The 288,358-nt window shown below is 46.8% G+C and overlaps 2 protein-coding genes across 4 annotated transcripts; one reads left to right on the top strand and one right to left on the bottom strand.

Annotated features, from left to right (window-relative positions):
* Positions 1–85,191: 85,191 nt before the first annotated feature.
* On the top strand, positions 85,192–215,127 carry SHISAL1 (shisa like 1). 2 transcript variants are annotated; one of them, XM_043966961.1, is made up of 5 exons: positions 85,192–85,306; positions 159,316–159,415; positions 164,435–164,648; positions 181,846–182,187; positions 206,276–215,127. In XM_043966961.1, coding segments are annotated over exons 2-5 (624 nt in total). In that variant the 5' UTR covers positions 85,192–85,306; positions 159,316–159,348; the 3' UTR covers positions 206,277–215,127. The 2 variants fall into 2 exon arrangements, with proteins under 2 accessions (XP_043822896.1, XP_043822897.1); XM_043966962.1 differs by lacking the exon at positions 85,192–85,306 and adding an exon at positions 85,524–85,701.
* Positions 215,128–252,779: 37,652 nt separating this feature from the next.
* On the bottom strand, positions 252,780–286,059 carry PARVG (parvin gamma). Of its 2 annotated transcripts, none has more exons than XM_043967810.1 (13): positions 285,882–286,059; positions 281,999–282,093; positions 277,023–277,087; positions 269,912–270,014; positions 269,188–269,328; positions 267,685–267,800; positions 266,518–266,573; positions 265,090–265,112; positions 261,693–261,754; positions 261,523–261,591; positions 256,654–256,755; positions 255,077–255,149; positions 252,780–253,079 (listed from the first exon to the last, which is right to left on the bottom strand). In XM_043967810.1, the coding sequence occupies exons 2-13, from the start codon at positions 282,075–282,077 to the stop codon at positions 252,970–252,972; spliced, it is 999 nt and encodes a 332-aa protein (XP_043823745.1). In that variant the 5' UTR covers positions 282,078–282,093; positions 285,882–286,059; the 3' UTR covers positions 252,780–252,969. The 2 variants fall into 2 exon arrangements, with proteins under 2 accessions (XP_043823745.1, XP_043823746.1); XM_043967811.1 differs by lacking the exon at positions 285,882–286,059 and adding an exon at positions 284,839–284,965.
* Positions 286,060–288,358: the final 2,299 nt, after the last annotated feature.

Below are 288,358 nucleotides of genomic sequence, written 5' to 3'. Positions count from 1 at the left end.
TGGCTCGCTTCTTGCCATAATTGGTCAGGCAGGACAGTTGAACTAGGAGGGCAGGAAGGCAGCAGCTGTTGTCAGTAACTTTCATGGGGCATCAGCCTCTCTGCACAGAGAGGATGAGATCCAAATAAAGCGAGCCCAGGCTTGGAGTCTGCTATTCCCTACACCGACCTTGTAACCAGGCAATGTCTTCGAGGCAGAACAGTAGAGTTGTGGGGGACCGTACTTCTGAGGGGCTTAATCTCTGGGTCTGGGTCTGTTTTCTCCAGCCTATGATTCTCCCCAAAGAAGTTCGTTTATTTGTTTGTTTTCCCGGCTGTGCTATAAGCTGCCTGAGATTCTGGGCACAGAGAACACCAAAGGGCTGGAAAGTGGTGACCCCCACTCTTGATCGCCTCCTTCTGAGTCTCTCCCCTAGGGCACAGTATCCCGCACCTCCTGACCTTAAGAATCTCTGCCCGTACCTGGTTCCAACCCTCACTCTGCTTGCTCCCCACTCGGTCCCTTTGCCAGCTTGCTGCCTCCCCCGTACACAAAGCAGCCTTGATATAATCTCATAATTGTCCCTTTCTACCATAATGAAAACTGCCAAGAGCAAATGCGTTTCAGAAAATTGGTTTTCTCCGTGCTTTGACGGTGGCAGGCTTGCCGGCGTGTAATTAATTCAGTGCTGAGTAAGAGCCCAGGCCGGACTCTGGAGTTCGGCTGCCGGGGGCCCTGAGGAGAGCCTTTGGCTGGAAATGAGATTATCCCCACCGAGAGACCCTGAAGCAGCGGGCCACGCATCCGGTTATTGTCAGAAACACTAATTTAGCCTGGTGCTCTTCACTCTCACTCACGTGTAAACCACAATTAAGTCCCCGTAAATGCCACCTTTGCAAAAAGGTCCCTGATCTGACAGTCGCTACAGCCTCCGCCATTAGGTTATCAGGGCACTCGAAAGAGTGCCCCGGGGTGTCCCAGTTTCTTAAAGAGACCCCAGCCATATTAATAGCCAAGAATAATAACTAAATATTTATATCGTGGCTTATGGAGGGCAAGATCGGGACCCAAAAGCCTTAGCATTGTTAGGTAGGTGCTGTCATTTCCCCCATTTTAAAGATGGGAGAACCAAGGCTGAGTAAAGTGACTTGGCTAGGGTCACCCATCTAGGAGGATGGATTTGAACTCAGCTCCTCCTGACTCGAAATTCAGCCCTCTATCCAGTAGCAGTTGGAGAGTATATGCTAGACACTAAGAATGTCAGAATCCAGGAATCATAGAATCCCAAAGTCTAACCTCTTAGCATCAAAGAATCTCAATGGATGCAATCAAGCCACTCCTTCTGCTGGTGCAGATTGCCACTCCCTCCACACCTTCAATTCAAGTGAATTCAACAAGGTCAGGCTCAATGCCTATTCCCAGCCAGGTTCCCTGGGTACAAAGAGGAAAGAAAGGATTTTTAATGTCAAATAATGGAATGATAACGCACATGATTTATTTATTAAATAACAAAATCAATGACAACAGCCCCAACCCTTCAGGATTTTCCATTTTCCTACTTGCAGATTCCTCCCCAGAGAGAATAGGTTCAGAAGGAGCTGCCCTCTTCTCCTTTTCACATTTCAGGGTGACTGGAGAAGTCACCATCTATTTTCCTAGCTTTTGTTAGGAGCCACATCCTCAGTGATGTCTTTCCTGACACCTCTCCTTGGGCAAATCATTGCTAGTAACACAGTAGTCCCCCTACCCCCTAGCCCCCTCTGCATTGCCCTTCAGGTCACCAGCAATTCTGGGCTTTTCGAGGTCAGGGTCTTCAGTGATTCATAGCCATAAGACATCCATGAGGAAAATCCAGCAATAAAGACATGAGCTCCTGTGGGAGCAAGGCATGAACACACAAGATGTCAGGCCATTTTTCCAAGTGCAATCTGGCCTGATCTACTCCTCCTGTTTGACTCTGGGTCCAGCTGCTTGTCTGTCTCCAAAGTCTGTCCAAGATATATGCACTGATGGACTGATGTCAGGGGCTACCCATTCATCCACCTAGGACAGCCTAAGAAATATGCCTCCTTCTTGTTCTGCCACTCAGCTGGGTGGCCTCAAGTAACTCACTTAACTTCTTTGGGCCCCAGGAGCAGAAGGAGAGAATGCCCTAGCACATTTTCCAAACTGTAAATTACTATAGAAATGTTCACTACAATTATCGCTCCTTCTCCAATTAGAAGGATGGTAGTTAGGTGCCACAATGGATAGAGCTCTGGGCCTGGAATTAGGAAGACCTGTGTTCAAATCTGGATTCAGACATTAACTTGATCCTGGGCAAGTCACTTCAGCCTGTTTGCCTCAGTTTCCTCACCTGTAAAATGAGCTGGAGAGGAAATGGCAAAGCACTCCAATAACTTTGCCAAGAAAACCCTAAATGGGGTCAGGGAGAGTCAGAAGAGACTGAAAAAATGACTGAAGAACAACAAGAATGATAAAGTCTTAGGAAACTGGGGTTAGGAGGGCTGTTCCCAGTCCTCAGTCCTCCTGTCTTTCCTCTGAGATTATTTCCAATTTACCCATTTATGCCTGGCTGGTACATAGTCATCTGTCTGTTGTCTCTCCTATTAGATTGTGAGCTCCCTGAGGACACAGACCATATTTGCCTTTCTTTATCTCCTTGGCACTGTGGAACATAGTAGGGGCTTTATAAGTGCTCGATGACTCAGTTTCACTGTTAGCCGTCCAACAGGCTGTGGATTTAAGAGCTAAGGATTCCTCCTTAGGAAGCACATCTTTTGTAAGAGACTTCAGAAGGTAACCCTGTCCCTTCACCTCCTTTTGACCAAATTCCTCCTTGGGCCCAAGAGGACATTCTGGGGGGCAATCAAGCTCCCTTCTAACCCCCTTCTTCTTGTGCTGTTGACCCTGCCCCCAATCCTCTTCACAAAACCAGGATTAAGGCTAAGATTTGGACTTGACCAGTTCAAGCCCACTGGACTCCCTGATGCCTCCAGTCCCTTTTGAGAAGCAGGAAATCTTGTTACAAAAAGGAAACTCCCTGAAGGCAGAGACTGATTTTCATCTTTTTATCCCTGGTACCTAACACAGTGACTGATGTACATAAGGTGATTAATAAATGTTTCCTGCATTGAATTCTGTTGGCAATGTCTTGCATCAGAATCAGGAGTTTTAGCTCTGCTGCCAATTTGCTGTGTGACCTTAGGCAAGATGCTTCTCCTCTCTGGTCATCCTTTGTAAGACGAAGGATGTTAGATGATCTCTAAGGTCTCTTCCAAAAGCTGATCTGCTGTTGTCATAAGACGACGGAGAGACTGTGGAAAGTTACAGTCAGAGGGATGAGAGCACAAGGGGAAGTTTCTGTCCCAGTTTCCTAGCTCTGTGATCTTCAACCTGTCAGTCAACCTCTCAATCCCTCATTTGTAGAATGAGAATAACGATGCTTGCACTGCTTCCCTCCCCGAGACAAGATGAGTAAGTGCTCTGAAGTCCTCAGAGACTCTGGAAATACCTGGCACTTGGCAAGCATTTAATAGAAGCCTTTTTATTTCATTCATTCGTTTGTTCATTCGCTTATTCATTCACTCAAAAGCAGTTATTAAGGCTTACTGTATGCCAAGGACTGCAGCAGGTCCTGGCTATACACATAGAAAAGACGCGACCCCTGTTCTCAAGGAGCTGACCCTCTAGGTGAAGAAGGTAACACATAAAAGTTCAGCAGCAGGGTGAATGGTAAGGCCCAGACATCCTTTGGCTACAGCACGAAGTCAGATGACAAAGGCATAGAGACAGGGCAGGGGCCAAGGCCGGGGGCCTGGCATCCCTCCAGCTCACAGGAAAGAAAAGGGGTGAATGACTCCAGGTGGTGTGATGGGCTTTGAAAGAGCGTACGAAAGGGGATGGAAAGGGTCTGTGCTCTGTGGGCAAGTCTTCCATGCCAGGGTGAGGAATTAGAGGAGAGTTTCCCAGAGATATCGATCTGTAGATATCTGTCAAACAACTGTTGGATCACAGGCTGATAGCTTGAGAGCTAGAAGGGCCTTCCCAGCCATTGGCCCAGCCCCTTCCGATTTTGATGAGGTCCCTGTGGCCCAAGGAGAGGTTACACAGGGAGGAAGGAGAAGAGGACCCCGACTCGGAATTCTTTCTACCTCATCTGAGAGCCTTGTTGTTGAGAAAGGCCACTAGCCCTCTCTCAGTCTCAGATCTCCCACTGTAAATTGTGTGCATGTGTGCTCAAACTACCCCCTTCAGAGAGCAGTGCTCACTGAAATGGGAAAGGAACCTAGCATCTAACCAGTGTCCTCCTCTGAAGGAGGGGGCTGGAGAAAAGGGTCTCTAGGGAACTTCCTAAGACCTTTTTCCCACTGTGACATTCTTTTTCTAAGATTTAAGGTCCCTCCCAGCTCTGACCACCCACATCCTAGCATTCTGTGTTGTAATATTGCCAGTCAGTTGATAAAGTGTCTACTATGTGTCAGGCACAATGCTAAGAGTTTTGTTGCTGTTCATTTGTTACAGTCGTGTCCAACTCTTTATGACCCCATTTGGGGTTTTCTTGGCAGAGATGCTGAAGTGGTTTGCTCTTTCCTCCTCTAACTCATTTTAACAAATGAGGAAACTGAGGCAGACAGGGTGAAGTGACTTGCCCAGGGTCACACAGCTAGTAAGTGTCTGGGGCTGAAATTGAACTTAGGTCTTCCTGACTTCAGGTGCCCTATCTACCTCACCACATAGATGCCATGCTAAGAGTTGGGGCTTCAAAAAAGGGCAAAAGGGGCAGCTAGGTGGTACAGTGGATAAAGCACCGGCCCTGGAGTCAGGAGTACCTGAGTTCAAATCCGACCTCAGACACTTAACACTTACTAGCTGTGTGACCCTGGGCAAGTCACTTAACCCCAATTGCCTCACTAAAAAAACAAACAAACAAACAAAACAGGGCAAAAGATAGCCCCTGCCCTCAAGAAGCTTACAATCTAGTTGGGCTGTCCCCGCTAACATTCTAGGTTCTTTCCAGCTCTCACACTCCACCTCAAGCATCTAGATTTTCAAGTTCTTCCCAGCCCTGACAGCCTTGCTCCTCCTGAGATCCCCATCATGGAGATTCAAAGACAAACCTGTTATTTGTCAAGGGCTTAATTAATTGTTGGTAAAGTCTAAATGGGGAGAGACAGGTTTCCTCCGACTGACAATTCTGCAGGTTTCTCTTAGACTGCTGCTCAGGGAAGGAGGAGGAGAAGCTGTTTATCCCAGGCCTGCACCCGGGCCCCATTACCTGCCCATGGGGTGGCCCAATTTCTGTGTTACCCTGCCCCTGGTTCAGGCCCACTCACCCCCTACTGGTTGTTTTGCAAAACTTCATTGAAAGAAAACTATGACACCTGGAAGGCCCCAATGCCCCATGGGGAAGGGCTTGGGCTTCCTCTGCCCCATGGCTCTCCCTGGCCCCGGGGTCTGCACAACATGAGAAAGTGGGAATATTAAGGGTTACACCTTTATCATAAACAATATTTCCCTGTATCGGTGCTACACAGCCAGACTAGGCTTCCTAAAGCTAGCCCTGGTCCCTTCACTTCTCTGTCCAAAAGCCATCAATGGCTCCCAAATATATATTCTAAAGTTCTCCCATGCTCTGACATTGTCTAAGGCCCCTCCCAGCCCTGACCTTCCCTATTCTAAGGCCCCTGCGAGCCCTGACATTCTAGAACTTCAATGGAGAAGCACAGGACAGTTTAAATATCTCTGGGCTAAAAAAAAAATATCTCTGGGCTGGGTGTCAGGAGACCTGAGTTCCAGTCCCCTCTTAGCCACTGTGTGACCATTACTGTCTCTGGGCTCCATTTTCCTCCCCTTCCAAGTGAACTCTGAGGCAAGTATTATCATGCCCATTTTATAGATGAGGACACAAAGGCTGAGAAAGGTGAAGTAATGGAGTCTGAGGCAGGATTCAGACTCCAGGTCCAGGACCCAATCCCCTGCACCATGGTACCTCCCAAAATGCCTGTACTGACCAGGAATTGGGTCCAGGTCATGGTAGGGAAAGTGCTGGATCCTAACCAGTAGGCCACTGGGCCTTGGGCAAGTGACCTCTCTCTGTAAAATGAGAGGATTGGATGCGATGACCTCTGAGGTCCACCATCCTCAATTCAATCAACTTGGCAGTACCTCGGAGGTGGATCAGGATGGAGAGGCTGGGTGGGGCGGTAACTAGGAGACTCAGTACAGATGAAAGAGGTGAAGAGTGACTAGGGTGATGACCATTTCCCACCTGGCTACTTTCCTGGACTTCATCGTCTGTAGAAACTCCTCATTCTGCAAGATGAGATCAACTCAGAAACTCTCAGCTCCTCTTGTCCTTGTTCACTCCAGCTAACTGTGCCAGTAACCCCACCCATCCTCTTTACCTTATACTCTGAGTATAAGGTCCCTGAGGTTAGGGACCTAATGTCATTCTTTTTATCCCCAGGACTTAGCACAGTGCCTGGCAAATAGTAGGCACTAAATCAATGCTTATTGATTCTCAGTCTGATTCTTTGAGTGTGTTTATAGACAGAAGGGAATGGATGGGGCAGTTATAGTGGTAGAATTGACAAGACTTGGGCATCTAGGTGGCACAATGGATAAAGCACCTGCCCTGGATTCAGGAGGACCTGAGTTCAAATCCAGCCTCAGACACTTGATACTTACTAGCTGTGTGACCTTGGGCAAGTCACTTAACCCCCATTTCCCCACACAAAACAAAACAAAACAAAAACAGAATTGACAAGACTGAGCAAATGATTGCATACTGGGGGTGGGGGTAGACAGTGAACAAGAAGGAAAATTGGAGGATGATTCCAAGGTTAGAGACCCGGTACCTGGAAGGATGATGGTGTTCTTTGCATAAATTGGGATGTTTGGAAGGACAATGGGTATAGCACAGGACATAGTAAGTTCCTTTTTGGAAGATGCCTACCACACATCCAAAGTGGGAATGTTCATCAGGCAGGTAATAATGTAGGACAATGTTCTATTCCAGAGAGAGTGAGGGGTGGGAGGTGGGGGCAATAGGGAGTCACCAAGGGTGTTTTGAGCAGGGGATAGCATGGTTAGGCTTGTGCTTTATGAAGATGAGTCTGAAATTGACCATGTATACAAGCTAGATTAAAGGAGGAGAAATAGGAAAGGAGATCAATTAGGAGGCTCTTGCAATAGTCCAGGCAAGAGGTGATGAGGGAGGGTTAGTGGAGAGGAAAGGAAGGTTGTGAAATGCTGAGGAGGTAGAATCAAAAAGATCTGGCAACTGGCTGATATGTAAAGTGAGGGAAAGGGAGGCACTGAACATGACTTTGAAGTTTTGACCTTGAGTGCCTGGGAGGAGAAGGGGTGCACCCAACAAAACGAGTCAGGAATATGGGAGGGGATAGGTGGTTGACTACTCCTGTGCCCATGGAAGGGTTAGAGAGATCCCCCCTCTTTCCAGAAATGAAAATACTTAGCAAGAGCCCTCCTTATACACAGCTCATCACCAAGGCTATCAGGATTTGAGCTAAGACAACCCTAATGAGTCAGAAGGGGAGAGAATTAGATTCCTCATCAGAATTCTGAGTCAGGCAGCCTTTCCCCAAGCTCAGGCACCCAGGTGGAAATGGATATTGTTTTCAGTTGGGTGTCCACATCATTCCAGATATCCAGGGGATTGATGATGCAGACAAAGAGGATTGGCTTTTCTGACAGAGCTTTTCTATTTTTGTCTGGGTGTGTTATATGATGGAGAGAGGGAGCCAGGTGTAATACAAATAGTATGGAACATGAAGCAAAGGAAGGGAGGGAGAAGGAAGGGAGAGGAGGGTAGGGGAGGAGAGGGGAGGGAAGGGATCTGATATTAGTCTTGTGAGCCTGGGCAAGTCATTTCTTCCTCTCTGAGCCCCAGTTTTCTCACCTGTAAAATGGGAATAATAATTTCATCTCCTCTCAGGGTTCTTATCCACCAATCATCTAGCAATTATTATAGACCTACTATGTTCCAGGCACTGTTAGGAACTGGGGATACAAAAACAAAAAGGAAAAAGTTCTTGTCCCCAAGAAGCCTGCGTTATATTAGAGGAGACATCAAGGACAAACACAGGTATGCACAAAATAAATTCAAGATGATAGGACAGCATTAGCAGCTGGATTTGTTCTACCTCATGAAATGGACCAATTGCTCACATTGTCATTGCCCTTTGTAGTTAATAAAGTGCTCTCACAGTCATTGTCTCAGCCCATCCTCACTGCAGACCCATGAGGGAGGCACCCCTATTGTACAGAGGGGGCACCTCAGGGCCAGAGAGTCACAGAACAGCTTGGTGGTAAAGCGAGGACTGGTAGCCAGGCTGTTTGACTCCAAGTTTAAGGCTCTTTCTACTGCCTGTGGCTTCCGGCTGACTCAGCTGATCAAAAACCACACAGGAAAGAGTCAAGGGAGCAGCTTCTGTCCTCAAACACAACTTTCTTTTCTGCCATCTCCAGGGTGTGCCCCAAGTAGAACTGAGCAAGGGACTGTGGCTATTGCATTCCAATCCCAATCAATCCCTGCTACAGGGCAGCCAATCCCAGTAACACCATGGAATAACCCCAGGGCTGGGAGCCAGGAATCTGTTAAGACAGTGCCCTGAGCTTCACTGACTAATGGGAGAAGATGATGCTAACACTGACCCATAAACATTCCAGAATGCTTTTAATAGATGTTATGTCTCCAGGCTACATGGATTGGAAAGCTTTTCAAATATAGGAACCTTGCAGAGGGGATCAAGAGTGTGTGGCAATAAACCGGATGCCTGTCCCAGCCACACTGAGCAATGCACCAATGTCATTCCTTGAGACAAGATGTGCTGCTTTCAGTCAGCCTGAAAAGATGGGCTGACATCCCAATACTTATTCAGTTGCAAAAAAAGCCATCATTTTGTAATAGTCTGTAGAATATCAGACATTAAAAATGTAGAGAGACTGGTCCCAACACTCTTTCTATCTGATGCCCATTGAATACAGGACAAGAGCAGGGACTATTAAGGATAACTATTCATATTTGCTTCCATACCATCCCCTGCAATGGGAGCTTGGCTTTTCCCATCCCCCACTATGAACAAGAGAGATACAAAGGAAAATAAAGATATCTGTTTTCCCTTTTCTGCCTTCCTCTCACCCTCCTTTACTTCCTTTCCTCTTTCTCTCCCTTCCTTTCTTTCTTCACCCCTCCCTTCCTTCTTCCCTTTCCTCCTCTCTTCCTTCTTCCCTTCCCTCCCTCCTTTCTCTCCCTCCCTCCTTTCCTTCCTTTCCTCTCTTTCTTCATTCCCTTCCTCCCTCCCTCTTTTCCTTCCTTCCCTCCTGTCCTTCCCTTCCTCCTTTTCCTTTCCTTTCTTTCTTCCCTCCCTCCCTTTCTTCTTGCCTTTCCTCCTCCCTTCCTTCACCTCTTCCCTCCCTTCCCTCCCTCCCTCCCTCCTTTCCTTCCTTCCTTCCTTCCTTCCTTCCTTCCTTCCTTCCTTCCTTCCTTCCTTCCTTCCTTCCTTCCTTCCTTCCTTCCTTCCTTCCTTCCTTCCTTCCTTCCTTCCTTCCTTCCTTCCTTCCTTCCCTTCCTCCCTCCTTGATTTTCTTCCCTCATCCCTCCTCTTTCTTTCTTTCTTTGCTGAATTTCATCTTCATTTTGCTTCCTTACTCTGATTTAATCTCCTAGTTTCTGTGATGATATTTCTCATTTCCTCTTTCATTCTCTCTCTTTCATTCTCTCTCTTTCATCCCCTCCGCATGTTTCTCATAGGTTAATAATGGCTGTAGGTAGAGCTCATTCTCCAGCAATTGGGCTTGCTCAGGTCATCAGGAATCTCAGCTGGGCTCCCCTCCTAGCATTTGAGAAAGAGCCTGGCTCTAAAAATAGGCTTGTTCAAGCAGCGGGGGAGCAGCTGGGGAGCTGCCTGGAGCCCCAAGGAGGTCTGAGCCTCCCGTGGTATAGGCCAGAGTTCTGTTACCCAATTAATCCACTCGCCCCCATGCAGGAATTTGGGGAGGCCAGGGCAGCTGGCGCCTGAGGAACAGAAGTGACAGGTGGCTTCTTGGAATAGATCATAGGGCCATGGCTAACATGACAAGGACATACATGTGCACAGATATTCAAACCCTCTCCTTTGGGGATGTTCCTGGGGCAGTGGTGAAGGAGAGACTCTAGCAAAGGAGCCAGTTCTCCCCCACGCCCTTTTCTCACCTGTGCTTCCTTGGTACCACTTAGGGGACCCCAGGAAGTCTTGATGAGCCACTAGGGAAGCTTGTTCTCTGTTTCCCATCCCCAGATTGTGACATTCTGGCCTTGCCCACTGACACTTCCAATGAGTGAAAGAATTTCGTATTTTCTCTGCAAGAGGGAAGCTGGAAAAGGGGAACCCATATGGGATGTAGTTCAACTGAAATCTAGTTAATTCAACAAGCATCTATTAATTGCCTACTGTATGCAAGGCCCTATTCTGGAATTGGAGCTGGGGGACCCAACTCTGCCACTTGGTGGTTGTGGGGCCCGACATAAGTTCCTTACGCTCTAGGCCTTCCTGTGCTTTTTCTGCTCAGGACAATGAGGAGAGATTAAACCAGAATCAAACGAAGGGGTTGGATTAGCTGGCTATCAGGTCCCTTCCAGGCCTGACATCCTGCTTTGGTGCTGGAGCCCAGGGAGGTGCTTGGACTTGAAATCCATCAGGAATGTATGATCGCTAGTAGTATTATCCCTCATCACTACTGATGCTGACAAAGACTAGACATCAGAGGCAGTCAGGAAGGCCTGAGTTCAAGTCCAGTCTCTGACACATCTTAGTTCTGTGGCTCTGAGGAAGCTGCCTGATGTCACAGCATCCTGGCCCCTCCCAGACAATCACTATAATCTGAAAAACAGGTGCCAAGCTGTACTAGTAGAGGGAGTTTTCACGCTGGGAATTCTCTTCCAAGATGAAATCAGAGATCCCATCCAAAACAAAACCAAATTCCTCTTCATGGACAAGGGAAGCAGGGAGACATGTGGTTCCTGCAGCCCCTTGGGGGCTTCAGCAGAAGGGGAGTAGGTAAAGAGCCCATGCACAGGAGTGCAGTCTCTACGCCTGATCCCCCAAAGACCCACTCTTTTTCTTTCTTTCTTTCTTGCTCGCTTGCTTTCTTGTTTTCCTTTCTTGCTCTCTCTCTCTCTCTCTCTCTCTCTCTCTCTCTCTCTCTCTCTCTCTCTCTCTCTCTCTCAGTTTTACTGATGTCCATTTTTACACTAGCATTACATCCTGAAATCTACCCCACCCCTGACATTGAACTGTCCTTTGTAAAAGAGAATACTAGTACAGCAAAAGTCACCTCTTCTGCTTGCATTTATACATTTCTCCTATTTGAATTTAAACTCCCTGAGAGCAGGGATTGCTTCCTTCTTTGTCTTTGTGTACCTAGAACCCAGCATCAAAGCTGGCACACAGTAGGCATTTAATAAGTGCTCATTTGATGGGTTGACAATTGATGCATGGATGCAGCAACTGTTTGCGCTCGGCACTCTGCAAAACTCTGCAAACTCTGTGACTCTGCAGAAGCTGTAAGCCAGAAAGTGTGTTGTTAATGGTAAAGCTTGTTAAAAAGCCTGACTCACTTTGTAACTGGAGGGCTTTGTGTTCACTCCCACTGAGGCAGGACTGATTATGTCTTTGCTGTACCATATATACGGCTTTACCAGCTTGGGGAAAACCCCCAGGGCTTTGAGACCTTTCACTTGTTCTCTCCCCAACTCCAGCCTAGTGGGAATTCCCTGGGATAGGGGAGGAGCCTGCTTTTGGCAGCCCGTGATTTGGGCTGGCAAGTCTCTGTTGATCGCTACCCAAATAAGCGTCTAAGCTATCACATCAGACCTCAGGCCCTTCCCTCCCCGCCAACTCAAAGTCCATAGGATTTAGGAGTAGAAGGGAGGTCAGAAATATCTAGTCCAACCCTCTCATTGTAGAGAAGAGAATACTCAGGCCCAGAGAGGTTAAGTAACTTACTGGAGGTCACACAGATAGCAGAACTGGGATCTGAACCCAGAATCCTATACTCTAAATCTGACCTGAGCTGGGAAGCATTTTAGAGACTGTCTCATCAACCTCTCTCTCTCTCAGTGCAAGACTCCCCTGGACATCTCTCTGGAAGGTCGTTTAGTCATTACTCAAACTCCTGTGGTGGCAGGGTTGGGGGCTGGGGGGCACTACCCCAGCAGGCACGGAAGACCTCTCTAATTATTAGAATACATTTTCTTATATTGCCCTGAAATCTGCCTCTCTCTGCCCTACCCCTGCCGTGATTCTGCCCCCCCAGGTCCAAGCAGAACAAGGATGATTCTTTCTTCCAGTGACAGCGATTCAAATACTCAAATACCAAAGTTAGAACTAAGTCAGCAACATCTGAGGCTTCATCCCAGGGTGCCGACAGCACTTCCAGTCTTTCAGAAACATAGAAACAACAGAAGCCAACATCTCCTTGGCAAGAATAATTGGTTAAAATAGGAAACGAACAGTACTGTTATGGCAAACATGCTATAAGATTCCCCAGAGATGTGAGATCCTGCAGAACCCTCTCTTTGCAGGTAAGATTGTGTCAAGCCCTGGAATGTTCCAGGGACTCCTGGATGAGTCCCATGGCCACTCAGAAAAGTCCAAACCAATATCCACACAGAAAATACAAGTACATGACAAATGCCTATCACACAGACTATGACAGGTGAAACTCATTAGGCTGCTCTGTTAGTACATGTAGCTCAGGTGGATACACATAACATGTGGGGGTCCAAAATTGGACAGGAAGAAGAGAGCAGGATGGATTACCTCTGGAAAATTCAACAATGTTTTCAGTGAACTTGAATTGAGTGCACATACATGCACGTGAAGCAACAACCTCTTGGAGCCCTAGGAAATGCTTTAAAACTCTGACTTTGCAGAGCAGGTCCCTACTGTGTGCTGCTATAGGGAGTCTCCTCACTAGCCATTTCCTACACTAAGGAAATCATAGGTCTGAACCAACCTTCTTAGGATACTGCATACCTATGAATCGTGGAACACATTCATAACAGAATTATTAATCACATTAATCCAGGTTTCTATGATTATTTAGGGTTTTCAACATGCTTTATTCATATTAGCTCATTTGATCAAAATTACTGGTGACCCAGTGGCTGATGGAACGACTAATGGTGGGCTGTGGAGGACAACACTTGGCATGTGGTGTGAGATCTTAGTCTAAACCTAATTTCTGCCAGGCGGCTATCCACCTTTCCTACTAGTTTTGGTCAAATAGAGAGCTTTTCCCTCAGTAACTGGGGTCTTTGAGTTTATCAAAAATTATGTAGTGCATTGTGTGATTATCAGCTGTGATAGACTAGGCTCTTCTCAGTGGTGGAATGATCCAAAACAATTTCAAAGAACTCATGATAGAAAATGTTCTCCACGTCCAGAAAAAAAAAACAACTGTGGATTTTGAATGCAGATTGAACCATATTTTTGGCTGCTTTTTTTTTCTTTTTGAGGTTTTTCCCTTGTGTTCTGATTCTTCTTTCACAATATGACTAATGCAGAAATATGTTTAATATGATGATTGTACATATATAACCTAAATCAGATTGCTTTCCATCTTGGGGATGGGGGAAAGAAGGGAGGTAGGGAGAAAAATCTGGAACTAAAAATCCTATGAAAATAAATGTTGAAAACTATCTTTACATGTAAGTGAAAAATAATAAAATATTAAAAATAAATAAATATAAATAAATAAATAAATAAATGTTTGAAAAATTATGTTGTGGTTTGATTTTATATGTCATATATCTAATCTTCTCTACTAATTGACCACTTTTTAAAAACCCCAATACCAAGTTGGTTTAATGATTACTGCTTCACAGAAAGTTTGAGGTCTGGCCCTTCTTTTCCACGTTTTTTTCATTATTACTCTTGAGGTTCCTGACACAGCTCACCACCAATGGCAGCTTTCACACAATAAATGGTGTAAGAAACATCAATGAATATGTGCACAGCTGAAAAGGAGAGGGTGATAATGATGGTGGTGATGGTGGTAGTGATCCAGCTAACATTTATATGGTGCTTTCATGTCTACAAAGTACTTTACAAATATCTCATTTTATATTCATAGAAGGTAGGTGCTATTATTATATCCATTTTATAAGAGAGGAAACTGAGGCAGACAGTGGTTCAGTGACTTGCCCAGGGTCACACCATTGTAAGTGTCTGAGGCTGAATTTGAATTCTGGACTTCTTGCCTCCAGGTCCATTGTTCTATCTATCCACTGTGCCAGACCCCCAAAGTATGAGGAATAGCAGATGGATAGCCTCCAGACCAAGGTGGGTGGGGCAGGGGAGAGGCTCTACAGAGGATTTATGGGCTATATGGCCCAGAATCTTGAGGACTGGAAAGCATGGGGAGCCTGGCACCTGCACCAGCCAAGCAACGGCCCATCAAAGTGACTCTGGGGCTGACTCAGGAGAGGTGACTCATGGGGACAGCGTCACCAAGATGGCGCTGTGTGGATCAGAGCAGGGGCCTATGCTGGTGGTATTTTTCCCTCTGATGCATTAAACATGACATTATGTATGTATCAAAAATGCTTATTATGTGAAGCAACTTTTTAGGATAAAAATAGGCTAAATTTCCTCTATTTTGCTCCCAAATGTCTCCCAGCTCCCTTTGTGCCCTCAGAACCCTTTGAGAAGCATCTGGGTCTCTATCAGAGGATTTCCAAAGTGTCCTGTGACCAGGTTCCCCTGGGAGGCACTGACCTTATAGAAGAAAATCTGATCTTGGCCTCTGAGGTCCTGCACTGTCTGGCTCCAAACTGCCTTGATGGCTTCATGCTCCCACGACCCTTGTCCACCTGTCCAGCCGCGTTCTCAGGATTCTGATCAGGCATGACCCGCACTTGGCCACCTCTGTGCTTCTGTTTAGGCTTCACCTGGAATGACTCTCATCCCATCTTTCAAGGTGCACCTCACATGCCCACTCCTCCAAGGTAATCTTCCTGTAGCCTATCCCCAAGCTGGAAGTGATTCCCTCCCTCCTCCATATCCATTTTGAGAGAGAGAGTGTGGTGTCTTAGGTAGAGCATTGATTAGACTTAAAGTGAGGACGATCTGAGTTCAAATCCCACCTCAGACACTTATTTGCTATGTAACCCTAGGCCAATCACTCAGCCGTTCTCTGCCTCAGTTTCCTCATCTGTAGAATGAAGAGGGTTCTCTGAAGTCCTTCCAGCTGAGTCTTCTGGTTTTGCTTATATCAGTCCTCGAGTTCTTTCATCCTTCTTTGAGTGCTCTGAATTAGCTTTGTCTCTTCATTAAGATTCTGTTCCAGGAAGGTAGTGATCGCATCTTCCCTTCCTCTTGCATCTGACACATTCATACTCATTGAATTAATCAATTAATTAATCCATCAATGTAAGCCATTCCCCCTTAAGCACTTTAATCTGTTAATGCCTGATATGAGTCTCAAACCTGTAGTAGATGACACCAGGTAGGGACCCAGGCATCCAGAGAATTCTGTATTCAGTGGCCAGCACATCTCTGGAGAGCAGTGGTTTCTATTTGGGTTGCTTGGAGCTGTCCTATGCTGACCACCAACCAGTGACAGTGATCCTTTGGGCTGCCTGGGGACCTGTGTGAACTGGCCCCCTTCTAAGTTCCTTGAGAGTAGAAGGGATTCAGCCGTCTCCTTCTTGTCCTTGGGAATAAGGGTTGCTTCATTTTTTGTATGTGTACCCTTAGCACAGTTCCTGGCACACAGAAAGTGCTTAATAAATGCTTATTGGTTTGATCACCCCAGTCCTAGCACAATGCCTTGTACCAAGTAGGTGCTTAATGAATATTTGTTGGGACTAGGTTCAGTTGTGTATGATGTGTGATCTTGGACAAATCCCTTAGTTCCTTCTCACCTGTAAAAGAGGGGGTTGGACTGAGATACATCTCAGATCTTTCCATCCCTAAATCTGTGATTCTACAACCCTAGCCCTCTCTGGGTCTTGGTTTTCCCATCTAGCATTATACAGTCATGGATTTTGAGCCAGAAGGGAAGCCAGAGGTCATCTCTAGTTCATCCTCCCATTGGGGAGATAAGGAGACTGAGTCCCAGAGAGAGGGATTTACCTGAGGGAACAAGGTAATAAGTAGAAATGTCAGGATTTGAACACAGGTCCTCTGGCTAAAAGCCATTGGTCTCACCATTTTACCATCTGTAAATGAGGAGGTTATAGTGGTTTCTAAGTCTTTTCCAAGTCAGAGAGTCAGACTGTGACCTCCCTAAAGGCCCTTCCCACTGAGTCCCTTAGGATCTGATCCCCTTTTCTAACTTGGCTTTATATCTCTCTGGAGACACAAACGCCAATTGGGAAAGGGAGGGCTCAGTTCTCTCCCTGGCCTTAGGTAGATAGGCCTAGCCCGACCCACCAAGCCCCTCCCTAGGAAGCCAGTAGTCTCCAGCCTAGAATTAAGAATTCCAGGAGGACTCCTGCTCTCAGTTCTTGAATCATAATTGCACCGGCCTTTAATAATTCATCTCAGCCCACACGCCATACACAGGGATCGAGAGGCGGGTAAGAATTACTGTAAGTGAAGCCAAGGAGGGGGAGAACGGTCTTGTGTGATTTAAAGGTCAGCCCCAAACACTCTTGTTCACAGTCATTTGCAAAATAAAGACTACTTCACTCTCATGCCCGGAAGCACAGTCTCCAAAAGAGAAGAGTTATTTTTCCAATTTAAATATCATTGTTCTCTCCCTCACTGCCTCCCCCACTCCACTCCCCAGGCTTCACACCCAGGGCTTTAAACAAGGAATCTGCTAACAACAAGGTTCCCCCATCCAAGACTAAGGGACAGGGGAAAGGAAAGGCCTCACCTTCCCCTTTGGGATCATGGGCTTAACAATACCTGTCCTTATATCAACACAGGTCTAGGGACCTTCTGTGAGGCAATGAAGACACATACAATGTTTTGGAAACTCTAGACTGAGACAAGAATGCCAAGACAATTCACTTGTATAGAGACCTGCATGTGTATGGGTTGTTTCCTGGATAGAAGGTAAGTTCCCTGAGGGAAGACAGTTTCAATTTTATCCTTCTATCTCAAGCACCTAACATTGTGCCTGCCACATAGTAAATGTTCAATAAATCTCTCTCTCTCTCTCTCTCTCTCTCTCTCTCTCTCTCTCTCTCTCTCTCTCTCTCTCTCTCTCTCTCTCCCTCTCCCTCTCTCCCTCTCCCTCTCTCTGTCTCAATCTATCTAAATATTAATCTCTCTCCATCTCTATCTATCTACCTTTCTTTAGATATCGAAGTGATTTATATGGAAAGCTCTAAATCTAGAGGCTAATTAGAAGCCAACCCTCCCACTTAAGAGATGAGGCAACTGCAGCACAGAAACTTTAAGTGGTTTGCCCAGGATCACACAGCTAGTAAGTTCCTGAAACAAGACTGGAAGTCATGTCTTTCTGACTCTACGTCCAGGTCTCTATCCATTTTCCCACCTAGCAGTCAGGTAGAGATGACCCTGGATTCCTGAGGGCTATGTCCACCCTAGTGTACTGGGAAGTTCCTATCATGCTAGAAAGACTTTGAGTATAGTGTTGGAAACAAATTAAATCGGCTTTTGGAATACCAGCTTAGCTAAGTGTGAGAAATGGGTAGTTGTCTCCTCTCAATGTAGATATAACAGTCAGTCATACTCCCCCTGACCTGTTTGTAGGACAAAGGTCTCAGATCCCCTCCTCCCCCTCAGGTTAGCAAGGTCACATGGTTCAAGGAGCCCTGGTCTCAATAAGGTCCGCTCCAGAGTTGTGTCCGTATAAGGAAGTATAAGGTCCACTCCTGAGTCATGCCCATACAAGGAAGAAGGGTGGGAATACTGCATTCTGATTAGCTAGTTTTTGTGCATAGATTGTAACCCCACCAGTGATGAAAAAGGGGAACGTCCATTCGAATTAGGGACTAGGGTATAAAACAGGGACTGCGAGCCCCCTTGCTGGGCACCCACTGGCTTCACACTAGGGTGCCTCCTCATGAGAAGAAAATAAAGACTTTGTCACCTTGCTGCTGAGTTCCTGAGAATTATTGAGAAGAGGATGGATTTTTCCCTCACACTAAGCATGAAGAAAACTGGCCCCAGGAAGTCAGTTGTCACTCTTTGGCCATGATGCCCTGAGAAGCAAATAAAAATTCAAAATTGCCCTGGGTGCTGTTAGGCCCCCATAAGTGGCAGTGGCAGAATGTGTTAAGAATCACAGAATTTCTAGACTATCTATAGGCTTCAATTTAACTGTTGGCAAGCCCAAAGTGAGATCCTTTTTCCATAACCAATGACTAGACATACTGCTGTAGGAGCTGAGTCATCCAATCTTGACCTCATGATAAACAAAACCAGAAGACAGAAGGAAGTTGTAGCTCCCTGAAAGGCTAGCTCACAGCTCCTTCTTGGCCTGGCAAAGAAAGGATTTGGCAGAACTAATTTTAAACTAACACAGACCCGAAGGCATGAGGAGACACTTTCTTAGGACATTGGGTCATCTCACATTTTCACACTCAAGGTAAATATTTGCAAAAAGAGCACCATGAAAATAATTACATACTATGCACCAACATCTCTTGTAGCAGATAAAGAAGTAGAGAAAATCTACAAAAAAACTTGACAAGATATTCTAAATTAAATTATCATATACTTTGCCACTTGTTAACTTCAGTGCAAAGGTGGAAATATGATGATGAGTGAGGGTGATAAAAATATGGTAAAGAAAGTAATGACTTGAAGTCTACATGAAACACTTGTGCCCATACATCATGAACACTTTCTTTGGGAAAAGTATCAGAAGATGCAGGGCATGGCAAGCACCAAATAGCATCTCTCTCTCTCTCTCTCTCTCTCTCTCTCTCTCTCTGTATTTCTCTATGCCTATCTCTTGCTCTCTGTCTCTGTCTCTGTCTCTGAGTCTCTCTCTCCCCCTCCTTACTCACACACACACACACACACACACACACACACACACACACACACACACACACACACGAATTCATTATATTTTAGAGAAAGAGCCTGGAATTTCATGATGTAAGGAATGACCCATGAGGAATCTCCTTCTATCAGTGCAGGTCAGTACAGTACCTACCCTATAATTTATGGTCTGAGAGAGTTGCCCAGAACTTGATGGCTTGCTTAAGTCAACAAACCAGGATCCTGTCAGAGACAGGATTTGAATGACTGTCTTCCTGGCTTTGAGGTTGAATCTCAATGTGCTGTGCTACACTGCCTCTTCTGTAATCATATTTTAACAGCTAAGAAATGACTTGCTCCTCATGTGGAAGTCATTTATGAAGCAGCTGTCTGTGTACAGTCAGACCACTGCCTTGTCAGACTAGAGACAGATCAAAATGAGTACAAAGCTATATAAAAGAAAATAAGAAAAAGAGATGGCATGTGATGAAAGTAATTCCAACTTGACCTAATTAAACAAGCTATTGATGATGGAAAATGGGACATGGATGGAAGAAAGGACATAGACACAGGTTATAATAACTTCATAGAGAAATTTGACTGTTGTAAATCACTTACCATAATGAAGAGGCCAAAATAGCCCACAATGCCTAGTCAGCACATATTTGACTTATCCCCAAGTGGAAGGCTCTGGCAGCCAAAGGTCACATGAGTTTAGAAGATAGATGCATTTGTAAAACATTTGGAGGATTGCCACAGAGAACACTGAGGAGCATCACCTCATAAAGGAGAGAGGAGCAGGGGAGTTGGCAGAAAGCTTGAAAAGAGACCCAAGGAAGCCAAGTCATTCTGAAGGTATTTATGTGATAAGCTGGAAAACAAGAAAGAGAAGATGAAAAGTAATTGCAGGTTTTTGGACAAACTTTTCAGCATTGAAGAAAGTGAAGGCACCATACTTACACTCCAATGTCATAGAGGCAGATGTGTTTTGAAGGAAGGGAGAAATGCTAACAGAATGAAGATGAGGAAAGCAGCTATGTGAGATTGATGCCAAGGACAAGGTGTGGGCTGGTGGTGACATACTGTGGAGGAGATTGAGGAGCCATGAATGAGGTACCTGAAGGAGTGACAGCTATCACTAATGAGAGGGAGCAGACTGTAACATATGACAAGGAAGGAATTAGGAAGAACCAGGATGGAGGAAGGAAAGAACAAGGAAGAAGGTAGGTTAGTTGCCTGGTGAGACTGCGTGATAATCCATGTGTGTTTCTTGTATCCTTGTGATAGAAATCAGAATGGCCTCAGCACTTTGGATGAACTTCCTATGGCAAACAAATGATTGGGCATGGGGGGGGGGCTGCACAGGGAGGGTGGGCATTGGGTGGTTCTCTGTGTTAGTCCAGGGAGTAACCACATTGACAACAGAGGTGCGTAAGTCTCTTCCAGCTCTCTCATTGTGTTCTATTTCTAAAGTCTTGACTCCTCATAGGTAAATGAAAAAGACAAAGGATACTGGGAACAACCCCTAGACCCCAGTCTTTCTCTTCCTGACAGGCATAGGTCTCCATAGAAATTTTGCCTGCCCAGTCAGTCCTCCTTCTGCATAGCTTAGCAACTGCCTTGAACTCATCCCCCCAAAAAAGGAACTTCCCCAGGATCTAGAGAAATAGCAGGGTAGCCTCCAAGGAGGCAAATAATTTCAAATATTTGCAAAAAGGACAACATCTAGAGGCTCTGAGGCACACACAGCCTTGCTGGTGTCAGTGGATAATAGGATGATGGGAACTCAAGTGAGAAGCATCAGAGGAGGAGCAGACTGGGAGCATTCCCCATATCCCAACCTAAGAATTGGGAGAAGCCTAACCTCCAAGGCCATCCTGTCCAAATGATGCCTCAACAAGAAGGCTCTGGACAGCTCTCAGGAGCTCATCCATTCATCATACCTTGGGGAGGGAAAATAGCTCTGAAGACTAAGTAAGAGGCATTAGCCCATCAAATGAGAACAAATGTATGTAGAAGCACTTGGCAAACCTTACAGCATCACATAAGAGCCAGCTATTGTTTATCATTGTTGTTGCTACTGCTGCTCCTGGCTGGACCAGTGTCCAGGTAACATGTGCTTTAAATGACCACGATATACCCTGATGGGGAGCCTTTCAGATCTGGCCCTCCTGTGAACAACTGAAGTATCAAGCAGAGTATAAAAAAAAATCAGCTGGTACTAACAGCACTCATTTCTATGTGTAAGCTTCATAGACGTTCCTTAAATAACTATTCCTTTTATTACCAAAGGAAATATCTTGTTCCATATCTACTCTAGGATAAAGAGCCCAGCTACCCTCCATGGCAAAGGCCATTCTGTGGAATGGGAAAATCCTAGTGCTCAGGCATGGAGTGTGGGCCAGGTGCACACACCTTGGGGAGAAAGCATTAGCACCAGGCAGAGAGGCTCATGGCAATGTCTGCCCCAGAGTGTGACAGCAGACTCAGTCCATGTGCTATTAGTAGTAGAAGGCATCGAATGAATGAATGGAAAAGCTGCAATTAAGTGCTTGCTGGGTGTCAGGCACCATACTGAGCACTGGGAGCAATAACAACAAAGAGCTTACATTTTTTTTTGCAGGGCAATAAGGGTTAAATGACTTGCCCAGGGTCACACAGCTAGTGTCAAGTGTCTGAGGCCGGATTTGAACTCAGGTCCTCCTGAATCCAGGGCCGGTGCTTTATCCACTATAGCGCCACCTAGCTGCCCCGATCTTACATCTTAATAGGAGGAAACAACATGACAGAGAAGAGCTAGACTAGGAAAGGAAGAGACAAAAGGCTGTTGTCACTCAGGATGAGATCAAGATAAGGTGAAAGCTCTCAGAGCCCAGGGTCCCAGGAACAAGAGTCCAAGTTCTGGTGCAAGAACCAAGAGTCAACAGGTAAAAGTGACTAGAACTCATTTTGGATTCAGAGGATTGAGAGCAGGATCAAGCTGGCCCCCTGTGAGGAGTGTTGAGTTTGAATGTCTGTCAATGGGTTTGGTTAATTCAGACTCTGGATCCAAAGATCAGTGAGTGAGGAGCCAACATGCAGAAAAAGGCAAGATCAACTGAGCATCTGTGGACAGATGCTAACAATGCATCTCCCTTTGGGGCTGGATGGTGAACACTAACACCTTCTTCCATGAGTAGTACCCTTGGCCATGCAGGGAAGATGAAAAGAGAAGGCCACCAGCCCCCTCTCACATAGAAGGAAGTAGGCTTTAGTTGGGTTTTCTTGTCCTCAGCTCTTAAATAACTAATATTCCACTTTGATCCTTTCCTGGGACATGAAGGGTCTTGTTTAATGATGAGTCTCTTGGATCAGTCCATCTGAGTTCCTCTTAAGAGTAGCTGGAACTGCCTGGAACATGCTGATCTTTCCATTTCAGTTCACTGTCACTCCTATTATTGCCCAGGTATCTGGAGTTGAAAGACTTTTTCTTTCCCTTTTTAACAATATCTTAAATGCATATGCAACTTAATTGGGTTTCCTTCCCTGGCATCTTCCCCCAGGACATGTAAAATTCTGGGTACACTGAGAACACTCTGCTTGGTGGAGTCTCATTCCCAGACCTTCTGGGGTTATAGATCAGGCAGCTTGCTTGTTAGAGAAAATAGGAGAGTCCTGAAAACCAAACCCCATGCTCTCATATTATAGGGAAGAAACTGGGTTCGGAGACGGGGAAGAGACCTGCTCCAGGGACACAATAAGAGAGGGAATTTCCATGGAAATACTGAGGCATGTGAAAACATAGCCTAACTCATGCTCCCATCTCCCTGCAGCATTTAGGATCTTGCTAATCAGAGGAGCTAATAATGTGTGATGTTCTAACATCTATCATTTGGTGATTGAAAATCCCTCCCAGTTCTGACACCCCCCCTCCTCATTCTCAGCCCCTCACATCCCCTGTTCTAAGGCCCCTCAAACAATAACCAACATTCTGTGAATAAAAGTTGTTCTACCGGGGACCCAACTGGTTGGCTCCAGTTGGATAATGCAGTTCTTTCCTTTCCTTTTTTTCCTTTTTCTCTCCTCTCCTCTCCTCTTCTCTGTCTTTCCATTTAGCAAATCATACCCTTACCTGCAGGTGCTCTGCCTAAAGGAATACACATTTGTCTGCAGAAACCTCAGAAGATTTCTTGGGGTTTACCGGTAAGATGTCTTCTAAGGACAACTTCTTTAATCTAAATAACTCAGGCCCTCATTGTCTGGCTAACCAAAGGTTCCATCCCAGCCCTCATTGTGCCACTGTTTGGCCTCTTGATGGCTCAAAATGGGCCTAAATAGCAATTCTATTTCTTTTGGCCAGAAACCTTAAGAATCTCTCTCTCTCTCTCTCTCTCTCTCTCTCTCTCTCTCTCTCTCTCTCTCTCTCTCTCTCTCTCTCTCTCACACACACACACACACAACACAGATGCCTCACCCCACCCCTTTTTAATCTATTTTTTTTACTAGGTAAAAGAAGCCTTTCTTTGCCTCCTTTCTTGCCTACCCTTAGTCACTGAATGGACTGTCTCAGCAAACTGAGACCTGGGAAAGGCCGTAGCTTAAAAAGCCAAGGTCTCCCACTGCATCTGGGGCCTTTGCCAGTTGTCCTGATCTTTATCTTGCCACTGGACCCAGATGGCTCTGGAGGAGTGAGTGAGGCTGGTGATTCTGCACTGCCCTGTCTCACTTAAATCCGATTCAGTGCAAGTCATGACATCACCTGGTCCTCTTTGAGAACGAAGGACAAAAACAACAACATTAGGTCCCTCTCAACTCTGATCTTCCTTATTCTAAGCCCCTCCCAACCCTGACATCTCCTGTTCTGAGGCCCCTCCCAGCCCTGACATCCCCTGTTCTGAGGCCCCTCTCAACTCTGATGTTCCCTGTTCTGAGGCCCTTCTTAACTCTGATGTTCCTTGTTCTAAGGCTGTACCTCTAAGCCATCCTTGGTCCTTGGAGAGCAAGATAAAATGCATAGCCTAGTGCCACGGAGCAAGTTATTGACTTCACAGCGAAAAGCCCGCCTTCCATTCATTCGCATACCTCCCCCTTTGGCCGCTGCTCCCCTGAGCTCCATAGTCCTGATTGGTGTCACTCCCCTCCAAGTCCTTTCCCCAGAGACAGCATCATCTTTAATTCTCTCCATCAAAATGCAGATGTGAGCCGTTGATTTGATTAATGCAAATTTTCCTCATTTCTCTTGTCAAAAGAGAATAAGGAGCTGGAGAATAATTATAATCAGGCCTGGAAAAAGTCTGGCAGCATTAATGAAAAGCATTAGCCTTCACTCGTGTTAGGGAATTCGAGAAAAAGGCAGGGGATGTGTGAGGCTTTGCCTTTTGAACATAAACATTTTTCAACAAATGGTAGGTGAGAGTCTAGCTTTCAGAGAAATGGTTTCCATCGCTATGACTCTGTCCTTCCCCGGAAATCAGAATTTTGAATGCAATCATTTGAACACAATTACCTTTAAAGCTCACAGGCTGTAGAGGTCTTGTGCTCACCTGGTTCTCGGGCCCCATGGGGTCATGGAATCCTCCCCAAGTCTTTGAGGGGAGGCAGGATAGCTATGAGAAGATCAAGCCATTGGGCAGAATGATTATTTCTATGATGGTCAGCCAGAGAAAGGAAGTAGGAGTGCTCAGCTTAGAGAAGACTCAGGGGAGGCATAATAGGATGAGGAAACTGAAGGAAACAAATGTGTCAAAAATAGTTAATATATATGTTACCTCCCCCTCCCCCCCCAAAAAAAAAACTTGTAAAAAACCCACCCAGAGGAACAGCAAAAAAAAAGTAATTTGTAAATTTATGTGACTTGCCCAGAGTCACACAACTAGTAAGCATCTGAGGCTGGATTTAAACTCATGAAGATGAGTCTTCCTGATTCTAAGACCAGTGCTCTATCTACCACACCAGAGCTTCCCAAACTTTTTCCACTCACCATGCCTTTTCACTTGAGAGGTTTTTATACGACCCTGGTATGTAGGCATCTAAAATAGGCAGACAGAAGCTTTTACTCTTGCCAGATTTTTCAAGACCCCCACATTCAGTTACCCACAGTTTAAGAAGCTTTGCACTACACCACCTAGCTGTCCCTTATATTTTACATAATTATCATTTCAAATCTACGTGGCCACTTGATGGGATCCATTATATACCCTAATTGGGACCTAGGTGGACCTAATTCCATGCACAGCTTAAGTGATCAAGCAAAGGCCTGGGCAGAAGCCACCAGCATCTATCACAGGCCCAAAGTGGCCGCCTGCAGGCCAGAAGGAAAAACAAGTCTGCATTCACCCAGAAGTGCTGGTTTCTGCTACAAAATGAATTAAATAGAAGGCATTTACCCCCCTATGTGCCCCATGACCCCTGAAAGATAAAAATAAAAGGGAAAACCCAATAAGTCTATAGAAAAGTGGCCATCACAGCTATACCTGCTGTTTATGAAGCAAGAAACATTTATAGAAAGAGGTTTCCCTCTGAGAAAAAACATGCTAAAAATGAGGCTTCAGGGTCATCTCTGGAATTAGAAATTCCCAGGGGTTCCAGCTCCAGAATCTAGGTTACAAAAGTAGGGTTTTGATATTTGAGTAAAAAAAAAAAAAGGTCACTGTGACCTTAGACTGAAGGAGGCAAAATGTCCCAGACTGACAGTCTGCTGTGTGCAGACACACACGGGATCGCAGTTCCTGCCCTCAAGGTGCTCACAGAGACCTTGCTTCTTTGCTCAAACTCAACGAGGTCATCACCGATGCCCTTTGGGGAGCGGTCGGTTCTCCCTTCGAAGCCTTTCTCCACCATGCCCTAGGCAGCCAGCAACAGTGATGAGATCTCCTAAGTGCACGGGGAGGACCACCTTTATTTCCACCTCAGCTCTCTGCCCCAGTGGACACCCAGTGAGTGAAGCCGGTCCAGGTATGGGCCCTGTAGATAGATGGAGTCAGAGCTGAGGCTAATGCCTCCAGCTTCCCCCTTCCCAAGCATCCCTATTTCCAGGGATCCCCAGGGAGGCTGAGCTGGCTTTTCTTCTGAATGAAAGGATGTTAATTGAATCAAGTTAAGGAGAAAAAAGGAAGATTAAGTTTGAGATAAGGATAAGGAGGGAGAGATGTGGAGAAAAGGGGGAGAGAGAAAGACAGAGGCAGAGATAGAGTCTGGATTCGAATCCCTTCTGTCACTAACTCGGTAGAATTGGGGACGCCTCCGGAGTCCACATCTCTAAAACTGAAATATCAGTAACCTGTTTGAAGCAGCAGAGCTCACATCTGGGTTCAGATCTTGGCTCGAGGCTGACTGTGTCTGACCCAGAAGGGCAGGCAGACCCCCTCCTTATTCCTGAATGAAGACGGCCCTTCTTGTGCTCCCTAACTCCCAGGACTTGGAAGATCGAAGCACTTTGCAGACCTCAGAGTACTTGGAGAAAGATAACTTGTTTTGTTAAGTCATCACAGCCCTGATCCCTGGCTCTGGCTCGGGGGATGGGAAGGGAAAATGAGGTTGTGCAAGAACTGAAAGGTGTGATACAAAGGACAGACAAAACATGCTCTCAGTCAATGGCATTGACAGGAAGAAGAACAAAATCCAATTGTCTGAGGCCAGTATTTCTGCTTCCCAACAACAGAGACATGTTCTTGGGGCTTGAGCAGGAGATGGATCACCAAAAGACCTACCTGGGTTTGAACCCGCAGAGACGAAACATTCCCTGGACCCTCAGGCGGGTCTCCCCTGGATTTTGTTGTGTATAGACGACTGTTTGCTCCTCCAGATGCCTTTCCACTCAATGTGATGCGTCTTTCTTGAGCACTGGCTCTGTGCTGGGCCCTGGACTAGGCACAGGGAAAGGGAAAGACAGAAAAGTAACTCATAGAAGCACAGATCCCCAGGACACCTCCGAGGTCCTTTAATCCAGTCCTCTCATTTAATGATCAGGAAACTGAGGCCTACAGGGAAAGTCACTTGCCCAAGGCCACATGGGGACTGAGTATCACAGACAAGATTTTAATCCCGGGAACACTGACTGCAAAACTGGGCTCTTTCCATTGTACGATGGGGCGGGGAGTGAGGCTGGAGCTGGCTGGTAGAAAGTTACTATACACAGATAGCCATGTGATAATTTAAGGAGAGAGAGGGCACAGCAAAGGGAGAGAACTTTAGGAAGTGGCGTTGTTGGGTCTTGAAGGAACTGTGCGCCCCAGCCATGGGGGACAACCCATGCGAAGGGACAGGGAGCCATGATTAGGCCAGTTTGGCTGGAATGGAGAGTGTGGGATGGAGAATCAGGAGCCTATGAGGAAGGGGTGAAGGGGAGACTGGGTCCAGGACATGGGACATTCCCTAGGGTTTGACTACTGGGGGCGGAACCAGGAAGTGGTAAGGGAGGTCTGCTATTCTATTGGTGCACCCTGGGAGAAACTAGAAAGAGCGCTGGGGTGGGGGTGGGGGTGTCTCCCAGGACCCTTCCAGCCCTGGATCTGGAATCCTCTGCTCCCATGATGTGTGTTCTAATACTGGGCCCAACATTTCTCAGGATGTGTGGGACCTGGATAAGGCTGTCCTTCTGCTCAGCCTCGGTTTCCTCCTCTGTCTATTGAAGGCATTGCAATCATTTATCTCTAGGCCCCATTTAAGCTTCAGTACTGGAAACTTTCCCCCTCCCCTATCATTTCAGGGGGATCTCCTGGGAGGCTGAGCTGGCCTTTGGATTAAATAAATGCAGTTAATTGAATCTAGGTGAGGAGAAGTGGGAAGAAACATTCCTTTGATTAAACTATTATAGGATTAGGGTTAGGAGGGATTGATGGTGGAGGGGGGAGAGAGGGGAGGGAGAGGGAAAGAAAGAAAGGGAGGAGGAGGGGAAAATGGGAGGACGGAGGATAGGGAGAGAGAGGGGGAAGGTGAGAGGGGACAGGAGGGAAGTGGGGAGAGGAAAAGACAGGGAGGGAAGAGGGGAAAAGGAGAGGGAGAGGGAGAGGAGATGGGCAGATGGGGAGAAAGCTTGTTTGATTGGGGGGGGCAAACAATTAAATATTCTGTGGATTGTAAGGCCATTAAAAGAGAATCATGATTTTCTCTGGCATTCCTTTTGGTTGTAAACATTAGGCCCTCCGACCTGTGCTTGGAGGTGAGAAAGAAAGGGTTTGGTGGGTCTGAGCAGAGGCAGTACAAGGGAGAGGTCAATGAAGGCTGGGAAGAAGGTCCGGGACTTTGATAGGCCCCTGGCATGGTCAGTGGGGGCGTCTGCAGAGACCTTCTCATAAACGTGACTCCTCCTGCTCTGAAGCACGTGTGCACAAACACACACACACACCCACCCACACCTACACAGAGGTGAGAGTGACAAGGAGGCAGGCTCGGCTTGCTGTGTGGAAAAGCTTTCTGATCATCAGTTACCAGAATTGGACTGGGCAGCCTGGAGAGGTAATGAGATCCCCATCATGGGAGGTCTTCAAGTCAAGGCTGGATAAGCTCTCATCTGGGATGGTGCAGGTGGCCCTCCAATCCAGCTACACACTGAACAAAGTGCTCCCTGAAATGTTTTCCAGCTCTGGGGTTTGGTGGCTCTGTGAGGAAATGAGGAAGAGAGCTGTGTGCAGATTCAGCCACAGGAGACCTGCAGGAACGCACTAAGAAAACTGCTTCAAGGGAAGGGGGCCCAGGCCAGAGACAAGCCGAGAGGCCCGTGAAAGTGACGCTTCCACACCTTGGTATTAGACAGTGGGCTCAGTAATGGGCATCTAGCCCTGGGCCGTTGGGTGATACCCTGTCAGCCTCGGTTTAAGGGGTAAGATTCAATGGCTTCAGCCAGGCCACTGAAGCAGGGCCCAGCGTGTCTCAGCCATGTCCTGAGTCAGACCTCAGGAACCTACAGCCAGTGACTAAGCCTCTCCTGCCTCCCCACCTGAGGGGGGGGAATGGTGCCAAGTAGGTGTGCCCGTCATATAGAAGGGGAAGGAAAGAAAGAAGCTTCTGAGCTGAGATCTTAGTGATCTGAGGCCTTAGAAATTTTCTAGGCCAGCAGCCCCGCTCCCTTTATTTTACAGAAGAGGAAACTGAGAGGGGGAAGGGGCTCGTTCCAAAGGTCACAGGGTAGAAGCAAGACGGCTTCAGCACTGGAAGGAACTTTATGAATGACCTTGTACAACCACTGCCCCTATTGTATAAATGAGGAAACTGAGGTACCAGAGGTTAAGGGATAGAAATAGGACACGACTGATCTGGGGTTCAAACCCAGGTCCTCTCTCCACCATGGTAGATGCTTCTGAAGCCTCAGAAAGAGGGTGAAGTGGGGACTTTCTGGGTCCCAAGACTTCAGCCTGTCCAGGCCTCAGATTCATTCATTCATTCATTCATTCATTCATTCATTCATTCATTCATTCATTAAGAAAGCATTTATTGAGTACCTTCTATGTGCCAGGGGCAGCTAGGAGGAGCAGCAGATAGTGCGCCAGGCCTGAAGTCACCTAGACTCATTTTCCTCAGTTCAAATCCAGGCTCAGACACTTCCTAGCTGTGTGACCTTGGGCAAGTCACTTCACCCTGTTTGCTTCAGTTTCCTCATCTATAAAATGAGCCGGAGAAGGCAATGACAAACCGCTCCAGTATCTTTGCCAAGAAAACCCCCAATGGGGTCATGAAGAGTTGGACATGAGTGAAACTACCGACCAACAACAATGTGCCAGGCACCGTGGACTGCTTGGCACTGGAGATATGGAGACAAAAATGAGATGGTCCCTGCCTTCAAAGGTCTTACAAGTAGGAGAGACAACTAAATACAAAGTAGATACAAAGTGGATTCAAAGTGATTGGTGGAGAGGAGAGAAAAGGTGCTGGGGGGGGGTCATAGGAGGGTTCCAGGAGGAGGGGTCTTTGGCTGGGGATTCTGAGAGGCAGAAGTGACTGGGCAGAGCCTGTGCTGAGGTAGGATGTGGAAGATGGAACCCACTGAAGAGTCCCTGGGCCCAGGTCTGACTGGCCCAGGTCTGTCAAGGCCTGGATTCCTCCTGTCTTCCTGGTCCTACCGTGCCTGGCCTCTCCTCCCCATCCAGAGGCAGCCCTAGGACTTGGGGCGATTCTGAGCCGAGGCCCCATCCATATCCATTAGGTAAAGAGCATGATGGTGAGGTAATTAGATGCTGTGCTTGGCTTTTAAAAAAACATAATGGATTTTTTCCACTCCATAAATCTGGTCCCCAGGCCAGGGCTGAATATCGACATCCAGAACTAAGAAGAAAGCAGCTGGGTTTTAACCCACCTCCCCCAGATCCCCACAACTGCAGGGCTTCCTACCAGGGAGGGAGGATATCAGTGCAATTTGGACCAGAGTGTTCAAAGGAATCATGTCCTCCCCACCTGGAGCTGCTGCCGAAGCTTATTACCAGGGCCCGGAGCCATAGAAACCGCCTGTCAGGATGCCAGCAGTGGCGGGGCGGCAGCGGTAGCAGCAGCAGCTCACCTCCCATTTCCATACAGCCTCCGAGCTCACAAACTGTTTTGTCACAGCAGCCCCTGGACGGAGAGAGGACCTGGGTTATTCTCATCCCTATCTTTGGGATGAGGAAACTGACGTTCAGGGATGGGAAGTGACTTGGCTGAAATTACACGTCTTTTAAGGGGCTGGGCCAGGAAGCTAACTCAGATCTCCAGACCTTGGGTCCAGGGATCCCTCCATCCAATTCCTGGAACCAAGTACTGGAAACATCAGAATCTCAGCACAAATTCAGACTGGAGCTGGAAGGGACCCAGAAGTCACCTGGTCCGACCTCCTTGCTTTCAGGACATATCTCTAAGGTTCTTTCTGACTCAGAGATTCTAGGATGGAGAGCCACGTGTATTTTTTAAATACAATTTTATCTTATTTTCAGTTCAGAATTCTCTCCCTCCCTTCTCCTACCCATTGAGAAGGCAAGAAAAACAAGATTTATTGCAAATATGTGTAGTCACACAAAATAGATCCTCACATTGGCCAAGTCCAAAAATTAAAAAAGAAAGGCAAGGGAAGGGGAAGGGGAGGAAAGGAGAGGAGAGGAGAGGGGAGGTGAGAGAAGAAGGAGGAGAGAGGATTGAGAGGGGAGGGAATTGGGAAGGGAGGGGAGGAGAGGAGAGGGGAGGGGATAGGAAGTAGAGAGTAGAAGAGAGAAGAGGAAAGGAGAGGAGGGACTCTGAGTTTATGCAAAATAAAAACTGATTAAAGAACATTTAATATGGATTGGATTGGATCTGACGTGGGGGTGTTTAGCCTTGAGAAGGTCAGACCTGAAGGGTTCTATCACTTACTGCCTATGTGACCTCAGACAAGTCACATTGGTTTTCTCATCTGTAGGTCATGGTGGGTGGACTCTTAGGGCCTTTCTTCTCTAGACACAGGATCCTGGGATCCCAGGTAAGGATGCCCCATCTCAAGGATCTGTCTCATGGAAGAGAGATCAGCCTTGCTCTGCTTGGCCCCAAAAGTCAGAATGAGGAGCAGTAATGGAAGTGCAGAGAGGCAGACTTAGCATGAAGGGAAAGACAGACTTCCTGGCAATCAGAGTGATCCCCAAAGCCAAATGGGCTCTCCCCTCCAAAAGTGAAGGGTGCCCATCATTATGGCCCTCAAGCAAAGCCTGGATGACCAGCTGGGGAGATGCTACTGAGGGGAGACGGTCAGGTAGTCCTAAGGTCCCTTCTAGCCCCAAGGTCCCCTGATTTTGCCTCTGGAGGGCAGTTAACTGTAGGGGAGAGAATTCTTGATGGGGAGCCAGGAAACTGGTCTCCTCAGGCTCTGCAATTGGCTGCACAAACCAGGAGTGTGGCCTATTTCACGGAGATAATTTTTAGTTTGCATCTAACGGAGAGTGCGGAGCTGAGACAGACCACTTAGAGCTGATTCATCCCCAGCTCTTAAAGGTGGCGTTATTGAAATGCATCTTCTCTCTGCTGTGAAATCTCTCATTTCCCTCCCAGCCCATTCCCTTGGGAGATGGAGGTAGCTGTCTATCAGGGCTCTGTGATTCAACCCCGGGGAAATGGGATGATGGAAGCCACTGAAGATCCAAGGAGGTGACTGGTAAACAGAGTCAGGTATACTACAGGCACTTATTAAGTGCTTATGCCCCCACTTCTGGGGGGAAGCAAAGTGGGCCCCAGCTAGTGTCACCCATAGGTGCCCACAACATCCTGCAGAAGGTCACACCCATGTGTTTATCTCGAAGGATTGAGTGAAAAGGTGGAAAAGGATAAAGTACTGTCATCTCCAAAGCCCTAGAAAAACTCATTTTTAAGTGATCATTCTTTTTACTTAAAAGTAGCAGAATGTCATCATGGAGAGAAAATCAATGAGGCTGACTCTGTCACAGCTTTGCTGTGTGACCCCAGGTAAGTCACTTAACTCCAATGTCCCAGACTATAAACTGAAGAAAAGGTGCCTCCCTGTATTGGTGGAGAGACTTTCCTCTCCTGGGAGTTTCCTAAATTAATGAGATCCTAAGTTCACTCTCTATTCCCGTCACTTAAAAAACCCCAATGACATCCTCCTCCAGGACCCATCGTAGTCTAGAGGTGACATTGGGTTCCTGAAGGGAGCACAAAGTCTGAGAGGGCCTATTGATCAATCAACAAACGTCTAGGAAGTGCCTACTGGAATGCCCAGCATTGGGAACTCGAAAATCAGAAGCCAAGCCAGAAAGGCATTCGGAGCAGCTGTTATTGGAACGCCCACCAGGCTCAGGTCAGAGGGTCTCAGCCTCATCCCTGGTTCTGAAATCCCATCTCACCTCAGCTTGATTCAGGAGACATTCATTAAGCACCTACGATGTGCCAGGCACTGTGTTAGATGCTCAGCCAGAGCTGAGCCTTGAATGGAGCTAGGCAGGCCAAGAGGCAAAGGGGAGGGAAGAGTGAATGGCAGGTGTGGTGGAAAATCAGTGCAATGGAATGGAGGCTGGAATATAGAGCATGTGGAGAGGAAGAAGATGAAAATAAGTTTGAAAAAGCCAGTTGGGGCCAAATCATAGGGATGCACAGGTCATGGGCTGGGTGCAGACATGGTCTATTCTTACTTCTAAGTCAAAATGGGAAGAGCCCCAAATGCCAAAGAACTCTGTGTTTGATTCCAGAGGCAATAGTGAGCTAGCGAGGATTCTTGAGCAGGTAGGTGTGATCAGTGTTTAAGAAATACCCACTTAGCAGGCTTTTCCACAAGGTGTCCTCCCTGCCTGGCAATGAGGAAGCTCTCACTACCAATGCAGATGGGTGACTGTCTGGGAACTGAAAGCCTTAGGATTGCCTGCAACCCTGTGAGGTTAAGCGATTTGTCTGAGTGACACAGCCAAGATGTGTCAGATGCAACACTCAAACTCAGCTCTTCCTAAATGCAAGGCTCGCTAGCCATTAGGCAACAATGCCTCTCCTGATACACAGTAGACACTGAGTAAATTTTTGTTGATCTCAATCTCATCCAACCTTCTGATTTTAAAGAGGAGGAAACTGGGGTAAGAAATTGAGTGTGTCGTCTAAGGTAACTCAGAGAATCAAGGTCAGAGAGGAGACAAGATCCAAAACTTCCTGATCAAAGAGTAAGGTTCCTTCCCCTCCCCCTAAATAGATGAGTCATTCTCCTCTCCAGGTGTGCAATCCCTACAGCCCTCAGAGCCCTCTACAGCCTTCCAGGATGGTTCTGTGCCTCCCTGTCCCCTCCTTTGCTGGATCTAAAGGAGGCAGGACCCTTCACCATGGATATCTGTGATTGTGTGTGTGTGTGTGTGTGTGTGTGTGTGTGTGTGTGACATTCAATGACAATTCACACACCTCTTCCTACTTGTTGGAGCTTTGACTCCACTACCAGCCCAGGAGGGAAAGAAGGTAGGTAGAATTCTCCCCAATTTAGAGAATCATAAATTCCTGGAACAGCAGAATCCATAAAAGGATGGGGCGAGATCATTTTCCAAACAAACACAGCTTAGAAGGTCATCAGGAAAGGTCTGTTGTACCAGGGTGAGAGTGGAGTGCAGACCCGTGGCCATGCTGCGTAGACCCAGCCCCAGCCCCAGCCCCAGAGAATCAGGCCTTGGGAGCTTTTGAATTGGCTGCAGAAGCAGCTGCTTCTGAAACTCAGCCCATGAATGGTTAGAGGGCAAGCAGGCCTGTGGTTGCTTGCAGACTAGAGCACAGACCAGGGGAGGGGTGAACATGCCTCTCCCTAAGTCGTACCACCTTGGAACCCCTGAAGCTTGAGACAGTGTGTCCTGGAAGCAGTAGAGTTAAAAGTCAAGAAATAGACTGAGAAAATGAGCAAACAGAAAAATTGTTAACCCTAGAAAGTTTCTATGATAACAAGGAAGATCAAAATACACCCTCGGAAAAAGTCAACAAAGTCAAAGCTCCTACATCCAAAGCTTCCAAGAAAAATATGAATTGGTGTAGGCCATAGAGGCTCTCAAAGAGGACTTTGAAAATAAAGTAAGAGAGGTAGAAGAAAAAATGGAAAGAGAAATGAGAGTGATGCAGGAAAATCATGAAAAAAAGGTCAACAGCTTGAAAAGCCAAATTGGCCAAATGGAAAAGGAGCTACAAAAGCTCTCTGAAGAAAATCATTGCTTAAAACTTAGGACTGAGCAAATGGAAGCTAAAGACTATAAGAAATCAAGACACAATAAAGCAAAACCAAAAGAATGAAAAAACAGAAGGCAATGTGAAATATCTCCTTGGAATTTAGAGACTAGTAAGCCAAGGCCCAGAGTGACTTGGCTGACATTGCCCAAGTGGGAGGGCAGGTCTTTGGATCTCAAGTCCTTCCAGGCCTTTCTGTCTCCCCACACACACACAACCCCACACAGACTGCCACACTTCTCCAGGCACCGACAAACTTCCCAAATGCCAGATGCCGAGAGCACAGAGGAAATGGCTTCCAAAAGTCAAACACCACATCAAATGCCCTGGAAGGCCTGGTAAGCACGAGAGCTTGAGGCTTGGACCCCAAGGGTACCCAAGGGCATTGACCTGGCGAGCCCCCCTAGCGTGAGGCCCCCAGTGACCTTGACATTCCCCTGCTGTCCTGGTCTGCCTGGCTCTCCTCCCCTCTCCACCCCCAGCTCATTCCCAGGGCACGGAACATTCCTCCACTGGCAACAGTCAAAGGTCCCTTTCCCCATTAAGCAGCCAGAAGAATGTTATGGGCCCCGTCACTTCTGAGCCAAGGCCAGCAGTGGGGAGAGTAAGAATATTCTGGCATCTGCCCCGCCACTGGGTTACATAATGCCACGTCACAGGACGAAGGGCCCTCTGAGGCCATCGAAGTCCATTCCAGCAAAGGCCCCAGAACAGAAGGATACCCTTGGAGCAGGAAGGCCTGGCTTTGAATCCTGACTCACACACCTACAAACTGTGTGACCTGAGGCACGTCACTGGACCTGTCTGTGCCTCACTTTCCTCATCTACAAAATGAGGCGGTTGCACCTGATGTCCACTAAGGTGCCCCCTGGACCTCAATCTTCAATCCTGGAATTCTACAAGGAGCCCCTCTCCACAGTCCTGCAACACGTGGCTGGGCATGATCAACGGGGATAAGTGAAGACTTGGGTGGGGAAAGGGGGGGGGCTGGTACCTGGCTTTGAGTCTTTGAAGGCTGTCACTCAGAGGAGGGTTTAGCTTTGTTATTCTTGGCCTCAGAGGGCAGAACTAAATGAAATTGGGGAACTTTCACAGGTGTCAATCTGAACTCAGTGTCAGGAAAACCTTCTCAACAATGAGAGCCGTGCGAGGGTAGAATGAGCTGCCTGGAGGGCTTCCCCTCGCAAGATGTCTCCCCCAGAGGCTGGATGACTCCTTGTCAGACCTCTTATATTGGGCTCTTGGTGCCTCAAAATGCCTCAAAAGGCTGAGAGTCTGGGATGAAACTCATCCTCTTCCCTCCAGTCTCTCCCCTCCTCTCAACTTTCCTCCTTCTGAGGAATTCATCCTCAAAGTCACCCAGGTGTGAAGCCTTGGGGTCACCTTTGCCTACCCCAACCCCATCTATGCCCATGTCCTCTCCATTCGCTTTTCTGGCCCCTCTCCTGTCTCCACTTTGTTCCCACCACTTCTGTTCAAACTGCACCATCTCGTGAGGGCAGCTTCTTGCCTCTATCTGTCACACCCATCGCTTCCCATAAATCTTTCTAAGGCACTATTCTGATGATCCCACCCCTCTGCTAAAACCTTCTGTAGCTCTCTATTGCCCACTGAATAAGTGGAGCCTGCTTGTCTGAGGTATCAAGGCCTCTTATCTGTTTAGCATGACCTCAAACTATTTTCCTTCATGGACAACCAGACTAGACCCAGCAGAGGACTCCCATCCAGCAGTCTGTCTCTCGCATCATTTCTATCTCTTCCATTATTTCTTGGCCTCTGTCTCCATTTCTGCCTCCATCTATTGTTGTTCGTTTTTGTCTGTGTGCCTGTGTCTGTCTCTCTGTCAGTGTGACTGTCTCTCTATCTCTATCTCTCTGTCTGTCTCTCACTGTCTCTTGGTCCCTCTCTCTGGCTCTCTCTCCATAAAATCCATGGCAGATACAGTCCCTCAGGCTCCAGGGTGCATAGCTCTTCACAGCTGGCTCCTTAAGGCAAAGCGAGTCTGCTTCCTGGATAAGAATTCAGTGCAGCCAAAGTGCCATTTATCTCCTCCTCACCTTGCTTGAAAAGCCCCAGGAGTCCTGACTTATGTGGGAGCCCAAGTGCCTCATTTGTTCTGAATATTTCAGAAGCGGCAACAATCCCTCAGCCACTGCTCGGCCTCTGCTCCATTGGCTGGGCCATTGATGTAGCTCCCTGTGTGGGTCTGCTCCTCTGCCCAGGCACGCAAGCGTCTTGCCTCAGATCTGGGATGAGAAAGAGAGAGAGAGAAGGGGAGGCATGGTCAGGGGAGGCATGTTCTTCCCGGAAATGTGAAAGGGAAAGTGTGAAATGTCAGAGCTGGGAGGGTCCTTAAAGCACAGAGGAGCAGAGGCTGGGGAGAGAGGGGGGGTATACAGGAAGTCCTTAACTTGGTGGATTTTTAGACTTGACTTTGGATACTGAGTGAGGCCCAGAGAAGAGGAGAAACTGGATTATATGTAGGATTTAAAGCCGTGTCCTAGACCTCAAGTCCACCCCCTCCCCCATTTTAAAGATAAGGGAAACTGAGGCTCCATTAGAGATATTTCACACAAGTGTTCTGCTCGACAATGTCAATGTCGCCATCACTGACACTGGTAACTCTTTGGGCCTTAATTGTCTCATGTTTAAAATAAAAGGGTGTATTCTCAGGTCCCCGCCCATTCTGGATCAGCTCCTTTGGAAGCAGTTTGTAAAGTTCTTGAGAAAGAAGGGGGTGAGTCTTGTGGCAAAGGGGATTTTCTTGGAGGTGTCTCCTTCCTCTTAGAGCTGATCCCCTCTCTGACCCTTCCTTCTCCACCCCTAAGACCCCGCACTGGGTTTGGAAAAAGAGAAGACTCAGAAAGGGCCGGCTGATTCAGAAAAGAAACTTCAGGCCTTCTGGAATAAGGCAGGCCAACCCCCCAGAGAACAGACAAAGCAAGCTGACAGTCTTCTCTGAACATCAAAGGGACTTTGGGCAAGAACCAGCCTGCGGTTCTGATGGGACTTTCTGAAACCTAGGGCTAGACAGCATGAGCTCGAGAACCCATCCAAGTTGGAGAGTCTGGAAATCATTTCCGAGGATCTACAGAACAATTGAGGACACCAAGGGATGAGGCCTTTGCCACCAAGGGAAAAGGGAACTTTCTGGAACACAAAAAGGGAGCTTTGTACAGGATGCTCTAAAGAGAATGGCCAAAGGACCTGTAGTTAGGAGGAAGTGAAACCTGTGGAAGACGTGAGATGGAGGCTCGGCTGGCCCACTTACTCACCGTGCTAGGGTGGGAGATATATCTAAGCCCCCATCGCCTTAGCAGCTGGGTAGGGTAGAAAGTATGGTTTAGGACACGGACTCAGGAGATCTGAGTCTAAGCCTGGGTCTGAGGCTCAGTGATCTCATCTCTTCAATGGGAACAAGAAGAGGTTGTCCTAAGGTAAAGTACAATGGAAATGCAAGTTATTGTTATTACTATTAATTATTGAAATGCAGGTAATGTAACTCATGTATCCATCTGGGAAGCTAGGTGGTGCGGTGGATAAAGCACCAGCCCTGGATTCAGGAGGATCTGAGTTCAAATCTGGCTTCAGACACTTGATACTTACTAGCTGTGTGACCCTGGGTAAGTCACTTAACCCTCATTGCCCCACAAAAAAAAAGAAAGAAAGAAAGAAAGAAAGAAAGAAAGAAAGAAAGAAAGAAAGAAAGAAAGAAAGACAAGAAAAAAAAAAGAAAGTGAGTTAGGAAACCCTCAAATACTACAAAAATCTGAGTGATGACCCCCGACAGGGAAAGAACACTTGACTGGAAAGCAGGAGATCTGGTTCTAGTTCTGCCTCTGATCCTAAATACAAATGACCTTGGACCAAGGCCTTCTCTTTGAGCCTCTCTTTCCTCCCAGGCACTGAACACCAAAGCACACGAAGGCCTGAGTTCAAATCTGACCTCAGATGCTTAGCCAGTTGTGTGATCCTGGGCAAGTCACTTAGCTTCTGCCTGCCCCAGTTTCCTCAACTGTAAACTGGGGATAATAATCAAATTATTGTTGTGAGGTTCAAAGAAAATACTATTTGTAAAGTGCTTAGAACATAATAGTTGCTTGATAAATGTATGTTCTCCTCCCTCCCATCTATAAAAACAAAAGGGTTAGATTAGATTATTTCTAAGGCTTCTCCAGCCCTGCCATTCCCTGTTCTAAGTTCCCTCCCAGCCCTGCCATCCCCTATTCTAAACTCCCTCCCAGCTCTGCCATCCCCTGTTCTAGGATTTAATGTTCCAAAGCCTTCTCCATCTCGGCCTCACTCTTGGTCTTTTCTTCATCTCTACTTGCAGCACCTGGAAGTCACTGCCAGACGTGGTGAAGGAAGCTGGGAGCCTTGCTCGGCTTTGCAACAGCTTGAAGCCCGAGGATCTGTAAGCAGAATTCCCTGAATTCCCTGCAAATGTGCCCAGTTCTATTCTAGGAGTCCCTGACAGCCATTCAGTCTCTCCCCAGCCCCATCTGAGGGTCCTGGGGGAATCCTTCTCCAAACCACCCACAGCCTTTTCTGGAGGCCAGTGCAGAGAGGGTCTGGAGCATTCCTGACCCATTGGCACATTCCTGGGATGCTGTCTCTCCATGACATCACGTCTTGGATGGAGGCCCTCTGGTCGGCCTCTGGCTTTGAGGCTTTGTGCATTGCTGGGTCATAGATGCCTCAGATGGAGACTTCTCTGGGCCAGGAAAGGAAGTCGTGTGGAAGGAAGCTCACACCTTGACTCCGCAGCTGCCATGACTGGGAACTGGCAAATTGGGAAGAGTTTCTGTTGAGGAAACACGGATTCATGGGATTGGGGAGATGGGAGGTGCCTCTGAGGCCATTTCTCACCACCCCCTCATTTACAGAAGCCTAAGAGCCAGAGAGGGTCAGGTAATGGTAGACAAGGTCAGATGACAGCCCAGTTCCTCGGACTTCTGGTCAAGGTGGGCAGCATTTATTAAGTGATGACCATGTGCCAGGCACTATGCCGAATACTGGGCGTACAGCTATAGGCCAAAGGAGAGACAGTGGCTGTCCTCAAGGGGCTTACATTCCAATGGGAGAAGACAGCACCAAAAGAGAGCCAAGGGATGAGGTAGTCAGGCAGCAGTCTGGAGAGCTGGGAAGTGAGGTGGTGGGAGGAATGAGGAATGTGCCTGAGTATTCCCAGAAAACAGAAATTCTGGGAGAAACTCCCCGACAGACATCGCTTCTGGGTTATAGGGAGGGAATCCTCCGGCAAGATTAAGTGTTGGGGACACAACATTTACAATTTAAATACAGCAAACATGGGAGACCCCACCACACTCCAGGACCTCTGCTGGGTGTGAAGTCTCAGGATAGGGCCTGGATCTTGTGACTTTGTTAGTACAGAGAACTCCCAGAGGAGGGAAATCCCTCCACCAATGCAGGTTGGCAACTTCCCAGTAACAGAGTTAGAGTTTTTGAGAGGATGGAGAAAGTGAGTGAGTCGCTCTGTGCTGCCCAGCTGGGGTGTGTCAGAAGTGAAACTTTGAAGCCATGCCTTTAAGAATTCCAGACCTGCTCCCATAAGCCGGGCCCTGTGAAGTATATCTAGCCAGAAGATGATACGGTCTTTCCCCTTGAAGGAAGACATAGCTAGGTGGGAATGATGGAGGAGCAGACTCCAGACCTGCAGAGTCATTAGTGAGTATATTGAGGTAAGAGGGACACGATCAGTAAGGATCGGTTAATCCACTTTGCCCAGAACAGGGAACAGTGGGACATAACCTGAGAAAAGGCAGTGGAGCCAGATTATGGGGGTCATGAAATGTTGGCTAAGGGACCTGTGGGCAGCTAGTGGGCACCATAGTGCACAGAGTATGGAGCCTGCAATTAGGAAGACTCATCTTCCTGAGTTCAAATCTGGCCTTGGACACTTACTGTGTGACACTAGGCAAGTCACTTAACTTTCTTTGTCTCAGTTTCCTCATCTGTAAAATGAGCTGTGGAAGGCAACAGCAAACCACTTCAGTATCTCTACCAAGAAAAACCCAAACGGGGTCACAAAGAGTCGACCTCTGCTGAAAGATGACTGAACAACAAGGGACTTGTATTTTATCTTTCAGGCAATAGAGAGAGTCACATTATTCTTTTAGATTGAACATAGCATGGTCAGACTTTATAATTTAGCTTCTGCTGCCCTGTGCTATACTACCTTCCAGATGAAAATAGCCTTTCTATTCTGTGGCACTGCCTGCAAGGATCATTGAAAGGGAAGGAGGGAGGAAGAAGACCTGATACCCTGTCCTAGTTGGGCCACACCTGGATGATCGTGTTCTGTTATGGGCATCCCATTTTAAAAAGGATATTGATCATTGAGAATATTGATGATATTAATAATACAGAAGGTACCTCAAGGAGGAGAATGGAGACCATGTGATAGTAGGGTCAACTCAGGAGGCTCCTGACCCTTAATGTTCAGCCCAGCAGCAAGAACACTCAAGAAGAACATGATCCCCACTTTCAAGGATCTGGAGTGATTTCATGCTGCAAGAAGACACTCCTGGGTATCTGAGCATAAGCTTCGCATTTTGTTTGTTTGTTTTTTTTATAAGTAGAACATCCCCCAAAGAAGGCTAAGTATGAGCTCACGGCATCAGTAGTCTCTGGGGAGAAAAGTATAGAAAAAGCCAAAGAAAAGTATCATAAATTCTTAAACATTATTTAACAATAATATTAAATACCCATAATTAATTATGACTAACACTTATTTTATTGATATTTATAATTATTATTAATAAGAAATGGAGAAGGGAGGAAGGAGGGCAGAGAGCCCCCAAACCCTTCAATGTTCTCTCATTGCTGTCCATAAAACATCCCTCTGAATGACCACTGGAAGGAACAGAGAATCCCAGCAGGCAGGGATGAAGAAAGAACACTTTCCAGGCCTGGGGAACAGCCTTCTTCTCACCCACAAAGATGTGTAATGGAGCAGCCTGGACCAAGAATCCATCTCTGACAACATCACAGCAGCAGCAACTTAGAACAGCAGGTCCTGCCCATGTTGACCAGTAACCCCCATGCTGAGAACCTGGACCGGCTCAAGTCATGGGAGGTACAGCTGAGCCTTCTTGGGGGACACTCAGAGGGGCTGAATGTCCAAAGCCTCAAGACTGAAATAGATGTCCCCCATGCTTTGTCCTCCTTCCTTTTACTGCTATTTCTGTGTGTCAAACATGGCATGGTCCAAGAATTAATATACTGGATGGGAGCTCAAAGGACCCCAAATTGTACCAGTTCCTGGAGAGTAGTGAGAAGTCCCAGAATCACAGAGCAAGAAGGCTGAGGAGTAGGAGGACACAAAGGAGTGTGGGAGAAGCATGAGACCACAACATCTTAGGTTTGAAGCTAGAAGGCTCAAAGGGGTCTTAGAAGCTGCCTTGGGAGGGAGGGAGGTCCCGGGCACTGGATGTCTTCAAGCATAGGGTGACATAGGCATAGGGTGGAGTAGAGGATCTATCAGGTCCTGTCTAGCTCTGAGAGTCACTGGGAACAGCTAACATCAACACAAGTAAGTGAACACAAAATAAAGGGAGAGTTAGTGGACTTGAGGTTTTATAGGTGGAGGGAACTCCTGCCAGTGAAATTTATTAGTCTTAGAGAGTGGCCCAGAGCTTTGAGAGCTCAAATGACTTGACCAGGGCCACACAGTGGTAAGACACAGTCTCTGTGGCTTGGCCAGAGGGGATGACAGTAGGAGACTTTGGAGTCCAAAGGATCTGAGTTCAAGATTTGAACCTAGCTCCTACAGGATTAAATACCAGCTCTCTGGTCTTACTACCTCTCGTCATCTACCTATAAAAGGCAATACAAAATATGTGCAAGCATATATGAGTGTGTGTGAGTGTGTGTGTGTATGTATGAGTGTGTGTCCTCAAATATATATACACATATATGAGGACATTACAATGAATACAAATTATATATAACCATTTGTGAATGCGTGCATACACACACATAAAAGGAATACAAAATATAGACAAAGAAATGCAAGGTACATAAACAGTATATACGAAATATATATATACATATATGTATATATATGTACACACACATATGTAACATACCCTTTTGCATTTCCTTGTTGATATTTGTCTATTTGTCTATCTTGTTCATATTTGTCTACCTTATCTATATTTGTCTATCTCATTTGTATTTCCTTGTCTACTTACACACAAATAAGTGCAAAATCCATACCAAGTCCATGGGATTGTTTGTGGGGGCAGCACTTACAAATAGGGCTTGATGGAAGGGGAGAGTTCAAGCAGGTAGATTGGAGCTGAGCTTACTTAGAAGGGAGAGCCTTGAAAATGCCAGAGCCAGGAATCTGACCTTCCTGGGGGCGGGTTTCTCCTCCTTCCAGCCTTAGCCCAGGAAAGCCTGGCCTTTAGAACTGCGGTACCAGATCTGATGACCTTTCCCACATCTGCTCCACACAGTCACTGGGGCTCTGGCCCAAGTTTCTCTCTCCTCTGGGACTGAGTCATAGATTGGATTTCAGGGGCTTTTCTGAAAGGGTGAATCTGGTCTCCATATGTTCTCCTCTGCCTTCAGTTGAGCTGACCACCTTCTCCATCCCCCACCCCCACCCTGCCCCATCCATTCAGAACTTTAAGGGAAGGAGCAAAGGCTTTCTCCATGGCTGTGCCTATAAATCATCTGAAAAACAATCCAGGGTTAGCCCTGGGGGACCAAGATCTATGGCAGCAAGCAGCATTCATCTTCATCCAGAAACAGATTTTGTTTTTCTGACAAAGACGTGTCTTCATTCATTCTTGGAACATTTCTTAAATGCTGGCTGTGTACAGAGTCTTCTAGGTAGTGGGATGAAAGGCAACATTGAAATTAGACACATTTTCTGCCCTCATGGAGTTCTTGGGTGACATGGCATATAGAGGGAAATTCAAGATATCATGAGAAAATTCAGCGGCTAACAACCACAGGAATCCAGAAAAATCTTCAAACAGCTAGTGATATTTCAGAATGAGATGGTGAAGAGGCAGCACATTCCAGGCATGGCGGACAGGAGTGTGCAAAGTCAGGGAGGTGGGAGACTGGCATACCCACTTGAGGAAAGAGCAGCTAGGTTAGTTTGTCTGAACTTTAAAGACACAAAAGACAGTAATATGGAAATAAAGGCTGGAGAGGTAGGCTGGAGGCAAAGAATGAAGAGCTTTAAATGCCAAATAGAAGCACTTGTATTTTATTCTGAAGGCAATCTGAAGTTTCTAGAGTCATATAATCACTGTGCTTTAAGAGGAGCCCTGGACCTTGGGTCAGGAGACGCTGTTTATGTTCATTCATCTGTCACTTAATATCAGTTGATCCTGAGCAAATTATTAAAAGTCTCTGACTCAGTTTCCTCATCTGTAAGGAAGTTGAATCAGATGGTCTCTGAAGTCCTTGATAGTTCTGGATCTATGACCAATGTGATATGGGGGAAATAGTACTGATTCTGGAGTCAAAGACCTGGGTTCAAATCCCAGCTTTGATATTTATTACTGTTGTGACCCAGGGCAAGGCATTTAGCCTTGATTTCTTCATCTCTAATAAAAGAAGCTTGGAACAGATGATTTCTGGGGTCCCTTCCTAGAAATGTAATCCTTTGATTCCTCCAGTCTGGTAGGGGAGAATGTGTTACTTATATAGATGAGGACAATACAAAATGGAATCCAATACCTGCCCTAAAGAGGTAATAAATGGGTGCCACCTCTAGGGAAGGAAAGATGACAACCGACTGGGAAAAACTTGGAAGACTTCCTGGAGGTGATGGCTGCTGAGATGGATCTTGAAGGAAGGGTAGAGATGGAATGGGATCGAGAGAGCCTTCTTAGTGAAAGGAAGAGCATGAGGAAAGGTGAAGAGGTGGGAAAATCTAGAATAGTGGCAGGATGGCCAAACCTGACCATTCATATGCCCAACAAGTATTTATGAAGCACCTATTGTATACAAAGTCCTGCACTTAGTTCTGGACCAGAAATAAGGTCTGGTCCAGACATAGTCTTTCTAAGTATGATCCCAGTCCAGAAGGGGAATATATCATACATAGATGATGCAAATACAACATATGTCATAATCAATATTCTGTGGTACCAGTAAACAATATCACACAGTAAAGCTGGAGCATAAGATGCATAGAGGGGCATAATTCTAGGGAAGTTCATGCACTAGGGTGATGCCCAATGGGGGGGGGGCTGGTGTATTATGGATGAGAGGATTCCTATGTAAGAATTCTCATTCCCATGTTACATAATTGTACATATATAACCTATATCTGATTGCTTACTGCCTCAGGGAGGGGAGAGAGGAGGGAGGGAAAGAGGAAGGGAGAGACTTTGAAACTCAAAACTTTAAACAAAAATGTTAATTAAATTAAAAAAAAAAGAATTTTCATTCTCAGCTTTTACTGAGAGAAGCTGTAGGGAGACAAATTCCCATTAAGCCTCTGGGAGTTGGTGGAGAAGCCATCTTGAGAAGGATTTTTTAAAAAAGGAACTCAGACCATTTTCTAGCCTGTCACCTAATTATTCTATAAACATACAGGATCCAAACAATATGGTGCCCTTCAATTAGGGGGTACTCATCCACTGGAAATCTGAGCAAATTGTGGTTTAGGAATGATAGAAATGGAAAGGAGGGCAGACTCTGGGTAACAGAAAAGACAATAATGATGCCAGATAACAGATAATGTTCTCTCACACAATATCCCTCCCTCACCTCAGAGAGGTGGGGGACTAATGGGTCACAATGTGTCTACATGGACAAATGCAGTCACTACATAAGTGCTTTTGCCTAGTTTGTTATCTGTGTTGCAAGGGAGCATTTTTTCCCTAAGACTTGCAGAGGAGGAGGGCAGTTTGCAGAAGTGACTATGATATAAAAACAATAGGCATCAAGAAAACACTAAAAATAAATTTAGCAAATAAAAATATGGTAAATAAAATTAAATGGATGTTTTCAAGAGAGAAATAAAGATGAGTTAACCAGGAAGGAGAGAGATTGAATTCCCTGCCCATCTTCTGCTCTAAGACCCTTCAGAGGTCTTAAGAGAAAATTCCCTTAGAACTGGCTCTATATCAGAGTCAACAGGGGGCAGCTAGGTGATGCAGTGGATAAAGCACCGGCCCTGAATTCAAGAGGACCTGAGTTCAAATCCAGCCTCAGACATTTGACACTTACTAGCTGTGTGACCCTGGGCAAGTCACTTAATCCTCATTGCCCTGCCAAAAAACAAAAAACAAACAAAAACAAAACAACAACAGAGTCAACAGAGACCCTACCTTGTACCAGTGGAATTTCCAATGGGAAGTTCATAGTGAGTGGGAAAAGGGGGTTCTCCATTTGCTCATAGAATCACAGACCACAAAAGCTGGAAGGGCCCTAACTTAGAGATTATATAGACCAGCTTTCCCATTTTAGAGATAAGAAAATTAAAGTCAAGGAGACACCATGACTAATTCCATCCAATGGAGATTGGTATATGTCTTTTTTTCATTTATTTTTTATTTTGTTTTAAACATTTTTTTCCAATTACATTTAAAGATATTTTTGAGTTCCATTTTTTCTCCCACCCTCCCTTCCCTACCCCCTCCTGAAAGCCGGCAAGCAATCTGATATAGATTATACATTACAATCATGTTAAATATATTTCCATATTAGTTATATTGTAAGAGAAGAATCAGAGGAAAAGAAAAAAATGCAAAAAAGAATAAACTGACAAAAAAAAGCAACAACAAAAGTGAAAATAATATGCTTTGATCTGCATTCAGACTCCATAGTTCTTTTTTCTGAATGTGGAGAGCTTTTTCCATCATGAGTCTTTTGGCATTGTCTTGGATAATTGTATTGCTGCGAAGAGTTAAGTCTATCACAGTTGATCATCAGGCAATGTTGTTGATACTGTGTACAGTGTTCTCTTGGTTCTGCTCATTTCACCTAGCATCAGTTCGTGTAAGTCTTTCCAGATTTTTCTGAAATCCATCTGCTTATCATTTTTTACAGCAGAATAGTATTCCATTACATTCAGATACCACAACTTGTTTAGCCATTCCTCATTTGATGGGAATCCCCTCAATTTCCAATTCTTTGCCGCCACAAAAAAGAGCAGCTATAAATACTTTTGTACACATGGATCCTTTTGATTGGCATATGTCTTGATAGGACCTGTACAATCCATGTTACAGGGGTGTTGTAAGGTACAAATGAAAAAGTGGTTTTGTGGGGGGGGGTTAGAATTAATTTATTTTATTTTCACTTAAAAGTATTGTTATTTTTCCTAATTACATGTAAAGATAGCTTTCAACATTCATTTTTGTAAGATTTTGAGTTCCAGCTGTTTCTCCCTCCCTCCCTTCTCCCTCCCCTCCCCAAGACAGCAAGCAATCTGATATAGGTCATACAATACAATCATGTTAAACATTGGAATGATGTTTTTAAAGCACTTTGCTATGTAAATCTCTCCACTTCTTCTCATTCTCCTCTTGAGGCCAGGAGCAAGGGCCCAGAAGGTGAATGGAAACCAGCTTAGAGCCCTCCATGAAATGGAGGCTCCAGGAAGAATTCACCAATGTGGTGAGGTGGATCTTCCAGAGGAATGTTCCCTGGTGGCAAGGGTGGTGGTCAGCTGAATGTTCCTTGGTGAAGAGGTCCCAGGTGCTAAGGAAAGCCCTATCTCCTGTCAGGAGACAGCAGTAGAGGCTTGGTTCTGAATTCCAGGGTTTGAAAGGAGATGAGTGCTTTAACCTCTCAGCTCCTCAGCTGACTCAGGGGTAGACAGATGGGGGTGGGGCGGGGGGATTGAACGATTTCTAAGGTGCTTTCCTGCTCTAACTCAATGACAAAGATAAATGTTTTTCACCTAAGCAAGCTTTTATTAAGCTCCTACTATGTGCAGGCACTGTCTGTGGTGCTGGAGATGGAAAGCCAAACATGGAGAAACGTTCCCTACTCTCTAAGAGCTGACTTTGTAGTAGAAAGAATAACAGGTAGCAATCCAAAGACCAGGGCCTGAGAGAGAACACAATGACCTGTGAGGTGTATGGTGCGAGTGTTATTATCTCTGTTTGATAGATGATAAAACTGAAACCCAGAGAGGGAATATGTCTTGCCCAAGGTCACACAGCTGGCAGGGAAAGGAGAGAACTCAAGCCCAATTTTCAGCTTCAACCCAGGGAGCCTCCTCTCTAAGAACTGTACCCCAAAGGCAAGGGAGTGTGCAGGCAAAATGAGGGTGATGACGATGTTGGTTTAGGGAACATCCATGCAGATGGAAAAAAAGGTTTTATAATTTGTCCAGTGATTCTGCCTTTTGGAAAAGAAGCTTAGGGAGGCAGGAAGCAGCTCGTAAATGGGAGAAAGGCACAGTCACTCAGGGCTCCAGCCACAGGGGCTCTGCTCTTTAATGAATCTCCACACCCACTGGCCGCTGCTGGAGCTCTGGAATGAAAACCGGAAGACACCAGTGCACGCCTGGACTCCCCAGACCAGCTCCAAGGTTGAGAAGGATTTGACATGAAATTGCTTTTCCATTTTTCTTCTCTCTGACAGGAATTCCAGAAAGAGAAATAATGGAACCGTTCTGGTGCCTGGATTTTTCCCTTCCTTAAAACAAAAGATCAAACATAGCAGAAGGAGATAACTCTGGGACCATACTCAAAGTCCAGGGGAGCAGGGATTGTGTCATTTCTTGTCTTTATAACTCCAGAACCTAGCACAGTGCTAGGCACACAGTAGTAGGCACTTCATAAATTCTTGTTGATTCATTGGCCTGGGTTTAAGTCCTGATTTTGACGCTTACTACCTGTGTGACTGTCCCATCTTTATGCCTAAATGTCTCCATTTCTAAAATGAAGATAAGCATCCTGGCACAAGCCCCACATTCTTTGAAGTGTTTGTCCAAGGGAACAACTCAGAAATCTGCAAACTCCTCAAGAAAAGGAAGTTGTGACTGAGTACAGCACTCATTTATTTTGTTTTCTCCAGACTACAATAACCAATACCCATTAATAAAGACACAGCTCGTTGCAGTTTTCAGCTTTGAAGACAACATGCCTTTCTTACATTCCTTTAGATGACAGAAAAGGAAATGAAGACTTTTGTCAATATTTGGCTTTTCAACATTTTCATCTAGTATTGGGGCTGGCAGAGAGCTCAAAGGTCAGGAGGTCTAACCTTCCTCCCAGTGCAGGAATGAACTCAGTAGGTTTCCAGCTTCCAGCACAAGGTGTCCTGAGACCCTTCTTGGGGACATTGTCAGCACCCGAGGGGCCCAAGCGGAGCCAATCTAGACTTCAGATGCCCCCCAATTCCCACCATCCCATTCAAGAAATTACTATTGAATTGATTCAGTTACTTTGCAGTTGGCTATCCACAGGAAGTCATGACCTTAGAATCTGGACTGGATGGTCTACTCCATTAATTAGTTTAATTAGATCAATTCAATCAACATTTGGTAAGCACCTACTGTGGGCCAGGCAAGGCAACCATGGAGAAATGGATAAAGAGTTTGCCTAGGAGCCAACAAGACCTGGCTTCGAGGCCTACCTCTGAAACATACTAGCTGCATGACCCTGGGCAAGTCACTTTAACTCTCAGTGTCTAAGACAATTCTCTAAGACTGTAAATGGCTGAGCAAATGGCAGTCTGCATCAAGGAAGGGGCTTTCCCTGCCAGGAGCTCCCCACACAGAAGAAGGGATAGATGAGATCAAAATGAAGCAAACCCCTGTGCACCCAACAACAAAGATGAAAATCCTTGCTGAGGAGAGCAGTACAGTCAGCCCTGTGCTTCAGGAATATTGTCCTAGCAGAGGGAGTGGACGGGAGGGGGAGATACCTGAGGCAGAAACACCAGTGAGGAGCCTGATGCAGGACTGTGAGTGACGAGTGCCTCAAGGGCCCCCAAGGGGGGGGGGGACATGAAGGGGAGAATGTTGAAGCCAGGAAGGTTTCCTCCTACTGGAGAGAAGCCTGAATGGCAACCACACAATAGTCTGAGCTCTGGGTGTTGAGGCCTGAGCTAGGACAGCATCCTTGTGAAGGAAGAGCAAAGGTGGAAACCAAGGCCTTGTTTATGGTCACATGGAGGTGAGTGGCAGAGCTGGGGAATCGTCATGCACCCTGGACTTCTCTCAGGCTCAGTTTCCCCATATGCAAAAAGGGGATAAGAATGGCACCTACCTCCCAGGACTGTGGTGAGGAGCCAGTAAGTTAATATATAAAGGGAGCAGGGCAGCTAGGTAGCTCAGTGGATAGAGCACCGGCCCTGGAGTCAGGAGGACCTGAGTTCAAATCCAGCCGCAGACACTTGACGACTTACTAGCTGTGTGATCCTGGGCAAGTCACTTAACCCCAATTGCCTCACCAAATATATATATATATGGAGCTTTGCGGACATAAAATCCTATAAAAATGAGAACCTTTATGATTATTGCTAGACCAAAAATCCCTTCTCTGGCCACCTATAGCCTGCGTGTGCCACCTCCTCTGATAGAAAGTAAGCTCTCTGAAGACAAGGCACTGTCTCTCTTTTGGATTTGTGTCACCGGGTCCCTGGCACAGAGCGCCACTTAAATGTTTTCCTTTAATTCCGTTCATTAGTTCTTTTTTGAGGTGATTCGGAAGTGACTGAGCCTAGATATTCCTGAAGCAGGGTAAGTCTCTCTGGCCCCTAAGGGCTGAGCTCCCTTCCACACACAACGAACACACCATTGTCCAGCAAACCCCAACCACTGCTCACCTGAGCAGCTCCAGTGCCACCAGTCATCTCCTGGTGGCTTGGCCTCTTGGGTCACTTGGAATGGGAGGGAGAGTCAGCCTTCTCAAGAGCTTCTGTTAAAGAGCCCTCAAAGAGGCCACAAAATCCCAGAGTCCTATGGAGCCCTGCTCAGATCCAGAAGGCAATTTTCCCCAAGTCTCCCTGAGAGGAATTTCTAGCTGGCTGCCATTGGATCATGGTTTAGATCTGGGAGGAGCCTGGGAGGCTGCTGAGTCCAAGCCCCTCATTATCCAGACGAGGCCCAGAGAAGGTAAGTGACTTGGGGACCACATTTGGTAAGTGTGAACATTTGAATTCAGGTCTTTCTCACTCCAAGTCTAATCAACCCAAAGAACTTGTGAAGCACCTCCTTTGCTCCCAACACTGTGCTAGAGTCTGGGGATGCAGAGATAGACCCCAAGACAGTCTCTGCCTTCCAGAATCCTCCTTCAAGGAAGACAAAGTCACAGAGGGAAGTCGGTGAGTGGAAAAGCTCGAATTTGAGGCCGGGTTCCCTAGCTTCAGCTCTTTTCTGCCATGCCGGGCCAACTGAAAGGGCTCTCAGTCCCCTTATAAAGCCCAACCAGAGCATAACCAGTCTGAGCTCTCGCGTAAGGCAGGCCAGGGCTGAGGACTTGCCTTCAGAGCCCTCCCCCTCACAGGGCGAGCCCACACTGCTGTCACCATGGTACTGGTCTGGCTCCCAAAGGCTTCCTCCTCCAGGGTCCGGGATGAATGATCAAGTCTCTCCCTTGCAGATCCCAAAGCCTTCGTAAGGAGCCATTCCTTCCAGGAATTTGATGTCCCCTGCCTTGGAAACAGCCACGTTTGAAGTCTGTTCCAGGTGAATCACAAGGACTGGCCACTCGACCCAGCCTCAGACCATTTTACCTCTGCCTCTTCACACTCACCTAGAAGCCAACTGCGAGAGCTAACCTTGCCAGGACAGAGGATTCATCCCTCTGAGAAGCAATGCTGATCAGGTCAGGTCTGCTGTGCGGCGCTTTCTGCACATACAATACCAGACGCACATGGGCAGGCCCGGCCCAAGTCTGCCACTTGGAGGTCAAGACCTTCCTTCTAGGGCTTCTGTGGAAAGCAAAGAGGGAGAAGAAGGTAACAAAGTGATGAGAGCATAGGACTGGGGGCAGAAAGAGGCCTTGGAAGTGACCTTGTCCAATCCCTCATTTGGCCGAAGAAGAAACCAAGGTCCAGAAAGAGGAGGGGACCTGCCTAAAGTCGCATGTTATAAGCAGTAGGGCCTTCAAGGCCTCTGATTAAAACCTTAGGGATCTTCCACAAATGTTCAACTGATGGCACAACAAGCATTTATTAAGCACCTACTGTGTACCAGACACCATGCTAGATGCTAGGAATACAAATGCGAAGAGTGCTCTCTTGGAGCTGACATTCTAGATCATCCTGGGCTCCCCTCTTCTTTGATGGCTATAAATAATAGCCTAGTGTTGTGGAAAGAGGGCTGACTGAGGGAGGAATCAGGGAGCCTGGGGCTCATTCCTGGTTCCATCACTTCCTAATTGTGGGACTTTCGACAAGTTACTCACCCAGGTTACTGTGAATCTGTTTCCTCTGAAAAAATGGAGAGGAACATGTATTAAGAACCTCTGAGGTGTTAGGGCCCTGCCTCTGTGGAGATGTAAAACTCAGAGGTCTTGTCCTCAGGTGTCTTCCAGTCTTTTGGGGGTTTAGAGGGTCAAGTTTTCTTTAAGTGACTTGCCCAGGGTCACACAGCTAGTAAGTGTCAAGTGTCTGAGGCTGGATTTGAACTCAGGTCCTCTTGAATCCAGGGCTGGTGCTTTATCTACTGTGCCCCCTAGCTGCCCAAAGGGCCAAGTTTTCTAAAAATACCAGATACTAAACTAGGCACTGATGGAGACAAAAACTAAAATGAAAATTCCGGATGAGGGGAGAGTTCCAGCCAGCCCTGTCAGGAGCTTCCCTTTGGCATCTGTGGGGAGGATGGGAGTCCCCATCAGTGTCTTTCTGGGCCAATAGCAAGGAGCAACCCCGGAATCTGAATGTGGGTGTCATGACTCCGAGTGTGCTGCTCTCTCTACTGTAGCCCACCATCTTGGTTTCTTGGAGCCTCGAAACACTTCACAAATGGGAGTCACTAATGTTCTCATAAAGACTTACATCAACTTTGGGGAAAATGGCTGCTGGCCTAGAAGGTACCCACTCTGAGAATTCCATAAAGAAGCAAGTGAATGTCGCTAAGGGGAAAATGTAACTTTTTCTAAGTGATGAAGGGAAGATGAGCCAGCCACCGGCTCTCGGAAACAGAGCGTGTGATGAAGCCAGCTGCCAGCAAATGGAAATCCAATAAATACCTCTCAATGGGCCAAGATTTGTATGTATTTCCCAGCATCTTTTTAAAAACTTGTCAGCCATATTCAGGATGGACAAAAAGGAGGCAATGAGATGATGGATTAATCAGTGGCACCCAGTATCTGGTGCTGCCCCATGAGTGGTCCAATCAATACAGTGATTATAAACTGCCAAGCTTCTCCCCCAGATGTATGGGGATTGATTTTCAAAACACAGCACAGGGTGGAAATAAAGGTTGACAAGAAACAAAAGCTTAGAATCCCAGAATCCTCTGGGTGGAAGGTCCCTCAGAAGCCACAGGAGCTGGAATCAATTAATCAACCAATCCAGGGTGCCTTTGTTCAATTCCTACTGTTTGCCAGCCACTGGGTGATATTTTGTATCAAGACACAAAGGCAAGAAATGCAACAGCCCCTGCCCTCAAGGACCTTACATTCTGCCAGGGGAGACAACAGGTATGTACACAAATACATAAAGCAAGAATCTAAAGAGAATAAATGCAAGCTAGTTAAATATGAGGCAGTTTTAATTGATTTGCTGTGTTCTTAGGACTGTGCTAAGCAAGGAGGCTACACAGAAAGGCAAAAGCAGCTGCTGCCTTGAGGAGCCCAGCATGCTCTCTGTTCAAAGTCCTTTCCAGCTCTCACATTCTATAGAATATATCCAGAGAATTCCACTTCTGAAATCTCTAGTGAGGAAAAACACCAGCCTGGGAGTCGGGAGTCTTGGCATTGAGTTAGAGCTATAGAAGTAACAGGCTCCGTAATCTAGGAAAAGACCCTGCCCCTCCAAGATTCTGTTTCCTTGTAGAGTGACATTAAGGCATCTCAAAAGGAATGTTGGCTTGGGAGCCAGGAGAGACCTCAGTGTGAATCCTACCTTTGGCCTTGACCACCTGTGTGACCCTAGGTAAGTCACCTACCTTTCTGAGTCTCAGATTTTTCTTCTGTAAAATGGAGATGATTATACTGGGATTTCTCCAAGGATTTGTAAGGACTGAATGTGATAATAAATGAAAGCACTTGGTAAAACCTAAAACACTACAGAAACATGAGGTGTCGTCTGTAGAATAAGGGGTTTGGAGTCATCATATCATAGAATTGAGAGCAGCCGGGGACCTTAGGGGCAGCCAGAGGGAAGAGAAGACAGAGGTGGGGGTAGACTTGGAGACAACAAGATTTGAGTTTGAATCCTCCTTCAGACAGGTCGTAGCTGTGTCAAGCCAATTAACATCTTTGGACCGTGGGGTCCACACCAGTAAAATGGGGATAACATTAGCGCTTTCTTCCTAGGGTTGCTCTGAGACTCAAGGAAACTGAGGTTCAGAGCAGTGCAGTGACTTGCCCTAAGTCACACAGCTAGTAAACCCAGAGCTGCGGTTAGAACCATGCCTTCCACCTAAAAGAACAGGACTATGCTCATGAGCTGAAAGAAATGATCTCACTCAACAAAGGTTTCCTGGTGCCTTTGTGTAAACTGCTGACTTGTGTCCAGGGAAAAGTGATCTCTCCTCTCCTCAAATTCCTCCCAGTGCTTTTCCTGGCTTCCTTCTCTGCACTCACTTTCCTCTCCTTCATATCAGAGTTATTTGGGCACATATTCCCCACCCCTGCCCCAGTTCCTCTCCTAGAGAAGAGGACCGCTCCATGCCTCTCCCTTCCCCTTCCATATATACACACACACACCCTGCCCAGTTTAAGCCTCAGACATGACTGGCTCTCATTTGATCTCACTTTGCCCTCATTTTCTGGGTGAATGATTGGCCCTTCTCACAGACTAGAGTCGGGCCCAAATGGAAAACAAAAACCAAACCTCATTTCCGATGACACAGAAACCTTCCCCAGTCCTCAGGGAAGCCCATCACATCTGGCAGGACCCACATAATCAACGAGGCAGAGCAAAACCTCAAGCCACACTTCTCTGGGCCTCTGCCCTGACTGGACTTGGCATAGAAAAGGAAAAACCATACCATGGTGAGAAGAATACTGGGGTTGGAGTGAGAGCCCCTGGATTCAAATAATGTTGTTTTGGCTTTTTTTAGTTAAAATCTGTGTGACTTTGGACAAGTGACACAACCTCTCTGGGCTCATTGTTAAGAGTCTTGGATTACATACTTGCTAATGCCCAGGCCAGCTAGAGTCTCTGAAGCCTATGAGACACCCCAGCTGTATCTCAGTACTGGAAGGGAGACTCTCCTTGGTCATTCAGCATACCAGGATGGACCTTGGCTCCAGGCTAGGGGCCTGTGTGCAAAGCCTTTGGGTTGGAATCCTGGGATACCAGAAGGGTTGAAATTCTGCTCCTTCCCGTGGGGTTTGTTATTGAGTTCTCATCTTATCAGGCCTGGTGGTATGGGTCCCCATCCTCTCCCCAGCCCTTTTCTTTAAAACCCAACTCATAGGGGAATGAATGACAAAAATGCCCACCCAGTGCCCTGGAAATGACTTTGGCTACATCCCACTTCCCAGCAGAGGATGGGCCAGGGAGGCTTGCAAATGTCAGCAGATGCTCAGGTCGGGTCTGAGTCTGGAGTGAACTCTGTTGGCTATATGTGGAGGAAGGGAGAGAGATTTCCAATAAAGACCTTTCTCTTCATAGCTCCCATCCTTGGCACATCAGTGCTTTTTTAATGTTCCTTCATTCATCCATTCATGCACAAGGCCGAATTAGCCCCAGACCCTCCTGTCACAAGTTAAAATTGAATGATGTGGGTGGGGGGGCAGCTAGGTGGTACAGTGGATAAAGCACCAGCCCTGGATTCAGGAGGACCTGAGTTCAAATCTGGCCTCAGACACTTGACACTAGCTGTATGACCCTGGGCAAGTCACTTAACCTTCATTGCCCAGCCAAAACAAAACAAAACAAAACAAAAAAATTGAATGAAGTAGGGCAGGGGTGGAGAATATGTCCAAATAACTCTGATATGAGGGAGAGGAAAGTGAGTGTGGAGAAGGAAGCCAGGCAAAGCACTGGGAGGAATTTGAGAGAGAGATCACTTTTCCCTGGACACAAATCAGAGAAGGCTGCACTGAACCAATTCTTCTTCAGCTGGAAGAAGCAGGAAGGGAGAGGTTTTAATAAGTGGTTGTGGCATGAGAATGAGGGAGGCTATTCTAGGCAAGGGTTACTCTGTGAGCAAAATCCCCAAGGAAGTCAGGGACTGATAAAAACAGGAAGTGGTTCAGCTTGACCGGGGACATCAGGTAAATGGGGAGAGGGAGTGATGAGAGATAAGGATGGGAAGGGAGGTGGGAACCCCACTGTATTCTGAAAACTGGCGATGGGGAGCCATGGAAGATTTGAGAGCAGGAAAGCAATATGGTCAGATCACTTCTGGAGAGTATGTTGGTAGCACTGCAATGGAGGGAGGAGAGAAGAGAGATCAGAAGTAGTGAGATCAATGAAGCAGCTATTATAATGATTGAAGGAATTTTATCGAAAGAACTGGAGTTGGAATCAGGGACCCCTGGCTCAAAACTGCTTTGCAATTTTACAAGTTGTCTAGTGCTTGGCAGCCCCTGTCCTATCTTGGGACCTCTCTGGTCAGATCTGAAGTGGAGAGGGGCACTTCTGTTATAGTAGCAAAGAATTGGAAACAAAGGAGATGCTTATTGATTGGGGAATATCCAAACAAGCAGGAACACAACAGACACAGTGACTACAGCTAACACAACAGACATAGTGGCTATGGCTATACAAAGAGCAACAACCACAAAACAATCCAGAGTGAATACTGCAAAAGGATGAGGGTTAAGCTTGGCTCCAAAGAAGAGAGAAGTCCCCTCCTGCCCCACCCTGCCTTTTTGCAGAGGAAGGCAACTATGAATATCAAACAGGGTATATAATGTCAGACTCTTTTTTTTTTTTTTGGTGGGTCAATGAGGGTTAAGTGACTTGCCCAGGGTCACACAGCTAGTAAGTGTTAAGTGTCTGAGGCCGGATTTGAACTCAGGTCCTCCTGAATCCATGGCCAGTGCTTTATCCACTACACCACCTAGCTGCCCTTAATGTCAGACTCTTTTTGAAATGCTGGATAATTTTGGCAAGCTGTTTATTTTCCTCCATCTTTCTCCACCTCTATTATAAGGGGTAACTCTTGGGAATGGAGAAGACGGGCACAAAAGTGATGTAAAAACAAATGAGATAAAAAGAAGTTTTTAAAAAGAAAATGAGGGGCAGCTACATGGTGCAGTGGATAGAGCACTGGCCCTGGAGTCAGGAGTACCTGAGTTCAAATCCAGCCTCAGACACTTAACACTTACTAGCTGTGTGACCCTGGGCAAGTCACTTAACCCCAATTGCCTCACTAAAAAAAAAGGAAAAAAAAAGAAAAAAAAAGAAAAGGAATGTTGCAAAATTACAAAGAAGAGATATGAAAAGATATACCCCCCTAACTCTCATGCAGAAACTGGGGAAAGAGGGTGGTTTGGAAACTTACACATAGATTTGGAAACACATATAATGTCAGATTTTTTTGTTGTATTGATCAGTTTTGCTATAATTTTTCTATCCTTCCTATTTTTCTTTTAAAAAAGATGTTATAAGGGATGGTTCTCTGAGGATGAGAGAAAGAGGGATGCTGGGAGAAATATAGGCAATTTGAAGTATCAATAAAAAATTGTCAACATTTTAAAGGGAGATTGCTGGACCAGCTAGATGATCTATGAAAACCTTCCAAGTCTAAGGTACTAAAAGTGTAAGAGATAAGGGGCAGCCTTTGCAGATGACTACAGTGGTAATCCAGAGGATGGAGCCAATTTCTGGCAAACCCATAAGCCTGGCTGAAATGTAAAACCAGGGTAAATGAGGACAGAGAAGTCTAGAAATTCCTGAAGTCTGAACAGATAAGGCTAAATCCAAGAAATCATCAATCACTTAGTTCTATCCACTGAGTGAGAGGAGACTTGGTTTCTGTGGATTCGGATTGTAACTTTCTGAAATGAAATGTAGCCCATGACATGAATGTAGCCTGGGTGTAGTCTTGGGGACTTTTCACCAAACATCCTTTCTTGGGCTCGACTCTGCCCTGCCAGGGTTTCCCCTGAGAAAATCTGAGCACTTGTGTCTCGGTCTCTCCAGAAAAGGAAAAGAGATCTTAACTCCCATGTAAACACTCAGGCTTGAAAAGAGAATGGACTTTATGTAACTGATGGAAAACACAAAAGGATTCCATATACTGTCAGAATAACTCTCCTTTACTCTCTGGTGGGGATTCCTCCAGGGACTTATAATGTCATCCAGACTCATAGCCTACTCTGGGGGCACCAACTGTCCATAGATGGTCTCAATTTGGGTTAACAACCCATACTACTTCAAAAGGAAAGCTCTATGGTAGCTAGAGTCAATCCACATTCCCCAGAGTTAAAGCCTCACCTTGGTGTTGGGGTTTCCCTGAATGGGAAATAACTCAAGGTCAAGGGATAGTTGACTCACCCTCAACACCTGTACAGTTCATGTAAGTCACAATATAAGTGTAGTTGCCACTGCTATTTGTCCCATCTTGGTATGACCTTTCCATTTACTGCAATTCCACATTGTTTGACCCAATATCTCCTCATAACTTCCTGCTCCTCCATGGTAGCTACTGTCCACTGCCATCCTTGAGACCAGATGGCAGCAGAGACCTCACACCACGGAAGCAAGTCTGTGTCCATGTCCTTTCTGCAAACCTCGTCTTCCTTTTCCAAGCTCCTCTCAACCTATGTAGTTCCCTTTTTAATTCAAACTGCTATGAACTATCAATTATCAATCAATAACCAACCAATAAACCATTATTAGAGAGGTTTCCCTGGAGGAAGATTTGAGGCAAGTTCACATCTTGTCATGAGAAAGGTCATCAGTGTGAACACAGGCTCAGAAATGATGCTGATGGGGACAAGGAGCAAGGATAATATATACCTTGTTAAGGAGCTGACCTTGTCCAATGGACATCATCAATGCCCGTTCCCAAGGACTGCAGGGAAATCCCAGAGGAGTGTAAGCTCCTTAAGTGAAATGGTTGCTTCATTTGGAACTGTTTTTTCCCCAGGGAAGGAAGGGAAACTTTGTATCCCTAGCACCCAACACAGCTAAGCCTGGAGTTGATGCTTCATAAATGTCTTTCAGTCGCTGAATGCCTGGGGTGCATCAGCTCTAGAAATGCTTTCCAGGTAGCCACTCCTTTGGCCAACTTACATTTGTATGTTTAGTCAATGGCTCCAGCGACTCACCTCTCCCATTACTATGCAGATCTATGTTCTCTACTCCCTCTCACAGCTGCTACCTGAAACTCCCAGTTACTTCTCCCTACCTTGTCCTGGGATCAGACTGAAGCAAAGTTGTATTAACAATTAATGGAAGATGTCAAAAGGGACATACATAGAACAGTAGTTGGAAAAGAATCAATGAAAGACAATGGCACAATGAAAAGGTAAGACTCAAGTCAACAGCATGTTCTGGTAAGTCATTTTACTGCTCTACAATGGCATAGAAATCTCTCCCAATCCTCAGTTTCCTCATTCATTCAATTAAGGGAAGGATGAGAAAATAACCCCCAAAGTCTCTCCCAGTTCAGACATTCTCAGTTCTGAGGCCATTCCAGGTTCTGACATCCCATGACCTAAAAATGCTCTATGTTCTACAATCTTGTCCAACTCTGATATTCCATATTCAAAGATACCTTCCATCCCTGACATTATTTGCTCTAAGATTCCCCCCAGCTCTTACACTCCATGTTCTAGGTCCTAAGTCCCTTCCAGCTCTGACATTTGTCATCTATGAATATATGGTTCACATGCTTGACTGATAAAATGAGGAGAATGATAGATTTCGAGCTGGAAGGGATTTTATAAATCATCTTGCCCAATTAATTCATTTCACAGTTAGGGAAACTGAGGCCCAGAAAACAGAAGAGGCTTACCCAAATGGTGGAGCCAAGATTCCACCCCAGCTCCTCTGAGACGGTAAATCCAGCATCCTTTCCACTTTGCTGCATGATGCCGATCCTGAAACCACTGAATGTGGATGCAGGCATGGGTGGTCCAGTTACCTGTGGACTTTAAACGGTAACAAATGGGCCATGGAAGTTTTCTGACCAGGGAATGTTGTGATGGAGTCCATGAAATCTTTCCTTTGACACCTCTGCAAAATTATCTTGTTTTTAATAATTATAACAGCCAACATGGGAGGGATACAAGCCTAAGTCTGATTTCCTAATGATAATAATAAGGGAATAATCCATCATTGCGGTCTGCTCGTGGTGTGTGGCGGGAAGGCCTCCAATCTGTACATCCACCCAGGGGAGATGGAGACAGAGTTATGAAGGGGACAGAAATGGAAGAAAATAGAATCATAATTATACTGTATAATTAATTACAACAACCTTTGCCGAAATGAATTTGCACATCGTTATCTGCCTTGGGAAGAGCAACTTAATTTGGGGTGTGGGGAGAATTAATTAATGTTTGGAATGCGCTGCCGAGAGGCAAGGATGGAAGGTGCCAAGCAAGTGGCAAATGTCCTGATTAATAAAATATTGGTTCCAATTTATGAGCTGCAGATGTGCCCAGGAAACTGTGCAGACCACTCTGGGTGTTAGATCATTTCCAAGGTGGAGCCCCACCAGGGCCTGAGTCCTGTCGTCTGAGCATCTCCAAGCTGGAAAGGACCTCAAAGAGTTCTCTATCTGGAGGCAGAGAACACGGGTTTGAATCTCAGTTCCTGACAGTTCCTAGCCTAGGCAACTTGCTTCCACTTTCTGGGCCACGGTTTATCTCTAAAATAAGGAGATTGGAATGGGTGACCTCCAATGTCTCTTCTAGCTGTAAATCCACTGGTGTATAATGTAGGGGATAGGGCTCTGGCCTTTGAGTTGGGAAGACCTGGGTTCAAATCCCGACTCTGTCACCTACTACCTCTAAGTCCCACCTGTTGCTTAACTCCCTGGGCCTCATTTTTCTCATCTGTAAAATATGGGGGTTAGACTCAATGACTGTTAAGGTCCCTCATAGAGCTAAACAATAGTTCCATGATTCTTGGCAACCTGGTTCAACCTATATCCTATTGGAAGCCTTGCTATAACACCCTGACCACAGAAAGTACCAAGTCTAGCTTTTCTCTCAATGAAGTAATTCTCTCTACAACTTCTTTGAGAAAGTATTATCTGAACTTTATTTGAACATTCAGTCACAGGGAATTCATTATCTATCAACAACCCATTCCATTCTTACAAAGCTAGAGCTAAGAGGAATCTCAGAAATCCAGTCCTACCCCCTTTTACAGAGGAGGAAACAAAGGTCCAGAGGCTAAGTGACTTACCCAAGGTCACACAGGAAAGAGTGGCAGAAATGAGATCTCAATCTGAATTTAGAATAGGATCCCAGGACCTCTGTGCCATGAGGACCACTCTGCACAGGACTGTAGAATCTCAGAGATAAGTCCCTCAGCATGGCTAAGTGAGCTGGTATAGAGCAGCATCTTCAATAAGTGACCATCCAACATCCTCTGGAATAGCTCCAGCAACAGGGATCTCACTGCCTATGAGACGGCCGATTCTATCTCTGGCCGACTCTCCCTCTTAGGAAGATCTGCTCATACAGAGCCAAATCTGGCTCTCTGTGGCTCCTGCCCATTGTTCCTAATTCTACCATCTGGGACCAACCACAATAAGGCTGATGCTTCTTTCCCGTGGCAGTGCTTCAGTTGTCTCCGATGGTGCCCTGTAAATCTTCCCTTTTCCAGGGTAAAGAGCTTCAGTTTCTCCAACATTGGAACCTCACCTGATGGTGACCAGTTGAAAGTGACTTGAACCATGTTGCTATTGCCTTCTACCTGTCCTGCCAAGAGCATCCCCGCTTCCCCAGTCCTCCCAACACCTGCCCGCTCTTCCCGACAAGCTCAGATCCCACCTTCTCCAGGAAAGCCTTCCCTGAACCCCCCCTCCCCAATGAGAATGGTCAATGGGGCCGCTGGGGTGAGAAAGCACATTTCCTCGGAACTTTGCAGTCCACCAAGGCTATTGTTCCGACAACCCTGTGAGCTCAGTACGATCTTATTCCTGTTTTGCAGGGAGACAAACTGAGACCCAGAAAAATGAAGCACAGGAGCCAAGCCCTGCCCAGAATTTGAGCCCTTGTGAAGACTGGCACATGGCTCGCTCCTCCCCTGTGTTTCATCACAGCTTAGAGTGGTCCACAATGGACCACATTCACATCAAGCTTCCGGTCACGAGGAAGATAAGCTTCAGTGATATCCCAGCAGCACGAACCACAGCTGGTCCAGGCATCTGCAGGGTTGGGGAAACACTCAGAGGTGAATCTCTGCTGGAGGTCAGACTGGGGCTGTTGGGACCCAAACTGGAAGGGATTTGGATCGGCAGAGAGGAGGGAGGGAGGCTTTTCAGACTTATGGAGTGACAGGGGCCAGGGAGGCGACCAGCCACTTTTTAAATGTTTTCAGCCTTGAGTCAGTGTGACCTGAAAATAGAGAACTTGGGGAAAGAGGTATGAGAGACCTGGAAGGCCCATGCTGCAAGGCCAGCTGAGGCCTGAGCCTCTCATCCTGGAGACAATAGGGAGCCACGTGAGGTTTGTGAGCCGGTGATGGCTGACAATGTAGGCAAGCACATTGGAAGAGGAGAGACTGGAACCAGGGAGAAGCTCCCCACCATCAGGTCGGGGGCAGTCAAGAACAAGCCAATGGTGGGGCAGAAAAGCAACTGTAGCTGCCTAAAATAATGAGGATGGTGATGGGCATAAGCTCCATGCCTTCCTCTTTCCCCAAAAGTTATGCCTTATGCCCAAACCCACGGCTCCTGAGAGCCATGCCTTTCCCCTTAGTCCTGTTCTTGATTTGGACCTGGTTCCTACAGAACTGAGAGAGTAGAAAAGAATACTGACTTTTGAGTCACAGGACCCGAGTTCAAATCTCAGCTTTGTCATTTATTCTCTGGGTGACCTTGGATAGGTTATCTTACCCCCACCCCGAGCCTCAATAAAATGAGGGAGTTGGTCTCTGGGGTGCCCCCCCCAGCTCTACACGTGTATTCCCATGGCCATGGAGGGCATGGCAAGCATCAGGAAGAGCAGAACAAGGGATGATGGGATCCTAGCTCCAGAGGTGGGAGGAAGCCCTTACTGTGTCCTAGAGAAAGTAACTGTCAGAGCTGGAATTTGAACCCAAGTCCTCTGGAGGACTGTAAAAAACAGCTCTGTGTGGCAAGGAAGAAGCAACCGTTTGGAGTTCAAGGTCAGGGAATCAAAGCTATATCCTAGAATGGCCCTGTTGAAGCTACTGCTGCTGTGGCCCAAAGGGGAGGAATTGAGAGCACAAGTGAAGTGATTTACCCAAGGTCTCACAGATAATCAGACTCAGAGCTATAGCTAGAAGGAGTCTTAGACATCTATTTTGCCTCTTCCCCTGCCCCCTCATATCAGAGAGAGGTCAAACAGGGAGTGAGGAGAGAGCAGGAAACCACAGCCCCGCGCTCCTGGCCTGCTGGTCACTGACTCCACCTTTGCTTTCATAACCACAGCTCTCTGGTCACCTACTTCCTCCACGCGGATTCAATCTATGTGAATGACTCTATCCGCCGTGGCCTCCTCCAGCCCAGGATCACCGGCTGCACTCACCAACAAACCGGGCAGATGTCTGCCCCATGAAGACGCTCTAGCCAGGGAGCTTGGCTGGATCCCTCGCAGACTCCCCTCGTCACTCTGCCTTGACCCCGTCTGGGCCCCAGCATCCAGAGGAGTTTTGACGATAATCAAAGCCGAGCCGGGGCAGATGGTTGGAATCCCACCACAACCTTGGCCTCTTTCAGAGTCTGGAGGAAACGTGAAACTCTGAAATAACAAAAACTGCTCCAGCCAGCCAACCCACACCACTGATAATGTGGGGCATCCAGGCTGCTACAGAGAATAAGGAGCCACCATCTCAGAGGCGCTGGCTCGGGAAGCCACTGGATGGGACCAGCTTGGAGCTTTGGCATGTCACTGGTGGGAGAAAAGACCTGAGAACACAGGACACAGAAAGGCAGAGCAAAGAAGGACCTTAGGCAGGCAGGGATGAGAGGGAGCTTGGAACTTGGAATACCAGGGCTGAGAAAGGCCTGAAAACTTAGAATGGCAAAGCTGAGAGGGACCTTAGGAGAGAGAGTGTTAGAGCTGGGGGAAGCTTTAGAACATGGAATGTCAGAAAACAGAAAATCAGCTGGTAGACTGGAAAAGAGTCTATGCTTCCTCTCAACTCTGCCATCCCCTGTTCTAAGGCCCTTCCCAGCTCTGACTTCCCCTGCTTTAAGCTCCCTCCCAGCTCTGACATCTCCTGTTCTAAGGCTCCTCCCAGCTCTGACTTCCCCTGCTCTAAGCTCCCTCCCAGCTCTGACATCCCCTGTTCTAAGGCCCCTCCAGTTATGTCAGATGCAATGTATTCCTTTCATTAGCTATTTGAAGACACTATTGGCCCTTGGGGTCCTCAGACACCTCTGCTCTTGTTGCTTTCCCTGTCTGTCCACTGTTGGTTTCAGGTCCAGGTTAGAAGTAACAAAGAAATCCACGGTGCGTTCCCAAGCCTCTTGGCTCACCTTCTCAATTTGCATAATATTAATTTCCGTGCTTTTGCATATCACACCCAGAGCTTGTGTGGGGAAATATCATTTCAGTGTTAGTGCAGTCAGCTGTGGCAGGCTGCAAACCTGTGTCAAACACCCAGCAGGAAGGGAACAGAGAATGCAGGCTTTCAATCAGCTCCCTTGTAATACTTACCTGACATGACTTAAGAGGGTGTGGGAGAGAAGAACCTGGCTCCCATAATTCCCTCCCAGCAGCTCGGGCCCCAGAGGGGTCTCCAATGTTGGGACTCCTCTCTTGTCCCCCCAGGCCATGTGGATGCTGCCTCTGGCAGCAGGGCACCTTTCTGAGTGTCCCTTCCCTGGGCCTCAGTTTCCTCCTCTGTAAAAGGAGGAGGGGGCTGGACCCCACCTCTGACGTCCCTTCCAGATCCAAGAGCCTGCCTTCACACCACACCAGGGGCAAGTTTCTTCATACAGAGAACTGGCCTTGCCCTCCTTTGGCACTAATGTCTGTAGCTTCCTTCTGCTTGCTAAATTAGGTTCATGCTCCTTTGCCTGGCATTCAAGGCCCTCACAGTCTTGGGGGGAGGCGGTGCACCACACTGCCTTTTGGGTTTTCTCTCTCTACATACTTTAGCTCCTGGTGTCCTCGACAGCTCCCCAATCTTTCAGAAACCCTCTGCTTTTCTCACCCTGGCTCGGTCTAGTACCTCTGCCTGGAACATCCTCCCCACACCCAAGCCAGCCTAATAATTCCTACTCATCCCTGAAAGGCCAACTCCAATGTCATCCCTTCCAGGAAGCCTCCCCTGCCCCACTCCAGTCAGAAATGTCCTATCCCTTGAGCCTCACTTAGTACTTTGTCTTATTTCTTTAGGTGCTCATGCATTATTCCACATGGATGTCATCAATGCACATCCCTCATACTTCTCAAAGAGACTAAAATTCATGAGTGCAGCCTCGTCCTGTGACCACACAACTCAGCCCTCTGCATACAGTAGTTACTCAACCGTTGTTTTGTCAAATGCAAGGCCATGGAATTGGTTAGATGTTGGTCACAACCTTTGCCTGGGATGGCTGCGGCAAGCTCTTAAAGGATAAGTCAACAATCAGTAACTGGTAATCACCCAACTCTTGCTTAAAGACCTCTAGCAATGAGGAACTCACTACCTCCAAAGGCAGGCAACAGCCCAGGAGAGTAAGAGGCTGTTGGGTTGAATTGAGAGACATAGGACCCGAGAATAAGGAGGCAAGAGTTCCTCTTGCCCTGATTGAACCACATATGGTGGATGGCGGTCAGTTCCGAGCTCTACATTTTAGGGAGGACGTTGAAATGCTGGGAAGGGGAGGGTGTACACAGGGGAACCTGGTAGGCTGGTAAAAGGCTTCAAGTCTGGGCCCTGTGGAGACTGGCTGAAGGCTCTGTGAATATAGATCCAAGAGAAGAAAAGACTCAAGGAAACATCGAAGCTTTCTTTGGGAACCTGGATGATTCCTGGAAGAGGACTAGCCTTGTTCTACTTGAACCCCGGGGGCAGAACTGGGTACTGCAAAGGCAAAATTGCAGATAGGTTGTTAGGCTGGATAGGAAGAAGTGAGCCAGGAAGTGATGTGCTCTCCTCTCCTTGGCAGTCTCTGGGAAGAGCCTGGAGGGCCACTGGCTGGGCATGTGAGAGGAGGCGATTCCTTTTGGGCAGGGATTGGACAAATGGCTCCCGAGGTCTCTTCCAGCTCTGAAATTCGGTGACTCCATAAGACCTTCCCTCATGCTCCCTCTCCATTGCTATCGTGTCCCCTTTCCTCACTGCCCCCCATGACCTTGTATTCCTTCTGTATGCATGTATGTGGCAGCCCTAAGAAGACAGTAAGATCCCCGAGGGCAGAGCATGGTCGTGCTTTCTCTCCTCCTTGAGATGCCTAAGAGAAGCTTCCTGACGGATGGACAGGTGATTGATTCCTTCACTGGACAGCTTTCATCCCGTATAAGAAGGCCAAAGTTTTTTGGGGGAAGGTTAGGACCCACATTAGATTTTATACACCACAACTGCATCCCTCTGGAGCCAAGGAGCTGATTTGTGGGGAAGATGAATGGACGAGGACCTTGGGGTCTTATCTGGAAAAATGACTTACAGCTACTGGGGAAGTGAAGGGACCTGGCCAAGGAAGTCCGTTGGAATCGTGATCCCCAAGTGCCCCAACTCTGGCAATGCCTATGAGGGCCGAGTTAGGGTTGACCTTGAACAGGCTGCCGCAGCAAGCTTCCCTTGCTGATTGCAGGAGACCTGGATCCCAGGCCATCCCAGAAGCAAACCCCTTATACTTGGGGGGGGGGTTCACAAATAAGGCAGCAACTCAGACTCGGGCAAGCCCCATAATCTGGGATAGACAGAGGCCCAACAGAGAAGGGGAATGGGAGAGATTAAACAACCAGACAGCAGCGATTAATCTTCCTCGGTGCCCTGCAGCGGGTGGGAGGTGTTGAGGAATGGCCAGTCATGGTGCCAACACTCTGGCTGTGTTCGGGTAATCAAGCCTCCAGCCGCGGGCCACAGAGGAAGATGGTGGGGAGAGAAGAAGCAAGCAGGGGCAGCAGCGGGTCAGGAGGCAGAAAAGGACAGGGACCTGACTGTGGCAGGATCGTGTGATGTTGGGGATTAGATTGGTACAGGGAATGCTCAGTGCGGGGTCCATCTCAACCCGGTGAGTCCCCTTTCTAGTCTTAGAGAGCTGCGGGCTCAGCCAGGCCTATGATGTGGCAGAAAGTGGGCATGAGGCCAGGTCCTCGGGACTCTGAGGCTCCCCATTAGGCCTCACTGCCCTACCAGGAGTAGGGAAGAGAGAATGGAGCCAGGGGTCAGAAGGGCTGGGGTCCAGGCTAGCTCCTGCGGTGCAGCCTTGGGCAAGTCACAAAACTCTTTGAGCCTCAGCTTCCCCACCCATAATACAAGGTAATTGGACAAATGATCTAACATTCTCTGTTCTATATTCTGATTGCTTCCAGTTCTGACCATCTGTGTCCTATATTTTATGTTCTAAGTCCCCCACTTCTGAAATTCCATGTTCTATGTTCTAAAATCTCACCTAGTTCTGACACTCCATGTTCTAAAGCTCCTCCAGCTCTGACACTCCATGTTCTAAGGCCCTCCAGTTCTGACACTCCATGTTCTAAGGCCCCTCCAGTTCTGACACTCCATGTTCTAAAGCTCCTCCAGCTCTGACACTCCATGTTCTAAGGCCCCTCTAGTTCTAACACTCCATGTTCTAAGGCCCCTCCAGTTCTGACACTCCATGTTCTAAAGCTCCTCCAGCTCTGACACTCCATCTTCTAAGGCCCCTCCAGTTCTAACACTCCATATTCTAAAGCTCCTCCAGCTCTGACACTCCATGTTCTAAGGCCCCTCTAGTTCTAACACTCCATGTTCTAAGGCCCCTCCAGTTCTGACACTCCATGTTCTAAAGCTCCTCCAGCTCTGACACTCCATGTTCTAAGGCCCCTCCAGTTCTAACACTCCATATTCTAAAGCTCCTCCAGCTCTGACACTCCATGTTCTAAGGCCCCTGTAGTTCTAACACTCCATGTTCTAAGGCCCCTCCAGTTCTGACACTCCATGTTCTAAAGCTCCTCCAGCTCTGACACTCCATCTTCTAAGGCCCCTCCAGTTCTAACACTCCATATTCTAAAGCTCCTCCAGCTCTGACACTCCATGTTCTAAGGCCCCTCCAGTTCTGACACTCCATGTTCTAAGGCCCCTCCAGTTCTGACACTCCATGTTCTAAAGCTCCTCCAGCTCTGACACTCCATGTTCTAAGGCCCCTCCAGTTCTGACACTCCATATTCTAAAGCTCCTCCAGCTCTGACACTCCATGTTCTAAGGCCCCTCTAGTTCTAACACTCCATGTTCTAAGGCCCCTCCAGTTCTGACACTCCATGTTCTAAAGCTCCTCCAGCTCTGACACTCCATCTTCTAAGGCCCCTCCAGTTCTAACACTCCATATTCTAAACCTCCTCCAGCTCTGACACTCCATGTTCTAAGGCCCCTCCAGTTCTGACACTCCATGTTCTAAGGCCCCTCCAGTTCTGACACTCCATGTTCTAAAGTTCCTCCAGCTCTGACACTCTATGTTCTAAGGCCCCTCCAGTTCTGACACTCCATGTTCTAAAGTTCCTCCAGCTCTGACACTCCATGTTCTAAGGCCCTCCAGTTCTGACACTCCATGTTCTAAGGCCCCTCCAGTTCTGACACTCCATGTTCTAAGGCCCCTCCAGTTCTGACACTCCATGTTCTAAAGCTCCTCCAGCTCTGACACTCCATGTTCTAAGGCCCCTCTAGTTCTAACACTCCATGTTCTAAGGCCCCTCCAGTTCTGACACTCCATGTTCTAAAGCTCCTCCAGCTCTGACACTCCATGTTTTAAGGCCCCTCCAGTTCTAACACTCCATATTCTAAAGCTCCTCCAGCTCTGACACTCCATGTTCTAAGGCCCCTCTAGTTCTAACACTCCATGTTCTAAGCCCCCTCCAGTTCTGACACTCCATGTTCTAAAGTTCCTCCAGCTCTGACACTCTATGTTCTAAGGCCCCTCCAGTTCTGACACTCCATGTTCCGTGCTCCTCTCAGCTCTGACATCTTACACCTATAAACCCCAACTCTGTCCCATGCACAGGTTTGAAAGGAATTAAGCTGAGTCTCGGGGCGCCTACCTCTAGCCAGGACATCCATCCCTCTATCAGGCTCCTTGTTCCTCTGGTCCATATTGAACTCCAAAGTTAAGAGGGCCCATGGGTGCCTTAGCCCAAAGAAGTGTGTGATGGGGTTGTCTTATGGGAGTCTGGGGCATCCAGTGCCTTCAGGACCAAAGAAGTCAGTGGCTAATGGTGGGATTGAGATGATGCAACAGGTAATCGAAATGGGAAGGAGGGGAAGAAGGGAGCCTGTCTTGGGCAAAGTTGCACACACTGCCTTGGCGGGCTATGGGGGATAAAAGAAAACTGAATTTAAAGGCAGAGGAGTCAGTCCCCTGCCCTGGCTCTATCACTGAAGACCTAGGGGACTTGCAGTCAGAGGGCCTGGGTTCGAGTTTTGCCTCTGACACTCATTACCCCAACAATGCTGGGGGGTTGTTTTCTCTCTCTGGGCTCCGATTTTCTTTGCTGTAGAATGAGGGGCTCGGAATAGGCCTTCTCGGAGGTTCCTTTTAGCTTTAGATCCAGGATCCTAAGTCACTCATCTCCCTGGGCCTCAGTTTCCTCCTGTGTAGAATGAAGGGGTCAGACTAGATGGCCTTGGAGCCCCCTTCCAGCTTTGACTTGGGGAGTTTGTGGTCCCACGCCCTCCCTTCCGGTTTCTCCAAGCCTGGGTCACCTGCCGCTGTTGCCCCAATTCTCAGAGAGCAGAGTGAGGCATTGGGATCGTTTGTGTCGAGCCCAGGAGGCACCTGGCCTGGCAGGATCAGCCTGTGCCTTTGAGAGCTTCCCAGGGAGCAAAGGAGTTCCCAAAGCAGAGCAGATGGTCTGAGGAAAGATCTCTGGTCTGGAAAGCAGCCAAGCAGACAGGGAGTAAGTCACAAAGGGCTGGGACACCCCGGAAAATGAGTTATAGTCCACTTGGGGCCAAGCCTGAGCCTGCCTAAGGTGTGATGGGTGGGTGATAAAATGTTAGGCTTCATGTCAGAAAGACCTGGGTTCAAATACCACCCAGACACTTACTGGCTTTGTGACCTTGGACAAGTCACACTCCTCTCTAACCTTGATGTGTCTGTAAAGTGGGGATACCAATAACCCCTATCTCACAGGGTTATTCTGAGACTGAAATGAAGAATGTGTAGAAGTGAGTTACTATTGTGCTGGGGGTTAGCAACTGGGGGTTAAGTGACTTGCCCAGGGTCACACAGACAGAAAGTATCTGAGTCTACATTTGAACTCAGGTCCTCCTGCCTGCAGGGGCTGTGCTCTGTGCACTATGGTGCCACCTAGATGGCCTGTGAGTTATTATTGTTACACCCCCAGTTACTGGATGTGAAGGGGAAACTCACTCAGCTCTACCTACTGCTTCCTCTCTGAGCCTCAGTTTCCTCATTTGTAAAATGAGAGCGATGCTGCTGGCCCTGCACACAGGGCTCTCGTGGGGAATATGAACTGCAAACCTCCATGGAAGACCTGACATTTCCCCCACAGAACTTGGTGGTTTTCAAAGCTCTTTACAAACATTTGAGCCACCCAAGAGGTAGGGGCTACTGCCACAGCCCTCAGCCTCAGTTTCCCCTGTGGCCTCTATCATTGGCCAGGCCCCCATTACACATTTGTAATCACACTGACTCATCTTATTGTATGGTATTTTAGGGTTGTCAGGCCTCTCTCCTTCCTCATTATCGCCCCATGACCCAAATGCAATTATGGTTGTCCTCATTTTGCAGGTGAGGAAACTGAGCTCAGAAAGACTGACTTTCGGGGCAGCTAGGTGGCGCAGTAGATAAAGCACCAGCCCTGGATTCAAGAGGACCTGGGTTCAAATCCAGCCTCAGACACTTGACACTTGCTAGCTGTGTGACCTTGGGCAAGTCACTTTACCCTCATTGCCCTGCAAAAAAAAAAGAAAGAAAGACTGACTTTCCAGTGTGGGGGAGGGGGAGGGAATGAGCCCCTCTACAGCCCTTGGCACATGCCAAACACTGTGTGCTCATTCTTAATAACTATTATTTCATTTGATCAAGTAGCAGAGATCTTTCTGAGTCACAATCAAAGAAGCTCAGAGGAATCTGAGGCCCTCTACGCCAACCTGCACCTATATTAGAGCCACCTCTGCAACACAAAAGGTAACATGACCCAGTGGAGAGAGAGCTGTAAGACCTGGGTTCAAGTCTCACATTGGACACATACTAGAGAACTACTTCACCTCTCAGTGACAGTGACCCAGGCAGCTCTTTGACTTTAAGTTGCTAGCTCTAGTCTCGGAGGGTGATAGAATACTATTGTGCTGTAAAAAAATGATATAGGGATGGCTTGTATGAATGGATGCAGAGTGAAGTGAGCAGAACCAGGAGAACGTCATACACAGCAATAACAACATTGTATGATGATCCACTGTGAAAGACTTGATTACTCTCACCACATTTACAAAGGCTTCATGATGAAAAATGCTATCTACCTTCAGAGAGAGAACTGATAGAACCGAAGTGCAGACTAAAGCATATTTTTCCTTTCTTTGTTTTTCTTGACCCCCCCACCTCGAACATGGCTGATGTGGAAATATATTTTACATCACAATACATATAAAATGGGTATCCTTTTGCTTGCCTTCTCAATGAGTTAAGGGAGGGGTAGAAGGAAGGAGAGATAGTGGAGCTGAAAATATTTAAATAAATGTTAAGCATTTAAAAAAGAAAAGGAAAGAGCAGTGGAGTCAGAAGACCTGGGCTCTGGTCCAGACTCTGTTGCTTACTCACTGTGTGGTCTTGGATGAGGCACTTGACTTCTCTGAGATCCAGTTTCTGATATTAACACCCGAACTTTGCACCTCTCCGGGGCTATTGAAAGAAAGGAAATTGAGTCCAATCTCCCTCGTTTTACAGATAGAGAAACTGAGGCCCGTGTGACTCAGAGTCATAGACCTCCAGCTGGAGAGATCCTTAGAGGCCGTCCAAGTGCAATTTTTTCATTTTACAGATAAGGAAACTGAGGCTTTGGGGGATGGGTGAGTTAATTTTTCAATTCTTATTGCTAGAACGAGGTACAAAGGAGACCCAAAGGCCCCATGTGACCCTGCAGAGGGCAGGGGTTGACAAGGATGCACTGAGTCTCATCCGGGGGCTCCAAGAGTATCCGAAGCTCCAGGATCTGGTTCTTTGCTGGGAGCCTGGTGAGTGTCCTTGCCAGAAAGAATGTGGATTAGTCGTAGAAGATAGCATTGCCATGGTCGCTCCAAGGGGAGAAAACCTGTTCCCAGTCAGTCACAAAGCATTTGTGGAGCGCTTACTAGGCGCCAGGCACTGTGCTAAGCAGCTGGGAATACAAAGAAAGGCCAAAGCATGGACCCTGCTGTCAGAGGACTCACAAGATACTGGGGAAATGGACTGAAAAGGACTCAGGGCTTTTAGGGCCCAAGCCTCAGAAGGGTCCTAAGACCCTGCCCAGCCACAAACCTCTGCTATGACCTAGAGCAAATCATATCCCACCCCTCTGAACCAAAGCTCTTTCTGTAAAAAAAGAGGAAATGACCTTTCTACTCCTCCCCACCTCATACCTTTGTTGGAAGGAACCAGTGAGGAAACATAAGTCCAGAGCACCATCCCCCAGCCCTGGAGGCATCATCCATACTTCCCTCTCCTTCATGTACCACAAACAATCAGGTGCCAAGTCCTGTCATTTCTCACTCTACTTCTCTCCCCTTTCCCCCATGTCCTTTCCTATAACTACTACCCTTTTTCAAACCCCGATCACCTCTCATTTGGACTCATCTTGGCCTTCTTACTGATCTCCCTGCTTCCAGTATTTCCTTCTCTGATCTTCTCTTCACTCAGCTACTAATCAATCAATAAGCATTTATTAACAACCTACTATGTGTCAGGTAATGTTCTAGGACTAGAGAGGAAAGAAGGAAGGAAGGAAGGAAGGAAGGAAGGAAGGAAGGAAGGAAGGAAGGAAGGAAGGAAGAGAAAGAGAGAAACAGAAAGAAAGGAAGAAACAGAGGGGAAAACAGAAGGAAGAAAGAGGAGGAAGAAATGGAAGGAAGGAAGAAAGGAAAGAAGGAAGGAAGGAAGGAAGAGAAAGGGAGAAACAGAAAGAAAGGAAGAAACAGAGGGGAAAACAGAAGGAAGAAAGAGGAGGAAGAAATGGAAGGAAGGAAGAAAGGAAAGAAGGAAGGAAGGAAGGAGGGAGGGAAGTAAGGAGAGAAGAAAGGAAGGTGGGAGGGAAGGAAGGGAGGAAAGAAGGAAGGAGGGAGGGAGGGAAGGAAGGAAGGAAGGAAAGAAGGAAGGAGGGAAGGAAGGAAAGAAGGAGGGAGAGAAGGAAGGAAAAAAGGAAGGAAGGAGGGAGGGAGGGAAGAAAGAAACAATCCCTACTCTTAAGGAGCTCACAATGTAATGGGGAGATGGGGCAATAAGTGCTTACACTATTGTGACACAATAGTAACAAAATAAACTCAAATAAACCAAGGTATTTGGGGGGCACAGTCAGCTGGGGTGGGGGAAGGGGCTAGGAAAGGCTCCACATAGACATAAGATGGCACTTGAGTTGCATGTTGAAAGAAGAAAAGGATTTTGTGAGGCAAAGGTAAAGAAGAAGGGCATTTCGGGCAGGGGCAGGGGGAAGGCCAGGGCCAAGGCATAGACACCAGAGACAGGGTATTGTGTGAGGAAGACAGAGAGGCCAGTCTGGCTGGATCACAGACTCTGGGAGTAATGTCCAATTAGACTTGAAAAATAGGCTAGAGCAAGGTCATAAAGGGTTTTCAGAGCCAAACGGATGAGTTTTATTTTATCTCAGAGACAATAGGGAGCCAATGGGGTTTATTGAGTAGGACAGTGACGTAGACACATCTATTCTTAAAGAAAATCCTTTTGGCAGCTCCATGAAGGATAGACAGGAGTGGGGGAGAATATTTATTTATTCACTTATGAACACTTAGATAAGCTGAGGCAGGTTTGCCAAAAGCACAGTGGAGATAAGCTCTGGGAGTTCACTGCCAAGACACGGAAGCTTTGACCAAATGCCACCAAGCTCTTAACATTCAGAATTTTTAAAAAGCCCATGTCCTGCCTGCACGCTGAGCCTCATACCTCTCCCAGTTCCATGTGCACGCGCGCGCGCACACACACACACATGCAAATGCACATACATGTGCACACACAAACATGCACACACATGCAAATGCACATACACATGCACACATGCACACATAGCCCAGCCTGTTACTTGATGTCAGGTGGCAAAGGGAGGTAGAAAGAATGTTTGGCTATGTTCTTCACTTTTCTTTGGCATTTGGTGCATACACAGCTATTTCCTGGCTTCTCAATTGAGAGTCATGAAATGTCAGAGCTGAAAGGGACCTCAGAACAAAGAATGTCAGCACTGGCAAGAGAAGAGGGGCAATGGTGGGGGTGGTGATATGGTAAACTAGAATCCTAGGACCTCTGGGTTGGAAAGGACCTGGCAGGGACATGGTACAGCCCGTACCACCAGAAGCATTGACATCCCTGCCAAGTAGCTCCATCTCCTGCTCAAATACTTCAGGGAGCTCATTAACCAGTGATGCAGTTCATTTGATTGTTGGGCAGTTCTAATTATTATGTAGGAAAATCTTCCTTCTTTAAATATCCTGTGACCCCAAACCTCAGACTTTGAGTGTGCATGGACCAGATTCAATCTTGAGGGCTTAAAAAAAAGCATTGCCCTAACCAGCTTTCCCTACAAAACTCAGAATGTAGCTCAGACTATGTAAACACAACTGTGGGTTAGACTATGCTCAGTTCCCATGCACGCACTCAAGGTAACAATGCAGATAAAATACAGGATACCTTTTGTTTCACCTTATAGACAAAATGCAAAAAAAATCCAACCCACCAACCAACAACTATAAGAAATTAATCATAACAAGTAAGATACTCTTATTCCCCACAGTCCTACATTCCACTCTAAAGAATTGTATGGCCTTTAAGCCTTATAGTACTATGGTAAAGGTTTGGTCTCCCTTCGAAAGGGAACAAACAGGGTTGCTAGAAAGGCAAACTTCTCAGTCCTAATAAGTCAAGAAAGTGGGGGCAGCTAGGTGGCGCAGTGGATAAAGCACCAGCCCTGGATTCAGGAGTACCTGAGTTCAAATCTGGCCTCAGACACTTGACAATTACTAGCTGTGTGACCCTGGGCAAGTCACTTAACCCCCATTGCCCCGCAAAAAAAAATAAATAAAATAAATAAATAAATAAATAAGTCAAGAAAGTAATGGAAGACAAAATCCAGGCTTCATTCCTCCACAATGTGGCATTGTTGTTGTTGTTGTTGTTGTCATCATGTCTGACTCTATGTGTGGGTTTTCTGGCAGAGATACTGGACTGGTTTGCCATTTCCTTCTCCAGTGTGTCCCCATTTTACAGATGTGGAAACTGAGGAGAACAGGGTAAAGTGACTTGCCCAAGACCACACCATGTCTGAGATCATTTTTGAACTCAGGTCTTCCTGACTCCAGTTGCCCCTGTACAATTCAACACACATTTATTAAGTGCCTACTCTGTGTCAGGAATTGTGCCGGATGCCAGAAAACAAATTCACAGAATGAAACAATGCCTACTCTCAGGACCTTACATTGCAAAGTGGGGAGGGCCAGGAAGAACATGGAAAGGATAAGATTCAAAAAACAGATTACAGACAAAATATCTTTGAGTTCATCAGCTGTGGACAACTCTTGGCAGAGAGCAAACTGATCTGTGACTTAGCTGATAGGTCCAAGGTAGTTTCTGGAGGCACAGAGAGGTTAGTTGATTTGCCCAGGATCAGAGAAGATCTGCTTCCTCTACAACATCAGGAAGACCTAAGCATTAATATGTATGGGATCTGATGCTACTGAGGGATTCAGTTCAATGTGTGTTATGTTAGGAGGCAGGGACCATCTCACTTGTTTGTATTTGTAGCCCCGCTGCTTTGTACAGTGCCTAGAACATGGTGTTTAATCAATTCTCTATCTATCCATCTCTCTATTTCTCTATCTATCCTTTTATCTCTCTATCATCTATCATCTACCTATCCCTTCATCTTCCCATCCATCATCTATTTACTCATCCATTTAGTGATCTATCTACCTGTCAAACAGAACTTACTCTATTCCATGTGCATGCCCTAATCACCCCTCTTACAACACTCCCCCATTTCCTTCCAGTTTCTCCAGGTTCCTTTGCCCTGTCCTCCCTATATCCAATCATTTGCCAAAGTCTTATTGATTCTATCTCCATGAGATCTCTCCTGTCCATCTCCTTCTCTCCACTCCTATCCCCAGCCCTCTAGTTCAGCTCCTCACAACCTCTTGTAGTAACTTCCTAATTGTCTCCTGCTTTCAGTCTCTCCTCCCTCCAACATCCATTTTCTCTGAAGTTAACAAATGTTAGCTTCACACGGAGATGTGACCACACCACAGTTCTGAGGAGACATTGGTACAGTGGAAACTGTTTGTGCTCCAGCATCAAAGATTGTGGGTTCAAATCTCACCTTTGGAAAGACTCTGTCTACTTGTATAACTGTGGGCAAGTCACTTAAATTCTTTGGACCTCAGTTTCCCAAACTGCAAATTAAGAGAAATAGTTTGAATGGCCTCTGAGATCTCTTCCACGTCTTGTCTGTGATTCCTATTCAGATAAAACACAAAATCCTCTGCCTGGCATTGAAATCCCCCCAAATGTGCCCTCCTCCACCCCTACCTTTACTGTTTTATTTCACATTACTCCTTTTTATGCATTCTCCATACTGGTCGGCTAGCTGTTCCTCATACAAAGTACGCCTTTGTGCGGGCAGTGTTCCGAGTCAGGGATGTGCTTCCTTCTCTCCCCAAGCTCAGAGATTCCCCTGCTTCTTTCGAAGCACAACTCAGTCTACATCTCCCACACTAAGACTTCCTCCAGTATCTCTGGTTCTTGATACTCCCTCTCTCCTGAAATCAATTAATCAATCAATAGGCATTTCCTAAGTAGCTACTTCATGCCAGGCACTGGGAATACAAAGACAAAATTGAACATACTTTCCTTTACTTATTGGCTTACATGGGATCCTATGTCTGAACCACATTATCCAATCCCATCATTTTACCAATGTGGAAACTGAGGCTACATTGAGTGACGTGTCTGGGGCCACACAAGCAGGAAGCCAATAGACATCGATCTGAAGCTGGAAGGGTCTGCCAGGCTGTTTTGTCCAACTCGCTCGTTTTACAGAAGAGAAAACTTCAACTTCACTATCAAAGGTTGTGATCAAAGCTAGGTCCTCTGAGCTCCAAGACTCTTTCCCCTGGGCTCCCCCCCCATTCCAGTAGGTCTTAAGCTCCTTGATGGTCAGGAATGTTTCTTTTTTCTTTTTATCCCCCACAACTCAACATAGTGCCACGTATAAGGTAGGTGTTTAATAAATGTGTGTTGGATCCAAGATGGTGCCAAAGGACTAATGATGAGGCATACTCTCCACTCTCAAAGAAAGAACTGATATTGATGGAACACAAACTGAAGCAGGCTATTTTTTCACTCTCTTTCATTTTTTTCTTTTAGTCAAGTTTTCTTACACAAAATGACTAATAGGGCAATGTTTTACATGCTTGCATATGTATAACCTGTATCTGATTGCTTAACACCTCAGACTGGGAAGGGAAGGGAGGGAAGGAGGGATAGAATTTGGAACTCGAAACTTTAAATAAAAATGTTTATTGTTTTAAAATTACTTAAAATCAAATGGATAGATAGATAAATAAGTGTTGAATTGACTTACTCATGGAATTTTTGTCATGCTCTAAACTATTCTCCCTATTTAAATACCAGTTAACTTTTCTGTTGGCCTTCAAGAATTTGCAAAGCTGCTCTAATGGCTCCAAACTTCTTCCAGAAACAAGATATCTGTGTTGTTAATGTCAATATTATATGCATGTTGCTCCATGAGTACAGAATGCTAATGTTTCTGAAGAACTGAAAATGAATATACCTAGGGGCAGCTAGGTGGCTCAGTGAATAGAGCACCAGCCCTGGATTCAGGAGGACCTGAGTTCAAATCCAGCCTCAGACACTTAACAATTACTAGCTGTGACCCTGGGCAAGTCACTTAATTTCAATTGCCTCATGAAAGAAAGAAAGAAAGAAAGAAAGAAAGAAAGAGAAAATGAATATCTCAAGAAGGGCAATAAAACCAAAGAGGGACTTCGAAGAACTGGAATACAGATGTCATCAAAGAAATGTATAAAAGACAAGTGGGTCCCATGGCAGGGGAATAGGCTCACTAGTGAACATCCTGAGAGCTCCATGGGTATCCTCAGGTGTCAAGAGAAATTAGAAAAGGCCCCCAGTACATGGGGACCACATGGACAAGAGCTGAAGAGGTTGGGCAGGTGGAGGGCACCTCTGAAACCATGAAATCAGAGATCCGTTGAAGTGTGGTGGGTCTGATTCTGCGGAAAAGTTGTATAACAACGACTTTTATAGCAAACAACATAATGAATTGGTCATGACCTTCTCTCCCACTTAAGCAGAGCTTTGAGAAGCTTGATTCAGAAAGCAGTACCCAACAAGCCAACAACCCATGTGGGGGCAATGTCTCGTCCCAGGTCACAGGGGTACAATGCATGAGGAGTGAAATTTGAACCCAGGTCCTCCAACTCCGGCCCCATTGCTCTTTCTCCCAGACCACACTCTCTGCCATCCCCATCACTCGATCATAAAGGGAAAGGAGAGGGTCTGGATAGCTTAGTAGTTACCCATGTCCCAGGTCAGATGCTATGGGATGCACATGGACCATGACTGAAGAAGCTGAACTCCTGGAAGGAGTCTGTCTGTTATGATCATTTTGTCGTCGTCTCTCTGGCAGCTGGCACAGTGCTGCCCCCAGGTTAGGCACTTGGCTTTAATGAATGCAGGAAAGAACATTTATGAAACACTTACTGTTTGCTAGGTACTGTACTAAATGCAAGGACTACAAATAGAAGCAGGCAATGCTTGCCCTCAGGAAGTTTACATTTTAAAAGAGGGAGACCATACACTGAGAAGACAGAGCTAGGAAGAGGTCGCTTAACTTCCTTGAACCTCAGCTTCCTCACCTATAAAATAGGAAGGGCATAGACAAGAACCTGCTCAGACCAGACAGTTTCTAAGTGCCTTCCAGTTCTAGAACCTAGACCAGCTGCCCCTGGGACGCATCCTCCCAACTCTGTTATTCTGTGGCTCCGTCATCTCCATGCTCTTCCAGGGAGTTAGGGAGGGGCAGGGGCAGTCATTCCCATTTAACAGATGAAGACACTGAGACTCAGAGATGGGAGGACTGAGTCTGCTGCCAAGTAATACTAGTCCCCAGAGGTGCTACCGCCCGGGCTGGTACCTTCTCCGTCACAAAAGCGGGAAAAACCAGGAGGAGGGCCCAGTCCCTCTCAGCCCAGGCTTATAATTACATGGAAATAATTGTGACTTTGTAGATTATATTATTAGGGAGCCTCACTTTAAACTTAGCTCCCTCCCCAACCCGTCGACGGTAGACATTCTTATAGCCTGTGGGTGACTCATCCAAGCCATCCCAGCCAGCGATGTTTGTGTGGGAGCTGGCCATGCAGATGGCAGGAGAAATAGTAAATATGAGCAGGGAGACCTGCCTGAGACTGGCCTGTGAATGAGAGGATGCTGGTGGCTCTGCATGTCTAGCTATTTGGAGAAGGGCTTGTGCCTCCCTGAGGGGGTACAGGGTGCAAGGCAGCCTAGAGTGTGCAGGCACACCTCTCCCTGTGCTTCTTCCCCCCCCCAGAAATCATGGCAGAATAACAGCATTGTGTGGAATGATCCCTCTCAGTTCTGACCTTCCCAGTTCTAAGGCCCCTCCCAACTCTGTCATTCTGTTTTCTAAGCCCCCCCCCCAGCTCTGTCATTCAGTATTCTAAACCCCTCCCAGCTCTGACATTCTGTATTCTAAGCGCCCCGCCCTAGCTCTGCCATTCTGTATTCTAAACCCCTCCTAGCTCTGCCATTCTGTATTCTAAGCCCCTCCCAGTTGTATTCTAAACCCCTCCCAGCTCTGCCGTTCCCTGTTTAAGGCCCTCCCAGCTCTGCCATTCCCTGTTCTAAGCTCCCTCTCAGCTCTGCCATTCCCTGTTCTAAGTCTCTCCTAGCTCTGCCATCCTCTGTTCTAAGCTCCTCCCAGCCCTGCCATTCCCTGTTCTAAGCTCCCTCCCAGCTCTGACATCCCCTATTCTCAGGTCCTTCCCAGCTCTGCCATCCTCTCATAAGACCTTCATCTCCATCATAGGATGCTCTGCCTTCTCCAGTCCTAGGTTACCTAACCCAACTCATTCCTTTTATAGGGAAATTTAAAACTCACAGAGAGGATAATGAGAAGTGAACTGGTAGCAAAGTTGTCACTAGGTCCTCACTCATGTCTCAGGGATCCTGCCGTGGGCTGAATGGCCTCTCCTCGGGGACAAACCCCTTCTTTATCATCCATGTAAGTCCCAAATGGGACTTACAACCAGAAGAGTCTCAGCTCTTTAGCTGGGCCGTGTGAGTGCTCGCTGCCTCTGCCACTTCCCTTCCTGGGCCTCAGTTTCCTCAGCTGTAAAGCCAGGGCATTGAACTATGACCTGCTGGCCTCTGGAGGCTCTTCCAGCTCTAGATAACTCATGATAGGTGATTGGATGACTGCCATCATTCATGAAACCCAACCCCATCCCACAGAATCACAGAAACAGACCTGGCCTTTGTGCAGCTTCTCTGCCCTCAGTTTACCTCACAGTAAATTGACTGATTCCCAACAGCGTCGCCACTAAAATGCTGTATCTGTGTGACTTTGAGCAAATCACTTCTACCTCCTCGAGCTTCGGTTTCCTTAAGGGCTAACCCTGTGCACTGACTGCCTCAGAGGGTTTGTGGGAAGAAGGCATTTTGTAAGTGTAAAGTGCTTAAGAAAAACGAACCATCTTCTTTGTTTTGTTTTTTTAGCACCAAAGCAGCATCTCCTGATCTTTGCCAGGCTCTGACAAGCTTGTGAACTTGCAGGCCTGCTCTTCTCTTCCTTCTCCTTTTTTCTCTATTCACCCAGCCAGCCACATCCTTTTCTATCCTATAGTCAGTGTCTCTCTCTCTCTCTCTCTCTCTCTCTCTCTCTCTCTCTCTCTCTCTCTCTCTCTCTCTCTCTCTCTCTCTCTCTCTCTCTCCCTCTCTCTCCCTCTCTCTCTCTCATATTCTCTCATTCTCCTCCCCCTCCCCTATTTTCTCACAAACACACACTGCCCCATGTGGTTACTCCATTCCCATGCATCTCTATTCATTCTCCCTTTCTCTGTCTCCTAATATCTGTCCTCTCTTTTCCCCCTCACCCAATGTGGCTACATATTTCCATTTTCCCACCCTCCTTCTTGCTCTCCCTCCCTTTTCTCTCTCACTCCCTCCCCCCCCATTTCTCCCTCTCCCCTTGTCTCCTCTTCCTTCCTTCCCCTCCTCTATCTCTCCCTCTCTCTCCCCCCTCTCACTTACACACATGCACAGACTCCACTGTGTTCACTTAGAGCTCCACCACCATGTCACATAGCTCAGTGGTCAGACTCAAAGGCAGTTTCTGACACTCACTAGCCATATGACCCTGGACAAGTCACTGAATTGCAATAATTCTAAGTTTTCTTCTCTGTAAAAATAGGAGATCGGATTAGATGCTCTCTGAGGTCTCCTCTAGGTTCCTATGATTCCTTTACCAAAGCCCTCTTTTGTCTCTGGGCCTGATTACTCCTCAGTAAGATGATGAGGTTGGATAGATAATCTCTGGGGTTCCTTCCAGCCCTAGACCTCGAATCCTATGGTGTTCTGATCCCAACAGAAAGAAATGGGCAAAAGAGGAGAGAGACCATAGGAGACCTTTTGAAAGAACTTAGGGTAGAGAGAAAATAGAGGGGATAGGATTCCTAGCTTCCTGTCTTCAAAGGCCCGTCACATGGAGGAGGAATTAAGCTTACTCAGCTTGACCCTGGGGGCCTCCCTGACCCTCGGTTTCCTCATTGTACAATCGGGAAGCTAGATTAGATAGTTTCTGAGGAGGGCAAATGTAGGCTCACCATCCAAACCAAGCCTTCTATCACTTGCAGTTGCCCCAAAGTACACTGGGCTGTCTTGGGGAGGGGAGGGGGAAGGTTGGAACACAACCCATTGTTGAGCATCTTGTCGAAGAGGCTGGTACATGGAGACCACTTAACTTTACAAGCTTATTGTGAGGACTCAGGGAAAACACGTAGTAAACCTCACATTGCTCTTTATAGAAGTGCTAATTATTATAAGAGGGAATTGTCACTCAGGTATGGGCTGAACTAGATGCTTCTGAAGCCTCTTCCGGCTCTGAGACTGTGATTTCATGAGGAAGTTCAAGGGTCAAATGTAGAAGCTCGTTCATCCCCCAATGGAACAGAAGAGGCAGATTTTGATTCAGGGTCTCACACTTACTAGCTAGGTAAGCATTTTTGTAGCGTGCTTTCCAGATGAAACAATGAGAAGTAGGCGATATCAGGCTTGGTATTCCTTTTTGTGGATAAAGAAACCGAGGCTGAGAGTTTGGAAGTGACCTGTAGTCACATGGTTAATAAATGATGACCCTGGGATTCCATCCCAGGTGCTCTGCCCTTGCTACTCCCCCTGGAAGGGCATCAGCATCTCTACCAAGACCAGGGCCTATGACGTTTTCCATTTTTCTATCCTCAGCACCAATCACAGTGCTTCACATACTGTGGCAATTGGACACACCTTGCGGCATGTGGTCCTGGGGTCAAGAGGGAAGTCTTGATGGCAGTCTGTGAAATTTGGGGCTTAGGTTTGACAAATTTGTACAGAAAAGAGGAGGAGAAACTTTCCAGGCATGGATGAAAGCATGAGCAATAGCTCAGGATAAAAAGAAAGCACATTATCTTGTTCTTCTGTTTAAAAATAAATCCCTCCAGGGCTCCACAAAATTCCTTACTATGACATTCAAGGCCTTCTACCATCTGGACTCCTCCCCTTCCCCCCCCCCCTTAATTCCATCCAGGCTGCTCTCCTCGTTCTTTTCTGTCCGTGCCAAGCGGATGCTAGTCGTTCCACCTTTGTTCGGCTTCCCAGTCGGGAAAGTGTCCCCCTCCCCAATTCTACATATTCTTCAAGGTGACCACCTTAAGAGCCACCTCCTTTCTGTCTCCCTTCCTTTGTTTCTTCTCCTCAGACTATGCAGTACAGTTGACAAATATCTTATTGTCAGTCAGTCAATAAACATCTAAGAAGTACTTTCTGTGTGCCTGGAGTGGCACCTAAGAGCTGGAAGGTCAGACCTGACAGGATGAGCCTCAGGAGAGAGAATACCAGGCTGGGTGGAGTGCCCCTTACCAGGAAGAGATCCATGCAGCTGACCCCTGGCTATGAGAGTAGGAAGAGATGTGGAGTGTGCAATGTCAGCGTTGGGAGGAGCCTTGGAACCCGGAATCACAAACTCAGCAGCCCAAGAGCTTGTCTCTGTTTTTGGAGCTTTTACCACCTAAACCCTTCTCTCTGTCTCTCTGTGTCTCTCTGTGTGTCTCTGTGTGTCTCTGTGTCTCTGTCTCTGCCTCTGTGTGTGTGTGTGTGTATGTCTCTCTCTGTCTGTTTCTGTTTCTCTGTGTCTCCGTGTCTGTCTCTGTCTCTGCCTTTCTCTGTGCATGTCTCTGTCTCTCTGTTTGTCTCTGTCTCTGTCTCTCTGTGTCTTTCTGTCTCTCTCAAGGCTATATTTATTGGTGTCTTTTGTATTTGTATCACCTTCAGTTCTAAATATATCCCTCCCCCTCCTCTGAATTAGTGAGCCATCTCTTATAACAAAGGACCAAAAAGAAAGCAGGGGCAAAACGATTCAGCAAAACAGAACAACCACCAGTTAGTCCGAGAGTATGTACGATGTTCCATGAACTCAACTGACAAACCAGCAAAAGGTGGGGGGGCACCCAGCGTTAGTGAGCAGCAGATGGGGATTTGAACAGTGGCCCCTCCGGCCTCCTGAGCCAGGCCTCTACAGCTGTCTTCCAACCCTGAGCCTGGAATGACACCTTAGAGAACGTTAGAACACAGCATAGAACGTACCTCTGGATAAATAATTTTTGAATGCAGACCAGAGTGGCACAGTTAAAAGGAACAATATGGTGTCAGAACAGATTGGAAGAAACCAGAGAAATCACCCCGTGTGTGTGTGCTCGTGCATTTTAGTATCTCCTTGCTCAAACAGGGCACTCCACACAGTCTGACATTCTCTGTTCTAAGGCTCCTCTTGCCGAGCTTATCCCTGGTACATACGTAGTAGGTGCTTAATAAATGTTCAGTGACTGACAATACAATTTTTGCTGAATTGAACCGAATAGTCTGAGGAAAAAAAAAAAAAAGAAGGGAAACAGGAAAGAAAAAAAAGGAAAGAGGCAGAGGAAAACTGGGAAGAGAAAGAAGGTGAAAGAAGAGTGTTTGAAGAGGGGGTAAGGAAAAAGGAGTGAGGAGACAGGAAGGAGAGTGGAGAGAAAGGAGAGAAGAGGACTGGAGAGAGGGAGAGGGAGGGAGGGTGAGAGAGAGAGGAGGGAGGGAGGGAGGGAGAGAGGAGAGAGGAGAGAGGAGAGAGGAGAGAGAGAGAGAGAGAGAGAGAGAGAGAGAGAGAGAGAGAGAGAGAGAGAGAGAGAGAGAGAGAGAGAGAGAGAGCTGGAGCCGCTCACCGGCCGCCGTCAGCCCGCCGAGGACTTAACTAGGGAGCGAGCCAGCGAGCGCTAGAGCGCGGAGGGGCAGCCAGTCGGCGGGGAGCATGAGCGAGGCCCGGGGCCGCGGCTGCTGCGAGGAGAGGCGGCGGCGGCGGCGGCAGCGCTCGGGAGCAGCCCCAGCCCCAGCCCCAGCCCGCCGGCAGCGGTGTCCCGCTCCCGGGGCTCTCTAGGCGCCCAGGGGCCGCTTCTCCGCCCTCTTCTCTCTCTCCGTGCCGGGCCAGGCCGGCCGGCGGCGCCTCATGCGGGCCCCCCGAGACCTGGGGGCTGCTGCCCACCTCCGGTGACGGGGGTCGAGGAGAGCTCTCCTAACCCGGTCCGTGCAGCCGGCGGCAGAGGAGGAGGAGGAGGAGCAGCAACCGCCCCGGGCGCCCGTCCCCGCCAGGACAAGGTTCGGAGGGCAGGGGCTCCAAGCCCCGGCTCAGTCCTGGACGTCCCTCCAGCCCCGGGGCGCACGCGCTGGGGAGTCCCCGGAACTCAGAGCTGCGGGCGCCCAACGCGAGCCCGCGGAGCCGGCACAACTGTTGCAGGCGGCGGCGGCGGCGGATGCGCCCTTGGAGAAGCCGGCTGCCGGCGGCGGCCGCTGGGACTGCCTGGCCACCGAGGAGCCGGGAAGCTGCGCCCAGGTAAGCCAGCCGGCCGGAGAAACCCCGGCTCTTAGGAAGCTGGGGGAGTGTGCCGGGGCCCCAGGGCGGAGAGGGGGTGCCAGCTGGTCCTGGGCGCTGGGTGCGGGGAGGGGCGCGTGCCAGGGTAAGTGGGGGTGGGGAGGTGCAAGCATGCAGGTCTCAGGCTCAGGGAGCTCGGGCAAGGCGAGCCCAGCTCGCACAGGGGGTGCGTTCTAGCTTGTCCCAACAGCTTGAAGGTGGAGTGCATACCGGCTTGACCAGAACGCACTTGAAAGCGGGGGGCATACCAGTGGATGAGGGACGCATCTGGGGAGGGTAGCGCGTGCCAGCTTGACCCGGGCGCACCTGAAGGGAGGCGCATACCAGCGGATCGAGGACGCACTTAGGGAGGCGGGGTGCGTATGCTAGCTTGACCGGGGCACCTGGGGGGAGGGGAACGTGCCAGCAGTTCGGGGGCACACCTGGGGAGGGGATTGGGGAAACCAGTTAGCAGGTTCAGGGCCAGCAGAAAACAAGGCGCAGGCAAACAGGTCCGCGGCGCTAGTGGGTGGGGGCTGTGCCAGAAGGTCCCAGCCGCGCAGAAAGAGGTTAGGGTGTCGGCAGGTCCCGGGAGATAGCGGGGCCGGTCTGTGGGTAAGGGAGCCTGCTAGCGCTCTCTAATGACTCGGGAATCCAAGTTGGGGAGGGGGGGTACCAGGATGACGAAGAGGAAGGTTTCTTTCTCTTCCATCCCAATCGTCCCTAGAAAAGCTGGGGCAGCCAGCAACCCCTTCTCCGCCCCCGCATCCCCCACCTTCCATGGGCGCCTCTGCTCCTCCTGAATCTTGGGCTGCGGGCATAAGGCTTGCTTTCGATCCGCGGCCGAATCAATATTTATCCCTGGCACCGAGGGCATTAGTCTTTAGCACCTTCGGAAGCTCATTAGTGCTCGCTGTTGCCATGACAACTAGACCCGAAGCTTCATCAGATTTTATATATGTATATACATATATACACATATATCTCTTCAAATTATTATTATTTGCTATTTAGCAAGACGGGGGGGAGTGGGGAGGGAGCGGGTTGGGGCTGCACCCATCAGCCAGTAAAGCATAGAGGCTCGCCCTATCGCCGCTTATTTAGAAACGCCAGCTACAAGGCTTCCCTCCCCTCTTGGGGGAAGGAAGGTAGACAAGGGGTGTATAATAAAAAGAGCTCCGGGATATTTAATTCTGTAATAAGCGCCTGTGTGGGAGAGAGCGAGAGCGAACGGAAGAAGCTGTGTGTGGAAAAACTGGAAGCTAGCACGGGAAGATCTTTTACTCGGAGGTGGGGCGACGGAAGGGTTCCCCCTTCCCTTCTTCCTTCTTGCCTTTCGTTGAGTTCTGCTGACTGGGAGGCAATAGCCCGAGTTCGAATTCTGTCCACCTCCCTCCCCCCCAAGGCCCCCTGCGGAGCCAGTTTCAGGAAGGTCCCGGATGGTTTTGGGGGGTCGTTTCATCCTTAGAGAATCTCGGGGGCGGGGTGGGGGTCCCCCTTCCAGGCTGGTACCGAGCACACTCGTTCCAATGACCAGGAAGCGCCTGCTCCCTGTTCCTAACGCCTTCCCTGATGGAAGGAGTTAGGGCTCATCTTTGTCTAGTATAGGCATGAATGTATTCCTTAAGAAACAACATTTGTTCCCGAAAATGAGTTAATGGTAAGGGGGGTCCATCGGCTCTTCGCTAAAGTCGGATCCTCAGATAAGCAAATAAACCAGGAGTTGACCGAAGGCCATTGGTTTGCAAACTCAGGGGGATTTATTTCCCAGTAGCTTTTTAGCTGCCCATAACCAAGGGTCAGTCAGTGGAGACTCTCCCTCCAATTCCCACCCCTACCCTATGCTCCCCCCCAAAAAAATCTTTCTTATTCACCACTCACACACTATTAAAGCTGAGAGAGGAACCGGAGAGATTCTCTAAACCGGTTTTCTCATTTTGCTAAAGGGGAAACTGAGGCCCACTGTTGCAGGAGAAAGATGAGGGAATCTGGAGTCATAGAAAGTGGATTTGAATCCTGATCCTAACCCTTCCCACCTCTAGGTCCTGGGCAAGTCACTAGCAGTCTCTGGGACTCAGTTTCCTCCTCCGTACAACAGGGGATTGTACTAGGTTATCTCTAAAGTCCCTACCCCGCTGATCTTATGACTGGGATTCGGTTCTGGACTCCTCAGCCAGAGCTCTGGGAGAAGGGGTATAGGAAGTGTCCTAAGAAAGAGAGACAGAATGGACAGGGACCCACCTTGATCAGCCCTTGGGGGGCTAACATGGGATGAGCTGTGAATCCGGAGCCCAGAGAACCTATGTTCCAGACCTAGTTCTGTTTTCCTTTCTGTCCTCTTAAATTGAAGTCACTTTACCACCAGAGGTCCATCTGTCAAGTGGGGGTTTGAACTCGATGATCCCTAAGGTCCCTTCCATCTCTGAAGTCCTAGGAAGGGATGGAGATAAGAAACGAGGCTTTCTGACCAGGAGAGGATGAAGCTTCCAGATCAAGGCTGGGATGGCTGGGGTAGCTAGAGGAAAGAGGCTGAATTTAGCCCAGACTAGACAGTAACATTTCAGAGAAGGTGGGCTCTGGTCTCCTTGAGTTCCCCTGAGCCAGAGACCAAAAGGCCAATAGAGTTAATCCAGTCAAACGAAGTGCCCTCTTCAGAACTGAACCCCAAAGCCAGCTCCTATTTTGAAGGTTGAGAGCTGTTATGAGGGGCAGAAGCTCTTTGAGAAGGTCCCCCCCACTTCCTGAGCCTGGATCCTGAAGGGTTGTTGGACTGAGAAGGGAGGAAGGATTTTCTTTGGGGATCCTAAAGCCCCCTTCACTGCTCCCCAGGGAGAGCCCTGCTCTAGAGGGGGTGGGAGGGGAATTAAGGAGGAGAGAAGAAAAGGGGTGAGCCAGCACTCTCTGGTTTGGAACCTGGGGTGGGAGAGGCTTTCAACACAGCCATTAATGAATAGTCATTAAATACCTGCCTTGAGCTCAGCCTGGGAAAGAGAGGATGCTGGGCTGGTCTTAGAGTCAGGCTCTTACCACTTATCTCTGAGGCCTTTGCCACTTACTGGCTATGGGCAGTCACTTAACCTCCACATGCCTCAGCCAGCCTCCTAGTTCTACTAAACCTTATTAAATTTCTACTAAATCCCAGTGTGGTGTCGTGGAGACGATGCTGCCTTTGCAGGCAGTGAAAATGGCTTCTAATATTCCCTCTAATGTTTCACTCTCCCCGGGACTTTGGACAAGTCACAAACTTCCTGAGCCTTGCTTTCCTCTTCTGTAAATGAGGGCACTGTCCTAGACAGCTCTGATGCTAGATCTGTAATCCTGCTGCTGTCTGTGTAGGTGGAAGGAGCTCTGTGCCGGAGAGATCTCAGGTCCTTGGGGAAGAGGAGAGACACACACACACACACAGAGAAAGACAGTCAGAGAGACAGAGAGACAGAGACATAGAGAGAGACAGAGACAGAGACAAACAGAGACAGAGACCAAGAGAGAGACAGAGACACCAAGAGAAACACACACACACACACACACACACACACACACACAGAGAGAGAGAGACAGAGACAGAGAGAGAGAGATGAAAATAATGAAGGCATTGTCCTGGTTCCTAGGGAACTGACAGATGGAAATGATGACAGCTCTTCTTTCTGGTGTTTCAAGGTTTACAAGGCTCTGGTGATGTGTAGCTGCATTTTACAGATGGAGAAACTGAGGTTGGAATGGCATGATTTCCCTAAGGCGACATGGTAGTGACTGCCCAAACTGAGACTCAAACCCTCAGAATTAGAGTAATAATTAAGTGGTATAAGTATTAATTCATGCCTTCTGATGAGGGAGATGATGAGCCTTTGTGCTCTGTATCTAACTGATTTCCTTCCTTTCTGCCTGTCTTTTATTGGGGGGGGGGAGGGAATGAGGGTTTAAATGACTTGCCCAGGGTCACACAGCTAGTAAGTGTCAAGTGTCTGAGGCCGGATTTGAACTCAGGTCCTCCTGAATCCAGGGCTGGTGCTTTATCCACTGCGCCACCTAGCTGCAGCCTGCCTGTCTTTTTAAAGTCCGACTCAGATGCTCCTTTTCTGGAAGCTTTGCCCAATTGGCCACTGTTAATAACAACTTCTGCTCTTTTCCTCATATGTCTAGCCCTGGAGGGACCTCAAAGGGCATCCAGTCCCACACCTTCATTTTAGAAATTAGGAAACTGAGGCACAGAGAGGAACAGTAACTCATACAAGGTCACACATTTAATAACTGTCAGGGCTGTAGCTTGAATTTGGGTTGACTCCCAATCCAGAGCTCTTTCCTGGCATGACCTGTTCAGGTAACATTTTTTTGTATAACTCATACCCTCAACATGTAATACTGTTCTCCTTCTCTGGGGGGAACCTTTTCCCCCTACTTCATTCTCACCTCCATTCAGGCAGAGGTCCTAGTGCCTCTTCTATGTGGGATCTTTCCCCAGCACCAAGCATAGAATTCAGCACACAGTAGGCATTTAATAAGTGTTTGGGTTGACTCGAGGTACTTTGTATCACTGAAAGTGCACAGCACTTAGCATCAAAGACCTGGATTCTAGTTTGAGCTCTGGACACCCACTAACTTAGTTGTGTGGTCTTGCTTCTGGAGACCTCAGTTTTCCCCTCTAAAATGAGGGGGTGAGGGTTGGGTTAGAGGATCCCTAAGTTTGAACTGAATTGAGTATAATGTCTGTCTTCAGTGAGTTTTCATTTGACAATGGATTGGAGAAGTTTAGGGTCCTAAGAAGAATGGGGACCCTAGCTATTTGTCCTTAGCCTCCTGGCCCTTCCAGTCTCCCAACCCCACACCCATTTCTTCCCCACCTAGGGTTGCATCCTAACACCTCCAGGGCTCAGAACTGAGTTCAAAAATGCAAATCCCTGCTTACTACTTACTAGCTAAATATTTATAGCAATGACAAAAATAAAAACAATAACTAGGGGGCAGCTAGGTGGGCTTCTTGACAGAGGAATATTAACAAAGTAACTGCTGCCTTGAGCCATGGGGTGCTAGATCTTAGTTTGGTCTTCTAGGAAAATGCAGAATGGGGAAGAGGGGTGCCTGGAGGACCCTAGATCTGGAGGGGGAGGATGGGAATCTAAATCTGACCTTTGCCCCTTTCTACCTGTGAACCTTGGCAAGTGACCGGACTTCAGTTTCCTCATGTCTAAGGTTCCTTCTTGCTCTTCTGAAACGTGTCCGAATACATTTGTTCATCTAAGATGGTGAGGACTGAAGACCAATAATGCCAGATGAAGCAGTAGAATGTGAAAAGAGACGGGTCATGCTTTAAAAGTAGGATAAAACTGCCTACCCATTAGATTGTAGGATCAGAGATTCAGAGCTGGAAATGACCTTAGAAGTCATTAAGTCCAATCCCTTCCTTTTACAAGTAAGAAAACAGACTCAGAAGTTAAGTGACTTGCTCAAGGTCATATAGTTAGTGAATGTAGAAATCAAGATTTTAACTCAGGTCTTTCTGACTCCAAGTCCACCTCCCTATTCACTATAGTGTGCTGTCTCTCTGATGTACAGCAAACAGGCTGCCTCTGAAGGTACCGAGCCTCCTGCCACTGGCAGTTTTCAAGGAAAGCCTAAATGAGTACTTGGCAGGGATGTGGAGAGAGTATTTCTGGTCAGGTATGAGTTGGACTTCATACCCTCGGGGTCCCCTTCATCCCAGGGATTCAATGATGCTCCGGATTGGCTGTAGCTCTCTCTGCAATCTGATGAAAATAATAAGGTGGGTTACGGATAGGTTTTACTCTTGCTTTCAATTTTGGCCAATATTGAAGAAAGTGTGATGTTATTTTGGGTGTATCATGGGACTCACACTTCAAGGCTGGAGAAAGAGAGAAATGCTTTCAGAGCCCCATTTTCCAATGCAGTTCTTTGCAGGGACAGCAGAATTCTGGCCTCGACTCAATGCCATCAGTACCCATGACCACAGACAGCTAGCCCCTCTGCTTTCCCAACAGTCAGATGCAATGGCTTTGGGCTCTACGTGATCACGGTTTGTCTCATTTTTCAGAGATGTGTGAAGAATTCTTCCCAAGCCCTCTTAAGAGCTTCCAGGACTTAATTCAGTGTTAAATGAGAGTAATTTAGGAAACTCACAAATTATTTGTTAATTTCTGGAAGGCAGTTTTCACATCTGCCAAAGGAGGTGCAGACATATGGATAGGAATGAGTTCCTATGTATTTAAGATGGGGGAGAGGAAGGGGAGCTATTGAAAAGACAGGAGATTTAAAAAAGAAAAAGAAAAATCTCTATTCAAATTCAACATGAACATAATAAGGACAATAAAACACCTGCATGTAGTAGTGAGGTGGGCTCAAATCCCTGTTCTATGTAATGATGGGCCAGTCAATCAGAACCACAGATCTAGAGTGGGAAGGGACCTTGGAGGTGAGCTGGTTAAATGCCCTCATTTTACAGAGGAAACAAAAGCCCAAGGAGGCCTTGACTTCTTTAAGCTCACACAGATAGTGAATGACTTCATCTCTCTCTACCTCAGTTTCCTCATTTGCAAAACAGTAAAAATGCCTGAATAGACAGACTTCCCAGGAAGGTCAAGATTACCAGATTAGGTGTAGCTAAAGTGCTTTCTAAACTCTATGCAAATGTCAGATCTTACTATCGTCATCATTGCTAGTATGACTTTGTTGTCCAGATAGGGACAAATATTTGGAATATTTCGTGTGGTGAAGACTTCTAGGTCTTTGGCAACAACTTCACTCTCAAATATTCCTCCATCTCAACATACTGTTTTTGAGGAACCTAATTAAATAAATAATAAAATGAATAAAAAATAAAATATGCATTGAGCTTCCAGCAGACCTGTAACTCACTGGAGCCTCTCCGGGAAGGTTTGTAGACCCCCAACAATGGTGTGCCATTGGTGTGTGTTTTGGAAGTCCAAAGATGAGGCTTGAAATCACTTCTCTGACACCAGCTCTGTATGAGCCTGGGCAAATCAGTCTCTTGCTATAAACCTCATCTGTAAAATGATGGACAAGGTGGTCTAAGGGGTCTCCTCTTTGATCTGGTTCTGACTGTCTCTATATTTTAACCTTCATCTGTACAATAATGGCAGCAGTTGGGAGAATCAAATGATTCTGAGAAAGGGAAGATTGGAACCCATGATCTAAAATTCTACATTAGGAAGCTAACCCAGGAGAAATGGAAGGTTGTAAAGAATATTCTGAAGACAGAAATACAATTCCATTTAAGGAGGAAAAGGGGAGGGAGTAAGAGACCTTCTGGATGCCCCTCAGTGAATTCAAGGCTCCAGGCCCAGAAAAACTCCTGCTTCCAGGATACTAAAATAACTGATAAACCTGATTGCTAGCTCCTTCTCAACGATCTTTTAAACATTTTTAGAAGAGAGCTATAGGAATAAAAACAAATGTCTCTTTTTTCAAGAATGGGAAGATGGAGTGTGGAAACTATTAGCCAGTGAGCTTGTCTTGCATTCCTGGTGAAATTCTAGAATATGTTATCAAAGGGATAGTTTGTGAGTATTTAGAAAAGGCAGCAGTGACATCTAGGAGTCAGCACCAGTCCATTAAGAACAAAAGTCACAGGGCAACTGGGTGGCCCAGTGGATAAAGAACTGGCCCTGGATTCCGGAGGACCTGAGTTCAAATCCGGCCTCAGACACTTGACACTTAATAGCTATGTGACCCTGGGCAAGTCACTTAACCCTTATTGCCCCACCCTACACCCCCCAAAAAAACAAATCACAAGAGACTAGGCTCATTTAATTTTTTTGATGGGGTTACTAAACTGGTAGATCAAGGGAGACCACAGATAGACTATACCTGGGTTTGCACAAAGCATTTCACACAGTTCCCCCCCCCATAATATCTTTGTAAACAAGACAAAGAAATCTGGGTTAGTTGATTAGACAGATGGGGTTGAGTCAATGAGCTCAAAAAGTAATCGATTGAGGTTTTTCCTTTTTGCTCTGATTCTTCTCTTATAACATGACTAATGCAGAAATATGTTTAATGTTATTGTACATATATAACCTATATCAGATTACTTGGTGTCTTGGGGATGGGGGAGGGAGGGAAAAAATTTGAAACTAGAAATCTTATAAAAACAAATGTTGAAAACTAAAAAAAAAAAACAAAAACACAAATGGATTCAATTGATGGGCAACTTGGTGGTGCCATAACGCAGAGTGCTGGACCTGGAGAACGGAAGACTCATCTTCTGGGTTCAAATCTTGCCTCAGATACTTCCTAGCTGTGTGACCCTGGGCAAGTCACCTCACCCTGTTTGCCTCAGTTTCCTCATCTGTAAAATGAGCTGGAGAAGGAAATGGCCAATCACTCCAGTATCTTTGCCAAGAAAACCCCCAATGGGGTCATGAAGAGTTGGACAGGATTGAAACAGCTGAACAATAATGATGAATTGATGTCAACTTGAGGGGTGGGGGTCCAATGTGGAGTACCCTAAGGATCTTTCCTTGGTTTTGTGCCATTTAATATTTTCGGATAAAAGTACAGAAGACACCCATCATAGAGAAGACACAGAACTGAGATGGATAGTTACACATGCTGGATGACAAAGTCAAGATCGAGTAGCATCTTGACAGGCCAGACCACAGGGCTGAATCCAAGAAGATGAAACTTTAAAGGGATAAATATTCGTTTCCACACTTGGATTTAAGAGAGTCATCCTTGCAAGTACAGAAGAGGTACAGTTAAAAAACAGCTCCTCTGAGAAGATTGCTGGGGTTCCCTGCCCAAACATTCCATCTGAGCCAATTATAAGAGATGGTAACAACAACAATATATAAATGGGATCTTAGGCCATGTTCAAAGCTCCATATCTGGAAAGAGGAAGGTACTTGTTTGCTGAGATTCTGTCCTGATCAGACACAGCTGCAGGACAGGGATGCATTTGAGAAAGGGTCTCTGCAAGCAGGAGAGAATCCAGAGAAAGGCAGCAGGGATGGGGAGGAGACCCAAGACTATTCCATCCAGAGATAGGCCTGGGGATACTGGACCCACAATGTCATTGGTTTGGGGAAACTTCCTCTCCCAAGGGAGGGTGAGGAAGGGGCAGCACTGGGGGAGCACCTCCCCGGAGAATTAGCTGAAGCACTGAAAGGCTGCGTGATTTGCTCAGGGTCAAGGACATGGACCGGGCCCTCCTAACTCAGGCCAGTTCTCCCTCTACTATGCCATACTAACTCTGAGGCCTCTTCCAGCCCTGAGCTACTGTGAAGTGATCCTGTTTAGCCAAAGCCAAGGACATGTAACCTGGAGAGGCATGCTGTGTGGGGGAAAGAGCCCAGGGTTTGGAATTTGAAGACCTGGTTTTGAATTCTCCCTCTACTTGTCATTGCTGTGGCTCTGGGCAAGTCATTCCCCTCTCTAGGCCTCCTGTATAAAATTAAGAGGAGACTCAATGATATCCTTGGTCCCTTCCAGTTCCAGAGCCTATGAATACACTCTTCCTCTACCCCTATGTATCCCCTCCACAATCTGTTCCTTCTCCTCATGAGCATTAATGACAGTACCATCTTCCCTCTCACCCAGATTCCCAACCACAGGCACATCCCTCTCCCTCAACCCCCCCCAAATCAAACAATTGGCAAGGAGTGGCAGTGGGGGAATAAGGAATCTGGATTTGATCCCTCCCAGGGCAGCTCTAAATCCATGACCTTAAATCTATGAATATTGAATCTTCCTCTATGACACTTCTCATGCCTGCCTCCTCTCCACCCTCGTGGCTGCCACCCTTGCTCAGACCCTCATCACTTCTCCCTTCCACTATTTCAGTAGCTTCCTAATTGGTCTGCCTGTTTCCATTATCTTTCCTTAACAGTCCATCCTTCAGACGGAATAATAATCTTCCTAAATCATAGATCAGACCACGTCATTTTGCCTTTAGTGGTTCCCTAAAATATAAACACCCGTCAGCTGGCACTTAAGGGTTTCCACAATCTAGCTCCAACTTACCTTTCAACTTTATTTCATATTATTCCCCTTCATTCATTCTATGTTCCAGCCAAACAGGTCTACTAGCTAGCTGTTTTCTTATCTTTCTCTATCATCAGGCTGTCTCCAAGCTGAGGACAGCGCTGGGAATCTTTCTCTTACTTCAAAGTTTAGCTGAGGGACCTCCTCTTCCAGGAAGTCTTCCCTTACCTCCTAGATCCCCCTCAGACCCATACAGGTGAAAGTGAGTTCCACTTCCTTAAATTTCCCTACAGCCCTTTTGTCTGGGCTTCCCTTTTGTCCCTGGTCTCCCTCCTGTTACGTTGCCGGTGCCTTGAAAGCAGGGACCCTATCATTCCTCATATGGGGATCCAGGTCAAAGCCTTACACAGTGACTAGATGCCTGTTGTGTAGGGGCTTGGGATTAAAAGAGAGAATGAAAACAATCCACACCCTCAAGGCCTTACTTTCTTTCCTTCTTTTTTTTTTTTTTTTTTTGCCAGGCAATGAGGGCTAAATGACTTGCCCAGGGTCACACAGCTAGTAAGTGTCAAGTGCCCGAGGCCAGATTTGAACTCAGGTCCTCCTGAATCCAGGGCTGATGCTTTATCCACTGTGCCACCTAGCTGCCCCAAGGCCTTTCTTTCTTTCTTTCTTTCTTTCTTTCTTTCTTTCTTTTTTTTGCAGGTCTATGGGGGTTAAGTGACTTGCCCAGGGTCACACAGCTAGTAAGTGTCAAGTGTCTGAGGCTGGATTTGAACTCAGGTCCTCCTGAATCCAGGGCCGGTGCTTTATCCACTGTGCCACCTAGCTGCCCCAAGGCCTTACTTTCTATTGGTGCCTTGTTTAGTTGAAATGGAATGAAGGAGTGGGTGGGTGGGGCCAGGTTATATAAGGCACTGAAAGGAGCAAAGGTTGTATAGAGCAAAAGATGGGGAGGAAGTAGGTTTTCTGGACAAACAATCTGGCAATGGGCAGAGCCAAACACTCATTCTTTAATTTTCTCCCACCTCTTCATATGGATAAAGTGTTTCAGCTAGGACTGCTGGACTAGTGCTGGCCATGTTGCCATCCGGGTCTTCTGAGGGGCTGGAGAAGTATCAGTCACCTAATGGTGTGCCTCCCAAGCTGGGGCTCTATCAGCTCTATGTGTAGCTTCATCACAACATCCCCAATCTCAAGCAGGAATCTCAGAGGCCACCTAATCCAGTACCCTCATCTTACAGATGAGGAAACTGAGGCCCTGGGAGATTAAGTAATTAGCAAAGTCACACAGGTGACCAAGCTTCTGAGGTGGGATTGGAACCCAAATCCCCTGACTTCAGCATCAATGCTCTCACCACTCTATCATGAAGTGAGGAGGATCCAAGTCCAGACGCACGTTAGTATCACCTCATCTCTGTCTCTGAGAAATACAAAACTTCTATCAGCTGTTCTGAGACAAAGACTTTCCCAAAGGATCTAAAGTCCTGCCTGACCCGAGCATTAAGACATCTGTGTTTGAATCCCAAATCTGATCCATAGTAGCAGGTATCTGAACCTGATTTCTTCATCTATAAAATGGGAATAAGAGGTTGGACTAAGTGACCTTCATGTCCCTTCCCCCTCTAAGGACGTGTGATGCTGCATTTTATTTTACTAGACAAATGATTTCATTAGAATCTCCCACCATAAACCTAGATCAGCACCAGTTCAGTGATTTAGTCTTTGGGAGCTGCCTGGGGGCCTTGACAGAGGAAATGATGAGCCCAGGGTCACGTGGCCAATTTGTTCCTCTTATTCCCAAGTGGGTGATGCCTTAATGGCCACTGAAGATCCAGCCTGCCCCTGTGTCATCTTAACTGCCTTACTAGAGGGTCTGAAGTGTTCATCCTATGAGTCCCGCCTTTCTTATCCTGACTCAAAGTCCAAGGCTCTTTCAGCTATACCACACTGCCTTCGTAATAGTACAGGAACCCCCAAAAGACAGCGCTGTGGGAATGAGATACATTTTAATAAAGTCAAGGAAGGAGAAGGAATTGGGGAAAGACACAGAGCATGTGATCCTTCTGGGGCCCAAGTGAGCAACTGTAGTAGTAGTAGTAGAAGGAGTAGTAGTGGTAGTAGTAGTAGTAGTAGTAGGAGTAGGAGTAGGAGTAGGAGTAGTAGGAGTAGGAGTAGGAGTAGAAGGAGTAGTAGTAGAAGGAATAGTAGTAGAAGGAGGAGGAGGAGGAGGAGTAGAAGGAGTAGTAGTAGTAGAAGGAGTAGAAGGAGTAGTAGTAGAAGGAGTAGTAGTAGTAATAGTAGTAGAAGGAGTAGTAGTGGAAGGAGGAGGAGAAGGAGGAGCAGCAGCAGCAGCAGCAGCAGCAGCAATAGTAGTACCAATAACAATAACAATAAATGTAATATTCTTATGGCACCTAGATGGTGCTGTAGATAAAATACTGGGACTGGAGTCAAGAAGACCTTAGTTTAAACAATTATTATATAATATTATTACATTATATGTAATATTGTTTAGGTCAGCAATATGGCATAATGGATAGAGTGCTGGACTTGAAACCAGGAAGACCAATAATCTTAAATTCAAATCCCGTCTCAGACATTTACTAGCTGTGAGGCTGGGCAATTCACTTAACCCTGCTTGCCTCAGTTTCCTCTGCAGTTGGAGAAGGAAATGGCAAGCCACTTCAGTATCTTTACCAAGAAAATCCCAAATGGGGTCACAAAGAGTTAGACACCACTGAAAAACAACTAAATAAAAAATAATGTCATTACAATAATTATTAATGTGATAATAATAATTATCATGGTAGCTAAATGGTGCATGGGATAAAGTGCTGGACTGGAGTCCAAAAGACCCAAGTTAAAATTCAACCTCAAACACTTACTAGCTATGGGAGCCTGGGTAAGTTACTTAACCCCAGTGTGTCTCAGTTTCTTCATCTGTAAAATGAGGATAATAATAGCACCTACCTTTCAGGGTTGTTACAAGTATCAAATGAAATAATAATTATAAAACACTTATCACAGTGTCTGGCACATAGTAAGCATTATATAAGTGCTACCTAAAAATAACAGTAATCATTCCAACCTGACCTATTTAAACAAGCTGTTAATGATGGAAAATGGGAAATAAACAAAGGAATAGATATCAACACAGGCTTAAGGAAGTTGAAACATCAATCAAAAACCACAAGGAGGAAACAAAAGACACCAAAAAACACCATTAGCTATTAAATACACATAAACACAATTTGCCTGTATACATTGGACAGACACTATATGTGGACAATGAGTTGGACTTGAGAATTGAACAAGAAAAATCCAGGTTGGATTGTTTTAGGCAAGTTGACCCCAATCTTCTCTCTGAAACATTTTCTCATTTGGTTTTAGGTTCATAGATTTGAATATGGAAGGAACCTTAGAGATGATTTCGAACAGTTCTCTCATTTTATAGATTAGGAACCCGGGGCCTGGAGAGTTTAAATGACTTGATAGGATCACATAAGTAGCAGAACTTGGATTTGAACCCAAGCCCCAGGCCCCCAAGTTGAGGTGGCATCTTTCCTGATGCCTCATTTAGCTCTCCCATAATCTCCTTAGAACAGCCCCAGGATGGAGGAAGAGCAGAAATTGTTGCCTCAGTTTTGTTCATGAGGGAGTGGAAGTTCAGAGAGTGAAACTGACTCACAAAGATCCCACCATAAGTGGAGCTAGGACCAGAACCCAGTTCTCCTGCCCCAAGCCAGGGCTTTCTACAGAACACTACATGCCTTTCTTCCAACAGTGGGGAACCTCTGTCAAATCTGATTCAACTGGGCCCCTGCTCTGGGTGTGGAAGTCCCAGAAAAGGTTCCAACTAGCCTGAAATCTTTACTTTTCTTCCTATGGAGGCTGAGGAGGAATTGAATAACTATCCTTTTGATGGTAATGATGAATTCTCCAGTGTTTTATTAGCTAACATACCCCAAAGCTATGCATTAATTAGACCTCCAAAATACTGTTTACTCAGGCATCATCTAATACTGTGAAATGGAACCTTTTCTCTCTCTCCATTATAAGGTATTCTCATTAAAAATAAAAGCCAGAAATCTGCTTATCTTGGGGCAAAAGATTGCATTAGTCCCAGGGAGTATGAGGGATCATTTATCACAGATGATTCTGTGTCTTAATGGGACTATATTCATCTGAACAGAACCTGAAGTGCCTTGAATGCTACAGTTGAAAGTGACCCTCCCCAGGGCTGAACATATTACTCCCTCACTCAAGAATCTTCAATCACTCCCTACTGGACCTAAGATGAAATACAAATCCCTTAGCCTAGCACTGAATGCCATATGCAGTCACTCAGTCAATCAATCAACAAACATTTAATTAACTGCCTACTATGTGTGAGGTAGTGTTCGACCCCATCCACCTGCCTTTTCACTCTTACATGTCACATCCTTTCATGCACTCTACAATCCAGTCAAATGAGCTTTCTTGATCTTCTCCACACTTAACATCCAATCTTCTGCCTTTGCAGAAGTGTGTCCTCCATTATTAGAAAAAACTCCCTGTTCACTTTTGCTCCTTAAAAATCTCAGATTCAAGGCTCAACTCTGATGTCAACTCCTACAGGCAACCTTTTTGAATTCATGCCCTCAAAATAGTTTGTACTCAATTATCTGCATAAATACTGTTTCTGCAGCAGAGTGCAAGCTCATTGTGGGAAGGGACTGTTTTCCTTTGGTGTTTGTATTCCCCAGCACCTATCTCAGCCTCTTGCACAAAGTGAGTGCTTTAAAAATGTTTGTTGAATAAATGAATGAATGTGAGATCTGGGAGGGACAGAGAACATCAGAGCTTTAGGACAGAGAATGTCAGAGCTGGGAGACACCTTAATTAAAATCTGTCATTGTATAAGAAAGGAAAAAAGGCTGGGGAATTGAGGGGGGTGGCAATGACTTACCCATGACCACACGATGAGGTAGCAGAAGGGCCACAACTCGAAGCTCTGTTGTTTGGCCTCTTCCCAGGGTCCCTCCGGTCTTATGCCCCATACTTGAAGTGCAGATTCCTTGCCCAAGTTTCATGATCCTTTAGAAGCAGAATGGCAGGGTTCACAAAATGTTTTTCTCTCCTAGAAGGGAGAGGTGAGAGAGGATTTCCCCACCTCCTCCCTTCCCTTCCTTCATCCTTCCCTTTGTTCTGTCTCTTTAGTGGTATTTGCATAATTTCTGAAGTTGATTGGCCCAAAGGCAGCTCCATTTAATCACTCCTGACAATTTTCTGGTTGCAGCAGCAGCTGTCACCAATTAGTTGTGTTAGCAGTAATGTTTCTTCTTAACTCATCTCTGCAGAGCCCCTACCCCATGCCTGCCCTGATGAAATAACTGTGCCTGACAGCTGAAGGAACACAGCAAAGCCATCAAGTCCCAGGATCCCAGAAGTGGAAGGGTCCTTAGAAATCCTCCCTTTCCTTAGATGTCCTACTCAGGTGCTGCCTCCTCCAGGAAGCTTCCCCTGATTTCCCCCTTGACTCTCAGATTTCAACCTCCCACCCCAAACTATCTTGGCTCATTTTGTATATATTCTGAATACACTTATTTAACATTAATAACTGCAGTTCAGACCAGGGGGCTGGGGCACTAGAATCAGCCTCTTTTCACTAAGGAGCCCCTTTGTATAGTCTGGCCCAGATTCAGTTCTGGGGGACCCTGCCTGTCTTTAAGACAGGACAGGGGCCACTAGGTGGCACAGTGGATAAAGCACCGGCCCTAGATTCAGGAGGACCTGAGTTCAAATATGGCCTCAGACACTTAACATGTACTAGCTGTATGACCCTGGGCAAGTCACTTAACCCCCATTGCCTTGCCAAAAAAAAAAAAAAGGACAAATTTATTTTTTCCCATGCCCACTGGTTCATTGAATCTCTTCCCACTCCTAAGCCCACTCCACCCTCATTGTAGTGAAAAATTGCCAGTGTGAAAAATTCTATGTGAACATTGACACCTCAGAAGTCAGCAGACACTAAAAATCAGAGCTTAATTTGTTGTTTTGTTGGGTGCCTAGACTTAAAAAGTGGCAGAGAAAATGTTAATAATGCAGATTAAACCTGAGTCTGTTTCTAGGGAACCTATTGTTAAACATTCATCTGCACATGCCTATAGTGTCCCCAGAGGAGTAGAAAGGGACTACATGAATAAGATGAATAAGGAATGGGACAGCTATTTATTTTCTGGACATAAAAGAAGTATGTGTCAGAGATAGGACAGGAACCTAAGTCTTCCTTTTTCTGAGACTCTCTATCCTCACTGATACCTCTCACGTAATAGATGCTTAGTAAATGTTTTTTTGATTATCACCCTCAAATTGATATTAGAGTTAACTGATTCTTATCTGTCTCCTCTAAAGCCCTTCTTCTTTGGTGGACATGGCCCTGAGTTTTCCAATGGCACCTAACTGGTGGGCAGAGCCAACTAGAAAGTCTTCTTCCTGGGGCAAATACAGTTTGGGGGTGGGGTATAGTGGTGGCAGCTCAGAGGACAGTCTGCCCACAGGTGCAGTCATACCATTTTCCAGAGGATCCATTCTTCCCCCATTGGGGGTTGTGTTGGTAGGGGAGGGGAGATAAGCTCTAAGATGAAGACATCACAACAGTGAAACTCTGAGAGTGGTGGATGCCCAAGGAGAACCTTTCCAAGCTCTACAATTCTGGCATTCAGTGCTTCTGGATGGTGTGCCAGGATGGCTGTGGTCACATACCGGAGGAGCTGTCACAGAAAGGGAGGGCTACCTTGTTCTGCCTGGCCCCAGAGGCCAGAACCAGGCATGATAGGGGGAAGGCACAGAGGCAGGTTTCAGAGTAGTGGAAGGAGAAACATTTCCTAACAATCAGGGTCTACCCAAAGTGAGAAGGACCACTCCAGGAAATAGTGGCATCTCCATCAACGGAAGGTGTTGAGCAGAGACTGGATGACCACTTGTTGGGGAGTGGGTGGAGGGGATTCCTATGCATGTGGAGGGTGAACTTGAGATCTCTTTCAAATCTGAAATTCTGGGGTTCTGGAAGGTTATTGGGAAGCAGGTCTAAGTGAAATCGAGGGAAGCATTTTACCAATTCAAACTTCAGTAGGGAGGGAAATGGGCTGTTTTGTGAAGTGGAAAACTCCCCACCACTTGAGGCACTAAAGCAATGAAAGGTGGGATGTGTGGAAAGGAAAATTCCTCTCTCAGGCAGCAGGTTGGACTAGGAGACATCTGAAGTTCCTTCTAACTCTGCTTTTGACTGAGGACATCTTGGCTGGGCTTGAGGCCTGAAGAGCAGGAGCTGAAGCCCAAAGAAGCCCAGAGGCAGGATTAGGAAGAGGCTGGGCCTGGGCCTGCCCCCGGCCTTGACTCCTTCCTATGTAGTATCCTTCTGATCTAGTCACAGGATTCAGAACTAAGAGGAAACTTCATTTCCCTTAGAGGGGAACTGACTTGCCCAAGGTCACACAGCTAGTAAGTAAGATCCAGGATTCAAATGCAATCCTCTGAATTCAAATCCCATGCTTTTTCCAACCTATCATTGTTCAATTACACAAATATTTATTAAGCATCTACTGTGTACAGCACCGTATGCTTAATTCTGGGGATACAAGGATGGATCCAATTTTCTTTTTCTCTTCAGGACCATTATTATCTAATGGAGGACAGGTGAGGGTACTGAGATTGGTGGGAGGGAATCAAGATCATAGCATTAGGGACTCAGCACTCGGGCTTCAGACACCATCTAGTCCAACTCCCTCATTGTAGAGATGGGGAAACTGAGGCCCAGAGAGGTTTAGTGGCTTGCCCAAGGTCACACAGATAGGATCTTAGACCTAGATCTGGAAAGGACTCCAGAGGTCAGCTAGTCCAACCCCATTATTTTTATAGAAGAGGAAACTGAGGCCAAGAAAAGTAAGTGATGTCAGGTATCCAAGGTCACAAGGCAGTAAGTGGGAGCCAGGTGCTCTGGCTCCAGATAAGGTGTTCTCTCCACCAAACTTCCCTGCCTCTCCTAACTTGCGGATGAAAGCACACTGGCTTTGGAGCCAGAGGCCCTGGGTTTAAGTCATTTCTCTCCCCTGGGCCTTTCTTCATCCACAAGAAGAGGGTGCTTGCCTAGTTGCTGTCGAAGTCTCTTTCTGGCTCTTAAGACTGTGATCCCAGGCACTTCAACACTTTGCCAGAGGCCAGCCTGGACACCTCCATTGATTTAAATTCACAGTTTTTATTTTTGTACATTGGATTCATGTGGTGCTTGTCCTCCAAAGAGCACAAGGGATGACAAAAGGTTGGCCTATTTATACAGCTCGGCTTGGCAGGAGCCAGTCAGCTGCATCTATTTTGTGAATGGGCTCAGCTGCTGGGAAGCCAGGTGGCAGCAGAGGTAGCTGTGGTCGGGGCAGAGGGAGCGCCAGTCTGAGGGGCACTGCTGCTACCCGAAGAGGCATGATTCTGGGCAGGGCCACCCCTATCCATCTGTAAAATGAGGAAGTTGAGAAGCTCGCTCTCTCTGGTCCCCATCAGTTAAGCAGATGTTTCTTTTGTATATGCCCACGTATGTATGTGGGGCAGCTAGGGGGTGCCATAGTGTGCAGAGCGCTGGAACTGGCGTGAGAAAGCTGCATCTTCCTGAGTTCAAATCCAGCCTCAGACTCTTATTAGCTGTGTGACCCTGGGCAAGTCACTTCACCCTGTTTGCCTCAGTTTCCTCATCCGTACAATGAACTGGAGAAGGAAATAGCAAAGCATTCCAGTATCTTTGCCCAGAAAACCCCAAATGGAGTCATGAAGAATTGGACATGACTGAAAGACAATTAACAATGACAAGATATGTATATGTATGTGTCTATAAAATGTATGTAGGTATGTATATGCACACACACACACACACACACACAAACACACTTTGTTTCTCTGATAGAAGGTAAGGTCCTTGAGGGCAGGAACTAGTCATTTTTTTCCTTTGTACCCCCAGTGCCTAGCACAGTGCCAGGCACATAGTAGGTACTTAATAAATACTTGTTGATGATTGATATGGTCTCTTCTGTTGGAATGTAAGGGCAGGAAGGGCAAAAAGGAAACAAAGAAGGAAGCAAACATTCATTAAGTACCCGCTATTTCTCAGGGACTGTGCTAAGTATTTTGCAGCAATCTCATTTGACCATCAAAACAACCCTGGGAGGTAAGCACTATTATTATTCCCATTTTGCTGTTGAAGGAACTGGGGCAGGCAGAGGTTAAAGGACTTTTCCAGGGTCACACAGTCCAAATTTGAACTCAGGTCTTTGCATGCCATTACCTATCAGAGTAAGCATTTATTATTGTTTGCTGTACTGGGTACCAAAAGTGCCAGTAGGCACTTCATAAATGTTGATGAGTTGATTGATGAAGCACTTACTGTGTTCAGTGCATAGCACCCCTTAGGGTGCACAAAGATAAATAATCCTGGAACCCTGACTGCCCTCAAGGAGTTGAGAAACTGTCAAGATGGGAAAGCCATACCCAAGAGATATAAGAAGTAAAATGTTGGTACAGAGAGGAGAGCTTTGAGAGAAGCAAGGAGGGAGAGGATCACTACATCGCTGAGAGGGAGGAGGGGAAGTGACCAGCGAAGGCTTCATCAAAGGGATGATATCTGAACAGAAGGATGGACACATGTCTTTGAGAGGGCACCTGGAGGCCTCTCCTGCTGAAGGTACAACACCAGCAAACTGTGCCAAAGCAGGCAAGGACTCTCTGAGGAATTCCCAAGGCTGCCAAGTAATCAGGTGGCAAGAAAGCAAATGGCCTCCTTGCCCCTTAAAGGGTCAGTTGTGTCTACAAGAAACAAGTGACGATCCTCCGGCAAGGAGCTGTTGTTGAGGGTATGAGACCGAGCAAGGTCTGATGCTGTACCTGCTTAACTTTGAAGAAAGCTAGTGGTTACAGGAGATAGAGATGAGAAGGGCGTGGGCACCAGATGTAAGTAAACTCTAAGGGGATGACACACTGGCTTTTTCTCAGGACCAATAAAACCAGATTTTGAATGTCCAGTCCAGCAACATGGACCTCAGAAGAAGGTCAGACCTTGGAGGACCCCGAGATATCATCTATTCTCAATTCCTCATTGTACAGAATGGGAAACTGAGGCTCAGAGAATTTCAAAGTGTCTTCCCTTTCCTGGAGGTGAGAGATTGTGAGACAGAATCTATGCTTACTGAGTCAGCTTTAGTTAGAAATGGAGAAGGCAAGAACTCATCTATGTCCTGTACCCAATCACTCCAAGTCATAGCCTCCATGTGTAATTTTCAAGGGGATATTTACAGTGCCTCTTCCAAACTGTGGCTAGGCACTTCATCCTCAAAGGAACATGGCAATTTGTTGTGGTCATGAGGATGGGGAAGAACGATCTTCCCTGAAGATTCTTTAAAGGATATTCACCTGGATAAGAAAAGGCCAAAACATGATCCCAGGTTCCCAATATTTTTGCTGGGTGCAGAAGGCACGGGGGTTGTAGAGTCAGTGTCAAATTGTTTGCCTTCTCAAGGAGGGAGGAAGGAGAGAAATTGGAACTCAAATTTTTTCTAAAATGTTTTAAAAAATTTTACTTGTAATTGGGAAATATTTAACAAAATAAATGAAAAGAATTTTTAAAAAGAATTCCAGACTTAAAGTAAGGAAAACTTGGGTTTAAATCTTGTCTATGATAGTTACTACTTGTGGATGTCACTTCACCCCTCTTTGCCTCTGCTTCCCCACCTGTTAAATGAGAAGCTAATGTCCCCTCTGGTTCATAATCCATGGTTCTGTGTGAGGCCGGCCTCAGAGGATGGCATGAAGGGCAATGAGAAGCCCCTTCTCTGGGGTAGCCTCATCCCTAGCCCAGGGTGTGGTTTCAATTCAGTCAGTTTCATCTCTCATACAGGTTTGAGATTCTTATGTAGATGAATTGTTATGTTGTGTCCCTCTCACTTTTCTTGCAAAGATACTGGAGTGGTTTGTCATTTCCTTCCCCACTTATTTTACAGATGAGGAAACTGAGGAAAACAGGGTGAAGTGACTTGCCCAAGGTCACACAGATAGTAAGTATCTGAGGCAGGATTTGAACTCAGGTCTTCCTGCCTCCAGGTCCAGCACTTCTATCCATTGCCCCATGTAGATGAGCAACTGGGAACAAAGGTATCTGTGTCCTGAAGGAATGTTCAGTGCCTGCCTGGTCCCATCCCAGGCCCTTAAGCAATTCAGCAGATCACCTAGGCTGGTGAATATCTATTTTGTACCAGAAACTTTCTCCTTCACATGCAGTCGGGGTGGGGTGAGCACTGCCCTTTAAACTTTTCATATTTATTGTACATGTCCCCGCCATCATCATGTAAGCTCTATGTTCCAAAAAATGATGGAGTTTGATGTGGCCTGTGAAGTTTACCTTGCCTGAGTTGCTCTGATTTTATAGCGAGCCTTTCAGCTGTCTCTGTCTCATCAGAAGCAGGTCCTCCCTGGCTAGGCCTTGTCTGATGGTGCCCTGATGGCTGGTAAGAAAAGGGGCAAGTCAGGAGAGACAATTCCATCTGCCTGCAGCCTTGGGGGTCCTCAGCTCCCTCCCAGCCTGAGCTGTCCCTTTACTGTGTTCCAGACACCACCTCTTACCCTTCCTGCTTTGTCTAACAATGGAGTCAGTCACAGGCTGGTTCTATTATTCTCAGCCCTCCTGTCTCAGGAGCCAGGTTTCCTGCCCCCATTCTGTGGATAAACTCTGTTGTTCTGTGGACAAGTCTCTCTCCTGGTTCAGGCATCTGCTATCTTCTCTGGGTAGACGTGAGCCTCCCAGGCCCTGAATATGTTTATCACAGTTCGTGCTTCCTCCCTTCCTATAAACATAAATGTTTCTTTTAAGCAATGTGTATGTCCCCTGTAGGAGGGGTCCAGGATAAAAGGGAAAGCTGAGGTCTCTTGGACCTGGCCTCAGTTAGCATCCTCTTCCACCACTGCCTAGCTGGGAGCCTCCAGACAAACTTCTCCCCTTCTCTAAACCTCTGTTAAATGAGAGGATTGAGATTCATGCTCTATGTCCACACAGGGTTATTAGAAGGAAAGCGATTTTATAAACACCCAAGTTCTGGGAAAATCCAACTTATTATTTGGGCCATAGCAGCATTCCCAAGTCAAGTGGTGAAGTCAACAGGCACTGCCTAAGTAGGGCCCTGCACTCTGGGATCTTACGGCCCGGCAAGGTGACAACCTGTGCATATATAGGTATAAGCAACCTATATACAGACACACAAGTCCATGCGAGGGAAGGGTTAGCAGCTCTGGGGATTAGCAGGGTTTGTGTGGAATCTGCTGCTTAGGTTGAGTTTCGATGGAAAGTGAGAAATGAAAAGACATGAAGCTCAGGAGGGTAATCTAAGCCTCCTATTCTTCCCCGCCCCCCACCATGACCTTGTATTTGCTTTGTCTGTCCTCTGTCCTTGATTTTCTGTGTAGAAGCTGTTCTTCACCACACAGTGGGTCTTACTTTGCCCCCCCCATCCCGGTGCTAAGGTCTACCAGAACTCACAGTCTGCCCTGCTGATCAGCCCACCAGATCACCAGATCCACAGGCATTTCTCTCTGACTTGCCAATTCATCCTTCAGAGCATGGAGCCTTCCCCTCTGCCCTACAGTGGGATCTTATGTCCGTGTTCCCTTGCACGGAACTTGGTATTCCAAGCCTTCTTGAATCTTCCTCTATGTGTTTTCTCCCCCAGTGAGAAGGGGAGCTCCTCTAGGCAGGCACTGGCTAGGTTTTCCATCTGTAGCCCCAACTTTTATCCCAGTCCTTGGCTCAGAATAAGCATTTACAAATACTTTTTGATGCATTCATTCAACCAACCAATCAACATGCAGATATTGTGCTTACTCTATATCAGGCATTGGGACAGACCCTGGGGATACAAAGAAGCAAAAAAATAACAAAAGCACAGAACAAGCAAACTAAAACAAAGTACAACATAACAAAGCACAAAACACGAGTTTTACATTGCAGTGTGTTGGAGTAGAGTCGGAGTACTTGGGTTCAAATCTCACCTGTGATGCTTACTGTTTGTGGAAGCCGGAATATCATTTCCTTCCCTGGGCCCTAGTTTCCTCCATATTCAATGAGTGGGTTGGATTGGATGGCCTCCCAGGTCACCTTCTTGCTCTAGAACTTGGATCTAACAGGGGAGATAACATGAATAGAAACAGACGTATGCAAGATATAAACTGCATAAAGTTGGGGAACTGTGGAGTTGGCAGAGACCCCAGAGGGCATCTGCCTGCCTATTTTCAGTCACTCCATCCCTTGTCACCCTTCTCATCCCTACCCAAGCACAGTTGTTATTCTTTATTTCCCAGAATCTGTCCATTTTGTGCCCTGTGGCTTTCTTAAAGCCTTAGAATATTTGACTCCAAGGATTTTTAAGTCTTCAGCTCATAGAATCAGATGCTTTGGAATTCAGAGCTGGAAGGGCCATCTCTCTCTAGCTCTTCCTATATAGCACCTACTATGTGCCAGGAAAGAAAAGCTATTATTTATATTTCTGGTAGAGCTTGAGGTGAGGGTGAAGGTTAAGAACTCAGTATACATTTGTTGGATGGAATAGAGTGGAATTTGGGCAGCCAGGTTCCCTAAGTCCAGCAAACCAGACTCTGTCTCTTGCATCCTGGTCAAGTTCTTTCCCACCCTGGTCCCAAGTCACAGATCTACTACCCCTGGAAGGGGCCTCAGCAGTCTCCCCATACAACTCAAACATTCTGCAGGTGAATAAACAGAGGCTTAGAAAGATTAGATAACTTGCCAAGGTCACACAGCAAAGTTCTAGGATCAGAGATGAGGGGCATTCGGTGGCCATCTTATCCAAGCTCCTCATTTCACAGATGAGGCTGTGAGAATGTGACTTGGTCAGGCAGTAAACATCAAGGACAGCACTCAGGCCCAGATTCTCTGGCTCCAGTGGCCTTTACATTCATTCAATTTCAACAACAGTTATTAACCTGCAAATCGCTGGAGCTAGTGATATGAAAAGTGACCTCAAAGAGCTTACATTGTAACAGAGGAGGGATGGAGGGAATATGACACATACACAAATCAATCTGATACAAGGTGGGATATAACAGGTGCATGGGAGAAACCCAAAGTGCTCTAGGAAAAAATCATCTCAGAGGCTTGCAGGAGGAGATGTCATCTAGGCTGAACTTTGAAAGAAGAGAAGCAGATTTCCCCTGGAAGAAAGGAAGGAAGGAAAGAAGGAAAGATACCCCCCCCCAACAATTAGAGCAAAGAATGGCAAAGAATGGTAACTAAGTAGATACCCTACAACTGGGGATGGCTGTGATGGAATAGTATTGTGTTGTAAGGGATGATAAAGGGGATGGTTTGGGGGCAGTTAGGTGGCACAGTGGATAAAGTACCAGCCCTGGATTCAGGAGGACCTGAGTTCAAATCTGGCCTCAGATACTTGACACCTACTAGCTGTGTGACCCTGGGCAAGTCACTTAACCCTCATTGTCCCCCAAAATAAAACAAAACAAGGGGGGATGGTTTCAGAAAAACCTGGGAAGACTTGTCTGAACTGATGCAGAGGGAAGGGAGCAGGACCAAGAGAACAATATACACAGTAACAGCAACATTGTAAAGATAATCAACTTTGAAAGACTTAGTAACTCTGATGAATACAATGATCCACCAGAACCCCAAAGGACTTATGGTGAAACATGCTATCCACCTCCAGATAGAAAACCAATGCACTCAGAGTGCAGATGGAAGCATTTTTGTTTTCTTTATTTTTCTTGCTTTATTTTTTTTTAGAACATGGCTAATGCAGAGATCTATTTTGCATGACTTCGTTTGTATAATAGATACTATCTCAATGGGTGGAGAAGGAGGGGGTGGAGGGAGGGAGAGAATCTGGGATTGGAAATGAAAATAAAATCAAATAAAACAATTAGAACTGTCCAATAGCAGAAATATTGTAGGTTGTTCCAGGAGTCAGTGGGCTTCCTACTCCCAAAGGCCTGCAAGTACAGGTTTTATGGCTACTGGTCAGGAATGTTGGGAAGTCCACGTAAGAGGATAATCTTAATAATAATTGTAAATTGTAATAATAATTGTAACTCATTTTGTAGAATGCTTGCTAGAGGTGCTAGGTAGTGCAGTAGATCAAGAGCAGTAACGCAGGAAGACTTGAATTCAGATCTGGGCACAGACACTTACTAGCTATGTGATGCTGGGCAGGTCACCTAACCCCATGTTTGCCTCTGTTTCCCCATGTGTAAAACAGGGATGATAATAATAGGATCTGCCTCCCAGGGTTGTTGTGATGACCAAATAAGGTAAGCATTGTAACATACTTAGCACAGTGCCTGGCATCTAGTAAGCATCGATATAAATTACATTTATATTACATCTATATAAATGATAATGTATTATTATTAAAATGATGTTATAATAAATAGCACCTACCTCACAAAGTCATGAGGATCAAATGAAATAATATTTGAAAATAGCCAGCAGAATGCCTGGCACATGGTAGGCATGATATAAAGGCTTATTCCCTTCCCTTTTTCTTTAAGACTTGCCAAGTGTCTAGAGGTGCCAAGCACTTGGCACTTTGCCAAGTGACAAGGTTAGAAGTGCTATCTTTAAGAAGCTAACGGGCTGTCACAGGAAGGAGAGATCAGACTTGTTCAGCTTGGCCCTTGAGGGCTGAACTAGGACCAGTGAGTGGAAGTTACAGAGGAGGCAGATTCTGCTGGAGACAAGACAGTGTTGCCTCCAGGGGAGAATGGTCTGACAGTGAAGGGACACACTTCTGAAGTTGTTTGTCAGTGCCTTGGACTGGGCAGCCTCACAGCCTTTGCAGTCCTGGCTCCTCCTGGATCAATTAGAGTCTCTTTTCCAAACTGGCCACCGATAGTTGACTCTCCATCTCATGTCCCCATTCTCATATGGATCTCCACTCACTTCCTCCATCTGTATTAATTTCTCTTACCATTCCAGACAATAATTATGGCTAATAATTTCTATAGTAATCTAAGGTTTGTGAGATTTGAACTCAGGTCTTTCTGATTCCAAACACAACACCATGTCCATTATCCCTCCTAGCTGCCTCAGAATTTGCACAGAAGGATGGAAGAAAACAGCCCCTTGGGCTCCATAGTTGGTGATGGTCTCTGAAACAGCTACTCTGCGTGGCCTTATGTTCACGTGCTAATTGTGTCTCGGGTAGGATTTGGTGGTGGCTAAGGCAAAAGAAGGGGGCAAGGATCGAGTAGGGCCAGGGCTGGGAGGAGGGGCTGGAGCCCCATGACACAAACTGTGAAATTTCCATTCCGCCCTTATTGAGCAGGTTCACTTATCTGGGGAGACAAGGAGACTTCCTCCAAAATGCCACATCCCACCAGCATCTGTCTGGTGTTTATTGACATGGGCTCCTGCAACAGGAAAAAAAAAGAGAGAATGAGAGGGTTTAAGAGCTAGGAAGGCTCTTAGAACATGGTATGTCAAAAGCTGGGTGGGACCTTAGAACTTAGAACAGTCTAGTTCTGGCATTCCACACTCTAAAGCCATTCTCAATTTCCCCATTTGTCAAATGAGAGGTCTGGACTAAAAGATTTCCATAGACCTTCCATGGCTATTTGGTAATCTCTGAAAATGAGTCCTGGAAGGGACAGTGACTGGCCCAGGGTCACTAAGTAAATGAATGGCAGGGCCAGTACTGGAAGTCCAAGGTTCCATTCCTGTCTCCCTTCCCCCCATTTTCCCCATACCTCCCCACACACACCATAGAGTGTCCATGAATGTTTGGGATTCAGCCCTTCTACAGATGCACATTGCCTTGAATGAGGCCGAATTGTTGATACAGAAAGCATTTCCTCCATCTGATTTTCTTCCCCTCCCCTCCCTTCTGTTTCCTATTGCTGTCTCTGAATGAAAGGTCATTATCATCTATTAATACCACCTTGGTATTTAGGTTTGGTCTTCAAAGAAATAATATATTTTGGCAGGGATGTTAAGTATCTCATGCTGCAAAGAAGGTGGTAATTTAGGGACTGCTTGTAAGATAATTAAGCTTCCCTTTCTAGGATGATGCACCCTTTGAGGAGACTTGAGCCACGGCCAGTTCTCTGAATGTCACTTCCTTCCATCTCCCTCTTGGGGAAACTAGCCTCTTTCTTTTTGTCGATGGAAAGTTCATTTGACAAAGGTCAAATCCCCATTGATAAATTCACTTTTTATCACAAGAAATAGTCATGGAAAGAATCCTGGACCCGGCTTCAGAGAAACTGATACTTCCTAAATTCATCATTCAGTGGAGCAACATTTATTAAGGGTGCCAGACACTGTGCTAGGTACTGAAAATAAGTTCCTGCCTTCTGGGAACTTCCATTTTATTGGGAGAGTGGGGCAGCTAGGTGGTACAATGCATAAAGCACTGGCCTCAGAATCAGGAGGATCTGAGTTTAAATCTCACCTCAGACACTCACTGCATGACCCTGGGCAAGTCACTTCACCCCAATTTCCTTAAACATCCAGGGCCATCTCCAGTCATCATGATCTATATCTTGCCCCTGGACCCAGACAGCTCTGGAGGAGAGTGAGGTTGGTGACCTTGCAGAGCCCTCCCTCACTTCAATCCAATTCAATGCAAGTCATGACATCACCCTGATGTCCCTTTGAGGAAGGAAGGACAAAACAACAATAACGTTTCTACTGGGGGACGGAGCGTGTACATACATAAAGCAGATCCAAGGTGATTTGGGGAGGGGGAAGGGAGGTTGGTTGAGAAGAAAGGGCTTTGTAAACTGTACACTGCCGTCGAAACTAGGGTTAGTGTATTGGCAGGAGAACTAGACTAGAGTTAGAAGACACCTGGGTTCCACTCCATCCTCACACAATTCCTGGCCTTGCCACCCTGGATTAGTCACTTATCCCACTGATCTTCAGTTTTCTCATCTGTAAAATGGCACTAACATCCATCCCCCAGGTTGCTGTAGGAAGTGAGATGGAGAAGATCTTATCACTTTGCAGACATTAAAGGGTGATAGAAATAGTGGTCATAATGCTCATGGTGGCCATGGCAAAGATGAAATGAAAAGAATGGAAATGGGAAAAGTATCCCTGTGAATTTCCTTTGGCTTTCCTGACGCCCACAGCTCATGGTGACAAGGATGCTTAGGATCCCAAAGACAGGAGAAGCCCCCGAGAATCCCTTCAAGCCGGCATCTGTCTTGCTGTGGATGCCTGGAAAGCAAAGCATCTATTTCCAAGCCCATGTGCTGCTCTCGCCCCCATCTTTCCTGACTGTGGGGGCTGGCCCCTTCAGGCTGGCTCACGTCAAAACCAGTTCAGGCTGGTTTGGTGCCCAGCAACTCCTTAAAATGATCTGTTTCAGGATGTCAGCTGAAGTCTAGCTGAGAGAGACTTACTTTGAAAGCCAGGAGACTGGAAGCCTCTGCAGGGCCAGCCCTGACCACCAGGATGACCTTGGACAAGTCCTTTCCCTTCTTGGGGCCTCAGTTTCCTCTTCTGTAAAATGAGGGGCCGGGGGACCAGATGACCTTGTGTATCCCTTCTTCTTCCTGATCCTATAAGTTTATTGGGAGAGGGCTGAAGAGTCACAAATGATTTCCTTCATGTAAAACGTCACTGCTAGAAGCAGAATGGGAGTCTGGGAGTCCTTGGGGGAGGGGAGGGAGAGAGGGAGAGAGATTGGAGAGGCGTCTGAAGACACCAGCACAGAAGCCACAGACTCTGGGGGAGGATCCCGAGTGTGAGGGGCTCTGGAAGGAGATGAGAAAAGGTCCAAGAACAGAACTTCAGGAGAAACCCATGCTGGGGGGATGGGAGGAACAAGAGCAAGTGCCAGGGAGAGGAGGCAGGGGGATCCGGCAGCCAGAAGAGCCCAGCGTTGTTTCAGACACCTGGGAGGGACATAGAAGGAACAGAAGGCACAGTTCGTGCCCCCACAAAGCTGCCTGCCCAGCCAGACACGGGAGACCAACAGACATTACATCACTGCAAACTGCATCAGGAGTCAAACCCTGGGTGATAGAGAGGGCCAATGTAGAGACCAGGGGCTTTGGGGGAGCATCAGAGAAGACTTCTTAGAGGCAGGAGGAGATGCAAAAAGACCTCAAACTGTGGGAGGAAAGAGACTGGCAGGAGACCAGGGTTGGCATCTCAGCTCCAACACATGCTTTCTGACTTTAGGCAAATCACTGATTCTTTCTGGGTCCCATTTTCCCCGGCTGTGAAATGGTGAGGGCTGTACTCGGACCTCCTCCTTCACAGGGTGGTTGGGAGGAAAACATTGTGTGAGTCTGAAAGCACTATATTCATGGGACAGGAGAGAGAAGATTCTTCTGATCATTGACTTGGAAGATGGATCTGACCGCAGTGAGGGAAAGGAGCATTTGAGGGGTGAATTTCCACACCCACCCCCGAGAGCAAAAATGGCAAATTCCTAATATCAAGCAGAAACTCAGGCAGAAGAACAGCTAAGGTCAAGCTTGTCCCTGTCTCAGAAGCCCTCTCTTTCCTTAATCTCCTTTCTCTTTATTATTTCCTGCCCTTACCCCTTAGCCAAGTCATATTCCCTCTCTGGGATTCAGTTTCCCTAGCTATAAAATGAGGACATTGAATTAGATGATCTCTAAGGACCCTTTCTCTTTCCTCCCCCTCTCCGTATCTTATTCCTTTTTTTTCTCTTCTCCTTTCCTGTTATTTCCTTTTCTTCCTTGCCTCTCTCTCTCCTTGACTCTTTCCTGGGCTGAGAATTTCAACCTGTCTTAGAAACCCTTGGCCTGGTGGAACCAAGTACATAAGCATACACGTGCGCACACACACACAAACATGTTTTTTGTCCTTTGTTCTAAGACCCACCCCCTACCTCCCCAGCTCTGACATTCCATGTTCTAAGCTTCCTCTGAGGTCTCACATGTCCTAGCTCTCACAGGTCTCTACCTCTTCCTTTCAGCGGGCTCTCAGCTATGGATTTTCTCCCCGTGTTGCTTATGGGTCCCTCCCATCATTAGGCAGTCTTCCTAGATCAGGCTCTTCCTGGAACCTTCTGAAGTTATGTTCTGTGTTCTACCTATACCCCAATTTGGCAAATACCAATAAGAAAAATGGGGAAGAGAACATTTCATAGTAATGCAAGACACTCCAGAATTGATTCTGGATCAGAGAGGCAGCATGTTTTAGTGGGTCATGGGCTGACCTTGTGGTTTGAGGCTTGAGACCTGGCTCCCTGACATATACTGGCTGCCCTGATGAAGAGAGTTTCCATACTGGAAGTGCCCTAGGCAAATGAAATCACAGCCAACACTTCTGGATTTAAAGTTTCCAAACCTCTCTCCTCAACCACCCTATGATGCAGGTAATGTCAGGTATTATTACTTTCATATCACAGATGAGGAAACTGAGATTCAGAGAGGGAAAGGTACCTGAGCAGGGTCATAGAGCCCCAGAAGTCAAGGTAAAGTGCCCCTCATTCCACCTGAACATTTTATCTCCTCTTTTATTCACTGAATCATTGAATTTAGAGATTACCCAGCCCCACTCCCTCATCTTCCTTCTCTGGGTCTCATTGACTTCTTCCTCTATAAAGCCACTCACCCAATGTCTCCCACATCATAAGGAGCCAAGCCAGAATTTCCCTGAGGCCCCAATGACTCCATATCTAAAGCCATGTCTACAGCCCTGGCCCTGCTTCCTCCTCTGACAGTTCAAATAATCCTTCCTTTGTCTTTTCTTTGTTCCCTTCTTGGGGTATTTTTCTATTTCTCCAGCCAAAAAAAAAAAATAAGCAAGAGAGAGTGGGAGGGAGGAATGAAGGAAGAAAGTGGGAAGGAGGAAGGAAGGAAAGAAGGAAGAAAGGAAAGAAGGAAGGAAGGAAGGAAGGAAGGAAGGAAGGAAGGAAGGAAGGAAGGAAGGAAGGAAGGAAGGAAGGAAGGAAGGAAGGAAGGAAGGAAGGAAGGAAGGAAGGAAGGAAGGAAGGGTCATGGGGGAAATAGGTGGTGGAGGTCCTTAGGTATTCCTCTTTAAAGAATTACATCTCTTGCACACAATCCAATTAGAATAAAGTAGTCTTTTATTTGGGTTCTAGAGAAAGTGACAGAGGGAAGTCAATGATTTGCCTCAAGGGGAGAAAATGCCTAAGACATGATTCTCTGAGACACATTTCTCCTCGACTAGAAGGGAGGCCAAAGCCTTTATAGAGGATGGATGGTGGGGGGACCAATGGGGTGACCACCTGACTATGGAAAGTTCCATTGGGGAGTGGGGTGGGGGAAAGATTCCTGAGAGTCAGGGAAATAGTCCTGACCTTTGAAGTTATCTTTGTCTACTAGCTCAAGTAGTAGCCACATCTAACTGAATTTCTTGCTGTAGAATTTAATCTATATCTATGACCCTACTTAGGTGTGTCTGTCCTTATAGCTAGTTGGCCCAACCCCCATGTCAGAAGGAAGGAAGGAAATGCCACTCACATTTCCATAAAATTATTTTATTGATATAGTGAGTGTCAAACACCCTGGAAGAAAACAGAGCTATTTAACTACTCTCCCTCCCCAAAACTACCACATCTCTTTTCTTGTGCTTTTCAGGATATTGACCAAGATAAGAAAGTTAACATCCACCTTTTTTTTGACAGTCTTCACCCATTGGCTGCTTTTGGAAGATCTGCTGGTTAATTCTTTGGCTATGGCTAAAGCCCCATTGATGCGTGGTTGGAGAGAGCCTCACCTTTCCTGGAAGGAGTCCTTTTTTGGGTCACTAATCCCCAGAGGACTCCGAATAACAAGAAACAATAACAAATGACCTCATGACCTTTGACTTCATCCATCAGGGCATTCCCTCCAATGAAGATCCAAAGCCTTTCTGGCTTCAGGACATTTCAGGATCTCAGAATCTCTGGGATCTCTGAGGCCTCCCAGTCCAAACCCTACATAAGCATGAGTCCTCTCTAGAATATCCCCAACAAGTGGCCATTTAGCTTGTACTTGAAGGCTTCCAGTGCCTCCTAAAGAAGACCCTTTGCATAGCTCTAATTCAATTACATTTTACAAGTATCTTCTTAGTGCCTATCATGTACCTAGCTAGGAAGGTTTTTCTTATATCCAGTTGAAGAATGAATGGATGAATGAATTAATGAATGAATGAACGAATGAATTAATGAATGGAAAAACATTTATTAAGCATTTACTATGTGCCAAGCATGGCACAAGCAAGCCCTGAGGGAGCTCACATTTGAAGGGGTAGACAGTACACCAGAGAGGGCACAGCTGCCAGTTAGACAGAAAGGCCCGAAGTCCTTAGGGTACAGTAGCAGGCAGATAATCATGTCTCTTCTGTAATGTCATTTCCACTGATAAAATCAAATCAGTTGCTGATTTTGAACCATTGGATAATGCTGAGGATTTTGGTGACACAAGCTTCTTTTCCAGGACCTCAGAATCGGTGTGGTTACTGAATATGGGGATACAGCACCTACAGGGGCAACCAACAAGGGTTGTTCCCTTCCACTGTGGCTCTTGGGGTAGAGGCAGGGTCAACCTGGAAGGATCCTGCTATTCTCAGAGCTTGTGAGCCCTGGGAATCTCCTGGAATCTTGAGCTATCTCCATGAGAATTGGAGGGGAGGTGATGGGCATATTCCACCTCCTGTCTCTCCCCCAGGGTGCATTGCTGCTTCAGCTAGCCTAGTATGCCTGCCCCACCTGGGGTAGTTGATCAGTGATTGGTGGTGGTGGTGGAGACCCTATCTCTATAGAGGTGACTCCTCTTGGGTTTAGGCTGGAAGGGAAAAAATGTCCATCCACTGTTGGCCAAAGTAGCCTAAGGTTGGGGACTATGATTTTTCCTTTCTTTGTAACCTAGTGTTTAGTACGGTGTCTGGCATGTAGACAGTGCTTAATAAATGTTTGTTGGCTTGACCAGATGAGTCCTGGATGTCAGATGTGCAGTTGTATCTCTGGTCATTACTCCAAGCCTTTCTAAACTCTGCAGCACCTGTCCAATCATTGCTCCAATAGCTGGTGTTTATGTTCTGGTATTTGGTGTTATGGCGGTTTCCTTTACTTATCTCATCAAATCTGAGGATAACCCCCTGAGGGCAGCTGGCCTAAATCATACCTGATTCCCTCCTACATCAACCCTAACAAAAAGTCAGACTGCTAACCATGCAGGCTGTGCTTGAACACCCCCAGGAATGAGGAGATCACCATACAGCTATGGAACAGTTCTACATAAGGCATTCTCTGATGCTGCTAGCTGCTAAGGTGTCCCCTGCCAAATTACTTTCTGTTCTTCTTGTTCTTGTTCTTGATGTTCAGTCTTGTCTGATTCATCATGACCCCATGGACCCTACTGTCCATGGTGTTTTCTTGCCAAAGATACTGGAGTGGGTTGCCATTTCCTTTCCAGTGGATTAAGCCAAACAGGTTAAGTGACTTGCCCAGGATAACACAAATACTAAGTCTCTGAGCCCAAATTTGAGCTCATCTTCTTGACTTCTATTAACTTGGTTCTTGTTTATGCTGTCATTCTACATGCATATGTTGTTTTCCCCAATGGAGTGTAAGCTGCCTGAGGGAAGGCACTGTTTCTGATATTTTGGGCTTCCTTTGTATCCCTTGCACCTCTCACAGAGCCTGACACCTAATACTGCTTAATAAGGGTTGGTCGATTGGCTGATCAACAGTAGGATAGCTCCCTTTATTAGAAAGCTCTTCCCTAAAAAGGATTGAAATCTACTTCTGCCTCCTCTTATGTCCCTACCAATCTGTTTGCTACCTCAGTGCTCCTAGTTCTACCCTCTGGGACCACAAAGAACAAGTCTAACTCTCCTAATAAATCAATAAGCAATACTAGCTGTGTGACCCTGGACAAGTCACTTTACACCTATTGCCTCCAAACAAACAACAGTAAGCATTTTTAAGTACCTAATATGTACAAGGTACTACTAGGTATTGGGAAAGCCAAAGAGAGGGAGAGAATGGGCCCTACCCTCAAGGAACATATATTCTGTTCAGGAAAACAGCCCATCCAGCTGTTAGGTATTTGAAGATAATGATTGTTTCTCCTCACAGCCATATCTCCTTTCATGAGGATTTTGAGTCAAGTGCTATTGTTGCAGATAGAAGCAGCTATGTGGCACAGTGAACAGAGTTCTGTGACAGGTCGGGACAACCTGAGTTCAAATCCAGCCTCAGACACTTACTAGTCATATGACCCTAGGCAAGTTTGTCTAGGTTTGCCTTGATTTCTTCATCTGTCAACTGAGCTGGAGAAGAAAATGGCAAAACACCCCAGTATCTTTGCCAAGAAAACCCCAAAAGGGGTCATGGAGAGTCAGACATGACTCAACAAAACACCAACAACATGGCAGCCTATTTGGCATCTGGTGATACCATAAACCAGTTGCTTCCTTCTGATTACTCTCTCCTCTTTTGGTTTTCATGTCCCTTGATCTCGAACCTGTCTGACCCGTCCTCCTCAGTGTCTTTGGCTGGACCTCCCTCCTCCTGGGCTATTCCCTGAAGCTCTGTCCTGCACCTTTTCTTTTGTTTCTCCACTCTTAGCTTTAATGACCTCATCCATTCCCATGCGTTCAATTAGCATGAGTACACAAGTGATTCCCAGAGCTTCAGATAAATCCCTAGTTTCTCTCCTAAATTTCAGAGTTATACCCGATATCTGCCTTTGGACCTTTGCTCCTGGCTTTCCTATCTCAGGCTCAGGGTACCCCCAATCAGACATGTGATCTGCAGGGAGATAGCATTGAACAATGGGAAGGTTGACAGCTTTGGAGGCAGACAAACTGGGTTGAATTTCTGATCCTGCTACTTACCGCTTTTACTGTGTGACCTTTGGCAATCACAATCTCTCTGGGATGTTAGGTATTTGTTAGATTCCCCCACGGATTAAATAATTAGTAGGGTTAGATGTACCCTGCAGCTCCAACTTTGAATCTAATTATCCTACATTACTATGATCCTGCCTAAACCACACTTGTGGTACTGAGGTACTGAAGGTACCGCCATCCATGCAGTCACTCAGACATAATCTGAGCATTGTTCTTGGGTCTTTCCACTCTCCTGTTTCTTCTTGCCCAGTTGCCAAGTCTTCTTGACATCTTTGCCAGCCATCTCCCTATCTCACAGGTGGATTGGAAAGAAAGTGTTTGGTATATTTCTGCCTTAAAAATCATGGGCATGATGCCACACCCAGAGCCCCTTGGATCAGATGTTAAATCAGGACTTCAATCCTGGGAAAGACACTTAGCTGATTCTGAAATATGCACATCATGGATGAAACCTTCTCTTCCTCAGCCATATGTTATGGTGAGTAATGATTGACTTGGGAGCCAGTGGAGCAGAGTGTGGATGAAACTAATTTTCTTACTTAGCTGCTTAATGGAGAGAGGGATGCCTGTGGGTACTTTACCTTAAACTGAGTATGTGTGGCAATAGGATCATAAGGGTGAGGACTGGAAAGGGCCACAGAGATCAAGTCCAGCCTTATATTATACATATAAAGAAGTGGAGACCCAGAGTAAAGAGTGGACTTGTCCATGGTCAAACTGCAGTGATCATGCTATGTGCTGGTTGGCTGTCTCTCCTGCCTGTCAAACACTTGCTACTCCCCTCTGCCTAGCAGGGTCCTGTAAGTGGGTACTTGATAAATAAGTAGGTACTTTGTAAATGCTTGTTTACTGACAGGTTGCTGGCTAGGGCTTGGACTTAGGTCTCTTTCTAACACCCCACACTATTGCACAAGTTTCTGTTGTTGAGTCATTTCAGCTGTGTCCCACACTTCCTAACTCCATTTGGGGCACAAGTACCCCTCCATCAAAAGAGGTACACACACACACACACACACACACACACACACACACAAACAAACAAACAAACATACAAACAAAACAAAAACAGGAACGCACAAAGCATGAGGTGGTGGAGAGCCTTAGACTTGGATTCAGAATGTGAGTTCAAGTCCTGGATTTGGGACTATGAAACAATGGGCAAGTCACTCTCTCTGGGCCTCAGTTTCCTCAAGTGCAAAATAAGTAAAAATAATAGCACCCACCTGACTGTGAAGATTCAAATGAGGCAATGCATATAAAGTTACTGACCTTCCTGGCTTCCTTTAAATCCTAACTATAATCCCACCTTCTAAAAGAAGCCTTCCTGAACCTCTCCTAAACCTGGTATTTTCCCCTCTTATAATTATCTCCTATTTATCCAGTACATAGCTTGCTTTGTCTATAATTGTTTAGATGCTTTCCAATGCCAATTTTTTTTAATTCCTTGAACTCACGGTGGTTGACTGTTCTGTTGAAGTTGAGAGGCACAAACATACATGTTCCAGTTAAGTAAAGGTAACAAATCATACAACTTCTTCCGTTTCCTTTTTCATCATTCACTTCAGGAGCAAATCATCCATGTTCATTGTTCTCTTTTGTAGGACTGACGTACATTCAGCACTCAGGTGACACTGACTCACTTCTTCTTCTCTTTTCCTTTTTTACCTCCCTCTCCCTTATTAGATTATAAGCTCCATGGGGGAAGGGACTGCCTTTTATCTCCCTTTGAATACCCAGGATTCAACATGCTGCCTATAAGTGGAACTATGAACAGATTCAAACATTCTGGAGATCAACTATTCCTTTGGGAATATAAAACATATATATATATATAATATAAATTTTGGGCCATAAAACAGTGCAACCCCTTTGACACAGCAAAATCGCTACTAGGTCTGTAAAACAAAGTGATAAAAAAAAAAGAAAAAAGAAAAGGATCTGTTTCTACAAAAAATGGTTCTAGCAACTCTTTTGTGGTGGCAGAGAACTGAAAATGGATGGAATACCCATAAATTTGGGAATGGCTGAACAAGTTGTGCTAAGTGAAGTAAACAGAACCAGGAGAACATTCTACACTGAAAATAGGAATATTATACAATAATCAACTGTAAATGACTTGGGTATTCTCAGCAACACAATGATCCAAGAACTGTAATTATAACCAAGAATAAGAAAGTAGGTGCCTGATACCTATACTTTTTTTCAGTCCTCCTAAGTGTATATTAACCATGAGAAAACAAGCTTCTGGCTCCTTGACTAATCAAGATCCTTGGTCCTAGTTTGTTTTGCAACCACATGTATTGCCAAATAAATTCATGGTCTGGATAAAACGTGGTTTCTTTTTGTTCCTCACAATGACAGTTGAGTGGAAGGGAAGAACTGAAATAATGCTTTCATTTCATAAAGCACTATACTATCCTAACACAATCATATGGCACAATGTATTCAGCCATTCCAAAAAGGTTGGGAATTCCATCTGATACCAAATATTTCCATAGATTGAATACAATTGAAATACTACTAGTTGTGAAAAAACAAATTAAAAATAAAATAAAAATAAATACCTTTGTGAAGTGTGCTTCCTTCTCAATCTGGAAACCCTCAGTTATTTCCCTGGAGGGAAATCCTGACTGTCATAACAAGTCTTTCAGAATTCTACTCTTACAATGGTATTTCCCCCCTGCTCTAATGTTAATAGTATTTTATGTTTTTAAGATACCTGTAAAGAGAGTTTTCATCATTCATTGTTATAAGATTTTGAGTTCTGAAATTTCCCCCCTCCCTCCCTCCCTCTTCTCCCTCTTACTCAAGAAGGTAAGCAACCTGATACAGGCTATCTATCTAGGTACAATCATCTTAAACATATTTCCACATTGTTCATGTTGTGAAAGAAGAATCAGACCAAAAGGGGAAAACCTCAAGAAAGGGAAGAATCAACAATGACAAAACTAAAAATAGTACAGTTTAATCTGCACTTGGATTCCACGGTTCTCCTTCTGCCTGTGGAGAGCATTTTCCACCATGAGTCCTTCGGAATTGTCTTGGGTCATTGTATTGCTGAGAAGAGCCAAGTCTATCACAGCTGATCCTCACGCAATGTTGCCTTTATTGTGCTCAGTGTCCTCCTGGTTCTGCTCGATGCACTCAGCATCAATGAAGTTAAGGCTTTCTGGGTTTTTCTGAGCCTGATCATCATTTCTTATAGCCCAATAATATCCCATTACTTTCATATGACACAACTCGTTTGGCCATTCCCCAGTTGAGGGGCAGCCCCTCCATTTCCAACCCTTTGCCACCACAAGGAGAGCTGCCAGAAATATGCTTGTACAGCTGGGTCCTTTTCCCTTTTGGATGACCTCTCTGGGCTTCAGAGGCAAATGCGGTGGTATTGCAGGGTCAAAAGGTACAAACAGCCCCAGAGCCCTTTCTGCATAGTTCCAAATTGCTCTCCAGAATGCTTGCATCGATTCACAATTCCACCAACAGTGACTTAGTGTTTCCATTTCTCCACATCTTCTCCTACATTGATTGTTTTCTTTTGTTGTCATCTTGGCCAATCTGATAGGTGTGAGGTGGTACCTCAGAGGGGTTTTCATTTGCCTTTCTCTAAGCAGTGATGATTTAGAACACTCTTTGCATACAGAAATAGATAACTTTAGTTTCTTCCTCTGAAAACTGCCTGTTCACATCTCCATTGGGGAATGACTTGTATTCGGGTACGTTGGATTGGGGTCTCGATTTATTGTAGAAATGAGGTCTTTTTTTTCAATTTCAAATCCTTTATTGAACGAACTAAAACATTAACAAAAGTTGAGCAGCGTGTAAATTAAAGGTGGATGAATGTATTTAATGCAAACAGAGTATATTCAAAAAAGGTAACTTTTTTCCTAACCTAAAACATGTATAGTGTGACAAACAACACGGGAATGCAAATGACTTAAAAGTTGTGTAGTCCACTGAGTAATGACTTTTAAATTGATAACGATACATACATAGACCTGCAACAATTCAGTGCTGGTCTGCAGAAGACTTCTGCTGGCTTTGCGCTATAGAAAGACTAGTTGCCACTTTCCAATGCCAATTTTTTTTTTTTATTTCTTGAACTCACGTTGGTTGACTCTTCTGTGGAAGTTGAGAGGCACAAACATACATGTTCCAGTTAAGGGAAGGTAACAAATCATACAACTTCTTCCGTTTCCTTTTTCATCATTCACTTCAGGAGGAAATCATCCATGTTCATTGTTCTCTTTTGTAGGACTGCCGTATATTCAGCACTCAGGTGACACTGGCTCACTTCTTCTCTTTTCCTTTTTTTTGACCTCCCTCTCCTTGTTGAAGACTCTGGTCACCACCTCCTGTTTTTTGTGTGCTTGCTTTTAGGTTGGGTATCATTTCAGCTGCATACAACATTACTGACTTACTTTGTCCATTGCGATCCGCCTTCCCTCCCCAACGGTCTTCCTGTTATTTAAATAGGCAGGATAAATGCAGATGACCCATCGGCGGCATACGCCATCTCCCGAGGGACTCACATTCTTAGAGTCCAGGTATCGAGAAAATCACGGTTACCCAGAGCCGATGGTGGGCTCACAGTTGTCCCTCTGAAGTCTTTTATTTTGAAACGAGGTCTCGATCAGAAACACTAGCTGTAGCAATCCTTTCCCAGCTTTCTGATTTCCTTCTACTCTTTTCTGCATTGCCTCCCTTTGTACAAACCCCGTTTAATTGAATGTGATCAAAATGATCCGTGTTGCATTTCCTACTATTCTCTGTCTCTGGTTTGGTCATAAATTCTTCTCCTCTCCATAGACCTGAGGAGCAAACTAGTCCTTCCTCTCCTAATTTTCATCTGGCATCACCCTTCCTGTCTAACTGATGGACCTCTTTTGACCTTGGTTTGGTAAACGGTGTAAGATTCTGGCCAGTGCCTAGTTTCTGCCATACTCCCTTCCAGTTTTCTCAGCAGTTGGTTTTCTTGTGGTCGTTGTGGTTGTTTTGGTGGGGGTTTTTTTTGGGGGGGAGGGGGTTGTTTTTTTGTTTGTTTGTTTTGGCCAAATAAGGAGTTCTTAACCCAGAAGCTGGAGTCTTTCCATTGATGAAACAGGAGATTGTTAAAGTCATTTACCACTAGCACTACGGTATCTCCATCCTACACCACAACTTGTTCGGCCTTTTCCCAAGTGACGGGCATGCCTTCCGTTTCCAGTTCTTTGCCACCACAAAAGAGCTGCTAGAAATGGTTTTGCACACGCAGAAACTTTTCCTTGAAGTTTTGGATCTCTTTGGGATACAGACCTAAGCGTGGTATTGCTGGGTCAAAGGGCGTGCACTTAATGCTTGGTAGCTTCTTTGGCACAGGTCCAAGTCGGCTACCCAGCGGTTGGCCAGTGAGCACTTTCGGCTCTGTCTCTCCATTGGATGGGCAGGGGGCGGGGGCGTGGCAGGGGGCGGGGGCGTGGCGGGCCTGGGAGTCTTCCTATTCAGGTCTCCTGTAGGCGCCTAGGTATATAAGGAAGTGCCCAGTGCTGCCAGGGACCTGTAGCTTCTGGACCCCGGTTAGCAGAGAGAGGTTGGAGAGACTTGCCTTCGTTGCCAGCTCCCTTCCTCTGCAGGACATTGCCAGAGACCAGAACTTTTTTTCTCCAGAGAGTAGACAGGGACGTGCTAGCCCCAGTTAGTTCACTAGCAAGCAACCTGACGGGTCGGGAAGAGGAGTGAAGCGGGACCATGGAACTCCACCAAACCAAGCAACTTCTGCTGAAGATTGTGGAATCTGTTGAGCAGCTTGACGCCCTCCTCGCCAGAGAGACGGCCCCCCAAGAAGTTTTCCGGCCTGAGGGTGTGGCCCTCCGCACCCAAATCGAACAACTCAGCACGCAACTGATCTTCCTGAGCCCAGCGGAGCACGGCGTGGAGGCAGAAGACCTGCTGTGGACAAAAGTCTATTTAGAAGTCATCAAGTTGAGGAAGACCCAGAAGACACTCGTAGATCGCTGCAGCCCAGAAGGAGCTTACCGGAGCCACTTGAAACAAGGACTCCGTGCCTACCACGACCTCTTTGCTTCCGTGCAAGCATTCTTCCAACTGAAGTTAGACGACTACACAGACTGGACTCCCAGCTACCCCGTGGGTCAGGCTGTCAAGGCAGGCTCTCCCTCGGGGGAAGAAATAGACTGGGCTCGCAAGTTCTGTCACTGTTGTCTCCTGCGCATTGGAAACCTGTACCACTGTCTGAGCGAGTTCCTGGACTCCTCTGCAGAGATGCAGGCCGAAAAGTACTACTACAAAGCCCTGACCCTGATTCCCGAGATGGGCTCGCCCTTCATGCACCTGGCAAACCTGTCTGGCGCCAAGTATTCCTACGTCGAGGCCGCCTATTTTTACCAATGCTGTATCTACTCCAAAGTTCCCCATGTGGGAGCCTCCTTGGGACTTGAGCAAATCCACGTCCAGATTGAGAAACTCTACCGACACCTGGCAGGCAGTCTGACGGGGCAACCAAGCGCCGAGCCCCGGGAAGACACGAAGAGGCTGCTGGTGAGCTTTCTGTATCTTCAGAGCCTCCTGAAGCCAAGTGGCAGGAAGGACCCGAGGCTGGAGAGACTGTGTCAGGCGGTCCTGGAGGACATTCAGCTTTGTCTCTCCTACCTGCCGACCAACGACAGCCAAGGGTCCTACCGAGGACTGGGCGGGAAGCAGAAGCAGGGCCGAAGCTTGCCAAATCACCTCATCTTCCAGATGGTGGTCCTCTGTCTCTTGACGGTGCACGGCTTAAAGACGGCCAAGCCAGCACTGCGCAAGACAGCCAGCAGCTTCACCCTGGCTTTCTTCTCCCACCTCGTTCGCCTGGTGAGCGGGCGCATGCAGGCAGCACTGGAGGGCGAGGCCGGGGGCTCCTCCGCTCCGCCTCGCGGTCCTGGCCCTCCGTGTGAGGAGAGCGACCCCAAGGAAGTCCCTGACTTGGAGGTGGCCTGTGAGTCCTACGAAGTCTTAGATGACAGTGACGACTGGGGGGATCTTTCTTTCTCCTCCCTCCCTGACTCGGACCTCAGCGTGGGCGAACTCCTCTCCAAAGCGAAGGCGGAGGAGAGAAGAGCCCCCGGGGACGAGGAGGCTTCCGGCAGCTGCCCCCAGCTGCAGATGCTGCAAGCGAGGCTGGACGCTGTCTCTGGAGAAGGGCTGCTCCCGGCGCTCCAAGTCGTGGTGCAGTGGCTCAGCACTGAGCCGGCGCTCACACGCCTGAGCATGGTCACCTGCCCAGGCCTCTGGGCTGACCTGCTAGTGCTGATGAACCTGATGCCCAGGGCAGAGGAACTGAGGCATCCTGACCTTGCCTTGGGGCCTCGCCTCCGGGAACTGCTGCCACGCTTCGAGCGAGCAGACCCTCCCATCTCCATGCCTCTGCCGGAGGACGTGGTTCTGCAGACCCTCGTACCCCTCCGGGCTGCCCACAGTCGCTTAGACTTTCACCTGGACATGGCCGCTCCTTTCTCCAGGGAAGAGGCCGCTCTCCGCGCCTGCCTCCTGCGCACCTTTGGCCACTTTGCCGCCCAGCTGCCTCAAAGCCTCATCCGGTTTGACTCCGCACTGGGGCTCTTCCTCAAGGAAACCCAGCAGGAAGAGACTCCTTCCCAGCGGACTCAGGAGCCGAGCGCACAAAGCCGCTCCGTCAAGCCGGACGTGGGGCAGCAGCAGCTGCGGAAGGAGGTGGAAAGGATGCAGAAAGATCTCCAGCTGCTCCAGGCTCGGGCAGCACTCTCCCCTTATCTTATCGTCGACACCCTGGCCCTTTGCCAATACCTTTCTCTCATAAGGGAGATGGCCCAGAGTGGCAGGTTCATCGTCCTCATTCCTAGGCTGGTGATTGATGAGCTGGATAGAAGGAAGGGGGACGAAGGACCTGCCCGCAGTGCCCTCAGGTTCCTAGAAGAGCAGTTGAAGAAGAGGAACAGACACTTGAGGTGCCAGGCACAAGTGGGGCCCAAGTTTAGGAGGCCAATGATGGGACGAGAAGATGCCCCTGCCTGGAACCTCTATGGCATTGTCTTCAGTTATGAAGATGTGCTGCGCGTTGCTGGGCAGGAAGTCCAAGATGTCAGAGGAATGGTGACCTTGCTCACTGCCCTCACCTTGGACGATCCCAGAGGATTCTCACACCCACTAAAACTGGCTTTTTCGGCTGCTCACAAGGCAGGCCTACACATTAAGCACGTCTCTACTTTCTACACTCAGTGGGAGGCACTTGGCTGAAATGGACATCCCTTTGTTCCCTTGGGGGTCGAGATTGCCTTCAACTGACATTCTAATAAACAACCCCACCACCACCACCCCCCAAAGACCTGTGGCAATATTATTGGAATTTGGCAGACGGATCGGGATGAGCCGAATCTGGCCTGCCCTGAGTGATGTATGCTGCTGATGTCAGCAGCAGAAACCACTCTCCACAGGCAGTTTGGGGAGAGTAAATGCTCGTTGAGGAGAGCTCAGTCTCTCCCGGAGTGACTTGCTCTTCTGGTGGTTTGAGGGTTATTGAACCCTATTGTTTGATTTATCAATGAACATATTGAATATTGAGTCTTGCTGATTGAGGTTTTATTTCGTTTTGATAAATTGGTTATCATTTTAATATCTGTTATTGTCATGCTAGATAGAGAATTCATGTACAAGGTGATGTGGTTTATTTGCTCAAAGGAGATTATGTAATAAAGTTTAGTATTGTCAGCCATTTACATTCATTTATCATTTGTATGCCATTGCGACTATATATATTCTGGGCATGGTTTGGAATTATTGTATATGTTACAAATATGTCCTGAGTTATGCAGCATAACACGCATTTTTACCATCATATTGTCTTTGGTGCAATTAAGATGAGATTTATGAATTATGGAAACTTATCATCTCAGAGACTAATTGCTCTTGCAATTAGCTTGACAGAGATGGTTCAACTCCACAATGCAGGCCCTGGAGAGAATATATGTCCAGCAGGAGGAGAGACAGGTACACATAAGATGCCCTGTTGGAGACTGAGAAAACAGCCAAAGACATTCAGGGAGTCCATAGTTTGCTTATGATGGTGACTATGTAGACCACAGTTGCTGGACATAGTCCAGTTTATTCCTCTCTCCCTCTGAAAAAAGCCTGGTGTCATGGAAGCTCCAACACATGCACTTGGTTTAACTTAACTTGTTTTCTTTTTTTTTTTTTTCACTCAGTATGATGGCCTGGTCAGAATCCATCCACCTGTGGCCTAGCACAATTGCTGGATGTCTCAGAACCATGAGATGTGGCATGGTAACCTTTCCATAACATTTTCAGGTGTCATCATGAACACATTACTAAATTTGGCCTTGATCCAGACACATGGTGGTAAGAAGTGTTATACAATGCATAACTGCCTCAAGTCTGTATTATATAAAGGGGGAGAATGTAATATTGTGTGTGTGCATATATATATATATATATATATATATATATAGTTTGCATATGAGTTATATTTTGAAGAATTCTCACTGTTTAATTTAATCATTGACAATGCTATGCTAAGGATTAGTGGAAAATCCAGCAGCTGAACAGCTAAAGAAGTAAGAGTCCAGAGACAACCAGAGTCCAGTTTTCCTATTGACAATTCACTACTACAAGAAGACAAGATCTCAAAGACTTTATTTAAATGAACAGTTTTGTTTTGTTGTATTTTTCTTTCTGTTATTATATACACCATTTGTAAAATGTATTCTCTGCAGAGGCCCTCCCTCTGCAGACAGTGTCAAAGCACGGGTTCATGAGGGACCAACCAAACCCCTGGACAAAATTTCCCCTTTCTCCTGTAAAGGGCTAAAATTCTAGCTAGTCTGTCTAAAATATCTAATGAGTGGTTGCCAATAAATTAGAAGCTTTAACAAGAGTATTTAAGTATTTATTAAAGAGAATTAGGATGCAATGATCAGAGAAAAAGACAAACATCTAACTATTTCTAAGAGACTCCATCATCTGACCTGCCATGGGGAGGTCAAGAACCAAAAGGACCCAGGCCTTCCTTTCCCCACCCTGACCCACCCACAAGCCTCCCTTCCCCCCCCCCCCAAAGCCTCCTGTGAAACTGGGAACATCCTGCCCACAGACACACACAGCTCCAAGCTGATTGGCCAGTAGCTTTGATAAACAGTACCCATGAGCAAACCCCACTTCCTGAAGTTAAGGAAAAACCACATGGCTTGCCCTTAGATGCCTTCTCCTCATGGTGGAGATTTCCTACAGTAACTCTCCAGCAGGGGGCGTCACTCCAATCCTTACACTCCCTTTTCTATATTGTTTGTTAGCATAGTGTATTATATTCTGTTATTGTTTACTGTTTCTTCAAAGAAACACCCTGTGTTCCTCAAAGAAACCAAAGGGGGAATGCAGAAAAATTATTGGAATTTGGCTGACTGATTGGGATGAGCCAAATCTAACCTGCCCTGAGTGATGTGTGCTGTTGATGTCAGCAGGAGAAACAACTTTCCATAGGCAGTTTGGAGGGGAGGGAGAGTTGCACCTAGAGGTCCCTCATTATTTCCAGGAACCCAATATTACAGTGAGCCACTCAATTAACTCTCCATATAATAAATTTGGCCCTCACAGACCCAAGGAAAATAAATATGTAATTTTTTAAAAAGAGCCTGCTTCGTTCTACGTTTAGACGCCCTCTTTCATTTCTCTAGTTGTTCCTCAGGAGTCCTTCAGAATTGTCTTAGGTCAACAAAACAAAAAGAAAAGTAATAAACATTTGTATCTATAAACAAAACAAAAATAAAAGTATTAAACAGAATTGTCTTAGATCGTGATCATGCCAAGAAGAGCCAAGTCCTTCCCAGATGATTCTGTCTGTTCCCTGTGCATCATGTTCACCTGGTTCTGCTCATTTCACTTTGCCTCGGTTCATATAAGTCTTTCCAGACTTTTCTGCAATCATCCTTTTGTCTTTTCTTAAAGCACTCTGGCATTCTTCTCCACCCCCCTCCAAAAATCTTTATACAATTTTATTGTGTGAGTGTGTTGCATATAAAGACAGTTTTCAACATTCACTGTTACAACCATGCCCCAGTTGAGGGGCAGCCCCTACGTTTCCAATCCTTTGCCACCACAAGGAGAGCTGCCAGAAATATGTTTGTACAGCTGGGTCCTTTTCCCTTTTGGATGACCTCTCTGGGCTTCAGAGGCAAATGTGGTGGTATTGCAGGGTCAAAAGTCCCAAATTGCTCTCCAGAATGCTTGCATCAATTCACAATTCCACCAACAGTGACTTAGTGTTTCCATTTCTCCACATCTTCTCCTACATTGATTGTTTTCTTTAGTTGTCATCTTGGCCAATCTGAAAGGTGTGAGGTAGTACCTCAGAGGGGTTTTCATTTGCCCCTCTCTAAGCAATGGTGATTTAGAACATTCTTTGCATACAGAAATAGATAGCTTTGGTTTCTTCCTCTGAAAACTGCCTGTTCACATCTCCATTGGGGAATGACTTGTATTCGGGTACGTTGGATTGGGGTCTCGATTTATTGTAGAAATGAGGTCTTTTTTTTTCAATTTCAAATGCTTTATTGCACGAACTAAAACATTAACAAAAGTTGAGCAGCGTGTAAATTAAAGGTGGATGAATGTATTTAATGCAAACAGAGTATATTCAAAAAAGGTAAATTTTCCTAACCTAAAACATGTATAGTGTGACAAACCACACGGGAATGCAAATGACTTAAAAGTTGTGTAGTCCACTGAGTAATGACTTTTAAATTGATAACGATACATACATAGACCTGCAACAATTCAGTGCTGGTCTACAGAAGACTTCTGCTGACTTTGCACTATAGAAAGACTAGTTGCCACTTTCCAATGCCAATTTTTTTTTTATTTCTTGAACTCACGTTGGTTGACTCTTCTGTGGAAGTTGAGAGGCACAAACATACATGTTCCAGTTAAGGGAAGGTAACAAATCATACAACTTCTTCCGTTTCCTTTTTCATCATTCACTTCAGGAGGAAATCATCCATGTTCATTGTTCTCTTTTGTAGGACTGCCGTATATTCAGCACTCAGGTGACACTGGCTCACTTCTTCTTCTTCTCTTTTCCTTTTTTTTTACCTCCCTTTCCTTGTTGAAGACTCTGGTCACCACCTCCTGTTTTTTGTGTGCTTGCTTTTAGGTTGGGTATCATTTCAGCTGCATACAACATTACTGACTTACTTTGTCCATTGCGATCCGCCTTCCCTCCCCAACGGTCTTCCTGTTATTTAAATAGGCAGGATAAATGCAGATGACCCATCGGCGGCATACGCCATCTCCCGAGGGACTCACATTCTTAGAGTCCAGGTATCGAGAAAATCACGGTTACCCAGAGCCGATGGTGGGCTCACAGTTGTCCCTCTGAAGTCTTTTATTTTGAAACGAGGTCTCGATCAGAAACACTAGCTGTAGCAATCCTTTCCCAGCTTTCTGATTTCCTTCTACTCTTTTCTGCATTGCCTCCCTTTGTACAAACCCCGTTTAATTGAATGTGATCAAAATGATCCGTGTTGCATTTCCTACTATTCTCTGTCTCTGGTTTGGTCATAAATTCTTCTCCTCTCCATAGACCTGAGGAGCAAACTAGTCCTTCCTCTCCTAATTTTCATCTGGCATCACCCTTCCTGTCTAACTGATGGACCTCTTTTGACCTTGGTTTGGTAAACGGTGTAAGATTCTGGCCAGTGCCTAGTTTCTGCCATACTCCCTTCCAGTTTTCTCAGCAGTTGGTTTTCTTGTGGTCGTTGTGGTTGTTTTGGAGGGTTTTTTTTTTGGGGGGGGGGGTTTTTTTGTTTGTTTGTTTGTTTTGGCCAAATAAGGAGTTCTTAACCCAGAAGCTGGAGTCTTTCCATTGATGAAACAGGAGATTGTTAAAGTCATTTACCACTAGCACTACGGTATCTCCATCCTACACCACAACTTGTTCGGCCTTTTCCCAAGTGACGGGCATGCCTTCCGTTTCCAGGTCTTTGCCACCACAAAAGAGCTGCTAGAAATGGTTTTGCACACGCAGAAACTTTTCCTTGAAGTTTTGGATCTCTTTGGGATACAGACCTAAGCGTGGTATTGCTGGGTCAAAGGGCATGCACTTAGTGCTTGGTAGCTTCTTTGGCACAGGTCCAAGTCGGCTCCCCAGCGGTTGGCCAGTGAGCACTTTCGGCTCTGTCTCTCCATTGGATGGGCAGGGGGCGGGGGCGTGGCAGGGGGGGGTGGCGTGGCGGGCCTGGGAGTCTTCCTATTCAGGTCTCCTGTAGGCGCCTAGGTATATAAGGAAGTGCCCAGTGCTGCCAGGGACCTGTAGCTTCTGGACCCCGGTTAGCAGAGAGAGGTTGGAGAGACTTGCCTTCGTTGCCAGCTCCCTTCCTCTGCAGGACATTGCCAGAGACCAGAACTTTTTTTCTCCAGAGAGTACACAGGGACCCCCCAGCCCCAGTTAGTTCACTAGCAAGCAACCTGACGGGTCGGGAAGAGGAGTGAAGCGGGACCATGGAACTCCACCAAACCAAGCAGCTTCTGCTGAAGATTGTGGAATCTGTTGAGCAGCTTGACGCCCTCCTCGCCAGAGAGACGGCCCCCCAAGAAGTTTTCCGGCCTGAGGGTGTGGCCCTCCGCACCCAAATCGAACAACTCAGCACGCAACTGATCTTCCTGAGCCCAGCGGAGCACGGCGTGGAGGCAGAAGACCTGCTGTGGACAAAAGTCTATTTAGAAGTCATCAAGTTGAGGAAGACCCAGAAGACACTCGTAGATCGCTGCAGCCCAGAAGGAGCTTACCGGAGCCACTTGAAACAAGGACTCCGTGCCTACCACGACCTCTTTGCTTCCGTGCAAGCATTCTTCCAACTGAAGTTAGACGACTACACAGACTGGACTCCCAGCTACCCCGTGGGTCAGGCTGTCAAGGCAGGCTCTCCCTCGGGGGAAGAAATAGACTGGGCTCGCAAGTTCTGTCACTGTTGTCTCCTGCGCATTGGAAACCTGTACCACTGTCTGAGCGAGTTCCTGGACTCCTCTGCAGAGATGCAGGCCGAAAAGTACTACTACAAAGCCCTGACCCTGATTCCCGAGATGGGCTCACCCTTCATGCACCTGGCAAACCTGTCTGGCGCCAAGTATTCCTACGTCGAGGCCGCCTATTTTTACCAATGCTGTATCTACTCCAAAGTTCCCCATGTGGGAGCCTCCTTGGGACTTGAGCAAATCCACGTCCAGATTGAGAAACTCTACCGACACCTGGCAGGCAGTCTGACGGGGCAACCAAGCGCCGAGCCCCGGGAAGACACGAAGAGGCTGCTGGTGAGCTTTCTGTATCTTCAGAGCCTCCTGAAGCCAAGTGGCAGGAAGGACCCGAGGCTGGAGAGACTGTGTCAGGCGGTCCTGGAGGACATTCAGCTTTGTCTCTCCCACCTGCCGACCAACGACAGCCAAGGGTCCTACCGAGGACTGGGCGGGAAGCAGAAGCAGGGCCGAAGCTTGCCAAATCACCTCATCTTCCAGATGGTGGTCCTCTGTCTCTTGACGGTGCACGGCTTAAAGACGGCCAAGCCAGCACTGCGCAAGACAGCCAGCAGCTTCACCCTGGCTTTCTTCTCCCACCTCGTTCGCCTGGTGAGCGGGCGCATGCAGGCAGCACTGGAGGGCGAGGCCGGGGGCTCCTCCGCTCCGCCTCGCGGTCCTGGCCCTCCGTGTGAGGAGAGCGACCCCAAGGAAGTCCCTGACTTGGAGGTGGCCTGTGAGTCCTACGAAGTCTTAGATGACAGTGACGACTGGGGGGATCTTTCTTTCTCCTCCCTCCCTGACTCGGACCTCAGCGTGGGCGAACTCCTCTCCAAAGCGAAGGCGGAGGAGAGAAGAGCCCCCGGGGACGAGGAGGCTTCCGGCAGCTGCCCCCAGCTGCAGATGCTGCAAGCGAGGCTGGACGCTGTCTCTGGAGAAGGGCTGCTCCCGGCGCTCCAAGTCGTGGTGCAGTGGCTCAGCACTGAGCCGGCGCTCACACGCCTGAGCATGGTCACCTGCCCAGGCCTCTGGGCTGACCTGCTAGTGCTGATGAACCTGATGCCCAGGGCAGAGGAACTGAGGCATCCTGACCTTGCCTTGGGGCCTCGCCTCCGGGAACTGCTGCCACGCTTCGAGCGAGCAGACCCTCCCATCTCCATGCCTCTGCCGGAGGACGTGGTTCTGCAGACCCTCGTACCCCTCCGGGCTGCCCACAGTCGCTTAGACTTTCACCTGGACATGGCCGCTCCTTTCTCCAGGGAAGAGGCCGCTCTCCGCGCCTGCCTCCTGCGCACCTTTGGCCACTTTGCCGCCCAGCTGCCTCAAAGCCTCATCCGGTTTGACTCCGCACTGGGGCTCTTCCTCAAGGAAACCCAGCAGGAAGAGACTCCTTCCCAGCGGACTCAGGAGCCGAGCGCACAAAGCCGCTCCGTCAAGCCGGACGTGGGGCAGCAGCAGCTGCGGAAGGAGGTGGAAAGGATGCAGAAAGATCTCCAGCTGCTCCAGGCTCGGGCAGCACTCTCCCCTTATCTTATCGTCGACACCCTGGCCCTTTGCCAATACCTTTCTCTCATAAGGGAGATGGCCCAGAGTGGCAGGTTCATCGTCCTCATTCCTAGGCTGGTGATTGATGAGCTGGATAGAAGGAAGGGGGACGAAGGACCTGCCCGCAGTGCCCTCAGGTTCCTAGAAGAGCAGTTGAAGAAGAGGAACAGACACTTGAGGTGCCAGGCACAAGTGGGGCCCAAGTTTAGGAGGCCAATGATGGGACGAGAAGATGCCCCTGCCTGGAACCTCTATGGCATTGTCTTCAGTTATGAAGATGTGCTGCGCGTTGCTGGGCAGGAAGTCCAAGATGTCAGAGGAATGGTGACCTTGCTCACTGCCCTCACCTTGGACGATCCCAGAGGATTCTCACACCCACTAAAACTGGCTTTTTTCGGCTGCTCACAAGGCAGGCCTACACATTAAGCACGTCTCTACTTTCTACACTCAGTGGGAGGCACTTGGCTGAAATGGACATCCCTTTGTTCCCTTGGGGGTCGAGATTGCCTTCAACTGACATTCTAATAAACAACCCCACCACCACCACCCCCCAAAGACCTGTGGCAATATTATTGGAATTTGGCAGACGGATCGGGATGAGCCGAATCTGGCCTGCCCTGAGTGATGTATGCTGCTGATGTCAGCAGCAGAAACCACTCTCCACAGGCAGTTTGGGGAGAGTAAATGCTCGTTGAGGAGAGCTCAGTCTCTCCCGGAGTGACTTGCTCTTCTGGTGGTTTGAGGGTTATTGAACCCTATTGTTTGATTTATCAATGAACATATTGAATATTGAGTCTTGCTGATTGAGGTTTTATTTCGTTTTGATAAATTGGTTATCATTTTAATATCTGTTATTGTCATGCTAGATAGAGAATTCATGTACAAGGTGATGTGGTTTATTTGCTCAAAGGAGATTATGTAATAAAGTTTAGTATTGTCAGCCATTTACATTCATTTATCATTTGTATGCCATTGCGACTATATATATTCTGGGCATGGTTTGGAATTATTGTATATGTTACAAATATGTCCTGAGTTATGCAGCATAACACGCATTTTTACCATCATATTGTCTTTGGTGCAATTAAGATGAGATTTATGAATTATGGAAACTTATCATCTCAGAGACTAATTGCTCTTGCAATTAGCTTGACAGAGATGGTTCAACTCCACAATGCAGGCCCTGGAGAGAATATATGTCCAGCAGGAGGAGAGACAGGTACACATAAGATGCCCTGTTGGAGACTGAGAAAACAGCCAAAGACATTCAGGGAGTCCATAGTTTGCTTATGATGGTGACTATGTAGACCACAGTTGCTGGACATAGTCCAGTTTATTCCTCTCTCCCTCTGAAAAAAGCCTGGTGTCATGGAAGCTCCAACACATGCACTTGGTTTAACTTAACTTGTTTTCTTTTTTTTTTTTTTTCACTCAGTATGATGGCCTGGTCAGAATCCATCCACCTGTGGCCTAGCACAATTGCTGGATGTCTCAGAACCATGAGATGTGGCATGGTAACCTTTCCATAACATTTTCAGGTGTCATCATGAACACATTACTAAATTTGGCCTTGATCCAGACACATGGTGGTAAGAAGTGTTATACAATGCATAACTGCCTCAAGTCTGTATTATATAAAGGGGGAGAATGTAATATTGTGTGTGTGCATATATATATATATATATATATATATATAGTTTGCATATGAGTTATATTTTGAAGAATTCTCACTGTTTAATTTAATCATTGACAATGCTATGCTAAGGATTAGTGGAAAATCCAGCAGCTGAACAGCTAAAGAAGAGTCCAGAGACAACCAGAGTCCAGTTTTCCTATTGACAATTCACTACTACAAGAAGACAAGATCTCAAAGACTTTATTTAAATGAACAGTTTTGTTTTGTTGTATTTTTCTTTCTGTTATTATATACACCATTTGTAAAATGTATTCTCTGCAGAGGCCCTCCCTCTGCAGACAGTGTCAAAGCACGGGTTCATGAGGGACCAACCAAACCCCTGGACAAAATTTCCCCTTTCTCCTGTAAAGGGCTAAAATTCTAGCTAGTCTGTCTAAAATATCTAATGAGTGGTTGCCAATAAATTAGAAGCTTTAACAAGAGTATTTAAGTATTTATTAAAGAGAATTAGGATGCAATGATCAGAGAAAAAGACAAACATCTAACTATTTCTAAGAGACTCCATCATCTGACCTGCCATGGGGAGGTCAAGAACCAAAAGGACCCAGGCCTTCCTTTCCCCACCCTGACCCACCCACAAGCCTCCCTTCCCCCCCCCCCCCAAAGCCTCCTGTGAAACTGGGAACATCCTGCCCACAGACACACACAGCTCCAAGCTGATTGGCCAGTAGCTTTGATAAACAGTACCCATGAGCAAACCCCACTTCCTGAAGTTAAGGAAAAACCACATGGCTTGCCCTTAGATGCCTTCTCCTCATGGTGGAGATTTCCTACAGTAACTCTCCAGCAGGGGGCGTCACTCCAATCCTTACACTCCCTTTTCTATATTGTTTGTTAGCATAGTGTATTATATTCTGTTATTGTTTACTGTTTCTTCAAAGAAACACCCTGTGTTCCTCAAAGAAACCAAAGGGGGAATGCAGAAAAATTATTGGAATTTGGCTGACTGATTGGGATGAGCCAAATCTAACCTGCCCTGAGTGATGTGTGCTGTTGATGTCAGCAGGAGAAACAACTTTCCATAGGCAGTTTGGAGGGGAGGGAGAGTTGCACCTAGAGGTCCCTCATTATTTCCAGGAACCCAATATTACAGTGAGCCACTCAATTAACTCTCCATATAATAATTTGGCCCTCACAGACCCAAGGAAAATAAATATGTAATTTTTTAAAAAGAGCCTGCTTCGTTCTACGTTTAGACGCCCTCTTTCATTTCTCTAGTTGTTCCTCAGGAGTCCTTCAGAATTGTCTTAGGTCAACAAAACAAAAAGAAAAGTAATAAACATTTGTATCTATAAACAAAACAAAAATAAAAGTATTAAACAGAATTGTCTTAGATCGTGATCATGCCAAGAAGAGCCAAGTCCTTCCCAGATGATTCTGTCTGTTCCCTGTGCATCATGTTCACCTGGTTCTGCTCATTTCACTTTGCCTCGGTTCATATAAGTCTTTCCAGACTTTTCTGCAATCATCCTTTTGTCTTTTCTTAAAGCACTCTGGCATTCTTCTCCACCCCCCTCCAAAAATCTTTATACAATTTTATTGTGTGAGTGTGTTGCATATAAAGACAGTTTTCAACATTCACTGTTACAACCATGCCCCAGTTGAGGGGCAGCCCCTACGTTTCCAATCCTTTGCCACCACAAGGAGAGCTGCCAGAAATATGTTTGTACAGCTGGGTCCTTTTCCCTTTTGGATGACCTCTCTGGGCTTCAGAGGCAAATGTGGTGGTATTGCAGGGTCAAAAGTCCCAAATTGCTCTCCAGAATGCTTGCATCAATTCACAATTCCACCAACAGTGACTTAGTGTTTCCATTTCTCCACATCTTCTCCTACATTGATTGTTTTCTTTAGTTGTCATCTTGGCCAATCTGAAAGGTGTGAGGTAGTACCTCAGAGGGGTTTTCATTTGCCCCTCTCTAAGCAATGGTGATTTAGAACATTCTTTGCATACAGAAATAGATAGCTTTGGTTTCTTCCTCTGAAAACTGCCTGTTCACATCTCCATTGGGGAATGACTTGTATTCGGGTACGTTGGATTGGGGTCTCGATTTATTGTAGAAATGAGGTCTTTTTTTTTCAATTTCAAATCCTTTATTGAACGAACTAAAACATTAACAAAAGTTGAGCAGCGTGTAAATTAAAGGTGGATGAATGTATTTAATGCAAACAGAGTATATTCAAAAAAGGTAACTTTTTTCCTAACCTAAAACATGTATAATGTGACAAACCACACGGGAATGCAAATGACTTAAAAGTTGTGTAGTCCACTGAGTAATGACTTTTAAAGTGATAACGATACATACATAGACCTGCAACAATTCAGTGCTGGTCTGCAGAAGACTTCTGCTGGCTTTGCGCTATAGAAAGACTAGTTGCCACTTTCCAATGCCAATTTTTTTTTTATTTCTTGAACTCACGTTGGTTGACTCTTCTGTGGAAGTTGAGAGGCACAAACATACATGTTCCAGTTAAGGGAAGGTAACAAATCATACAACTTCTTCCGTTTCCTTTTTCATCATTCACTTCAGGAGGAAATCATCCATGTTCATTGTTCTCTTTTGTAGGACTGCCGTATATTCAGCACTCAGGTGACACTGGCTCACTTCTTCTTCTTCTCTTTTCCTTTTTTTTGACCTCCCTCTCCTTGTTGAAGACTCTGGTCACCACCTCCTGTTTTTTGTGTGCTTGCTTTTAGGTTGGGTATCATTTCAGCTGCATACAACATTACTGACTTACTTTGTCCATTGCGATCCGCCTTCCCTCCCCAACGGTCTTCCTGTTATTTAAATAGGCAGGATAAATGCAGATGACCCATCGGCGGCATACGCCATCTCCCGAGGGACTCACATTCTCAGAGTCCAGGTATCGAGAAAATCACGGTTACCCAGAACCAATGGTGGGCTCACAGTTGTCCCTCTGAAGTCTTTTATTTTGAAACGAGGTCTCGATCAGAAACACTAGCTGTAGCAATCCTTTCCCAGCTTTCTGCTTTCCTTCTACTCTTGGCTGCATTGCTTCCCTTTGTACAAACCCCGTTTAATTGAATGTTGATCAAAATGATCCGTGTTGCATTTCCTACTATTCTCTAACTCCGGTTTGGTCACAAATTCTTTTCCTCTCCATAGATCTGAGGGGCAAACTAATCCTTCTTTTCATCATGAATCCTTCAGAATTGTGTTGAATTGTTGTATTGCTGAGAATAGCCAAGTCATTCATAGGTGATTTTGCATAATATTGCTCTTTACAGTTTGTCATATTCTCCTGGTTCTGCTCACTTCACTTTGCCTCAGCTCACGTAAGTCTTTCTAAAATTTTCTGACATTATACTTTTTTCATTTCTTATAGCACTATTGTATTCTTACACAATTATAAAACACATCTTGTTCCATCATTCCCCAAATGATGAGCCTCCCATCAGTTTCCAATTTTTTTTGCCACCATAAAAGAGGTGCTAGAAATATTTTTGTATAAACATATCCTTTTCTTTTTAGTTTTTTTATCTATTTTGTGTTCAAACCTTGTCATGGTTTTTCTGTCTCAAAGGATATGTGCGGTTTTATTGCCCTTTGTGCATTGTTGATTTCCTGAATAGCTACTTCAGCTCACACTTCCACTAATTGGCAGCATATTAAATTCTGCATATTCAAAAAAAGATCAAAGACAGTCCCTTCCCTCATGGAACTTATAATTTAATAAGGGAGATAGCATGTAAATAATTATAGGCAAAGCAAGCCTTGTACTGGGTAAAAAGCAAATAATTTGAAGAGGGCAAAATATCGCTATTAGGAGGGGTTCAGGAAGGCTTCTTTTAGAAGGTGCAGTAAAGGAAGCCAAGACAGTCAATGACTTTGTATGCATTTCCTCATTTGAATTCTCACAGTGAGGTAGGTACTATTATTATGCCTATTTTGCACTTGAGGCAAGTAAGGCCCAGGGAAAGTGACTTTCCCATTGCCTCATAGTCTCACATCCAGGACTTGAATTCAAGTTCTGAATCCAAGTCTAGGGCTGTCCACCACCTCATGCTGTGTGTACCTGTTTTGATGAAGGAGTACTTGTGCCCTAAGTGGGGTCAGGAAGAATGGACACACCTGAAATGATTGAACAACAACAACAACAACTTGTACATATGTGTGGGGTATTAGAAAGAGCACTAGAGACCTGAGTCCAAGCCCTAGCCATCAACCAGTCAGTAAACAAGCATTTATAAAGTACCTACTTATTTATCAAGTACCTACTTACAGGGCCCTGCTAGGTAGAGGGGAGTAGCAAGTGTTTGACAGGCAGGAGAGACAGCCAGCCAGCACATAGCATGATCACTGCTGTTTGACCATGGGCAAGTCTACTCTTCACCCTCAGCTTCCATTTCTTTATATGCATATTTTGGGGCTGGACTTGATCCAGTCCTCACACTTATGATCCTAGGCCCACACATGCTCAGTTTGGAGTAGAGAACCCACAGGCATCCCTCCCTCCAATAAGCATCCAGGTAATAAAATTAGTTTCATCCACATTCTGTTCCATTGGCCCCCAAGTCAATCATTACTCACCATAACCATATGGCTGAGGAAGAGATGGTTTCATCCATGATGTGCATATTTCAGAATCAGCTAAGTGTCTTTCCCAGGATTGAAGTCCTGATTTAACATCTGAACCAAGGGGCTGTGGGCATGGCATCATCTCCTGTTCATATGGCATTTAAGGCATCAATTTATCAAGCATTTTCCTTTCAATCCACCAGTGAAGTTGGGTGGATTAGTGGTACCTTTGAAGAGGTATCATGTAGAGAGGACCCACCGCTGCCCCTAGTGGATTAGCTCTATCTTCACACTCCAGCCCCCTATTTTCCCCACCCACCACTCCCAGCCCTGTTCCAGGCAGGATGACCTCCAGATGCTGGTTATCAGTGGCAGAAGCTTGGTTGAAATTGACCCCATGGCAACAAGAAAGACGTCCTGTATTTTCCCTTCTTGACCTGAGTGGTCTTATTTTAGACTCAGCCTCCATGTCAGGATAAACACAGTTTCACTTTAACTTGAGTTTTGCCTTCCTTTCCTATAATTCTTCTTGTGGAATTTGGCACAGTTACCTCGTAGATGCACTTCCCTATGTGATATCCACCGTCTCCTTTCCTAGGCTTGTAACAAGGTATGGAATAAACTCTTCACTAACTCATATTCTTGGCTGGAAAAAAGTGAGCTTTCTTGCTACAGTTGTCCCTGGGCATTTGTGACAACATGTGTCAACAGTAGCCTAGAGAGAACATGTAGGAAACAGAGGGTGGGTAGAGAGTTAGTTGGGGCTGGGATACAAATGTGAGATAGGGCAAGAAGGTGCTTTGTTATTGTCACACCATGCTCAGAGTAAAGATGTTTAAGTAACTGACATCATTTGTGTACGTGGGGGTCAGATGTGGATCCTCTTGGATCTGTGGGTGCATTAAAGGAGGCTTCCAGGCATGGATATTTGAAGGTTTGAGATTAAACTCCCTTTGGAGAGTATGGGAATGATTTAGAATTCAGGAAGTCCGTGGAAGCAGGTTGCTCCCACACCATCCACATTGAATGTTTCTAGTATTGGGGGAGGTTTTTTGACTAGCTCTGGCAGATGTATGATAACTGAGTGGCCCTATAGGAAGAGCATGGTGCAGTGCTAAGAACATTGTGTTTAGAACCAGAGGATTTGGGTTCAAATCCAACCTCTGTCCACTCATCACCTATGTGGCCTTGGTTCAGGTCACTTGAGGTCTCCAGATATTCGTTATTTGCCCATAAAATAAAGGGGTTAAGTCAAACTCAATGACCTCCAATCTTCTTTGCATTTCTCTATCTATGATCCTTCCATGACTCACTTACCTGAGGAATTATCCCAGGATGAACACCAGTTCCACCCCACTCACATAGACTGACCCACATTCCTTCACCTTGCACACAGTAGTAACACTTATCTCTCTCTAACTCACATCATGTGTCACTCACTCCAAGTCTGACACACACTCCAATCTCTGCCCACTTTATACTCCATTCTTGACACAGTGTCACAAACATTCAGGGGATGACTTCCAACTCCAACTATTTCACCAACTGCTAACATCAGGAAAGCACCCTGACATCCTCTTTTATAACATATGGGGCAATTTGTACCGCAGGCAGTGACAAACCCTCTTCACCTTGGTGCAAAGCTGTCTAACAGCAAGTATTGGTATTTCCACTTACAGATAATGAAACTGAGTTGAGGGAAGATAAGTGACATAGCCAAAGTCACACAGCAAGGTCTCATATGATGTCAGAGCCGGAGGGTAACTTTAGAAACTATATAGTTCAACCCTATCATTCTACAGAGGAGGAAATGGTGCCAGAGAAGAGCAGAGCCCTGTCACTTACTGGCAGACCTCTGACTCCAATCCAAGTCTAGTTATTTCGTGGTGGACAATGAAATTCTCATATGCACAGAAATGAAAACCTGAGCTGAACAAATGCCCACGAGGAACTGCCTGCCTTAATTGTGTTTGGCATGTGCCTTCCAAATGCCTGGTACTTGCAGATAATACCCTTGGAAATAGAGTTTACAAAACCCAGAGAATGCCAAGGATGGCAGTAACCTTAGAAAAGGCAAACCGGGCCCTGGCACGAGGCATTCCTAGGAAGTCAGCATGGATGAGAGTTGTTCTGCTAAATGGAAACAGATTTGTTGTCATTTTCTTGCTGGGCCTAATTCATCTTGCCGGTCTCCCCTCTCTGCCTCCTAATCTTTCTGGGTGCAGTCAGATTGGATGTTTAAAAATATCTAAAAATCAAGCAAGTTACAGCTCCTAGCTGACCCATGAAATCATCATGTAGATCAGAGGGCCTAGTGTCCAAATTGTAACAAGATTCTGGACTCTGTGTCTTCCAAGGATTAGTATGGTTGAGTCCCATTTACCCTAGACTGCTCTGAGGGGTGGGGACTCATTTACCTAATGCTCTGGTTTATTGGGAAACATTAAAAAAATTCTCAGAATGTTTATTACTTACTCTCATAATTGAAATAAATGTTAAATTTCCATTAGAGGTTTGTGTAAATAAGGATGTCTTTTTTTTCTCTTCAAAGTTCACAGATCCCCTTGAATCTACTTGTAGACCCCTGGAGGGTTCTGGGGGGTGGGGTGGGATCGGGTGGTCCATGGATACCAGGTTAAGAAACCCTGATCTAGATCAGCTGTAGGCTTCAAGTTTTGTAAATAAATAAATGCAACCTATCCAATTGTAGTCAATAATCAGTGTGACAAAGGGGAAGTGATTTGAAATTGGAGTTAGAAAACCTGGGTCCAAGTCACAGCTCTATCCCTTACCACTTGTGTCTCTCTGCCTCATTTTGTTCATATGTAAATGAGGGGTTTGGGCAGTCACTAGCACCTAGTGTTGTTCATTGTTTGATTGACTGACTAGATTACATCAAGGGTCCCTTCCAACTCAAATTTTGGGGGTTCTGATATTCTATAAATTAATCTTTCCTGGAAGATTTAGAAGGCATTTAAGTCACTCATTCATTCACTAATTGATTCATTCATATACTCACTCATTTGCTCAATTATTCAGCTGTTCACTCTTTCCTTGTTTGCTTGTTCATTCATTTGGTCATTTATTTATAGTTACACATGCATTCACTTATTCATTTATTCACATATTCACTCAATCATTTGTTCTTTCATTCATTCATTCACTTTTTCACTTAATCATTTCTTCATTTCCTTGTTTGCTCACTCATTCACTTGTTCATTTCTTCATCTGTTCACTCATCCATATACTCATTTATCTTTTTACTCTCAATCACTTGTTTCTACTTCATTTATTCATTCACTCATTAATTTGTTAATTTATTTGCTCATTCCACCAAAGCAGAAAGCAGAAAGACAGGCTGATTTAAAATGTTTGGCATTTCTCTAGAAGATATGAAATGCACATTAACAATGGATGAAGGATTCCTTGCAAAGCTAGAGGTCCTCCTGATGTTCCTCTTTGCAGACAACAATGAAATCGATAGATTGTTTTCATCAATTATTTGGAACATCCCAGGATTTCCTCAATGAAATTTATAACCACTCAAATGAGATAAGCTTAACAATCCACATGATAAATACCAAGTGGGTGACATTCAGTTGTATGGATGGCCCATTGAGCTTATCCATCAATACATATATGGTAGACAGAAACTGCATATGGGTGCTCAGTTAGACTCATATTGGTCTCCTTCCTCTTTAGCAAAGGCTTGTTCCAATTCTTCCCAATATTTCTTAGGAATGGATTTTGCAAACTGTAGATGGTCATCAAGATCAAAGGAATGGGTTTTCATTATGGTAACTGAACTAGTCTCAGCCCTACTTCTCCACTTCTAAACATAACAGTGGGCACAGGAGTTAAGTCTCTGATGGTCTCTGCTCCCATCTGGTTTTTATTATTTTAAGGAGTCATTTAGATAATCAGGAATGGTGGCGCAGTGGCACAGTGGATAAAGCAAGGCCCTGGATTTAGGAGGGCCTGAGATCAAATCTGGCCTCAGGCACCTGACACTTACTAGTTGTGTGACTCTGGGCAATTCACTTAACCCTCATTGCCCTGCAAAAAAAATAGATAATCAGGAATGGCTTCTATAAGCCTGTTTGTCCCTGACTTTAAAGACTGGACAAGGACCTCACAGTGTGCTGGGAGGCTTCCACTGTTACATGGCCCGAAGGCCTGCTGTTGAAACCTTAGACTGAGACAGGCAGGGGCCACAGCCCTTAAACAGATCCTGGGCTATCCCAGACCCTGGGGAAGGTGCATAGAGAGCCAGGATTTTCCTAGTCCACGTGATTCCACAGCATAGATGATGGCTGACCTGAGACCCAAATAAGTGACTTGTAGACAAGCCCAGAACATGCAGCTGCTCCAGCTTCCACCAATCAAAAGGCTTTTTAGGAGCTTTCTTCTGTTAGGAGGTCCACCAGCTGGGTTACTCTAATGTGATAATGACAGTTACTGTTGCTCAAGCCCTTCAAGTTTAGAGACTTGCCAACAACTCTGTGAGATAGGTGGTGCAAGCATGATTCATTCCTTCAAGCCATTCTATAGAGCAGGAAACTGAGACCTAGAGGAGGGGAAATGATGTGTCCAAGGTCACAGAGCTAATGATGATCAGAGCAGAGACTTGAATCCAGGGCTTTGGGCTCCAAGATAAGGGCTCTTTCCACTGGACCATACTGCCTTTCAAAAGACAGTTTTTCTGAGAAGGGCAAAATCAAGAAGGTTTTCACAGAGGCAGAGCATGCAGAGGGGAGGAGTCAGAAGGCCTCAGTTTCCTCTCTGTTATTAAACTCTAAAAAACTTTTATTCTGAGGAGATTCTGTTCAGGGACCTAGGCTCAGCCTTGAGAGTTGTAGGTCCTGGAAGATCAAGGAGGTCAGGGATTATTTCATGTTTGCCTTTGCCTTTTGGGCACCAAGGCAGCATAGTAGATAGAGTGCTGGGCCTGAAGTCAGGAAGATATGAGTTTAAATCTGACCTCAGACACTAACCAGCAAGATCACCCAACCTCTGTTGAGCCTAGGGTTGTTGAGAGGATCAAATGAAATAACATTTGTAAAGTGCTCAGCATAAGACCTGGCACATAGTAGGTGCTACAAACAGTAGTAGGTGTATCACCAGCACCCACACAATCCCTGACACACATCATATGTACTATATTGTTGTTGACGGTAGTAGTAGTCATAGTAGTATGCCAAGCCCCTGACACAGTGCATGGCACATGATAGGTGCTGTATGAATGGTAGTTACTGGTGATGTTCATAGCAGCAGTCAATATCCTAACCCAGCACACAGAAGGTGTCATATAAATTTTAGTTGTCATCATCAACATTGTTGTTGTTGTTGTTGAGTCACTTGGGGGCTTCTTGGCAGAGATAATGGAGTGGAGGCAAGCAAAGTTAAGTGACTTGCCCTAGGGGCTTAATAAGTTCTTGTTGACTGACTCTTAGTGATATGATAATAAGAAGGGCTGTCATTTCCCCCTCCATTAAAGCCTTAGAAAGCATCCCCAACCCATTATTTTACTACATCCTCCACAACAACCTTCCAGGCATAGGTTTTGCAAGTATTGTTGTCTCCATTTTTATAGGGAAATTAATTGAGGCTTGAGAAAGGCAGTGACTTACCTCAGGTCATACAGACAGTAAGAATCAAAGCCTGGATGCAGCCAGGTGGGGCTTTGACTCATAAACAAGCCCTTTTTGGATGCTACAGTCTAAGGTGTCTGTGGACAGGTGTGCATCACCTAGGGATTATTGTCAGCCTGTAGATGATGGTGTGTTTATGGTCAGAGAGGTGAGCTAGGACAGCCTCCTTGGAGTTGAAGCCTTGCAAAAAGGACAGTTTTGTTGTTTTTGTTTTCTGAAAGGATCTCAGGCTTCTTTTATAGAGGAAAGAACATGAGTACTCCTTCCGAGGACTGGGTTCAAACCACTCCTCTGACACTAATTGCATGACCAGGGACAAGTCTTGTAACTTCCCTGGGCCTCAGCATCTATAAAATGAAGGCGATACGTCTCAACATCTGTGATCCTATCATTCTATGAATTTGTTGCAGTTAGCTCCCAATGAGGAATTCTCTCCAGCCAAGCAGGACTTTCTCTGGGTCTTCTAGTCCTGAGAGTTGCCTGGAGCCCTTAGGGAATTAACTCAGATTTCCCAGTCAGGAGAATTGACCTCAGCGCCTCAGCCTGAGCACTAGAGGAGACAGAGGCCAGTAAGGCCCTGCCTTCCAAGGTCTCCCAGTCTAGTGCGGAGGAATTCGGTTATTCTGAGTTCTGGTCTATTCTCTATTGGCTGTGCTCTACAGCCTCTGATGCTAGAGGAATAGTCTTGAATTCCGTGGTCGTCTAGGATGTAGGAGCGTTTTTTGTAAACCTTCAAAGTGCTTCTGGAGATGGGATTGGGGCTTGTTCTCTGGACTCTCAGTACAATGATGATAAGCCCAGTTATTAGCAATTGCAATGCTGTAGGGTCAGCAGGATACCCAAATATCCAGCCTTCATCCCTGATGTCTCAGATCTGCCCATCTCTATTTGGAGATCTGCATCTTTTTTTCCTTCCCCCTTGTACTCGGCGCCCACATTCACTCCCTGTCATCGCACAAAAGGCTCAGTAGGGTTGGTTTATTTTTGCAACTGTGAACTCATTTGGGAAAAGAACCTGAAATTCCACACTTCTTGGGAGAAGCTCAGACCGCCTGAGAATCAAGGGTCTCTGGAAACCGACATTTAAAATGCTGCTGCTGAGAAGTGCTGACAGGACTTCGGGTCCAAAAAAGACCCTTGTTTTCAGCACCTTGGCCAGCGCCTGCCATCCTCAGAGACCTTACCTCTTGGGGCAGGAGCTGGCTGTTAGAGAGGTTCAGTTGCGGGGGGAATCTTTTACTTACATTTTCTCACCTAATCCTGATTCCCTTTATTTCCCTCTTGTGACTAGCACAATTCTCTAAAAACAGTATATTTCTAATAAATGTTGAATAATCAACTTCCAGTGATCTCCCTGCCTCAGTCTCTTTCTCCTCTAATGCATCTTTCATGCCCCTTCTCGAGTTATCTTCCTGAGATATTGCTCCTATCCTTCCTTCTTCCTTAAACAAGTGGGGATTGAGAACCTATCAAGTTCAGAATGCCAAGCTAGGTGCTAAGGAAGACACAATGGCATAAAGACAGAAAATAAAGATAAATTAAACTCAATTTCCATCTGCAAGGAATTTGTAGTTTTTACAAGGATACATATACACAAATACATTCACAGAGTACAAAATTAGAACATGGTCTGAAGAAAAGTAAACAAAAAACTGTGGTTTTTGGAATTAGAGAGATCGCTTCTAACTGAGGGAAGTGAGGGGAAGGCTCAGTGAGGGAATCAGAGAAGGTTCCCTGGAGGAAGAAGCATTAGATCTAAAACTTGAAGTACCAGTCAAGAGAATGGAACACTGGGCATAGGGAAATGGCAGGGGCAAACACATGCTGAGGGGAAATTATTGGCTGTTTACCAGGAACAATGAGTTGTCCCCTTGCCTGGAGAAGCATGCATATGGAAAGGATTAATATGACGACCTCAAAGGCTTTGTTCACTGTTCCCAATGCTAGAATGCCCTCCCTCCCTCTTCCTTCAAAGCCTAATTCAAATAACACTTAAATGAGGTGATGAAATGTGAAATCAGCAGAAGCGGAATTGTGTGCACAGAGAACAACTACACATTCATAGATACATTGTGTCTGATGTCTCTGTGTGTATGTGTATGTGTGTGTGTGTGTGTAATGAAAACAGGCCCCTACTGTAGCAGAGCTTCCAACAGACTCAAGAACAGAGTAAAAAGCATCTTTTGTTTGTGTTCTGTTAACTCACTAGATCCTATTTTGCTAAATGCTGAGAGTTTAGGTAAGATTTTATTTCTTATTTTGTGTCTTTGATTATTTGACTTTTATAAGGTTATTATCTCTCATTGAGATAGCTAAACAAAAGGAAGAAGAAAAGTCTAGTTCCAAGCCATTCCAGCAAGAATCTTTAAAAGAGCACTGGACTGAGAAATGATCAAGAAATCAAAGGAGAACACTCTGATAAATGCATTTTACCAGACTAGTCCCAAACAAAGACACAACCAGGAACCTGTGGACATGGGGGAAAGGGGTCCAACCAGTAAGCCCAGCTTGGGAACATAGTACATGGAAGCCTTCTAATGAAAGGACCAGAGGTAAACCAATGAAGTTATATACCAGGGGCAGGGAGATGGAAATCTGAACCAAGGGTACCTGGATGGTCAGTCTATACCAGGGTACCTGGAGACAGCAGCTGTTTCTCTAACCTCAAATAAAGGTTCATAAGGGAGTGGGGCATAAACCTTCAGGGAAATGATTAGGGAGTGTCCTGGATCAAATTATCCCACATAGCTGGCCTCAAGTGCAGGGCACTCCTCAAATGCTTCTGAAGTTCTTGAAGAATGCAGTGTTTGTTACTTCGACTCCAGATAATACAGATAAGTAGCAGAGAAGGCTACATCATTCTTTCCAAATGTGTACAGTGGCTAGCCCCAACACAAAGTCCCTATTCAGAAAGTAAGGATGTGGAAATGAGCAAACAGAACTAAATAACAGGAAAATGAGTCAAGAGAAGATAACATCAATTATAAAGAAATATTATGGAGCTAGGGGCTCTTGTGAAACAAACCCAGAAGAAAATAGCTCTATAGCATCTACAAGCAAAGCTTCAAAGAAATTCATAAATGTGCCAAGGCTGTGGAAGAAATAAAGCCAGAGTTTTTAAATGACTATCTAAGTGAAGTTAGAGCTCTAGAGAAAAGTATGGGAAAGAAAATGAGAATTCTAGAAGAAAGAATTAGGAGAAAAGTAAATGGCTTATTGCCAGTAGGCTACTCAAGTAGCCCACTCAAATGTCACCTCCTGTAGTAAGCCTGTCCTAATCCCCTTTGTTGGACCTTTTTTTCTCAGCCCTTATGTAACACTTAGTTTTTTCCCCTTCTCCAATGCACTAATCATGTAATACTGTGTGTTAGGGTTAATTATCTGTGCCTTATCCCCATCATAAGCTGTAAATTCCCTATAAGCAGAGATTCTGTCATATTTGTACCTTTTCTCTACACCAGCACCCAACATAGGGCTCCATACTCAGCAAATAAATGTTGAATGAATGAGTGAATGTGTAAATTTTCCAAGCTTATTCAAGAGCTCTTTTGCCTGAAGTTTCTTCCAAAATGATACCTGACTCCCCTAGATTTATTCAAAGAATAAACTGACATCAGCAATTATTCATTAAGCATCTTCTGTGTACAGTCCTATTCTGAGCACTAGAAGAGATGGGTCAAGTAAAGCCCTGCCTTCCAAGACCTTGTGGTCTAGTTGGAAGGAATAAAGCACATGTACCAGTAATTCATATACAAAGAAGAACATGATGAATGAATGAAAGCTGTTGGGCAAGGGTTCCAGGAAGGAATGATCATCTCTCTTTATTCAGGAGGTCTTCTGGAGGAGGCAGGATGGAGCTGGGTATCCAATGTTTACAATTTTAAAAAGTTGGAGGGCGGAAGGCATTCTGGAATGAGGAACACATTAAATAAAGACAGAAGCAGGAAACATAGGTTGTGCCTCAGGGATGATGAGTGGCCCAGTTTTCTGAAGCTTAGAGTAAATGGATGGGCATGGGGCATAGAGATGAAGTGGAAAGGCAGGTTTGGTTGTTTTTTCAGTCATGTCCAACTCTCTGTGACCCCATCTGGGGTTTTCTTGGCAAAAATACTGGAGTGGTTTGCCAGCTCCTTCTTCAGCTCATTTTACAGATGAGGAACTGAGGCAAGCAACCAGAGTTAGGCCAGATTTGAACTCAGGTCTTTCTGACTCCAAGCCCAGCACTATCGACCCAACCACCCAACTGCCCCAAGGTAGGTTTTAGCCAGGTCTAGGGAGTCTTGAATGTCAGACTTGGATTTGAGTCTTGATTTTGCCCTTTACTGGCTCCTGATTTGGTGAAAAGTGTCCAGGATTTGGCATTAGGAGAACCCAGGTTCAAATCCCAGCTCTGACTTTTACTGCCTGTGTGGACTTGGCTGAGTCAGTGAGGTGTCATGTGTAGACACTGGATTTGAAGTCAGGAAGAACCAAGTTCTACACCCACCTCAAGCATTTACTAATGATTTGAATCTGGACAAATTAATTTTTCTGAGCCTCAGTTTCCTTATCTGTAAAATGAGGGAGTAGGACTTTAGTTTCTGAGGTTCTTTCTAGCCCATGATAACTACTCTGGAGTGGGTACTGGGGGAGAGAGTGGTTAATGGGAGCCAGTCTATGCCCCAAGAAGCTCACAGAAGAGCCCGGAGACCTCAGATTCCTCCCTTGTAAAATGAACAAGTGGGACTAGATGACCTTAGATCCAGATGCCTAGGTTGCCCTGAGATAGTCCCTAGAAAGAGTTCTCTAGCAGTCAGCCTTTTTTATGACCTGCCTGCTGATGACATGGTGTTCTCTGATGTCTCATTGTGATGTGACACTGACCCCCGGCTCTCCAGGCTGTGCCCCCAGAGCATGAGCTGGGGTGAATCCTACCAAGCCAGATGGGCATCAAGCCCAGGCCAAGTGACAGACTGCATGGCTGTTGTCTGGAGACTGTCCCTGCCCACCAGAAGGCCAGCCCAACCACCAGATTTGCTTGGCCACAACCATGTGTTAATCCACCTACTAAGGTATGAGGAGGTTAGGATCTGTGCCAGGTGATGGGAAGGACCCACATGGGGAAATCATGGTGCCTGAAGCCCAGCTACTGTTAGCATTCAGCTCTTTGGCCAAATTTGAGCCGCTGCTGCTGAGGAGAGAGTGGGGCCACCTACCCAGCCCTGCCCTGGTGCCACCACTGCTTCTAAAGCCAGATCTGAAAGATGTGACTTAACCAGCTCTCCTGAGGCAGAGATGCCATGGCCGCCTCCCTGTGGCTCTGATGCTGTGCGTGCTTAAAATACATACATCGAGGATCCAATTATAAAACCAAAAAAGCGTCCTCAGAACTGCCTCCTCAGCTCCTGCTGCTGGGCTTCCTCCTCACCTGCTGTTCTCTGCCTCTTCCCTCCTCCACACCACAGGACAACCTGAGCAGGCGCTGGATGGCATTGAGTGCCCCAGTGGCCCCTGTCATTTTCCAGTCTTAATAAAGATGCCCAGGGCCCAGCTTTCCCTCTCAGGCTTTCCTATGGAGAGTTCAAAAGTGAGGCACCTGCAGGAAACCCCATCTTAGAATGACTTGGCCAGGTGAGCCATTTCTATTTGCAGCTGCCTTGCACACAGCATGAGCATTGATGGGACACCCACTATGTACCCTCATAGAGGTTTTGGTCTATGGTGGGGGCGGGGGATAGATCATGCACAGAAATAACCATCCTTTACTAAGTGCCTACTATACACACCTTTTTAAGCTGGAGCCCCTACCCTTCTTCATGCCCTGGGCCCATTGGGCAGTTAGTCTAGTAAAGCCCAAGGACCCCATCTCAGAACCATTTTGTGAAATGCAGAAAATGAATGGGATCACAAGGGAAGACAATTCTATTGGACTATAGCTATCCCTTTTTTAACCTGAGTTTCCGGAACCCAGGTTAAGTCCACCTGCTCTAAGACTATAAACTGCTGAGCAGGTGCAGTTCTGCCAGAGAAAGGTTTCTCAGGAGCTCTCTCTACCGATGAAGCCCCAGCTCTGCCCCAAATAAAAATGGCAAGCCATAATGACAGGTACTGGGGGTCCTGGAATCCCGGTTTGAAGGTGAAGGGGACCTTAGAAACCCCCTGTTTTTACAGAAGAGGAAACTGAGGCCCAAATAGACTAAGTGACTTTCCCAAGGTCATGTTCTTTAAGAGAGCTTCCCTAGAAAAGCAACTGCTCAGTCTTAATTCACTCATTTCTTAGGCATTTATTAAATCCCCACTTTATGCAGGCACTGTGTTCAGCCCTGAGGATGAGAAGAGGGAAAGGAAATAATTCCTACCTTCAAGGAATGAATGAATGAATGAATGAATGAATGAATGAATGAATGAATGAATGAAGCATTTTAAGTGTTTGCTATGTTCCAAGCACTGTGCAAAGTAGTGGGGATACAGCCAGAAAAGTAGGATAGTAGGATGCTCTCAGGAGCCCCCACTCCAATGGGGGAGACAATGCATACGGAAGGTTTCAGCTGCAAGTCACATGGGAAGATTCCCTGGTCCTTGGGGTGCGGAGGCAAAGCAGATAGATCTTGTCTTTAATGTCATTTTCACTGATAAAATCCTATCTGTTTCTGATGCTGACCCACTGGCCAGGGCCAAGGACATTAATGGCAGAACATTCATGTCTGGGTGCTTCCTACCTATGGCTGCAGCCACTGCAGGAAGGAGCTGACCCCAGCCTGCATCTCCCCAGGGGTGGCTTCCCAGGATGGTGGTAGAGGGCACTTACCTGCTAACATGACTTCCAAGACTTTGGAGTTCAAGGCTTTGGACTATCTCCAGCAGGGTCTATGGGTAGAAGGTGATCAGGGTAATGGAGTTCCCATTTGAGGGGGTAGTTTGGCTTGCCAGACTACTGCTTCAGCTAGACCGGTTTACATGTCCTGTGGGTGGCAGCTGGTTTGCAGCAGAGGGGGGTGAGATGGTTGACCCCTCCACTACAGAAGTTGCCTCCCTGGATGATAGCTGTGTGAGGACTGGGCTTGGAAGCATGACCAGTAGTCTGAAGGTGGTGCTGCCACTCCTCAGACTCCTGTGTCTATCTACCTGTTGGTTGATCAGCAGCTGTTGGTGGTGACAATGAGGAAAGTGGACCCCTTCTCCCCAATTATTTCTACCCTCAGTGGTGGCTACAGGGAATGGTCTGGAAGCAGGTCCAGTGGCCTGGGAGATGCTGCTATTCCCCAGGTTTGGGGGTTCAGGGTCACTGGACTGTCTCCATCAGCGTCTATGGGGAGATGGTGGTCAAGGTGGTAGGGGTAGTTTGACCAGTCTGACAAATGCTTCCGCCTTCTCTCTCTCAATGAGCTTACATTCTCCTGGGGGAGTGGGGAACTACATATACAAAGATAAGGCAATACAAATATGTTTAAAGGAAATACAAAGTAATGGGCCTGGGTGGGGGGTGAGCAATGGCTAGAGGGATCAGGAAAGGTGCTGTATAAGAAATGGCACCTGAGCTGATCAATGAAGGAATGAGGCAGGGGATCCAAAGGGATAAGGTCAGAAAGGAGGGCATTTCAGGAGTGGGAAACAGCCTGTGCAAAGCCATGGGGATGAGGGAGTAGGAAACAGCAAGGAAGCCAGTGACTCAAACAGAAAACCCTGCAAAGATTTGTATGACCTGATGCAAAGTGAAGTGAGCAGAACCAGAACATGATACACAGTAACAGCAACAATGCACAATGAGCAACTGTCCTGCTCCTCTACTTCCCAAATTTTCCCTAGCTTTCAAGGACAAGGTCAGGGCTTACCTCCTCTCAGAAACTCTTCCAGACATCTCCAGTCCACACTCATCATCGATCTCTCTGTTTGTTTCTTTCTGACTCTGTCTCTCTGTCTCTGTATCTCTCTCTCTCTCTCTCTACCTCCTTCCCTCCCTCTGTGTGTCTATCTCTTTCTATATTGGTGTCTGTACATTTATGTCTCTGTCACTGCTTCTAGCTCTCTATCTCTCTCTTTGTCTCTGTCTGTCTCTGTCTCTGCCTGTTTTTGTCTCTTTTCCTCCAGAACTTCAATGTGAGTTACCTCTTTTTCTGCCTATAATTGGCAGAACTCCAGAAGTATCATTCACTCATAAACTTTGGGAACTGCATCATTCAGGGTGATGAAGCTGTACTGTCACAGAAAATAAGATCTGGAAGGAATCATTGACGTCATCTTGTCCAACCCCTCCCTGTACTTTACAGGAAGTTAAGACTCAGAGGGCCCTAACAGTGTCAGTGACCATCAGAACTAGAACTCGGCCCTCCCGGCTCTCAGGGCAGTGTTCTATCTGCATTTATTCTGCCACCAAACACAAGCCGTCATCCGAAAAAAGAGACACCAGATGCAGGCCTCCTTTGGCCAGCTGCTCCTGTGCCAGCATCTCTACCCACTGGCTGGCTGGTGTGGGCCAAGAGTGGCCAGGTAGGGAGTAGGAGACACTGCTTCTGCAGTCCCACCCGGGGCCTGCTTGAAGTCTAAGACGAGGGGCCTGGCAGATCGCCCAGTAACACGTGATAGACAGCATTTGGACCCGCATTCTCTGACTCCAGATCCAGATTGCTTAAACTGTATTAGTCTGTGGGCACTTTTGAAAGGATTATTGAAGGGCTGAATGAATAGAAAGACAGACACCAAATTGTGAAAGTCCGAATGTCATACTAAGAAACATGGGCCTTTTTTAATAGGCAATGGGGAGCCATTTAAGGGGGTTTCGAGCAAAGACGGGAGACAGTCATAGACCAAGGAACCTTCCAGCCCAAACATTCTGTTCACTAAGCGGTATTCATTTTTTTTTTAATTTAATTAATTTTTTTTTTGCAGGGCAATGAGGGTTAAGTGACTTGCCCAGGGTCACACAGTATTAAGTATTCAAGTGTGTCTGAAGCTGGATTTGAACTCAGGTCCTCCTGACTCCCAGGGCCGGTGTTTTATCCACTGTGGCCACCTAGCTGTCCCGGCTATTCATTTTTAAATGTTTTTGTGCTCTGATCTTCCATGTTCTAACGCTCTTCTCAGCCCCAGACATCCCCTGTTCTCAGGCCCCTCCCAGCTCTGACATCCTCTGTTCTGTGATGTTTTCTGGGAGGCAAAGGAGGCCTAAGAGTAATAATGCCCTGGGTAAAATCTCACCTCTGATATTACTGGATGTGTGACCCTGGGTGAGTCACTTAACCTTTCATGGCTCTAGGCACTTCCCTAGGTCCCTACATTGCAGAACTACCCCTGCTCTGCTCTATAAGAGGGAGTTTCCTTACCAGAGCTCCCCCATACCATGAAATCACTGTTCTGGACTTTAAAAAATACCTCGTCCCAGTCAAGTCCATTCCAAAAGGACCCATGAAGCTTCCGCCCCTCTTAAATGGTGCCCACAGTCAGAAGCAGGAATGTTGTAAATCACACAAAGGCTCTCTCCCTAAGAATTGCCCTGGCAGCCCCCCCAAGCCCAGACAAAAGATCTTCCCAGCAGAAGTCAAGTCCTGATGAATCTGGGTACCGGCCCAGACTTCAGATGAAGGTTAGAAGGGAGTGATGTCATGGCTCCTGGGCCCTGGGATCAGTGCCCGACGAGAGGCTGCCAGGAGGAACCAAGCTGGCAGATCTTGGGCACATCTCGTTCCCATAGTTAGAAAGGATAGAAACTTCATGAGCAGAGAGAAGTTTTCCCTCCACACAGGGGTGGATCAGAATACGGGATCTCTAAGTGTCAGGGATCTCAGGGCAGCCTGGTCGGGTCCATCCAAACAACAACACTTAACATTTTTACTTTGCTTGCTATATATCAGGCACTACGTCAAGCACTTTACAATGGTCATCTCACTTGGTCTTAGAGGACAGGGACAAGAAGCAATGGGGGAAGTTGAAGGAGGCAGATTTCAGCTTGATCGAAGGAAAAACTCCTTAACAGTGAAAGCCATAGAAAAAAGTAGCCAGGAGGGCCTGCCCCAGGGGAAGGAGCACCTTCCTAGGTGCCAGGAACGGGTTGGGAGTAGATGCCATTTGGTATCCATTCCCTCTCTCAGATTCTGTGAACTCCATTTCCATCTCTGAGACTCAGTCTCCCTCGTCTGTTAAAATGGCTGTAATGAGGCTTTGCACTGCCCCCGTGCCTGGAGAGTGGGGAGGCAAAGGGCTTTATAAACCCATAGTATCTTATAGAAAGGCGAAACTATCCATTTTTTACCATAGCAATTTACGTTACTAGAACCAAGGTTCTGGGTCCCCTGAGGACCTTGGACAAGTAACTTCCCAGCACATAGCAGGAACTTAACAAATATTTTATTGATTGACCCAATCCCCCTTTGGGGGGGGCGTCAGTTTCCAGCTATTTAAAAAGCTTGGATGTTAGACTCAATGATCTAGACCCTAAACTGACCTCTAAGAGATCATCCAGTCCACTCTCCTCACTTTACAGATGAGGGAACTGAGGCTCAGAGAGGATGAGTGACTTGCCCAGGGTCCATGCAGTTCATGAGTGTCAGAGGTGGTATTTGAACCCAGATCTTCCTGATGCCAAGTCTACAAGGAGTGGCCATTACATACCCCTACTGCTCCTGAGGGAACATGGAGACTCATTTTTCAGAGGGAATAAATAACTAATCTCTTCACCTTGCATCTGAGCCCAGGTCTTGCACACAGTAGGCAATTAACAAATGCTTGCTGACTAGAATGCAACAGAATCAGCATGCCCTTTATGAGGTCTTGTTTTTCCAGTCCTACCACCTTGAATCCCACTGATCCAGAAGCAGTTCTAGGCCAGCCAATGGCTGGGACAAACAATTCTTGGAAACACCATCCATAGCTCATAATCCAATTCAATAAACATGTTAAGAACCTACTGTGCGCTGGGTGGTATGCTGGGTACTAGGGATCAAGGCACAAAATATGAAAGAGTGCCTTCCCTCAGAGAGCTCATAGTCTTATTGGGGGGAGGGGACAACATGGGCACTTAGGAGCAAAGAAAAGGTGATGTGAGCAGCTGGGGAAGCCAGGGAAAGTATTGCATAGGAGGGGAGGAAGAGAAGGTTTCTAAGAGGCGGAGACATTCAGGACATAGTGGGAACGGGGAGATGCAACCTATGCAAAAGCCTGGAGGTGGGAGATGCAGCACTAAGTTGGGGGAATGGATAGCAGGTCACTTTGACTGGAACAACTCATTGAGCACCATTCATTCATTCATTTAACCAACATAAAGTCAGACTACAATCGCGTGTATGAGAACTTGAGCTCCTGTAAACTCTGAGAAGGTGTAGCCTCTGCTCTCAGAAAGCTCCCAGCTAGAAGGGCATTCAAAGCATTGGTTATAATGCCTATTAGCATGTGATAAATCCAGAGTACAAGTGTGTAACCACATCAAGGGAGGGAGAAAGCACTTCCAACTGGAGGCAGGGATCATCAAAGGCTTCCTGGAGGAGGTGGCTTTGGTAGGGGGCCTTGAAGGGCAGGTAAAAAGTCAGCTTGACTTTGTGTGAGCATAGCCCCTACCCCAGGTGGGCTGTGAGGATGTCTTACTTCTGCTTCCTTTGACCCAGAGGTGACTCTGGGGCTCTTAAGCTGTGGCTCCCACTGGCTGCCCCCATAAGCCTCAGGAGCTGTGCATCAGGACCCATCGTACAGGGACTGCTCCCTAATGGTTTGTGCCTCTCCTCACTCAGGTAATTCCCTGACGGATCAATGACAGCCAAACGATGACAAGTTGTGGCCAGCAGTCCTTGAATGTGCTCACGGTCATTGTCTCCTTGCTGTTCTCAGCAGGTAAGAAAGTCTCTGCTTAATTCATCCTCTAGGGATGCGGGGCTGTGGCTGTGGGAGGAAGCCTGGGGAGGAGACAACAGCAGCCACTGTGCGTGACCCAGAAGAGCCCGAGGGTGGGAGGGGCCACACTAGATGGGGTGAACACCTGAGAGAATACAAGGAATCCTGTTCATGTCTCTCCAGAAAGAACCCCCGGGGTTAGGAGAGCCAGAGTCACCAGAGTCCTGCAGGTGGAGGGTTGGACGAGGGACCTCAGCAAGCAGCATGGGATAGTGGGAAGAGGGCTGGATTGAAAGTCCTAGGTCATGAATTCAAATCCCGACTCTCCCATTTACTCCCTGTATAACCTTGGGCAAGTCGTTCCCTATCTCTAGGCTTCAGTTTTCTCAAGTATAAGATGATGGGGGGGCAGCTAGATGGTGCAGTGGATATAAGTACTGGCCCTGGATGCATGGAGGACCTGAGTTCAAATCCAGCCTCAGACACTTGACACTTACTAGCTGTGTGACCCTGGGCAAAGTCACTTAACCCTCATTGCCCTGAACAAAAACCCCCACAAACAAAACACAACAATACATTTGGGGCAGCTAGATGCACAGTGGATTAAAGCACCAGCCTCGGATTCAGGAGTACCTGAGTTCAAACCCAGCCTCAGACACTGACACTTACTAGCTGTGGGCCCTGGGCAAATCACTTAACCCTCATTGCCCTGAACAAAAACCCCCACAAACAAAACACAACAATACATTTGGGGCAGCTAGATGGCACAGTGGATAAGTCACCAGCCCTGGATTCAGGAATACCTGAGTTCAAATCAGCCTCAGACATCTTGACACTTATAGTTGTGTGACCTTGGGCAAGTCACTTAACCCCCCAATTGCCTCAACCCCCCAAAAAATCAATTATAGATGATGGGTGGACCAGAAAGGTGCCCTCGATGCCATGAGAACTCTTGACTTTTTGAGAATAAGTTCTGTTCTCTGGCCCACTCGCCTGCCTCAGCTGAGGGAGACTGTGGACATGGCAGGCCCTGGCTTCCAGCCTCCATGCCTGCAAAGCAGAAAAGCTTGGAGCAGCTCCCTTAAAGCTCAGCCCCAGTGAGAGAGACAAGTTATGAAGCAGCCTTCTGTTCAAATTGCCACATTAAGGGTGGGTTATCTATTGAGGCCCAGAAGCCTTTTCTGCTCTTTAGAATCCCAGCACTCTTTCTACAGAGCCAACTAATTCTCTGTCACTAGTAAACACCACTGGCCCTTTTTAAAAATTGCATTTCTAGGTCCTCTCATCTCAATTCTCCTGGTGCTGAGACTCAGGTCTGTGTGCATCTCTTGGGTGGTTCCTTTCCCTAAGATGCATAATCAAGTGTCTCTCACAAAGAATGAGTCCAGAAGCCTCACCTGGCCACTGTGCTGCTGACAAGGCTGTGGCCCTGCAGCCACAGGGAGGTGCAGCAGAAGGGCATGAATCACATCTCCCTGTGAGCTGGAAGAGGCAGTGAGAGCAGAACACAGTAATGAGGGAGATCCAGCAGGGTGGGGGAGAAACATCCCAACTCTGGGAGCTCGGACCCTAGGGCTCTGCCACTCACTAGTCCTTTGACCCTTGAGCAAGTCCCTTCCCAATCCTCTGCAAAAGGACAGGAGAGGGGGCAACTGGATGGCACAGTGGATAAAGCACCGGCCCTGGATTCAGGAGGACCTGAATTCAGATTCGGCCTCAGATACTTGACACTTACTAGCTGTGTGACCCTGGGCAAGTCACTTAACCCTCATGGCCCCGCAAAAAAAAAAAAAGACAGGGAGACTAGATTGCCTCAGAGGTCCCTTCCACCCCTGGCATTCAGGTTCTGGGATTTGAGGTCCAGAGATCCATGTTCAAATCTGGCTTCGATTCTTGTTAGCCATGATTTCCTCATCTGTAAATGAAGAGTTTGGCCTACATAACCTGCCAGCTCTAAGTGAATGGTTCTATAATCCAAAATCACTCCTGCTCCCAGGACTCAAGTTTCCTTTTCTACAAACTACAAGGTTGAACTATGCGTCCTCTGAGGGACTGTGTAGCCCTGGGATTCTGGAACGTGACACTAAGTAGAAGTCCTGTTCCATAGCCCTTGTAGCTTTAGAAAGCCCTTCTTCTCAGTGACATTGGAAGATGGGTAATCTAGAGATTATTTCCCCCACTTCCTACAGAGAAGCAAGCTGAGCCAGCCCCAGAGAGGGCAAATGATCTGCCCAAGGTCACAGAGCCAGGAAGAGCCAGACTGGACCTACAACTAAGGTCTCCTGACACCAGATTCTCCATACTGCCCACTGCAGGACTGCCTGACTTTTCAAAATTCATGGCCCTTCTAGTATTTTGCCAAAAATGAAACAGCAAAAAAATCCTTCATGGTGGGAGAAACCTGAGCATCTTACTGGGACTCCTTGAAAATGACAGATTAACTGGCAATGTGCAGGCCTGCATACTCTTAAAGATATCCTTTAAAGGGGGCAGCTAGGTGACACAGTGGATAAAACACTGGCCCTGGATTCAGGAGGATCTGAGTTCAAATCTGGCCTCAGACACTTGACACTTACTAGCTGTGTGACCCTGGGCAAGTCACTTAACCCTCATTGCCCCCCAAAAAGAAAAGGATGCGAGGAAGGAGGCAAGGAAGGAGGAAGGAAGGAAAGAAAGAAAGAAAGAAAGAAAGAAAGAAAGAAAGAAAGAAAGAAAGAAAGAAAGAAAGAAAGAAAGAAAGAAAGAAAGAAAGAAAGAAAGAAAGAAAGAAAGAAAAAAAGAAAGATATCCATTAGGAGGCGAAGGGGCTTCTCTGTTCTCCTTCTTCCTCAGTCTTCCTTATTCCCATAGTAGCCACTTGATCAACTCTCCCAGTGAAGGAGGTAGGATTCTGTCTGCTACATCACTTTTTATCAGATATAGAAAGACTTTACAGACTGAATCTAACCCTTTAGTTTAGAGAAAAAGAAATGTTGAGCCTCAGTTTCTTCATCCGCAAAGGATTGTAAGGATTGGTTCTGATGTGAGAGTTCCAAACCCCACTTCTTATTCTTACAATTGGTGTGACCTTGGGCAAGTCACTTTCTTTCTCTGAAGGTCAATGGAAATTGGATTCAATGGTCAAAGGTCTCTTCTAGTGAGTCTGTGATCCTTAGCCAGGATTCAACCCCTCCCTTCTCACTGAAAACCAGACAATTTCTCTATTGTGCCCAGAGAGTGTGCACAATAGAGCATCAGCTTGCCCAGGGTCACAGAGCTAATAAAGTCCGGTGCAGTGCCTTGCTGTGCAAAGGAAGATGTATTTAGTCTGTCTAGCTCATCCACCGAAAGTCCAGATGTTTATCCAGCTATTTTGTCTGCATCAACCATGTTAATATTTACTGAGCACCCACCACATGCTGATTAGCATGGAAGGGACACACAGTAAATAGCTGTGGGCTTTGAATCAGAACTTTGGGGTGGAAGAGATCTTAGAAATCATCTAATTTAATGCCCTCATTTTATATAGGGGGAAACTGAGGCTCAGAGAGGAGGAGTCTCTTACTCCAAGGTCACCCATGTACAGTGTAGGGAGTCAGAGTGAGGTCTTCTGACTCCTAAGAAAGTGCCTGGCTAGAGAGAGAAATCTTCACCCAGCTCCAGTGCTTCCTCTTCCATGAAGTACTATTGGGTTACCCCTACGTCATAGGTAATATCTCTCTCCTCCAACCTCCTTTGTATTTGGGGATTGTATGATGGGAGCTGAGCTCCTCTAGTCCAATCCCTTTATTTGACAGTTGGAGAGACTGAGGCCCACAGAGTGATTTGCCCAGGGTTACAGTCAGTAAATACCCGAATGAGGATTTGAATCCAAATGTGACTGCAAATGTGGTGGGAGGTCAGGGAAAGGGGGGAGATCAGTGTCGACTCATCTCCAGCAACCGGTCAGCTCCAGTACCAATTGGGTGAAGGTGGTAGGATTTAGGTGGGTCTTGAAGGATGGTTATGATCCATTGGAGGAGAGAGAAGAAAGTTCATAGGATCCTGGATCTAGTGCCTGGAGGGACCTTAGAGGACCTCTAGTCCAACCCTCCCATTTTTCAGAGGGGGATACTGAGGACCAGAGAGGTATGCAGGTGAATTGCCCAAGGTCACACAGTAACTAAGAATTTGAATCCAGGTCTTCATGACTCCAAGCACAGGCCCCTCTCTACTACATAATGGGATGGGGATAGATAGATAGATAGATAGATAGATAGATAGATAGATAGATAGATAGATCTTCAAGGGGAGTAAGGGGAGTAGACTGGGCCTTAGTACTCAGAAATCACAGGTCAGGATTCTGAAATTCTACAGACCTAGATTAAGCACTTACATATGTGAAAGCTGTGGGGGTACAAGTGTGCTTAAGACATGGCCCCAGTCCCCATAGAGTTCATAAGGGGGGGGGAGCGGTGGGAGGGAAGAGGAGAGTAAGACAGGAGCAGAAATTGATAAAATGTAAAATGGGAGATGTTGAATAGCCCAGAGGAGTGTAACCAAATGAAATTGGAGTCCAGTTGACTCCAAGGGTGAGATCTGAGAAATCAGGGAAGGCTTCGTGGAGGAGGGAGCACTTGATAGGACAGAGAAAAGGGATGGGAAGGGAATAGGGGCATGAGGAACAGCATGAACAAAGGAGGCAGGAATAGACACGTTTTAGGCAGAGTGAATCGTCTGTTTTGTATATAACAGAAAAGATACAATGGGGAACAATGTGAAATAAGGTTGAAGCTAGTCTGGGGAGGGCCCAGGAATTTTTATTCCGTCCTGTTAGTGGTAGGAAGCCCCCATTGGCATTTAAACAGATGAGCTTTGGGGTCAGAACTGAGCATAGGAAGATGGCTGTGATGGGGGTCCAAGCACGACTCCAGTAGGAGGAAGGAGGGAAGGGCCCATTCTTCTCTCCTGGGGGACTCACCACGTGAGAAGGGCAGGAATGGCCAAAGGCGCCGGAACCGGTGACCCATCACAGCCCCTTCTCAATTGGTTGTCTTGCAGTGCTGTCCGCACACTTTAGAGTCTGTGAGCCGTACACCGACCACAAAGGACACTACCACTTTGGCTTCCACTGTCCCCGGCTTTCTGACAACAAAACCTTCATCTTGTGCTGTCACCATAACAACACGGTCTTTAAATACTGCTGCAACGAGACAGAGTTCCAGGCAGTGATGCAGTTGAATCTCACCAGGCAATCCGAAGGCTACATGCATAAGTAAGTACATTCCTTCAGACCCCTCTTGACCCTTATCTTTAAAGCACCTCTTTGCAGTGGAAAGGCCAAGGGTTTGGAATCAGGCTTGATCTGGGTGCAAAGCGCCTCTGACCCTCCGCAAGCACTGGTGTGACTCTCTGACCTTCATTTTCCCCCTCTGTAAAATAAGAATAATAACCCTCAAACTACTTATCGGGGCCATCCAGCATTGTTATAAATCAAAGCGCCAAAGGAAGGGGGGGTGATTGTTTGGGCATCCTTCCTTCCCCTGGCACTAGTGCCTGCCTGCCCCATCCACACACAAACCCAGGAGAAACATCAGCGCATTATATTGTTAGCTTATGAGACTAATCACCCAATACTGTCTGGCATTCAGTCCCCAAAGCTCACATAGCCTTCTTCCCGACATAACTCGAGACGACACAGAACAATAACAGCGCTCTCAGAATTCCAAATGCTTTATAAACATTAACGAGCCCTAGCCAGGCCCCTGCTAAGGACGGGAGGCAAATGTGATCGTCACCTTGCTCCAGATGGGGAACACAGTCCCCGAGGGAGGCAATGGGTGCCAGGATGAGAATTTAAGCGAAGGAATTTAATATGAAGAGGCAGAAAGCCGGCTGGAGGCTTGGCAGGCAGAGTGCTCCAACTTTTCAAATGTAGTGGAGAGGGGATTTTTTTTTAATCCTTATTTTTAAAGCCATGTGTTTCCATAATCTGCATATTTGCATGTGATTTCACACTTAAGCTGCTGAATGTTTCAGTGTTTGGTTCCTGAAGCTCATTGAGCAAATTTCAAATGAACCATTTGTCTCCAAGAAAAGAGGGAATCATTGAGTCTTGGGATCATGAGCTTTTCAAATCAAAGCATCTTAGAATCTTAGCATCTTAAACTATAGTATCCTAGAATCTTAGAATTGGAGTCTTATAAAATCTTACAATTGGAGTATCATAGAATCTTAAGATTGGAATATCATGGAATCTTGAAATCTTAGAACTGGAGTATACTAGAATCTTAGAATTGGGGTAGCATAGAAGCTTAGAACTGGAATCTCATAGATCTTGGAATGTTAGAATATCCTAGAATCTTAGAATTGGAGTAGCATAGAATCTTAGAACTAGAATATCCTAAAATCTTAGAACTGAAGCAGCCTAGAATCTTAGAATCTTAGAATTAGAATATCCTCTACTCTTACAGTTGGAATATCCTAGAATCTTGGAATCTTAGACCTGGAATGTCCTAGAATCTTCAGACTAGAGTATCCTAGAATCTTATAGTTGAAGTATCCTAGAATCTTAGAACTGGTAAATCCTAGAATCTTAGAATTGGATTAGTTTAGAAACTTAGAACTAAAGTCTCATAGAACTTTAGAACTAGAGTGTCCTGGAATCTTAGAACTAGAGTAACCTAGAATCTTAGAGCTGGAGTGGTATAGAAGCTTAGAACTAGAGCCTCATGGAATCTTAAGGTTGAATATCTTAAAATCTTAGAATCTTCTACTATAGTATAATATAACCTTAGGTTTCAGTTTCATAGAACCTTAGACTACAATATACTAGAATCCTAGACCAGACCGTCATTAAATCTTAGGCATGAATTATCAGAATCTTAGACTACAGTATTCTAAAATTTTGAGAATCAAGTATATCTTAGACTCCAGTTATCATAGAATTTTAGAATCCAAGTATCTTAGAATCTTGGCATCATAGAAGACACACTAATGAATTCAATTCAACCAATATTTAAGCACCTACCAGGTATAAGGTGCTTTGCTGAGAGGTACGTGGGATCCAAAGACAAAACAGAGCTATTCCTCTCCTCAAAAGCTTGAATCCTACTAGAATCTGAAAATCTTAGACTTATCATCTTAGAAACCTAATGAAAAGCTTAGAAGGGACCTAAAAGGTCACCCAGCATCTACAGTATCCCTATAGGCAAAGTCATTCATCTATGTTTAAATAACTGCAGGGATGGGGATCTCACCCGTCCCTAAAACAGTCCAGTCATTTCTTTAGCCCAAAGATGAGGATTTTCTCACATCAAGTGAATGGATGGGAAGTTCTTTTTTAGTTGATTTAGAGACTAAATCCATGAAATTCATTTCAATCAACATTGATGACATAGCTTTACCACACGCACCAATGTCTGGCTTGTCTTCATTCAGTTTTGCATCATTCATTCATCCAGTCACTCATTCATTAACATTTTTTCCAGACTCTGTATGAAAGACTGGGGAAGCTTTGGACATACCCTTGAGCCCAGTGAATATTTATTGAATCAGACTGAACTGAACTGTGCATAGGGGAGAAGTCCCATGACTGAGTTTCTGTGGGATCAGAAGAGATGGACAGGGGATCATAGTGATGTCCTCCCTCTTCTAAGGGATGAAAAGACTTCAGTCAGCTTCCAGGCACTATGGTGGATCTAAACAGGCCCCTTTACTGTTCCCTATATTTGTCAATCCACCTCCTAGCTCCTTGCCTTTTCATGTGCTGATACCTGTACCTGGAGTGCCCCCCTCCTCACCTCCTTCTCTTCAGAGCTCTAGAGGACTATGAGGCTAAGCTCTGGTCCCAACTCCAACAAGAAATTTTCCCTGCCCACTTAGTTTCATTACTCTCAGGTTCCCATGGATGTATTTAATGGGACTTTTTCTTTGTGCCTATGTATCCCCAGCACCCAGTATACATACATTAGGTGCTTAATCAATGCTTCTTGGATTAAATAGGATCTCATCTGCTTTGGAAGAGTTGGGAAAGAGCATAGAGAAGAAGCATACAAAAGTTATAAATGGGGCATAATCTGTGCTGATGGAAAGAATGACTACATTGATGAAATCACAGGATCAGAGCATCTAAGTTTAAGAATTTATAAGTTTAACCTTTAAGTTTTGCTCCAAGACCCAGCTTGAGAGAACTACTTTGTAAACATACTATAGAATGGCAGGACTGAGAAGGTCTTAGAACAGGAAATGGGAGAGCTGGGAGGAGTCTTGGAACACAGAATATCAGAACTGGGAGGGAGCTTAGAAGAGGGAATGTCAGAGCTGGGAGGGGCCTTAGAAAGGTAACGTCAGTGTTGGGAGGGGTCTTGGAACAGGAAAGGTTAGTGTTGGGAGGGACCTTATAATAGAGAATGTCAGGGCTGGGAGGGGCCTTAGAACAGGGAATGTCAGGATGGGAGGGAGCTTAGAAGAGGGAATGTCAGGATGGGAGGGAGCTTAGAAGAGGGAATGTCAGGGCTGGGAGGAGCTTTAGAACACAGAATGTCAGAACTGGGAGGGGCCTTAGAAAGGTAATGTCAGTGTTGGGAGGGGTCTTGGAACAGGAAAGGTTAGTGTTGGGAGGGACCTTATAATAGAGAATGTCAGGGCTGGGAGGGGCCTTAGAACAGGGAATGTCAGGATGGGAGGGAGCTTAGAAGAGGGAATGTCAGAGCTGGGAGGAGCCTTAGAACACAGAATGTCAGAACTAGGAGGACCCTCAGAACAGTGAGTGTCAGAGCTGGGGGGCCCTCAGAACAGTGAGTGTCAGAACTGGGGGGCCCTCAGAACAGTGAGTGTCAGAGCTGGGGGGCCCTTAGAACAGTGAGTGTCAGAGCTGGGGGGGCCCTCAGAACAGTGAGTGTCAGAGCTGGGGGGCCCTCAGAACAGTGAGTGTCAGAGCTGGGGGGCCCTCAGAACAGTGAGTGTCAGAACTGGGGGGGCCCTCAGAACAGTGAGTGTCAGAGCTGGGGGGGCCCTCAGAACAGTGAGTGTCAGAGCTGGGGGGCCCTCAGAACAGTGAGTGTCAGAACTGGGGGCCCTCAGAACAGTGAGTGTCAGAGCTGGGGGGCCCTCAGAATAGTGAGTGTCAGAACTGGGGGGCCCTCAGAACAGTGAGTGTCAGAACTGGGGGGGCCCTTAGAACAGTGAATGTCAGAACTGGGGGGGGGCCCTCAGAACAGTGTCAGAGCTGGGGGCCCTTAGAACAGTGAGTGTCAGAGCTGGGAGGAACCTTGAAGACTTGGAGGGGACCTTAGAAGTCATTTAGTAAGACCCCTTCATCTTAGAGATGAGGAAACCAAGGCCCAGGGTTAGAAAGTGACTTTCCCAAAGCCCTGCAGATCATACGAGCAAGCAGAAAAGCCAGCATAAACCTTGGCCCCCCAGTGCAGCAATCTGCCCCCCCCCCCCACCCTTCCTGCTGCCTCTGTGAATATGAGTCACTGTTGTCTTTCATATTATTAACTGTTGGGAATTGTCCCTTTAACTTGCGGAGGAGACCTGGGGGAGTAGAGCTTCGAGTGAGCTGAGCTGAGCCAGTCTCTTCTCCCCACTCGGCCTCACCAGACCCCTCTGCTTCTCCCTGCCACATGAATCAGCCCCACAGGCAGAACTGGTGGCAGCCAAAAGGGTAACAAGCTTGATGACGGATGCCTGATTTATTTGTGTTTTCTGAAAGAACAGAATGGCTTGTTTTGGGTTGGGGCTGTTTGGCAGATGGGATGCCAGGCCAGGCTGCAGAAAACTGTCTGATGGGGGAGTTCACCAACACAGAAACCAAACTCCTTTGGGGGGTCAGGGATCAAATGGTGGATGGCACACAGGGCACCAAAGAGGAGAGAGGAGTTTCAGAAGCACCTGATGTCAAACATTGCCTCTAGTGTGTACCCTGGGCAAATCACTTAATTTTTCTGTGCCTCAGTTTCTAAATTTGTAAAATGGAGAGAATTAATTAACAAGTATTTATTAAGTCCCTATTGTGACCCAGGCACCATAGTAGTGCTGGGGATACAAAAACAAAAGAAAAACAGTTCCTGCCCTCAAGGAGCTTATATTCTAACTGGGTAAAGAACATTGTTAGGGGAGAAATATCTCCTTTTGTAGTTCATGTAGTAGGTAACTGCTGTCTAAATAAATCTGCCACAATGCAGAAAGTATAGATATAAAAACCTAGGTTTTATTATGCTTAAGCACAAGTTCAGAGAGATAGAAAAACCACCCTAGAACAGAGTTTAGGATTTTTGGACAAGCTTTTATAGAGAATATTATGTTTTAGAGACAGAGAATTCTTTTTCATGTTGCAATCTTGCATAGTCTTTTAGACTATAAACGTTAAGGGAAAAGGGTTAGACTCATAAACCTATGCTCCCTTCAATGCCATAAAAATTAAACAAGCTTAGTTAAGAAGAGTCATAATCTCATACATCCCCCAAGGAAATAAACCTCATTCAACAGACTGTAGGTAAACTAAGTCAGATTACTGATTAAACTACATTTAGAAGGTTCACAACCAGGCTGATAAAAGGGAGAGATTTACATGTCTATAGAATCTGTCAGTAGAATCCTTCCTTAAGTCATATTATTTTGGAAGTCTTGAGTCCCTTTTTTCACTTCTTATCTGAGGAATGTTAAACAGTCTTCCTTTAACACTAGTATTCCATGAATCAGTTTTCAGTCAAGTGAGGTTAATATTAACAGAAGACAGGCTTTCAATTAACCAAAAGTTGCAGGAGGAAGTGTTCTGAACCCCAGATAACAAAAATTAATAAAAAGGAAATCAAAGGTGCAAAATTATCAAATGTATAAGTCCTTGAGGGTTTTGCTTTGGTCTTTGTATCCCCATCACTTAACATAGTACTTGGCACACAGTGGAGGCTTATAAATGTTTACTGATAGATTGCTTGCCATAATTGAATACTTGCTCACCTGCCTCATAGGGGCACTTTGAGAAAAGAGATCTGTAAAATCTGTAGCTTTCAAGAAGCAGGTTGTTGTTGGGGAGAGGGAGGTGATCGGAACCACTTCTGGTTCTGCCTCTCCTAGGAAATGTCTGGCATCCCCCTCATTCACAGAGAGAGCCTGGCACTCAAGAAAAATCCCTGAACTTGGGATCAGGAGACATGAATCCATATCACAGCTATCACTTCCTAGATGCCAAACCCCAGTACCCCCACTATCCTTGCTGGTTACCTCTCACTGGATGTTTTAAAGTGAAGGTTGAATGACCACTTCTCAGGTGTGTTGTAACAGAAGGCTGTGGGGGTTTTTCTTGGGTATAGGTTAGATGACATGATTGCCCAGGTCCCTTTCAACTCTGAAATTTTTCCCTCCCTCTGAGTCTGTGATAATCCTCTTTCTCTGGATATGCCCTAGTTTGTCAAAGTCCCTCCTAAAACATGGTGCTCAGTTCTCTGTGGATTACAAAAGCTCACTGACCTATAATGGGCTCTACCACATAGAAACTATCATCCCTCCAATACCTCACCACAGGGTCAGGGTGACCCTGGGCTCTCAAAGACTTAAAGTTTGGAGTTCAACCTTTGGCAGGTCCTTCTGGGCTAGAACACCATCAAGTCTGGGCCTAATGATAACATATATGTTTGTGGTACAATGATCCGCTGAGCTAAGTTCCAAGTAACTCATCATCAGATTGGCTACAGAGGACTGATTTTTTCCAGCAAAGTAACTTTTAAAAGAGCACCAGCTAAATCATAGAGAGGCTGCTATCTGTACCAGTGGAGGGAACACCCACACCAACGAAAATTCATGGCAAAATTGAGGTATCTCTCCACTGTCATATTCAATGATGAACTGGAAAAGCTGTGGAGGTGACCTTTGAAGTGTGACCAGATGGCATCCTAATGGATCAAAATAGCCCTTAGAGAAAAAAAAATACGAATATGGGATATCTTTCCCTGACTTGAGTTAAATTGCAGAGAGAAAGCTTTTCTCTGCTTTCTGTTACCCAAAAAATAAATAAATAAATAAACTCTGTGGCCCAGCATGTTCCCTTTAATGCCTACACTCCTCCATTCTCAGTTTGGATATCTCTAAGGGACAAGAAACTCACTACCTCTTGGGGTAGACAACTGAATTTCCCATTTTAAACCTAAATCTACCACTTTGTGATTTTCTCCATATTCTGCCCTCTGGGGCCAAGCAGGACAAGGTTAACCCCTCATCCCTGTGGCAACCCTTCAAATATTTGAAAATAGCTGTCATTCCCCTCCCCAAAAGTATCTTCTGTCTCTAGTTCTCTCAGGCAATCCTATGATGAGGTCTTCTTTACTCTTACTATCCTGCTCCCCCTCCCCTTGCTCCCCAGCTTAGCAATGGTCCTCCTAAAAGGTAGTGCTTAGAAATGAACTCCAGGCTCCCCCAGGGTGGTCTGAGATGAGAAGAGGTCAAAGGGACTCTCACCCTTTCTCCCTCTGGCCCCATAATACTTACTAAGAGTTAGCACCATAAAAGATCTGCTGGCTTTCGTTCCTAGCTGTTGTCTGCAGAAAGCCCTTCACTTTCTTATTTTAATATTATTTATCATGTTTCTTCTGGATGGAAAGGCTGTGTTTAGATGACCCCAGCTCCAGTTGGGCTGGTTTTGGTCAGCTTATCAGCACTGGTTCTCCTTGGAAGGTTTATAGCTCACAATTGCTTGTAGAGATATTTTGTTTGTATTGCTTGGAAAGTGCTGAAGAATTTTTCAGGCAATAAATAACCTCAAATACACTGGCAAGTCACATTTGTGGCTTCTAGAGCCCATAATGGCATTTCAGTAGAAAAGGGCTTCCTGCCACTGAGGAAGGAAGGAAGGAAGGAAGGAAAAGAGAGAGAATGTGGGGGGGGAGGAGGGAAGGAGAGAGGAGAGAGAAGAGAGGGAGGGAGGGAGAGACTGACAGAGAAAGCATCTGTCTAGGATTCATTTTTCAAGCATAATTTTATCTGTCCTAAATGATTCTACCATGGAGGATTCTACCAAGACTTGTGTCATACTTCAGAAGGGACACTGCCAAGCTAGTTGTTGTCCCAAGGATGGTGAATAAAATGGCAGGATGATAGAAGCTGTAAGAGGACTGATTGAAGAAACTGGGGATATTTGTCTAGTCTGCAAGTAAGAAGACTCAGGTGGGATCACCTTGGCTTATAGTCTCCATCTGGCTAAAAAAAATTGTCCCAGAGCAAACAGACTTGATTTCTTCTGACTGGCTCCAGAGGATGGAGCTAGAAGCAATGGGTGAAAGTTACAGCATCATGAGGTGGTAAGCACCCTGTGAGTGGAGATGTCTGAGCACTTTTCAGGAATACTATAGAGGGGAATTCATATAGGGCTTGTCCTAGATGTCATACTAGAATGTAAACTCAGTGAGGGTAGGGACTGGGTCCTTCTTCAGAATCAAGAGTTTTGCACATTTTTAAAATGTCCTTTTTTATACAAACTTAATAAATGTCAAGAAACATAAATACTTTGATGAACAAAGAAAGGACAGAAAGGGAGGACGAGACACAGGGTAGAGAGCCGTAGATGAAATAGCGAATCCCTGAATGTTTGTTCACATGTAGGGAGAGGGCTAGACCTCTGATGTGACTGGTGTGACAAACACCCAAGGAGGAAACTCTACACTCTTTTTTTTTTTTTTTTTTGCACTGAAGGTTAAGGTCACACAGGGTCACACAGCTAGTATATGTCAAGTGTCTGAGACTGGATTTGAACTCAGGTACTCCTGAATCCAGGGCTGGTGCTTTATCCACTGCAGTAGTGCCACCTAGCTGCCGCCCCAACTCTACTCTTACCACATCGACAACTTCTCATTAATTTCTAATTATCCATTTAAAGTGGAGGGCATCTTAAATGCCTTCTAGTCCAAAGCTTCTTAAAACTGTGGTCCTAACCCTAGTGGGGTTGTGTCACTGAATGTAGGAGTCACAAAAAATTGACAGTAAATGTTTAATTTGTATACCTATGGGGCAGCTAGGTGGCACAGTGATAGAGCACCAGCCCTGGATTCAGGAGGATCTGAGTTCAAACCTGGCCTCAGACACTTAACACTTACTAGCTGTGTGACCCTGGGCAAGTCACTTAACCCCAATTGCCTCACTAAAAAAAAAAAAATGTATACCTATTTTATATACCTGGGGTCATTTAAAAATTTCTTGGGCAAAAACGGGTCATGAGTGGAAAAAGTTTAAGAAGTTCTCGTCCACTCCCATCATTTAACAGATGAACAAACTGAGGCCCAGAGAGACTGAGTAGTCAAAGTGGGGTTTGAACCAGGCTCCTCTGACTTCAAATCTGGCCATCCCTTCTGCTGTGCTGTGCTGGCTCCTTTTAGAGAGTTGAGTGACGTCAGATTTGAACTCAGGAAGATTGACTCCAGGCCCGGACCTCTATGCACTTCAGCGCCACCTAGCAGCCTCCAGTATTCTCTGTACATACATATTTTCTGTAAGTTCCCTTCCAACTGAAGTTTAATAACATCCTTTATAAGGGCTCCATAATGGGATAAATGAATACATTAAATATATCAATTTTAATATTGACCTAACATTTATATAGAACTTTTAAAGTTTGAAGGATCCTTTGTGTATATTATGTCATTCACTTCTCATGACAGCTCTTTAAGACAGGTACTATTAATATTTTATGTTAATTTTTACAAATGAGGCAACTGAGGCCTAGAGATGCCTTGTCATGGATTGCATGGCTAGTAAATGATTGAGGCAGGTTTAAAACTGACACCATACTCCAAGCCCAACACTATTTAATAGCTGCCACTGAGACATTCTTTAACTCCACCAATGGCCATGTTGCTGTTCATGCATAATTTACATTCTCAGACTGTTGCCTGAGGCTCTGAAAGTTTGACTTGCCCATACTAACAAAAAGGTAGGATTTGAACCCAGGTCTTTCTGAGTCCAAACCCTTCTTTCATGGAATTGCTTTTCAGCAGACAGGAGGGAGCCTCCTCAGAATGCTCCTGATGTAGGGTACCTCTCCCTCCCCTCTGTTCTCCCCAGACTCCGATTACTCCTGGATGCTAAAGTGCCAATTAAAACAAACCTGGCGGCCCAGAAACCAGGAGGCCTGCACACGCGATTTGACCAGGAAAACATTTATATTCAGGAAACTGTAAAAACAAAGCTCTCCAGGAAGGGGAAAATTGGAAGCAGGCCTGGGTCTGGGAGCAACATTCCGGGCAGGACCAGGCCTCTGACGGGGAGGACAGTTAAACCCCTTTTGGAGATGCCTGGCCGAGAGGGCCCAGGCAGAGGGAGGCCTGGGGAGGGAGAAGCCTAAGCACTTGGCCCAGCAGGGCTGCCCCCAGGGGACATGGACACCCCGCCCCCACCTTGTCTCCCTTACTGGGTTTTGTTGTTTGTTTTTGAAGCTGGATTCCACAAAGGAAAGTAGACAAATAGCTCACATTTTTAAAGTGTTTTAAGGTTTGCAGAGTGGTTTTCAAATTAAATTTTATGTTATTTTCAGAGTTGCCTTCTCTCCCTCCCGGCTCCCTCTTTCCCCTTTAAGAAAGTAAGAAAAACAAACCCCATTATAACTATGGACAGTCAAGGAAAACGAAGCCCCACATGGGCCATGTCCAAAAACAATGTTTCCGTCTCCACCTCCACGTGTTTCTCCTCTCTGGGAGGATGTGGGCAGCACGCTTCATCGGGAGTCCTTGGGAATCTGGTGGGGATCACACTCATCAGAGTTCTCAATTCTTCTGAAGCTCTTGGTCTCTACAACAGTGTTGTCATGGTGTCCATCATACCCTGGTCCTGCTTGCTTCCCTCTGTATCAGTTCAGACACGTCTTCCCAGGCTTCTCTAAACCTTCCCCATCATCATTCCTTACATCCCATCACATTCATATACCATAGTGTGTTCAGCCATTCCCCAAAATGATGGGCTTAACCCTGTCTCCTCAGTTTCCAATTCTTGCAAAGTGCTTTCTAGCTCCTTTGACTCTTGGCCAGACAGATCAGGGACTATAATGCCAAGAAGAGGAGCCCTGAAATTTTTTTCGGGGTTATAGGGGGGCATTGGAATATTTTTGAGCAGAAGACTGGCATATAGCAAATGTTATTGGCACCTAGAATCTAGAGGCCATGTTCTTTCCATGTATAATGTAGACTCCTGCCTTAGTTTCTTCCTCTATAAAACATTGAATTGGACTTCGAATTCCCCTCCTGGATCTGAATCTATGGCGGGTCACACAGTTAGTCAGTAGCAGAAGTGGGAATTCATGGGGTCCTAGAGCTCAAAGGGACCTCTCATTTTACAGATGAAGAAACTGAGGCACCAGAGAGGTTAAGCAACTTGTTTGAGGACAGGAATCAACCTGGGGCTTAACTTTGTTCTGCTTGGCCCCAGAGGAAAGAACAGGGAGCAAAGGGGCTGGGACAAGAGACGTGGGACTTGGAACAGGTCCATTTCCTAGTCTCTAAGTCCTCAGCTTCCTTCCCAGCTCGACGATCCTAAACCTCTTGAGAGGCCACACTTTCTGGTCTTCCCCATCCATGAGGATCAGGGCGCCGGACGAGCTCCCCAGCGCTCCTTCCTTGCAGCCTTAGATGTCCTTGGTGCCATCCCAAGAAGGCACAGACCAACCTCTTGATGACAGGGGAGAGAGGTTTGGGTGTGGAGTGCCAGGACCTGTATTCAAATCCTGCCCTGTGACTTTGGGGAAATCGTTTGCTCTCTGAGCTTCCACCTTTTCAGCTGTGACATGAAGGGGTCGGACCAGGAAACCTCAGAGATCCTTGCCAACTCTAGATCTATGATCCTAGAATGTTTGTAGATCCCCAGGCCTCAGTTTCCTCAGCTATAAAATGAGCAGGTTGGGCGAGATGGTCTCTCAAGTCCCTTCCAGAAGGCAAATGGCGATTCTTGGATTGGTGGAGATTCTGCTGCTCCCTCAGGTTCTTCTCTGTCTCTCCCCCCTCTCTCTCTCCCTCCCTCCCTCCCTCTCTCTTTCTCTTTTCTTCTCTCTCTCCTTTCTTCTTTTCTCTTTCTTTTCTTCTCTCTCTGCCTCCTTTTCCCTGTTTCTTCTCTTCCTTTCTCTTTCTTTCCATCCCTCTCTCTCCTCTCTCTCTCTGTCTCCCCCTCTCTCCTTTCTCTCTTCCTTTCTCTTCCTTTTCTTCTCTCTCCTCTCTCCTTTATCTCTGTCTCTGTCTTTCTGTCTCTCTGTCTCTGTCTTTGTCTTTCTGTCTCTGTCTCTGTGTCTTTGTCTCTGTGTCTCTGTCTGTCTCTCTGCGTCTCTGTCTGTATGTCTGTCTCTGTCTCTGTGTGTCTCTGTCTATACGTCTGTCTCTGTCTCTCCATCTGTCTGTCTCTCTCCCCTCCCTCCCTCCCAGCTCCCTCCCCACTCCCTCCTGCTCCTTCTAGGACACTGCTCAGCAGTCAGATTCCCCTTTCTCACATATCTTCCCTCTCTCCCTCTGTAAAGACGCTTCCCCACCTGCCTCCAAATGTGTTCAGGTCTCTGCAATCCTTAAAAAAACTTCTCCCTTGACCGTGCTGGCTCCTTGGGCTGTCGTCCCTTCTCTCTCCATTTTTTTCCATGCTGGACTTCTTGAAAAAGGCAGCTCCGCCCAAGGATTCGGCTTCCCCAGCCCTGCTCCCCACTGTCCCCTCCATCCTTGGCCATCTGCCTTCCAGCCCCAGCCCTATCCCCAGTCTATAGAAATTGTCCTCAGAGGTCACCAGCTACCTCCTTATCACCAAATCCAGCTGCCTTTTGAGGCTCTTCATCCTCTCTATCTTCTCTCTGGCCTTGGATGCTGTTGCCTCCCTGCCCCCCATACTGTTTCCTCCCTCTGTCTTAGAAACACCAGAGTTTCTGGGTTCTACCCCTGACTGTTCAATCAGCCCTTCTCTGTTTCCACACAATGTAAGCATTCACTAAGGACTTGTCCTTGGGGCCTCTCTTCCCCAGCTCTCTCCTTCCCCTTCTTCTCTCCTCCCCTCCTATTCCCTCTCCTCTTTGTTCTCTTTCTTCATTTCTCTCCTGAGAGGTAAAAGGGAGAGGAATGAGGAGAATGCCCAAGGGAAGCCTATGCAAAAGTGTGGAGGTTGGAGATTGAATATAGCATTCAAGGGACACAAGCACCATTCGGCCAGAACATAGACATTGTCATGGGAGAAAATGTGGAAGCATTTCAGAAAGGCCCAGTGAGGCCAGACTGGGAAGAGCTTCCAATTAGCTCCCGGGGAGGGGGCATCAGGGACTGGGTCTTCACTACACTTCTCCTCCCAATACCCAGCAGGCACATAATCAGAGTCCGTGCATCATCCTGCACAGCATGGGGCATACGGTGGAAGGGTATATGTTGTCTGTCCCTCAGTGGAACACACTCCCTCCCATCCCTCAAGTACATCATTGTCCTTGAAACTCTCTCTCCTTTTCTAAAACACAATCCACTCACACAAATGCCCACACAAGCATACAATCACACACATATACACAATTATACTTGCACACAAATATCCACACATATACATGCACATGTGCACACCAACACACACATATATACCTCTCACACAAATACATACACATAAACAAATACACACACGATCATACCTTCTCTCCTAGGCAGGCACAACATCCCCATAACAGTGGCCAGAGGGGGTTCAGACCCATCCTGCTTTGTTTCCCAAGCAGGCCTAGGCTAAGAAGTGACAAATCCTCCAGTCTCACTTGCTCTCTCCTGAGACCAAACATTTCTTGTGTAACAATAACTCCAGCCACCATGTATGTGTCTTTCTATCACCCTGGGGGCTACTTGTAACTGTGGAAGAAGTCAAAACCATATGGGAATGAGAGGAAGTCAATGGCATGCCTGTCACCTGGTCTGCTGCTGTGGTTGTCCCAAAGAAGCTTTCATTTAGCCTACAGATGAGTCCCAATTCCAATACTTTCAGCCAATTATGAAACAAATGTCTGTAATACCCCCTCAGGGGCTACTCCCCCAACTTGGCACTCTCACTTGCCTTGGAACAGCATAGAGTGGCTGCTGCCCCCATGCTGTTCCCTGAGGACTCTGAGAGAATCCTCTGAGGCTGAGCTCAGAACACCATAGCTCATGAGCCCCCACCAGTAGTAGACTGCCATTTACAACCAGCCAAATGGAAACAATTAGCACTTTGAAAAAACATTTACTAAGACAGTATAATAAGAACAGGTGTTACCAAATAACCTCCCCCCTACCACCTCCACCATAAACTTGAGGCAGATGCTCCCACTACTATACATGGGCAAAAGCTGAAGTACAATTGTAGTAAGGCACAGGTGGAAGGGACGCAGATCCTCTCACTGCAGGGACCAGACATCCTTTCTCCTTTCATGGAATCCTCCCGTACCTCACCCAGGTGCAACAGCTCTACTTCGTGGGTTGCTCCTTGGGGTTCCCAGGGTCTGTTCTTTACACCCAGCCTCTGTTTCCCAGAGGGCTGTTTCTTGAAGCTGTCTCCCACCTTGAGTGACATTTCTGTAGCCATATCTACTTACAATATGATGAGGGAATCTCTGAGGGTCACTCAACTGGGCAATTGGACTCTCTCAAACTTCTGGATAAGGTGTCTCCTGGGAAACTAGCTGCCAGACCCGGATGGGGAAGAAGAGAGGAGAGAAATCTCTGCTCTGGTCCTCGACTGCCCACCTCTCTCTGGTGCTATTTAAAGCTCCCCAAGGGCATGACTAATTTGCTTCCTTTACTTCCTCTGTAGAAGGATGTTTCCACATCATAAAGTGATAGACCCATCTGATCACCTTGTGACCACCTAGTTATCTATCCTTTGCTTTCTGTGACAATAGCATCTGAGGGCTGCTGAGGGATCACCTTCCCTACAAGTTCCTTTATCCACCTGTAGGCTGGGTGCCTAAACACTACAAAAGAATAATGTCAGGATAGCAGTTCAACCCAGAACCATTTCCATCTGGCCTGTGTTGAACAGAAAGACAAAAAGAAAAAAATAATGACAACCACAAACAATAACAGATGACAAATCTCTATTCTCTTGAAACAGACCTGAAATTTCCTTGGGGATCTGACAAACTTTACTGGGATCAGAGCACCATCACAGATTAAACTATGGCCCACTATCACTTGGATGTAGCATTTATTAACCCACAAAAAACAAAGAACATTTTAATGGAGTTCACTGTACCAAAGACTCATAATTTCCATGCTCCTTGGTGGGGTGTGGGGTATGGGGTGTGGGTGTGGAGCAGGAATAGCATTCAAAATGGAGGGAAGAATCAAAATCACATGGGAATAGGATGAGGTAAAATCTAATCCAATAAACATTATTAAGCACCTCCTAAGTGCTAGGCACTATGCTAAGCACTGTGGATACTATTAATAAAAAGACAGTCCTTACCTGAAAAGAGGTTATAATCTAATGGGGAGGGGAAGGCAACACACAAAAGGGGGAAGCCGGGGCACCCTCTTATTCTTTCGAGTTGAAACCAGGAAGAACAGCAGATGCAGAGTGGCATGAGCCAAATGACCAGTTTCTGCCCTCAGTAAAGGAAGGCATCCCCCCTCCAGCCCTCCAATCAGAAGGGACAGGAGGCTGAGGAAGATGGTGGTAGTGTCAATCAAGGCTTGAGTAGCAGCATAAAGATGAGGCTGGAAGTGATGAACTTAACCTGGGAGGGGGCATGTTATTCCCTGGAGTTGAAACCAGACAGATCAGCAAGATCATCCCCCTTGTCTCTTCTGATTCAGTTGTCCCAAGGATGCTTTCCATGAGCCTGCTGAGCCTTAAATCCTAACATGTCTATTCAATTATGAAAAAGAGCCATTTTCTCCACCTGAAAAATAATCCACAGAATATTAAATATAAATGAATCATAGCAACTTGGTCAAGTGCTGTAATTATCTGAACTCCATCAAAAAAGAGAATAATATTAATAGGAACTGGCATTTATCTGCATATCAGGGATTGATAAACCCTTTATTTACATCATCTCACTTGATCTATTATTTAGCCATACCTCTATTAATGTATACTTATAGAATATATTTTTTGACCCCAAGTGTAAAACTTTACATTTATTATTCCTTTTAAATTTCATTTTATTTGATTCAGTCCATCATCTCAACATACTGAAATGCTTTTGGATCTGGTCTCTGTCATCCCAAGTGGCAGCCCTCCCTCCCAGTCTTCTGGGTCCATACATGCAATAATGGCACCAGCTACATGAGTCTTTGATAAAGCTGTTGTCTATCACAGGAACAGGGGCAGATCTCTGAGGCTCTTCTCTGGAGACCTCTCTCCACACTAACACTGGCCCATCAATCTACACTCTTTGGGCCAAGCTCCTGCACCTTGCTGGATTCCACCATGAAGGCCACCATGCCTTCTTGCTGACTCAGCTCCCCAACTCTATCTTAATTAACACAAAGAGGTGCCTCATTCTTATGGGTGTCAGAAACAGATGCTATTTACAAGGAGCAGATGGGAAGCCCACATTCAGAGCGGTTAATAAATCCATGCCTGAAAGTCGCCACATTCTAAAATAACCCTGGTTCAGTCTGAGCAATGCTGAAGGCATCATGATTTCCATCCATTCCATTAACCCCATGCTTATTGAGTTCTCTGTCCACTGCACTCAGTAACAAGGCAGTGGTCAGAAGGGATGTCAGAGGGCATCTCATCCAGCCCCTTCAGGAATCAGGAATCCCTTCTTCAATGTAAGTCATAGATCCTGCTGACGCAGATGCACCTTTGAAAGTATTGAATTTAAAAAAAGTATTGAGTCCAACCCCCTTATTTTACACACGGGGAGACTAGATGAGACTTAGAGAGGACCTGCCAACAAGCACAGAGGTAGTGACGTTGGACTTGAACCCAGATCTCCTGACTCCTGAACCAGGGCTCTTTTATTACACCATCTACTGCTGAAAGACCTCTGGTAACAGGGAGCTCACTACCTCTCGAGGTATATTCCATTATCTGACAATGGGCACTTCTTAATAAGGGTCTTGAAATTTCGACATCAAGGGAGAGAATCAAGCATCAGCAAAGGGGCAAACACAGATGAGCACTTCACATAAAGGGGCCATTGCCTGATGGCAAGGAAGTGACTTGTCCAGGGTTACACAGCAAGGAGGTGTCTGAGGTGGGCCTTGAGCCCAGGTGTCGACCTCCAGGCCAATTCTTTATCCACTACACCATAATAAGTACCCCCACCATCAGCCGCTTCTCTGGCCCCTGACATAGCAATTGACATGCTTGATCTCGCTGGATTCACCCCCTCCCTGAGCCTCAGTTCCCCTTCTGTGACTATGAAAGCTCTATCAAACTAGCTAATGAGAGAAGAAAGGCAAAGGGCAGTGTGGATGACTGCTCAGGTCCCTTCTCACTCCGGGGTCCTCTGGGATGTGGAGATCAGCCTGTAACGGCCACTTTTCTCTGTCTCTTGGCAGCAATTACACAGCCCTGCTAGGCGTCTGGATCTACGGCTTCTTCGTGGTCATCTTGCTGGTGTTGGACCTCTTGTATTACTCGGCCATGAACTACAATGTCTGCCGGGTTTACCTGGCCAGGTGGGGCATCCAGGGCGCGTGGATGAAGCAGGGGCCGGGCCGCTGGAGTAAGTCGGCTCAGGGTCGGAGTCCCGCTCAGCCTCCTTCTCCGGGGTCGGTGCCCCAGGCCGCCGCTGCCTCGACCTCGGCCTCTGCGGCGCCCCCCTCCCAGGCAACACACACTCTCAGAGGAGACACGCTAAGCGCACCGCCGCTGATGTCCTTCCCGAGCTCCTCTGCCTGGTAAGTGTGGGGGCGGGACGCTGAAGCTGCAGGTGCTGTTTAGAGAAGGATGAGCCCCAGCGGGCGGGGCGGGGCTCCATCTAACAGCTGGTGGGTCTGTCCTAAGACCGACCCCCAAGGATTCCTTTGCGCCTTGGTCAGGACCGGGACGTGCGCCCTGATTCTCTAGTCAGAAAGGCTCCAATTTAGGGCTATAAGCGACCTTCGAAGTCATGGAGACCAACCCCCTCATTTTGCAGGGGGGAAACTGAGGCCCAGAGAGGAGAAGTAACTTACCCAAGATCATACTTCACGGCACACCCAGCCTCTTTGATTTTTAGCATAGTTTGATTGTTATAGATATTTCATGGAAGAGATAATAATGATAAAAAATACTAACAAGGACAATAACAACTGACATTAATACAGTGTTTAGATGTCTTCAAAACACTTCGATTACAATCTCATTTAACACTCAGTCATTTAGGTATGACTGCTGTTTTCCCCATTTTGCAGGTGAAGAAACTGAAACATAAAAGGATTAAGTGATTTGCCCCTCGCTAGTAAAACTCAATGGCAGGATTTGAACCCAGGTCTTCTGGCCTCCCAGGCCCATCCAACATCTGCTATGCCATCCTGTAGTGGAGGCTACACACCACACATTATGCTACCTCTCAGAAGAAGACCTGCTCTATACCTTCCAATAATAATCATTAATAATGAGAATAGTACTCCCAGCTTGTAATTTTTTCCCTAGAATTTCCCAGCTAATGTATGAGGGATGTAGTGCAGAGATGATCATTCTTATTTTAGAGATGGCAACACCACCCAAGAACTTGCCCACCTGACTTCGAGCCCATTGATCTACCCATTGAACCTTACTGCCTTCACACACTGGTCATAGAAAGTCCACAGTGACTTCTTTCTTGAGGTCATTTGCCTTTAGTGAACTTGGTCTTTGGTACACTCACTCAAACTCTTCTCTAAATAGGCGGAGTGTCTAAATGTCTAAATCTAAGGCCCCTCCCAGCCCTGACATCACTTGTTCTAAGACCCCTCCCAGTTCAGACATTCCAAGTTCTAAGACTCCCTCTCAGTTCTGACATTCTATGTTCTAAGGCTCTTCTCAACTCTTACGTTTCATAGTCTAAGGTCCCTCCCACTGTAGACAGCCTAGAGCAAATAGAATCATAGACAGTAATCCATAAATAAGGATTCCTGTAGGCCACTTAGTTTTAAAATGTAATATTATCTATGTTTTAATGTATTTTATTTATTTTATTAGATATTTCCCAATTATATTTTCATCTGATTGGGGCCACACTCAGGAAGGGGGGCACGTTGGAGATCTCTGGTCTAGAATATCAAACAGTAGCATTCCAGAATTCGTACCAAATATTTTCCGAATCCTTTCCAATGTTCCCACATCATTTAAAATTCCAAATGTAAATAATAGTAGTTCATCTTTTTCTAGCATCTTAAGGTTCACAAACCTCTTTGCTCACAACAAATCTGTGAAATAGGCTGCATTATTCCTATTTTACAGGTAAGTAAACAGAGATCAGAGAGGGCCAGTGGCTTGCTTTGGGTCCCAGGCTCCTGATTTCAGATCCAAGCGTCTTCCCAGTCAAACCATATCCATTTCCAATGCTCAGAGTTGTATCATGGAAAGATCACTGTCTCAGAAGATCTGTGTTTGAATTCTGTCAATAATACTAATGAATTTATTTGGATTCATGTCCTATTAAGATTGTGAGCTCTTTGAGGGCCCGTTGCTGATCCCTGAGCACAGCTTATTGTAAACACTTAGTAAATGTCCAATGTTTACTTTGAAGCTTCCTTTAGAGGCAGGGTGGTGGAGGGGAAGAGGCCCTGGAGGAAAAGTCAGACCCTCTAACTCAGATCCTCTAAGTTCACATGCTCCATCTGCCATTTAAGGGAGGAATGATAAAAATGTGGGTAGCCAGAAGAGGCAAGTTCTCTAGCTAATATGACATGGCTTACAAAGCAGTTGTGACCCTAAGCAAGGCACTGTCACTCTGAACCTCAGTTTCTTCATCTGGAAAACCAAGGAATAAGTATTAAGCACCTACTATGTGCCAGGCACTGGGAATACAAAAAGAGGCAAGAGTTCCTACCCTCAAGAAGCTTACAATCCAATGGAGGAGACAACAAGCAAAGAAATATATACAAAGCAGCCCACATATACTATAGGTGGGAAGTAATTAACAGAGAGAAAACACCAGAATTATGAAGAGTTGAGGAGGCTTCTTGGAGAAGATGGGCAAATGATGGGTTAACCTAGAGAGTGCCGAATTCCCTTTCAGCTCCTAGGACAAGGTCTTGCAGCTAATAAGGGGCAGGGCTAGGCACCAAACCAAGGACCCAAGACTTCAACTCTAGCCCTCCTTCCAAGTTCTCTCTCTAGCTCCCTTCCAGCTTCTCAGAGAGAAGCTAAGGGCCATCTGCCCCTTCTCCCCACCCCACCCCCCAAACAAAGAAAAACAACAGGGCTGCCATTTGTCAGGAATACTCTGTCATCAGTCTAAGGGACTCGGGTGTGTGTGTTTCTCTGTGTGTGTCTCTGTGCGTCTGTGTGTCTGTGTCTGTGTCCATGTGTCTGTGTGTCAGTGTCCATGTGTCTGTGTCTGTGTCTGTGTCTGTGTGTCTATGTGTGTTGGGAGGGTGCTGTCAGGCCCTGCCATGGGGGAGGGGAGGTATGATTGCTTGCTGTATAAGTCACAACTCAACAAAAGCACCAGAGTTCAGGTGGTTGGGCCCCCAGTCCCTGCTGGTTGGCTCCCCCAACAGAGAAGGGGTCCCGCAGCCTCCCCAGGCACGTGGCACAGAAGTCCCAGCCCCAAGCACAGCACGGTTTCTTTCCATTCCCCAGCTCGGGAGGGGAAATGCCAAATTACATTACAATGGAGATGGGAGCAGGCTGGCAGCCTGATCCTTATATCTGATTCCCCATAACCGAGTTAACTAACATTCTCAGGAAAAATGAAGGCAAATGTATTTGGGGGGGGGGAGGAGTGCTGCTGGCTGGCTGAACCTCCTCTAGAGGAGATTTCGTCGGGCTTTTTTCTTTGTCATCGTTTAATATGTAATGAACCCAGACAACAAACTTCTTCCTGGAGCCCCTGGGCTAATTTCCCTTCCAGTGTCTATGTTACCCTCCGCTTTGACGTTGGGGTCCTTTGGGAAGCTGGCAATCGCTCAGTTCTCCGAGCTGCCAAGCTAACAGACATGATGAACCCTGCATGGAAGGCTTTCTTCTTTCATTATCATTATTATTTCACTTCTCCACTCAATAACTTTACTCTTGCTTTAAAAAAAGAAAAAGATCAATTCACTTTGGAGTGAATCAAACCCATTGGAGTCTATGAGCAAATTTCCCCGTGGGGGCAGGTGGTGGGCTCTGCATCGCTACCCCTCCCCTTCTTTTTTTTATTTTTTATTTTTATTTTTATTTTTTGCGCGGGGCTATGGGTGTTAAGTGACTTGCCCAGGGTCACACAGCTAGTCAAGTGTCTGAGGCCGGATTTGAACTCAGGTACTCCTGAATCCAGGGCCGGTGCTTTATCCACTGCACTACCTAGCTGCCCCTACCCCTCCCCTTCTTATGAGATTCTTCCCAGTCTAACGGATGGGGCCAGGACCAGAGCGTGCCTTGGACCAGGAAGAGGGAGGTCTTGAGGTCAAGTCTGAGACTTTGCAAGACAGAAGACAAAAGCCGTAGCCTGCAGGTTTCACGTGAAGGAAAGAGAATTGGATTTGTGGGCAGAATACTTAGGCTCGAGTCCAAGCAGTTCTGCTCCCCAGCTGTGTGACCTTGAGCAGATCACCTAGCCAATCTGGGCCTCAGTTTGCTCATCTGTAAATCAAGGGGTTTGTATAAGAAGACCTATAAGTAAGGTGCCTCTTACCTCTGAGATGCATTCTGTGGTTGGGGGGGCGGGGAGCGGACAATCTTGCTGGAACATGGCACCAGTGTGCAGAAACATAGGGGCCACAGTTGTGAGCTGAGGGCCACAGAGCAAGGAGAAAAAGCCACTTTGTCTGAGGATAGCCCCAAGTTTCAGACAGACCAAGGGAAGAAGCAGGTCTGAGTGAACAGAGTTGGAGGCAATTTGCCACACCCAGCATCCCCATCTTCCTGACTGTCCCTCAGTTACCTTCAGCTGGACCACTCCCTGCCCTGCCCCAGCCCTGCCTCCAAGAGAACTGTGTGGGGAAAGAACTGACTGTAAGAAGCGGCACTTTTAGAAGACAAGACCTTTCCACGTCTGTGAACGTGCAGCCTGTTCCTCTCACTCTCATGGCTTTAAAGCAAAAATTGGGTGAGCCTCCGGGCCACACTTCTAGCTGGATGCGGCAGCTGTCATCATAGGTGACATCTAGCCACAGGATCCCCTTCCAGCTCAGGCCAGTTCTCATACTAATTCCTGACCCCTACACATAAGTCAGCCTAGGGGACCCCCTTCCTTCAGCTAGCTGCTCTTCCAAGAGAACATAGAAAGGACAAACACTGTCTCGGCCCATACCAGATAGAATGTCAAAACTGGGAGGGGCCTGAGAACAGGTAAGGTCAGAGCTGGGAGGACCCTTAGAACAGAGGATGTCAGAGCTGGGAAGAGCCTTAGAACAGGAAAGATCAGGGCTGGGAAGGGCCTGACAACAGGGAGGGCCCTTAGAAGCAGAATATAAAATGTCAGAGAGGGATGGTGTCTTAGAATAGAACATAGAATGTTCTCTCTGGAAGGAACCTTAGAAATCATCAAGCCTTGACCTGGGATCCATGAGCTTAAAAACATTTTTTGGATAACTCTCAATATAACTGGTATCCTTTTTAGTCCTTTGTGTTTTACTTTGTGCATTTAAGCCATCATTCTGTGAAAATGCCCATAGGCCACTCCAGAATGGCAAGTTGGTCCATGAAACCAAAAAGTCAGGGTTCAATAATCTAGCCCAACCCCTTAGGTTTACACATGGATGAAACCAAGGCCCAGAGAGTGACTTGTTCAAGGTCCCACAGTCAGACTAGAACCCAGGTGTCCTATTTGCCAGTCTGCTTCTCCCTCCCCAAAGCCCCACAACTGCCCTGTGTTCTTTCATGATGGTTTCACCAAAGAACGCCTGTTCTGGCATCCTCTGAGCCAGCCCCACATCACCCCAGCACTGCTGGGCTGGACTTTCCAAAGGACCTCCTTGTTTCTCAGATCCTCCTGGACCATCTGTAGCTCTCCAGCTGGCCCAGCCGTACATGACCATGCAGTGTTACTAGCCAGGCCTCTGCTCGGTCCCCGTCCTTGCTGGGAAGGCTGTAGCGACATTCCCTGGGATTTGGGAGGGGGAGGGGGTTGGGTAGTGGTGTCTCTGTCATGTCTCTGGTGACTCACAGAAAACTGGAAAGAACCGGGGGTCGAGGGGCCTCAAACGTGAGACAGCAAAGGGATGTGGTAGCCAAAAAAGCTGATGTGATCTGGGGCTGCATTTTTTAAAAATGTAGTGTCCAAGTACAGGAGGTGATTGTCCCAAGGCATGCTGCCCCGGGTAAGCCCGGCTGAAGTATTGTGTCCAGCCCTGGGCACAGCATTTTACAAGCTAAAGGAGCTGAGCAGGCTGAGAAGGGTGCAGGTGCACAGAATGGGGGGAAAGACAAGAAGCCATGACTTAGAAGATTGTTGGAAAGAACTAGGGATGCTCAGCCTGGAGAGGAGGCAACTGAGAGCAGGGCTCTTCACCTTTTAATGTCCTGGCCCCTTGGACAAGCAGCCCAGTGCCTGACTTAACACCACTCCAGAAATATTGATGAAGCATCCCCTGCCCCTCCCTTGCCCACTCACCCAGGATTTGTTTTGGCATTGGGCAGGAGCTTAATCAAAGCCACTGCTTGATTGGTAGAATGGTTGATTGGCTGATCCATTGGAAAGCTACTGAAGGTATCTGGACCTGTGGGGTAACGAGCAGGTGATGTGATATGCTGTGGATGGGAGGTCCTTCCCAGAATGCTCTGTAGAGATGAGCCCCGGGGCCTCATTCCTCCCAGCTCAGCAAACCACCAGCCCAGAAGGTTCCTCTGCAGCTAATGTGGCTTAGAGGGGCTTTATTTTTCATCTTTTCATCTGAATAGCCTGCTGTTTCCCAACAAACTTGTATTCAAACCGGCCTTATTAAACACGCATGCACTCACTCCTCTTTCAGAAAAGTGCAGACGAAGCAATTTCCAAATGATGAAAGGAAACAGGTTTTCAATGGGGAGATTAAAGTTTCGTTTCAGCAATGTCTGGAGGGGCTGGGAGGGGAGACGGTGCAGTCTTCTTCCCTGGCATTTTCTTCATCTTCAAAGGGACTTCTTCCATTCCAAATGACTCCAATTCCTCAAGTTTTTGAGGTTAACAATCAGGGAAAGACACTGGTCCTGGAGTTGGGGACCTAGATTCTGATCCTGCCTCTGATGCTCACTGCCCTTGTGTCCTTGAACACACATCATATCCTTGGGGCTCAATTTACTCCAACATAAAATGGATCTGATGGTTCCTGAGGTCCCTTCCCTTAGGATCTATTATCCTAAGTTTCCTAACCTTACTGTGCCTCAGTTTCTCCTTCTGTAAAATGAGAGCAAAACCTTCAGCTCTACCATTCTGCAATCCTATGGGCTGGCCCTCCAAGGGCTGGGTAGGCTGTCTCCTGCTTCCATTCTCCAACCATCTATGACTGCATTTCAGCCCTGCCTTCACGGACTCAGGCTCTGACCCCGAGGACCTCTCAGGCCCTGTTCAGCTCCAAATGCGCGACCCTATGACCCCTTCACTGATCAGTAGAGAAAAGGGTGAGATACACTGATCCTGTGTGTAGCCTTGAAGGCCGCAGGACCCCAGATCTGGGGACCTTGGAGGCCACTGAATCCAACCTTCTCATTTTACAGAGAAGGAAACTGAGACCCAGAGAGAAAAGTGATTTAGAGGACCACAGACCTAGAGATAATAGGGAGCTTAAAAGACTTTCTAGTCTGGCCCCCTTCGTTTTACAGAGACCTAGAGGAAAGCAAATAATTTGCCCAAGGTCACTCAGATTTGAACCCGCTACTGTTCTGTACTAGAGTGGGAGAATGTGCTCCAGAGACTGCAGTACATACCAGGGAAAGGGAGCGGGTAGATTAGATCCCAAATCCCGGAATCCAAATACTGAATAAATGCTCGCTGTTTGATCGATCGATTGATCAATCACAGATCTGGAGCTGGCAGGAAATGCACTGGCCATCCAGCCCAACCTCCTCATTATGCAGGCGAAGAAACTGAGGCCCAGGGAAGTTTGAGGGGATTTGGGAGGGGGGTTGGTGAGGCAGTTGGGGTTAAGTGACTTGCCCAGGGTCACACAGCTAGTAAGTGTCAAGTGTCTGAGGCTGGATTTGAACTCAGGTCCTCCTGACTCCAGGGCCAGTGCTCTATCCACTGCGCCACCTAGCTGCCCCCCCCGGAAGTTTTAAGCAACTTCAATCACCAGGCTTTTGTTAAGATCCGACTGCGGACCAGGAACTGTTGGAGGCACAAAAACCAAACCATTCCTGCCCTCAAAGGTTTCCATCCTAGGGAGGGAAAGAAGCGTGAAGATAGATGGTCCTGCGTGAAGTAGATACAAGATAATGTTGGAGGGAACCAGCTCTAGTGGAGACAAAAAGAAAGGGGAGCTGGGATTTAAGCCTCCAAAATCCAGTGTCTTCCCCCCATTCTAGCCAGCACTGTTCCTTCTGGAAATGGGTCAGTCCACCAGGGGCTGATTGGACATCAAAGGCCTTGAGTTACAGACCTAGTTTTCCACTTCTGGTGGTCTGACTTTGGTCATTTGCCCTCTCAGGCCTCAGTTTCCCCTTTTGTGGAAAAGAGGACTTGATCTACCTGGCCTCTACGGTCCTTTCAGCTCTAAATCTTATCATCTCACTTGCTCTCCAGCTCAGGAGAGAGGCTTTGGGATGGCCACACCTCTAGCTTTACTATAGAATTCTGTCCTTCCCTCACCCACACCCACACCCTCAGCTACGCCTTCCCCAGATGGAGCCGCAGAAACACCTGCTCATTACATCTCCGAGATAATTGGCACAGCAGGGTCCTCCTCCTCACACCTGAAAATAAGCCAGGATCCCTGAGAACGGCAGAAAGAGCAAAGAGTTGGGGGTTAGGGGATCTGAGTTCAAATCTGTTTGCCATTAACAAGCTGTAAGCCTTGGAGGGTTTCAGGAAAGGCAGCTTATTCAGTAAACAATCTCAGATAGCTTTTCCCTCACTTCCCTCAATTCTGGGACGAGAACTCCCCCCAAAAATGGATGGATGGGTGGATGGATGGATGGATGGATGGATGGATGGATGGATGGATGGATGGATGGATGGATGGATGGATGGATGGATGGATGGATCCAACATTTTGGGAGACTCCTCCAGAGCCTATAGAAAGCTAACTTGCCTATTTTGGTTAATTAGCATTACCTTCTATTTCCTTTCTTTGATAAGAGTTCAGAAGCAGGGTAGAGTAATGGATAGATCACCGACCTTGGAGTCAGAAAGACCTTGAGTAGGTGATTTCCCTTGACTGGGCCTCAGTTTCCTGATCTGTATAATAAAGTTGGGTGAGGAGATCCCTGAGGTGCCTTCCAAACTCCATAAATGTAGGTCTTCTCATTTTCCCTGGGTCACCCTGCAATGACTCAGACCCTCCTCTCACTTTAGGGCCCTTCTTGCTGGCTCAGAAACATTGCTTCTTCTCCTGAGCCAGCTTGCCTTAGAACATGATGAAAAGACAAACTGCCCCAGCCTTCCTGGGGCTGGGGTGGGAGCAGGATGAAGCTGATTCCTTCCCACTCCCTGACCCGGTCACCCTCCCACCCTTCTCCTCCCTATGGCCAGAGCCATCAGCCTGTGGCTTAAGAAGTTACAGGCCAAGAGAGTGAGATTCCAGGAAACAAGAAATAGAGAAGAGTCGAGTCAATATCTTATTTCCTTGGCCTGAAAATCAGACAAAATCAGAGGCTCTGTGGGTGGAATTTATGAGACGTCTCACATCCCTGCTCAGGGGCTGAGGTTTCCAATCCACCATCAGCTCAGCTTGATCAGGGAATTCTCTACGTGTCCCCTCCAATTGACCTCTTCCCCAGCTGAGGCCCAGGGCCCTCTTCACTTACCAGGCCCTTCCTTTGCTTTACAAAAAAAGGAAATGTGTGAGCAGAAAGTCTGCTAGGGTTTACATTAAAAAGTGATGTCTTCTGCTCTGCTCCAACTTAACTGGAAATCTTGGATACTGGTTCTCAGGGTCGTAGGCCTGAGAGCTGGGAGGGGCCTGAGAACAGGCCTATGTAGAAGAGAGGTGGCCTTTGTTCTATCAGACCCGGGAGGTCAGAGCTGGTAGCAATGAAGAGAAGAGGCCAAGTGACCCTTTGGGCTCAGCAGTAGTTAAGGCTGACCTTCCCACCATGCCATCTGTCCCACCCACAGGGAAATAAAGAGGCTGCCTGGGGAGAGAGTGGGTTCCCCTTCACTGGGAGTCTGGCAGAAGCTAGACAACCATTTGTTGGTTCTGTTGTGCGTGCATGGAGGGAGGAATGAAAAGTATCTATTTTCTTGCTGTCTTCTGGTTTTGTTTTCTTGTGCCCAAATGTCTCAGGCGTGAAACTATAGGGAACAAGCTACCTGAGCAAAAATGCCTCGAATCCCACCGATGTTCCCTCTGATGCAGGTTCCTGTCGAGTAAGCAATGTCCCCTGCCCTGCCCCACACAAATGCCCTCCTCAAACGTCACTCAGATGTAGCCTCCATCTTCCCTCCTTTCTGTTGGTTTAACCTGGTTGTGATTTCACTGACAGAATCAGCCCAGACTTGTACAGGCTCAGTCCATGCTCCCGATGGGGGCTCCCTCTGTTGTCCTGGTAACAGTCCTGCTGAGCCTGTCCATGGGTGATGGAGTCTGTCTTCACAAAATCACAGGGTCTCTCAATGGTTGAAGGCCTCAGAGGCGTCGAGTCCATTACGCCCCCCTAAAAAGAAAATCCCCCCCCATGTCCCTGACAAAGGGTCCTCCTTAAGGCAGCCCCTTCCTGCCAAGTGTTAGAAAAATTTTGATGTTTCTGTTTGTACTCAGTCTGCCCCCTCCCACCTCCTCCCCTTCCTTGCTCCGGGTCCGGCCATCTCAGGCCAAGCAGAATAAGTTTCACTCTGGACTCTGCTGATTCTGCATTCCTGTGGCCTTTTTGTGGCTCTTTTCTTCCTGTTAGTGTCTGGCAAATCCTTGTCTTGGCCTGGAGGTCCAAGGACCCTGTCCATCCTCTCGGCCCCATCTCTCCCTGTCTCCTGGAGATGGCGCAGACAAGAACACATCCTTAAAATGAAACTGGAAAGTTAACCGGGGGCACCCCTCTGACATGCCGGAGCCTGAACCAGCCTGTGCTCCAAACCCCCCAGCTAAGACCCCAAACAATTTAACACCTTGGCTCCTGGAACAGAGCAAGCACCAGAACTGGAGCTGGGAGACTTGGGAGAGAATTCCAGCTCTGCTCCCTACTGAGTGACCTTATCCAAGTCCCTTAATTTCTCTTGGCCTCAACTTCTTCTTCTGAGAAATAAGGGATTGGCCTGAAAGACCTCAGAGGATGTCTTGGCATCTGAACAAAGTTTTTCCCCTCATCAGAGGTCCTTAACCTGGGTTCCATAAACTTGTGTCGTGTTCCCTGACATCTGAATAGCTGTGCTCCCCCAGAATTGCTCCCTGTGTAATCCTGTCTACTTTATGCATTTAAAAACATCACCCTGAGAAAGGTCCTCTCCCTTCACCAGACACCTTGAGGGTGGAAGGGGTGGGGAGAGCTGCTTTAGGCCATCCTGACCAAAGCAGAGAGTTCGGAGGATTCCTCTAGGGGTTGCCCATAAAGTCTCCCCTAAGTCCCCTCCCCGGTAGAGGCTCCCCCAGGGCCCACTTGGATATTTCTAGCAATGATTCATGACCTAGCAGGTGACCTGCCCCAGATAATTCTGCTTAATGGCAGATCCAAAAAGATTATGGGTTGTTTTCATTTCCTTTTCAAAGGAGCCTCTTTTGTAGGCAAAGCCTCCAAGGAGACCAGGAGCAGGATTCTGAAATACCAAGGGAAACATATCCTGTGTGAAGGAGGCAGACTGGGCCTGGCCTCTTGTGGGGTGCTCCCGGGCAAGGGCTTAATCTAACGACCGGAGCTTCCTGGGCCAAGTTAGAAAAGCCTACAATGTGACTTGCCCACTCCCAAAGGGACCCCCTCCCCCATCTTGTACAGCATGCAGCCTTCCCATAGATGTGCCCAAATGCCACGCTAATGCCCAGAGACCACCCACACCAAGGGATTATTAGTGGAATGACCCAGGACTGCGGGTTAGCCTGATGGACAAAAAGTGGATTCATTGCTGGTCTTAGGGACTCTCCTGGGGAATTGAGAGGGAATTGAGGGGTAAGGTGTTTGTAGCACAGAAAACTTCCTCTAGAAGTCCATCCATTACTTATTTCCCTATTAGCAACAGTGTCATAGTGGACATCTAATCACAAGACCTGGGTTCAAGAACCAGCTCCCAGACTTCTCATCTGTGTGACCCTGAACCAGTCATTTCCCTCCTCAAGCCTCAGTTCCTCCACCTAGAAAATGAGGGTAGTGTGAGGAAGGGGCTCTGTAAGCTTTGGAGGGCCATAGAAACAGGAGCTATTTCTCAACTGTGTGTGTAATTTGAGGAAATACAGAGATCTACCTTGGACAGACATGACGGATGGTGTCAAATGATAATTAACAGCACTGGCCTTTTGGGCGAGGGGCCCAATGAGCAGGGTCACCGATGGAGGGACGGCAGGAGGAGTCCAGAAATGTTTCTCTGCCAGTGACTCCTAAGAGCTCAGGGAAGGAGGAAGAACAGGGAGACCAGGCTAAGAGGACCGATTCCCCTCTGGCCTGAAAACCTGGAATGTGGAAGAGCGTTTAGAGGAGGGGGGCAAGGGGGTGCTGAGCCCTTCCTGTGTCCTGGCCCCCACCCCCAACTGCACAGCCGGCAGTCAGGGAAGCTTCTCAGAACCATGCTGCTAAATGCATCCAGCAAAATACCTTGGGTGCTCAAGCAAACCCATTCTATTGAAGCTAGTCTATGGACGGGAAGCCCAGGATGTAGCAATGTCCACTAACTACTGGCATTTCAAAGGTGTGCTGAGCATGAATGAGGTTCTGAGATGTCCCCAATAACTGTAATGCGCCATGAAAAGACCAGTGATTTCTATTGGTGACAAGGTCACAGCCACCTCTAATGCCACTGCTTTGACGCCTGTCTCCAGAAAAGGCGTGCTCAATTCCAATTAGAGTCAGATGGGATTCTTTCCCCACTCCTGGTTCAGGGAGTTCCTGGAATCTGCATGTGATTGGTGGGTCCATAGGCCCCAGGGGGAGAACCCCTTCTTTAGGTCCTAGTACACAGAATGCAGAACATGAAGTGTCAGGACTGGAAGGGGTCTTAGAACACAAAGTATCGAACCCAGAATGTTAAAGGCCATTCCATGTTCTAAGGTCCCTCTCACCTCTGACAGTCTGTGTTCTAGGTCACAGGTCTTGGCATTGTATTTAGGATAAGGTTTTAACAATTACTTGTTGGTTGGTTGATTGACTCATAGGTGTCTTCTAGCTTGGACGTTCTATGTTCTATGCCCCAAAACTTTTCTGATTTTCTTCTCCAAATGCTGCCTCACTGTCTCCAGGAAGGCCTATTTGTTTCTCCTCCTGTTCCTTCATTGAGGTCACTGACAATGACCTGTTAGCCTTTGGAAACTCAACATCCTAATGGGCTTTTTGCTTATTTTAAATTCATCCTTAATTCCCATTCACGTGTATCTGTGTGTGTGTATGTGCACATGCATGTGCAGACAGTCAAATTAAGATAAAAAGAGTTCTTGGCCACGCCCCACAACAACCCTCCTCATGGGTTCAAACAGACTTTTCAAAGCAATTCCAGATCCACGAACTCAGAGAGTTGGAGGTAGGTCCCGTGTAGTTATACCCATAACATAGATGAGTAACTAACTGTGATCCATAATTTAAACACCTTGCCCAGGAACCCAAAGCCAGGTCTCTAGACCAAGAGAACTAGGGGAATGCACGGGGGCAGTCCAGGTTGAGGTGGGGGCAGCCCCAAAGGTGAGCCTTTGAAGGAGGGAATCTGCCCTCCAGGAGGGGGCTCTAAAGTTCAGCCAGTCACCCAGTCAGCAGTCACACAAGGCTGTCCCCAGACTCGACTTTTCTTACCTCCCCCGCCCGCAGAGAACTTGCCTGTTCTCATAGCTTGGACCCTCCCACTCATGTGGATCCAGAGTCTTGAGACCCTGAGAGCTGGGAGGGGCCATAGGGATCATCTGGTGCACCCCCTTGCTTTACAAAACCATTTACAGAGCAAGAAACTGAGGCCCACAGGGGTAAAGGGCTTGGTAAGTGTCCCGGGTCCCAGACAGGGAGTGAGTGGCTGATAGGAGATACAAGTGAGTCAGAGGACTGAGGTTTATTCCTCAGCTCTGCCCAGCTCTAGCTGTGTGACCTTGGGCAAGTCACATGCCCTTGGATCAGTTTCCCCACCTATAGAAAAAGGGGCTGGAGACCCCCTTTTATGCTCTCATCCAAACAGGAGGAGGGCGGCTCCTTTTTTTTTTCTTTTTTATGACAAGAAACCAGGGCTTGGATGGGACAAGGGTTCATTCAGGGCTGCGGGCTCAGTGACCTTACCCAAGGGTGCTCACACCCACCCACACCACTGCACGCTTTCCTGAGCTAATGGGCTTCCAAATGTCAGAGAAAAGCAGGTTGTTCCACAGAAGTCATCCCCGACTCCAGTCCTCAGCAGCCTGGCCCAATTCCATCACATTCAGCAGAGGTTTTAATGATTCAGAACCAAACGGGTAGAAAATTCAGCATCTGAGCCTGATGGAGACAATGGGTCCCCATGGATGGATGGACAGACACAGGTCATGAGCTCCTCAGCAGAGTGCCTCTGAAACTCCAGACGCCCCGGACAGGAGAGATTCCAGGAGCCTAACCTGGTATTCAGGGCCCTGTGTGACTTGACCCCAACCTCTCCTTTTACCCAGCTCATCCATAGTTATGGACAGAATTGAGAAACCTGGGTTCAAATTCTCATTCAGCCACTACTTTAACCTTGCATGCCTCAGTTTCTCTGACTGTCTTAGAGCAGCAATGTGGCATAATGGAAAGACCACCTGATGGGGTTTGAAATCAGGAGATGTAGCTTGGAAAGAGAATTTTTTGTGGGGCAATGAGGGTTAAATGACTTGCCCAGGGTCACACAGCTAGTACCTATCAAGTGTCTGAGGCAGAATTTGAATTCAGGTCCTCCTGAATCCAGGACCAGTGCTTTATCCACTGCGCCACCTAGCTGCCCCAGGAGATGTAGCTTGGAAGCCTTGTTACAAGTCCTGTGACCCTGGGCAAGTCCCTAGCCCTCTCTGAGCTTCATTTCCCCAACATATACAATGAGGATCATCATCCCTGCCAACCTCCCCCAGGAATGTTGTAAGACTAAAATAAGGAGGGTAATAATAATAACAAATAAATAAGAAAAGGAAACCTTTCTGTAGCAGCCACTATCTCACTTTGGGCTCTTAGGCCCATTTTACAGAAAATGACTGATCTGTTCTGGCCGAGCATATAGATGTGCCACTGTCCATGGGGTCATGAAGAGTCAGACACGACTGAAGGACAAAATGTACTTGGATTGTCATGGTGTGTATTATAGCCATTTAGCTTGGCTTAGCTCCCTACTAGAGTAGAAGATGTGTGAGGGCAGGCACTGCGAGGTAATTATTTTATCTCTTTATGGTCCTAAAACAGTCCCTGGTCCCTGGCAGATGCTTAATACATGTTTGATGAATAAATGGCCTTAAAGCCATGCAAAGTGAGTTTAAAGGCAATGAGAAAACAATCCTTTTTAAAACAGTTGAAAAAAAATCTTTCTAAAGCTCATCTTCCAGTTCTCAGCCACACAACCAGCTCAGGGTCGTGGGCCTGAGGACTCCTTGGGAGCCCTTCTTTTCATTGGATCCTACAGAGGTGAGAGCAGGTTCTGGGATGGCTACCCCAGGCTGCCTCCCTCCAGGGCTGGTTCAGCCCCAGGCTGCTCCCAGGCAGGCCATGCCAAGTGGGGCCTGTCTCTTCAAAGAGGGCATAGCTTCCCCCCCTGGCCAGGATCCCAGCCTGGCCACTGGGGTCTCAGGTTAGGTCCTTGGGCATCCAGGCAGGAACTTGGGAAGGTTGGCTGGGGTTTAGGACAGAAAATACTGGGATGGTAGCGCTGGGGACTGAGGTGTCCCTGCCGAGTAGGGGGTCATAACTAACTCAGAAGGCTCAGGGAGCTTATCTCAGGTAGAGGAGGGAGCCTTTTGGAAATAAGCCTGTCTACCATCATGGGCGCATCAAGCTAAAGCTGAGAGGTGTCTCATAAGCCAGCTGGTCTAGTCCCCTCATTTTACAGAGCAGGGAGCCCACATAGTAATTATCAGAAGCAGGATTTGAACCCAGTCCTTCATCTCTAGAGACATCCATTTTCCTGTAGGCCATCGATTGGCACCATACTGCCCCATCTCTTCTCACAATGGACAACAGTATAGTCTGAGAAGCAGAATGAGGGTTGTTGTCTCCATTTCACTGGGATTAGGGGTGGTGAATTGAGTGCCAGAGAGGTTAATCATGTTGTGGTTGAGGGTGAGTCCCAGCCCCACAGCCAGCTGCCTGTCCTACCGGCAGCTCAACTCACCAGGTCCAAAACAGAACTTCACTACCCTCCCTGATGACTCTGTTGAGGGCACTGCCCTCCTTCCAGGACCCAAGCGACATAGTCACTCTCAATGTCGCGCATTCCCTCATCCCCCAGCCTTATTCAGTCGCCAAGTCTGGTCCATTCCATTTCCACCCCTTTCCCGTCTGCGCCTTTCTCTCCACTCACCACTGCTCTAACTCAAACCCTAATCACCTCTTACCTGGACTACTGTAATAGAATCCTAATTGCTTTCTCTCTTTATGTCTCTCATCTCCCCGATCCATCTTCCTCAAAGCCACCAAGATAATCTTCCTAAGAACAAGCCTGAGCACACCATTCCCCGCTCAACAGCCTTTGATACTTATTGCCAACCAGATAAAGCAGCCGGCAACGGGCCTTCCACAATCTAGCGCCATCTTTAATTCACACTACTCCCCTTCAGCACGTGCACACTCCATTCAGTTGAACCGACCACAGCCCGAGCTCGATACTCTTTCTTCCTACCTCCATTCATTCACACAATCCATTTCCCTGCCTGGTATGGGAAACCTCTCCTCATTTCTGCCCCTCAGGATTCTTCTCTTCCTCCTAGGTTCCACCCTGGTGCCACCCCATCCATGGAGCCTAGCTTGGCTTTCCCAGTTTGGGGTGTTCTTTCCATCCATTTTCCCTGCGTGGCACATGGACTGGAGTATGCGGTGTGGTCCCCCTGTAGGACTATTACACAGGACCAGAGACCTGGAGCTAGAACAGAGGGACGAATCCTCCTTCTGCCTCATTTCACATAGCAGGAAACTGAGGCCCTGGGGAGGTTGATTTGCCCAAGGTCATGGAATCATCGATCTGGAGCTGAGACCAAGCCAAGAAAGCATGGCCGGGTTTTATCTTTGTCTGGTCTAGACCCTCTCTGCTTGGGCATGGGCCAACAGGACCCACTGGGGCTAGGTCCGGGGTTCTAGCATTCCAGCAATCTCTGTCCATTCCTGGCCTGAGGTTATGTGACTAGAATTCAGATTCCTTTTGGTATAAACCCAGTTTAAATCCCTCACATAACTCTCACTTTTCTTCCCCAAATGATATTTGGAACCTCAGCATTTTTCAGATGGGGCTTAATGCGCCGTATGGAAGTCTTTTGAAGACTCATTTGGAAGAAACTCTAAGGATGGTTTGGGCACATTGAGCTTCCCCAGGGCTCAGGACAGATCCCAAACCTGGGTTTTTATCATTTGGGGGAGGGGCATAGTCCCATGATCAGATCTGAGAGAGGGACTGCCTTTAGGGTCATTCCTTCCTTCCCCCCAACTCCATCTTCTGTGGAGGAGGGGGAGAGGGGGGAAAGTGCCCACTATGTGTCATGCACGAGGCTAAGCACATGACCAATTTCATCTCGTTTGATCCAGGCTGCAGGGCGTCACATTGCCTCAGCCTTTGGAATCCCCCCCTTTTCAAGTCTTAATTAGAATTTCCAGTTACAGTACACTTGGCTAATACTTCACAAAGATGAGATGTGCTCTCTCCGAGGTAATTAAATGGAGTAGAGACTCCCCAAAGAAGCCAGGAGATATTTCCATGAAGGCTGCAGGAAAAGCTTTGGACCCATTAACTTCTCCAGAGCGAGGGAGGGTATTTCTCTTTGTAGGTTTGACAAGAATCCAATGTAATTATCCTCTAGGCCCTCACAAGGTTAATATTGGAGAAGTTAGGTAACCAGAAAAAAAAGAAAGAGGCTGGCAGAGATGGCGGGATGTGCCCAGGAAGAGATTGGCATCCACCTTGCTTAATAGGGTCCGCTCTGAGAGCCACGCTGCAGGAAGCCAGGAGAAGGCATCTGTCTTAGCCGGCTGGGTCTTAAAGGCATCTTCTCTCTCCTGCCATCAAAGGCCCAGCTTTAGCTGCCAAAATATTTGCTTCTGGAAGCGGATGGTGGCTGGAAGAGAAAGCAGTTCCCAATTTGTACATCATGGGTCCCGTCAGAATGATGAAAACAAACATTTTCTATGGGGCTGTTAAGAGAACCCACTCTTTAGGGGAAAAAAATTGACTGTTTAACGGGCATCATAGAAGGAAGGTAGGAAATAGAATTGTGGAGGATTAGAGAGGCCTCAACAAGAATTCTCTCTACTACATTACAGACAAATCATCTGTTCTCTTGTGGAAGAACTCCGTGATGTGGAACTTACTACCTCCCTCAGCAGCCCCTGCATGGGTGGAAGGCTGTCTTCCAGTAGCTTCATGCCACTGGCCCTAGTTCTGCTCTCAAGACAGTTGGCATTATTTTAGCTCAAAATGGAGACATGAACCTGAGTAGTAAAAGCTATACTGTTAAAAAAAAAAAAAGTTTGATGAAAACCAGATCAAGTGCCTCCCATAGCTGTAACTGGTGAGAAAATTCTCAGCCAAGAAAGGGATTAGAGGCCATCACAAAGGAGAAAATCGATCGTTTTGCTTAGGTGGAATTGAAAAACATTTTAATGTGTGAGCATTTTGACCAATAATCCTGGAAACATTGCATTTATACAACATATACAGGGAGAAAAAAGGGTTTGCAAAAGGATTTTGTCTAAAATTCCTAGGACCTTGTGGAATAGGAGTTGTAGATGCAGGGCAAAAAGGTGTTGTTGTTTTTTTAATCAGCAGCGTAAATGAAGGATGAGGAAGGTTAGATAACAGTAACTGTGGGAGAGAAAATGATCTGGAGACCTTAGTGGACTGCAAGCTCAGCTCAAATCAAAATCATGGCCAGAAAATGCAAAAAGGCATCTTGGCCCATGTGAAGAGAGGCAGAGAACCCAGAATAAAGGAGGTAGTGGTAGACTTCTGACCTCTGGCCAAAAAACTTGCTTCAACAGATACGTTTATTCTGTCCAAGACACTGATCTAAGTGCTAGGGATACAGAGTCTGAAAAGAGAGAGCTACTGACCTCCAGTATTTTGTATTCTAAAACTGGGGAGAGGGGCCTCAGCACACAGAGTGCCTGGCCTGGAGTCAGATTTTACCTCAGATACTTACTAGCTGTGGGAACTTGAGCAAGTCACTTAACCTCTGCCTGCCTCAGTTTCCTCAATTATAAAATGGCAATCATAATAGTAGGTACCTGTCAGGGTTGTGGGGATCAGATAAGAGTATCTGTAAAGTGCTTAGCATGTAGTAGGCTTTCTATACATGTGAGCTGCTATTATTATTGTTATAATTTATTAATGCATAAGTAAATGTAAAGGGAGGGAGAGTGAGAAAGAGAAGGGGAGGGGGGACAGAGAGAGGAGAAGGAGAAAGAAAGAAGACAAAGGGAGAGATTAAGACAAAAAGATAAGGAGGGAGGGAGGAGGGGAGAGGAGGAGAGCCCGGAAGAGGAGGAGAAATAAGGAAAGAGAGGAAAAGAGACAGGGGAAGGGAGAGGGGGAGAACAAGAGCAGGTTGGACAAGGAACCTCGTGGTGTCCTGTCCAACTCTGCCAGTCTGCAAGGGAGGCTGGAAAAGGGAGTGTAGAAGCAGGGTGAGGACAGACGGCCCTTAGCAATGGCCCTTCTGCCTGAAAATTTGTTCAACATTCTTCTGTTCCACTGGTGTTAAGAGAAATACTATTTTTTTAAATTAATAAAGTATTTTTTTTTCCGTTACATGTAAAGATAGTTCTCAACCTTTGTTTATACAAGCTTTACAATTTCAGATTTTTCTCCCTCCCTCCCCTCCCTCCCTCCCCCCTCCCCTAGACAGCAGGTAATCTGATACTATTTAAGGTTTTTCACTTGCTGGCCATGTGACCCACGCCCCCTCTCCGAGCCTCAGTTTACCTTTCTGTCAAATGGGCATACTTACCTAACAGAGGTGATGGTAGCTATGAATATCATAGAGACGGTCTCTGGTCTCAAGGAGCCCATTGTCTAGTAGGGTGGGGGGGGGAGGGTTACCCTGGTGCAGTAGAAAATATTTAATTAATTTGAAGTAGTTCTAGGGAGGAATCCTCTCCATCAAGGCTTTTCAACATGGGGTCGTCGAGCTGCCTGGGGACTTTCCCAGGGTCACAGGGACAGGATAGGTCAGACGTAGGCCTGGAACCCAGGCCTTGGTGAGTCTGAGGGCAGCTCTCTATGCTCTGGGCCACACTAGGCTGTCTGTCCTCACCCCTGCTTCTACACTCCCTACATAGCCCCAAAGATAAAAATAAAAACACAGGGTGGTTATCAAAGGCACCAGAAGTGCACATTTCACATATTGTCAGAGCTGAGAGGAACCACGGGGTCCCTTGTTTTGTAGAGGAGACAAGGAGGGGAGGCCACACACCCAGTCACATGTAGTAAGTGAGCAGCAGAGCAGGATTCAAATCCTGCCATCCTCAGTCTGGGGTCTGCCCCCATCCCCATTCCAGTGGGCGGCACCAGGCTCACCAGGCCGGAACACAGCTTCTCAGGGAAGCGAAAGGGGAGGGGAGAGAAGATAGTAAATATTTGTACAATATACCTTTAGCAATAGCTGTATCAATTTCACGCTTGGGTGATAATCCAGCACAATTATTCCCCTTGAGTTCACCCAATGATGGGGATTGGCGGCAGGTCCTGGAATCAGAAGGCTTTCAGCACATTCAGTTCAACAAAGATATGAAGCACCTACTGTGTGCAAGGCGCTGGATTCATAAATTCAGATCATAGGAATCCCAGCATTCCAGAGCTGGGAGGGGCCTGAGAACAGGGCTGAGAAGACTCTTGGAACATGTAGTGTCAGTGCCTAGCAGGAGCTCAGAGGGCATCCCAGTCTCTAGAGGAGGAAATGACCAAGGATCACTGGATTTGGATTCAGGAAGACCGCCTCGGGTCTGTGTGACCCAGGACAAGCCAGTAACCTCTCTGGGCCTCAGTTTCCTCATTTGTAAAGACATAGTACCCTCTAACATCTCTTCCTGCTCTAAATTTACTATTCCTTAATCCCATGACTGATTAGTCGGAGAGTGCCTAGAGCAAAAACTCACATGCTGGGCTCTGCTGGCAGGCCGGCAGGGGCATCGCACGGACCTTTCTTGGAATCCGGCTTTCAAATTCATAAAATAATATATGTGGCATTACAGAGAAAAACAATTGTGTAGAAAGCCAGCACACACGCATACATATGTATGTATGTGTGTATGTATGTGTATATGTATGTATGTGTGTATGAATGTATGTGTGTATGTGTGTGTGTGTATACACACACATAGTGAAAATGAAGGTTTGGGTTTTTTCCATCCATGTTCATGGATCACCTGGAATCCATTCATGAACCTCTGAGGGGACTATGGGCCCCAAGGGAAGAACCCTGGTCTGGAGCAGAATATCATTAAATGGGGGTGAGGCATGATTCTGGTATGAAGGTTCTCGGTGTTGGGGCACAGCATATTTTTTAGAAAAGCACGTTCTTGGGTACCAGGTCAAGGATTCTAGCCCCAGAAGAGAATGAGGAGCGTGAAGGACCCCCCAAGTCGCTGTCCTGTGAGGGTCAGTTGAATGCATGGCATCATTCAGTGTGAGAAGCCTTGACATGGACACAGGATTCCATCATTTCTGCTTGGCCCAGGAGGGCGGAACCAGGAGCCATGGGGGAAGAGACAGAAGCAAGTCGGGGCTGGCTATGAGGGAAGCCAGCTGAGGAGTGGGGGCCCCCAGCACTGGGATGGGGACGTGGCCTCAACAACAGGGTCTCCCCTCCCTAGAGGAGAAGGCTACTTCCCCCAAGGGCCCCCGGGCATCTGCTCTTGACTCGGCCACTGTTTGGTCCCCTCCACCCCCTTGCTTCACAGATGACAAAGTATCTCAGGTTGGGCACTCAGGAAAGTCTGAGCCCCCAGCAGAGCCCACGGGTGATGTCTCTCCTCTCGCTTTGAACAAACTGTGCACACCATGGAAGCCTTTCTGGCAGAGGGCACGCCTCCCAGTTCCCAGGTATCTAATGAACACTTGAAGCTATTCTCCTTGCCAGCCAGGGAGAGAGACTTCCTCAGTCCTCGGCCTTGCACAGCACCACAATGGGACCTAGCTGGTCACTAGGCCGGCACGTTAAAGAGAGGATGTTTCCTCAAGACTGACCAGGTGGCGAGAGATGATGGGGGTGGTCCCTTCTAGCTCTGGACTTCTGGGCTTTGTCTCAGCTCATCTCTGTAACCCCACTCGCTCATGCTGGCAGAGAGGAGCACAGGATGCAGACCCTAGCACACCAGTCATAAATATTGACTGAATTACAGGGGCTTTTCATGAGAAGCTGCTGTCCTTGCCCTCTCACCCCCTCAGCCCCTTGCCCTGGAGCAGGCTCTCATGTAATTATGAGGACCCTTCAAAGAAATCTCCTCCACTCCACTCATTTTCTAGATGAAGAAAGGGAGTGTGAGGGAGGTGAAGGAGTCTGCCCAAGGTCGCTCAGCTAGTAAGAGCTGGCCTTCACACTAGTGTTCTCTGTACTGCACCCTAGCACTGCCTTGCTAGGCCATGTGACCCGCAGGAAATCTCTCTCTCCAGAATTAAATTGCTTTTCTGTGAGCACCTCCTGTCCTTACCTGCCACTGGAAACAAAAAGAATAGATCGGCACCATTTAATCACCACATCCCAAAAGCCGCTGTTGCTGCAGCAAATGAATGGGCCGGGCAGGCAGGGGATCCATCACCCAAGAGCTGCCTGTCACGGCTGGCAGCGAGGGTGCCCTAATGCTGCTGCTTATGTTAACTCCTCAGCTCGGCAAAATCCCAGATTCAACGGAATTCAGCTCAACAAACATTGACCGGGCATGTCCAAGTGGAGAGCTCCCAACAGCCTCAGCCCTTGCAGAGATGCAGAAAACACAGTACCTGGCCCCAGGGAGATTCCAGTCTTTGCAGGCCTGGCACAAAGACACAGGACTATATTGTCGCCCTGCAGGTGCCCTATTGGAGGCAGATAAAGGATAGGTCTTTGCCACCTTGGGTGGGCATAGAGTCAGGGAAGTCTTTCTGAATGAGGCAGCATTTCCTCCAGGCCTTGGATGTCAGGAGCCGGGAGGAAGGCACGAGGCATTCCAGTGTGTCCATTGTGTTGGGCCACTTATCCCCTGTGTGACCTTCCTGGGTCTCAGCTTCTTCACCTGTAACATGGGGGGAGTGGGCTCACGGCCCCTGATAATCTGCGTACTTTCTGCCCCATCCTGTGACTAGCCACTTTGCAGGCCCCTCCTGTCCAAGGACTGGAGTTTAATGGGCAGCGCCATTCATTCCCCTGTACAGGCTCCATCTGTCCAGCGTCTTAAATTGGTCTGAAGTTGTCAGACTTGGAAGGAAAGAAGGACATCTCTCGAGGAAGTTCTTTATGTTTCCTGGGTTTCTGTTGTACAATTAAAGGACTGTGTTTATTGGCAGCAGAATCTTTACTTGGGTTGTGGTTAGCGTTTCCGAATGGTCAGCCTTGGAGCTGAACCAGGCACAGCTGCCCAGTTCAGATCTCTTCAAACAGGCAATGTCAGAGCTAGAAGGAGCCTCAGAACAGGGGATGTCAGAGCTGGGAGGGGCCTTAGAACAGGGAAGGTCAGGGCTGGGAGGGACCAGTTGCCTCCTTGGTCCTTTCTGACCCTAGGCTTTCCTCACCAAAAATCAAGATTTAGATCTGGAAGGGCCCTAAAGTGTTACCCAGTCCCCTCATCCCCCATTTTATAGCTGAGGAAACTAAACCCCAGAGAAGTCATGGCATTTATTCAGGGTCACACAGGACAAAGTTCAGATTTGAACCCAGGGCCCAGCCCGCGAATCTGCTCTCCTTGCTCCATCTGTATTTACCATTTGTTTCGTGCCCAGGATGAGAAGATGTGGAAAAGTCACGTGGCAGGAATGACTGTCCTCCTTTGTGATTACCAGAGGATTATCCCTTCAGCTCATTAATAAGCTGGGCCGCCAAGGAGACTGATTTCATTCTCTGGGAGGACTCTATGGCTCTTCCACCCTCTTTTGTCTCTGTCCTGGGGATCCTTCAGCTCTCCCCCTCTCCTTTCGCCCCAGAATGCTCTTCCCTCTCCTCTGACCCTCCTCCAGTCTTCTCCATCTTTGGAGGCCCAGCTCAAGTCAGGGGAGGATGAGGAGAGTCTTCCAGGCCTTGGCTGAAGGAGCCCAACGGAGGTTGGGAAAGAATTGGCTCAGGTCCTGTCATAGACTCAATCAATAAGCATTTATTAAGCACCTTCTGTATGCCAGGTCCTATGCTTGGCGCTGGAGGGTTCAAAGACAAAAAATAAACCAGGCCCTGCCCTCAGGGGGACTACCGTCTTTCAGAGATGGCAGCATCATTTTCACATGTTTCCATTTGTTTATTTTCTCAGAAAAACTTCCTGCTGTGCCTCAGGACGAGAGAGGGGAGATTCCTGAAGCGCGTCCAGAAGGAAAGACATCCAAGGGGACGGAAGGGCCAGCTAAGCGGGCGGTGACCGGGCACCTGCCTCTGTGTGACCCTTCAGCTGACTTAGGAAGTGATACTCTACCGTGAAGAAGGGTGCCCAGGACTGCAGTCCATAAGCAATATTCCCATTGTAGACTGAGGCCCCCTGGAAAGCCGGTGTCCCATTTACCCAGGGACCGTTGGCAGGAGCAAGGTCCACGCTGGCTCTGGCCAGACCAAAGGGAAGAAGGATCACGAATGGTTCAAGTCACCCTCCTCTGCCTTCCCAATCTGCAGTAGTCGCCAAATCAAGCTTAATGTAAATGTCAGAATATTGAATGTGAGTTGGTTTGTTGTTGGGTTTTTTTCCTAACCCAAAGTTCTCCAGTGAATGGCTCTCTAAGTATGGGAGGGGTTAGCCAGCTGGTGATCAGCCAAGGTATCTGACCATCAATCCATGGATGGGGAGGGGAGGGGGTCCCGCAATGGTACTGGAGCCAGGAGCCAAGCCCATTGTTTCACTTCCTGGGGGACTTGAATTTGAAAGGACAAATAAGGATGGATTCCTACAACATCCACCCTAGATACAGAAAATAGTCAGTAGAGATCTGTGGTGGTCTCTGTGAATGTCCAGCTCAAGCATTGATCATCAGGGCTTACCAGTGACCAAGTCACAGAATAATCCAATCACATCATTCCTAATTCTCTGGCTTCCTGGATTGCCGCAACATAGAATGTTTGAGCTAGAAGGTACCTTACAGATAATCTAGTCTGACCCCTGTGTTGAGTAGAAGGGGAAACTGAGGCTCAGAGCTATTTCAGGGTGATGGAAACAGGTCAGCGATCGGTGACATTGGCTCACATTCCTATAACCCTTTAAGGTTTGTGGAATGCTTCCCTCTTGACAGCCTTGTGAGGTGGGTTAAGTATGTGGAGAGTTTAAGTAATTTGCCCCAGGTGAGGGTCACACAACCAGGAAGCGCTGGAGTGAAGACCCAAAGCCAGCTCTCCAGACTCCAAGCACAGTTCTGTCTCCAACATATCATGTGGCCTCCAAGTGTTTTTCTTCTTTTTAATTGAATTGAGTTAAATCTCCCAATTATGGGATACCAAATTCTGGCCTTCAATTTCCAGAAAGAACTCTGCTTGAAAAAAGAGTGTGTGTGTGTAAATGTCCGTGACAAAAATAGATGCAATTAGAGTCGGTTCTACAAATGCTTAAGTGTATGCTACAATAATAACAGTGCGCATCCGATCATTGAAAAGCACATCCATTCTCTCAGTCCTTCATCACCCCCACGAGAAAACCAGGACTGCCCTGTTAGCCCCATTTCGCAAATGAGGAAACTGAGGCTCAGGGGAGACCATGGCTGCCTCAGCCTTCCCGTCTCCATCATGGTCTTGGGAGATCAATGAGTAACCTCGAAGAAAACTAGATGAACTGTCTCGTTCATCCAAGTCCTTTATCAAGTCTGTATAACTGTGGGTAGAAATCCTAGTGAGGGCCAGCTGGGCATGACTCGCTGAGTCTCCCCCTCCCATCTGAACTCACATGATCCATTCTCCTCCACCCTATGATATTGACAGGCATTGCTGCCCTCCAGCATCTCTCAGCCCCAAATGTCACTCAGTCACCTCACCCATGTGTCCCACCTTCACTGTTGTCCACCTTTATTTTGCATCCCTTTACATGCATCAGCAGGGCCTCCTGCCTCGGTCTCTGGCCAAAGCTTAACACCCTCCATACACTTCCAATCTAGGTCTGGTGGCCCTTTTGTCTTTTAGCAGTGGCTATGATTCTGCTTCATTATTCCCTGTTTCCTTCTCTCTCTGCTATTCCAACGTAGAGAAACAGTCATCATGGTTTTTAGAATTTAGCTTCATTTCCTACCAAGCAAAAAATAGGTAGGGAAGGGGAAGGCGGCCTTCGGGGCTTCCTTTAACACCCCCCCCAAGGCCCATTCCAGGACCTGAGCTGATTCTTGCCCAACTCAGTCACTCCCCTTAGCCCCCCTTAGAGAAGGAGTCCCATCACTCTCCTAACTCAAAAATTAATTGCTCCCCTTTACCTACCACCTCTACCTGTTGTCCAGGCCCATTGCAATCTTTCCTCAGTCTGCCTTACCAGTTCTCTCTCTCATTCTCCCATTCAAGTCCCCAAACCTACCTTATTTTCTGCCATTCCCTTTCCATCGCCCTAGAATCTAGACAAACTGGACAACTTACCTTTTCCCAAGCTAGGTCTTGAAGGCTGGGTAAGATCTGGACAGGTAGAGATGGGAGTAAATGGCAGCGGTCTAGAGGCAGAAAAGGTGGCAGAGCAGAAATCAGTGGGCTTGATTTGTAGTCCTCCCTCTGTGAACCACCCCCTTGGGACTCAGTTTCCCCATCTGCACACTTACAGTGTTAGACTAGCTAGTCCCTGGGTTCCCTTCCAGTTCTCCTATTCTAGGCTTTTCCATGTCAATCACTATAAAAGTATGAGTTCCCAACCCAAAGAATGAGTTGAGATGAAATATGTGACTTTGCTAATCACAGTTCTAAAGTGGCTCCCAGGGTTATTTTGAAATCTATACAGTAAATTCTGGGAATTAATCATGGTCAGGAAATGGGGACTTTCCAAAGAATCCAAGATTCTGGTTAATAGTGAGTCACCAGACAGACCCCACACACTTTATCAGCCTTTAAAGAGTTTCAATAGAATGTCTTAAAAATCCACTGGGAACTGAAACTATGGAATTAGCAATTATGAGAATATAAAACTGGTGTTTAAATGTGCTAGAAGCAAGGTCATAGATGAGGCTGGAAAGGCCCTTAGGGGTCATCTACTGGGCATGGCCACACTCTCCCCAGAGGGAGTGGTGCTCAAAATCCTCAAGGAAGGCTCCCTTTCCAGGGAGCTCACTGAGCTGTTCTAGCCCTCCTCATCAACCCTCTAGATACAAATGGGGAAACTAAGCCTCAGAGAAGTCACATGCCTAACTCCAGGTCCCACAGGTAGTCTTGAACATGTAATGTTAGATATGAACCTTAGAACTGAAACTGGTTTAATGGATAAAGACCCCAGGGAGGGCTCAGGAAGACCTGGGTCCAAGTGTCACTTCTCACACATGCTATCTGCATCACCCTGGGCAGATTGAACCCTGCCCCCCAAAACCAGATTACTGGAGTCTGAAAGACTGGGTCTCAATTACTACCTGTGTGACACCTCCCTGTGGAAAATCACTTCATCTCTCCAGGCCTCAGTTTCCCCAGATCCCTCCCTTCAGGCTCTAGACCTGTGATGTCATCAGCATCGAATGTCAGAGTAGGGAGAGGAGAGAGACCTCGGAGTACCCTGATTGATTCGGACCCCATGTTATCAGACTTTTCCCTAACCCTATACCAAGTGCATTAAACACTTTATCGTGTTTTTCCCTTAAAACAACCCGAGTTCTGGCTGTGCCGACTATGACTGTGACGTCACCTTTCTTCACTCAGCAAGACCCTCCCTGCTTACATTCTACGGCAATTCAGGAAGCATTTTGAGAACTGCCCGTAGCTCAGGGTTACCAGGAAGAATGTGCGGATGGACGCCAGCTTCCAGGCACTGCCACGCCCAGGTGATAGAGGGCGGAGCCTTGGACCGCTGCCCAAGCTACCCGCTCTCTCGTCTCCCCTACTGTGAGCTCCTGTCCCATCACTCAGTCCTTCGTCAGAAGAAAAAAAATGGTAACGCCACCAACGAAGCTCGTGTCCACAAAGAACTTTGTATCCAATCCCGATATGTGTGATTTACTGTATTTGTATGGGTTTTTTCCTCTGGGAATATTGTATGTTATTGATGAGCAGTTCTATGCTTTTTTGCTAGCCCCATCCCCCGCCCCCGTATCCTGTACTTGGTGCGTGTTGTGGACTCTCTGTACTGAGCCAATAGTTGGTAGGTGCCCACTGGCTTGTTCAGTCTCTTCCGCTTTAGCCACACCTCACCCACCCGGAGGGAGAGGGCCAGGTCTTCAGCTGCTCTCATCACAAATCATCTGGAAATCTCATCTTTTGAGCGTGAACCTTTGCTATTGACTAAGATCAGCAGTAATCCGTTAGTTTAAAAACACACGTGTATCTTGCAGATAGATTCCCATACCCACCCCAAGTCCCCACCACCATGACACTCTGGGGCAACAGCAGGTGAATGGTATGGCCGCCCTCGGGGCTTCGAGGTCTCTGCTCACCTGATGGATGCAGGCAATATAGAATCTGGATTTGCTTAAATCCAGATGCTGGGCCGGAAAGAGAGTCGTTCATTCTCTCAGCTCAGGGCCTGCCCATCAGGGTCCCCTGCAGACTCGCACAAGCCCCCCCAATATTGGGGTGCTGGCTGAGGTAGAATCATCAATCCCATGATGACACGGCATCTTTGGGCTACAAAAAGCACTTTGCAGGCATCATCTCACTGGATCCTTGCAGTGGCCTCGAGAGATAGAGGGTCCCATGATCTATCTACACATTTTGCAAGTGAGGAAACAGAGGGAAGGGAAGGGACTTGCCCAGGTCTTGAGGTTGGTAAGTGACAGAGTCGGCACTCGAACCCAGGTCTTTGGACTAGTAGGCCTGACTCTGTGGATCTTCTAGCTTCTGCAGCTTGCTTTCTCTCCCCATGGTCCCGTCCATCTCCTCACCTCTGTCAGAGGAGACCGGAACCCAAATTCATTCAGATGAGGTGTTGGAGGGGGGCACCTCCCTTACGGTGCCCCCTCCCTCCTTGGCTTTCCACCTCACCCCCTTTACACAGATCATCAGGAGATGCTCATTGAAAACGTCGCACCCCTGACAATCCAGACCTCCCACTCTCCGGTGGCGCCATTTCCAGCATACGCCTCATGTTAATTAATTAACAGGGTACTTAAGAGCAACAGTTTCCTGACTGACTAGCGATGGACTGATGTCTAATGACTCCACAGTCATTACACTCTTACTCACACTCTTACGGATCCGCGAACCACAGAAGGTCGTGAGCAAATGGCTGACGGAGCCGATGACATCTCCCTTGACCGCCCCCCGCCCCCAGATAACTCTCCGAACAGCAAGACTCTCCCATCAGACAGCTCGATGTTTGGGCGATACCGTGCCAAACTCTGGAATCACAGAGATCCCTTAGTCCAGCCCCCACCTGAACCACAAGTCCAGTCTTTAAGACCCCTTACAGGGGTTTGCTACGTGGATACACCCAGTGATGGGGAGCTCACTACCTGTGCAGGTAACCAATTTCACTATTAGAAAGTTCTCATTGTTCTTTCTTCTCGAGCTAAAATCTGCTTTCTAGAACTTTTTGCAGTTACTACTAGTTCTACCCTCTGGGGCTAAGCACAAGCCGAATCCCTCTTTCCCCTAACAGTTTTTTAGATACTACCATCATCTCCCCTTTAAGTCTTTTCTAGGCTAAATACCCCCTAGTTTTTCTGACTGATCCCCACCATCCAGGTCACTCTCCTTTGGGCACTCTCGAATATACCAATGTCTTTTTCAAATTAATGCGTCCTAAACACAGTATCTATCCAAATGTATCCTGACCAAGAAAAAGGACAGCAGGATTCTCCCCAGTCCTGGATACTACATCTCTCTTAAAACAGCCTAAGATTTCATTAGTTTTCTTGTCTGATTCATATTACTTTGGTAGTCCACTAAGAACCCCCAATCGTTTTCACTCTAACTATTGTCTGGCAACAACTATATTTCAATCATCTGTATTTCAGGGCATGGCATAAATGTAGCTATGTTCTAGGCATCTGCCCTCCATTGTAACATACACCTCCACAATAGAATCCCTTTGATCTGATGATCAAATTTTCCATTCTGGACTTGATCAGATCTGAGGACCCCAAGAGGAAAGTTTAGGGAGCAGTGTGGATAGAAAGTACAAGTTTATTACTTGCAATCTATTACACAGGAGTCCCCTAAAACATCTTTGGCACAGAACAGTGGTCACAGAATATCAATACCTACCCATAAGATCCTTGGAGGAAAGGTGGCAGAAGGATATTCCTGAGGCAATGGAGCACTTTATCCTGGGAGAGGATAGAAGCTTAGTTGTAGAGGAGAGGGGGCTATTCATGGGTACCATGGTCCATGTCTATTTTATACACTTACCAAGGAAGGGTCGGCACAGGTCAAAATTCATGACTCACATAGCTAGCCAACAATCTAGCGCTCACAGAATGTCTGAGCTGCAAGAGACTGGGAACACGAAGCTGGGGAAGTTCTGGCAATGGCTCTGCCTGAAGCATTACAGCAGCCCTAGGCATGAGTGAGACTCGAGATTAGGGCATGGTCTGACCCACAGTGGGGATATTCAGACAAGTTGTTTCTCAATCTCCAGAAAACCAAAACATGCTTCCAGTATCAAGCCCAGATGCACAGCTCTGCTAAGGCACAGGACAAAGGCAAATGGTGCCTGGAGCCCATTGGTTTCCAACTGGCTCATTCCATCGCCCAAGAGTCCACCTCTACTGAAGCCTCCTAAGAGTGGGAGATGCTATGGTGCAATGGAAAGAACCCAGGCTTAGGAGTTAGGAGACCTGGATTCTAAATCTGGCTCCGCCCCTAACTCTTTCTGTGGCCTTTCCTCTCCAGGCCCTCTGTTGTCTTGTCTATAAAAGGAGGTGATTGAGAACAAACACACCATGGAATCCTAGGGCTTGCCAAAACCCTCCTAAATCTGGTTCTGCCGACAGATTGGAAGCCCTTCCATCCCTGATATGGGGAGTATATTTATATTCAGAGTGGGGAAGAACAAGAACTTGATGGCAAAGAAACTTCATTCCTTGATGAGAAAGAGTGGCATACAGTCTACACAGGCATGGCCACAAATGGGCTCTGAAAGGGTCAAGAATTCCTAACCAATCCAGGAGCAGAGTATATGATGGGAAGACCCCAAACCAGCTGACACAAGCTACAAGCAGAACACTGAGCCCAAACATGTCAAGATATAATCCTTTGTCAGAATCACAGCATACCAATTGACGCAGTTTTATGTGACCATGTTAGTTCCTGGGTCCTCACAGTGCCAAGAACTTGTGTCCCCACCCACCCCTCCAGGGCAGGGACTGTCATTTTGGTCTTTACATTTCCCCCTTGCTCCCACAGTGCCTGACACGGGAGGCATTTCATTGATGTTTGTTGCATCAAATCGAATTAAACATCAAAGATTTTAGTCATTTCTGACATCCATCAGTAATGAACCTCTGGCATCACAAGTCATTTCTTTTAAGACTTATACCACTGTGCCAGTCCCTACATGGTTGTATACCCAACCACGGGTTGGCAGCCTAGTAGCAGCTCCTCTCCACAAATTTGGATTCACCTTCAATAAGAATATCGCATAAGAGTCAAAGGGTAGCATCTTATGTGTAGACAGCCGCATTTGGGAACAAAAATGATGCATAGAACAAGATACAGATGGTGTCACTGTGCTCCCTTGCCATCACTGGCAACATGGCACCAGTCAAGAATGCAGATTCCATAACATAGCTAGTAATGAATGTTTTGAAGGTTTGAATTCTTTGGTGCAATTAGACGTGCCACTGCTATTAAAATTTCTCCTTGGACTGTATCCCAACCTGGTGATGGCATCGAACCCTTGGCAAAGAAGACACACTCAGACCTGCCCTGGGCACTCTGTCCCTCTGAAAATGGCAGGGATGACTGTGAAGGGAGCTTCCATGGCAGCTACCTCACCTTGCTGTGTTCACACACAAAAAGGAGAGGGAAATTGGTTTCCTACATAAGTAGCTGGCATGTTGGCCAAGTTTTCTGTCTTGGTCTGTCTGACTGACCCAACCCTTTACGAACAAATAAAGTGTTGAATGAGGTCATCACTAAGGTTCGTAGACTCCAAAACTAGAAGGAAATAGGGAGATCATCTAGAACTCCCTGTCATTTTACAGAGAAGAAAACTAGCCCAGAGAGTGAAGGGGACTTGTCCAGAGTCGCACAGGTTGTAAGCAAGCTGAAATGGGAACCTGGGGTTCTCCTAACTCTAATCTTGCTATTCCAACATGGCTCCTCTAGCTCTGAAATTCTATGATTCCTGTTACACATATCATAGTTTCCAAACCTGGCCATTCTTGGCCAAATTGGTTCAAGTTGTTGAAATAACTGTCAATAAGGATTTGGCCCTTGGATAATACCAAGACAAAGATTTCCCACTTAGAGGGTTTTTTTTTTTAAGTCAGATTACATAGCAAACTCTTAAAGTTAAATGAAATTGGATCTTAGAACCAATTGAATTTCTTTAGCAGTTGAGTTGATCACATTAGGGATTAGCCAGGAATAATTCTTTTGTGTCCTCACCACCTCCTATGGTGTCATTCTGTTCATCATTTTCCCCAGAAGTTTCTGTTTCAGAGCTAAGGAAATGTCTCATAACTCGATAAAATAACTGATGGAGTCCAAGGTGAGATTACTTGCAATAATTGAGAGAGAATTAAAGGACAAAGAGTTTATCTATCTTCTTTAGTTGGAAATATCAGTCTCCAAAAGCAGTCTGTTTTCCTCTGTCCCCTCTGCTGACTGGGGATGGGCTGATCGGGTTGCGGTCCAGTGCTTTGGTCTCTCTCTTATCAACCTGGGATGGGCTCAGTCATGGGGTGTTTCAAAGAAACGGTGTCCGGGAAAACCAAATACTAAGAAATAGGAATAACAATAGGAATAATAATAACCACATGTTCTACACTGAGCGTTATTGCGCTGCTTTTGTCTTTCTATACTGTAGTTTTTATAAAGATGTCTTTTGGTTTTAATAAATGAGTGTGATGTCAATGACTCCCTCTATTAAAATTGGCTTTAATGTTTCAACACGGCTCTTTGGAAATCTAAAAGTCTTTTCTTTGTCAGCATCTGGGGGACACAGGTCATCTTCACAACCTGGTCCAAGGGGGTCAGCTTCTTACTGGATGGAGAAAAAGCTATTGGGGCAAGGATGGGGACCCAGAGGAAGGTGTGTGCTCAGACAGAGGTATCCAGGAAAATGCTCTGTCCCCATAACATGCCAAGAACTGGAACAGGTCCCGATATAGCCAAGAGAACTGTAGCCACTGAGGCAGGCAGAACAACCACCAGAGTTGGGTTAGGAGGGCAGGGCTTGCATGGTCACACTCGTCCTGCCTGTATCTAGGACTGGGCACCCCATTCTGCTGGCCAGGGCTCAGAAGCAGCAGTAAGTGAAGCAGAAACTTATCCCATACATCTCCTTCCCATCCTTCCATCCTATAATAGAAAGTCTATAGACCCCCAACCACAATACAGTAGAAGCCAGCTCTTTTTTTTTTTTTTTTGGTTTTGTGGGGCAACGAGGGTTAAGTGACTTGCCCAGGGTCACGCAGCTAGTAAGTGTCAAGTGTCTGAGACTGGATTTGAACTCAGGTCCTTCTGAATCCAGGGCCGGTTCTTTATCCACTGCGCCACCTCGCTGTCCCTCTTCTTTACCACACATGAATTCAACCTTAAGATGTGTACGTGTATGTGTGTGTGCACATGCCTCCTCCCCCAGATTCCAATTTTATCTCATAGTAGTAGTATGTTTTCTTTATTATCATTTCTTTTTCTAAGACTTCTTTCTCCTCCCTTCAGCAGACTAATTTTTCCTAGTTCCAGAAATCACTAACTAGTCTCTGTGACACGTTCCCTAACAGCCCAGTCCATTTCTATAGCTTAGGGACTGAGGGAGGTCTTCACAAAAGAATCAAACACGGGCAGCTAGGTGGTGCAGTGGATAAGCACCAGCCCTGGAGTCAGGAGTACCTGAGTTCAAATCTGGCCTCAGATACTTAACACTTACTAGCTGTGTGACCCTGGGCAAGTCACTTAACCCCAATTGCCTGACCTAAAAAAAAAAAAAAAAGAATCAAACCAACCATGAATGCTTGAAGCAATAGGTCTTTATTCTGGCACATTTTAATTCCCAAGGAAATGCCTGAGGTCTAACATGAAACATGTAGAGGTGGTCACCAGAACTTTGGGCACAGTGGTCTTCAGGCTGGGGCAGGATAAGCATGGGGCATCCCAACAGATGGTTCTTAGGAAATTGCCTTCAGACTCGGCACATCCATGTTCCACTAAGTTTGTTTTTGTTTTAGGTTTGGTTTTTTTTGGGTTTTTTTTGTTTTTTTTTTTTTTTAGTGAGGCAATTGGGGTTAAGTGACCTGCCCAGGGTCGCACAGCTAGGAAGTGTTAAGTGTCTGAGGCCAGATTTGAACTTAGGTCCTCCTGACTCCAGGGCTGGTGCTCTATCCACTGCGCCACCTAGCTGCCCCCCCCACTAAGTTTGTTTTTAACCATTCCTACTAATCAATGGGTGAGACATGTCAGTTTTTTGTCACCTTCATAAAGTAGCTTGATGACAGGCAAGGACCATGAGTTTATTGGAGAGCCAGTTCTCACTTAAGTGCCATCATATTGGTTTCCAATCTCTGGAGTCAGAGGGAGATAGATATTGGAGACTGAACAGCAAAACCCCCATTGTAAATATTCAGAAAGAAAAAAAATAGGAAGAGGGGATATTCAATGTGTCAAGTGTAAAGATTCAGAGCCAAGACAGTTAGAGCCACAATAGTATCCCCTCCCACCCCAACCCCCAAAGAAAAGAGTGGTTTTCTGACTATAACATTCCACCCTTTCGGCATCCTTTAAGATTCTTGCACAATTGGGCGTGCAGGTCTTCAGTGCCAAAAAGGAAAGAATTTAAAGAAGGGCAATTTAATTTAAATGAATTAAAATTTAAAAATTAGAATTTAAATGAGGACAAGCCTCACCATTCCAACATCCCGGCATCCTCTTTTCTTTCATTGGTCAAGGCAACTTTATAAAGTTGGGGTCCAGAATTGCCAGTCATGCTACAACCTCACATTAGCCATAGAATTGCATGGACACACCTGGGACCAACCAGGTCAGCCTTCCAAGAGAAAAAAATCAGTGAGGCTCCAGAACTAGATGGAGGAGCTCAGAGGTCAGCTTGTCCAACCCCTCATTTTATGGATGAGGAAATTGAGGATCGGATAAGGGAAGTGATTTTTCCAATGGCAAATTCAGCCACTGTCTTCCAGAGATCATTTCTTCTCTTTCCTGCTACTCCCGAACACGTCAGGGATTGGTTTTAGTACCGAGCACGACAGTATAATCGTCCCGGGTGTCAGTGATCTGTTCCCAGCCCCCCCTTGTCTCCCGTTACGGCGTCATCGGTAATAATTCTAGCACCAATTTGGTCGGCAAATTCAATAAACCTACTAGAATAGAAATATTCGATCCAGGGCGTAGAAGCCAAACAGAGAGTAAGCTGCAGCGAGTGCCCAGTGGGTCCCACCCGACACTGTCAACCCCAGCATTTGCCGCCATGACAGAAACAGCAGACTCGCGGCAGAGATCCCACGCAGCTGCTTAATGATTTGCCCGCTTACATCAATATTAGCAGGCTCCCCACTCTCAGGCAGCAGTAGGCAGCCTCTCCTCTGAGTCTATTAAACATTTTTCTTAAGTCTCTCCAAAGCTTAACAAGTCCAGAAATCGCTCTTAAAACAATCCCAATCATATCTGACAGTGATCTAGCAATTCGAGGCTCATGGAGCACTTTAAAGTACATTTTGCTTCCAATTTAGCTAATGGACTACGATGTACAACAGCTCAGCCACCCAGGGCACTGCCCTTCCCTTCTGCCAAGCGCTGTCCCGCGTGAACCCGATCGCCTGAGTGGGGGCTCAGAAGGCAGGCTCCCAGCTTCGTCGCTATCGAGCTCCGCTCTGACCTCTTTTCTGGGTCTCATTTGGCCCCTCGGCCCTAGATCTGCTCCACTGGGCAAAAGCTTTTACTGCTGGCTGCATGATTAAGAAACATTCCACGTCCACTGAGCATTATTCTTGCCCATTTACATATAAATCTCACAGCAAAATATGATCCCTTTAAGGGTCAAGCCCTCAGACCATTCTGCTCACTTTAAAGTACAATCAAATTTCCCTAGAGACGTCAAGTCGGCAGGCTTTTCAAATGAACCAGGCCAGGGAGGGATATGAACTGACAATAAGGCATGAGGACCATGAATAAATTGTTTCATTTTGTCTTATCTTTGAGAAAGAAACAGCGCCCCCACCCCCCACCCCCACTATTCCAGCCCCAATTGCCTTGAACATCCAGGGCCATCTCCTGTTGTCCTGATCTATGTCTTGCCACTGGCCCCAGATGGCTCTAGAGGAGAGAGTGAGGCTGGTGACTTTGCACAGCCCTGCCTCCCTTACATCCAAGGCATGACATCACCTCCTGATGTCAGGGGCCTCTTTGAGAATGAAGGACAAACAACAATAACAACAACTCCAGCTCCAGCCACACAAGGTCCTCTCTGTCCTCCCTCCCCATATCAGAGGATCAGAGAACCTGATCTGGAGGTTACCTTGAGCCTACCAAGTCCAACCTTTTCATTTTACAAAATGGGAAACTAAGCTCTAGAAAAGTGAAGTCAGTCAAGTTAAATGACTTGTCCAAGGTCACACAGGCATGAAGTGGCAGAGGTGAGATTTAAAGCCAGGTCTTCTGACTCTAAAATCATTGTTCTTTCCACTGGCTCCTACAAGACAGAAAAAAGGGAGTCCGTGCAAAGGGAAAGTTCTTAATGACTTCAGAAAACAGACAAAGAAACAAGGCTCCTGCAGCTCTGCCCATCTTCCATCAAGAGTTTGGGGCTAGGCTCAGTGGATAAAGCACCAGACTCTGGATTCAGGAGGACCTGAGTTCAAATCTGACCTCAGATGCTTAACACTTACTAACTGTGTGACCCTGAGCAAGTCACTTAACCCTCATTACCCCACCAAAAATAGGAAAAAAGAGAGTTCAGGGCTATAAGGACATCTGAGGGGAAGGCAAGCAAAAAGTCAGGGGTTCAGTGTGCCCCCCACCCCAAGTTTACCTCAGGGCCCTGGAGGCCTCATCTCTTGGGCTCAGCTGTTCTGAAAACCAATAATAAGACGAAGCCTGATGCATAATCCTTGCAGCCCACACGGTTTTCCAGTCAGGTCCCTGACAAGGTGACCAATTTAGGGAGTCCCTCATCACCACAGAGCCAGGGAGGAAGGAAGTAAGGAAGGAAGAAGGGAAAGAAGGGAAGAAAGGATGGAAAGAAGGGAAGGAAGTAAAGAAGAAAAGGAAGGAGAGAAGGAAAGGAAGGAAGGATGGAAAGAAGGGAAGGAAGGAAGGGAGGGAGGGACTGAAAAGTAAAGCACTAGAGAGAGATAGAGGTACCTACATCCAGGATCCCTGAAGTGCCTGGTCACGAGGTCCAGGAGAAATGAATCAGAACCCCCATACATTGTCCCTAGTGCTTGGCACAGAGATCAGAATTTCTTTAAATCCTCAGTCATCAACCTTAAAAGCTCAAAATTGACCCCAGGCTATTGCTGATGGCTGTGACTGAGAAGAGAGTGTGTTGGTCTTTTGTGCCTTCAGTCTGTGGGAGACTTCTCCAAAGGGTCAAGGCCATAGGCAATGGTAAGACCCCTTTTATAGAAGCTCATCCAGTGTTGGGCAGGAAGAGGGACAGGTTCAGAGAGGAGGCAGCCTGACCGCTAAAAGCCCAAGGGCATCACAGCTACCAAGGGCTGGTGAGATGATAAGAGGATGAGGGACCTCAGGCTTTCTGGGAACCACAGAGGGTCATAGCAGGCTCTCCATCCTTGGATGTCAGCTGGTCCTGCCCATTCCTCACTCACTCACCCTAGGCCTGAGAGGGCCCTTAGACCCAGGACTGTCCGAGGGGAAAGGGGAATACAGGCTGTCAGAGCTGGAAAGGAGCTTAGAACCGAGAGCACCCCAACTAGGAAGAGTCCCAGAACAGACGATCAGAACAAATGGTATCATAACAATAATTCACATTGATATAGCACTTTATGGCTTAGAAAGTACTTTCCCTATGAAGGCAGCCAAAGTAATTTATTCCCTTATTAAACACATGAAAAAACTGAGGATTCAAGATGTTGAGTGATTTTCCCATCTCCTAAACTGCAAGTAGCAGAGCCCAGTCAGTCAGTGAGTTGACAAGCATTTCTCAAGCGCCTACTGTGTGCTGGGTATTGTTCTAAGCTCTAGAGATACAGAGAAAGGCACCGACGTAGTCCCTGCCTTCAAGAAGCCCCCAGTCTGATGGGTAGACCCAGGATTTAAGCCCATTCTGACTTCAAGGCTGATGCTCTTTCAGTTAGCCCCTGGTAGGCCTAGAAGGGGCCTTGGGTGTCACCCGGGCCAACTTGATCAAACAGGAAACATAGGCCTGGTCCGAGGTCCAGGCCCAGCCAGAGTTAGAACATGAGTCTCAGTCCAACACACCATGTTCCATCTTCTAAGTGATCTTGGGCAGATAAGAATCATTTATAAATGGCCTATCAAATATTTATACATAAATGAATGCTCTACTGCCCCAAAGGAGAAAACCAGAGTTTTATGTTGTTAAAACGTTCCCTCTGGGGCAGCGAGGTGGTGCAGTGGATAAAGCACCAGCCCTGGATTCAGGAGGACCTGAGTTCAAATCTAGCCTCAGACACTTAACACTTCCTAGCTGTGTGACCCTGGGCAAGTCACTTAACCCCCATTGCCTCGCAAAAAAACAAAACAACCAAACAAACAAACAAAATGTTCCCTCCTGCGATGACGTGACAGCCTTCACTGGCTCAGCAAAACATTCCTGCCAAGACAGTGCCAGGGAGAGCCTGGGGCCCAGCCCTTGTGCCAGCCCCCAGCCTGACGTCGAGGGCCCCCAAAGGACAAGGGGCAGTTTTCTCAGAAGATTTCGGCCTGCAAGGACCTCCAGGCCTCCAATTAGGGGCCTGCTCTAGAGTTGGAAGGGACCCAAGTATCAGACACTAAGGAGAGGTGCAGGAACCAAGTGAAAATGTACAGGGAAAATATTTAACAACTCAAATAAAAACACAATAGAACATGTTTCATGTTAATATATGATGTGTATGGTTTAGCCATCCCTGTTTCTGTTTGAGCCCGCTACCCAAGCTCTAGGCCAGCTCCTGCCCAAGTGACTTGTCCAAGGTCACTCAAATAGTAACTGGTTCTCATTCGACTATACCATATCCTTCCCTCCTTCTTTTTTCTTTCCTCCCTCCCTTACTCTTTCCTTCCTTCCTCCCTTCCTTCCATCTTTCATCCAAGAAATGTGCAAGGGGGCAGCTAGGTGGCACAGAGGATATAGCATCGGCCCTGGATTCAGGAGTACCTGAGTTCAAATCCAGCCTCAGACACTTAACACTTACTAGTTGTGTGACCGTGGACAAGTCACTTAACCCTAATTGCCTCACTTAAAAAAAAAAGAAAGAAAGAAAGAAATGTGAAAGGAAGAGGATCTGGGTTAATTTCCCTCCTTGGACTTCTCATCAGCCATCCTGCTGCTTTGTTGAAAACCCAGGAAGACTTAACCCTTTCAGGCCCAGAATTCCCTCCCCTAGGACCCCACTGTTCTTGCTGCTGTTTGCCACCGTTCCTCCCCTCCATCCAGGTCTGACTCAAGGCCTGCTTCACCCATTGTTCCCATGATGCCTGGTCCAGAAGCCAATCCCTGAATGACTTCCCCCTTTTCATATACCCCTTTCCTTTCAAATCTGAACCCAGAACCAAATTAACTCTGTAATGACTCCTGGAAAGGATGGGCCAATCTTCTTCTCCATCACTCTACTTTCCATCCCATTACTTTTTTTTGGCAGGGCAATGAGGATTAAGTGACTTGCCCAGGGTCACACAGCTAGTAAGTGTCAAGTGTCTGAGGCCAGATTTGAACTCAGGTCCTCCTGAATCCAGGTCCAGTGCTTTATCCACTGTGCCACCTAGCTGCCCCCTTCAATATTTATTAAACGCCTACTGTGTGCATGGAGGAGGGGTCATATTCACAAGTAACAATCATACACAGTAGACTCACATCTAGAGCAGAATAGGGAGAGACTACTATGGACATTTCCAATGTGGAGAGTTTCCATTTAACAAGTATTTATTAATCACCTACTGTGCACAAGACCTGGTCCCTAACTCCAAATGAGATGGGTGTCCCTGGCTTCAAGGTTGGAGGGGACCTAAGATTCCGTTTTGCCTAAAGAATTGCACCATAGATGATGACCTCCCCCTCCCATGGAGAGGACCCTTGGCATCCTGTTATCCCCTAAATCCACCTGATTCCTATCAACTCCAGCCCTGGGTCCCTACAGAACTGCCTTCCCTGGAGGCCTGGGTTCAAATCTCACCTCTGACACCCAATCACTGGTATGGCCTTAGTCTCCTCATCAGAAAAAATGGGCGGATGATACCTGTGGCACACACTTCCCAGGGCTGTTAAGAGCAAATGATATCACGGTTTAAAAAGAAGGGATGCTTTGTAAATCTGACAGTGCACCATAAAGTCAGTTTCTGTTTGTATTGATGGAGGCCATACCACAAGAGAGCAAGGGTCAGTGCTTTCTGCCTTCTTTGTCCACAGCAATTCCTGCCCAAGCAGACCCAGGACTGGGCATTTTGCCTATGAAATCATATTCAAGACTCTTCCAAACCAGCTCTTTTGTGTGGTAATGCCCTTCCTGACATGGGCAGGCTAACCAGATAAAACCTACCTGCAATTTCAAGTCTACCAGTGCATGACTCCATCTGGCATCTGTAAAATCAGGTTTGGTGGGGAAGTGCTGATTCAATCTCTAAGCCTTCTTCTTGCCCAGACCATGAAAGAAAACAGCCTTTTCCTCCTCCCTCTCCCCTCAACCTCAATCTCAGTCCACCCACTCAAAGAAAATTCTAAACTCTGATTCCCTCAGTGAGAACCCTTTCCACTAATGGACTTGGTTTCTTATTTAAAGTGATTCATATTAACATGCGAATGACCTATTAGCTTATTATTGTTGTTTTTTATTAGTTATTATTACTAACTCTCCAAGGAGTATTTGCAATTTACCTTAAGAGTTTTATTCATACAAATGAAATTCTAAGCTGTGAACCTTATAGAGAGAGTCCTGGAAGTTTGCTGGCTCCAGGTGGGAATTATTTAAGGAAACCTGAACCACAGAAGGAAAAACAAAAACCAGCCTCCTAGAGCAGGTCCTCTGTGTCCAGAGCCAGTCTTTCTTCCACTCCATATCAGAACTGAAGGGAGTTGATGAGGAAGGGGGTTTCTGCTTAGAAAAGCTGAGCTGCCCAAGAACACAGCCCCAGAGTGATTAACAGTCATGATGCAGATGACCCCCCAGGTCACCTGGGAACCCAAACTCAGAGCCACACACCTGGAACAGGTTTTAGCCACCCAGGGCCATGTCCCGGGTCCCAGGAAGGCATCGGAGGAGGGCTCCCATCTCTAGAAGGTGCACAGCTCCAAAGGACTTTCACATGCGGTGTCTTATTCAGCCCTCCCCACAATCTGTGAGGGAGGCACAGCAGGGGCTATTGCCCCCATTTTCCAGGAAAATGGAAGGATACTGAAGCCAAGGGAGGGAAAGCAACATGGCCAAAGCACACAGCAAGTGAACATCAGAGAGAGGGCTGGAACGCAGGCCCTCTAAGCCCAGGGACACTCCCATTACACCACCCAGCCTGAAGTGAAGATTCTTTGTCTGCCCTTCCTGTGTGGAGGAAATTCATTCACTCTCATTAGGGGGAAGAATGGGTTGGGGGAGGGGGAAATTCCCTCCCTTAAATTCTACCCCACCCAGCCTCTAAGAGGGGGGCTTACTTAAGGGGGAGGGCATAGAAGAAGGGGGAGATGGTGGCCATGAAGGCTGGCCTGGCTTGAGGGGCCTCCGGGATCATCCATGTGAGGAAGTCATTCTCCACCCCAAGGAGGCCCTATCAGAGCTCCCATTTCTCCCCATTGCTGCCCAGCCCCAGCCTGGATTGGAGTCAGAAATGAAGAGTGTGAACCTCACCTCGGTTGCTGTGTGACCTTGGGTAAGCAGCTTTTCGTCTCTGGGCCTCTCTGTTAAGTGAGGGGGCTTAGATTCAGTGGATAAAGTCCTATGCTCAACTCAGGGGATACAGAGATGCGATAGATGCAGCCCAGCCTGCCTCCAAGGTGTTTATGGACCAGAAGGGAAGATGAGGCCACTGACCACACAATGTTCCCAATACAGCCAGCGCCCTCTACAGGCCAACCCAAGAAAGATCCGGAAGGAAGAGATCACTCAGTGGGGTGGGAGCAATCAGGGAAGGCTTCAGAGAAGAGGTGTCACCACAGCTGGGCCTTGAAGGACACACAAGATTATATATTTTGTTGCCTGCCTTCCCCTCACCCTCCCTCCCTGACTTACAGACTGCTTTCTTTGTACCTCTTCAAATGCCCCCTAAAGGGGGGTTGGTCTTATTATCGCCCTGAGCTGTTCTTCTTCTTATCTCACCCAGCCTCAGCGTTTGAGGCTGCATCTTTAAACAGCTTCTAAGTCAGACTGAAGGGCAAACCATCGATTCTCCTGAGGACAAACATGGGCGACAGAACCATTTACAATATGCCACAGTCTAAAAATGCTTGCTTTATTAATGCCACGCAGTAAAATGCAACCATTTGGACAGACGTGGGTAGCAATGAGCTCTCTCTACGCATATTGGCATCTGCAGAGTTAGCTCCGCAGAAAGTGATGTCCTCGGTTATTAATAGATTTTCATCCGACTCTAATGGGGGCTGTAGGCTGTACTTGGGAGCTGTGTGACCTTAGGTAAGTCATTTCCCTTCCCTTTCCAGGCCTCAACGGCCTGAGGGCAAAGGGCTGGACCAGATGGTCTTGGGAGGTCTCCTTCTAAATAGCCCAACTTACTCTTTCTGGGCTCTTCACATGAAGACAGACTTTGTCCGGAGGGACGTTTATATACAGCAAGCCCTGATGGACAGCCTCTATCTAGTTCTGGGCACCATGTTGGAGGAGCGATATTGACAAACCAAAGCCCATGAAATGAAATGGGTAACTAACAGCAGGGTGTGAGGCTTGGACACCAAGTCATGGGGCACTGTTGAAGACACAAGGGATGTTTACCCAGCAAAGAGTTGTAGAAAAGGTGGATTTCGAGTCATAGGTCCCACATTCAAATTCTGGCTAGTGCAGGGGGAGTCCTTTTCATTCACTCATTTAATAAACACTTATTAAGCACTTTCTGTGTGCTAGTCACTGTACTAAGAACTGGGGACACAAAGAGAAGCAAAAGACAGTCCCCGCCTTCCAGGAGCTTTGGGGTAAAACAAGGCAGTTGTCAGAGGTGTCAAATATGTGGGCAGCCAACACTCTGCAGCCTGGAGCCAGGCTGTGAGAAGCACAAAATAAGGAGACCTTACAGAGTACACAATGATAATGGGTGGTTTTCTAATTCAATGGGAATGTTTCCATTTGAGTCTGATGCTGCTGGTCTGCATCATCCCCATTGGATGTAACCTCCTTGAGGATGGAGATGAGTTTTTTCTTTTTCTGTATATCGACGGGCTTAGGCCAGTACCTGGGCCATATTAAATGGTTTTTGATTTATTAATCAATTAATTGACTGATTGGTCCTGGCTGAATGCCCTGGGAAGTCATTTAACCTCTGCTTTTTCTAAGGAGGTGCTACCTGCATTAGTAGAGGGAGTTTCTCATCTGGGAGGTCACTATCCCAGAGTCCAGGCCCTACCTACCCCAAAATCTCGAGATTCATTATTGGATGAGAGGGAGTATACTTATTGTGGTTGTCCCCAGAAGACATCATATTTTGCCTCAAAGTCAGGAAAAAATTCCCACAATGGGGATATAATTAGACTGTGGGTCCTAAAGGACAAGGACTTGTAGGGAGGGTTTCTTTGTGCCCCCTCACACTTAGCACAGGGCCTGACATGCACTAAGCACTTACCAAACCTTGTTGACTTGAGCATACATTGAGTCCCTGATCCCTGGAGGTGTCAGGAGGATACAGGTACATCCCCTTGTCCTGGATGGTGCAGAGAAGATTCCTGTTTGGGGGGAGGCTGAACTGAAGGCTCTTGGAGACTCCCTCCAGCTCTGTAGGGTCTCTTAGAACTGGAACTCCAGGCCCACACTGGGTCCAGCCCCTTCCCAGAGCCCCAGGAGGGAATGAACTCATAGCAAGTATCTCTATCCTGTTTGAAAGGTGAGAAAATCAGAGCTGCAGGAAGCTCAAGGTCACCCCAAGGTCACGAGCTAGTGCCAGAATTGGAGCCCAGTCTCTGGCCAGGGCCCTTCAGAGAAATGTAGGGATAGGCTTTCACTCTTCATTTTCCCTCACATGTAGGGATAGGCTTTCACTCTTCATTTCTGCATCAGAATATGGTCCCTTTAATAATAATAGCTAGTACTTATCCAGAATTTTATGGTTTGCAATGTGCTTCCCAATTATTATCTCATTTAATCCTCACAAAAGTCCTAGGAGCTAGGTTTTATAATTATCCCCATTTCACAGATAAGCAAACTGATTGAGAGGTTTGCCCAGGGGCACACAGCTAGGAAATGTCTGAGGCTGGATTTGAATTTAGATCTTCTTGGTTCCAAGTCCTGTGCCCTGCTCCCCAGGACCTGGTTACCAGAAGCCCCAGGGGTTAGGAGGGAGTGGGGAGAAGGCTAGGGGACTGAGAGGGAAGACACCCAGGGAGCATCTTCTTTTCTTTGACAAGACCCGCCCTCCTACTTTATGATTAATCCCCCTGGGAAATAACCCCTCTGCTGGCAAATGTTCAAACTAGGATCCAAGTGAGGGATGAGACAAGCTGTGCATTGAAGGCAGAATTGCATCTCGCACTGGCTCACCAGGGGAACAGACGGAACTCACTAAGTCTAAGCTATTTGCAGCTCCCCTATCTCATTTCTCTTTATGAATCCACGTTGTTCCTTCTTCCCTAATCCAAATGTTCTCTCCGGGCTGCAGAGGTTAATAGATGCTGCCTCCTCTCGGGTGTACACAGTAAAGAAGTCAGGCTAGAGGGGGCAGGGAGGCAGCCGCCGGCAGTGGTCCCAAGGAAGGCATCTGCAGGAAACAGATGGAAGTGGAGAGCAGCAGAGGTGGTGGGCTGAGGATAGGGGCCGAAGGGGCTGGTCCCTTCCTGGGCTTTTGTTGGGCCATTTACACTGGGTGGAGGGAAGGAGATGGAGCCAGCTGAGGCCTCTTTGAGGTGAAGCTGTGTTCCGGTGCTGGTGCTCCCCCGGTTGGCTCACCTTGTCTGTGCTGGGTATGTGTGTCTGTGGACAAGTCATGGGCCAGTCTGTGCTGTGAGGTACCTGAGGTTTGGGGCACAGATGACACCAAAAGGTTTGTTGTTGGTGAAGTGTCATAAATTTAGTGAGAGATATGTCCTTGACAATACCCCCTAGCAGGTTTGCATTTCTCTCAATGATATCTCAGTCTGAGGCAGGATGGTCAGGAGGCAGGCGCCAGTTCTGGATTCAAATCCTGCCTCTGACACTGGGGGGTCTTTGGGCATGTCACCTAAATTTCCTGAACTTCAGTTTCTTCAATTATAAAGTGAGGAACTTGAATTAGATGACCTCCCAGGTCCCTTCCAGCTTCAAACCCATGAACCAATGAGGCCTGACTGAGCCCTATTTAAATACAAGCAATCTTGGTGCTGAATAAGTGGGGTACTATGGGTGTGTAATGTTCCATACAGTGTCAGAATGGAGTCACTGTGTGCTTGGCTTCAGTGTTTTCTCTTGGGGTTTTAGTGTGTGGGACAAGAGGAGGTCCCCTGGTGCCTGGGATAGGGGGAGGTAGGGAAGGCGATAAACGTTTATTAAACACCTAGTACATGCAGGCACTGTGCTAAGTATATTACAAATATTATCTCATTTAATCAGATAGGCCAGGATGGGAAAGGACTTCCAGAAATGATATAAAATCAGAACACATCAATAAAACTTTTTACAAGCTTTTTAAAAGCCTGTGAGGGCAGGCACTGTGTTGTTTTTTCATCTTTGCAGCCCCTGATTGAGAGAGGGACCGGCACATAGTAGGTGCCTAGGAAATAGACGTTGGATCAAAGCGAATTGGATCAGGTTGGACAAAACTGCAAAATGTCTTGGGCTTCACTTCTCAGGGATAAATAGGGTCCTTGCTCGGCATAGAGGCTTTCTCTGATGTCCTCCCTTGCCCAGATAGCACCCAGCCAGGACCAGAGTTAGCAAGGCTAAAAACCTTGGGGATTTATGGGCAGAATCTAAGAAAGTGACACTGACCAGGCTCAGCCAGAGAACTCTCTGCCCAGAGCCTAGTGGGAGCCGTCCCTTCAGGGGAATAAAAGGCAGCGTCGTCCTGAATCAAAACTCCTCCCACCCCTTTCATGACAATGGGGATGTCAGAGCTCGAAGGGATTAATAATAATAACTAGCATTTCCATAGCATTTTAAGGTTTACAAAGTTTATATTTTATCTCATTTGAGCCTCACAACAAACCTGAGGAAAATGAGGTAGACAGAGGTGAAGTGACTTGCCCAGGGTCACACAGGCATTAAGTAGTAGGGTCAGGATTAAAACCCAGGTCACAAGGCTCCAAATACAGCACTCTTCCTAGTATGCCACACTGACTAATGATAAACTGTTGGGTTGGTCTTTACATCCAAGCACCCAGCACACAGGAGGCACTTAATGAATGCTTGTTGATTGGCCCTGAATTCGGAGGCAGTTCTAAGAATTCCAGCTCTATGGTTTATTACATGTGTAACCTTGGGCAGCTGGGTGGAGCAGTGTATAGAGTGCTGGGTTCGGAATCTGGAAGACCTGAGTTCAAATCTGAACTCAGACACAAGCTGTATGACCCTGGGCAAGTCACTTCATCCCTGTATGCCTCAGTTCCCTAACCTGTAAAATAAGGTCACGCATAGCTGGAAGTGGTGAGGATGCGGCTGGGACCCCGGTGGGGGAGGGGAAGCTCGGAGGAAGAGGGGAGGGGGGAGAAAGAGAAGAGGGGGGAGGAAAAGGAAAAGAGAAGGAGGGAGGGGGGAAAGAGGGGAGGGGGGAAGTAGGGGGTAAGGGACAGAAGGAAGAAAGAAGGAGGGAGGGTAGAAAGAGGGGAAGGGGAGGGGAAAAGAGAGGAGGGGGAGGGGGAAGAGAGAAGAGGGAAGAGGGAAAACAGGGGAAGGGGAGGTGGGGAAGAGGGGAAGGGGAGAGGTCAAGATCCCAGTGTGGAAGGGAAGGTTGGGAAGCCATCTTCTCCTCAGTTGGTTCATGTTTTGATCTTGGCTATAATTTCCAGGCTCCAAAGTGGGAGAAAACAAAGGAGGTCTGTGCAATCTTAGGTGGCTCCCAAGGGCCCTTTGGTGCTCGGCTCTCACATCCTCCCTTCCTCCCTTTTACATTTATAAAGTGGGTCAAGGAGGCCTCCTGCAGCCCACGTGGGAGAGGCAGAGAGTTCTGGGCTGGGGATCCCCAGGCTCCCGACCCACCCCCGTGCTGCCTGAGCTCGGAGGAGAGTCATCCAACAAAGCTCCTACAGTCATGATAATGGTAACGATGGTGATAATAACAATGGGCATTCGCAGAGCTCCTGGAGGTTTCCAAACAATTTACAAGAATTAGGTCATTTAACCCTCACAACAACTCTAGAAAAATGAGTGTTCTTATTACCCCCATTTTGCAGATAAGGAAACCGAGGCAGAGGTAAAGCAACTTGCCCAGGGTCACACAAGCTAGGCAATACTCCACTATTTAGTACTACAGGACCACCCAAAAGGCCACACAGCATTGAAATGGATTACAGAGATGAAAGATGGAAGTCTCCACCCTTAAAGGGCTCCTACTCTACTGGGGTTGAGGGTAGAGTGAGGATAGTGGAGATAGATTCAATATGCACACAAACAGATATCAACTGGTCTATCAGCATTTATTAAGCACTTGCTGTGTGCCAAGCACTGGGCTAAGCACTGGGGAGTAGAGGGAAGGAGAGGGAGGTAGGGGTTTCCAAGCTTAGGATGGGTCTTTAGGGAACCTGGAGACTTAGGTTTCTCCATCTTTCCTAGGATGGCTTCCCCGACTCTCCCTTTCCAAAAGGGGCACAATGCCCCTAACCAAACATCTCAGAGTCATAGAATCTCAGCGAGCTAGTGAGTAGGGACTTCAGAGGCCAGCTAGTCCAGCCCCTTCATTTTACAGAGGGGGAAACTGAGGCTCATAGAGGTGAATGACTGTCCCAAGGGCACACATCTTGGAGCCTCAGTTCCTTCTCTGTAAAATAAGGGGGTTGGATTAGATCAAGTCCAAGGGGTCCATGGATGGGTATGAGGAATCTGTGAACTTGGATGGGGGGGGGGAGGGATGACAGCTTTATTTCAGTACAATTCATTTCCTTTGTAATCCTATATATTTCCTTTTATGTATTCTAAAAAATGTTTGAGAAGGGGGTCCATAAACATCCTCAAACATCCTAAAGGGTCCCTAACACAAAGGAGATGAAGAACCCTGTGCCTTCTCCCCTGGATCGCCCCTCTGACCTCAGCTGCATTTCACATTGTGGGGCTCCTCCCAGCACCCCCATTCTGGGGAAAGGCCCAGGCCTGACACCCTTCATGCCTCTTGGGCTGTGCTTCCGATTCTCTAGACTTCATAGCCACCCTCCCCTTTCAGCTCCTTCTGATGTGCTTAGAATTAGAATGTAATTAGAATGTAAGCCCCCTGAGAGCAGGCACTGTCTTCCTTTTCACTTGTATTTGTATCCCAGGATTTTAGCATGGAGCCTGGCACATAGTAGGCACTTCATAAATGCTTGCTGATTGACTGACACACTGTGCTAGATGGCCCTCCAAGTCTGTATAAAATAAAGCTAAGATCATTTGGGGGAGGGGCAGGCTTGGGGCAGGAGCCAGTGGCAGGTGGCAGGGAGCATTCTAGGCGGAGGAGTACCCAGGCAATGGATGAAGCTGGAGCTTCTCTGTCTGCCCAGTGAGAACAGGAGCCCCTTCCCTAACTTAACGCCAGGGCTTCTCTGCAGAACAGATGCCAGCAGCGTGATTAGGACCAGCAGGGGGGCAGTCACCCATGGAACGGGCTGTAATCAGAGATGATGAGATCATCATTTCTCAGGGTCAGAGAATTCCAGATCCACAAGAGATTGAAAGAGGCCATAGAGGCCATCAGTTCAGCCTCCCTCTCATCTCAGAAGTGACAGAGATCTAGAAGATCTAGAAGAGACAGAGGTCTAGAGAGGCTAAGAAAATGAAAGTATAAAGTGTCAGAGGCAGAATTGGAAACCAGGACCTCTGGCCAGGAGCTATGGCCCTTCCCACTGTTCTGCACTGACTTTTTGTCCAGAGACTGGATGATCACTTGACAGGGGTGCTGTGTAAAGATATCTTTGGGCACCTAGACCAGAGGCTCCTTTTCTTTTGTGTACCACAGACCACTGGGGCAGTAGGTCTGTAGAACCAAGAGAGCCCTGATCAGAGATGGAGTCACAAAGGAAGCCCATTCTATTGAGTACAACCATCCAAATATTTAAGCATACACTCAAGTTCATAAAGGTAGAGGCTGGACCAGGGTCCCTCTGAGGTGATTTCTTCCCTGAGATGTTCTGTGATCTGTAACATCACTTCTGCAGCAAAGAAGAGAGAGATGACCTACCTGGGCTGGACTGAAATAAGCCCCAAAGGCCCCTTTCCTCTCAATCAGCCAATTTGTTAATGAGACTTTCTGTTGGTGATGAGAACTTGATAGAACAGATCATTTGGGTAGGATTCCGGCAGGCCTGGGCCCCAAAATAGATGCCTCTGTCAGGCAGAGTGATGAGGTCCCCATGAGAACGGAGCAGCCGTCACTGGTGATGAAGCACTGATCCTGCTGGAGAAGGCAGAAAGCACCATTAGCTGCCCTAGGATGAGAGAGGCAGAGGCCAGCAATGGCAGACTGGGAACATCAGAAGTATAAGGCAGGAGGAAAGAAGGCTCAATGGATAGATAGACTGACGGACAGACAGAATGACAGACAGATGGATGGATAGAAAGATGGGTGGATAGAAAGAAAGAGAGAAAGAAAAAGAAAGGAAGGAAGGAAGGAAATTTGGATGAATGGGTGGATAGATAGATAGATAGATAGATAGATAGATAGATAGATAGATAGATAGATAGATAGATAGATAGATAGATAGATAGATAGATAGATAGATAGATGGATGGATGGATGGATGGATGGATGGATGGATGGATGGATGGATGGATGGATGGATGGATGGATGGATGGATGGATAGATAGATAGATAGATAGATAGATAGATAGATAGATAGATAGATAGATAGATAGATATGTTATAGGGCCTAGCACCCCAGAAGTTCTCTGGAATACATCAAAGAACCTTCTCCCTGAGAACCTAAACCAAAGGACAGACACACCTAAACAGATAAGTGGAACCTGATCAGGACTGAGCTAGCTCTGGGACCACCACCCTTCATTCCAGTCTCCCTCACCCCTGGGGAGATAAGATTAGGTGTGGCTGCTGCCTTTGTGGCAGGAGGAGGAGAGAGATGGCTTGAGAGATCGGCAGCCACCCCTCACCCAATTCCCCCAGCCACCACCAGTTCCCTCAATAAGGGAACTTTCCACAGTCAGATGATCACCTCATCGGACCACCATCGGACTGCTATAAAAGTATCTGCCTGTCTCCTGCTCAAGGAGATTGATATCTCAGAGCCGTGCTCTGTGCCATGCCTTCTCCAAGGATTTCTCTCTTAGTTTCCCTTCCCCAGCCCCTAAATAAACTATTATTTATTCTATTGGATTTGCATGCAAGAGGGTGTAATTCTTTAAAGAGGAATTCCTAAGAACCCCAACCTGAACCCCAACCCCTATCCCTATCCCCCCTAATCTATTTTCCCTGTAACAGATAAATAGATAGATGGATGGATGGATAGATAGATGGATATATGGATGGATGACTGATAGATAGGCAGACAGATAAATAATTGATATATAGATAGATAGATGATGGATGGAGAGATAAATATGTGGCTGGTTAGATAGATGTATGTGAGAGAAAGAGAGAGAGAGAGAGAGGCAGGCAATCCTTACTTTCAAAAAATTTCCATTTTAATAAAGACAAACTATAAAGAGGAACTCAAAAGTAGAAAGGGAGTGGAAGAGACGCCACTGGGGAATAAGCTCGTGGGTAAGGGAAGTGATCAGGGGAGAGCTGATCTGGGAGCAAAGGCTTAGAACTAAGACCAGAAACTCTCAGAGCTGGGCAGGACCTTAAAACGTGTAATGTCAGGGCTGGGAGGAGCCTTATTGCAGAGAACACAAAAGCAGGATGGTAGAATTTCTAAGCACTTTGGGGGCAAAGACTACGAGAATATTGGGTGATAACTATAGAAGGGATCTCAGGAGTCATCCCCTCTCTCTACAGGTAAAAACCCAGAGATAGGAAATCATTTGCAGAGGCTTCTCCTGACAAGTTAGTCATGTAGCTGGGACTAGAACCCTGGTCTTTAATTTCAACACCCCAGAGCTCTCTCTAGTAATCAGTCTCCCTGCCTCTAACTTCCCCACACACAAATATTTTAATGGGGTGCTGGCCTCAGCCTCCTAGTCCTTGCCCCCTGGTTTTTCTGGCGTTCTCACTGTTCCAATAAGGTTCACCCCCACCAGGGACGACCTCATTCTCTGTTCCTTTGCATTTGTGTTTCCAGCTGCTTGCACGGTGCCTGGCACATAGTAGGCACTTTATTAATGCTTGTTAATTGACTGGTTGGTAATTAGAGATAACCTAATCTCTCTTTTACAAAGGGAGAAAACGGGCTAGATAACAATACAGCCAGAGCTGAACCACTTCTTCCCAGTCCAGTGTTCTCATCCTGCCCCGAACTGGCAGGACTTGGTCGGGAGCAGGGTGGGGACTGTCCTAGGAATATACATAGACTGGAGGTCAGACTCCATCAGCCCAAATTTTCTGAGAGCTCACTAGGTGTCCTGGGGCCCTGTGGAAAGCAGAAGGGATGCAGAGACAAAACAAGGCACCCCCACTCCATGGCAGCAGGCGACAGTGTGCACTCATACAGGACACAAGCCTCTGCCAGGAAACCCCTCAGAGTCTTGCCAGAGGAGGAGTCAGCAGCACTTAGAGTCTGTCCCCAAGAGGATAATGCCTCTTAGAATGGTTGCATCCAGTGATAAGGAGGCCACAACCTGGTGATTCAAGCCAATTAAGCTGGTCCTGAATAAGTCCCCACTTTGTGCCAGGCACAATGGTGGGCACTGGAGGCACCAGCACAAAAACCCACCAGTCCCTGCTCACCTTCCACTGAGGGAAGAGAGATGAAGCAACCCAGGAAGGGCTTGGCAGGGAGACAGCTCTGATCACCGAGGGGGTGCGTGGGGAAGACCTCCCTTAGGAGGAATGTTCAGGCGAAGGGGGTGACCCCGGATGCACCAGACAGTCTGGGCAAAGGTCCTGAGAAAGGAGATGGGGGGGGGAGGGAAGAAGTGACATAAACAAGGCAGGCAGCAGCCAGACTGCAAAGGGCTTTATGAGCTGGACCCAGAGTCTGGATTTCATCTTAGAGACAGAGCAAGTCAAGCCTGATGTAGGGCCTGGGAGTTTTCTTAAGAGAGCTATATTTAACTGGGCAATCATGAGCCAAGGAGTTGAGATACTTGTGTTCAGAGCCGGGCCCTGGCTCTCCCTTTCCCTGGGTATGCAAAGAACTTTCTTCACAGCAATCCTGTGAGGGCTGGAGAGAAAAGATGCTTGGCCCCTTTTCCAGGAAACTGAGGAAACTGAGGAAGTATCTGAATCAGAATTTGAATACAGCTCCCCCTGATTTCATGCCCAGCGTTGTATGTCCTATACCACTTAGCTGATACACCACAGGCAAGTCATTTCCTTCCCTTAAGCTTCAGTTTCTCTCTTCTGTAAGCCAGAGGTAGTAATAATACGTCATCCCTACTTCTCAGGGCTGGTGAGGGGGCAAGATTTTTTAAATGAAAAAGCCTTGGAATGACATATGAGGTCTTATCGTGTGGTCAAGAACCCAGCTAGGGGAGGCTGTGGATGGGCAGGTTCCAAGTGGTAAGTCTGACAGCGAACGATGCCTTCAGATCAAAAGACTCTGTTAGTGCTTCTGATGGAGAGGGTAACTTTAAAAATTCATGGCTACTAATGGTCCAAAGAGGTCCTGGAACTGGCTTTAATTGCTTGGCTGACCTTCCTTCCATTCATCAGACTATTAAAATTTAAGCATAATCTATTTCCCCAGTCAGCACCATCTCTCGGGGTGCACCCCCAGCCCAGGTGTCTTGCCCAGAATAATTACTAATGTCTCTCTCTGAGTTGGCCCCATTTCTCTTAGCCCTTTAGAGAAAGGTGATTTTGGACATCCAGCCCCAATCCTGAAATCAAGATTTCTGGGGCCACTGCCCTGCAATTATCTCATCTGCTGGTAAAAGCTTATGTTTGCTTGTCTGGAAAACCAAGCTTAGACCACAGGACCATGGAATCACAAAGCTCAGAGCTGAAATCTACCCCTGAAGTCACCTGGTCAGTACCTGGACAGGAATCCCATGAACAATGAAACCAACATGTGTTCATCCAGGTTTCAGTTGAAGATTCCCGGGAATGGAGAAGTCACTACCTCAGTACATAAGTATTGTTACTGAGAAGTTTCTCCTCTTGATCCTAAATTTGCCTATCTGCAATTCTACACAGGCACTCACAGAGTCACACGCACAGGCACATATACAAGACACAGACACACACACAGGCAACCATTCATCCATCTATCCTATGTCTTCTCTTCTCCAAGAATTCTCATCCCCAATTCTCTTAACTAATTGTTGCATGCCTCACCTTAATGGATGGGGGATGAATGGAGGGAAGGGACAATGGGGGTATGGATGAATGAGTGGATGGAGTGAAGGGTGGAGGGAGGGAGGGAAGGATGGAGGGATGTCAGAGGGAGGGAAGGATGGAGGGACCGATGCTGCTTTCTCAAGGCCCTTCACTATCTCAGTCATCTTCTACCAGAATGCTCCATTTTGTTGATGTCTTTCCTAAGTGGTGTTGCCCAACATTGGACAAGATGCTCCTGAAGGGGCCTGACTAGAGCCCAGGACAGTAGAGTCTTTAGGGATCTTAATAGACTGAGCAATGGTTCTGCTAATAGCATACCAAGTGTAATGAAAATGTAAGGAAAAGAATTACACTTAGTTAATTAGGTCAGCATAGATAGCTGGATAATTCAGATTCTGAGCAGATCAAAAAGCAAAATTGGCATTAAAACAAACTGCCCCCTGCTGTAACAGTCAGAGACTGTGACTTGAGTGAACAAGCAATCTTCTAACTCCCAACAAAGAATGTGTCCCTTTTCAGCTCAGGAGCCTTGGCTGGCTCCTTACTGCCTTCTGAAGAAAGTCTCATTCCCCATTTTATAGCTGAGGACTCCAGGGACCCCAGGCTGGGAAGTGACTGGCCCAAGGACTCGGTGCTAGTTCATGCTGGACATGTGATTCAAAACTGGGTCATCTGAATCTCTCTACTGCACCATCCTCCCCTCTAGGGCCCCTTAAAGTCGGGAGGGGGTGGGGTACCTATGCATGGCTTTGGGAAGTCTCTTCTTCTAGACCAATGACCAACACTCTATGACATATAAGACCCAGGAGGGCAGGGCCTGTGGACGCTCTGCTCCTCTCTTGTATCTCCCTCTAACAAATGGGACCATAGGCCCATGAATAATGAAAGAGATGACTCCAAGAGCCCCGGGGATAACCAGCCTGGAAGGAGAGATGAAGGAAGGGAGCCAGGGTCCTTGAGTGTCTGAAGCCACGTTGGAAGACACCTTGGCAGCTATGATGAGGGCCAGGCTGGCCTGGCTGACTTTGGGGAGGTGCTCGACAGTTTGGAGGAGAGAACAGGTGGTGTAGACAGGGAGGCATCGAGTGTGGAGGGAATGTCTTAGAAAGCTTGCTGTGAAGGGGAGGAGGGAGCTAGCATGAGGGGGTAGAGGGATCAAGGGAAGGCTTTTTTTAGGATAAGAGGCCTGGGCCTCTCTGCCAAGAATTGGGAAGGCTCCAGGGGGAAGGGACAGATGGAGATCGCTCCCCTGACCCCAGTCTTCAGACGTATCCCTCGGGCTCCTCCCCCGCCCCATCCTTCCACATGGCAGAAGGAAGGGAGACTAGAAGGAAACATGAACATGGCAACCCCCCCCCATTTCTTCCCAGTCTGAAGGAGGGAGCTTTCCTTTCAGCTCTCCCTGCAGGCTCCAACACAAGACCTTGAAGGACACTACTGGACTGGGGGATTTACAGAGGGAAGGCCAGAGTCCTTGTTTTGGAGCTGACAAGACAAAGGAGGAGGGACCTGTCCAAGGTCATACAACCAGGAAGCATCAGAGCCCACCCTCAAGCCAGTTCTAGTTAGCTTCAAGTGGAGGGAAGGCAAGACAAGACAAGAGTAAGGGAAATAAGAAAGAAAAACTCTTTTAACAAATATGCAAAATCAAACAAAATATCTTCCCCAATCCTTACCTTTTACAGATGGGAAAACTGATGCACAGAGAACTTAAATGTCTTACCCAAGGTCATATGACTGTTAAGTATCTGAGGCAGGATTCAAACCCAGACCTTTCTAGCTCTAAGTTCAGTTCTTTATCTACTATACCATCTTATGATGCCAAGATTCTAGGATGCCTAACCCTAAGTTCCTGTTCCTGTACTGAGCCTGAAGGGAATATAAGTGAGGATGGGAGAGAGCCCCAGATTTTTCTCTTTCCTTTCCCATCCCCTCCTCTTTTTTTCTCCCCATATATCAGGCTTCACCTCCTACTAAGGAGCTTAGCAGCAACAAAAGAACTTGGAATCCAAAAGAAATCCGGGAGGGGTTTGTGTGATGCTGCACCCTGGACCCTCTGTGGTCTCCTTACAGCCAGCCTCTGTGAACAGCCAGCTCTGCTCTCTGGGGTAGGACAGAGACGCCTGAGACCCACCCCCACCCCCACCCCACTCCCATGATGACAGCCCAGTCAGGTCCCTAGAGATCCGGGAGCAGCAAGCTCACATCAGAAGCTCCTAGATCTAGAGAAGGGAGGGAACTGAGAGGCCATCTAGTACAACCCTTACCGAGAGTGGTTCAATGGCTATAGGTACTAAGTGACAGATGCCTCTCTGGGTATCCTCTTATCCTGGGTATCGATGCCCAATTAGTTCCCTTTGTTTTTCCCTTTTCAGAAGACCCTTTTCCTGCACAGAGAAAACAGAAATCAAATGAAGTAACATTATCATCACCTGAGCAGCCAGAGATTCTGTGGCCCCAGGGCTGGTGAGCAGAAAGAAATGGCCTGGCCAATGGATGGGGAAGGGAGAGTTGGAAGTATCTAAGGCAGGATTCAAACCCACTTCTTCCTGATTCCAGGTCCAGCACTCCATCCACTGTGTCATCCGGCTACCCAAGATTAAGGACATCTCCCTCATGGACCTGAGGGAGCACCCATGTTCTCAGTACTTGCTGAGCTACTCACACACTTGGCTGAGGATGAGCAATTAAATGGCACCAATGGTGAAAGACAGCAAATAGTAAACCAGCTTTGGATCCAGGAAGACTTGGGTTCAAGTCCTCCCTTTGACACATCCTGGCTGCATGACCCTGAGCAGGTCACTTGACTTGGAATGTTCTCTAGAATTATAAGGGGCAGAAAAGGTGCTGACTTGCATTGGGAGAAACCGTTTCCTTACCTGAGAACTCCTTATACTATTAAAATCACAGACCCAGCCCCTATCATAACTATTGTAATTATACTCATTTCAGTTAGTAAAATGATGCTCCAAGTTTTATCTGGAGTGTTCGCAGTGGGGGATGAAAGCAAGGGTGAACAGGGAAAGTATTTCCAGCCCTGACCCTCAGCCTTTGGTCTCTCTGAGCTCTCTCCAGAGCTCACTAGGGTGGCAGGAATTTTCCCCATGGGCCCAACTTTAAGAACATCCTTCAGAAATGCTTCCCAGTGGGATTCCTCCCTCCCACCAGAGGATCAGGGGCAGGGAGTAATGGGGGAGGGGTAGAGTCATTTGTTCCCAAGTCTTTATTCTCTTCTCTCCTGAGATTTGAGGACAGAGCACAGCAGGAAGGTTCAGGTCTCGTCAAATGCCACAACATGTGGGAAATAATGAGTCAGAAATGCCAGCAGAAAACTCCAGCCCAGCTTCATGAGGGCTGTAGGCTTAAGGATGTGCAAATGGAGAAAGAGAGACTCAGAGCAGTTCAGTGTGGTCCAGTGGCTGCACCTGGCTTTGAATCCAAGCTTGACCATTTGACCTTGGACAGGTCATGTCCCCTTTCTGGGGTGTTCCCTCACTGATAAAATGAGGTTGGACCACAGATCATCAAGAATCTCTCTCAGCTCTGAATAGATCAACCTATGATTACCAGGGATGAAGGCCCCACTGCTTCTCAAGGAAACACATTCCCTTATTGGACAGCTCCAATTGTTAGGAAACCCCTTCCTTCAGCTGGGCTGGAATCCACCTAGTCCCCTCCTACACCATGATAGTGTGGTGTCAGAGAGGAACAGTGTCCTCTTCTGGAAAAGTGTTGTCTTATGCCATGTGAAAAATTCAGTCCGCCATTTGAATATTCAATCTATGCCCTTAAGTATTTTCTCACAATGACCCTAAATTACTTCAGCTTTCATTCACTCATTCATTTATTTATCCATTCATTTATCTGCTCAACAGATATTGGTTTGACCATTAAGGGTTGGTTTGGAGGGTCCATTTAGGCATTTCTGAAGGTCATCCAGTCAAGGACATCTTCTGATGAAGCCAATATCCCTGATTGGACTAAAACATCTGCCCAAATTTGTGTGTACAAATCAAGGTTCCCACATCCTCAGGCTCCATCCCCCAGAAGCCTTCAGGGCTTTAATCCCTACAGCCCAGGGAGGAAGTTCAACCTTGGTCCAACCCTGGGAACCAGGACTGTCTTCCCAACCCTCTGAGCCCTAATCTCAGCAGGATCCATTGAGTCAATCAATTATCCAGGGCCCAAATGAGAGTGCAAGTCCAGAGGGCAGGACCCCCAACCTAGTAGGAACCACAGAGACTTTTTCTCTCCCAAACCAAGAGGGTCCTTCTATGAGACAAGGCTTATTTCCCAAGAGATAAGGGAAATCCAGCTATTTCACATCACCCTGACCCTTTCTGAAAACTCAGAGGCAGGCTGCCTCTGGGGAACACCAAGAGGAACTTAGCAAGGTCAAGCAAATATTTCTCCAACTGAGTTAGAATCAAAATGCTTTAGAGCTCAAAAGGACCTCAGAGTGACTTAGTGAAGGGAGGACTAGACCAGGTCCTCTCTACTCAAAGTCCAGTCCCCTATTCACTTGGCCGATTCGGTGCCTTATCATTGAGCAGAGCTGGAAGAGACAGTAGAGTTCATGTAAACCACACCTCTCATTTCATTTATATGGCAAGTGAAACCCAGAGAGTTAAATTAACTTGCCCAAAATCACACAGCTAGTTTGTGGCAGAACTAGAATATAGCCCAGATCCTCTGATGGCTAATTCACAGCCATTTCCACACTACCATGCAGTGTCTTAAAGTGACTTGGTCAAAGTCTCATGACTAGTAAATGATAGAGCAAGAATCAGGGCTAAGTCAAGGGTCCTAGCTCCCAATTCAGGACTCTGTTGCCCTGCTGGAAGGAAACTCTGGGGTTTCCCTTTCTGATCTCCTGATCTCCCTTGAGCCTAAAGCCCCAGGTCAGCCCTAGTCACCTTCTCTTCTGTCTCTCCACCCCCAGCCCCACCCCCACCCCAGAGGCTCCACAGTTACAGGTGTCTCCCAAACAAAAGACTTCCTCATCCTGCCCCCACTGCTATCCTCAGCAAAGGCTCCAGGAGCTCCCCGCTGAGTTCTTCCTCACACACTCACAACACCTCACATTCAAGAACTCCCCCCATTCTTCTAAAGGCTATGCTCTATAACAGGAAAAGACTTAGACCTGGAATCAGAAGAAATCTGAATTTGTATCCCACCTCTTACATCTATTAGCTGTGTGACCATGAACACATCCCTTAAACCTCTCTGAGTCCATTTTCTCTCCTGTAAAAATAGGGATAATGATTCTAGAAACACCTGCCTTATAGGGCTGTTGTCAGGATCCAATGAGATTTAATCAATCCAGCAAAGATGTATTCAGTATCTGCTCTTCTGGGGTCTTTCCATTCCGAATTGAAACATACATTTCCACAGGGTGCCAGCGTAGCTGTCCTAAGTACTGGAGACAGAAAGAAAACAGTCCCTGCCCCCAGGGAGCAGGGAGTTCTTTTGGAGATAATGAGGGTGAAGTCCTCCTAATATTCTATGTTACTAGGACCTTCTCCTCCAATGTCATCTTTCATCTCTTCTGAATGTGTCTTATACATAAGTACATATACACATATACATACACACATATACATATACACATACATATACATACTGTGGAAGTGGAATCTGGAATGACTGAGGAAATAAAGGTTTGTGCTTCCAAGCATATCAATTTATTAAGCTACTTGTGCCAGTTGCATAACAAATTGAGGCCAGGCCTCCTCAGCTTGGCACTGAACCCCAAATACAGGGAGACAGATTTTTATGCATTAAAAGCAAATAATTAACAGGATATAAACCAGGATGCAAGATGAGGTCATCTGATTTCTAACTGAAGGAAAGATTAAAAACTCTCCAAGTTAGATAGGGGGAGAGTGAACAGGTACAGTTCCCTGAAAGCAGAAAAAGAGATGCCCCACTCCCCTCCAAGTGTCTGCCTTTTAATCAAAGGGACATGGAAACAATGACTTATTGATCAGTATGGGACCCATTTTCAGACAAGACATATTGGGTTGCTTGAGATGCATTATTGTAAGAAAACTGTCTGAATTCATCTGCAGATCTGATTGGGTTTCTGGTGAGCATAACCTAGATCCTTCATTCTACAGGTACAGCTGGTCCAGTTTCCCAGTCCAGGTTCAAACAATGCAACAAAGTTTTCTCATAATTCCCATAGTTAAAGTTTTCTCACAAGGCAGAAATTGGGCTAGCCCCATAATTGTATATAAAGGGAACTGAGCTAGCTCCAGCATTGTGTTCCAAGATGAAGTCAGTGTGGTTCACTCAATTTCCTCTACAAAAATACATACATACATGCATACATGTTTTCTCTCCCCTTAGAATGAAAGCACCTTGAAGGCAGGGACTGACTTTGCTTTTTATTTGTGTATGACACGTGGTAAGAACTTAATAAATACTTATCAATTGATTGAGCAATTCTACAAATTCAAATCTCTGTTTATTCAAATCCATTTGATAAGCATTGATTAAGCACCAACTATGTGCATATCGAAGAGACAAAGACAAAAATTAAACAGCCATACAAGATGGTTCTAGTAAGTGAAGTCATTTGGGGATGATCAAGCAGATAACTTGTCATTTGGTACAACTGTCATGTTGAAGGGTGTATGAGTGAGCTCCCTGACAAGAAGTTTCCAGGGCTCCCCTCTTGTGCTGAAGTCTTATAAAGAATGCAGGCTCATAGTGTGTGAGAGATTTAATCACCTGCCAAGAGGGGCAGGCAGGGGAAGGAAGGAGGGGGGGATGCTTTCTCCAGACAATCTGTTCTCTTACCAGCTGCCTGTGGTCTAAAAAAATAAATAAAAAGCCTAAAGCCATCTGTTCCCAAGCAACAGTAAGAGTGATACTGGGGGGCTTCTGGGAGGATAGGATTCTGGTGTTCCAGGGAGACAGAATCCCTGTGATTAAGCGAGAATTGATTCCTATAGCTCAGAGGGACAGAGACAGCTTGGATTCAGAGCTGTCCTAAAGGAGAATGAGCATCCAGGACATCTGAGGATCCTCCTCCTTGGAGGTCTTCAAGGAGAGTCTGGCTGGGCACTTAGCAGGGTGCTAGAGTGAGGATTATTGGTACCCTGTCCCTCTGAGGTAGAGTGGGGATTTCTTTGGGATGTGGATTGGACTAGCTCTGGTCACTAAGGTCCCTGGTTCAGGCCTGATATTCTGTGACCTTTTGGGGAGTCACTTAGCTTCAGCCAGTCCTGACCTTCTTAAGTGATTCATGTCACCTGGAGCTTCTCACAAGTCCAAGGAAAAGGGCCTGAATGCTCCCAACACAAGGGACTGCAAGTGTCTGTCTCAGTAGTCCTCCTGCCATTTCAGCCCATTCAATTCAATTAATTTGATTCATTGACTGTATACTAAGCACCTACCATGTGCCAGGCATGGACTTTGAACTAGGGATATGAAGACCAAAAGGGAAAAGTAGCTGCCTTCAAGGAACTAACTTCCCTTCCTTTGGAAGAAAACAACACATATACAGACAAAGAAATGCAAAATGTGCACTGAATCCATGGAATGATCTGGCTATGACAGGGCCTGAGACTTGGAGGTCTGGAAGGGACCTCTTCAATAACGGAGAGCTCACTACCTTTCAAGTTAACTGTGATGTCACATGGACTGGGGCTAGCAAGCAGGGCCCACCACTAGCTCTCCCCATCTCCTCCTTCTAGCATTGTAACCTTTTGGCACTCCCTCCCTTTCACGTCAGGCAGGCAGGCTAAGATCCAGCTAGCAGGTATTCTCCAATGGTTCTAACTCTGCTAGGTCTTGTGGTGCTTAGTCAGGCTAGAGGGTGGTATCCCCCCAACCCAAACCTTCATGGCCACACAGTGGTGCATGCCTTTGTTCATCCTCTCCCTTACAATGGCCCAAAATCTGCTTCCTGGTAACTCCCCCCTCCCCTTTGATGCCCCTGTATCTACCCCATGAAACTAGAAAGAATTGTTCTCATCCCTCTTCTCCATGAAAACCTCTCAGATATCTGAAAGCCACAGACACACTCCTCCTAAATTGTCTGCTCTCCAGGCTAAGCATTCCCAGTTCCCCCAAGAGATTCCCATATGCCAGTGCCTTCAGTCCCCTCCCATCGAGGGTGCCCTCCCCTGGACAAACTCCCACTTGTCAATGTCTTTCTAAGGATGATGCCCAAACTGGAGATAACCCTCTAGATGTAGTCCGAGCAAGGACAGGCAGCAAGACAATAAGCTCCATTACTCTGGGCATTTGACTTGGAACAAAAATGCAGGCTAGGACCCCAGAAAGATTTTTGTGCCTGGCATGGTATCCGGTGGAAGCCTATTGAGGTCAAAGTCCAACAAAGCTTGAGAATTTTTTCACAAAAATTCTTCTATTCACCTTCAGCTCTCCAGAACTCGATTTCCTCATCTGTTATGAGACTAGGTTGCCCCTGAAGTCCCTCCTCCTATAAATCTGGGATCCTGGAACTGCACAGGTGATAGTTTTTAGAATGTAGGCTTTTAAATATCCAATTTTATCTCATCAGATTTGATTCAATATTTCAACCTATTTAGATCTTTTGGGATCTAGCTTCTGCCCTCCAACACATTAACTCTCCCTCCCAGATTTGATAAGCATGCCATCTTTGCCTTCATCCAAGTCACTGGAAAAAGAAGCTACAAAACAGAGCCAATGGCAGACAAATCCTTGGGGCACTCCACTAGAGACCCTAAGAATCAAGATTCTTTGGTTCCAATCATTCAGTCCCCAACTGTACAATTTTCCAGCCCACAGCTATAAGAATTTCAGGAGAGATTTCATCAAATGACTTGCTGAAATCCAGGCAAGTTACATCTGTGCTTTTCTCCATGATAGGATCCCCAGTTTAGGATGCTTGTCAAAAGAAGTGAATTATTTTAAACTAGCATTAGCTCTTCTTGGGAAAGCACATTGTGATCACTGGCACTTTAGAAAAGGTTTGAAAAGCACTTTCCATGTCATCTCATTTGATCCTCCCAATAACGCGGAGAGGGAGATGCTATTGTTATTCATGTTTTGTATCTGAAAAACAAAAAGGGAGCAGCTAGGTGGTGCAGTGGATAAAGCACCGGCCCTGGATTCAGGAGGACCTGAGTTCAAATCCAGCCTCAGACACTTGACAGCTCTCAGTCTATAAAGCTGAACAACATCAGGGAGTCATTTAAAAGGCTGGATTCAATATTTCAGTCTCCTTGAGGCACATATGCCCTCCCCTGGTATAGATTACAACCCATCAGAAACCATCTCGGCCTATGCATTTCTTGTCCATCAATCCTGCATAGTAGTCAGCCCAACAGGCTAGACGCCTTCCCTTAGATCTCCTGACATTACATGGACACCAGTAGAAAATTAGGGCCATACATTTGTTATCTTTCCCTCTCACTCCATGACTGACCCAGCACTTCCTTCGGTCATGCTCTGTCTGATGATGCCCTTGACATGACTGGAGCTAGAAGAGGATGTGTGATACGTGGTCCAGCCTGCTACATCTGGGCCCAGGCACAGCAGCTCCTGGGGCATGACAGGGGTTGGTCTCCATCTTTGTTTGAGAAGCTTTGCTGGGATGGGGACTTCAGGTAATCCTCTGGGAAGTGCTTAGTGCTTCCTGTAAGTGAGGCCAGCCTTGGGCTGCTAACATCCTGATGCCAAAAACCTAGTGTAGACAGATGGAGGGAGGAGCTGCGGATGTGTTTGGGCCTCATCTATGACACACTTTCTCTTTGGGGATTATGAGCTTTTTACTGCTTTTTACAAAAAAATAGTTAGCTAGATTAGCTAGGAAAGATAACATCTGGTGGATTTGGAAGGGGTGGGGAGGAAGAAAGAAAATGATCTGAATTCCTCCAGGCACCATGGTGTTCTACAGAAAGAACTGCTTTGGGAGCCTGAGCTGGAAGCCAGACCTTTCCCTAATTCATGTAGGACCATTATTAGTTAGATCATTCACCTTTGCTGGGTCTTCATTTCTTCATTTGTAAATTGGAAAAGTTAGGTTATATGACCTCCAAAGCCCCTCTCCCAGCCCTGACACCCCCTGTTCCAAGGCCCCTCCCAGCTCTGACACCCCCTGTTCCAAGGCCCCTCCCAGCTCTGATATCCCCTGTTCCAAAGCCCCTCTCCCAGCCCTGACATCCCCTATTCCAAAGCCCCTCTCCCAGCCCTGACACCCCCTATTCCAAGGCCCCTCCCAGCTCTGACATCCCCTGTTCCAAGGCCCCTCCTAGCTCTGACCTTCCCTGTTCTAAGGCTCCTCCCACCTCTGACCTTCCCTGTTCCAAGCCCCCTCCCACCTCTGACCTTCCCTGTTCCAAGGCCCCTCCTAGCTCTGACCTTCCCTGTTCTAAGGCCCCTCCCACCTCTGACCTTCCCTGTTCCAAGCCCCCTCCCAGCTCTGACATCCCCTGTTCCAAGGCCCCTCCCACCTCTGACATCCCCTGTTCCAAGGCCCCTCCCACCTCTGACATCCCCTGTTCCAAGGTCCCTCCCAGCTCTGACCTTCCCTGTTCTAAGGCCTCTCCCACCTCTGATATTCCCTGTTCTAAGTTCCCTCCCAGTTCTGACCTTCCCTGTTCTAAATCCTTTTCCCTCCCTAGATCTCAGCTTCCTCTTTTGTAATATGGAGCTGTTGAACTAATAAAGTGTCATCTCACAGTGCCCAGAAGCATTAAGGTTTTTAAAGCACTTTCCTCAATGTGACACCGTCAGACAGATAACACTGCTATCTCCGTTTTACAAAAGGGGAAACCGAGGGTTCCAGAACTAAAATTCTTGCCTCTGGGCTCACAGCTACCAAAATCTAAAAGTCAGAACTGGAATCAGTGCATCCTGGATCGGAGTCCCACCTCCTTCCCCCTGCACTCCCTGGGGGGCTACTATGCTGCAATGTTCAGGCAGATTGTGACCTCTCTTCTTTTCTGCCAAGATTACCAGAGAGTGAGGCTCACTCTCATAACACCCCCACCCAAGTCCTCCAGAACCTTTCCCAGAGAGGGGCTGCTCAGTGTAAAGGCCACAAATCTGATGTTCCCTGCAGACCCCTTCGGTACAGACACTGAAACATGCATGTACAACACACACATGCAGATTACACAGATGTGTGCGCACACATGCATGTGCACATGCACACACATGGACAGATCCATGTCTCAAAAGAGAAAGAGAAAGAAAGCATTGTCCCTCTCTTCTCCCTCTCCCTCTTCCTCCCCCTATTCTGTTCCTCTTTTTTTCTCTCTTGATGTTTCCCTCTGTTACACTGTCTCTCTTCCTCATCCTCTCCTTCTATTCCTTTATTCCTGGCTCTCTCTCCCTCCATCCCTCCCTCATGAAGACCATCTTCCTCTTTCCTCCCTCTCTTACTCCCTGCCTTTCTCCCCTTGTCTCTCTCCCTCCCTCTCTATCTTTTTCTTTTCTTTCCCTCCTCCTTCCCCCTCTCCCTCTGCCTCTGTCTTTCTCTTTTCTTTCCCTCTCTCCTACCCACTCTCCCATACCCTGTCCCTCCCTCCATTCTTCTCTCTTTCTCTCTCTACCTTTTTCTTTCCCTCTTTCCCTTTCTCCTGCCTCTGCCTTTAAGCAAAAATACCCTGACCCTCCTAGTGAGCAACAGAAACTGCTGCTGATTTTGTTTCTGCTGGTACAAAGTTCAGAACATTTTCCATTTCACTCCTCAGGGCCATGGTGACTCACTCATCCACCAATCTATCAGCAAGTGTTTACAGAGCACCTACAGTGCGTGCAGTCCTGGGCTTGGTGCCACAGGGAACATGAGGGAAGAGTGAGCCTGGCCTTAATAACATTCCTGTCCTTCTACTCCATTTACAGTTAGATACAACTAGGACCTCCCAATGCCATATCTCAGAAAGAAGTCTAATGACTGACTAGCCTGAGGACCAGTTCTTACCTAAAACAATCAATCTGCCAGAGACTGACCTAGAAGCAGGCAGTCAGGACCATGGCCAGAGCTAATGGTGAAGATGGGAGCCACTAACCAGGTCTGTACTTTGACAGTGGACAGCACCAAACACTCATGGTGTTGGACTACCATGATAGATGAGGGAGGATGGGGCTGAGTGCAATGAAGAGAAATTAAAGTGAAGAGCAGAACTTCCTGCTTGCTACTAGATGGATGGTGTTATGGTATCTTGTGGCAGATTCATTGGTATACAGAGGGTAAGTCAGATGTGGGCATGGGAGTGCTGACGTATTTTGCCTATACCTTCTATGTATATCTGTGGATACAGGTAAGACTCTAGACTTGGAAGAGACCTGACCACACAATTTGGACCCCCAGGGTGTTTCCTTGAGTGTGTCTCTCCCAGGATTCATCCTGTCAAGGAGAAAACCAAGGAACCATATATGGTGGTTCAGCTTTCTCTCCTCCTAACCATTTTATATGCTATGACTATGCCCATAATTTCCTTTCATTTCTAGGTGAACCTGTAATGGTAAAGTCTTCTGAAACTCCCTCCAATACAGCTTTTATCTCAGAATCTGACCCACCAACCTCCTGGCAGAGCACCAAGCCTCTGTAATAGGGTCAGCAAGAGCAGGGGTCAAGTTTTCCCATACCACCTCCACCTCATCCTAGAACATCCCAACTATTGGGGCAGGCACAATACAGGACAGGACCATGGGTGTTAGAAGAAGGAGTGGACTCAGTGCTTAGCACTGTGTCCAGCATATAATCAGCACTTGACAAATGCTTGCTGACTGATTAAGACGAGTCTGATTGGTTTCCTATCTCTGATGCCACAGTCCGGTAGGTGGGGGGAAGAATGCCAATGGGCAAAGAAGAAATGCCAAAAGAGGGTCGAGATACATGCTGGAGGAAAAGGCATTCTATTGTGAGAAAGCCCAAATCCCAAAGAACAGGAAGGTTTTTGTAAGACTATAGGGAGCTTAAAATCAAATGGAAGAGAGGGACAAACACACACATTGCTGTTATTGTACAAGGGGGAATGTGCTATGTGGTTGACAATGTAGTTTAGGGAAAAGAGACTTGGTTCTAATATCATAGAGTATGGGTTCAAATCCTCTACCTGCTGCTAACTGAGTGACCTCAGACAAGTCTCTTTGCCTCACTGGGTCTCAGTTTCTTCATCTGTAAATGAGGGATTGAACCAGATAGTTTTGGAGGTACTTTCCATTTCTATATCCGTGAACATGGCCATGATGCCATGATAAATGCAAAAGGGATGCCCAGGCCAGATGCTCTCCAATGTGATTATTATTGTTATTATTATTTCTATCAGGCTGTGCTGATTTCCTCCCTCTGCACCACTTCATATGTTTCCCCACATTTCTTTGTCTTCTTCCTAGTCACCATGTCCTTTGTGGGCAATATCATTCTAGTCCATATGTCACAATTTCACCAGCCATTCCCCACTCATCAGCATGTAGATTTTCTCCAATGTTTTGCTGTTACCAAGAGAAACTCTTCTGTGGATATCCTGCTACCACTGATTTTTTTCCACACCTTAATAAACTCCTTAGGGAATCATCCTAGTAAGGGTCTCATTGCAGTGAAAATAATGATCAGTTTTTTATAACTCTTGTTGTCTATCACCATATTGCTTCCCCAAAAGGTCACTTTCAGCTGAGGATAGGCAGAAAATGCCTATTTCTTAGAGATAAGGGTGTTTAAGAAGTAAGATCCTGAGTCTCGAGCTTCATTGTTGCCTCTACCATCATCACCATCAAGAGGCATTTGTCTCTGTATGGTTGCTTTGAGCCCTCTACAAGGCAAAGTCAACATCTAGTCCCTGTTCTTCAGAGACTTACAGCCTAAGACACCAACACTGACAAAGACCAATATGGAGAAGTGTGGAGATGCTGTGTGACCTTGGGCAAGTAACAAACTCTCTGAGCTCCCTTAGTTTCTTCGTCTGTAAAATGAGTGAATTGGACTAGATGCCCTCTGAGGTCCCTTTCAGCTCTAAATTGATGATCTGATGACCTAACATCCGAATGAGGGTAACTTTCTCAGGCAGCCCTGTCAGCACCTTGGCCAGAAGCTCAGTACAGATGACAACTGCTGTTCCCTGTGAAATTGAGGGCATGGGAGTTAACTTTCAAACCTGGGGCAGGAAGCCAAGGGGACCATGCCAGGACCAATCGAATCCTTAGGACCTTTGTAACCTTTCCTTGCCACAGAGTTTCTGACATTGTGACCCTATTCAGTAACAATCTAGGATCCTGGATCTTAAGGATTCCCCTATCCTGCCTGGCCTTGACTCCACCCTGAGGTTCCTGACCTTGGCTTAACACATTTGCTCTGGCTGGATCTTGACCTCCAATCCTATTTGCTGTACCTGTTCGCCCACCCATCCCCCAGACCTAGCCCCTCTATTTCTAAACCCTGGGTCTATACTCAGTCTTTGCCTACTGAATCTCTACCCTGTTGAAACTATCAAGCAACTCCACCCACCCACCTCCCCACCCCTCATGCTCCTTGCTTCACTAAGCATATCCCCTCTCCCAAGGTCCCTTCCAGCATTTTCTGAGTGCTAGGGAAGGATCAGACTGTGTGGCACAGGTGCCAAATGCTTAAAGGAGAAATAAATCCATGTGGACCAAATGGAGTAAAAGAGAAAACTGGGCTCTTGATAGGTCATATTCAAGAGGTAGGGAAAGGGGGGACTTTTAGCAGTGGACAAAACAGCATGGGTGAAAACACCAAGGTGGAAGTAAGCTTTGAGAGTGACCATGAAAAGTAAAGAGTAACCAAGAAGAGCTCAAAGTGCCAGCTCTACAACATACTTGGTGGGTGATCTTGGACAAGCCCCAAAGGCTCCCCAATACTCTGTTTTACCACTTGTCGAATGGGAGATTTAGTCTCTGTCTTATAGGGGCATTGAAATGAAAATGTACTGTAGAACAGTGTAGAAAAAGGCTTGCTTATATAGGCAAATTGGGAACAGATTGGAAAGGATTCAAGCTGAGGAATTATCTTGGTAATCAGCCCAAGGAGTGGAAGTGACTTGGATAAGGTTACTAGGAAGCAACCATCTTGGAACTTGAACCCAGCTCCTCTGATTCCAAATTCAGAGCTGCATTTGAACTTGAAGGTCATGGCAACATCCTGATTAGCTGTGGATACCACCCACGCTTCTTCCCTCTCTTCCTCTACTTGTTTCTCCCTCAATGGTTTTCTACCTAAAATGCCAATTTCTGGGCATAATCGCCTCAGCTCTAGAAATGAAGCCCTACAAATACCATCTTTAATCCTCCTGCAATGTCTGATTCCTTTGGAAAACAGAAAATGCCAGGGCTTAGTTAGGAGAAAGCTCTGCACGAGCTCCCCCATAGGCAGGCAGGACCATTAGGCCACCCCAAGGAGAACTGCTTTTTATTTCTTTTCTACAAAATATGTGAAAATAGCCACAGGACTTAGCTTTAGATACAGTTCCTTCGGTGAGCTGATTTAATTAAATTTTCGGGGAGAAGCAAGATGATTATTTTCAAACTTGTTGGCACCAGATGTCTTGTGAATCTCAGAACAATAAATTCCAGTGGTTGGCAATGAGGAAGAAGGATTCCTAAGACCCTTCTCAGCTCTGACGTTGCCTGTTCTAAAGGCTCTCCCAGCACTGACATTCTAGGACTCTATACCCTTGGATCTGGGTCTGCCTCTTTCCTTTGACCCTCCCAAATGGCCATGTACACCCAGACCTAGGAAAGAATGGCTATTTTATCATAGCCAGAAGTTAACAAAAATCCTGAAGAATAAAAGGATAGACAGCCCCCTAGTCACACTCATCTTCCAATTCTATTCCCTTCACTCTCTCTAAACAAGATAACAAGACTGCTCTGTCATTTTTGGGGCAGGTGAATCTCTTGGTATCCCTAACACTTAATGCAGTGCCCGGCACACACTGAGTGTTTAACAAATGCTTGTTGGCTTAACTGCATGATGTAGTCAGCCTTTAGGGGAAGGTAGTGATTTCCCCATTCCTGGATGTCTTCAGGCAGAGACTACTATCCCTACTATAACATAGAGGGAATCATGTTTGGTTCCTGGTTTGGTTCCATGTTTGGTTCCATTCAGTTCCCATTCCCATGACTCTCTCTCTGGGTGGGGGTCATGCTGGAATAATCAGATGGGTCTGTGATCTCATCAATATGGTTGTTCTCTCCAAAGAGGAAGATGGCAACTCATTCCTCCTTCCCATCCTATGACACTTTCACCCTCTGTCTCCCATAAGTTCACTTCCACAGGTCCACCCAATATGCTAGAGTTCTTCCTTGACATGACCAGGACACCAAGGTGAGGCAAATTTCATGCAAAGAAAGGCTTCTTAACAGTAAGCACTGCCTAAAAATTTAATGGGAGGGATTTTACCTTTACTGGTAAGCACTTGACAGGAATGAAATTAAAGGGATTCTGACATGAAGAGGAGCTAGATTCAATGACCTCAGAGGTCCCTCTTAGTTCTGGGATTACATAACTGAAATGGTGTTGCCATTCACCACCAGCACTTCCATTGAGCCATCAGAAAACCAGACACAAACCTTCTGAGCTGCTCTCAGCAACCTAGGTGACAGCTTCTTGTTCCCTCATTATCAGAGGGATTAAAGAGCTGATCCAAGGTCCTGGGCAGTCATCCATCCCTCAAGGACTGACTTAGAGTTCAAGGTCAGAGGTAAACTCATATTTATTGGGGATGTAAAGCCTCAGCTGAAACATAAACAGATTTCCAGATCCCAGACCATGTCACTACTCCTCACTCAATGAACTTCCATGGATCCCAGTTACTTTGAGGATTAAACACACATTCAAAGATCACAATGGCTGAAACACAAACCACTTCAGGGGAGCACCACCTCCTTCAAGACTCCTAACTCCCAGTTTCAGTCTTTGTCTCCTCGGGGATCTCATTCATCTTGTGTTTGGAAAACAAACTGTAAAGCACCCTCAGAGTAGCTTTGGTGTCTCCATTGGTGATGTCTGTGGACAGAAGCGGGAGGCACAGATGTCTATGTTTGTTCATTCATTCATCAAACCTTAATTAAATACCTATTGTTTACAGGGTGGCATGCAGAGCCCTGCTGGGGACTCTGAGCTGAGCTCACCCCAGGCTGTTCACAGTCCAATAAGGAAGGCTAGGCACAAACCACAACATGGAGGAGATCCCTAGACTCAGAGGCATGAGACCTGGGTTCAAATTCTGGCTCCACAATTTAATCTCTGCAAATCATTTCCCCTCTTGGAGCCTCAGTTTCCTCTTCTGTAAAATAGAGATTTAAAAGTCCTTTGACTGGGAATATCACAGAGTCAGGACAGTGTGGAATCACCAATTTAGAAGCAGAAAGGACCTTAGAAATAATCTGATCCAACCCTTTCTTTTTATAGATGAGGAAAGTTAGGGCCTAAAGAGGAGAAGAAACTTGCTCAGAGTATAGAGGTAGCAAGTAGCAGGGCTGGGATAGAAATGCAGGTCCTCTTGTCTCTCCACATGCAGCCATCTTTCCACTGTTCGATGTTAACAAATGTTCTATAAGCCTTGAGAAAAGCACCATGGAGAGTGGAACAAGTAGCAATAACAACCCAAGGTAGGCAGTGCAGCCTAGTAGATATAGAGCTGTCTTTAGCAGCAGGAAGAGCTGCTTCTGACATCTCCTGACTATGTGACTTTGGGCCAGTAACTTGACTTTTCTATGCTTCCACACAACTTCCAAAGACCAAAAATTGCAGAAGAGTTGCCAGCCTTCATTGGAAGAGGGAGTTTCCTCACTGACTTAAACCAATGAACTCACTGGTCTGTGGCAAAATAAAATAAAACCTAATAAACAAATAAAAACAAAATTAAATTTAAAAGGGCTGGAAGAAAGACAGAAAATACTGTGAGTCCTTTCTGGCTGGGAGTTTTAGGGAGGGCTTCACAGAGGAGGTGACATTGGGGCAGGACCATTGAGAGATGGATAAGAATTGAACCAGTGGAGATGGGGCCATTGGCAGGAAGGGAAGGGCATTCTGGGCAGAGGGGACAGCATGAGCAAAGGCACAAAGGCAGGAAACCACCAGTTGCCCAGTCTGAAGGGTAATCCCAGGAAAGGGGAGTATGACAACAACACAGTATAGAATGGGAGGGTGGTGCCTAGTCACCAAAGTCCTCAAGAGTCAGGCGGAGGAGGCTGAACTTCACTCAACAAGCAATAGGGGCCCTTAAAGCTTGTCCAGCCCAGCAGTGACATGAGCAGATCTATACATAAGAAAAATGAACCTGTAAGGGATATGAAGGGTGGTTTGAAGGAGAAGGAAAGTGGGGAATGGTGGAGTAGCCCACACAGTGACAACTTGTACTAGGGTGATACCTACGGGCATCAAGAGTGATGTCCTGGTGGTGGATGGGGAGCGGGAAACTGACAGGACTTGAGGATTGATTATCATGTGATAGAATCAGATATTTTGAATGGCTAGTTCTGGACCCCTTCCCAATCAAAACTGGCCTCCTCCAGGAAGTCTTCCCTGATTTGGATTGAACCCACCTTGATCCCTGAAGATCTGAGGGTCCTTCCAAGTCTGAGATTTCTGGCAAATCTGTGAGCTAGTCAGCCACAGCAGACGTTATCATCTTCATTTTACAGATAACGACACTGAGGATCAGACATAGGGGATGAATTTTCAAACCCACACAGCTAATGAAGTACTTACTTTGAGCTGGGATACAGAACCAGGTTTTCTGACTATAGTCTAATTTATTTGTATCCCCAGGTGCCTAGCACGGAGCCTGACACATAATTAGTGCTTAATAAATGTTTGTTGATTGACTAATTGATTGTGGTTGGTCACCAGGCCAGGTGCACAGGCAGCAGCTGAGTGGGGCTTCTTGGCCCTCCAGAGCCTGTTCTCCTGACAGCCAGGAAGGCCAGCCCTGTCTCTAGCTAACAAGGCCAAAGTGATTGAACCCCAACTCAGGAACATTTTCTCAGGCTCCCACCGACCTTCGGGGCTGACCGGGTAATTGAGCAGGTCTCCTTCCTTCAGCAAGTCCATGGCCAGGTTAACATTATGCAGCTGAGAAAGAGAAAAAGCCACCTATGAGAACAGAAAAGGGCAGGGTCTGTCCTCACCTGAGCAACAGTCCTGGTGACCAGCAGAGACAGGAAGGGGGGGAGAGACACTGAGACTCAGAAACTTAGCTCCCTCCGAGGCAGACAGGGTGAGAGGGAGTGGAGGAAGGGCCTGGGCCTTAGGATGGTGGGGGCTGGTCCTGGCTCTGCCACAGACTGACAGTGTGACTTTGAACAAGCCATTCCACCTTCTGGGCCTTAGCCTTAGAACCTGGAAAGGAGGGAGATTCACTAACTGAAAACTAAAGCCCCTCCCAGCTCTGCCATCCCCTGTTCTCAGGGCCCTTCCAGCTCTGCCATCCCCTGTTCTCAGGCCCCTCCCAGCCCTGACATCCCCTGTTCTAAGGCCCCTCCCAGCTCTGACATCCCCTGTTCTCAGGGCCCTTCCAGCTGTGCCATCCCCTGTTCTATGGCCCCTCCCAGCTCTGACATCCCCTGTTCTAAGGCCCCTTCCAGCCCTGACATCCCCTGTTCTAAGGCCCCTCCCAGCTCTGACATCCCCTCTTCCCAGAGCCCTCCCAGCTCTGACATCCCCTGTTCTAAGGCCCCTCCCAGTTCTCACCTTCCCTGTTCTCAGGCCCCTCCCAGTTCTAATATCTTATGTTCCAAGGTCCCTTCCAGGCTCCTTCTGTGATTCTCTCTCTAAGCTGCTGGGTGAGTTGTCCTCTCTCACAACAGCCCTGACAGGCTTTGACAAAAGGAAAACCATTTAATTATCTTGCAAACACGTTTGCTGCCATTGCCTGGGGAAAGAGCTGTTCCTCTGACTGCACGGAGCTTGTCTATTTCAGAAAGCCTGACGGGGCTCTGGGTGACAAGGAACCCTAGCCTGGGCGGGGAGGTGGAGAGGACGAGGGTCACACAATGGCACATCCTCCAGGCCTGCTGTGGTGTTCCCCAGCCCACTGCCTCCCTCCATCAGCATCCTCACTGAGAAGTCAGGGTGCTTCCTCCAGACCCCCTCCCCCAATCCCCTCCTGCCCCAGACGGGACTCCCCATTGTGCACATGCCCAGGTGCACTGGTCTCCTATTTCCCTCCATCTCTCTCTGGGAAGGGGAGGAAACTAGAACAAGAAAGTGATTCTCAGAATGCCCTTGGCTTTCCCCCTTCAGGGATCTGCAGTTTCATCAGAACAGCCCACATCTAGTGCTTCATAAGTGCCTTGCGGGGGAAGGGGCTGCTATCTTCAGCTCCGTTTGGCAGATAAGGAGACTAAGGGTCAGAGAGCTCGAGTGATCTTTTTAGTCAGTCAATTAACAAGCATCTATTAAGCACCAGGCAGATGGGAGAACTTCATAAAGGTTTATTGACTGACTGCCTACCAGGCATTGTGCCAGGAATTATCCAGTAGAATAAAAGTTCCTTGAGGAGGGTAAAGAATGTCTTGATTTTATTTTTGTATTCTTGGCACTTGGTATATTTTGGGGGGAACAAGAAGACACTCACCATTTCAGCAGGAGAACTGGGGGTCAGGTAAAAATCTTTCAAGTTCAGGAAAAAGCCTTCAAGCTGTCCAATCAACAAAATTAGGATAACTCCATCTGCAAACTACAAGAGAAGGCACAGTGAGGGCTAGCTTGGTGGTTGGGCTTCTGAGAAACTGGATTCCATTCAATTCAATAAACACTGATTAAGCACCTACTGTATGCTAGGCATTTAGTGATATGTGACCTGAATCTTGAAGGATTCTAAGGCTTCCGAGAGGCAGACAGGAGGAGGAAGACCACTTCATGCATGAGGGGACTGCCTGTGCAGGCAGGGAGGTGGGAGAAAGAATGTCCTGTCCAGGGAGGAGAAAGCAGGTCAGTGTGGCTGGAGGAAAATCTAACTAGCCTGCAAAGGGAAGCTGTGGCCAAATTGTGACAGGTTCAAAATGCCAAACAGAGGAGCTGATTGTATCCCAGAGGCAAGAGAGAGGCACAGAAGAGTCTAACAAAGAAGAAGGAGGAGGAGGAGGAGGAGGAGGAGGAGGAGAAGAAGAAGAAGAAGAAGAAGAAGAAGAAGAAGAAGAAGAAGAAGAAGGAGAAGAAGAAGAAGGAGAAGAAGAAGAAGGAGGAGGAGGAGGAGGAGGAGAAGAAGGAGAAGAAGAAGGAGAAGAAGAAGAAGAAGAAGAAGGAGAAGAAGAAGGAGGAGGAGGAGGAGGAGAAGGAGAAGGAGGAGAAGGAGGAAGAGGAGGAGGAGGAGGAGAAGAAGGAGGAGAAGAAGGAGAAGAAGAAGGAGAAGAAGAAGAAGAAGAAGAAGAAGAAGAAGAAGAAGAAGAAGAAGGAGAAGAAGAAGAAGAAGAAGAAGAAGAAGAAGAAGAAGAAGAAGGAGAAGAAGAAGGAGAAGGAGAAGAAGAAGGAGAAGGAGAAGAAGAAGGAGAAGAAGAAGAAGAAGAAGCAGCCCCAGTTTTACTTGGGGCTCTGCAGAGGAAAAAATGCCCAAGTAGCCAAAAGTGAAAATGGAATTCCCCAGGAAGGAATGAGCTGCTGGTCACTGGAAGTCTTCAAAGGGATGACCTCAGAGGTGCCTTACAGCTCTGGTATTCTATTGTCCTGCTGTGATTCCAGTTTATCTGAGAGGGGAAGGAGAGGGAGTGAAAATCCCATTTATTTCTAGGAGTCTCATATTCAGTGTCTGATTTCACCTCTGTGTGTGTGTGTGTGTGTGTGTGTGAATGTATGTATGAATGTGTGTGTGTGAATATGTGTGTGAATGTGTGTGTGAGTGTGTGTGTATGTGTGTGTGCGTGCATGCACATGCACTTGCTCTGGTACAGTGCTCAACCTCCCACTTCACTAGAGTAGAAAGAAAATGGAGAGAAACAGTATGGAGTAGCAGCTAGTGAGTCAGCTTCAGAGTCCAGACAATGGTCCTACCTCTGACACATTCTGATTGTCAGACTTCAGTTAATCTCCCAGTGTCCTGGGCAACTCTTTATACCTACAACATGCAGAGCAATTGGGCATTCTGCCTGGACAGAAAAATCTTCCTCATAGGAAATTCCTTATATGGGGCTTAGGACATATCAAGGAGTCAAGGGGAATTAAAGTTTAGCTTGGCCAACCAGATATCAGGACAGACACACCTAAGAAATAAGGGGAGATAAAGTTCTATAGCAGGAAAATCAGTTAGTCGTGGCTACTACCTGAGTTGGGAGACAGAGATCAGGATTATCATTCCAAAAAAAAAAATCCCCCTGAGTCCCAGAAATCTTTCCCTACCCCACCTCCAAAAGGAATTTTCCATTTTCAGGTGGTCATGCCCTCTGTCCTCTGTAAAAACTTTGCCCTTCCTTCTGCTCTGGGAGGAAGATGTCTCTAAGCCATCTCCTCCCCTTGAGACTAAGTCTTCAACTTCCCTCTTGGCCACTTTCTCTAGTGCCCAATAAAGGACCTTTTTCATTCTAATTGGACTGTATGCAAAAGTATAATTCTTTACAGAGGAATACCTAAGGATTCCCCCCACCACCACCATTTTCCCCATGACATCAATGAAATCATAGATCTAATTGTTTTAAGAAGGAAGAAAGGAAAGAAAGAGGGGAGGAAAGAAGGAAGGGAAAAGGAAGGAAGGAGAGGGGGAAGGAGGTAGGGACAGAGGGAAGAAGGGAAAGAAGGAGGAAAGAAAAACATGGGTTTATAGTTCAAGTCCCAGTACTGTCCTTGTGTAACTCTAGACCTATTTTTTCTATGCTTTAATATCTTAGTGATCTTGGGAAAGTCGATCTCCCTGGGCCTCAGTTTCCTCATCTATAAAATAAGGGAGTGGGACTAGATGGCTTCTTAGGTTACTTATGGTAGGGGTGTGATGGTATATATTTAACAACCAGGTCTCCCCCCAAAAAATTGTGTCCAGGAACTACTTCGAAGTTTAATCTTCATTGTTAACATATTCTCTGTCACTTTCTTAAGTCTAGACAACCAACAAAACAATAAATCAAGTTTTGATTTGTAGCCTTTCTGATTTTCAAGGTCTAAATGTTCACATTGAACATTTAACTATCAGCTTTCTCAGTAGGAATGGGTTCTGGTACACCTCTGCTTCTATTTCTAAATTTATGTTCCTATGATGCAGAGTTATTTTCCTTCTTTGTGCCTCTGTTTCTTATTCTATAAAATGAGAGAGTTAGGCTAGATGGCTTCTTAGGTCCCTTCTATCTCTAAACCTACATTCCTATGATCCTGAGACATTTTCCTTCTCGGTGCCTCAGTTTCCTATTCTGTAAAAATGAGCCACTAGGACTAGACAGCCTCAGAGCTGCCTTGCAGCTAAAAGAGCCTTTTTAGCCTCTCTGGGACCTGACAGCATTGGATTCCCCCAGAAGAGCCATTAAGAATCCAGGTTCCAAAAATTAAAAAAATAAAGTGGGCAGCTAGGTGGTACGGTAGATAAAGCACTGGCCTTGGATTCAGGAGGAACTGAGTTCAAATTCGACCTCAGATACTTGACACTGTGTGACCTTGGGCAAGTCATTTAACCCTCACTGCCCCACAAAAATAAAAATTAAAACATTAAAATGTTTTTTTAAAAATTAAAAAAAAAAGAATCCAAGCTCACCTTCACCTCAGGATGAGCCACCAGACAGGGCCATTCATGGGGATCTCATGAATAGTCCTGTCTGTATACAGAAAGACAAAGCTAGACATGATGCCAGCCACATCCTCTGCTAATTTAATCCCATGGAGCAGCCTCCAGGGGATCAAAGAGGAGATTGGTTATCCAAGGGAAGTCATCTTTCAAGTCCCATAATGGAATTTCTTTAAATGAGTTTTGGCCTCCTGCTATTTGTCTTGGGCTAAGAGTTTCTCAGCGGATACCAAAGAGAAACACAACAGCCGTGCCTTGTGATGTCATCCCTTCCATTCAGCCATCTCCAAACACTTTCTCCATCCTGTGTTGTTCTTCTCCAGAGCTGATTGTTCTACAGGGATCACCCAGCAGGTCAGAGACTACAAAGACCCAGGAGCTGAAACCCATGAATAACGAGGATGCATAGAGAGGAGTAGACTCATAGAAGGCATTTTAATAGCAGTCCAGCAGAGTCTGAGTATTAACAGATATTTACAAATGTGGGAAGAAACTAAAGAATTTCAAGCACCAAATCCTGGGGCTAATGCATTAATTAAATATCAAATAATATGAATATTATTAAATAATATGAATTAAATATAAATATTAAATGATTATGCTTAAATATTTGTGAAATGAATGAATGAACTCCTGTGACCCCATTATCCCTCAAGCTATCATCTCATATCTCTCCTCTCTTTTCCTGCCAAGCTTCTAGAAAGAACATTCTCCTCTCACTGCCTCCTGTGTCATTCACCTGATCAAAAATCATCAGGGTTCCCTCCCTATTCCCTCTAGCAGAGAAGTACAAGCCCCTCAGCTGAGCAGACAAGGTTCTCCAGAATCTGGCTCCAACCTCTTATTCCCATCACTCCCTTTCACACAGACTACATTCCAGCCAAATTGGATTATTGCAGCTTGCCTGACTGCACATTGCATCTTTCACCTCTGAGCAATTGTCATCTCCCTCATTCTGTGGATTGAAATCTTTTTCTTTGAGGCTCAGCTCAGATGCCACCTCCTCCAGGAAGCTTTTCCTAATCCCCCAGCACAATGTGATCTCTTCCTTAATTGTTTCTAAAGCTCTTTCCCTCGATCTCTCCTTTGCTCTTTGCATCATACTCATTTGTCTGTATGTCGTATTTTGGGGATATGCAACCTATCAATAATTCCTTCTGCCCGCACAGAATGGTGCCTGTTGGATAGCTCATAGCCATAGAGAGTTGCCTGAGACCCTGAAGGATTCAGTGACTTGCTGATGGGTCACACAGTCAGTATGTGTCCAAGGTAGGACTTGAATTCAGGTTTTTCTCCCTTCCTAGCTCTGTCTCTCTATGCCATATACCCGCAAATGGATTGTAAGTGCTTTAGGCTCAGGGACTAGGTCTTGTTCCATTTTCCTATCGCCAGCACCACACACAGTGCTCTGCCATGTGTAGCCACTTAAGAGACTGTGTTGAATCTCGCCCTAACCACCTTCTCCTTCCCCCAGTGCCTGACACAAGGGTCTGCACACAAAATGTTTGTTGAAAGAGAAAAAGGAATGGTCTCTAGCATGAGAAGGACAACACAGCTTTACAAGAAAGGACTTATCAGCAGGAATCTTCTCTGCCTCCTTTGAGCTGGAGGGATCTCCCAGCCATCATCCGAGTTATGGCTAGTGCAGAAAATTGATTTTTAAAAAATGAATGCCCAAAGGAAAAGTGAACAGCCTGGTACCCAGGCCCCCTGGGTGAAGCCAGGTACTGGTCCAGGAGTCCCTACCTGGGTATCAATATTTTTCACAGACAATCCCAAGCGTTCCATCTTCTTGTTGACAAACTTCATGATCACCTATGAGAAAGAGGAAGAAACAAAACAGAATTGAGCATCCCAGAGCAACCTGCATTGGGCCACGGTGTGTTGGCTTTCAGCAGAGCTGGGGTCCTACTTACCTCTTTGACAGCATTCACTTTCTCTGGGGCAAGTTTAAATAATTCATCAAAGATGTCGACTTCTGCAGAAACACATTGAATAAAGGTTTCATTAGGATTCTATTACCTGCAGGATGAAAAAAGGCTCAGCCACAGAGGAATATCATTAAAGGGCTTCCCTTCTCTGAAGCCCAGCCCCAATGCACTTATTATCAACCCAGATATTTGATATTCATCCACTCACCCAATCACTCACTCTCTTATTCATGTATTCACTCATCTACTTACTCATTTACTTAATTCACTCATTTGTTCACTTATTCATTCATTCACTCACTCATTCATTTATTCACATATTCATCCATTCATTTACCTATTCATTTATTCACCTTGTTTGTTCCTTCATTTATTGTCATTCACCCATGGATTCATTTGTTCTATTACTCACTAACTCATTCACTTATTCACTTATTCTCTCATTCAACTCACTTATTTCTTCATTTACTCACTTATTTAATATTCATTCATTAACTCACTTGATGCCTCCTTTACTTATTCATTTAGTCAACTCATTTATTCCTTTACTTACTTATTCATGTATTCAGTTATTCACTCACATATTCACTTATTCACTGGTCCACTCATTTACTCATTCATTTATTCACTTGCCAACTCATTCAATTCATTTATTCCTTTATTTGCTCATTCAATTATGTAGGGGGGAGGGAATTGGTGATGGGAGTCCTCAGGTATTCCTCTTTGAAGAATTACACCTTCTTGAACATAAATGCAATTAGAATAAAATAATCTTTTATTTAGGCACTAGAGAACGGAGACCAAGAGAGAAGCCAAGGACTTCTCTCAAGGGGAGATGGTTCAGAGACAACTCTCTGAGATACCTATCTCCTCAAAAAGGAGAAAGGCAAAAGCTGTTATAGATGGCAGATGGGGCGATCACCACCTGACAATTGAAAGTTTCCTTTGGGGCTGAGGGAAGGCTTGAATGAGGTTCATAGAACTTCTGAAGTTATCTCTGTCCACTAGTGCTGATCAGGTAGCAGCCCACCTAATGGGCTTGTCTCCCTTATTTCTCAAGGTCTGCTCATCCTGGTAGCTTAGCTTCTCAAGGAGAGTCACCCCAGACCCATGTCTTTTAGTTTAGCTGGCCAGTTTAAACTTTAATAGTCCCAAATTCCTTGATATGTCCCAACCCCATAACAAGCCACATATTCAATTATTCCCTCCCTCATTTACTTATCCACTAACAAATTCCTTCAAGCACCCATATTCTCACTGACTCTCACTCATCCATCAAATAATTTTTAAATAATAAATATTTTTATTTAAAGTTTTGAGTTCCAAATTCTATCCCTCCCTCCCCTCCCCCCTCCCTGAGGCAGTAAGCAATCAGATATAGGTTATACAAGTGCAATTATGTAAAACATTATCATATTAGTCATTCCAACAAATAATCATTGAACATCTTTTCTATAAAAGAGAGACCCGGGGCAGCTAGGTGGTGCAGTGGATAAAGCACTGGCCTTGGATTCAGGAGGACCTGAGTTCAAATCCAGCCTCAGACACTTGACACTTAACTAGCTGTGTGACCCTGGGCAAGTCACTTAACCCTCATTGCCCTAAAGGAAAAAAAAAAGAGAGAGACCCAAAGAAGAACTTACATAGCTGTAACTCAGATACTATTCAGGGAATAATGCTTGTGCCCACAGATAACCTTATCAGACAGAACACCATGCCCTAGACAGGGGCAAAGGCAGGGCAGTTGAGCTGGCTGAGCTCATGCCTTCCATGTTCTTGTCATTCCCTTTCATTGACATCATCCTCTAATGCCTCATCATGGTGCAGAGGTGATTCAGGCTTTCAAAAGCCAAACTAGTAAAGTATAATCCACCCATCAGTCACACACTTATTAAATTCTTACTGTATGCCAGCTCAAGTTTTGGTACTTTCTACCATGGTGGAAAAGTTTTGAGTGGGAGGTCAAGTCATCCGTGTGTCTCTCATTCTTCGTGTGGTTCATGTTCAGGTACTCTGCAAAGCAGGAAGCCCTGCACAAATGTGTTGCTGAACCAGGGCAATGAAAAGGGTAACATTAACATTCACCAGTTCTGGAGCCTTAGTCAGAACACAGGAATAGAATAAAAAATCCTTTCTACTCATTGGCCAAGTTACAGCCTCCAAGAATTTCACATGCATTATCTCCTTTGATCCTCAGGATAGCTCTGGTAGACAGAGATACTGAATCGAAATAGAATGTCATTGTACATATATAACCATGAGATTCATCATTAGGTGGGTCACAGGCCGATGATTTTTTTGGACAGAGACAATAAAATCTACGCTAGTGAAATCGCATGTCTTTAACCTATGAAATGTGAGTGGAGAGACTGTGATGCTCGGCATAATGATCTTCCCCAAAATGAGAGCTGTCCTGCAGAATGGGCTACATTGGGAAGTAGCGGGTTCCCCTTTCCTGATAGACTCCAAGTAGGGGCTCATTTGGAAGGGACTCCTCGTCTACCAGGAGCTGGACTAGATGCCCTCTGAGGGCCCTTCTAGTTCTGAAATTTGATAATTCTAGAGTCTTCGAAGACAATAAACTCAATTCTCTCACACAGTTGTGAAACCCTTTATGTCCACTATTTCTCTTGAACCCCATAGGCGTGACAAGCCTGGGAGGTAAGTCATGACAACATCTTTAGCCCATTCTACAGGTGAGCAAACAGGCTCAGGGAGGGAAAAAGTGATTTCCCACTGGTTATAGAGCCAGTAGAGGGTGGGGCTAAAACCAGAGCCCAGGTCTCCTAACTCTTAGTCCTTGCCATTCCTAAAACATCCCACCACCAAAAAGACAGATGGACAGGCAGGGATGCAGACAAATAGGACAGTTGACTGTTGCTCTCTAGGCTATGAGAATAGCACATGTATCCCCCATTAGACTATAAGCTCCCTGAAGGCAAGAACTGAATCTTTTTTTTTTTTTCATTTTGGTAACCTTAGCACCCAAAACAGACCGTCTGCATTCCAGAGGGTTGGGGAAGCAAAGATATGATTTTTCTTCAGAATAGAGACTTTCCAATCTAGAAACTCCCTTTATGGAAGCATTTCATCCACCTGCCTGTGACCTATAGTCTTGGAGATTGGCCTGGGACAAGATGAAGAATATAAGTGACTTGGTAAGTCTGAGGCCTTACTTGAACCCAGACTTCCTGCCTGCTAAGTGGCTCTCTGTTCTCTATGACATGCTGCCCTTCCCCAAGAACATAAGAGAAGCCCGATGAATGTTTGTTGGGCAGAACTGAACTGAAGGGGAGGAAAGACCATTCATCATGCATGTCTCTAGCAACAGCCACGTAATGGGAAGAAATTTCCGCTCTTCCACCTGGGGGGAAAGACTTACTTGAAAGCTGATCCGAATCCGTGCTAAAGACAAAAGAAAAAGCTGTTAAAAACCCATCTGCTGCCAATATCCATCCTTCCCCCTGCAGCCGGCTGCACTGCAGCACAGTGGGAAGCCGGGTGACCGAAGGCCTCTCAAGCAAAACTTCCCTTGTCAGCAGCACGTCGGGCACGCTTTTGCAGGAGTCAGGGAAGCTGACTGGGCTCCAGGCCATCCCAGAGTCTCATCCCAGGGCCCTCAGTCACCTGCACCTCAGGACAAGCTGCCGGAATGGGCACACATACAGGCAGAAGGAAATGGAGGGCTCGGCTTAGGAGAAGCACACTGCCTTTTGAGAAGGGGGCATAGCCCTAACTCTGAACACAATCCCCCAGTGTGTCTTTCGGCCCAAAGGGAAAACAAGGGGTGAGCTCATCAAGTGATTTATGACCCATAACCCTGAATTGAGAATGGGGTTTTATGACCAGGAGTGGGAAAAGCACTTGATGAGCATAAATATTAACTACAGCATCGCTGGGGGTGAAGCGAATTCCTGGAATGCCCCACTCACCATTGAGCCTTCCCTACAGAAACCCCAAACTCTCAGTTTACCTTTGTCAGGCAACAATGAATTACTTGTGGACCAGAAGCTCCACCACTTCCTGGCTGTGTGATCGTAAACAAATCATTTGCCCTTTCTGGGTGTGAAATGGGGGTGGTATTTTCTTGCCAGCATGGGACAGACCATGGGCATCCCTTATGGGTAGAAATGCAGGTGGAAGGTCTGGCCAAGTCTGCGGCCACACTCAGAATGGAAGCCACAGCTCTCTCACCCTATGCAGTGCTTCAGTCAGAAAAGAAGTGAAATTCAGTGGATCAATAAATAGGTTGCTTGAGGGAAAGGATTTGGTAAATGAGCTTGGTAAATTAACTCTTCAGCATATATGAACTTTTAATATTGCGTTTTAAAATACCTCTGTCCTCAGCACTTCAATCACAGAACCAAAGAACATCCGAGATGAGGATATTTTAGGAGACAAAGTATCAGAGATGGGAGGGGCCTGATTACAGGGAATGTCAGGGCTGGGAGGGACCTTAGACCAGGGAATGTCTGACTTGGGAGGCACCATAGAACATGGAATGTCAGAACTAGGAACCCACTCAATTTTCAAGCCTGGAAATCCATCTTCTATCCCTATCACCTAACTGAAACTGTTCTCTCCAGCATCACCCATGTTTCTTTTATAGCTAAATTTCTTATCAATCCTCATCCTTCTTGACTCCTCTTCAGCACAGGACATCATTGCCGGCCCCTCTTCCTTGCTGCTTTCTTCTCTGCTGTTCTTGCCCCACCCCCCACCCCACCCCACCCCCACCCCCACTCTATTGAGGTCCTCCTTCCCAGATCCCATCCCTGTCCCAGCCACGCCTCCTCTCCCCCTCGCTTACTTGCAGTTGGTGACCTGTTCCACAAACTTCCCAGACTTTAGGCCAGTCTTAGTGCGCTACAAGGCAAGGAAGGAGAAAGATGTCAGACTCAGGAGGACAGCATCAAAGCCCCTGGGGTCTCAATGGTCTGAAAATGCCCATTCCTACCCCACCAGACCTGACTTGTACATAACCTATGTGCAGCCCACCATCCCTGCAGCCAAGGGATGCTGTGCAAAGAGAGATGGACTTCAGTCCAGAGGCACTGAGTTCAAATCCCAGCTCTGTTGTATTCTGTGTAACCACAGGCAAATCCTTTCATCTCTAGGCCTCAGTTTCCTCACTTGTAAAAAGTGGAGATTGGCCTCCAAGGTAAATTCCAGCTCTACAGTGATGGTCTCTCTCACAGGTCAGGTCAGAAATCTAGACCCTGGATCATCAATCTAGAGCAGAAGGGCCTTTTTGTTGTGTTTTTTCAGCTTTTTCAGTCACATTTGACTCTCTGTGACCCCATTTGGGGTTTTCTTGGCAAAAATACTGGAGGGGTTTGCCATTTCCTTCTCCAGCCCATTTCACAGATGAGGAAACTGAAGCAAACAGGGTGAAGTGACTTCCCCAGGGTCACACTGCTAAAGAGTATCTGAAGCTAGATTTGAACTCAGGTCCTCCTGACTCCAGGTTCATCACTCTATCCACTGTGCCACCTAGCTGTCCCAAGGAAGGACCTTAGAGGTCACCTATTCTAATCTCCTTTTACAAAAGAAGAGACTGATGCTCAGAGAAGCTCATGGATCTGGAGCTGACCTTAAGAGTCATCTGGTCCAGCTCCCTCTTTTTACACATGAGGGAATTGAGGTCTAGGGAAGGAAAGTGATTTGCCTGAGGTGACCCATATGGAAGAACTGGGATCCGAACCCAGTGTCTGGTTCCAAATCCTGTTTTCTTGTCACTGTCCCACCCCAAGGATAATGTGCTAGGAATGTAGGAGACAGAGACAACACTATGGTCCAGAATAATCACAGGGGGCTTCATTAAGAAAGCGGGACTTGTGCTCATTGGAATGACTGGACAGGGCCTCGCAAATCTGAGCCCACATCAATATGCCCACCCACACAGATGGTCAAGTAAGGATGCAAGGTGAGCAGAGACTACAGCATGTTCACTGGCAGTGTTTGCTCAGATGATTACCTCAACTGTTAATACTTCCACTTGGACATTTGCAGGGAGGGACAGATCAGGTTGAAAGTGCTTGGCCATGGCCACCAGAAGATGGAGAGTAGCCAACAAGTCCTTATTGAAGATGCCTGTTGAAATAAAATAGAATTAAATTAAATACAAGGTAGGGGAGGCAGGGCCAGGTGGCCCATATAAAGAAGAGCTGGAGGTTTTAGTAGCCCATAAGCTCAGTATGAGTCAATGAAACAGCATGGCCTCTGTAAAATGCAACCTTGGGCTGCACTAAGAGAGGCAGAGTGTCTCCAGCACAGGAGGTGATAAGTCCCCTGCACCATGTCCTGGGAAGCCCAAACCTGGAGGATTGTGCTCTATCCTTGGCACAGAAATTTAAGAAGGGTCATGATGTGCTGGAGACCATCCCAGAATGGGGATGGTCCTCAAGTCCATGCTGTATATGGGGTCAATTAAGAAGCAGAAAGAAACATACATCTCTGAAGGTGGCCAATGTGGAATCTGTTTTCTTTGATTATGTATGTTCACTACAAGGTTTAGTTTTCTTATTTTCTTTTCAATGGGGAAAAGAAGGTAGGAGAGAGAAAAAAAATAAATGCTTGTTGATTGAAAAAATAAAAGATTTATAGAAATCATCTTTTTAAAAATAATAAAGTAAGAGTGTTTAACCAAGAGGGAAAAAAGACTAGGGGGTGGGGACAGGGAGGGAGAAAATATCAGTTATTTTCAAGTATTCAAAGAACTCCTGTGGGGAAAAGAGGCTTGGTCCCAGGGGGTGGAACTAGGAGCAGTGGGGATGGGGGGGGGGATTGCTACAACAAGAGGAGCCTTTTTATAGAGGAAGAGACCAAGGGCTCAGACAGGGAAAAGGGGAAGTCAGTCTCCCAAGGTCACACAGCGAGTCAGTGTCAGAGCTGGGCTCTTGGCTCACGTGACGCCCCTCCACAGGCAGAGCCACCACAAGAATTTGTGCCCAGAACAGCATAAACCACACTTGCAGCATGAAATTCATTGCTGAACCAACTTTACTAACCAAAGGCCAGTCCCACTGACAGAGGGTGGGGAATCAGGGTCCAGGGCCAACCCCTCCATACCTAAAACAAGGACAAAAGTCCAAATCCTCTATGTCCATAAGGACTCTTTGACCCTGGACAAATCACTCGGCCTTTTATCATCTGAGGGAACTCCAAGTCTATGAGTTATAGGTAAGTGGCCAATCTGTTTCCCCATCAGTTCTCACCATCAGTGAAATCCCAGGCTTAGCTTTAAAAACAAAACAGAACAAAACAAAAAGGGAACTTTGACTGGTCTTATTACTATAGGTGTTTCTGCTTAAGTAGCTCAGGGGCCTTTCCTGATTCTTCCTAGTTCCAGGCTGGGTTCTGGACAGGGAACTTGGCTTCAAAAGTATCCCCTGACTTTATAAAGCAGGTTCTAACTAGAGGCTTCCTCATATTGTGTTGTTGCTGAGCAATGTCTCAGACAGAGCTGAGTGATACCTACTCTCCACATTCCATTTGGCTGAGCTCGCATCTAGTTGCAAACTCTGGTGCAGAGCCTCCAACACAACAGCAAGCTTCCGCTTCTGGTTGTTGGCGGTCAAGGCGATCTCTTCAACCTCCAATGTGACAGATGCAAGCCTCTCTGAAGGTGTAGGAAAAAAGGGGGAAAAAAGAACTGAGGCAAGATACATCAAATGGGACAGTGAAGGCCTCGGGTGTAAGGGGGTTAAGTGTTTAATTTCTCTTTCAGTCCCAGAAACAGACTCAAAAGAGTCAGAGCTGGGAGGGAACTTAGAACAGGGAAAGTCAGAGCAGGGGTAGGCCTCAGAACACAGAACAATCTGAACCGAATACCTTTCCTGGAATATGTAAAAAGCTCTGATACTTTATTTGGTCAAGATTTGTAAATCATCCCTGCCTAGCGAGGTAGTGAGCTCCCTGTCCCTGGAGGTGTTCAAGGAGAGGTTAAATAACTACTTATTGAATAAGTTACAGAGGCCTTTCCTCAAAGGTTGGCCTTGGTGGCTTCAGCTCATCCTTCCAGCTCTGCCTTCTTGTGATTCTGCTGTCCCTTCCCCTGGCTCATCGCCATCTAAAAACTGACTCCCTAATGACCACCCCTTTCTGAGTCTGTTTCCCCATCTGCAAAGGCGAGGCTGGACTGGGTCATCTCTGACACGTCTCCCGGTTCTGCTGACTGACGCTTTTTCTCATTGGTGTCTTACGCAGGAGATGATGCAGAACAAGTCCATCGAACAGGTCTTCCTCCAGGTTTTGGACCACGATATGTTCCCGGAAAAGGGTGCTATTGACCCATTCCATCAAGACCTGATGCACAGACAAGGCAGATTAACTGAGGGTTTTTTGTTTTTTGTTTTCTTTTAAGTGAGGCAATTGGGGTTAAGTGACTTGCCCAGGGTCACACAGCTAGTAAGTGTCAAGTGTCTGAGGCCGGATTTGAACTCAGGTACTTCTGACTCCAGGGCTGGTGCTCTATCCACTGAGCCATCTAGCTGCCCCTTAACTGAGTTTTAATGTTAGAAGGAACCCAAGAGATCATCCAGCTAAACCCACTCCCCGACCCTGGCTGACTCAGATCCCATGGGCATTGGGGGATGCGCTGCACCCAGCGGGGCCCTTCCCTAGAGCCCATCCCAAGCATCTCACCGATGCCCTTCACCCAATGGTAAAAGGCCACCCCTATGGGTCAGCTGCTGGATACAACTTAATGACTCCTAGGCCTTGCCTTTCTTTGTAGCTGGTATAGCCCCCGGCAAGGATGTGAAGGTAGGGAATAAAAGGAGACTTGGGGGAAAAGGCAAATAGGTCATCTTGGCAGGACTCAGCGTTCATGAGTAATGGTATGTGAAAGGAAGTTTTATGTACAAGTAAATGTGACACAAGGTAACAAAACTGAAAACTACAATTAATAACAACGAGAACTCTCATTTCTACCGCACTTTCTAGCACCAGCCAGCTTTCTGCCCTCAGGGACAACTTTCTGTCTACTCCATTATTTATCTGTCCTTTCCTCATTAGAATACACGCTCCCTGTGGGAAGACACCATTTATTTCCTTTTTCTTTGCATCCAAAGCACTTAGAATGGTGTCTGACACATAGTAAGAACTTAATAAATGCTTACTGATTGACTGACTAACTGACAGCCCTGGGAAGGTAAATATCACTATTATCTTTTGAAGTCTGACAAATTTCCCTTGGTCACATAATCAGGAAGTATCTGAGTTGGGATTTAACCTCAGTTCATCTGATTTCAGGTCAAGCATTCTTCAAATAACACTGCACTACTACTGCAGAATGTGATAACAGTACCCCCAATTACAGATGGAGGAACATCAAAGGGCTATAGCCACACTCCAGGGAAAGAAAGAATCCTGGACTTTATCTTGTACTATTACCAGAAGAGATTCCAAAACAGCAGGCCTAATGGGAAAGGGAGTTGTTTGTGTAGTGACCCCAATTTCATTTTCCTTCTAAGGGGAGCTCAAACCCTGGCAAAGCTATTAATCTAAGGGACTACACAGGGTTCTAGGGAAAGTCAGAATTCAGTGGAAAGTCAAGCAGTAAATCAGCAAGCATTTACGGAGCACCTACTATGCATCAGGCACCATGTTAACCACTGGAAAGAGAACTGCATGTCTTGTTTCTAGGCTATTATGAGTCCTTAATGTGTTTTCTGCATTTTCCATGGCGATAAAATAAAAGTTGTCTTGTACCTAATATATTTGGGTTACCCGGAGTATTTTTCCCCATGACAACTTTGAAGAATTTAATTTTTTATTATTTTGGCTTGTTTTTAATTATCTTATATTTCTTTTTTTCCTGTTATATTTCAAGTTCTGAGTTGTTTCCCTCTCTCCCTCCCAACCTGGCATCAGAGAGGGCTTCCTTTAGTATTTATATGGGATCTGGAGGCTCCTTCGCCCACATATGTGGAGACCTGGACATAAGCTATATTCTGAGATTTCCCAGAAGCATCAGTGGATTGGGTGAAATGAGAAAAAGAAAGTGATTTGGGGGAGACTAACCCCAAAACTGAATGGATCAATATAAGAGACTCTGGTTCTGGACCATGGGTCAGATCTGAGAGAAATATAATTAAGAAAAGGTCACTTCCAGCTGGGTGATGGGGACTTCTCACAGGACATAGAAGAAGAGCTGGGCTTGGAAGGAAGAGATGGGTGCTAACAGGCAGAAATGAGGAGGGGCACTATTCCATGCATCCAGTGTCAGTCAAACTGCCTTGTTCCTCTAAGGGCTGAGAGTGAGGGGAGCTTTGTGGACTCCAGCATAAAGAATAGGAAAAGAGAGACAGGTCCAAGGAATGAGATCTGAATTTGAAACTGACGCCTGCATCTCGCGACTTCAGCAAATCTGACCGAGGGGAAGAATTCATTAGTTCTGCCATGAATCATCCCCAGCTGCCCAAAATGCTTCTCTCCCTGCTAATCACTTTCCTCTTTGCAAGGGGAGGCAATGCTACAGATGGGGAAAAGTTACAGGGAGGCAGCCTTCAGCTCAAAATAAGAGGGGCTGGGGTGGAATCTCATCACAATTAGAGCTGCCTGAGAGTGGAACTTGTTGTCTTGGGTAGGGAGTGAGCTCCCCATCTCTAGAAGTGACCAACCACAAGCTAGGTGACAGGTCAAGGATGCTAAAGAGAGTAGTTGTGCTTTATCCAGGAGATGGATGAGAATTGCCTTTCAGCTATGATTCTGTGAAATAGAATCCCTCCCTATCCTAGCCAGAAAGAAGAAAGTTAGTCCTTTTCCCTGAGTAGGCAGTCAATTTAACTTCATTCAATTCAGCAAACATTTATTAAATACTTATTATGTGCCAGGCACTGGTGATTCGAGAACAAGAACAAAACAGTTCCTTCCCTCAAGTAGCTTACATTCTATTGGGGAAACAGCACATCCACAATTAAGTAACCACAAAGTACTGTGGATGTCTAACTACAGTGTTGGTCTCCAAATGGTTCTCTTGTCAACTCTTCCCCTACCTCATTCCCCGCCCCACAAATTTCCTGAGCAGCTTTTCAAACATTCCCTGGTAGAGAAATTACCAGTGAGAGAGAATACTCCAATATACCAATGGATCTGTCATCTCATTGCCTTGAATGTTTCCTCCAAAGAAGCACATTGCAACCCATCTGTGCCTGCCCATCCTTGGCAACTCTTGCCCATGTGCTCCCATAAATTCACTGGCATCATCTGAGATAGGGATACAGATGCACCAGTTTTATGAGGACCATCTCATAGTCCACTTGGTTTTTCCTGTGAGGATGAGGAATTAGTACAAACTGTTTTGGCTGGTTATGAATCTCCTTCAGGAGACTCTGCAGTAGACCCTTGTTCAGTGAGTTCCTAATTTATTAAAGGACATCAAGATATGAAACAGGGAGACCAATGTTCACCAAAGGTATTCTCCACTGCCATGGAGAAGGTTAAGGACAGAAACCAAGTCACAGAGGGATTCCTTGTCAATGTTGAGTCATCAGATGTTCCTGTCGATGGGTGACATTGAGCTGATTCCACTGAGGCCCAAATCATTACAAAAAGGCATAGAGATTGGAAAGGCTTCAGTAGGAATGTTTGATGGCGCAGGGGATAGACTAAAAGACTTTGGAATCAGGAAGACCAGAGTTCAAATCCTGCCTCAAATATTTACCAGCCAAGTGACACTGGGGAAGTCACTTAACCTCTCATAGCCTCGGTTTCACCATCTGTTAAGTGGGGAAAATAATAGCACCTGCCTCCCAGGGTTGTTGTGAAGATCCAATGCTTTAATATTTGTAGAACACTTTGTGAACCTTTAAACACTATATAAAGCATTGGAATTAATGTGAGAGACCCGGATTTGACTCAAGCTTCTGACAAGCACTAACTGCTGCTATCTCTGGTCAAGTCACTTGCCCTCCCTTAGTCTCAGTTTTTTCATCTGCAAAATGGAAATAACATCTGTAACACCTACAGTATAGGATGTTGCAGGGATCAAGAGATAATGGAGAGAAAGTATTTAGCAAAACTAAAAGGACTGTTGGATGGATGGATGGATGGATGGATGGATGGATGGATGGATGGATGGATGGATGGATGGATGGATGGGTGGGTGGATGGATGGATGGATGGATGGATGGATGGGTGGGTGGATGGATGAGGCCAGAGAGAGACAGCTCAATCTCTTAGGAACAATGTTAATGATTCAGCCAGAAGGCTGGAGTTTAGATGCTGCCTTGGTCATATATTGCCCACTATGTGACCTTGGGAAAAGTCCTTTCCTCTCTCCAGACCTCAGTTTCTTCCTGTGTCATGTTGAGAGGGTTAGATTAGGAGATATCTAAAGTCTCTCCCAGCTCTGACCTTCCCTGTTCTAAGGCCCCTCCCAGCTCTGACCTTCCTATTCTAAGGGTCCTCCCAGTTCTATGAGTCTCAGATATACTCAGATTTGGAGACTTCATTGAAAGGATAGTTGGGGGTGGATATTCAGTGGTAGCCATGTGTCCCCACAGAGTAGAAGCCAGGATTCAAACCCAGGTCCCCTGAGGCTAGTTCTGTGCTCCTCCCACCACCACCCCTTGACTGTCTCTTCCAAGTCTGGATCCCTCCATATAAACCTCAGATAGACCAGCTTTAAATTCTGATGCCCATTCAAAAGCTTCCCTCCTTGTGACCTTGATGTTTCCTTCCTCTTATCCTCTTCCTCCCATAAGGCTCTGGGCAAATAGGGCTAGTGAGGCTTTCAGCACCACCATAATCAGGACAGCCCCATGAGGGCATGCTCTGGAGAAGGTCTAGTTCCAGCAGGAAACCCGCAATCAGCAGAGACCTTCTGAGGGAATGGAAGCATTTCCAAAACATGAGAGGCCAAGCGAGCCTGGTGGGGTGTAGCCTAATGACAGCATTCACCGGCCCAGCAGGCACCTAGCACAGCCTGGCCAGCCCTGACCTTGGAAAAATGAAGGGTCTGTCTCTGAAAGCAAACTGGGCCTTGAGCTGAACTACAACTGCTGTCTGCTCCCAGGTATTCACAGAACTGTGAAAATTTTTGCCCAGGGCTCAGAGTCATGGAAGGCCAGAGCACAGTGCTTGGCACACAGTAGTCACTCAATAAGTGCACATTAAAAGATTTTACATGTACGGTCCATATTAGTTTGCCTTCTCAAGGAGGAAGGGAGAGAGAGAATTTGGAATTCAAAAAAATGTTTAAATGATTGTTTTAAAATTGTACATTTAATGAAATAAAAATCCTTTTTAAAAGATAGAGAAAAAAATGCCATCTGATTGATTGATGAGTTGACTGACTGAAGAGGATCTTTGAGCTCATCTAACTTCCCTACCCTATTTATCAGAGGAGGAAAATAACTTACTCAAAATCACATAGTTAATTAATGTCAACTTCAGGCCTAGACCCTAGCTGGGAACATCAGTAGTTCTAAGATTAGGGTTAGGGTTCTGAGGCCCCTCCCAGCTCTGCCATCCCCTGTTCTAAGGCCCTTCCCAGACTTCCTAGTTCTTGAGTCTGGGATGAACTAGGATTTGGAGACCTCACTGAAGGGACAGTTGGGAGTGGAAGTTAAATAGAAAAAGATTAAGAGATTCCATTGGTAGCCATGTGTCGACACAATGTGGGAGCCCAGAGAGACTTCAAAGATCAATTGGTTCAGCCCCTTCCTTTGACAGGTTCACTGCCCCAGTGAACTTAAATGACTCGGTTGGGGTCACCAGGCTAGTTAGTGGCAGGGGCATGACTTGGACCCAGATCCTTGGCCTACATATCCATCATTCTTCCCACCACTCTACAATGCCTGTGTTGCTTCTCAATTTAAGGTGTTTTCCAAGATGCTTCAGCCCAGCTCATGTAAACTCCAGTTAATTAAGTGTTTGGTCAACATTGAAACTGTTTACTCTCTTTCTGAAAGAGAGAGTAGAGATAGCCATAAGCCTAAAACACACAATTATCTCCTTCCCACTTATCCCATAGGGAAATACAGGCCAGAGAAATAGCAACTCAAGAACCCCCACAGCTCACAATTCTCCAGAAGATTATAAATTACAAAGGTCTTTTAGGACTGACACCATCTCTTTTGGCAGCCCTTGTGAAATCAGCAGTGCACATAGACCCATTGTACAGATGAAGAAACTGAGACCCAAGGATGGGAAGCCACCCAGCTAGGAAGTGGCAGTGTCAGGGCTCTTGATTCTAAATCTTCAGAGTAAGGGCATCATGGAGGCCAAAAGGGGCAGGACTGGACTCTGGACTGCCACTTAGGTGGGAGGGGCAGCCCTGGAGTAGTAAACAGAGGACCTGGGTTCAAGGTCCAGTGCTACCCCTTACTGATCCTGTGACCTTGGCCTTCCTCATCTGTAAAATGGGGAAATGATATCTGCTCTACTTGCCAGGCAGCTAGATGGTGCATCTGCAGAATCTCCTAGGGCCCTTCTACCCAGGCTGGGTGAGCTTTTCCAGGGCCTTCCCCCACTGGGGCTAGGCTAGTGTTTCCTTAAACACCCTTGAGGGCTAATTGGTGAAGGAGCTTAAGGACCTAAGGCAGGGCATGAGGAGTCAGTGCCTCCTCCCTCAGACTTCTGGCCAGCAGACCATGAAGGTTACACAGAGGCAGGGAAATCACGTCCAGATCAATCAGTGCAGTAACCTTGCTGCGCCTAAGTAAGCAGCTTTTTTTCTAACCCTCAGAGGGCCGTGTTGCATCCCAAAATTCCAAAGTCTCCAGTCTACCCCAAGGGTGAGGTAGAAAGGTTCTTCTGCATCTTCTTGGGGTCCCCTCCTTGACCAAGATTCCCAAGATGCAGCCACACTAAGATCTGAAAGCTAGTCTCCATCGGCCTCATCACTTTTTACCTCCACACAAAGTCATATTTACTGCTGGGGGTGTAGGATCTCATTGCCTGGAACTTGGCAAGAGAACTTTGAACTTTGCTTCAAAAGCTTTTGCTTCTTCTGCATCTCAGATCTTGGGGATTGTGCCTTATCAACACCGTATCAACATGTAGATTTAAATGCTTAAAAAAAACCCCAGAATCTCAGATTTAAATGAGGTAGTGAGTTCCCCATCACTGGAAGTGTTCAAGAAGAGTGTGAGTGACTGCCTATCAGAAATGTTACGTGATGGGAATTTAAATTTCCATGGCAGGCTGGTGAGAGAGAGATTTGAGGATGGAATAAAAGGCAATCCATCCTTCAAGGCCTGAGTCAAGATTTACCTCCTCCATGGAAACCCTCCCTGATTACTACAGGCCTTATCTATAAGTCTAGCCCTGCTAATGGAAAAGCAAATTAAAGGAAATAAATTGTACCTTTTGTAGCTCTTCAAATTTCGGGTTCTTTCGAGAATCTGGCTGTAAATACTTCTTCTTTTCTCCTGTAAACAAAAATACACATTAAATGTGACAGATGCTGGCAGACCTCCGTTCTGGGGTCATTTCTGCCCCTAAGTCATCCTATGACCTTGGGTAAGTCCCTTAACTGCTCGGGAATGCAGCTGTGTCTGGCTTCATTTGTAAACTGAAAGGGCTGGACTGTGTATGATGGAAAAATAGCCTTGAAAGGGGAACTTTGGTCAAAATGATCCTGTTTGAGCCAGAAAGATGCTACTGTCAAAAGCCATCCTGGGCGCAGAAGGGCAAGATAAGGAAACCATACAATTGGCCCCTCACTCCTGGGTCAGCTCTTCACAATGAAGCATCTGGAGGCTGAATTGGTGGCTCAATATTCAGGGCAGGAGCTCCACCACTTCAGACATCCAGAAAGGCTGTGGTGCCATGTTTACCTAGGGTGACCTTGAAGTCTCGAGACCTGAGCCCAGCTTACTGCCAATGCAAGCTTGGACAAATCACCTCCAGGTCTGTTCCCTCATGTGGAAAGTTGGGAGGGTTGGACCAGATTGATCAGGAAGCATTTATTAGGCACCTACTATATACCAGGCACAGTTCTAGGTGCTAGAGATACAAATACAAAGCATGAAGTGGTCCCTGCCCTTTGAGAGGTTACATTCTAACAAGGGAGATGACAAGCACTGATACATGGACAGGCAGAATAAATACAAATCAGGACAAGGCAGTTAGACAGGAGGTACTTTGGGAGGGAGGGAACTAGCACTTGGGGGGAATCAAAAAAGGCTGCAGGTAGGGCAGAGGTGTCAAGACTGGGGCTCACAGGCCAAAACGTCCCTGTGCTGGCCAACCAGATTAAAAGGATATTGGGAAATGTTTAACACAACAGATAAAAAAACGCCATTTGACATAGATAATGCAAATTTGTGGTTTTCTGAGTCAACATTCGGCCCTTTACTTCACTGATGCAGAAGAGGGGTCTGCAGCCACATTTTGGAGGAAGAAAAGGATGTGATGAGGCCAGGGAAGAATAGGGGCATTCCAGGCATGAGTGGAGGCCAGCGCCGAGGGGAGATGACAGAGGAAATGCGGTGGGTGAGGAGGCCAGTTTGGCCTCACCCAGTGCTAGATCTGTGGACCTGGCAGCAGGATGGAGCACTGGGCTCAGGCAGGTAGGCAGGCTGGGGTTCGAGCCCCACTATGGACTCCTCTCTGGAAGTCACAGAGAAGGGACAGCTCTGCACTGATGGAGGGAGCATCCTCCTCTGGGAGGTCCAGGCCCTCTGCCTATCCCCTCTGACGGGCCGGCCTCTCTGTGTCCAAAGCAGGGCAGCTGATAAGCTTTGCCATATCTCACTAAGTCTGTCTCCTGGAAGGCAGAGGAAGCGAGGAAGGGGCGGCCATTCTGAACCTCACTCTGGCCAACAAGGAAGCAAGAGATTGCTCAAGAAGGGCGGGGACCTTGGGAGGAAGTGATGCTGTGGTTGCCAGTTCCTGAGGAGGGGAAGGAGAAGCGGGGCGCCGCCCACCAGGGGGCCCCTGGATCATGCCAATTCAAGTCAAAAAGGCTCAGAACCGTGTGGCCTTTTGTAGGTCAGGAAGCATGGTCTTCACTCCAGCCCCTACCAGCCCTGACCTTCCTTCCCCTGTTCTAAGGCCCAGCTCTGACCTTCCCTGTTCTAAGCTCCCTCCTAGTTCTGACCTTCACCTGTTCTAAGGCCCCTACCATCCTGGCCATCTCTCGTTCTCTGTTCTTTCGTCCACTCTGGCTCTGATACCCTGTGGTGGTATGACTTTCAGAACTGCCCTGACCACCCTGCAAAGTTCGGCTTTACTGTTAAGAGTGTACTTTTGTTGCCTGGGAAAGGAAGCAGGAACTTGCTGTTTGATGAGAATTTTTAGAGAAGGCAAAAATCAATGAGACTTGAGGGACTTTCCCTTTAAGAAAACTTAGTTTAATTCTAATTTTGTGCTGATTAAAGCGCATTTAAAGGATTAGCTCACACTTGTGCTGCCTCTTCAGCTGCCTGTGGAAACTCAATTACAGACAAGAGATTTGGGCTTGATTAAAACTCAGAGAAGATGGGGAATGTGAGTGAGTGCCAGGGGTTGGGGAGTGGGGCTTGGCCAGCTGTGATCACAGAATTCCACAGCTGGAAGGAGACAACCCCTGCCCTGCACAGATGAACAAACTGAGGTCGGCAAAGGGGAAGGGAAGGGCCTCAGGTCAGAGGGCAGCAGGGGACTGGAGCCCAGTCCCCTGACTCCCAGGCTCTTCCCAAGGCTCACTGAATCTTCACGCAGCATCTGGCCCAGTTCATGTTTGTGCCCCTCTCCAGCATCTTGAACAAGCAGCCTCCAGGCGTCTTCTCAGAGATTTCTAGGGAGCTCAGAGCCAGGAGCCTACTACCCCCTAAAACAGCACCGTGCACTTTGGGATATCTCTCTGTCTCTGTCTCTCTCTGCGTCTCTGTTTCTGTCTCTCTCTGTGTGTCTCTGATTTTCTCTTATGTCTCTGTCTCTCTCTCTGTCTCTTGTGTCTCTGTCTCTGTCTCTTTCTCCTCTCTCTATCTCGCTTTCTTCTCTCTACCCTCCCTCTCTCTCACTGGGGGGAGTTTCTCTTTGAACGGAGCCCAAATCTACCTCCTTGACAATTGGCTCCCGGTCCTATCCTGTGGGCCTATTCCTCTTTGACATGACAGCCCTTCAGATATTTGAAGTGACCTTGGGTGGCACAGTAGATAAAGCACTGACCCTGAATTCTGGAGGACCTAAGTTCAAATTCATCCTCAGACATTTGACACTTACTAACTGTGTGACCCTGAGCAAGTCACTTAACCCTCATAGCACTGCCCAAAAACAAACAATCAATGAAGAGACCTTGGGCCACGTGCCCACCCCCTCTAAAAGATCCAGCTTTTGACTGACTGGTGGATCTCTCACAAGACATGGCTAGAAGATGAAAACACAGCCACTCTGGCTTTGGGTAGAACCAAGATGTCATCACCCATCCCAGAACCTCAGTGTCTGAATGCTAGAAGGAGCCTCGGCCACCTTCCAAGCCAACATCCCCATCACTAAAGCACACTGGTGAACGGGTCATCTTCCACCCTCTGATGAGTCACTCTAACCTGGCTGCCAAATATTGTGCTAAGCCCAGGGGATATGAAGAAAGACCCAAGAAAAGTGTCTGCCCTTCAGGAGCTTACGGTGGCCCACGGCATTCTCCAAATAGCTACCAAAGTGGTTTTCCCCCAGCACAGATCTGACCATGGCACTTCCTCACTCTATAAATCCCAGTGGCTCCCTATTACTCTTAGGAAGAAATATGGATGCCACTCCTAGGCTTTTCAAGCCCTCCACAATCTGGCCTAGCTCTGCACACTCATCATCCAGGATTCCCCTTTCGGCTCTGTGGCCTAGCCAAATAGGCTTTCTGTGTTTCACATAGAACATTCCATCTCCAGTCTCCATTCTTTTGCACTGATGGTCTCCCATACTGAGATTGCCCTTCCTTCTCACCTCCACCCACCTCACTTCCTGCAAGATGCAGCTCGAACCCCACAAGGTCTTTCCTGACCCCCCTCAACTTCTAGTACCCTCCCTCCCAAACTACCTGGTATTCCTTTTGAATTGATTCCCATTAACTTCTGGACTAATGAAGAATTTCCATGATATGAAAAACTTGTATTTAAAATCACTAAAATTATTCCCCAGGGAAATGAATGGGCAACACAAAGTGGGATAGGGGCATTAGACCGAGAAAGGCCAACAGTCCCTGAGAGAGTGACTTGGGGGAAGTGAGGGGCAGTGGTGCACCTTGTCTCCCTGACCAAGCGCAAGGACTCTCCATAAGCAGGGAAGGAAAGCATCTTTCTGGGCCTACTATGTGCCAGGCATTGCGACAAATGCTTTGCAAATAATATCTTAAAACAACCCTGGGAAGTAGGTGCTGTTAGTAGACCCATTTTACAGTTCAGGAAACTAAGGTAAAGAGAGGTGAAGTGATTTGCCCAGGGTCACACAGCTAGGAAGTGTCTGAGGCTGGATTTGAATTCAGGTCTTCCTAACTCCAGGCCCAGAACTTTATCCAATGCACCACCTAGCTGTCCTAAGTATACCTGTGACCATCCTCCTTATCAATAGTTTGTATCTCCAAAATCTTTCACTGCCCAAAAGAAAAATCATTATCGGGGACAGCTAGGTAGCACAGTGGATAAAGCACCGGCCCTGGATTCAGGAGGACCTGAGTTCAAATCTGGCCTCAGACACTTGACACTTACTAGCTGTGTGACCCTGGGCAAGTCATTTAACCCTCATTGCCCTCCCCCCCCAAAAAAAACAAACAAACAAGAAAAATCATTATCATTCCTCTGAAAACATGAATGCACACACTCACTCACATATACAACTACATTTAGTCATTCTCTTTGCTCACGTTGTGTCTCCCAGTAGAATGAGAACTCTTGGAAAGCAGGAATTGCTTCATTTATTATATTTTATCCCCTGTGCCTGACATACAGTAGGCATATAATAAATGTTTGGCGGATGATAATTCATTGATGGATTCTACCACAGGAGAGAGTCCATACCTATATAAGTAGACACAGAATCTATTCGGAAGGAACGACTACCTGATCATCAGGAAGGAGGGTCACTAGCAGGTGGAGGGATCAGGAAGGCTTCAGGGAGAAGCTGGGGCTTCATGATGCCTTCAGGACCAGCTCATCTCACTCTGGGAAGTTCTTCCTGAACTTGCTCCTTGGCATCCCCATTGGTCCTAGCTCTGCCCACCGGGGCCAAGCAGATCTGGACTAAGCCCTCCCATGTCCTCCTTGGCCTAGCACAGGCCCCGCCCAGATGGAGTTCATACTATGTCTGCCCAGTGACCCAGTCTCTCCCATTGGGCTGCTGCCCCAACCATCTGGTGACACCTCTACCTTGGGCCAATTCCTCCATAGTCGGGGGCTCCACGTTGGCAGGGAGCTGCAGAAGGTTGTAGACACATTCTGACTCCATTGTCTTCTTGCGTCCCCTAAGAAACACGAAGGGAAAAATGCCTTCAATGTAGGTGTTGACCTAAAAGCCCTGATGGAGGCCTTGGAAGCTCAGGAAAAATCTCACGAGAGCTGAGTTCTGCATTAGGAATTCTTTTTATCCCACTCAGGGCAATGAGGGTTAAGTGACTTGCCCAGGGTCACACAGCTAGTAAGTATTAAGTGTCTGAGGCCGGATTTGAACTCAGGTCCTCCTGACTCCAGGGCCGGTGCTCTATGCACTGCACCACCTAACTGCTTGAGCCACGTCCTGCACTAAGTGGCCAGCTCATCAGACTTAGCGACTAAGAGACCCTGGGTGGTGACCCAGTTTGGTTTCCACCTTTATCGACAAAGCATCTTTTTTTTCTTTTTTCTTTTTTTTTGTGAGGCAATTGGGGTTAAGTGACTTGCCCAGGGTCACACAGCTAGTAAGTGTTAAGTGTCTGAGGCCGGATTTGAATTCAGGTCCTCCTGACTCCAGGGCCGGTGTCTATCCACTGAGCCACCTCACTGCCTCTCGACAAAGCATCTTAGAAGCCCAGAATCTCTGAACTGGGCAGGACCCCAGAGGGCATCTGGGTTCAATTCTGTCTGAGCTGATTAGCCCCACTTTACAGAAGAGAAAATGGGCTTTCACCTGACAGGAGAAGAGCTCATCATACCCAGATATCCTCAGGGGTGTGATCTAGGGACCCATTCAGAGCAGCAAGTCGGAAGCCTGGGCCATCCCACACACCCTTATCTACTTCCTTATCTCAAGCCCCAGATGCTGAGCCAGCCCGTGGGATCAAGACCATCCCATTAGAACAGCAGTTGCTAACAGCAGAGGGTTGTGGTTTGGTGTCTGTCTCCCTAGCACCCAGCTGGGCCCTCAGGAGGCAATTCAGAAATGCTGATCAATTCATCCATCGATCGCATATTTGGTTGGAGCTGGAAACAAAGTTCAAAATGACAATTGTAACAATTGGAGTGACACCACCCACTGGAGAGTTACTGTAGGAAAGCTCTGCCATAAGGAGAAGGCATCTGAGGGCAAGCCATATGGTTTTCAAGGTCAGTTCCTTGGCGGAGCAGGAGACGTGGGTTCCCTGAGATAGCTGAATCTAGGTCTTTCTCTCTCTCTTCACCAAATTCTTATTCTCCTTAATAAATGCTTAAAAGTCTAACTCTTGCTAAAGCTTATAATTTATTGGTGACCACTCATTAGAAATTTTAGACAGGATGGCTAGATAGCAACCTTGCACAATGCCAGTGTAAACAGATTTGAGGGCCCCATTCTATGACTCTGCTGCCTAGTCTACAGCCTGCCCTAGATCTGCAGGCATGGACAGTGCAGGCTAGCTTCCTTGGCAAGAATGCCCAACTTCTCATCCTAAGTTCTGCTATTCGAGAACTTTATGCTTCTCACTCCCATGGTCTCCAGGCTTTCAGGGGCTTATCTTTACCCTAGGGTCTGGAACCCCTGCCCTAGACCCTTCTGCAAAGGTCACCAAGGACCCCCAAGCTAAGGAGTGCCAATTACACAGTTCTATTTGATCTCTGGGTGGTGTGCGTGAGGACAGAGAAGAATCCAGGCCCAAGGTCTAGTCCTGCCACAATTGTATGTACAACCCTGGCCAATCCAGGCCTCAGTTTTCTCATCAATGAAATGAGAGGTAGGACCACATGGCTTCTGGGGTCCCTTCAAACTCTGACTTTCTAGGACCTTAGGATCGTTCTTTAGGAAGGAAGAGCAGGTTCAGAACTTGGCCTATCCCTCCTTCCTGTTTCTGTCAGTGCATTTGCTCCTGAGGATGCAGCCCCTCTCCTCCTTTCTCTTTACTCTGTCTCCCTCTCTTCCTTCATCCCTTCTTCCTTCTCACCCTCTCTCTCTCCCATCTCTCTTTCAATCACTCTCTTCTCTCCCTCTTTATCACTCCCTCTCCCCCTTCTCCCCTTTGCTCCAGAGCCCTTTCTCGTCCCCCTCTCCTCTCTCTCTCTCTCCCTCTCCCCCCTTCCCCTCCTCTCCTTCCTCCCTCCCTTCTCCATCCTGTTTCTATCCCTCTGTCTGTCTCCCTCCCTCCCCCCTCTCTTTTCCCTCCCTCCCCCTCCTCTCTGTCTCTATCCTTCTGTCTCCCTCCCTCCCCCCTCTCTTTTCCCTCCCTCCTCCCTCCTCTGTTTCTATCCCTCTGTCTGTCTCCCTCCCTCCCCCCTCTCTTTTCCCTCCCTCCTCCCTCCTCTCTGTTTCTATCCCTCTGTCTGTCTCCCTCCCTCCCCCCTCCTCTCTGTCTCTATCCTTCTGTCTCCCTCCCTCCCCCCTCTCTTTTCCCTCCCTCCTCCCTCCTCTCTGTTTCTATCCCTCTGTCTGTCTCCCTCCCTCCCCCCTCCTCTCTGTCTCTATCCTTCTGTCTGTCTCCCTCCCTCCACCCTCTCTTTTCCCTCCCCCTCCCTCCTCTCTGTTCCTATCCCTCTGTCTCCCTCCCTCCCCCCTCCTCTCTGTCTCTATCCTTCTATCTGTCTCCCTCCCTCCACCCTCTCTTTTCCCTCCCCCTCCCTCCTCTCTGTCTCTATCCCTCTATCTGTCTGTCCTCCTCCTCCCTCCCTCTTTCTTTTCCTTTCTCTGCCTCTGCCTTCCCTCCCCCTCTCTTCTCTTCATTTCTCCCTCCCCCCCTTTCTCCCCCTTGCTCCACAGCTCTTTCTCTCCCCCTCATTTTGACACTCCCAGGCCTCCCTAAACCTGAGCAGGCAGCAGATATATCGACCTGTGGACACAGCCTCAAGTACGGTAATTGCTTGACTGTCACAGTTGACTCGGGCTCACAATGACCGCCTGCCCCGGCCCAGACTGGGGCGTCCAGGGAGGATGGATTTCATTGGCCCGGGCCGTGCTGCCTGAGCTCACTGACCCCCCCCCCTTTTCCAGGAGGGGAGGCCGAGACAATGGTACCGATTTAGACCTTCCCAGGCAGCCAGCTGTTATTTGCTGATCATCAGGCTCCCAGCGGGGCTGATGAGTCAATGCAGGACCAGGACAGAAGAGAGCCTCCCGCTGCTGGGGGGGGGGGGAGGGGGAGGGAGAGTCTGAAAATAGAGGCAGCAGCTTCAGGGCGGGGGGCGGGGCAGCCATGGATGCCCCATAGATATTATCAGCTCCAAATGACCCCCTTCATTCTACCCAGAGAGCAGGGAACTCGGCTTTCCCAGAGCTTAACAACAAAGATGTGTCTGAGACAGGATTTGAACTCTGTTCTTCCTCATTCCACCTGCAGTGCTCTAACCATTGCAGGACACCACCTCTCTAAGGTACCTCAAGGGAAGCCAAACTGGGCGCCCTCCCTGCCCTGGGCCTCCACCTAGGCCCTCATGCTTGGTCTGCGGCTGACCCTTTCTTCAAGGTCCAAGTGAGGCTCTGCCTCCTCTCAGACGCTGAGCTCTCCCCCTCCCCCTCCCCCCACCTCCTGTTTCCTCCCAGCACCTTTCTGGGGCCTCCCTTTCTCAATGGACTCGTGTTCCTTGTTTACAGGTCTCCCCATTCCCACCCCCCTAAATTCTACGGCCCTCAAAAGCAAGTTGTGATCCATCTCTGTGTCCCCAGGGCATAAACCACGCACAGAGTGGGTGTTTAACAAATCTGCCCTGAATGATCCTGGTTGGACAGAGGAGAAATCTGAGGCCCAGAGATGTTCGGTGACTTGCTTAATATCACACAGCTTTTAAGTGTCAAAGATAGGATTAGAATCCAGGTCCCAAAGTTTTCCTTGCTGTCACTTTTGACGGGGCGGGGCTGGAAAAATGAGGAACTTACCTTTCTGGAAGCCCAGGCTCCAGATGAAGCTGAGACAAAAGAGAAAGACTGAGGGTGGTTTAGGGGAGAGTGGGCAGCCCTCCTGGCCTTCAAAAAGAAGACCCCCAGCCCGGAGCTCAGCTAGATCAGGAGCAGCCCCAGCGGAAGTCCCTGCCAGGCCTGCGGCGGCAAAGGCTGCTTCAAACTGCTCACTTCCTCCCACAGCCCTGTGCTCGGTTGTCTGTCCAAGAGCAAGTTCACAGACAGCCCTGCAGACAGGGGTCCTGACGTCATTCCTCAGTCTGACAGCCTGCGTTTGCCCCCAGGGCACCAGGGGTTGTAATAGGGGGATGTAAGGACTAAGATGGCTGAAAGGAAGCCTGGACTCCTGGATGAAGCATTGCCCTAGGGGGAGGGCAGGGGTCCTGGGGCCTGGCCCTGCCACCAGAGAGCTGTGAGACCTTGGCAAAGTCATTGCCCCTCCATGATCTCTAGTTTCCTTTTCTATGAAGTAAGATCTGGAGATAGCTTGTCTCTAAGACCCCTCCCAGCTCTGACATTCCATGACCAGGCACTCAGAGGGCTAAAGGGAAGAGCCTGGCTGTGTGGCTGGAGTGGTCAGAGACGCAGGGATGGGAAGAGTCACATAGGACCACCAGGCAGCAGACCAGGAAAGCATCCTGTGTCACTGTGGACTTTCTCACCCATTCTTGGGCCACCAGGAGTCAGAGCCATGATTTCCTGGGATACTGGGTAGTTGGACAAGACTTGCCCAGGGAATTGAGAGGGGAAACAGGGCTGGGGGTCAGCAGAACCTAGGAGACCCCAGAGTTTGCCTAAAGATTTGCCAGGCATATTGACTGCAGCCCAGCTGAACTGGCCTCACCACACCGGTCATGAGGGCTTAGGACCTTAGACCTAGAACTAGACAGGACCACCATTTCTTTTAACAGAGGAGAAAACTGAGGCCCAGAGAGGCCTTGTCCAGGGTCAGGCAGCTAATAAGTAGGGGCAGCTAGGTGACTTGGACTTAGCAAGATCCAAGTTCAAATCCTCCCTCAGACAGCAGCTGTGTGACCTTGGGCAAATCACTTAACCTCTGTCTGCCTCAGTTTCCTCATCTGTAAAATTAGGATTATAATAGCACCTACCTCCTCGGGTTGCTGTGAGGACCAAATGAGACACTATTTATAAAACCTTTTCCAACCTTAAAGCATCATGTAAATGGTAGCTATTCTTGTTTAGTATTTGAGGTAAGATTTGAATGCCCATCTTCCTTTCTCCAAGCCAAGTAGCCTAAGTAAGGGCAAGAAGGCCCCTTTTGTCCTCCCTATGACTGGGGTATTGGGAGAAGGAAGGAATAGAAGCTGTTCTCTGCCAGTGGCTTCTGGGAAAGCTGCTTCCTTCAGGAAGAGTCCAGACCTTGTCACCCTGGCAATCCCATGTCAAGAATCCAGGATAAGCTTGGCTATCAACCCAGTGGCCAATCCCTCCACTGGAGCCTCGAAGAGGCCTCTCAGTACAACCATATTCTGTCACCTCCCACTTCCCCAACCAACTCTCCTCTATTGCAGCCAGTTCCTTCAGCCAATACTTAGCCATTGACAAAGCCCTTCACCCGCATCTTCTCCTGTCAGGAGACTGTAGGCTCCCTGAGGGCAGGGATTGTCTCACTCTTGTCTTGGTGCCCCCAGTGCCTAGCACAGTGCCTGGCCCACTGAAGGCTCTTAATAAATGCCTCTGGGTGCATAGCTGAAGGAGCTGAGGATCTCTTGGTCTTCACTCAGTTAATTAATAGGCATTTATTAAGGACCATCTATGAGCCAGGCATCACAGTGAGTCTAAAAAGAAAAAGAATGAAACAATTCCTGCTCTAACGGGAAAGACGACAAACATACATGAATACACAAATGTATAGAAATACAAATCAATCCAAGATAATCATTTTCAGGAGCACCAGCCATTGAGGGGATGGGGGAAGGGTTCAGGTAGAAGGGGGTCCTTCTGGAAGGCAGAGAGGGTGGAGGTGAGGGTACAGATTCCAGGTATTCAGGATGGCCGGGGCAAAGGCACAGAGGAATGGGGAAAGGCCAGTTTGACTGGATCCCAGAGTGTGGGAAGGAGGGAGGGAGGGAGGTGTGTGTCCCAAACTTCCTGCCACTTCCAAGCCTGCTGTCCCCAGCAGCCCCAAGAGAGCTGGGAAGTTTCCCCCAAGAGATGAGCCAAAGGCAGGGGGTGGAAATCTGAGCCTGTGTGTGGAGTTGTGCTACCCCCAGTGGCCAAGCAGAGAGAGGGGCAGAGACCTGAGTGAACCTATGTGTGAAATGCTTTCTGACACATGTACCCACTGCAGAGGTAATGGATAAACAAGGCAGCTTTCCAGAACATTGCGATTTTCACACCTGAGGGTGCAGATTGGGATGTACTAAAAGCTGTTTGAAAAAAAAAAAACAAGAAAATGAGAGCATGAAGATGGAGACAATGCATGCTTATATCCT

This window comes from Dromiciops gliroides, chromosome 5, assembly GCF_019393635.1.
Source record: "Dromiciops gliroides isolate mDroGli1 chromosome 5, mDroGli1.pri, whole genome shotgun sequence".
Taxonomy (NCBI): Eukaryota; Metazoa; Chordata; class Mammalia; order Microbiotheria; family Microbiotheriidae; genus Dromiciops; species Dromiciops gliroides.
This window is presented reverse-complemented; position numbering and strand designations above follow the sequence as displayed.

Coding starts and splice junctions, on each gene's coding strand:
- PARVG (XM_043967810.1), bottom strand. CDS start 282,077: ATGGAGTCAGAATGTGTCTACAACCTTCTGCAGCTCCCTGCCAACGTG. Junction 269,329..269,911: donor TGTTCTGCATCATCTCCTGC/GTAAGACACCAA, acceptor CTACACCTTCAG/AGAGGCTTGCATCTGTCACA. Junction 253,080..255,076: donor TTACCCGGTCAGCCCCGAAG/GTCGGTGGGAGC, acceptor TTCTGTCCACAG/ACATCACCAATGGAGACACC.
- SHISAL1 (XM_043966961.1), top strand. CDS start 159,349: ATGACAAGTTGTGGCCAGCAGTCCTTGAATGTGCTCACGGTCATTGTC. Junction 159,416..164,434: donor CTCCTTGCTGTTCTCAGCAG/GTAAGAAAGTCT, acceptor GTTGTCTTGCAG/TGCTGTCCGCACACTTTAGA. Junction 164,649..181,845: donor TCCGAAGGCTACATGCATAA/GTAAGTACATTC, acceptor GTCTCTTGGCAG/CAATTACACAGCCCTGCTAG.